The sequence below is a fragment of the Coregonus lavaretus genome (assembly GCF_964263955.1).
Source record: "Coregonus lavaretus genome assembly, chromosome: 32".
NCBI lineage: Eukaryota > Metazoa > Chordata > Actinopteri > Salmoniformes > Salmonidae > Coregonus > Coregonus lavaretus.
This window is the reverse complement of record NC_140019.1, coordinates 3,770,535-4,001,013: the sequence shown is the minus strand read 5'-3', so window position 1 is coordinate 4,001,013 and position 230,479 is coordinate 3,770,535. Positions and strand designations below refer to the sequence as shown.

At 44.0% G+C, this 230,479-nt stretch overlaps 5 protein-coding genes and 1 pseudogene across 7 annotated transcripts; 3 read left to right on the top strand and 3 right to left on the bottom strand.

The window, feature by feature from the left end:
• Window positions 1-203: 203 nt before the first annotated feature.
• Window positions 204-17,198, top strand: LOC311107658 (selenoprotein T2-like; the record flags this gene model as incomplete). Its single annotated transcript, XM_084150185.1, is given in 9 exon segments — window positions 204-224; window positions 403-509; window positions 6,056-6,152; window positions 6,154-6,167; window positions 6,263-6,269; window positions 6,273-6,389; window positions 6,470-6,557; window positions 6,741-6,793; window positions 17,049-17,198. Coding segments are annotated over 9 exon segments (654 nt in total).
• Window positions 17,199-25,459: 8,261 nt separating this feature from the next.
• LOC311107950 (E3 ubiquitin-protein ligase RNF4-like) lies at window positions 25,460-29,772 on the top strand. 2 transcript variants are annotated; one of them, XM_084150573.1, is made up of 8 exons: window positions 26,677-26,724; window positions 27,596-27,729; window positions 27,847-27,997; window positions 28,079-28,155; window positions 28,324-28,336; window positions 28,483-28,606; window positions 28,822-28,873; window positions 28,997-29,772. In XM_084150573.1, exons 2-8 carry the CDS (start codon window positions 27,718-27,720, stop codon window positions 29,144-29,146), a joined length of 579 nt encoding a protein of 192 aa, XP_084006699.1. In that variant the 5' UTR covers window positions 26,677-26,724; window positions 27,596-27,717; the 3' UTR covers window positions 29,147-29,772. The 2 variants fall into 2 exon arrangements, with proteins under 2 accessions (XP_084006700.1, XP_084006699.1); XM_084150574.1 differs by lacking the exon at window positions 28,324-28,336 and having other exon boundaries at window positions 25,460-26,724; window positions 28,079-28,159.
• Window positions 29,773-30,718: 946 nt separating this feature from the next.
• On the top strand, window positions 30,719-126,069 carry LOC311107944 (fibroblast growth factor receptor-like 1). The gene is given in 8 exon segments (XM_084150568.1): window positions 30,719-31,145; window positions 31,147-31,188; window positions 33,338-33,434; window positions 58,258-58,530; window positions 117,807-117,884; window positions 118,791-119,075; window positions 119,459-119,812; window positions 120,188-126,069. Coding segments are annotated over 8 exon segments (1,563 nt in total). The 5' UTR covers window positions 30,719-31,124; the 3' UTR covers window positions 120,601-126,069.
• Window positions 126,070-131,960: 5,891 nt separating this feature from the next.
• On the bottom strand, window positions 131,961-147,418 carry LOC311107657 (uncharacterized protein; the record flags this gene model as incomplete). The annotated part of the gene is made up of 4 exons (XM_084150184.1): window positions 131,961-132,022; window positions 132,186-132,189; window positions 144,584-144,648; window positions 147,310-147,418. 4 exons carry the CDS (start codon window positions 147,416-147,418, stop codon window positions 131,961-131,963), a joined length of 240 nt encoding a protein of 79 aa, XP_084006310.1.
• A 4,315-nt stretch (window positions 147,419-151,733) lies between these two features.
• Window positions 151,734-153,358, bottom strand: LOC311107949 (transmembrane emp24 domain-containing protein 11-like). Its single transcript, XM_084150572.1, has 5 exons — window positions 153,144-153,358; window positions 152,759-152,856; window positions 152,495-152,620; window positions 152,247-152,393; window positions 151,734-151,983 (listed from the first exon to the last, which is right to left on the bottom strand). The coding sequence occupies exons 1-5, from the start codon at window positions 153,271-153,273 to the stop codon at window positions 151,834-151,836; spliced, it is 651 nt and encodes a 216-aa protein (XP_084006698.1). The 5' UTR covers window positions 153,274-153,358; the 3' UTR covers window positions 151,734-151,833.
• Window positions 153,359-157,072: 3,714 nt separating this feature from the next.
• Window positions 157,073-164,624, bottom strand: LOC311107948 (spondin-2-like; annotated as a pseudogene). Its single transcript has 5 exons — window positions 164,387-164,624; window positions 163,552-163,777; window positions 162,882-163,073; window positions 162,605-162,759; window positions 157,073-157,274 (listed from the first exon to the last, which is right to left on the bottom strand). The product of its transcript is annotated as a spondin-2-like (transcript).
• Window positions 164,625-230,479: the final 65,855 nt, after the last annotated feature.

Below are 230,479 nucleotides of genomic sequence, written 5' to 3'. Positions count from 1 at the left end.
TCCTTTTTTTTAAATCACAAAATGTAACGTGATTGACAACACACACTACCGCACAGTAGGTGGCGGCATGCACAAACAAAATGTGCGAATGTATGACACCAAATAAGAAGAATGCCGGATATTCCGGGATCCTTGGGACGTCCTCCTACCCTTACCAAAGATTATGGAAATACTGACGAGATACATGTCTCTCTGCCCTAACAATGGGTGTCGTTGTCGACAAAGTGACACGGCGGGCTATCTAGCACCCGCAAATCCTTTCTTTGGATTGGTGCATACATCTCATTATTGTAATCTATTTTTGAATATTCGATGAGGGTTGTTGACGTCAACCGCCTGTATTCAATGGAGGGGCTATATGCATAGCCATCTCGAGACGACTCCGATACCAAGTTTTTTCAGGCATCTGACAGCCTGAATATGGGGGCTGATAGCTTGCGGGATGCCGACCCACAGAGGCTCAGCAAGCAGACCCTTTACACTGGGCCAGTGCTAAAATTCCAGTTTAGGTAAAATTGTTGATTTTACTACAACCGTTGTTGTCCAAGTTCCATATCTAGCTAGCTAGGTAACGTTAGCTGACTAAAAGATAGCAGATGAAGTTAGCTAGTTGGTCAATGCTAATCATGCGAACTCGCCATTTGATGGTCTGGGGACATGGTTAGATGCTAGCGAATAAGTGCTCTTCTTAGCCCAAACTGGACTAAAGGAGCCTAACGTTACTCCTCAGTCCAACGACCTTACTTGTTGTATTTAAAGGGCGAACTGGCTCTGGAAGCCAAATACTCCATCTAAATGTGACTCGATAATCAATTAAGGTACGGCTCTAGAAACATAACATTTATATCACATCAAAATAATTTCACAAATGAAAAATACACGGGTTTAACAGTTCCAGCCGACAGTCGTTTTATATTACAAGCGACAACATGCTTGTGGCATCTGTTTTCCGTTTACTTCTTCTTCTGTGGGTTTTATTGCGGACTACATCCAAAAGTTGTATTGCCGCCACCAACTGGACGGTTTGAAACCAAAAAAATAAATAAAATAAAAAATAAATCCATACTTAATAGTAATACTAACTTACTCCACCCTAATAAAAATATTACATTGCCAAGACAAACAAAACTATTTTAGTCCATATCCCCCTTCTCAGGCTCAAGGTGATACGGCTTTTGCCAATATTCCATGTATCAAAAGAAAATCCATACATAATATGGAAACTTAACTAAAACCACCCAAATAAAATAGTACATTGACAAAACAAAACTCCCATTTCTTCCTTTTACATTTCCATATCTCCCTTCTGAGTATCTAGGGCCTGAGATGGTGGTAAGGCTTTTGACAATATTCCATGTTACTCTTTTGCAGAGAAATCTTTCAGTCCCAGGAACCGTTCCGCCTCAACCACAATGATTTCTATCTTCCTAGATATTTTCTCCACCTTGGCAGTGCCATTAATCACCATTTCGATAAAGGCCACAATGTCCACCTTTTTAACCTTTAAAATGTCAGGATCATCTTGGTGAAAGGCAACCCCTGCATCTTGCATTGAAGGCCTATCCACCACCATGGACTCTTCAGGAGCACCATTCAAACCCTCAACCCTTTTAACTACTGCTGCATAGGAAATGCTCTGTAGAACCCTAACTTTGGCCACCTCATCTTCTTCTTCTTCTTCAATGAGGTTTAACGGTGGTTGGCATCCAATTTGTTGAATTACCGCCACCTACTATACTGGAGTACAACTCCCTTATCTTTTCTTGAAAAACAAAATAAAACAAAGCAAAGAAATATCCTACCGTCTAACACTACACTCACAATTTGATCCCCTGCTGATTTTGTATGTTTGCCCACTGACAAAGAAATGATCAGTCTATAATTTTAATGGTACGTTTATTTGAACAGTGAGAGACAGAATAACAACAACAAAAATCCAGAAAAACGCATGTCAAAAATGTTATAAATTGATTTGCATTTTAATGAGGGAAATAAGTATTTGACCCCCTCTCAATCAGAAAGATTTCTGGCTCCCAGGTGTCTTTTATACAGGTAACGAGCTAAGATTAGGAGCACACTCTTAAAGGGAGTGCTCCTAATCTCAGCTTGTTACCTGTATAAAAGACACCTGTCCACAGAAGTAATCAATCAATCAGATTCCAAACTCTCCACAATGGCCAAGACCAAAGAGCTTTCCAAGGATGTCAGGGACAAGATTGTAGACCTACACAAGGCTGGAATGGGCTACAAGACCATCGCCAAGCAGCTTGGCGAGAAGGTGACAACAGTTGGTGCGATTATTCGCAAATGGAAGAAACACAAAAGACTGTCACTCTCCCTCGGCCTGGGGCTCCATGCAAGATCTCACCTCGTGGAGTTGCAATGATCATGAGAACGGTGAGGAATCAGCCCAGAACTACACAGGTGGATCTTGTCGATGATCTCAAGGCAGCTGGGACCCTAGTCACCAAGAAAACAATTGGTAACACACTACGCCGTGAAGGACTGAAATCCTGCAGCGCCCGTAAGGTCCCCCTGCTCAAGAAAGCACATATACATGCCCGTCTGAAGTTTGCCAATTAACATCTGAATGATTTAGAGGAGAACTGGGTGAAAGTGTTGTGGTCAGATGAGACCAAAATCGAGCTCTTTGGTATCAACTCAACTCACCGTGTTTGGAGGAATGCTGCCTATGACCCCAAGAACACCATACCCACTGTCAAACATGGAGGTGGAAACATTATGCTTTGGGGGTGTTTTTCTGCTAAGGGGACAGGACAACTTCACTGCATCAAAAGGGACGATGGACGGGGCCATGTACCGTCAAATCTTGGGTGAGAACCTCCTTCCCTCAGACAGGTCATTGAAAATGGGTCGTGGATGGGAATTCCAGCATGACAATGACCCAAAACACACGGCCAAGGCAACAAAGGAGTGGCTCAAGAAGAAGCACATTAAGGTCCTGGAGTGGCCTAGCCAGTCTCCAGACCTTAATCCCATAGAAAATCTGTGGAGGGAGCTGAAGGTTCGAGTTGCCAAACATCAGCCTCAAAACCTTAATGACGTGGAGAAGATCTGCAAAGAGGAGTGGGACAAAATCCCTCCTGAGATGTGTGCAAACCTGGTGGCCAACTACAAGAAACGTCTGACCTCTGTGATTGCCAACAAGGGTTTTGCCAGAGGGGTCAAATACTTATTTCCCTCATTAAAATGCAAATCAATTTATAACATTTTTGACATGTGTTTTTCTGGATTTTTTTGTTGTTGTTCTGTCTCTCACTGTTCAAATAAACCTACCATTAAAATTATAGACGGATCATTTCTTTGTTAGTGGGCAAACGTACAAACTTATATATCCTAACTTCACTTCAAAACTCAAAAGAACAGACAATAACTCTTCTGTTTCCCCACTCTCACCACCCTGTTTACGTCGCACCAAACAACGATTATCACACACACCAGGAATCTTCTCCTTCAGTTGATCCACTTTTACCTTTACTGCTACCCAAGTAATCACACCTCTCAATGGCGCCCTTTTCTTAAGAGCGAAACAATTCACAATTATTTCCCCCATTTGTTTAACTCTAAGCGCCTTCTCCCTCTGCCCAACAGAAACACAAACAATTATTACTAGACCACTTCTGGTTACCCTCACCGATTCCACTATACCCAACGCTTTTTTCACCCATCTTGAAACCACAAATGGATCAGCCAAAAGGCAAGGATCCACTTTTTCCACAAACTTCACTCCTACTGTCACAGACTCATCTTTATCCTGACCCTCTGCGCAAGCCTCTGGCTCTGAGCACTTCACCACACCTACCACCTCCGATACTTCACCCTCTTCCATTTCTACTCCTGTCTTCAGCTCACTTTGCTTACATTTCCTACCACTCTTCTTTAACAAACCTTCTCCCTTTTTCCCGCCATTTTTTACAGACTCAAACTCAGTCTTCCTCCCTCTCTCTCTTAGACCTCCTCTGCCTCTCTTTTTCCCTCCATTCCTCCTCATTCATCCAAGTATACGTCTCCTTATGATAATACTGGATTTCTCCTAACCAATATCTATTTCTTGCCTTCTCCATTTTCCCCCTCCTTTCCCTTCCGACGTCTATTCTATCCTTGACCTCACAGTCCACAATGACCTCTTCATTGCTCCCTCCAGCATCTATTCTATCCTCTGGACTTGTGTCGACATCTTGGCCTTCGTCTTCTATCGGAAAATATTTGGTCCGCCACATAGTCCCCAATCGCTCCACCGAAATCCTGGCTGACCTCTCACAAACTAGCCCATCTGTCACCGGCCGAGCGGAAGTGCACTCAACCCTCGAGCCCTGAGCTAATACTGCCTTAGTGAAGAGAGGACATGCCATGTGAATCCGCCTTAATTGAACCACCTCATTTTCTTTCACCCTTGTTGGGCATTCAAAAGACGTGGCTTCATGATTCCCACCACAGTTGCAACATTTCACTTTTTCATCATTTTTATAACACATTAAATTATATTTTCCACAACATGGACATCTCTGTTTCTCCCTTCTGCAAATTCTTGACACATGACCAAAAGCTTTACAGTGATCACACTGCATTGGTCTTGGGATAAATCCTCTGACTTTGTAGTATATATACCCCAACTGCACTTGCGTAGGGAGAGACTCCATATCAAAAACAAAAGAACAGATAAACTCTTCACTTTTTCATCATTCACCACTCGATTCATCCAACGTGCGTCAATCACTCCAGGAATATTTTATATCTCTTTAACATCGACTTCCCACGAGACGCCAGATATTACCCCCTTGAGGGGTGTCCTGTTCCGAAGAGACACACACGACACGTCAAAGTTTTCAAATCGGGAGAGCCACAACACACTTTCCTTCTGATCCGCAGAAGTACAAAAACTCTAAACAAACCCGCCTCTCGTGATCCTCACATCCTTCACTTTACCCATCACTCTCTCCACCAGTTTGGATAGCTCAAATGGATTCTTCAAAATTGGTATTTCGATCAGCTGCTCCTCATTAACAAACCATACTCCTACTAGATATAAAGGTACATTCTCATCACTGTACCCTACTTTGCTCCTTTTTCCATTCTTTTGAACAATACTCCAATCCTCCTTGATTCTACCGCCATTAAATTCACAATCCATTTCATCGTCCGCCTCTGCCATCTTTTCGAATCTCTTTCCATTCACCGGTGCCCAATTCGTTTTCCATTTACACACACAGGTGTTCAGATAGCTAATTAGCACAGGTATGCCACGTTCAAAACAACTGTAAACTCTGAAATCTCCGACTTCAGTGTTGTTCAAGACAACTGGGAACTCTGAAAAATACGTGGTCCGACTGGGAAAATCGTTTTAAACTGTCATTCAACTAGGAATTGCAACTCGGGAACTCGGGCCTCTTTCTACAGTTCCGACATTCCGTCCTGAAGATCATTGACGTCATGATTTGACCTTGTATTTTTCAGAGTTCCTAGTTGTCGTGAACGCACCGTTACTCCGTCTTCCGCAAACAAGTGCTGTAACATGGAAATATGGCCGTGTGGGAATCTTAACCCTATAAAGGTGTATATCAATTTAACCTTTTGTTTTTTGAAAATGATTTCACAGCCGAGCAAAACAATATATTTTGCAGGCCCTCTCGCATCATTAGCTCATTGTTATAAATGTATTGAAAAAAGCTTAAACAAACGCAAATGCTTCCAAAACCGTACCACAGTATTAATGTTCAGACCGAGCGTCGCGGCTCTTAACAAAATTCACCCCTACAGAAGATTCCTTTGTCCAATGACTCTTACGTGTAATGTAATAGATCATGGAGTCATGATCAAGGGCTAATAATTTCATAGCTCAGCTGGCTAGCTAATCATTTTTACACCTTATATCTGCTCCTCATATAGAATGAAACAATACTAGCTATATGCAAGTCATACTGGTACTGGACTTTGTTGGCACAATAAGGTAGCTAGCCAGCTAACATTATAATACAGCTCCCTGATTTGTCAAATACACTCATTTCTAACCAGTCTGTTTGTTTCTGTGTTACAGCATCTCCGGAGGGTACAGCAAGGTGTTCCAGGAGTACTCCCGGTCCATCAGCCAGTTGTACCTGGACATCCACATAGAAGGAGACAATTACCCTCCACACAACCATTAACAAGTAAGTGGACACATCATTGCCATGTAGCTACTGTACATATGTATTTTGTCAGTGAATGTGGTGTTCTGATCACCACTGTTTTTACCAATCACCAGATATCTCTGAAATGTATTTTCCTACTTCAAACTTCTTGCCATTGCCCTGGTTGTCAGTGGACAAAATCCCTTCCCTATGCTTGGACTGGATACTCCCAGAGTATGGACATGGAGTCAAGAAAATAAGGTGAGGGGTTTTACAGTTTCAACTTTAATAGATTTTTGACTAAACACACGTCATCCCTTCTGAACATGTTTGTCTTCCAGATATTCTCGTGCCTTATGACATTCTTTCTCAGTAACATGTTGGAGACCCACTTCTTGTCCACCGGTGCATTTGAAATCACACTAAATGGTGAGTTGAACGGGGTCACTGAAAGTACTGTCTTTACTTCACAACCTTGCATGGATGTACATGTCAACAAATTCGGTGATGATGCAATTCAGTCAATTGATATGTAAATTCCAACATTTTTTTTCATTTTTGACCTAATGACTAAGTCTTTGTCTCCTATCTTTTCTCTCCACTCTTTTTTAGACATACCAATCTGGTCCAAGCTGCAGTTAGGATACGTACCCAACATCCAGGAGGTCTTGTCAGGGCGACGTGTATGCTGTGAGCGAAGTCAAGCGCAGGACACGAGCTACTGGCAGACGAACTTGACTTGCACAGTAATCAAAATTACAAACAAAACCTCCAAACAGGGAGGAACAAAATACGCATACAACCGAACACTGCCGACCTCACGGAAAACATTCACACACAATAACCAATGAGAGACAGGGGGTTATGAAGGGAATACAATGTAACATAATGGGAAACAGGTGAAAACAATCAAGACAAACTAGACAAACACCGAAACGTCGATCGATGGCAGCTAGTACTCCGGGGACGACGAACGCCGAAGCCTGCCTGAGCAAGGAGGAGGAGCAGCCTCGGCTGATTCCGTGACAGTACCCCCCCCTTGACACGCGGCCCCAGCCGTGCGCCGACCCCGGCCTCTGGGACGGCCAGGAGGACGCGGAGCAGGGCGAGTTGGATGACTCCGGTGGAAGTCCCTCAACATGGAGGGATCTAGGATGTCCCTCCTAGGGACCCAGCACAGTTCCTCCGGACCGTACCCCTCCCACTCCACGAGATACTGCAGGCCCCCCATCCGACGCCTCGAATCCAAGATGGAATGGACTGAGTATGCCGGAGCCCCCTCGATGTCCAACGGGGGCGGAAGAGCCTCTCGTACCTCACTCTCCTGGAGTGGACCAGCCACCACCGGCCTGAGGAGAGACACATTGAACGAGGGGTTAATGCGGTAATTAATGGGCAGTTGTAACCTATAACATACCTCGTTCAATCTCCTCAGGACTTTAAATGGCCCCACAAACCGCCGACCCAGCATCCGGCAGGGCAGTCGAAGGGGCAGGTTTCGGGCCAAGAGCCAGACCCTATCTCCCGGTGCATACACCGGAGCCTCACTGCGGTGGCGATCTGCGCTCGCCTTTTGCCGCCTGATAGCCCGCTGCAGATGGACATGCGCAGCATTCCAGGTTTCTTCCTACCCCATTCTCTGTCAGCAGCTCCCTTCAGAAATGTTTCGACCACCTCTTGGAGGTTCCCCTCTGTTGCCTCTTTTGTAGAGGGGTTCTTTCTGATCGCTCCTGAAACCAGAGAACAATTGTTAGCAATATTTGTTCTTCATGAACGAACAAGGTCAAGAACTATTTAAACACATCATGTTTCAGATTCAAAACTGTCTCCAGGTTTAATCAAATATATCTATATTACCAGAAAGTGAATTCATAGACTAATAAAAACTTACTGTGAAAAATGCTTTTTAAAGCTAGCTGCCTGAAAGAGATCTTATGTCCCAAGCCGGTCCAGTTACAAAGCCTGGACATGTCATCGGAGAAAAAGCAGGGAAACATCCTCCTCACTGAGTCTTTGAACCTCACCTGTAAAATAAGTTGTCCATAGTTAGTGGTCTATAGACCAGTGAACCATACAGAAACTACAGGTCTAAAGTCCCTCCAAAGAAAAGCAGTGGGGAGCTCTTCCGAGTCACAGACTTCATAAGCAACCAATTACTTCACATGTACAATACCCCAAGAGTCTGCACTTTATTTAATCCCATAGATAGTGCCCTAACGATGATTAAAAAAAAAGTGTTGCTGTCCAAAAACCTCTGGTATTAACTGTATTTAGTGTGATACCATGTTCTTGCCAATTACCAATTTCTCCTGAAGCTCCTCATTCCCAGCAAGCCGATGTTCAAGCTCCTCCAGCATCAACCTTTCCTTCAGAGGAAGCACAATGTCCTCTGGCACAACTATGTCCCCATGAGACCCATTGGTCAGTTGCATTAAGAGGTTCCTGTTTACTGTGGTCTGGCATTGCAACTCTCTAACATCCTCTGCCAATTTTCTCAGGTGCTGAAGAATCAGCCTGTGGAAATCTTAACATATGATAGTGGGCAAGTTATTAACTTTGGAAACCTATTCCTTTCGAATGACAAGATAAAAGCTCTATGAAAACAGGTTTGATTCTGAGTTATGGAATGCAAGGGCCAAACGTGCACAACCAATGCTGACACTGTAAGTCACTGTCATCTACAGTAAATGTAAACTTTTTTTTTTTTTAAGATCAACCACTTTATGTAATTATGGAGCCCCTCACACTACAACTAAGTAGCACATATTGCAGTTACCTTCAGACTGACGTGCAGCAGGGCCCAGTGATGAGGAGGATTGAGCTGTTTGAGATGAGAATTTTCAAAAGAACTACCTAAGAATGGAGCTAATAAGAATACTTCTTATTTTTATTTAAATGTATCTTTACAGAATTGCTGCTGGTAGTAGCCAGACTTTGCTTTTCTAATAGACTGTATGCAGTAAAAATACTACAGTGGAATATTTTAAATTACTGTGGACTGCTGCCAGAAAATCTTCTGATGAAGAGACACGGGAACAGGGTCTTGATGATTCTGTTGCAAATTGAGCACAATACACAAATTTAGAATTTCAGTTAAAGTAAGTAGCACCCACATCTCAACTAGGGAAAAGTATCCAGAAAAGTACCCAGATACAGTGACTTGGCTAGATATTCCCAAAGGGAAACCACTTTCGCAAGGGCAAAGAGAAGCCCCCTTTGCAACAATGTTTCCCACAAACTGCAACTGTCCGTATGTAGTAGCATTACTAGCGCTAAAATAGCGATTTGGAAGTTAGCTACTGCTAGAGGAATGAAGCACATGCAATCTTAATCAGTCAACTGACGTGTTTCACAAGTGAACACATGGAGTGAACAAGACAAGTTTGTTCATGGCTAGCTAGCGGTGAACTTTCCCAGTTGGACAACGTTTTGATTGCAAGGATTCGCTTTCGAGTACTTGCTAGCAAACGTAACGAACACTTTCCATTAATGTTACATTTTCTGTCACATTTCTACGTTATTTCTATATCCTACTTGTATTTTTTTATTTTTTTTATTAAATCTAACAAATGGTTTGTGTTGATAATCATTGCATGAAGGCAATCATTATAGTGAAACACACCCATGGTAACTTGCTGACAGAAGATGTGATGGTTTTTTTTGTTGTTGAAAAGATTAACATTGTAGAGCATTTCTCCCTTTACACCTCAGATAATAGGATGGGCAAGATCAGGTACCTTCAGACTGGTGAGCAGCTGGCCCCTGTGACGAAGAGGACTGAGGACCTGTTCAGATCAAAGTTAAGCATAGTTATTTGTCCTATACATCTGCGTTCACAGCCAAACTATTTCAGCATTCCTTCAAAAAACACATTATAACATTATTAGTTCTTAAGCATAATGTTATGTGATATACAACATTACATTCAGTACATAAGAGGCACTTACCCCAAGCAGAGAGTGACAAAGAGGGTCTAGAAGACACTGTTGCAAATTGTGCAAATTAAATGCAGGTTGTGAAAATTTTACTTATACTTTGTATGAACAATTCATTGCCAAGAAATGAAATCTTGCATATACTTTTTTTGTGTGTGTGAAATCAACCCTTTTTTGGGTGAATTTGGGGGTATTTGACGCTGGTGGGTGCAGAGTCTGTCTGATCAAATTTAGGATTTTGCCTGGGAATGACAGCAAGCATGAAGTTTTCAGAGTAGTAGTGTAGTGTTTAGATTCCTTTTATTTCAAACACTAAATCTTACTTTCTCTTTCTTTGGTGAGACTCTGGCTCTGTTTCCAGGCTTGAGACTTTTTCTGCCCGAACCAGGCACTCGTGGGCTTTCTCATATGAATCTGAAAACATCACGAAACAGGAGCTTATCAGTTCATCTGTAAATGTCTGCAAACGAGACATTTAGTATCTTAATATTCAGTTAAAGTACTCACTCTTTGTCTTCAGTAATTGAATTTAATACACCTCCCATGTATCAATGTCCAGCCGTTCATGCGACATCTCTGCCTTTCTTAACCTCTCATGGCTCTTGTATGGAGGCCAATAACATTTGTCCTTGGTGCACCAGGTTTTTGAGATGACAGCTAAACTGTCATCTTCGTTCGGGAAATTAACCACAGCAAACATGGTACTGGGAACAAAAAAAGCAAATAAGGGCACTCAAGTAGATTAGTTTACTCAAACATTTCACAATAGTAACATCTAATTGTAGGAGTTTAAGAAAATACCTTCAAGTAAAAAATACATTTTCTGTAATGTCTTTTACTGACAATTTACCTTGAAAAGAGATAACGGGAAAACAGAAAAAATTGAGTAATGGAATCCCAGCAAAGCCCTCTTCGCACGGGAGTAGAACAAACTTCCGTAGCACATTTGTGGCTTGAGTGAAAATAACTTAATCCTTCAATCCAGAGAGATGGAAAATATTAAGCAGTGATGATGGCAGGGGATATGCGAAAAGGTCTGTCTCGTTCCTAAATGTTTTGTACACAATCAAAGTGTCTCCATGTTCCTCCACCAGCAGGTTTTGCACTAGGACAACCTCCTTGTTCCTCAACTGGTCACAGTTGACATCTGCACAGAGAAGTGAGTGAGCTACATTTTATTATACTGCTCTTTCATTGTCATGCTGCTTTAGTAGTGTTTTCTCTGCATCTGACTGTGTTGCAATCATGGCCTCTCTTTCTGACAGCCTCCGTATTACAATTCTCGAAGGGTAAGCAAGAGATATTGTCAAGAACACCATATGCTTGTGCTTCATGACTGAGATGGGTTAGGCAATGCATGTTATATGTTATGTTTTCCTTCCCATACAGGCAGCTGCAGTGGTCCACAAACAAAACCAGGAGGTTTCCGGCATAGTCTGCGTGGTCTGCACACAAGGAAACACTTAGGAAGATGGTCATGGCAACTGCAAGCAACATTAAGTTTTCATACATCACCCTTGGAATATTCTCTTTTAAACAGACAAGCCCAGTGTACAAGAGAAATGTACGGAACTCAGTTGCCTTCAAACGGTCAGACTCATTCAGTGATCTGGGTTTTCTGGAGGAGTGTGAGATCTTAGGTCAGTCAGCTGTGAATATTCATTTCTGACAACAGCTGGACCTAAAAGTGTTTTCAGTGGCCCTTTCTGCCATTAGAGTTATCAGTTTCCGCGTAACTCCCAAACATAACAGGTGCATGTAGTCAAGAGGAAACGGTGTCACCAAACCAATTGACAATGATCCTAAAAATTTTGTCCCACTGTAATGAGAGTCATCAGTCAAATCATCAAAAGTGTCGTGGTTGGACTTCAGAGGGGCTGTTGTTTCTGGGAAGGTCATACGATTCAGGTAGTAGACTCCCTTTTGACGGCATTTGTCACAGCCATAGTAGCCATTGTGACCTTTTACATTTCTGACAAAGGCCCTTGCTGGTGCTTTACAAATAATGGAAGAGATTTGGACTGCTACATTTCCTCAACAAAGTCATGCAAGAAATCAAGAATGGTTGGTTTCTTCTCCCCAAAGAACATCCCAATGACAAATGGTGACTTGTTTGTCTGGACCACGCCTTTGTAGATTTCTACTAGCCCTAAGATACAGTGGGGAAAAAAAGTATTTAGTCAGCCACCAATTGTGCAAGTTCTCCCACTTAAAAAGATGAGAGAGGCCTGTAATTTTCATCATAGGTACACGTCAACTATGACAGACAAAATGAGAAAAAAGTTTTCCAGAAAATCACATTATGAATTTATTTGCAAATTATCGTGGAAAATAAGTATTTGGTCAATAACAAAAGTTTCTCAATACTTTGTTATACACCCCTTTGTTGGCAATGACACAGGTCAAACCTGACCTTCCACCCGTACCTGGCCCACCACCAGAGGCCAAGGAGGAGTGGAGATATCCTGTTCGACAGCGAAGGGCACCTCAAAAGCTTGACCTGTGAGTTGAGCTGTTTCAGGAGGTAACGAACAGTAAAAACAAACAAACACTTTAATATGTCCTAGATAAAAGGAAAGAAAAAGGTCATTACCTGGGTTAGTTATTAGACACAAATTTCATCTTCGGGGCAGAATAATCCCCTGGATTTGTGCTGGGCTCTGAAAAGTCTGCTTCAACCCAGTAGTTGAGAAATGTTTAAGAATGTACAGTGGGGGAAAAAAGTATTTAGTCAGCCACCAATTGTGCAAGTTCTCCCACTTAAAAAGATGAGAGAGGCCTGTAATTTTCATCATAGGTACACGTCAACTATGACAGACAAAATGAGAAAAAAAAATCCAGAAAATCACATTGTAGGATTTTTAATGAATTTATTGGCAAATGATGGTGGAAAATAAGTATTTGGTCAATAACAAAAGTTTCTCAATACTTTGTTATATACCCTTTGTTGGCAATGACACAGGTCAAACGTTTTCTGTAAGTCTTCACAAGGTTTTCACACACTGTTGCTTGTATTTTGTCCCATTCCTCCATGCAGATCTCCTCTAGAGCAGTGATGTTTAGGGCTGTCGCTGGGCAACACGGACTTTCAACTCCCTCCAAAGATTTTCTATGGGGTTGAGATCTGGAGACTGGCTAGGCCACTCCAGGACCTTGAAATGCTTCTTACGAAGCCACTCCTTCGTTGCCCGGGCGGTGTGTTTGGGATCATTGTCATGCTGAAAGACCCAGCCACGTTTCATCTTCAATGCCCTTGCTGATGGAAGGAGGTTTTCACTCAAAATCTCACGATACATGGCCCCATTCATTCTTTCCTTTACACGGATCAGTCGTCCTGGTCCCTTTGCAGAAAAACTGCCCCAAAGCATGATGTTTCCACCCCCATGCTTCACAGTAGGTATGGTGTTCTTTGGATGCAACTCAGCATTCTTTGTCCTCCAAACACGACGAGTTGAGTTTTTACCAAAAAGTTCTATTTTGGTTTCATCTGACCATATGACATTCTCCCAATCCTCTTCTGGATCATCCAAATGCACTCTAGCAATCTTCAGACGGGCCTGGACATGTACTGGCTTAAGCAGGGGGACACGTCTGGCACTGCAGGATTTGAGTCCCTGGCGGCGTAGTGTGTTACTGATGGTAGGCTTTGTTACTTTGGTCCCAGCTCTCTGCAGGTCATTCACTAGGTCCCCCCGTGTGGTTCTGGGATTTTTGCTCACCGTTCTTGTGATCATTTTGACCCCACGGGGTGAGATCTTGCGTGGAGCCCCAGATCGAGGGAGATCATCAGTGGTCTTATGTCTTCCATTTCCTAATAATTGCTCCCACAGTTGATTTCTTCAAACCAAGCTGCTTACCTATTGCAGATTCAGTCTTCCCAGCCTGGTGCAGGTCTACAATTTTGTTCCTGGTGTCCTTTGACAGCTCTTTGGTCTTGGCCATAGTGGAGTTTGGAGTGTGACTGTTTGAGGTTGTGGACAGGTGTCTTTTATACTGATACCAAGTTCAAACAGGTGCCATTAATACAGGTAACGAGTGGAGGACAGAGGAGCCTCTTAAAGAAGAAGTTACAGGTCTGTGAGAGCCAGAAATCTTGCTTGTTTGTAGGTGACCAAATACTTATTTTCCACCATAATTTGCAAATAAATTCATTAAAAATCCTACAATGTGATTTTCTGGATTTTTTTTCCTCAATTTGTCTGTCATAGTTGACGTGTAGCTATGATGAAAATTACAGGCCTCTCTCATCTTTTTAAGTAGGAGAACTTGCACAATTTGTTGCTGACTAAATACTTTTTTTCCCTACTGTGGGCCAGAATTGAGCATTTGAGCTCTTGTATAGAGGAAGGCCATCAATATTGATTTGGAGGGACACTGACTCAGACAACCTTGTATGAACAAATGTTGTAAGGTGGGATAGCACACCATGTTTAATGCCAGCGTGGAAATAAGGGCTGAGTATAAAAAAAAACAAAAAAAACATTATAATTCCTTTAGTCAGTATATTCACTTTAATGTTGTGTAAACTTGTCAATTGTAAACAAATGAAAATGCAGCAGCTGATTTCTTGGACACAATAGTAGCACATCAATTAGTCAAATACTGTGTGTAGGTTAGACCTGATGTCACTTGTTTAGTGCATTTTCTCCGAATATGATGTTCCCTCAGCTTTGTGGAGCTAAAAAAAATATATATTTGACATGAGCTGGCTGATCGCAGAACAGTGTTAAAAATATTTACAGTTAATTTTATTGGTGCGTAAACCGGTGAAATGGCGATTATGATTGGTGCTCATTTTTGTTAACCACATGACCTTTTACTCAGTATTTAAATATGCGTGTCTCAGCTCTAAGCTCTAAGTTAAAGCCTCTGTGTAGCTGGATGATAGCTACAGCTAGCTTAGAGGTAAGTTAGATAACTTAAGGTACATTTGGTGAGCGAACAGGGCTAGCTAGTTAATTGTAGCAATAATTTTAAATAACCTAGCTTTAAGGTTGCTCTTTACAATTTAGCCGAGCTAACGTTACAACAAGGCAGTTCCAACTGCCACTCACGAGACCCCTGCAGCTTTCTAGCTAGTTTGTTCTGAAGAACATCTCGCAACCCCGAAGGACCGTTGACTAGCTAGTGTAGCTAGCTAACTAAGCAAATCGCTTTACTATTTTTAATCTTATAGCTGGTTACTGTTTGTAACTTGACAATGTTAACTTTTTGGCTCCATTTATTGTTTGTGTTACCGGACAACTGTAGGGCACTTTTATTGTCCATGTAACGTTAGTTGGCCAAACTTAAAGTTGTCTGCCAACTTAGCTAACGTTATGTTAGCTAGTCTAACATTAGCGTCCGTCAACTAACTTGAAGTCCCTAACGTTAACCCTGAAGGCATTATTGACTTATTGACACATGACAGTTCCTAGGGTCCTTGTTAACGTTAACCTTAGCCATACTATTTGTCATGATGTAACATATCAAACAATAACCATAACTTAAACATACTTTAATTTCTCATATAACTTACATGAATTTTTAGGTAACATCAACTCACCTTGGCTTTCTACTTGGACCACAGAGACGCCGACTGGGTTTTTATAGAGACAGATGCGCGATCAAGGTGATCCAGATGATGAGCTGTTCTCTCCAGAGGATTCCACAGGACAACGTTTATATGTGGTACCACACGGACCACACAGCAGGTAAGGGGCGCCTTTTAATGGTGATTCGCAAACCACAGAAGGTAAGAGCGTCTTTTAATGGTGATTCAGAACCTTTTGAGAATGATGGTGTTGTATACAGTTGGTATAAGTACCTTTCCTGCTTGATTCCACGAATATAGAAGTGTAAACATCGTACGACTTCATGTGAAATTCATGTAAAGCCTTGTAGTCGTTCCGATACATATTTCGGAGATTGGTCTTCCGTTGCGGACCTGCACCCTAATTCTCAAAAAGGTTATGAATCACCATTAAAAGGTGTCCTTTACCTTCTGTGTGGTTTGTGAATCACCATTAAAATGCGTCCCTTACCTGCTGTGTGGTACCACATATCCCCATATGAATGGCATGATTGGTACAGCCTTTTGGACCATTTAATGGGGTGTTTTGATCGGTGTAGGGTTAGTGTTGAATTTGTGGATTCTTGACCTTGTTCCTCAGGCTCAAGGCTCAGGTATGACAACTAGGATTCATTATTTTAGAGATATATATCTTGCAGTGAGGGAGGGCAGGAGAGGACAGCTCAGGAAAGAAATTAAGATTTGTCATCGATAGCTGTTGCTTTGTTGTCCAAGCAGGTTCTAACCATAAGTAAGTACAAAGCTGAGAAGACCATCAATCTTCTCAGACACCTGTTCGCATCCTTTTGACTAGTCAAGGAGCTTGTCTCGGACAATGGCCCTGCTTTCACGTCGAACAATTTTGAAATGTTTCTCAAGAACAACAGAGGAAGGCACATCTTGTCATCACCTTACCATCCGGCATCAAACGGAGCAGGGTAGAGAGCCGTGCAAACCTTTAAGAAGGCCTGAACTAGACTCGAGATTCTGTATGTGCCCACCCGACAAAGGCTTCCCCGTTTCCTGTTTATTTAGCGTAACACACCACACACAGTAACGGAACGTACACCAGCTGAACTGTTTCTGAAACGCCAACCACGTACCTGCCTGACATTGTTGAAACCAGACTTGTCAAACACTGTGACAAGGCACCAGCTACAGCAGAAGAAAGCTCATTACAGACACTCAAAGACTGTCCGAGAATTCAAAGAGGGAGAGAAGGTGATGGTACGTCATTTCAGACACCCCAAGCGCCTGTGGATCTCAGGTGTGCTCTTGCAACAAAGAGGACCTTTGACCAAGTCCAAGTTGGTCATCACCATGTCAACGTTCATGTGGATCATCTGCTACGGTCCAACACCGCAGTAGAGACATGCCGAGAGAACGAGAACAATAATGACCCCCAGGGCTATTCTCTTGACTGTGGACGTACAGGAAAGACAGAGCCTGACCTTCCACCCGGACCTGACCTTCCACCCGTACCTGGCCCACCACCGGAGGCCAAGGAGGAGTGGAGATATCCTGTTCGACAGCGAAGGGCACCTCAAAAGCTTGACCTGTGAGTTGAGCTGTTTCAGGAGGTAACGAACAGTAAAAACAAACAAACACTTTAATATGTCCTAGATAAAAGGAAAGAAAAAGGTCATTACCTGGGTTAGTTATTAGGACACAAATTTCATCTTCGGGGCAGAATAATCCCCTGGATTTGTGCTGGGCTCTGAAAAGTCTGCTTCAACCCAGTAGTTGAGAAATGTTTAAGAATGTACAGTGGGGGAAAAAAGTATTTAGTCAGCCACCAATTGTGCAAGTTCTCCCACTTAAAAAGATGAGAGAGGCCTGTAATTTTCATCATAGGTACACGTCAACTATGACAGACAAAATGAAAAAAATTTTTCCAGAAAATCACATTGTAGGATTTTTAATGAATTTATTGGCAAATGATGGTGGAAAATAAGTATTTGGTCAATAACAAAAGTTTCTCAATACTTTGTAATATACCCTTTGTTGGCAATGACACCGGTCAAACGTTTTCTGTAAGTCTTCACAAGGTTTTCACACACTGTTGCTTGTATTTTGTCCCATTCTGTCACGATCGTCTAAATCAGGAGACCAATGCGCAGCGTTGCGAGTGAACATGATGACTTTAATTAGAGTAAAGCACGTAAATACAAAACAAAAGACGAAAGTGAAGTCCAACAGAAACAATGCCTGAACTTGGAACAAAAACCCACAACCCACATGCGAACACAGACAGTTTAAATATGGCTCCCAATCAGAGATAACGAGCCGACAGCTGACACTCGTTACCTCCGATTGGGAGTCACACACTACAACAATCAACAACCTAGAAATAGACACACAGAACTCCCAACCTAGAAATAAACGTGACAGACATGCAAACATAAAAAATCACCCAAAACAACATACACCCTGGCTCAAATACACAAGTCCTGGAGCCAGAGTGTGACAGTACCCCCCCCTAAAGGTGCGAACTCCGGGCGCACCAGCATACAGTCTAGGGGAGGGTCTGGGTGGGCGTCTGTCCACGGTGGCGGTTCTGCCCCTGGTCGTGGTCCCCATCCCACCTTAGTCACCACCCGCTTCCCTAGCCTCCTCCACATTACCACCCCCCAACTACACCCCACTGGGTTAAGGGGCGGCACCGGACTAAGGGGCAGCACCGGACTACTGGGCAGTACCGGACTAAGGGGCAGTACCGGACTAAGGGGCAGTACCAGGCTGAATGGCGGATACTGGCTGGACGGCTCTGGTGGCTCCTGGCTGGTCGGCTCTGGCGGATCCTGGCTGGACGGCTCTGGCGGATCCCGGCTGGACGGCTCTGGCGGATCCCGGCTGGACGGCTCTGGCGGATCCCGGCTGGACGGCTCTGGCGGATCCCGGCTGGACGGCTCTGGCGGATCCCGGCTGGACGGCTCTGGCGGATCCCGGCTGGACGGCTCTGGCGGGTCCCGGCTGGACGGCTCTGGCGGATCCCGGTTGGACGGCTCTGGCGGATCCTGGCTGGACGGCTCTGGCGGATCCCGGCTGGACGGCTCTGGCGGATCCTGGCTGGACGGCTCTGGCGGATCCTGGCTGGACGGCTCTGGCGGATCCTGGCTGGACGGCTCTGGCGGATCCTGGCCGGACGGCTCTGGCGGATCCTGGCTGGACGGCTCATGGCTGGCTGACGGATCTGGCTGCTCATGGCTGGCTGACGGATCTGGCTGCTCATGGCTGGCTGACGGATCTGGCTGCTCATGGCTGGCTGACGGATCTGGCCACTCATGGCTGGCGGAAGGCTCTGGCTGATCCTGTCTGGCGGAAGGCTCTGGCTGATCCTGTCTGGCGGAAGGCTCTGGCTGCTCCTGTCTGGCGGAAGGCTCTAGCGGCTCCGGTCTGGCGGACGGCTCTGACGGCTCATGGCAGACGGGCGGCTTTGCAGGCTCAGTACAGACGGGCAGTTCCTGCGGCGCTTGGCAGACGGACAGTTCAGACGGCGTTGGGCAGACGGACAGTTCAGGCCCCGTTGGGCAGACGGCAGACTCTGGCCGTCTGAGGCGCATCGTAGGCCTGGTGCGTGGTGCCGGAACAGGAGGTACCGGGCTGAGGACACGCATCTCAGGACTAGTGCGGGAAGCAACAACAGGACGCACAGGACTCTGGGGACACACAGGAGGCTTGGTGCGTGGTGTATGCACTGGTGGTAAAGGGCTGGAGACACGCACCATCGAGCCAGCGCGTGGAGGAGACACAGGGCTCTGAAGACGCACAGGAAACCTGGTGCGTGGTGTAGGTACTGGTGGTACTGGGCTGGAGCGAGGAGGTGGCGCCGGAAATACCGGACCGTGCAGGCGTACTGGCTCCCTTGAGCACTGAGCCTGCCCAACCTTACCTGGGTTGATGCTCCCCGTCGCCCGACCAGTACGGGGAGGTGGAATAACCCGCACCGGCCTATGTGGGCGAACCGGGAACACCATGCGTAAGGCTGGTGCCATGTACGCCGGCCCGAGGAGACGCACTGGTGACCTGCTGCGTGGGACCGGCTTCATGACATCCGGCTCAACACTCAATCTGGCCCGGCCGATACGTGGAGCTGGACTGTACCGAACCGGGCTATGCCTGCGTACAGGAGACACCATGCGCTCAACTGCGTAACACGGTGTCTGCCCGTACTCTCGCTCTCCACGGTCAGTCCAGGGAGTAGGCGCAGGTCTCCTACCTGACTTTGCCATACTCCCTTTTAGCCCCCCCCCAAGAAATTTTTGGGTAGTACCCACGGGCTTCCAGCCACGACTCCGTGCTGCCTCCTCATACCACCTCCTCTCGGCTTGAGCTGCCTCCAGCTCCTCACGAGGGCGGTGATATTCCTCCGGTTGTGCCCAAGGACCCTTTCCAGCCCGTATCTCCTCCCATGTCCATGAATCCTTTGGAGGCGTCCATAAATCCTGTGTAGGTAGGTCCTGTTGCCGCTTGTTACGCTGCTTGGTCCTCTTGTGGTGGGTTTTTCTGTCACGATCGTCTACATATGAAGAAGCGGACCAAAGCGCAGCGTTGCGAGTGAACATGATTTATTAATAAACGTACTCACGAAAACAAAACAAAAGACGATACGTGAAGTTCTCAAGTTACAAATCACTGACATACGGAACATGTAACCAGGAAACAAAAACCCACAAACCCCACAGGAAAACATACAGAATAAATATGGCTCCCAATCAGAGATAACGAGCCGAACAGCTGACACTCGTTACCTCCGATTGGGAGTCATTGAACAAACCTAGAAAAACAACAACCTAGACACCCAACCTAGAACATAAACACATAGACTGCACACACCCTGGATAAACAATAATGAGTCCCAGCACCAGGGTGTGACACATTCCTCCATGCAGATCTCCTCTAGAGCAGTGATGTTTTGGGGCTGTCGCTGGGCAACACAGACTTTCAACTCCCTCCAAAGATTTTCTATGGGGTTGAGATCTGGAGACTGGCTAGGCCACTCCAGGACCTTGAAATGCTTCTTACGAAGCCACTCCTTCGTTGCCCGGGCGGTGTGTTTGGGATCATTGTCATGCTGAAAGACCCAGCCATGTTTCATCTTCAATGCCCTTGCTGATGGAAGGAGGTTTTCACTCAAAATCTCACGATACATGGCCCCATTCATTCTTTCCTTTACACGGATCAGTCGTCCTGGTCCCTTTGCAGAAAAACAGCCCAAAAGCATGATGTTTCCACCCCCATGCTTCACAGTAGGTATGGTGTTCTTTGGATGCAACTCAGCATTCTTTGTCCTCCAAACATGACGAGTTGAGTTTTTACCAAAAAGTTATATTTTGGTTTCATCTGACCATATGACATTCTCCCAATCCTCTTCTGGATAATCCAAATGCACTTCAGACGGGCCTGGACATGTACTGGCTTAAGCAGGGGGACACGTCTCGCACTGCAGGATTTGAGTCCCTGGCGGCGTAGTGTGTTACTGATGGTAGGCTTTGTTACTTTGGTCCCAGCTCTCTGCAGGTCATTCACTAGGTCCCCCCGTGTGGTTCTGGGATTTTTGCTCACCGTTCTTGTGATCATTTTGACCCCACGGGGTGAGATCTTGCGTGGAGCCCCAGATTGAGGGAGATTATCAGTGGTCTTGTATGTCTTCCATTTCCTAATAATTGCTCCCACAGTTGATTTCTTCAAACCAAGCTGTTTACCTATTGCAGATTCAGTCTTCCCAGCCTGGTGCAAGTCTACAATTTTGTTTCTGGTGTCCTTTGACAGCTCTTTGGTCTTGGCCATTGTGGAGTTTGGAGTGTGACTGTTTGAGGTTGTGGACAGGTGTCTTTTATACTGATAACAAGTTCAAACAGGTGCCATTAATACAGTTAACGAGTGGAGGACAGAGGAGCCTCTTAAAGAAGAAGTTACAGGTCTGTGAGAGCCAGAAATCTTGCTTGTTTGTAGGTGACCAAATACTTATTTTCCACCATAATTTGCAAATAAATTCATTAAAAATCCTACAATGGGATTTTCTGGATTTTTTTTTCTCAATTTGTCTGTCATAGTTGACGTGTACCTATGATGAAAATTACAGGCCTCTCTCATCTTTTTAAGTGGGAGAACTTGCACAATTGGTGGCTGACTAAATACTTTTTTTCCCCATGTATTGTTCAGATATTTCATTAGTATTTCACAAAGATATTTACCTTGTTCTCTGGGAGTTAAAAGCTATGGGGGAGGAGTGTAATATTGGTGATCTATATCTGTCTATATTAGTTACTATGCTGTTACAAAGCAGTAATGAATTACGGCAGTGTTATGATATGACAACTAATAGGAAGTGCACATGCACACTATTGGCCCCGGGGCTGTAGGTCACGAGATGTTCTTACTAAACAACACTAAACTGTACTCCCGTCTCCTGCCTGGTAATTTTCTCCACAACACAAATATTACAATATTCACACCCCTGAGTCAATACTTTGTAGAAGCACTCCTTTGGCAGTGATTACAGCTGTGAGTCTTTCTGTGTAAGTCTCTAAGAGCTTTCCACACCTGGATTGTGCAACATTTGCCTATTACTCATTTCAAAATACTTCAAGATCTGTCAAATTGGTTGTTGAACATTGCTAGACAACCATTTACAGGTCTTGCCATAGGTTTTCAAGTAGATTTAAGTCCAACTGAAATACTTTGGCCTTGTGTTTTAGGTTATTGTCCTGCTGAAAGGTGAATCTCCCAGTGTCTGGTGGAAAGCAGACTGAACCAGGTTTTCCTCTAGGATTTTGCCTGTTTTTAGCTCCATTCCATTTATATTTTATCCTGAAAAACTCCCCTGTCCTTAACGATTACAAGCATACCCATAACATGATGCAGCCACCACTATGCTTAAAAATATGGAGAGTGGTACTCAGTAATGTGTTATATTGGATTTGCCTCAATCATAACACTTTATATTCAGGACAAAAAGTTAGTTGCTTTGCCACATTTTCTGCAGAATTACCTTGTTGCAAACAGCATGCATGTTTTGGAATATATGTATTCTGTATAAGGTTCCTTCTTGTCACTCTGTCAATTAGGTTAGTATTGTGGAGTAACTACAATGTTGTTGATCCATCCTCAGTTTTCTATCACAGCCATTAAACTCTGTAACTGTTTTAAAGTCACCATTGGCCTCATGTTGAAATCCCTGAGCGGTTTCCTCCCTCTCCGGCCACAGAGTTAGGAAGTCACCTGTATCTTTGTACTGACTGGGTGTATTGATACGCCATCCAAAGTGTAATTAAGAACTTCACCATGCCCAAAGGGATATTCAATGTTAGCTTAATATTTTTTTTTTTAAATACACATTTATCCAGCCTGGTCTCAGATTATTCGTATGATTCTGTATGTAAATCTGGGAGAAGCCATTACAATTCATATTAAATGTTACACATTTTCAAAACGTACAATATGTTCAACATTTTCCAAACGTACAATATATTACGAATTTGCTAAACATATGATATGCCACGAATTCTAGCTAGGTGGCTAATATTAGCTAGCTGGCTAACGTTAGCTAGGCTAGGGGGTATGGTTAAGTTTATGGTTAAGTTTAGGAGTTAGGTTAAAGGGTTAAGGTTAGGGCTAGGGGAAGGGTTAGCTAAAAGGGTTAAGGTTAGGGGAAGGGTTAGCTAACATGCTAAGTAGTTGCAAAGTAGCTAAAAAGTAGTAAGTAGTTGAAATGTTGCTAATGATCTAAAATGCTAATGTTGTCCGTGATGAGATCTGAACTCACAGCCTTTGGGTTGCTAGATGTTTGCGTTATACACCCACCCGTCCCTCCCGACCACTCACCCTACTTTCGTTTTTGCCTTAGGAAACCATCTGTCTTATGTAACCATACCAAACGTAACATACACTTATTTGAGGTTCTCAGATTTACGTTTACTATGTTACGTCTAGTCTATGAGACCAGGCTCATCTACCAATAGGTGCCTTTCTTTGTGAGGCATTGGAAAACCTCCCTGGTCTTTGTGGTTGCATCTGTGTTTGAAATTCACTGCTTGACTGAAGGACCTTACAGATAATTATATGTGTAGGGTACAGTAGTCTTAACAAATATCATGTCAAACACTATTATTGCACACAATGTGAGTCCATGCAACTTATTATGTGGCTTGTTAAGCAAATGCAAATGTTTATGTGTTTAGAATTTTTTACAAATTAATAAAAAATGAAAATGTGAAATTTCTTCATTCAATAAGTTTTCATCCCCTTTGTTATGCCAAGCCTAAATATTTCTAAAAACATAATTCCACTTTGACGTTATGGGGTATTGTGTCTAGACCACTGACACAAACACACAATTTCATCGATTTTAAATTCAGGCTGTAACACAACAAAATGTGGAAAGTCAAGGGGTGTGAATACTTTCTGAAGGCACTGTAGCTTAATAAGATAGCTAACGTTGCTAATAACACTTGTAATTCCAACTTGGAGGGTTGTTCAAGGGAAACTTCCTAGTCCGAACTAGGAATTTCCAATAACATCGATAGCACGTGAACGTGGATTTATACAGTGGTATAAAACAAAACAAAAAGACCTTTGAAGATTTGTATTACAAATTTGAATAATCTAATGCTAGAAATTAAACATCAAGGCCTTTACACACTTGGACAATAAATATATAAATGAATTGCCTTTTATGGTGTTTGACAGAGTTGACATAAATCCAGTTGGGTGCATTTTATGAAAACAGGTTTTAATGAGGAGGTTGTTCCTTTGCATGGTGTGATAGCTGATACGTTGGTCTATAAAAATATATATTTCAAATGTTGTTAAGATAAATATTTGTGGAAAAAAAAAAAAATTGGGGGGGGGGGTCATTATCCTGTCTTTCAATAATCCCTGCATTAATCATTCATGGTTAAGCTTCACTCGGCAGCAGGTCAGACTTACTGTAGGTAATGAATATATTAATTTATTATTTACTTCAATGGGCATATGACTTTGCGGTGTTGTTAGCTACAGATTTTACAGTACAATGTTTGAATTTGAAGGAGCTGGGTCAGTCATTTATACTCCACAACAGTAGGTGGCAGTATGGCGTTTCTCATTTTATTTGGTTAGCAGAGTCAGGCTGCAGGAGACCCTGTCAGAGCTTTTGTCCCAAACCCATTACAGTGTTTCAGGTGCCAAGTTTATAGTCATGTATTTTATTCAGGTCCCACTGGGCCGCAAGGAAGTCAAGTCCTTGATCTGGGCAAAATGGCTCGGTCTTTGGCAAAGGGAGTGGGACGCTAGTAGTAAGGGGAGGCAATTGTATTGCGTGTACCGGTCAGTAAAGGAAGTTGTGTGGAGTAGACTACGGTTTGGGCACACATGTTTGAATGCCACGTTGTGGATGATAGGGAGACATGAAACAGGTCTGTGTGATGAGTGTTTAGTGGAGGAAAACGGTGGAGTCTGTGTTGATATTTTGTGAACTGTATGATGTAGATAGGAAGAGATTGTGTGAATAGGTTGGAGAGGCTGGACGGGGTTGGTGTTTGGGTGGTGTAGTGGGGGGAGGGAAGTGGTGGCTAGGGCTTTATTTCACTTTCTTAGAGGAACTGGACTAATGAAGAGAATTTAGGTAGGCCGTGACTGGCCTCGCACTCCAGTACAGTAGATGGCGGTGTATGCACATTAAACGTTGGATGCGACCTGCCAACCCAATCCCAAAGAAGAACAGAAGAAGCTGTGCTTCAAATAGTGATTGAGAAGTTATGCTGCTGACCACCTTTAGTTTTAAAACTAGATTATTTATCAGTTGATACATCAATGACAGTCCCTCACACAAATGTTGAATTGATGGCGTAAGTGGATGCTGAGTTCGAATCAAGCAGCGTGTCGAGCAAAGTTGGTGAAGACAAACAAATGTTCGGAATGGACAACAGTAGTAGCGAAAACTGGAACAAAAAGAAAATTGTCTAAAATTGGAGTGGAGGAAACATGTATGAATGATAATGAATCGCTTCTTGTTGGGGTGCGTTTGTTGAGTAAGGATTCATATGTGGGAAACACGTTTGAGGTGTCGAAAATTGTGAAGTATGCGCTGAGAAAAGTGGAGTCTGTCAGAGTGACCAGGAGTGGTCTTATTTTGATTCATTGTATTTCTGAAGAACAGAGGAAGATTGCAGTGAGCCTCAAAAGAATCCGGACAACATACGTTTTGTGTTTTGACTAGGTAGTAGAGTACCCTTCACTTCAAATGAGTCATCTCAGGGGTGAAGAGCAAATACCTATGCACGTGAAACTTGGTTATATAAGATACGCTGTAAGAGCTTTCGTCCCCAAACCATTTCAGTGTAAGAATTGTAAAGGATTTGGCCATGTTTCAAGTGTGTGCAGACGAACAGAGTATATTGAAGAACGGTGTGTAGAAGGATGACGATGTTGAAATTGTGGTGGGGATCATGATCCCGAGTTCCCGGAGTGCCCTGTAAGCGTGAAGGAGATTGAGGTGGCAAAAGTTAGAGCGGTCAATCGAATCTCCTATGCGGAGGCGATTAAAATAATTTAGAAAACAAGTGATTCTAGTGAATATATGGTAGTGGACGCACCACAGCCTGTAGTACATGTTTGCTTCCAGTCAAAAGATACCCTGTGTGTTAAAAATGTTGATTTTGTGGCGTTCATTGCCACAGTTATAAACTGTACGGCACAAGTCTAAAATAAGTCTAAGAAACTGGACATTATTGTGGCTGCGGCAGAAACGTTTTTGGGACTTAAGGATTTTACAGCTGAAGAGTTTCAAGGTTGGCGCCGGAAGATCCTCCCTCCCAGGTTCCCCTTGAGCCTGTGTAGGGATCAGATCAGTTTTATTTTTAACTGAAAAGTTGTTTGATTTAGTTTAGTTGATTTAATTATTTTTCGGTAGTTTATTTTTTGGAATTTAGTTCCATTTTGGGGAATCCTGTTCCCATCCGGCACAGTAGGTGGCGGGATGCACATTAAATGGTGCGATCGCCAATGTACCATAGAAGAACAAGAAGAAGAAGAACAAGAGGAAGAGGAGGAGGAAGAGGAGGAGGAGGAGGAGGAGGAGGAGGAAGAAGAAGAAGAAGAAGACGTAGTAATAGTGGTGATTGAGAAGGTATGCTGCTAACCACCCTTAGTTTTAAAAGTAGATTATTTATCAGTTGATACATCCACCACCAGTCCCTCACACAAATGTTGAATTGTGTTGTTGATGTTATGGAAAAGTAAAGCTAATCCAGTTTGTAAATCCATTTTAGGAGCTAGAGCTTGCATAGAGCGTGTTAGCATTGCTAGCTAGCTACGTTAGCTGCCTTTGTTGGTTGCTAGCTAGCTAGTTGTCTTTGCTTTGTTAGCTAGCTAGCTAACATGTTAATTCTAGCTAGTTCATGTTTTGATTGGCCATTGCATTTATTAACGTTATAGCCAGATACATTAGCTAGTTGGTTAGGTACATGTCATGCTTAATAAACCGTGTTAATGCCCATTTTGTGGTGATAAACCGACGCTTGATGAGCTGCTCTGCTCAGACCCAGCTAATATTAGCTAACTACAGTAGCTGACAAGCTGTTTTGTGATCACAGCTGCTAAACGTTAGTTGTCAGCTAGCTAGCTAAATTTATTTAGTTACGTTAAGCAGATGAACGCATAGAAAGAGAGGGGTTGCAGATTTGATTCGTTTCATAAGCTAATAGGTTTCCAGTTGTCAACAACATTGTGCTTTGACTTTGTGGTTAGGGAGTGGATCTCTCAGGATACTGTAAACGATAGGCTATGGTTTGTGTTCTAGACTTCAGCTGGTGTGTTGTGTTCATAATGGTGTGTTCTATACATAATTATATGTTCTATTCATAATGGTTTGTGTTCATCAGCTGTGTTGTGTTCATAATGGTTTGTTGTGTTCATAAAGGTTAGTTATGGCCAATGGTTTGTTGTTGATCAGATGTGGCTTGTTATCTAACTTCATTGTTTTATTTTTCTCTCACCAGATTATTGTTAAATTGGTCCAAGAACTTTGGAATCAGAGTTGGAACAGATGTAGATTTTTCAGTGTGTACTACTACGTAACATTTGATCATATTGATTTCACTCACACCTTCCCCATCGCAACATGAGCAGTACAGTAAGTCCTCACCTGTGCACCCACGGCCAGTGATAACCCTCCAACACCTTCAGTTTAATTTTCAGACACTTAGCCAAGGTGTCTGGTTTTTAAGAATTCAGTGCTTTCTTGTCACAGACACAGAGGAAAAGAAGGACTGGAGCCCCCTCAAGTTCCAGACGCACGGCCAAGAGTATCAGAGTCACCGACACCAGTGTGCGACCTCGTGCTGCAGCATCAGCAGCAGCCACAGAGACCATTGATGTGCTGGAGAGCAGCAGGACTAGCAGTGAGTAGCAATGGTTTTATACCTTTCTCTTTGTCATTTTGGTTGATTATGGATATTCTAACCCGTCTATTGGCTGTGCAGGTGAGGAGGTGGTGGACTTGACATGTGAAGGTTCTGAATCGACTGTGGTTGACTTGACCAACAATGATTCTGTGGTGGTGAGTTCGGGAGCTCTCTTTATGCAAATAATTATGTATACATTTAACTGTTTTTAATGTATTTATCAGAATATGCTTTTGTCACTGTTGGAAAGACTGACATGTTGACATTTTATGTTTCTATTTTTCTCTTTTCCACCACTGTGTGATTGCGAATGGGGAAACCAGGTTGTCGATGAAGGTAATTCATTGCTTTTCCTCAACCACAACAATTATATTTAGGTTAACAGATGTTTTGGTCCTCTATAATAAAGTAAGCATTTATTACTATATCAAACATGTATTTTTCTAACTGTGAGTTTGTCTATCTGCTTGTGTCTATCTCAGGGCCTCAGGGCAGACGTGGAGCTGACAGTGAGAGTTACGTACTGAGCAGTGATGAGGAGGAGGATACTAATGGGGGCCTCAGTGCCGACCTCCTGTCCTCTCTACAGGCCAGCAGTAGAGCCAGGTACTAAGCCCGACAACCTCTCTGATCATGATAATCTCATCAGATGGCATATCAAACTTTTTTTAACTTTTTTTTTTTAATCAATTTTATTTGAATATTGGAGCACATAAAAGCAACATCATCCATCCATTTATCCACTCATAATCTTGGCATGTGACCACTGAAATCAAAACCTTGAGTTAGGGTAGACCCTGATGGTCTCTTGTCCTCCATAGGTCTACTCCAGGGACAGTCAGCTGCCCAGTGTGTATGGACACCCATGCTGAGGTAAGAGAAGCATAATTCAATGTATGTGAAGGTGACTATGTCAAACTGTAATTGCTGTGTAGCTACCAGAATGTGAAGTTGTCCCCTCAACTAAGATGGAGCCCTTTTCTCTTCTGCCTCTAGATCATTGAAAGTGGGAGACTAGTAGTCTCCACAAAATGTGGTCACCTATTCTGCAGTCAGTGCCTCCGCGACTCGCTGTTGAGATCCCACACTTGTCCAACCTGTAGAAAGAAACTGACCCAAAAGCAATGTCACCCCATATACATCTGACATCAAACACCCATTTAACCCTCACAAAACCTGCAGGACTTTTAATCATACCTGTTCATACCACTGCCCCTACTGGACATTATAATAATTTTGACATAAACCTTTTTTCTTTTACATACACATTTGGCCGATGTCATGCTTTTGCCTTTCTTCTTTAATGAAAGAAGCAAGAAGAGCACAGGGACGTACTCTTGTGCCAGCACACATTCACTTACATTTTTGCTATTTTCTTCCAGCGATTCTCCTATTGCTCTTCATTCATTTCATAGTGAACAGATCATTGTGATTCAGCATCCCCAGTAACCATAACCAAGAAAAGAACAAAGCTCAGAAGCTTTTTTTTTTTTTTTTTTTTTTTAGCTCTTATGGAGTCACATGTGATGTTGTATTGGTAGCAATCACACGTGACTGGCACTCAATTGCAATGAGAACTCAACTCAAAAGTATAAATGTCTGTCGATTTATTGCTGCTGAGTAGGAGGATGTCTGAATGGTGGGTGTTGCTTGAATTTGGTCATCACCATTGTTGTAAATATTGTTGTATGTTTTGTTGTATATATGGTTGAATGATAAGTTAAGGTGAGCCTAATCTGTATAAGGTTCAATAAAAAAAAGATGATTGTAAAGTTTTGTTACCTGGTTTGCTTACCTGACTCATACAGTTTCTTCTCACAGCCAGCGTGTCTCAGTGACAGAGACTGTGAGAAGAGACAAGCCCAAATGTAGGAGAGTGCATTGTTGAGCCCTCATGCTGACTTGCTAAATAGCTTTTTTTCCATTACATGTTTTCACTGACTTAACATTTAATTTAATTTGTAACCTTTGAATTATTTTAGATTCTGTACTACAGGTAACTTGGCTGACTCCGTTGTGACACGCATCCCCTCAAATGTCCACTAAGTGGCAGTATCTTCTTGCACACGCATGGTCTGTTGTCCAATAATAATACCTAAGTGCTTTCATTCAAGTAATGATCAATGATAATGTAGTTTCCTCTCCATTCTCTCAGTGCATGGGGTGTGTTACTTGATTAACCTATTACCAAATACAGGGCTTATTTCTTGGACCCAGATTAAATGTAGTCCAGGAGTAAATTATCAATGGAGATTTTACATTGAGTGTGTTTTAGTCCATGACTAGGCTTAATCTGAGTATGAAAAACTGGCCCTTTCTCATATCTCTCATTTTCTTCAAATTACCATTTTCTCTTATGAATGTTGTTGACCAATCTCCTAATGTTGGGGCAGTGTGTAGTTATAACAACCAAACCATACCATTTTAATTACATAGTGGAAATAGAAGTTCAATTGAATATCAACTCAGGTGTTATTACTTTGGAATTACATTATAATGCATTAATTACATTTTAATTAGTATTTTACTATAATGATTTGTGATTATGAATATTATATATTTTTTTTTCATTATTATGACGTAGTCCATGATGTTAATAGCAGAACTGCCCTAAGCGAAAGAGTTAATTCTTGAAATGTGTTGAGGAGCGACTAGGGCTACTCTGTGATTGGGCAAAAATTCCCGAGGTGGGACGGACCGCAGTTCCCACTCCTGCGGTCGATTCCTGGATGGCAAGGTCTGTTAGCTCAATTATTGCAGTAAATTATTTACATGTAAATGGTATTTGGGATTAAAAAAGAGACCTAACTGCTTCTCTTCCTAAATTGATAAGGCTAGGAGTTAACTGTAATGCGATCACAGGGCTTGTATTTAGTCTTGACGCACGCTCGGTCCGGTGTGTTGGGCTCGCACGAGCGTTTTGTGATGACTGTCATTAAAAAAAAACTAGCCAGATTTGAGCTGCATGTTTGACATTCACGTTTTATAGTGTTATTTTTCTTGGAGGGTATCCAGTAACTGAGCCACGGATACTTTGAGCGAAAGTGCGTGCAGTTCAACTTTTAGTGGACATTGATTTGTTAATTATTTGGATTAAATCACCTTTATTGATGAGAATGTAATCATGATAAACTTGCCATTAGTGGGGAAACCGATTCAAGACAAATCATTGCTGCTGGACATTTCAGGTAAGTCCCTAACTTGTATTATGATGAAAGTGTTATTGGCCCTGATTACAATGTGGTTATTTATAAGCAGCAGATTTAGAAGGATGCAGGTTTGTTGTAGACCTGTAATAATAAAAAATGAATAAGTAGCCAACTGGAATACTTTTTAACTTTCAATTTATACTACAGATTATTACTAATAAGATAGTACACAACTGTATTGCATAAATCAATATTATTGTGTTAATCAATTATAGTTAGGCTATATTACTTTACAAAGCTATTATTTGTAGTCCACATCTGAGTGTAGAATGTTTTAATTCCACTGATTCACCATTCATGGATCTATGTGTGTGAGAGCGGATGGAGCCTGAGTCTTTGATTTCTAGCATGTTTAATAAGCAGGTAGATTAACTGTAGCCTATACAACAGCATCTACACTATATATATATATATATATATATATATATATATATATATATATATATATATACACAAAAGTATGTGGACATCCTTTCAAATGAGTGGATTTGGCTATTTCTGACAGGTGTATAAAATCGAGTGCACCGCCATGCAATCTCCATAGACAAACATTGGCAGTAGAATGGCCTTACTGACGAGCTCAGTGACTTTCAATGTGGCACTGTCATAGGATGCCGCCTTTCCAACAAGTCAGTTTGTTAAATTTGTGTTATTGTGAAATGGAAACGTCTAGGAGCAACAAAGGCTCAGCCGCGAAGTGGTAGGCCACACAAGCCGACAGAACGTGCCCGCCGAGGGCTGAAGCGCGTAGTGTGTAAAATTTGTCTGTCCTCGGTTGCAACACTCACTACCGAGTTCCAAACTGCCTCTGGAAGCAACGTCAGCACAATCACTGTTCATTGGGAGCTTTATGAAATGGGTTTCCATGGCCGAGCAGCCGCACCCAAGCCTAAGATCACCATACGCAATGCCAAACGTTGGCTGGAGTGGTGTAAAGCTCGCCTCCATTGGACTCCGGAGCAGTGGAAACACGCTCTCTGTAGTGATAAATCATGCTTTACCATCTGGCAGTCTGCTGGACGAATCTGTGTTTGTAGAACGCTACCTGCCCCAATGCGTGGATTCATTGAGGAGGAATAATGGTCTGGGGCTGTTTTTCATGGTTTGGGCTAGGCCCCTTAGTTCCAGTGAAGGGAAATCGTAACGCTACAGCATGCAATGACATTCTAGATGATTTTGTGCTTCCAACTTTGTGGCAACAGTTTGGGGAAGGCCCTTTCCTGTTTCAGCATGACAATGCCCCGTGCTCAAAGCGATGTCCATACTGAAATGGTTTGTCGAGATCGGTGTGGAAGAACTTAACTGGCCTGTACAGAGCCCTGACCTCAACTCCATCGAACACCTTTGGGATGAATTGGAACGCCGACTGCGAGCCAGGCCTAATCGCCCAACATCAGTGCCCAACCTCACTAATGCTCTTGTGGCTCAATGGAAACAAGTCCTGCAGCAATGTTCTAACATCTAGTGTAAAGCCTTCCCAGAAGAGTGGAGGCTGTTATAGCAGCAAAGGGGGGACCAACTCCATATCAATGCCCATGATTTTGGAATGAGATGTTCGACTAGCAGGTGTCCACATACTTTTGGTCATGTAGTGTATAACCCATTCTAAGACAATGAGAGGAGGAAATGTCTAGTTCCCCAATAGCAGTAAATGAAATGCATGTTATGTTGATGGATTTGATCAAAGATTAAATGCAAAACTCTAAAGGATTTTCACAATGGATTTCAAATGACTTATAATTTGTTTTGCAAACTGGCAGAAAGAATAACTCCTCTAATCAGAAACATAGGGACATATGGCCAAAATAAGAGCTGCTCATTTGAATGAAGTTCATGAATAAAAAGCCTATGTTGCTTTTCCAGAAACTCATTTTATAGTGTTGGGGACAGACGTCTTGTATTTTTCAGTCTGTTAAATGATTAACAACTTATTTTGTCACTAGTTAGGACTGTAATTCTGTTATATTTCCTCAATGCCTTGACTATGCCACTTCCAAAATAAACTGTGAGAAATAATATTGTTAGGTTGTAAAGCGTAATATACAGTAGCTTAAGATGTGATATGGATAATAACAATGTGTTCTTGCACCATTTCCTCACTGTGAATTGACTTTTCTCTTTCTTTAAGATTTCAAGTGTTGAAGCCTTCCATCCAGAAAGAATGGGACTTTTATGGATTTGCCTGCTCATTTGTGAGATAATCCTGTTGTCGGACTGTGCACGGGGTGAGTAGTAACTTAGTAGTAATGAACAATAACAACTGAAAGTGTTTTAGTGGATCTGTAGGCAACCATCTTCAAAAAGTGCCTCACCACAATGAATGATAGCTACTACAAGCTGTACACAATTGTGGTTGTGTAACTCCAAGTTGGTGGTATAGTCCATTCAGGCCAAGGGCCTACCCTATGTTTTCTAATGGAACTTGCCTAGATCACACAGACTTTGGGACAGTAAACATGGGATACCTGGTGTGCAAGTGTCAAGTGAGGCATGCAGATAGAGTGTAGTCCTGACCCTCCTGCTGCTCAACCTGAGCTGTCATACCTAGACTCAACATGCCGCTGGTCGTCTGTTCTGGCCTGCCTGCCTTCCTGCCTGTCTGGAGAAAGGAAAGGGGCATGGGGGGACCCAAACACACGGCGCCCAGGCAGATTGGATCTGAGAGCCTGAACATTGCAGCATTCACAATAACACAGTCGAGCCGTCACGGAGACGCTTAGGCAAAAGTAAACAGAGACCCATAGAGAGCAATGCGATTAGATTAGGCAATTATGTTTGTTTGCTGTGCAATGCCACAGCGTTTCCGACCGTGAATGGAGCAAGGCGGCAAGGATAGCTGTGGGCTTAAACAGTAGAAGAGACAACTTGTCTTCCTGGTGATGATATCGGAGGGGTTTACTCACTAGCTTAGCCTAGCTAGTGCCTTATTGGGTACACAGACGAAGAGATAGACAAACCTTTCTCTATCTCATGATGGCATGCAGATATTAGAGCAAGGAACTTCTTCCCTTTTTTGTAAAGTCTGAAATGACACGTTTGATAAGACAGTGAAAAGCATGGTGGTTGTGTTGAAAACAAAATACCTCAGAGATACTGAGACAGAATCAGAGATTATTCTCCAATTGAATTTGAGATACTTTTGGCTCTATTTTACATAACACTGTGAATTTGACATACTGTGGTGGGTCAACAATGGCAACTCAACATACAGTAGAAAAGGTTGAGTCCATATCAACACACTTCTCATGGAAAACATTTCCTGACATTATATCAATATTTTGTGACCTGAGTTTGATACCTTCATATGTCAACTTTAGGAGTAGAAAAGGAATGGAAATTCAAAACTACAGGACACGTAATACTTTTTTTTGGAGGATTTTCTTCTAGAGTAAGAGTCCAGGTTGATTGCTATGATTTGAAGAAGGCCATGGAACGTGGCAAAAAATGACCCCCCCACCCCATTTGAGTTCCCCCCTACTGACCAAGTTTGCTGTTCCTGGTGTGTCCTTGTTGCACGGGGAATGCAGAACATCACGTCAGATGACAAATATTTTCCGCTGCTAGCGAAAGCACAGTTTGGGCCCAGCTGCCAGAGAGGCATATTAACTGTATACGCTTATGCAATGATTCAGGGTCTGAGTCTGAGCAGCTGAAAGATAAGCATTTTACTCTGTTTGCTGCATGCCCGAGAGAGAGTATTCATGCATAAATGTGGGCATTAATGTCTGTGCCAACTAAATGGGGAAACAACTAAGTCATGGGATGGTTGCCATAACGTAGTTAAAAAAATTATGATCACAAATGAAATTCAACTGCATTCATTCAGGTATCGTTATTTTGACTCCTTATGACGCACATCATTAAATTAAGTACATTTAAAAACCATCAATCAATCAATCACATTTATTTATAAAGCCCTTTTTACATCAGCAGATGTCACAAAGTGCTATACAGAAACCCAGCCTAAAACCCCAAACCGCAAGCAATGCAGATGTAGAAGCACGGTGGCTAGGAAAACACTCTTTAGAAAGGCAGGAACCTAGGAAGAAACTTAGAGAGGAACCAGGCTCTGAGGGGTGGCCAGTCCTCTTCTGGCTGTGCCGGGTGGAGGTTATAAGAGTACATGGCCTTTTAAGTCCATATTGTTCTTCAAGATGTTCAAACGTTCATAGATGACCAGCAGGGTCAAATAATAAGAGGGTGCAACAGGTCAGTACCACAGGAGTAAATGTCAGTTGGCTTTTCATAGCCGAGCATTCAGAGGTCGAGACAGCAGGTGCGGTAGAGAGAGGGCGTCGAAAACAGCAGGTCCGGGACAAGGTAGCACGTCCGGTGAACAGGTCAGGGTTCTCTAGCCGCAGGCAGAACAGTTGAAACTGGAGCAGCAGCATGACCAGGTGGACTGGGGACAGCCAGGAGTCATCAGGCCAGGTAGTCCTGAGGCATGATCCTAGGGCTCAGGTCCTCCGGGAGGGGAGGGAGAGAGGGAGAGCGAGAGAAACTGGAGACAAGATGTTGTGGGACCCAGTTATAAGCACAGGATCTTGGTGCAGCAAAGGTAGACTAAATACTACCAGTATTGCATTTAAACAAAGGCGACAGGCAGCCATATGGATGTGTGGAGATGTGGGGGCTTTTGGAGGTGGAACTGATGTGTTTGTAGGGGCCTGCTGTGCCCTGTACAAACTAGGACCACCCTGCAGCTACATGCTAGTGTGTCAGTGAGAGGCAGCCTTCATAGAGCAAACAACAAAATGGGCTGATGCTCTAAACATATACACTGAGAATAAATACTGTCTGCTTATCTAACTCTTGTATTCCTCTGAGCCTTCTAAAAGTCAATGGAAAACTGAGATGAGGAGTAGCAGCACATTTGTCGAGAGTCTGCTCTTTCCCCTCCTCCCTCGATCTCTCCCTCCTTCCATCTCTCCCTCTCCACCTCGCACTCCTCACACTGGAGCAGTTTATGGCTAGCTCTAAGCCAGAGGAAATGTGTGAAGTTAATTTAGAGTGTTGGAGAAACATAGCTGACCCATTGGGTAGCCTTTTGTCACTTCACAGCTCTGTAGTAAACTAGAGAATATCCACAGAGCCTGGGGTGTGGGTTTATACAAACGGTAGTTAAAGTTTATCTCGCACATAAACCGTCTTCCAGACGTGACAAACATAGCTGAGTGTGAGTAAGGAATGAGAGATTTGCTCCAAATTCGTCTCAATGAGGAGGATAGATCCATAGAGAAAGGCTGCTGTCAGACTACAGGCCATAAAGTGGTTATTAGATTGTCAAATGGTGTTTACACAGCCACCATCTTTCTCTCACCTCTTCTCATTAGCATTGGGCTGCTAATCATATTCCTCAGTAATGAAGCTGTATTAGACAGGAGGTCGTACATTGATTAAAGACTGGGAACAGCATGTTGATGATGTGATTATTAGTAAATAAAGGCCGGCTTCAAAAGGAAACTGAATTGTCCCATTAAACGGGAGCTCAGATAAAGTCAATGTTAGCTTAGCAACCCTGGTGTTTGGTTTTAATGTGTCTATCAAGACACCTCACGGGTAGGTTGATGGGATAGGTGCCGTGTGTGTGTGTGTGTGTGAGTGAGAGAGAGACCTAGCAGAGAGAGGGGAGGCATTTTTCTGAGCAGGAAAGCAACTGAACAAAGTCTGAAGTAAATGACTTCACCATTTCACCCCATCCAACCTTTACCATCGGCCTCCACCTGTTAATTGCTAAGGCAACGTGACTTCACAGGACTAGGACCACAACCAGTAACCGTGCCGAGAGAGATGGACAAAAATCCATATCTCAATTTATAAGTTTATAACAATGTGTACCACATTAAAAAATAAATAATATTACCCTTAAAACTACTACTACTACTAATTTGAATGTTGTAGCTATCAATTGTCCCATTAACGATCACCCATATTAGCAAACATATTTTATTTCAAACTTCACATTTCTCTAGTAGGGTCCTATATGTGATTTATCGTAATGATCGATATCAGCAAAATGTCCACAATAAATGTCTTGGTTTGGTCGGTGTCGATCATGTTTGGTTTATCGTCCCAGCTTTAGTGTACACACAAGTATATACTAAGTCATAGCCTTTGCAGTACCGTTGGAGAGAGGGAAAGAGGGAGAGTTCTCCAGCCAACAAGTCCAACTGGCCTACTATTTCCCTCAGTCCTCCCTGTAATCCTCCATTCTTGTCTGACATGACTTCCACTTGGCTAGCCAACCTCTGGGTCAATCGATGTTGCAAAAACATCAGCCACTGAAGCCAATGTAGTGGTACATCTTTATGTTGTTGTGGCTGTTACGTTGTGAATATATTGGAATTGTGCCACTCACTCACGCCCTCACTCACTGAGCAGTGTCTTTCCAGCCTGAAATGGCCACAGCATAGACAGACAGACACACATACTTTCACGGCCAGAACAATGCATTGTGTTGTGCTGGTGACATAATGGCTTATTGTTGGGGGCCTGGAGCCTGTGTTTGGTTAGTGCTGGAGGGGTCAGAGGGCAGCGGAGAGTACCAGGGAGAGGCCCCAGATTGGATCAGGGAGTGTGCATACCTGACCTCTTACCAGAGGAGCTTACAATAACACATCAGTACTTCTGCAGGTTCTGCTTTTCTCCTCCTCTCTCTGCATACATTCATCCCCCTCTTTTTTTCAGATATGCATAGATGTAAGCATATACTTCCTTCCTCCTCCACCTTCCCAGCTGTTCTCCTGGTCGCATTACACATGAGATGTTGAAAAGCAATCCCTGGACTGGAGACAGCTCTCCTTGTTTTCTTTTGGATTTTGCGTGTCAGTTTGTGTTGGGGCCTGTGCCCCTGAGCAGCTGTGTGTGTGTCACATGTCAGAGAGACAGAGAGGAGAGGGCTCCCCCAGCTTAGAGAGAGAAAGATGCCATTCTGGGTCCTAAACAAAACAGAGCATTAATGTGATTGATGGATGGCAGTCATATTGTTTGTCCTCTACACCAGTGGTTTTCAAACCTCTCCTCCTCTGGGACCCCCAGATGTGTCACCATTTTGTTGTAGCCCTGAACTAGCTCACCTAATTCACTTTATCAAGGGCTTGATAATTACTTGAATCAGGTGTGCTTGCTCTGGAATAGTTCATTTACATGGAACGGCTGTCGGTCCCTGAGGAGAGGTTTGAAAAAGTGTCCATTGATGTATGTGTCCGTTGACATATGCGACACAACCATAGATTGAGTCAGTCGCTCAAGCTCTTCGCTGCCTGCCGCTGGTTTGTTTGAAGTGTGGAACCGACCCAGTGCCCCCTGCACTGTCTTCCTGAACATCCTGAACCAATCAGCCTTCACAGGCATTTATTTTGGTGAAAGGTTAGCTGTATATCCTAAAAAAACAACCATAAGAGGTGATAAAGACACTAAATGACTGAGAGGCCATGTCTGATGTATGTCTGAATGACTTCATAAGCCAAGGTTGTTTTCTCCGGTGAAGTTCTTAAATCAGGATATACGTCACTCACGTCAGAGGTTGTCTTTCATTATTATTTTGTGGGGTTCTGTTTGGCTTTGTGACGATAAGCTGTTGGGTAGCACTAGAAGAGTGGACTAACAATAGTTCTATGGTGTTTTACCCATAGCCACACAGATTGCGGTTGCCCGCAGGCAGAGAAACGAAAGCATGGCACACACAGACACACGGCTTGTTCATTACGCCAGCTGTTGCGGTGGAATCCACACTGCAGTCGGAATGTGTAAGGAGTGTGAGAGTTGTGGGGGTGGTTTAAAAGTTGGGAATTTGAAGGCTTTAGCAAACTAGGAACTTTTGCTACTAGCTGCAGTGTTGTGGCTTTTTCAATCAGGTAGTCGGGACACAGACCCAGCCATACCCATTGGCTCCAGACAGGAAATCTGAACCACCTGACTGACTGGTCCAGGCACAGAATTTAGAGGAGGAGCTTTAGGGTGTCAGGGTGACTGTCTGGAGTGAAAAGGCCTACACCTGTGGGATTCCTCATCTGTTGCTGCCTCTTAAATCTCTCCCCCAGCCCCATGGTGGATCAGGCCTGATAAAATGTGATATGGCCATGGATCACTATGAAAAGGTGTGGCTGTCTTTTTTCACCCAGTTTTGGAATCCTTTGTCTACTGGAGGTGTCACTGTCTCACAGTGTTGTTCTCACAGTTGGTTTGTCTTTAAGTTTAGAGCAATGCAATCTATTGCCTCCCCCAGTCTTCCTCAATAGGATTTGAATGGGCCTGAGAAATGTGTGTTTCTCTTGACCATGAAATGAAAGACGTAAGCAGATCCTCCACAGGGTATTCAAACTCTGCACATTTGATGTCCTCCCCATTTCCTCTCTCTACCTTCCTTTCTCTCATTATCTCTCTTCAGTATTGAATTCCACCACCATCACTCTGTTTATGCAGATGGCAAAACTTGAGCGCTAATCGTGATTATTTTCTGTGCACAATGTTGAAGTCCTCTATTAACAAAATATTATCCTCATATTTTGGCTCCGAGTTCTCAACCATTATCACGCTGAGATTTATGTCTGAATCTACAATAGCTCTATTCTTCAGGGTCCCTATTTCTAAATATATTAGCAGGACCTCTAAGTATTTTTCCTGTCCAGCTCCCCTGGGTTTTAGGACTTTAGCTTTGAGAAGGGGTGAGGGGGAGAAGGAAAGCAGAGGGGGGTGCTGGATGGGGGGGCAGCTTGGGGACACAGGGTTGTCATCTCTGTGAGAGAGACCCTTGTGTGACAGCAAAGGAGAGGAAACAGATAGCCCCTCCGCCGGGGCTGAACCTCAGCCTCCACTGACAAATATAAGTGGCACGATGACTGATTTATTTGAGGTGATGTTCTGGTACCATCTGCACCGTGAGTGTCTGCGGCTGCCAATGGACACTGTGGGCCCCGGCCGCTTCCTCTGAGTCAAGGCATTCATGTATAGTGGTGCCAATCCACACTGGCCCTCAACACACACCAAGGACAGCATCGTTGGTGGGGTGTGTGCCAAGTACTACCGTCATCACATATCAGGAGCTCGACTATTCAAAATGTTAATGAGATCATATTGTGTACATCACTTCTCTGTCTTAACCTATTTTCTCCTAAATTACATGTTGTCGATGCTTTCAATGTCGATTTGAGCTGACCGCTGCACTTCATAGTTTGTTTGTACGCCTCATTAAGATGTCAGGGATGAGTGGGAGATGAGAATGGGAGATACCCCTCAGTGCTTGTCTCTGTCCGTAGACACACATCATTTTTGTGTTTCCCTGAGGAACAGTTAGCCTCAGCGTATCAGGGCCAGGTTGACCCTGCACTCAATTGACTGTGGTTTTGGATGATACCTTTTCTGACAGAGACCTGCGCAGAGCAAATTGAGTTAGTCATGGCTGAGACTCGGTGTGGAATGTGGGAGGGAGGCAGGGGTCTGGGGTACATATGGGCGTGAGGTGGTGAGATGTGAGTGTGGGGGAGATCAGAGGGTGGAGTTGCAGGGGGAAGGAATGCTAGACTCCTCCACCCAGTGGAGCAGAAACATACAGGTGGTGGAGGAGGAGGACACGTGGGAGAGAGAAGGAAGCACATCTCCATTGTACCAGATCCCTACCAGTTTTTAAATTACGACCTGATTGTGCATTTGAATTGAAGTCATTTTTGGTGTGTGTTTTTGCTTTTATAAAATAATTTATTATACTTTTTTTTTTACAGTACAAATACATTCATAGACAAAAACAATAGACAACTTAACATTCACATACATACATTTCAACAAACATTAATGACATACATATGAAAACACAACCATTTGCAATATTCTACCTCTAATGTAAATTATCCATATCTCTCAAATCTATTTGGATGAAGATACCTGCTAAGATTTATGATTTTTTTAACTGAATGTGTTTGCTCTGTTTTTATGGTGGCAAATGTTTGGCTGCTCTAGTCTAATAGTCTAGGCCTAAATCAAATATTGACCTGTGATTGCTGGAGAGGTCCATGGCAGGTGCTGGTGTAGTCTACTGACCTATCAGGAGTGGGGGCAGAGCCGCGAGGGCCATGTGCCTCAGATAAGCCCCAGGGGAAGTATGATCCAGCGGGCACGACCCAGGCTACTATCAGGCCTCTGGAGGCAGTTGCTGTTATACATTAACATCCCTGATATCAAGCCTCTGTCTCTGGAGAGGGACACAAACATTGATGAAATGATCTTTTTTGCTCATCAATCTATACACAATATCCCATAATAACAAAGTGAAAACAGGTTTTTGGACATTTTTGCAAATGTATTAAAAATAAAAAACAGATACCTTATTTACATAAGTATTCAAACCCTTTGCTATGAGACTAGAAATTGAGCTCAGGTGCGTCCTGTTTCCATTGATCATCCTTGAGATGTTTCTACAACTTGATTGGAGTCCACCTGTGGTCAGTTCAATTGATTGGACATTATTTGGAAAGACACACATCTGTCTATATATGGTCCCACATTTGACAGTGCATGTCAGAGCAAAAAACAATCCATGAGGTCGAAGGAATTGTCCGTAGAGCTCCGAGACAGAATTGTGTCAAGGCACAGATCTGGGGAAGGGTACCAAAACATTTCTGCAGCATTGAAGGTCCCCAAGAACACAGTAGCCTTCATCATTCTTAAATGGAAGAAGTTTGGCCGTCCGGCCAAACTGAGCAATTGGGGGAGAAGGGCCTTGGTCAGGGAGGTGACCAACAACCCGATGGTCGCTCTGACAGAGCTCCAGAGTTCCTCTGTGGAGATGGGAGAACCTTCCAGAAGGACAACCATCTCTGCAGCACTCCACCAATCAGGCCTTTATGGTAGAATGGCCAGACAGAAGCCACTCCTCAGTAAAAGGCACATGACAGCCCGCTTTAAGTTTGCCAAAAGGCACCTGAAGGACTCAAAACATGAGAAACAAGACTCTCTGGTCTGATGAAACCAAGATTGAACTATTTGGCCTGAATGCCAAGCATCACGTCTGGAGGAAACCTGGCACCATCCCTACGGTGAAGCATGGTGGTGGCAGCATCATGCTGTTGAGATGTTTTTCAGCGGCAGGGACTGGGAGACTAGTCAGGATCTAGGGAAAGATGAATGGAGCAAAGTACAAAGAGATCCTTGATGAAAACCTGCTACAGATCACTCAGGACCTCAGACTGGGGTGAATGTTCACCTTCTAACAGGACAACGACCCTAAGCACACAGCCAAGACAACGCAGGAGTGGCTTCGGGACAAGTCTCTGATTGTCCTTGAGTGGCCCAGCCAGAGCCCGGACTTGAACCGGATCGAACATCTCTGGAGAGACCTGAAAATAGCTGTGCAGCGACGCTCCCCATCCAACTTGACAGAGCTTGATAGGATCTGCAGAGAAGAATGGGAGAAACTCCCCAAATACAGGTGTGCCAAGCTTGTAACGTCCTACCCAAGAGGACTCGAGGCTGTAATCGCTGCCAAAGGTGCTTCAACTAAGTACTGAGTAAAGGGTCTGAATACTTATGTAAATGTATATTTCATTTTTTAAAATCTTGTATACATTTGCTAACATTTCTGAGAACCTGTTTTTGCTTTGTCATTATGGGGTAATGTGTGTAGATTGATGGGAAAAAATAATTTAAACAATTTTAAAATAAGGCTGTAACGTAACAAAATGTGGACAAAGTCAAGGGGTCTGAATACTTTCCGAATGCTCTTTATGTAAACGTATTTTGCACAAGCGCCTGGAACCAGAAAGAATACTATGTATGCAGAGCCATGTCATTGTGTTGAAAGCAGTACAGCCACTGACCATTTATAGCCTCCTGTTTTTCATCCTTCGTCATATGGGGGATGTGTTGGTGTGTGGGGAGCTCTGCTCATAATATAGGCACACTACTACTGCTCTACATTCCATGTGCCTCTGCGTGCTAGGCCTAGGCTGGGGAGACAGAATACTTGGCTTATTTGTAGCCTACTCTCGGCACAGTTTACTCTTTGTGGCCCTGGTACTGTGAAGTCCTGTTGCCTTAGCAATTAAGAAGTAGAGGCCGACGGTAAAGGTTGGATGGGGTGAAATGACTTTGTTCAGTTGCTTTCCAGCTCAGTAAAATGGAGAGGGGGATGGGCTGAGACTCATGGAGAGTCATTTTTAGCCACCCCCAGTGAAATACTGTATAAAGCCCCCACAGTGGCAGTGTAATAGTAGTTGTGGCCTTTAACACACTTTTCCTGCCACAGCTGCCCAGCTCCTCTCCCTCCTAAACCCAGGTCACAGGCCTGGGAATTATCTGCACATTTTACGTAGTTTTTTTAATCACTCCTTTCCCTTCCAATACGTCTGGATAATTGTCATTCAGGCCCAAGTTTTCTTCCCCTGGGTTCCAGTAAAAGACTTAATAACCTTTGGAAAAATGCTGTCCATTAAACTCTCCCTCAGGTTATTGGCTTTTTGGTTGTTCTTTTAAAATGCTTCTGAAACTCTGTCTTTTTTTCACCGTTTTTCAGTGCATATTCCAGGTCTGATTGCAACATTTCTTTATTTTGCGATCTGTTTTGTTCACCCTAAAAAAAAAGACAGGTGTGCTTGTAGATGAATAGATTTAAATAGATTTTGAACAAAACAAGTGGTAATTGGGGGGGCTGGATTACCTCCAGTTCTCAGTTAACTCACTTCCATTACTCAGAGCTAGGACAATGGAGTTTGTACTGTGGTATTGAGAAAGACCTGTGAGTGTCTGGGTGAAGTCCTGCTCCTTGTGGTTCTCATGACATGGCCAGGCTTTTTGTCCAATGAATCCCATGGACACATGGCGTCTTGTTTTCCCAACCAGGCAGTTGGAACGTTCTTACTCAGACAAACCAATAATACATCACTCAAACATCGCACATCATGACAGGAAAAAAATGGCAGAGTGGCGCATCACAGGAGCACTGATGTTTAATTTTGCCTGCTTGAAACACGGACCTCAGACCTCACCCCCCTTCTGAAAACAGCGAGTGGAACTTTAAAGATGGAATCTGCTGACTGGTCAGTGTGGCAACATGATCTGGCTCAGTGCCCAACACCCCTTGGCTTTCCCAGAACCCTGTGCTAACACTGAGGCCTTCCACCAGCCTAGAGCCGCAGGGCTGGAGACGCATGCTGGATCCATATCTCTCTCTCCCTCTTTTTCTCTCTTTCTCACTCCCTCTCCCCCCTCTACCTCTATTCCTCTCTCTCTCTCATTTCTCTCCCTCTCTCTTGCCCACTCTCTCTATTCCTCTTCTTCTCTCTCTCTCTCCCTCTCTCTCGCTCTTACTTCTGCCATGTAACACATGTCAAGAGGACAGAGAGGTACTGTAGTAAATACACCATGTGTGTTGATTGCAACTGTTTATTATTATTAATCTCTGAAAAATTATGTTCAGATGAGTCACTTCAGTAAAGGTGTGATTAGTGATACTCTGAGGAAAGTGTGGCTGTGCTTTTAAGTTCCCAGTGCTTAATGTAAACGTATCCACCTCCCAGCCCCGGGCTAGTGTTAACTGTTAAGCTTTACCAATTGGGAGCAATTGACCTATTGACAGCGGTGGAAATTACCTGTCTAAAGGAGAGGCTGTGCGGTCTGTTGAAATGTGTAGTCATCACTCTGCCGGGTCACCCTAGGCTATGGGGAAGGAAGGAGTAAGAAGAGTGAGAGAATGGGGCTGTCAGGTGGTGTTTAGATAGCTATGGGTCAAAAAAAGAGAGAAAGTGTGTCTTGGCTTTCCAACCAGGTGACGATTGTGGTGGACCCTTCTGTTGGGAAACGAAATGTCTGAAATGTATTGTGCCACCATCGTTCCCTAGCCTTTATCTTTACATTTGACCAGAGCCATAGGCCCTGGTCAGAAGTAGTGCACTGTATATAGAATAGGGTGCTATTTGGGATGCAGCCCATGAGAGCCTGCTCTGATGTGAGGGAGAGCAAGACTAAAAAGAGTGCTTGCTGGCTGGGCGCAAGGGTCTGGTCTGTCTGAAATACAGTATGTTGCTGTTGGCTCTGCAAAGCCCATGGTGGCAGCATGAGAAATCCCACCAGTCCCTCATTCCTCCCCTCCCCAGGGGAAGGCAAGGGTTAGCGACCCAATCATCAGCTTTTCCTTTCGCCCCTCTGTCGGCTTCTCTCTGCTCTCTTGGACCACTTCAGCAGGCAATCAATAGTCTGGGAGCTCAAGGAAGTGATGTCACTGAGCACTGCCCCTATTTAGGGCCTTCTACACCCACCTGGGATATGGATGCCTTATTAAGACCTAAGGGTTGAAACGTATCAATAAAATCACCTGGGATCATGAACAGCAGTGTGCGGAATTTGAATTGTAATTATTTTTCATGAGTTCACCAATAAACCTGCAAAAAGTACCTGGCTGTGCGTATGTTCTTCAGCTTTTGTAGATCAAGGACTGGGCCTTAAGGGCTAAGGAGTTTACATGTTATGCAATGTGTAAGCCCCGTGCCAGTGTTTCAAAGTATGCGCGTGTATGCGGGACAATTTTTTCTTGAGTGGATGGTCAGGGGGTCGGAACATAATTAGAAATAATTGTAGACTGCAAATTGACTGCAAGAAGCCCAAACAGATATAACATTGGACTAAAACTTGATCATTGCAAACCTTGCTTACGTTTGTATACGATCACATACCGATCACCTTCCTAATATTGAGTTGCACCTCATTATGCCTTCAGAACAGCCTTGATTCGTCGGGGCATGGACTACAGTGATGCTGGCCCATGTTGACTCAAATGCTTGCCACAGTTGTGTCAAGTTGGCTGGATGTCCTTTGGGTGGTGGACCATTCTTGATACACACGGGAAACTGTTCAGTGTGAAAAACCTAGCAGTGTTTTAGTTCTTGACACACTCAAACCGGTGCGCCTAGCACCTACTACCATACCCCGTTCAAAGGCACTTACATATTTTCTTGCCCATTCACTCTCTGAATGGCAAAAAAAAAATCAAATCAAATCAAATTTTATTGGTCACATGCGCCGAATACAACAGGTGCAGACATTACAGTGAAATGCTTACTTACAGCCCTTAACCAACAGTGCATTTATTTTAAACAAAAAAAGTAAGAATAAAACAACAACAAAAAAAGTGTTGAGAAAAAAAGAGCAGAAGTAAAATAAAGTGACAGTAGGGAGGCTATATATACAGTAAAATAAAGTGACAGTAGGGAGGCTATATATACAGGGGGGTACCGTTGCAGAGTCAATGTGCGGGGGCACCGGCTAGTTGAGGTAGTTGAGGTAATATGTACATGTGGGTAGAGTTAAAGTGACTATGCATAAATACTTAACAGAGTAGCAGCAGCGTAAAAAGGATGGGGTGGGGGGGCAGTGCAAATAGTCCGGGTAGCCATGATTAGCTGTTCAGGAGTCTTATGGCTTGGGGGTAGAAGCTGTTGAGAAGTCTTTTGGACCTAGACTTGGCACTCCGGTACCGCTTGCCGTGCGGTAGCAGAGAGAACAGTCTATGACTAGGGTGGCTGGAGTCTTTGACAATTTTGAGGGCCTTCCTCTGACACCGCCTGGTATAGAGGTCCTGGATGGCAGGGAGCTTTGCCCCAGTGATGTACTGGGCCGTACGCACTACCCTCTGTAGTGCCTTGCGGTCAGAGGCCAAGCAGTTGCCATACCAGGCGGTGATGCAACCAGTCAGGATGCTCTCGATGGTGCAGCTGTAGAATTTTTTGAGGATCTGAGGACCCATGCCAAATCTTTTTAGTCTCCTGAGGGGGAATAGGCTTTGTCGTGCCCTCTTCACGACTGTCTTGGTGTGTTTGGACCATGATAGTTCGTTGGTGATGTGGACACCAAGGAACTTGAAGCTCTCAACCTGTTCCACTACAGCCCCGTCGATGAGAATGGGGGCGTGCTCAGTCCTCTTTTTTTTCCTGTAGTCCACAATCATCTCCTTTGTCTTGGTCACGTTGAGGGAGAGGTTGTTGTCCTGGCACCACACGGCCAGATCTCTGACCTCCTCCCTATAGGCTGTCTCATCATTGTCGGTGATCAGGCCTACCACTGTTGTGTCGTCGGCAAACTTAATGATGGTGTTGGAGTCGTGCCTGGCCATGCAGTCATGGGTGAACAGAGAGTACAGGAGGGGACTGAGCACGCACCCCTGAGGGGCCCCCGTGTTGAGGATCAGTGTGGCAGATGTGTTGTTACCTACCCTTACCACCTGGGGGCGGCCCGTCAGGAAGTCCAGGATCCAGTTGCAGAGGGAGGTGTTTAGTCCCAGGATCCTTAGCTTAGTGATGAGCTTAGAGGGCACTATGGTGTTGAATGCTGAGCTGTAGTCAATGAATAGCATTCTCACGTAGGTGTTCCTCTTGTCCAGGTGGGAAAGGGCAGTGTGGAGTGAAATAGAGATTGCATCATCTGTGGATCTGTTGGGGCGGTATGCAAATTGGAGTGGGTCTAGGGTTTCTGGGATTATGCTGTTGATGTGAGCCATGACCAGTCTTTCAAAGCACTTCATGGCTACAGACGTCAGTGCTACGGGTCGGTAGTCATTTAGGCAGGTTATCTTAGAGTTCTTGGGCACGGGGACTATGGTGGTCTGCTTGAAACATGTTGGTATTACAGACTCAGTCAGGGACATGTTGAAAATGTCAGTGAAGACACTTGCCAGTTGGTCAGCACATGCTCGGAGTACACGTCCTGGTAATCCGTCTGGCCCTGCGGCCTTGTGAATGTTGACCTGCTTAAAAGTCTTACTCACATCGGCTACGGAGAGCGTGATCACATAGTCATCCGGAACAGCTGGTGCTCTCATGCATGCTTCAGTGTTGCTTGCCTCGAAGCGAGCATAGAAGTGGTTTAGCTCGTCTGGTAGGCTTGTGTCACTGGGCAGCTCGCGGCTGTGCTTCCCTTTGTAGTCTGTAATAGTTTTCAAGCCCTGCCACATCCGACGAGCGTCAGAGCCAGTGTAGTATGATTCAATCTTAGACCTGTATTGACTCTTTGCCTGTTTGATGGTTCGTCGGAGGTCATAGCGGGATTTCTTATAAGCGTCCGGGTTAGAGTCCCGTTCCTTGAAAGCGGCAGCTCTACCCTTTAGCTCAGTGCGGATGTTTCCTGTAATCCATGGCTTCTGGTTGGGGTATGTACGTACGGCACACATACACAATCCATGTCTCAGTTGTCTAAAGGCTTAAAAATACTTATTAACCTGTTTCCTCCCCTTCATCTACACTGATTTGAAGTGGATTTAACAGCTGACATCAATAAGGGATCATAGCTTCCACCTGGATTCACCTGGTCAGTCTGTCATGGAAAGAGCAGGTGTTCCTAATGTTTTGTACACTCAGTTTATATACTTTGGAACATATTTCCAAAATAAAAATCACTTGGCGCTGATTTGCTGGTGTTATTACAATGTTTTATGTCCAACAATTATTATTTTTTGCTCTGAACACTTGCGGGGCCAAATAAAATCACTGAGGGCCAAATTCGGCCCAGCGTGCCGCCAGTTGTGGGACCCTGCTTTAGAGGGAGCGCAGTGCCATTGCCTAGGGAACCAGTGCTATTTTGCATCCCATGTCTATAGTCACCCAACAACATCCAGGTTGTCAAGTTGTTGGTGAAATCATCTCACAACCAGGTCCAACCCAGCTGGTTGGCTATTGCAAAATGGCAAATGTAGGTCTATGTCCTTATTTACCGCACATTGATCTTTCAAAAATGCGTTAATCTCATAAATGTATTGCTATTTTCAACATTATATTTCAATCATGCAATTCATTCCAGTGTTGTGTTTCTAAACTCAGCAAAAAAAAGAAACGTCCCTTTTTCAGGACCCTGTCTTTCAAAGATAATTTGTAAAAATCCAAATAAAATACAAATAACACTGTTTCCGATGCTTGTTCAATGAACCATTCACAACGAATGAACATGCACCTGTGGAACGGACGTTAAGACACTAACATCTTACAGACGGTAGGCAATTAAGGTCACAGTTATGAAAACTTAGGACTCTAAAGAGGCCTTTCTACTGACTCACCAAAAGAAAGATGCCCAGGGTCCCTGCTCATCTGCGTGAACGTGCCTTAGGCATGCTGCAAGGAGGCATGAGGACTGCAGATGTGGCTAGGGCAATAAATTGCAATGTCCGTACTGTGAGACGCCTAAGACAGCGCTACAGGGAGACAGGACGGACAGCTGATTGTAAGGCAGGTCCTCACCAGACATCACCGGCAACAACGTCGCATATGGGCACAAACCCACCGTCGCTGGACCAGACAAGACTGGCAAAAAGTGCTCTTCACTGACGAGTCACGGTTTTGTCTCACCAGGGGGGATGGTCGGATGACGTGGTAGGGCTTACATATGGTCTAGGATGTTGTGGTAGGCCTATCAGTTATCACCAGGCTCACCCTGACTTCCTGAAGGTGAAGACTCTGGCACAGAGAACACATTAGCGCTAAGTCCTGCTTAAGAGTTCATAATCAAAAGCATTCCACAGATCCCAACTCCCCTTCTCCAAGCCCTGATGCATGCCAACGACAATCTTGTGCATTGGACTCTGCGACAGACCAAAGGTCCCTATCTGACTCATTGGCCAATAGACAGTGTATCAGAGGGGTAATTCTTCTTCCTCTTCCAGACTATGATCAGAGCCCAGACTCACGAGGATACAAGGACAGTCAGACCTCATTGACAATGTTGATGCTGGTCAGCGGACATAGCCAAGTGTTACTTGAAGGAATTATACTTTTGTTGGCCTTGCTCGGAATTCTGCCATTTTCTTTCTTTCCTGTCATTAGTAGACATTCCAGACATGCGTGTCCCCTCCCTGCGTACCTTAAGCCAGAATTCCATAAAAGGGAATAAAGAGAAATGGTAGTAGGCAGCTTTAAGAGAGATCCATTGAGAGACAAAGAAAAACAGGAGGCTGCTGCCTCTTTAAGGTACTTTAGATCCCCCGAGTGGAACCAGCAGCAGCAGCATAGGGTAATGCATTTAGGTTGAAATGGACAAAACAGATTGTGTTTTAAAAGGTCCAGCCTGCAATTTCCTCTCCTCACAATTCCCTCTGCTCCCCCTCTTACATCTCTCTCTCTCTCTCTCTCTCTCTCTCTCTCTCTCTCTCTCTCTCTCTCTCTCTCTCTCTCTCTCTCTCTCTCTCTCTCTCTCTCTCTCTCTCTCTCTCTCTCTCTCTCTCTCTCTCTCTCTCTCTCTCAAAATTCAATTCAATTCAATTCAATTTAAGGGCTTTATTGGCATGGGAAACGTATGTTAACATTGCCAAAGCAAGTGAAGTAGATAGTAAACAAAAGTGAAATAAACAATAAATATTAACAGTAAACATTACACTCAGAAGTTCCAAAATAATAAAGACATTTCAATTGTCATATTATGTCTATATAGAGTGTTGTAACAATGTGCAAATAGTTCTCTCTCTCTCTCTCTCTCTCTCTCATACATATATACACACACACAGAGAGACACACATTTACATAAACACATCCACGCAGAGCCTGGACTCACTATGACAGACAATCTCATGAAATAGTTTTTGGGTCGTTTCTGTGTCATTCCCCCGGAAAGAGGTAAAACATTATATTCCAGGGCCTCCCGAGTGGTGCAGCGGTCTAAGGCACTGCATCGCAGAGCTTGAGGCGTCACTACAGCCCTGGGTTTGATACCAGGCTGTGTCACAGCCGGCCGTGACTGGGAGACCCATGAGGCGCATGGCCCAGCGTCGTACGGGTAAGGGGAGGATTTGGCCGGGATTTCCTTGTCCCATTGCGCTCTAGTAACTCCTTGTGGCTGGCCGGGCGTCTGCAAGCTAAATCTGGTCGCCAGCTGGACGGTGTTTCCTCCGACACATTGGTGCGGCTGGCTTCCGGGTTAAGCGAGCAGTGTGTCAAGAAGCAGTGCGGCTTGGCAGGGTCGTGTTTCGGAGGACGCATGGCTCTCGACCTTCACCTCTCCCGAGTCCGTAGGGGAGTTGCAGTGATGGGACAAGACTGTATCTACCAATTGGATATTACGAAATTTTGTAGAAAAAGGGGTAAAAGTACAAAATAAAAATAATAATATATATTCCAGGCCAGTCCCTCCAACGTAAAGGAAAGCTCCTCAAAAATGTGTCTGCTGTATGTTCAATTCATCACTCTCCAGAAGAGGAGAGAGGAGTGAAAAGCAGGAGGTTAACCGGTGAGGGTGTGAGGGGCTGCAGTCTGGGTTGTGCTCCTGTGATCTCTGGGAGGTGCGGTGGTGTGGGGCATTTCTGTTGGACCCCAGAGCCTTTCAGTATGATGAGCAGCTCTGGGGCCTGAATCCTGGGCTCTCTCTCAAACAGAAGGCACAGAGCAGTACAGCTGTAAATCAGCATGGAGAGAGAGAAAAGGAGTTGGAGAGAGAGAGAGAAAGAGAGGGCGTTTAGGACTACAGGCTTCCAGAGAGAATGAGATTTAAATCTGTGAGGAAGTCTGACCAGGAAGGCTTTACTTGCTCCTGATGAGAAAGCCAGTAGAAGTGAAGTGGGAGGGTAAAAAGGGCTCCAATGAATTCCTGACTGTGACTAATTTATTTTCACTCAACCCCATCTGTCAAAATGTTGGTTTTCGTGCTCTCCTGTGAAAACAGTGGAGTGCTATTATCACTCCTTTGTTGCCTTGGCCGTGTGTTTTGGGTCATTGTCATTCTGGAATACCCATCCACGACCCATTTTCAATGCCCTGGCTGAGGGGAGGAGGTTCTCACCCAAGATTTGACGGTACATGGCCCCGTCCATCGTCCCTTTGATGCGGTGAAGTTGTCCTGTCCCCTTACCAGAAAAACACCCCCAAAGCATAATGTTTCCACCTCCATGTTTGACGGTGGGGATGGTGTTCTTGGGGTCATAGGCAGCATTCCTCCTCCTCCAAACATGGCGAGTTGAGTTGATGCCAAAGAGCTCGATTTTGGTCTTATCTGACCACAACACTTTCACCCAGTTCTCCTGTGAATCATTCAGATGTTCATTGGCAAACTTCAGACGGGCCTGTATATGTGCTTTCTTGAGCAGGGGGACCTTGCAGGCGCTGCAGGATTTCAGTCCGTCACGGCGTAGTGTGTTACCAATTGTTTTCTTGGTGACTATGGTCCCAGCTGCCTTGAGATCATTGACAAGATCCTCCCGTGTAGTTCTGGGCTGATTCCTCACCGTTCTCATGATCATTGCAACTCCACGAGGTGAGATCTTGCATGGAGCCCCAGGCCGAGGGAGATTGACAGTTCTTTTGTGTTTCTTCCATTTGCGAATAATCGCACCAACTGTTGTCACCTTCTCACCAAGCTGCTTGGCGATGGTCTTGTAGCCCATTCCAGCCTTGTGTAGGTCTACAATCTTGTCCCTGACATCCTTGGAGAGCTCTTTGGTCTTGGCCATGGTGGAGAGTTTGGAATCTGATTGATTGATTGCTTCTGTGGACAGGTGTCTTTTATACAGGTAACAAGCTGAGATTAGGAGCACTCCCTTTAAGAGTGTGCTCCTAATCTCAGCTTGTTACCTGTATAAAAGACACCTGGGAGCCAGAAATCTTTCTGATTGAGAGGGGGTCAAATACTTATTTCCCTCATTAAAATGCAAATCAATTTATAACATTTTTCTGGATTTTGTTGTTGTTATTCTGTCTCTCACTGTTCAAATAAACCTACCATTAAAATTATAGACTGATCATTTCTTTGTCAGTAGGCAAATCAAAATCAGCAGGGGATCAAATATACATACATACATACATACACACACACACATACATATACATACAGTGGGGAGAACAAGTATTTGATACACTGCCGATTTTGCAGGTTTTCCTACTTACACAGGATATAGAGGTCTGTAATTTTTATCATAGGTACACTTCAACTGTGAGAGACGGAATCTAAAACAAAAATCCAGAAAATCACATTGTATGATTTTTAAGTAATTAATTTGCATTTTATTGCATGACATACGTATTTGATCACCTACCAACCAGTAAGAATTCCGGCTCTCACAGACCTGTTAGTTTTTCTTTAAGAAGACCTCCTGTTCTCCACTCATTACCTGTATTAACTGCACCTGTTTGAACTCATTACCTGTATAAAAGACACCTGTCCACACACTCAATCAAACAGACTCCAACCTCTCCACAATGGCCAAGACCAGAGAGCTGTATAAGGACATCAGGGATAAAATTGTAGACCTGCACAAGGCTGGGATGGGCTACAGGACAATAGGCAAGCAGCTTGGTGAGAAGGCAACAACTGTTGGCGCAATTATTAGAAAATGGAAGAAGTTCAAGATGACGGTCAATCACCCTCGGTCTGGGGCTCCATAAAAGAGCTCACCTCGTGGAGCAATAATGATCATGAGAAAGGTGAGGGATCAGTCCAGAACTACACGGCAGGACCTGGTCAATGACCTGAAGAGAGCTGGGACCACAGTCTCAAAGAAAACCATAGAGACAAAATTTAAAAAATAGAGCTTTTTGGTCTAAACTCCATTCGCCGTGTTTGGAGGAAGAAGAAGGATGAGTACAACCCCAAGAACACCATCCCAACCGTGAAGCATGGAGGGGGAAACATCATTCTTTGGGCATGCTTTTCTGCAAAGGGGACAGGACGACTGCACCATATTGAGGGGAGGATGGATGGGGCCATGTATTGCGAGATCTTCGCCAACAACCTCCTTCCCTCAGTAAGAGCCTTGAAGATGGGTCATGGCTGGGTCTTCCAGCATGACAACGACCCGAAACACACAGCCAGGGCAACTAAGGAGTGGCTCCGTAAGAAGCATCTCAAGGTCCTGGAGTGGCCTAGCCAGTCTCCAGACCTGAACCCAATAGAAAATCTTTGGAGGGAGCTGAAAGTCTGCATTGCCCAGCAACAGCCCTGAAACCTGAAGGATCTGGAGAAGGTCTGTATGGAGGAGTGGGCCAAAATCCCTGCTGCAGTGTGTGCAAACCTGGTCAAGACCTACAGGAAACGTATGATCTCTGTAATTGCAAACAAAGGTTTCTGTACCAAATATTAAGTTCTGCTTTTCTGATGTATCAAATACTTATGTCATGCAATAAAATGCAAATGAATTACTTAAAAATCATACAATGTGATTTTCTGGATTTTTGTTTTAGATTCCGTCTCTCACAGTTGAAGTGTACCTATGATAAAAATTACAGACCTCTACATGCTTTGTAAGTAGGAAAACCTGCAAAATTGGCAGTGTATCAAATACTTGTTCTCCCCACTTTACATACATGTACACACACACATACATATATATACACACACACACAATAACTTTCACATGCTGTTGTGCAAATGGAATAGACAACAGGTGGAAATTATAGGCAATTAGCAAGACACCCCCAATAAAGGACTGGTTTTGCAGGTGGTGACCACAGACCACTTCTCAGTTCCTATGCTTCCTGGCTGATGTTTTGGTCACTTTTGAATGCTGGCGGTGCTTTCACTCTAGTGGTAGCATGAGACGGAGTCTACTACCCACACAAGTGGCTCAGGTAGTGCAGCTCATCCAGGATGGCACATCAATGCGAGCTGTGGCAAGAAGGTTTGCTGTGTCTGTCAGCGTAGTGTCCAGAGCATGGAGGCGCTACCAGGAGACAGGCCAGTACATCAGGAGACGTGTAGGAGGCCGTAGGAGGGCAACAACCCAGCAGCAGAACTGCTACCTCCGCCTTTTTGCAAGGAGGAGCAGGAGGAGCACTGCCAGAGCCCTGCAAAATGACCTCCAGCAGGCCACAAATGTGCATGTGTCTGCTCAAACGGTCAGAAACAGACTCCATGAGGGTGGTATGAGGGCCCGACGTCCACAGGTGGGGGTTGTGCTTACAGCCCAACACCGTGCAGGACGTTTGGCATTTGCCAGAGAACACCAAGATTGGCAAATTCGCCACTGGCGCCCTGTGCTCTTCACAGATGAAAGCAGGTTCACGCTGAGCACATGTGACAGACGTGACAGAGTCTGGAGACGCGGTGGAGAACGTTCTGTTGCCTGCAACAGACTCCAGCATGACCGGTTTGGCAGTGGGTCAGTCATGGTGTAGGGTGGCATTTCTTTGGGGGGCCGCACGGCCCTCCATGTGCTCGCCAGAGGTAGCCTGACTGCCATTAGGTACCGAGATGAGATCCTCAGACCCCTTGTGAGACCATATGCTGGTGCGGTTGGCCCTGGGTTCCTCCTAATGCAAGACAATGCTAGACCTCATGTGGCTGGAGTGTGTCAGCAGTTCCTGCAAGAGGAAGGCATTGATGCTATGGACTGGCCCGCCCGTTCCCCAGACCTGAATCCAATTGAGCACATCTGGGACATCATGTCTAGCTCCATCCACCAACGCCACGTTGCACCACAGACTGTCCAGGAGTTAGCGGATGCTCTTTGGAGGGAGTTGAATGTCCGTGTGGGGAAAAAAAGTATTTAGTCAGCCACCAATTGTGCATGTTCTCCCACTTAAAAAGATGAGCGAGGCCTGTAATCATCATAGGTACACGTCAACTATGACAGACAAATTGAGGAAAAAAATTCCAGAAAATCACATTGTAGGATTTTTAATGAATTTATTTGCAAATTATGGTGGAAAATAAGTATTTGGTCACCTACAAACAAGCAAGATTTCTGGCTCTCACAGACCTGTAACTTCTTCTTTAAGAGGCTCCTCTGTCCTCCACTCGTTACCTGTATTAATGGCACCTGTTTGAACTTGTTATCAGTATAAAATACACCTGTCCACAACCTCAAACAGTCACACTCCAAACTCCACTATGGCCAAGACCAAAGAGCTGTCAAAGGACACCAGAAACAAAATTGTAGACCTGCACCAGGCTGGGAAGACTGAATCTGCAATAGGTAAGCAGCTTGGTTTGAAGAAATCAACTGTGGGAGCAATTATTAGGAAATGGAAGACATACAAGACCACTGATGATCTCCCTCGATCTGGGGCTCCACGCAAGATCTCACCCTGTGGGGTCAAAATGATCACAAGAACGGTGAGCAAAAGTCCCAGAACCACACGGGGGGACCTAGTGAATGACCTGCAGAGAGCTGGGACCAAAGTAACAAAGCCTACCATCAGTAACACACTACGCCGCCAGGGACTCAAATCCTGCAGTGCCAGACGTGTCCCCCTGCTTAAGCCAGTACATGTCCAGGCCCGTCTGAAGTTTGCTAGAGTGCATTTGGATGATCCAGAAGAGGATTGGGAGAATGTCATATGGTCAGATGAAACCAAAATAGAACTTTTTGGTAAAAACTCAACTCGTCGTGTTTGGAGGACAAAGAATGCTGAGTTGCATCCAAAGAACACCATACCTACTGTGGAGCATGGGGGTGGAAACATCATGCTTTGGGGCTGTTTTTCTGCAAAGGGACCAGGACGACTGATCCGTGTAAAGGAAAGAATGAATGGGGCCATGTATCGTGAGATTTTGAGTGAAAACCTCCTTCCATCAGCAAGGGCATTGAAGATGAAACGTGGCTGGGTCTTTCAGCATGACAATGATCCCAAACACACCGCCCGGACAACGAAGGAGTGACTTCGTAAGAAGCATTTCAAGGTCCTGGAGTGGCCTAGCCAGTCTCCAGATCTCAACCCCATAGAAAATCTTTGGAGGGAGTTGAAAGTCTGTGTTGCCCAGCGACAGCCCCAAAACATCACTGCTCTAGAGGAGATCTGCATGGAGGAATGGGCCAAAATACCAGCAACATTGTGTGGAAACCTTGTGAAGACTTACAGAAAACGTTTGACCTGTGTCATTGCCAACAAAGGGTGTATAACAAAGTATTAAGACACTTTTGTTATTGACCAAATACTTATTTTCCACCATAATTTGCAAATAAATTCATTAAAAATCCTACAATGTGATTTTCTGGATTTATTTTTCTCATTTTGTCTGTCATAGTTGACGTGTACCTATGATGAAAATTACAGGCCTCTCTCATCTTTTTAAGTGGGAGAACTTGCACAATTGGTGGCTGACTAAATACTTTTTTCCCCCACTGTATATACATACACACACACACACACACACACACACACAAACAACCAGAGTAGTAAGACCAGCACACAAACAACCCAGTGAGATCCGCCCAGCCACAGCACGGTAAGTGAGGAGGGCGACGTGGCCAGCTGACAAGGGATGGCTGTTACCATTTCCCTACAGACATAAACGGTGACACTATCAATTTCCTGCCTCCATACTCCGACAGGGAGTGAGCCATGCAGTGTGTGGGCTGGAAAAGCCAGCATGAAAGCCTCGCTCCACACATCAACGCAGCACAGCTAGCTCTACAGACGGCTAACACTAACCACATGAAACACTTGTTGTCCTGTAGTCAAAGATTTAGTGTTAGCATTTTTCTCCGAGATTTATTTAACTTTGGCTATTAAAAAGGCTGACTTTGGATGGTACGAGGGGTTCAAGATGTGTGAGTTACGAGGCAGTAAAGGCTTGTAACCTCTGGTGCCCAAGGACTGAACTCAGGGTAAATGTTACTTTGTATCAGCGTGATATGATTTATGCAGAAAGATAAGCCAGGATTCAGACAGACATGCTGCTGACATGGATCTGTTTTAGACTGCTGGGCTCCACATCCAACATCACATTTATTTAAGAGGAGAGAATGGAGATGAAACAGACCACGGATCCCTTCTGTCTTTTCTTTCTGTCTGTCTGCCTTTCTCCCACTCTCCTACGCATTTTATACTCTCCCTCGTTAAATCACCCCCTCAAGTTCCCCCTCTCCGCTCCACCTTTCATTTAATCTTAATATCTCCTCACAGACACACACTGTTTTTCTAATCCTCAAATCAGGACAGACCAGCTTCTGTTTAAGGTTGATGTTTTCATGGCTGGAACTTGATCTCAGTTCAGATTATAGTCGTTACCAGGCTCTGCTTTGTTCTGTTCTGTATGGCAGCCAATCTATAACTGAAGTATAAGACACTGTAGCTACATATTACTGATTGATTCAGTTTTCTGTAATATACTGTATGTCCCATTATAACACTCTTACGTCTCCCTCTCCTGTCCCAGGCCCTCCCCGCGTGGCAGAGAAGATCGCCCACCGGCAGACGGTGCGGATCGGGCGCACCATGAAACTGCAGTGCCCGGTGGAGGGCGACCCGCCACCCCTCATCATGTGGACCAAGGACGGCCGCAACATCCACAGTGGCTGGATGCGCTTCCGGGTGCTGCAGCAGGCACTGCGCATAAAAGACGTGGAGGAAGAGGACGCAGGCACCTTCATCTGCAAGGCCACCAACGGCTTCGGCAGCGTCAACATCAACTACACCCTCATCGTCATCGGTGAGTCCCCTCCCCATCCACCTAGCCTGATCCCAGATCTGTTTGTGCTGTCTTGGGGTGTGACAATGACCATAGGAGTTGGCAAGACAGCACAAACAGATCTAAGACCAGGCTACCATCCACTACCACACAGTCCAGTATCTCCTCCTCTCCCTGGATTGGAGCGAAGTGGCTCTAATATGTGTTTATGATTTCAGTCTACTCTGCCATTGGTTAGTGGTTATAGTCATATCATGCTCATCAGTGGAATGGCTTCTCTTCCTCATTCATGCTGTTGGAGAATCGCCACCACCACCGTGACACCAGGCCAAGAAACGAGTGAACTTGACTTGAACAATAAGACACAGAAATACCCCTATGAAATACCGCCTGTGTTAATTAACAAAAAAGAGAGAGAGAGCAATGAGTCCGGGGTTTCAATCCTTGCTCTCAACTTGCGCTGGGTAGCATGCTGCCCGGGAATGGGTCCAAGAAAAGGAAGAGAGAGAGACAGGTGAGTCAAACATTGCCTAGTATCTTCTTTGTCGTTGGATCGAGGTGTTATCATACTCACTCCAGTTCTTCTGAGGTCTTGGCGCGTACCCTCTGCCTGTCTGCCCAAGCGTCCGAGTGACTGCACCTCTACTTATACCCATTTGGGGTAACGAGGGACAGGTGGAATCAACTCCAGGTGCCAATTGGTTGCAGCACCTGGACTGGGTAATATTGGTGTTGAATCACCTGCCCCAGATGGTGCCTGTAGAGCTGTCCATGGTGCTGACTCACCTTGCCCTCTGTAGCTGACGAAGGTCCTGCTCCTTCCTTTGTAGCTCCCTGCTGGCCCCCGGGTTGCCACAATACTCTGAGTTGTCCTCATGTTAGGTCCTGATCTGGCTATGCCAAATGGCTGTGGGCTACACTAATTCATCTAGCAGACAAGATTTGCTTAGAATTCCGTGGCATTATTTTATATTATTTTATAGTATGAAGAATACAATTGAACAAAGATGAAGAAAATATAAATGACATTTTCTACAAACGATTTGAGGGAGTGCGCACATGCGGCTATTCTGTGTTGAGCGGTTAACAAAGAAATACAGTACCTACTCATTTTGTCACGATCGTCAGGGAGAGACCAAGGCGCAGCGTTGCAGGTGAACATATTTATATTTATTTAATGATCACACGATCAAAACAACAAACGAAAAACGTGACGTCTATGGTTTAAACACAAACCAACACGAACAAGAAACCACAAACACAAAGTGAAAGACAGACAGTTAAATATGGCTCCCAATCAGAGACAACCAGCTGACACTCGTTGCCTCTGATTGGGAGTCACTCAGGCCAACATAGATAGACAACGACTAGAACCTAAAGAAAATAAACACCCTGGCTCAACATACGAGAGTCCCCAGAGCCAGGGCGTGACAGTACCCCCCCCCCCCCAAAGGCGCGGACTCCGACCGCGCCAACCAACCACAACAGGGGAGGGACCGGGTGGGCACTCCGCCTCGGCGGCGGATCCGGCTCCGGACATGACCCAGGCACGGGTTGTGCTGGACTGACAACGCGCACCCCTGGCTTGGTGCGTGGAGGAGGAACGGGCCTTACCAGGCTGACGACGCACACCGTAGGCTTGGTGCGTGGAGCAGGGACAGGCCGGACTGGGCTGACGAAGCACACCACTGACTTGGTGCGGGGAGCAGGAACGGGCCGAGCCGGGCTGACGAAGCGCACCACTGCCTTGGTGCGGGGAGCAGGAATGGGCCGGACCGGGCTGACGAAGCGCACCCCTGACTTGGTGCGGGGAGCAGGAATGGGCCGGACCGGGCTGACGAAGCGCACCCCTGACTTGGTGCGGGGAGCAGGAATGGGCCGGACCGGGCTGACGACGCGCACCACTGACTTGGTGCGGGGAGCAGGAATGGGCCGGACCGGGCTGACGACGCGCACCACTGACTTGGTGCGGGGAGCAGGAATGGGCCGGACCGGGCTGACGACGCGCACCACTGACTTGGTGCGGGGAGCAGGAACGGGCCGCGCCGGGCTGACGAAACGCACCACTGACTTGGTGGGAGTGGCAGGAACAGGCCGGACCGTACTGGGAACACGCACCACTGGCCCTACGTGGGGATCAGGAACAGGCCGGACCGGACTGGCAACACACGCCAGTACCTCTCGCCGTGCCTCTACAACCTCCTTCCCCCTGGTGACCAGTGACTCCCGTAACCTGGCGGCCTCCTCTGCCAACCCGCTGGACCGCTCTATCGCGGCCTCCTGCTGCCCCGACGTCGTGAGCCCCCCCCTAAAAATGTTCTGGGGGTCTCTCCTCCCCGTGGGCCAGGCCTCCATCGTTCTCGCCCAACTCTCGCTCCTCTGTCTCCAACTCCCGCCATTCAGCTCCTCAATGGGCTTGACCCAGTCGAAGCTCTTCCTCAACTGGTCCCAAGTCCACCCTCTCTGCTCCTCACTAGGCTTGACCCAGTCGAGGTTGCCACGGAGATCCGCTAGCGATGGCTCCTGGACACGCTGCTTGGTCTGGTTTTGGTGGTTTCTTCTGTCACGATCGTCAGGGAGAGACCAAGGCGCAGCGTTGCAGGTGAACATATTTATATTTATTTAATGATCACACGATCAAAACAACAAACGAAAAACGTGACGTCTATGGTTTAAACACAAACCAACACAAACAAGAAACCACAAACACAAAGTGAAAGACAGACAGTTAAATATGGCTCCCAATCAGAGACAACCAGCTGACACTCGTTGCCTCTGATTGGGAGTCACTCAGGCCAACATAGATAGACAACGACTAGAACCTAAACAAAATAAACACCCTGGCTCAACATACGAGAGTCCCCAGAGCCAGGGCGTGACACATTTCAGGGTTTTTCTTTATTTTTTACTATTTTCTACATTGTTGAATAATAGTGAAGACATCAAAACTATGAAATAACACATATGGAATCATGTAGTAACCAAAACAGTGTTAAACAAATCAAAATATATTTTATATTTGAAATTCTTCAAATAGCCACCCTTTGCCTTGATGACAGCTTTCCACACTCTTGGCATTCTCTCAACCAGCTGCACCTGGAATGCTTTTCCAACAGTCTTGAAGGAGTTCCTGCATATGCTGAGAACTTGTTGGCTGCTTTTCCTTCACTCTGCGGTCAGACTAATCCCAAACCATCTCAATTGGGTGGAGGTAGGGATATTCTGGAGGTAGGTCATCTGATGAAGCACTCCATCACTCTCCTTCTTGGTAAAATAGCCCTTACACAGCCTGGAGGTGTGTTTTGGGTCATTGTCCTGTTGAAAAACAAATGATAGTCCCACTAAGCCCAAACCAGATGGAATGGCGTATCGCTGCAGAATGCTGTGGTAGCCATGCTGGTTAAGTGTGCCTTGAATTCTAAATATATCACAGACAGTGTCACCAGCAAAGCACCCCCACACAATCACACCTCCTCCTCCATGCTTTATGTGGGAACTACACATTCGGCGATCATCCATTCACCCACACCGCGTCTCACAAAGACAAGGTGGTTGGAACCAAAAACCTCCATTTGGACAAAGGACAAATTTACACCGGTCTAATGTCCATTGCTCGTGTTCCTTGGCCCAAGCAAGTCTCTTCTTATTATTGGTGTCCTTTAGTAGTGGTTTCTTTTCAGCAATTCGACCATGAAGGCCTGATTCACACAGTCTCCTCTGAATGATGCTGAGATGTGTCTGTTACTTGAACTCTGTGAAGCATTTATTTGGGCTGCAATTTCTGAGGCTGGTAACTCTAATGAACTTCAAATCAAATTGTTTTTGCCACATGCGCCAAATACAACAGGTGTAGACCTTGATTCAATTCTTACTTACAAGCCCTTAACCAACAATGCAGTTTTAAGAAAAAAAAGTTAAGTAAAAATAGATGAGTAAAAAATATAAATAAAAAGTAATTAAAGCGCAGTAGTAAAATAAAATAACAGCAGGGAGGCTATATACAGGGGGTACCGGTACAGAGTCAATGAGTGGGGGCACCGGTTAGTCGAGGTAATTGAGGTAATATGTATGTGTGGGTAGAGTTATCCTCTGCAGCAGAGGTAACTGTGGGTCTTCCATTCCTGTGGCAGTCCTCATGAGAGCCAGTTTCATCATAGCGCTTGATGTTTTTTGCGACAGCACTTGAAGGAACTTTCAAAGTTCTTGAGATGTTCTGTATTGACTGACCTTCATGTCTTAAAGTAATGATGGACTGTCGTTTCTTTTTGCTTATTTGAGCTGTTCTTGCCATAATATGGACTTGGTCTTTTACCAAATATGGCAATCTTCTGTATACCCCCCTACCTTGTCACAACACAACTGATTGGCTCAAGCGCAATAAGAAGGAAAGAAATTCCAAAAATTAACTTTTAAGAAGGCACACCGGTTAATTTAAATGCATTCCAGGTGACTACCTCATGAAGCTGGTTGAGAGAATGCCAAGAGTGTGCAAAGTTGTCACCAAGGCAAAGATTGGCTAATTGAAGACTCTCAAATATAAAATGTTGATTTGTTTATCACTTCTTTTGGTTACTACATGATTCCAAATGTGTTATTTCATAGTTTTGATATCTTCACTATTATTCTACATTGTAAAAATAAAGAAAAACCCTTGAATGAGTAGGTGTGTCCAAACTTTTGACTGGTAGTGTAGGTACTCCTATATGCTTAATTTAGAGTTATTAATGTAACTTTAGTTGTTCTACAAACGTTGGGCTATATGTTTTGATTTGTAATACTTTGGAAGGCTGCATGATGCGATTCTAATGATAATTTTTTTAAAGTCACTTGAAAGGCATGAGCGCTGCTTTGTTTTTTGCGCAGGCTGTACACACATCTGACACTGTACAGTCTCTCATTCACAATTTCACAAGCACTTGCTGATGCCTCGAACATCCCGGCGGCATCCCCTTTGTGTCACCTTAATGCACCCTAAAAAAATACATGCCTTTTGCGGCTAGTGCTGCGTTGTGCCCTTCTCCATGAGTGCTGCCTGCTCCGAAGCACCTCTCACTCACATTGATCTCCATCACATGATCAATTTGTAAGTCGCTCTGGATAAGAGCGTCTGCTAAATGACGTAAATGTAAATGTAATCTGGTCTTTCTCACAGGCTACAAGTGAAGACAGACACATCGGGGACGCAACTGCGCGCGTCCATATCCAATTCCGAGGTGCATATTGAAGATATTGGAATAACTGTCCACATTTACTTTTCGTCAGCCAACAAGATGAGTTGGCATAATGAACAGCAAAAGCACTAGCCTATGTCATTCTAATATCCCCCATAGTACAAAAGTTGACCTATTCTGTGCGAGAAATAAATATTCCAAACATAGTCTGGGACAGTTGTGGGATGCGATAGATCCCAAATGAATACAACCACTAGCATCCCAAAAACATTTTTTTTTCGCAATGTGGCTGACGCAACAGATCAAGAATGTTTAGCTTAAAATGTTGATAAATTATTAGGCTATTTCTTCACATTATAAGCGCAGCAATGCGCACACGGCAGTAGGCAATAAGCGTGAATGTTCCATTAGCGAGAGATAACCATTATCAAAAGTTACTGCAAATGCGATTATGCATGTAATGCTTTTATTATAAAGGTGAATTTTTATGGTGTAAATTATCTTCCCCAAATTTGAAACTCACGCGCTGCTTATATTTGCCAGTTAGGCTCTACACCCCTTGTAAAGCGGATTAATGTGCTTAGTTTTCAATAAGTTATTTGGCCACTTTAGTTGTGATACAAACCTTATTAAAACGTATAGGCCTATGGGCTAGGCTACATGAGGTGTGCGACTATGATTATAAAAAGTTGCAAAAAAAAGGCTTTGTTTCTTGCTTTACGCTGTGCATCATTCAAAAGTGATAGGCTAATATTGTCACTATTCTTGATTTTATCTTGTCTTTACATATACTAAATAATATATGTGAACTTTGTTTTGATTTAGAATGGACCATTATCATGCACCTGTCTTGAAACAGTCATCTATGCACTTAAATAGCGAATGAGGACGCTTTTCACGTGATTCATTTTCATGCCAGCCAGGTAGGCTATACTCCTGTTGTAAAGAGAAGCAATGTGCTTAATATTAGGAAAGTTGAGAAATAAATAATAGTAGGCCTAGCCTATAGAAAGCTGATGGGATCCTCCTCTTTTTAATAGAGGCCATCACTCTGTTTTCTCGCTCAATAGCATAGCCTATAGAAATGTTGCACAACATGAGCTCATGGGCTCTCATGAAGTGTTTGATTTTCGATTACATTTGCATTGATGTCAGAGTGATTAGAGGGACAATAGAGTGCTGAGTACCAGGCAGTTAGCAAGGTTGGTAAGCTACTAATGACCATCAACAGCATCAGAGCTTGGAGAACCCTAATTACCGTGACTAAACGGTCACATGTAATTTGACTGCCTTCATGACTAGTGACCACCGGTGTGGCAGTAATACAGCTCTAATTATAAGCCATGTCTTGTCTGAGGAAAGGAGAGGAGAGTGAAAGTAGAGGAGTGTGAAAGTAGAGGAGAGTGAGGCCTGAGCAGTCTGGGTGTCTGCCTAATGAATCAGGGCCTAATTTGGCAGGGTGTTCTGGGGAGAGACGGACGCTGGGATGGAGGGGGGTCATTCATCCATGGGCTGGTCTTGTGATTGCCCTCCCTCCCTCCCTCCCTCCAAACCCTAACTATTTAATGACATGAACCCTCATCCCATGGATGAGTATGTGCATGTTCGTATGTGTGTATATACAGTGGGGAGAACAAGTATTTGATACACTGCCAATTTTGCAGGTTTTCCTACTTACAAAGCATGTAGAGGTCTGTAATTTTTATCATAGGTACACTTCAACTGTGAGAGATGGAATCTAAAACAAAATCCAGAAAATCACATTGTATGATTTTAAAGTAATTAATTTGCATTTTATTGCATGACATAAGTATTTGATACATCAGAAAAGCAGAACTTAATATTTGGTACAGAAACCTTTGTTTGCAATTACAGAGATCATACGTTTCCTGTAGGTCTTGACCAGGTTTGCACACACTTCAGCAGGGATTTTGGCCCACTACAGACCTTCTCCAGATCCTTCAGGTTTCGGGGCTGTCGCTGGGCAATACGGACTTTCAGCTCCCTCCAAAGATTTTCTATTGGGTTCAGGTCTGGAGACTGGCTAGGCCACTCCAGGACCTTGAGATGCTTCTTACGGAGCCACTCCTTAGTTGCCCTGGCTGTGTGTTTCGGGTCGTTGTCATGCTGGAAGACCCAGCCACGACCCATCTTCAATGCTCTTACTGAGGGAAGGAGGTTGTTGGCCAAGATCTTGCGATACATGGCCCCATCCATCCTCCCCTCAATATGGTGCAGTCATCCTGTCCCCTTTGCAGAAAAGCATCCCCAAAGAATGATGTTTCCACCTCCATGCTTCATGGTTGGGATGGTGTTCTTGGGGTTGTACTCATCCTTCTTCTTCCTCCAAACACGGCGAGTGGAGTTTAGACCAAAAAGCTATATTTTTGTCTCATCAGACCACATGACCTTCTCCCATTCCTCCTCTGGATCATCCAGATCATTGGCAAACTTCAGACTGGCCTGGACATGCGTTGGCTTGAGCAGGGGGACCTTGCGTGCGCTGCAGGATTTTAATCCATGGCGGCGTAGTGTGTTACTAATGGTTTTCTTTGAGACTGTGGTCCCAGCTCTCTTCAGGTCATTGACCAGGTCCTGCCGTGTAGTTCTGGGCTGATCCCTCACCTTCCTCATGATCATTGATGCCCCACAAGGTGAGATCTTGCATGGAGCCCCAGACCGAGGGTGATTGACCGTCATCTTGAACTTCTTCCATTTTCTAATAATTGCGCCAACAGTTGTTGCCTTCTCACCAAGCTGCTTGCCTATTGTCCTGTAGCCCATCCCAGCCTTGTGCAGATCTACAATTTTATCCCTGATGTCCTTACACAGCTCTCTGGCCTTGGCCATTGTGGAGAGGTTGGAGTCTGTTTGATTGAGTGTGTGGACAGGTGTCTTTTATACAGGTAACGAGTTCAAACAGGTGCAGTTAATACAGGTAATGAGTGGAGAACAGGAGGGCTTCTTAAATAAAAACTAACAGGTCTGTGAGAGCCGGAATTCTTACTGGTTGGTAGGTGATCAAATACTTTTGTCATGCAATAAAATGCAAATTAATTACTTAAAAATCATACAATGTGATTTTCTGGATTTTTGTTTTAGATTCCGTCTCTCACAGTTGAAGTGTACCTATGATAAAAATTACAGACCTCTACATGCTTTGTAAGTAGGAAAACCTGCAAAATCGGCAGTGTATCAAAAACTTGTTCTCCCCACTGTATGTGTTTGTGAAAGAGAGATCGTGTATGTATGTTTTGGTTCAACGTGTGTGCTTGCATATGAGTTGAGAGTAACTATATGTAACTGTGTGTTCGAGGCCAGTGTGGAGCGTGCTCATTCCTACTGCCAGGGTTTGATCTTGCTGGGTTGTTTTCTTTAGCCAGTCATTATTCACTAGTTTGACTAGTGTCCTAACAACTCAGGTAAATGTTGTAATGAACATGCTCAGACAGATGTCTGTAGACACATAACTAATATCGTAAAAAGCCAAACTGGCAACAATTATTGCTGTCTTTAGAAACACAAACAAGTCCTCGATCAGTCTAAACAGAACCGATGTTTAAACAGCAGGAACTGGGCTTGAGCGTAAGTGGCCCCTGGTGGCCCCTGGCTGCTGGGCCAGAATGGCTGCCACTGGGACAAAGGAAGTAGGGTAATCCACTGACCCACCCTCAGCCTCACATTGGCTACGTCCCAAACGGCACACCTTTTCTAATATTGAGTTGCACACCCTTTTGCCCATAGAACAGCCTCAATTCGTCAGAGCATGGACTCTGCAAGGTGTTGACTTGAATGCTTGCCACATTTGTGTCAAGTTGGCTGGATGTCCTTTGAGTGGTGAACCATTCTTGATACATACGGGAAACTGTTCAGCGTGACAAACCAAGCAGCTTTGCAGTTCTTGACACAAACTGGTGCGCGTAGCACCTACTACCATACCCCGTTCAAAGGCACTTAAATTGTTTCTTGCCCATTCACCCTCTGAATGGCACACATACACAATCAATGTCTCAATTGTCTCAAGGCTTAAAAATACTTATTTAACCTGTTTCCTCCCCTTCATCTACACTGATTGAAGTGGATTTAACAAGTACATCAATAAGGGATCATAGCTTCCACCTGGATTCACCTGGTCAGTCTATGTGATGTCAGTCTATGTTGTGTTCACTCAGTGTATATCTCTCTATTATGTGTGGGAGTACTTTGGAACAGATTTCCAAAATTAAAATCACTTAAGATGATTTGCTGGTGTTTGTACAATGTTTTATATCAAACAATTAAAAAATATATAACTTTTTTTTGCTCTGAAAACTTAGGGGGCCAAATAAAATCACCGGGGACCAAATTCAGCCCAGCGGGCTGCCAGTTGGGGAGAGCAGTGCCGTTGCCTAGGGAACCAGTGCTATTTTGCATTTCCTCCCCTTCATCTACACTGATTTAAGTGGATTAAACAAGTGACATCAGTAAGGGATCATAGCTTTCACTTGGATTCACCTGGTCAGTCTATGTCATGGAAAGAGCAGGTGTTCCTAATGTTTTGCACACTCAGTGTATAGTGCACTTCTTTTCACCAGGGCCCATAGAGAAAAGGGTGCCAATCGGGACGCCGACATTGGCCCTGTTCACTGCCAGGCCCAGATTAGCCTGGCTAGATTGATGGGCCTTTTATTTGTTGCCCTAATACACTAGCTGTAAATCTAGACAAAAGGAGCAGAATTGAGGCGCGAGCGCTTCCAAAGGCTATGAATGGGCTGTGTGTGTTGGGCCTGTGCTGTGGTCATTTGTCATTGGCCGCAGTGTGTGGATGCACTTGTTGGATGCCTATTATGGTGCCTGAATGAAGAACATGTCCAATAAATGTTATATTTAATCAGCAAAATTAGTCTTGTACTTGTAGAATTTGGCATGAATCATGGTAAGGAAATGCAAGAGAGAGAAAGGAAGGAAATTGAGGTTTAAGGATGAGCGGGAAATGTTTGGGGAAGTTAGGCAAAGTGAAAAGAGGGCTGAGAGAGAGAAAAAGAGAGAGCGAGAGTCTGACTGGAGGTCTGCAGTAGTTCTGTGATGCGTGGACCTGGGAGGCCGGGCCCCAGTGATGGCTGGCTGGGCCTGTGAGGTGTGGAGAGAGGCAGCTGCCCAGATGACCTCATCAGCAGCTGCTCCTCCTGCCTCCTCCCCCTGCCTGGGCCTGGGTGCTCTGGGTGCCAGCCCGCCTTTGAAGTGCTGACACGGGCCTGGAGATGCCGTTTAGTCAGGCCTCTTGTTTTCTAATCTCTTTGTTGGCTCGCCTCCTCTCATGTAACCGAAGCCCTACCGGCATGTTGTTTATGTGGCAGGAATGAGGGGCGTTCAATTTGAGGTCCATATACAGTATATTGCAATGTACACGTTAACTAGGGCAGGGTCACATAATTGTGCAGATGCAGAATCAGACTTGAGTGCCTCCTGCCTTGTCAGCTTTGTAGGAGAGCGTCATGAATCATGGATTTGAATTATCCTTGAAGACTGTAGGTCTCATGCTATGAGATCCCCACAGAGGTCCACTTAGTATGGAAATAGACAAGTGTATTTTCATTAGCTCAACCAATCTGTTTGGTGAACTTTGAATCAAACATGAGAATATAGATTAATCTATGCTTCTCTTGTGTAGTCCCAATAATGATCGTGCAGCATTGGTGGTTTTTCCCACCTTTTCCCCATTACGGCTCAAGTCTCTGGCTGCCCTGCCAACTCCTGCTTCATGGACCACATTTAATTTGTATAAGTTTTTTCAGTTTTCCTTTTCCACTTTATTGTATTTGATCGCACATATCATCTACTGTTCGACCCGGTTACAGAAGCCAGTCAGGAGCGTTATGTGACAACACTTGTTCATAATTTATTTCTCCTTGCATATCTGTTTTTACTGCGTGCAGGATATCAGTGTGCTGGCAAATGGGACCACGGGGAGCCAAAGGCGTCAGCAAGGCTCAGAGGAGAAGCAAGGCTGATGATAGTCTGTTATGACTATAGGGCTCAAGTAACATTTACTCACTATTATGGCCCAGCTTTCATTTAAATGTATATTCAAATATGATAATTTGCATTTATATGAAGTGTAATAACCCAGTAACAAGACCATTTAGTAAATATAGTGAGTATTGTGCATGGATGGTGTATGGATTTATTATTGACAGTGAGCTGGTTGATGGACCACAGGAGCAGTCACAGCAGACTGAGTTAGCTTCTTTTTTTTTAACCAGGTAAATTGACTGAGAACACATTCTCATTTACAGCAACGACCTGGGGAATAGTTAGAGAGGAGAGGAGGGGAGAGGGGGTGTATGAGCCAATTGGAAGGAGGGTATTGAGGGGATAGTGGTTGAACAATCATTCAAAGATTCCATATGGTCATACAAATACATCTTTCATGTGTTGCTGATTTCTGACCATTACATTTGGCTCAGTCTTTCAACCAATTGTAGAACCGCCATGAAATGAGTGGAAGGTTGTACATATGTCAAATCAAATCACATTTTATTTGCCACATGCGCTGAATGCCACAGTGAAATGCTTACTTACAAGCAACAATGTAGTTTAAAGAAAATAAAAGTTAAGTCAAAAAAATTGATAAGTTAAAAATAGCAAATAATTAAAGAGCAGCAGTAAAATAAAATAACAGTAGGGAGGCTATATACAGGGGGTACCGGTACAGAGTCAATGTGCGGGGGCACCGGTTAGTCGAGGTAATTGAGGTACTATGTACATGTGGGTAGAGTTAAAGTGACTATGCATAGATAAAAAACAGAGTAGCAGCAGTGTAAAAGAGGGAGGGGGGTGGGGTGCGGGGGACAATGCAAATAGTTCGGGTAGCCATGATTAGCTGTTCAGGAGTCTTATGGCTTGGGGATAGAAGCTGTTAAAAAGCCTTTTGGACCTAGACTTGGTGCTCCGGTACCGCTTGTCGTGCGGTATCAGAGAGAACAGTCTATGACTAGGGTGGCTGGAGTATTTGACTCTTTTTAGGGCCTTCCTCTGACACCGCCTGGTATAGAGGTCCTGGATTTCAGGAAGCTTGGCCCCAGTGATGTCCTGGGCCGTACGCACTACCCTCTGTAGTGCCTTGTGGTCGGAGGCCGAGTAGTTGCCATACCAGGCGGTGATGCAACCAGTGAGGATGCTCTCGATGGTGCAGCTGTATAACTTTTTGAGGATCTGAGAGCCCATGCCAAATATTTTCAGTCTCCTGAGGGGGAATAGGCTTTGTCGTGCCCTCTTCACGACTGTCTTGGTGTGTTTGGACCATGACAGTTTGTTGGTGATGTGGACACCAAGGAACTTGAAGCTCTCAACCTGTTCCACTACAGCCCCGTCGATAAGAATTTCCCTGTAGTCCACAATCATCTCCTTTGTCTTGATCACGTTAAGGGAGATGTTGTTATCCTGGCACCACACGGCCAGGTCTCTGACCTCCCTATAGGCTGTCTCATTGTTGTCAGTGATCAGGCCTACAACTGTTGTGTCGTCTGCAAACTTAATGATGGTGTTGGAGTCGTGCCTGGCCATGCAGTCATGGGTGAACAGGGAGTACAGGAGGGCACTGAGCACGCACCCCTAAGGGGCCCCCGTGTTGAGGATCAGCGTGGCAGATGTGTTGTTACCTACCCTTACCACCTGGGAGCGGCCCGTCAGGAAGTCCAGGATCCAGTTGCAGAGGGAGGTGTTTAGTCCCAGGGTCCTTAGCTTAGTGATGAGCTTTGAGGGCACTATGGTGTTGAACGCTGAGCTGTAGCCAATGAATATCATTCTCACGTCCAGGTGTTCCTCTTGTCCAGGTGGGAAAGGGCAGTGTGGAATGCAATAGAGATTGCATCATCTGTGGATCTGTTGGGGCGGTATGCAAATTGGAGTGGGTCTAGGTTTTCTGGGATAATGGTGTTGATGTGAGCCATGACCTGCCTTTCAAAGCACTTCATGGCTACAGACGTGAGTGCTACGGGTCAGTAGTCATTTAGGCAGGTTATCTTAGTGTTCTTGGGCACAGGGACTATGGTGGTATTACAGACTCAGTCAGGGACATGTTGAAAATGTCAGTGAAGACACCTGCCAGTTGGTCAGCGCATGCTCGGAGTACACGTCCTGGTAATCCGTCTGGCCCTGCGGCCTTGTGAATGTTGACCTGCTTAAAAGTCTTACTCACATTGGCTACGGAGAGCGTGATCACATAGTCATCCGGAACAGCTGATGCTCTCATGCATGCTTCAGTGTTGCTTGCCTCGAAGCGAGCATGGAAGTGATTTAGCTCGTCTGGTAGGCTTGTGTCACTGGGCAGCTCGCGGCTGTGCTTCCCTTTGTAGTCTGTAATAGTTTGCAAGCCCTGCCACATCCGACGAGCGTCGGTGCCGGTGTATTACGATTCAATCTTAGTCCTGTATTGACTCTGCCTGTTTGATGGTTCGTCGGAGGGCATAGCGGGATTTCTTATAAGCATCCGGGTTAGAGTCCCGCTCCTTGAAAGCGGCAGCTCTACCTTTAGCTCAGTGCGGATGTTGTATGTAATCCATGGCTTCTGGTTGGGGTATGTACGTACGGTCACTGTGGGTAAGACATCATCGATGCACTTATTGATTAAGCCAGTGACTTATGTGGTGAACTCCTCAATGCTGTTGGAAGAATCCCGGAACATATTGCAGTCTGTGCTAGCAAAACAGTCCTGTAGCTTAGCATCTGCGTCATCTGACCACTTCCTTAACCGAGTCACTGATGCTTCCTGCTTTAGATTTTGCTTATAAGCAGGAATCAGGAAGATAGAGTTATGGTCAGATTTGCCAAATGGAGGGCGAGGGAGAGGTTTGTACGCGTCTCTGTGTGTGGAGTAAAGGTGGTCTAGAGTTTTTTTCCCTCTGGTTGCACATTTAACATGCTGGTAGAAATTAGGTTGAACGGATTTAAGTTTCCCTGTATTAAAGTCCCCGGCCTCTGGATGAGCGTTTTCCTGTTTGCTCATTGAGTGCAATCTTAGTGCCAGCATCGGTTTTTGGTGGTAAATAGACAGCTACGAAAAATTTAGATGAAAACTCTCTTGGTAAATAGTGTGGTCTACAGCTTATCATGAGATACTCTACCTCAGGCGAGCAAAACCTTGAGACTTCCTTAGTATTAGATTTTATGCACCAGCTGTTGTTTTCAAATATACACAGACTGCCACCCCTTACAAGCCACCCCGACCTACGTCCACGATATCTCCGTCTCTTTCTCATGCGAATGACTGGGATTTGGGCCTTGTCGGGTGTCTGTAGAATATCCTTCGCATCTGACTCGTTGAAGAAAAAATCTTCATCCAATACGAGGTGAGTAATCGCTGTCCTGATATCCAGAAGCTCTTTTTGGTCATAAGAGACGGTGGCAGAAACATTATGTACAGAATAAATTACAAATAACGCGAAAAAACACATATAATAGTACAATTGGTTAGAGGGCCGTAAAACGGCAGCCATCTCCTCCGGCACCATCTTTTGCTGGGGTGACTCACTCTGCCTCTATAGAGTGAGTCACCCCAGCAGCGTTATTTCAATGTTATCCTAGTGTTATGTTGAAGAGTGACCCCGGTGATGAGTCTGTTGGAGCCCTGCCCTTCCTCCATCCAGCTGGTAATGGCATCTCTGTCCATCCTTCAGTGGCAGGCCCTGCCCTCCCTCCCCTTCCCCTCCTCCACTCGCTGGTATATCTCTTCCCTCCCTCCCTCCCGCTCCATCCCCTTCAACAGTATGTGTGTGAATGAATGTCCTACTACTACACTGCAAGCTGCCATGATTACATATGTATTTTTCCTCTTGCCACCCGAGCATCGAAGTTTGTTTAGGGAGTGAATGTTATTAATAATAAGGGTTACATGGAGAAATTCAGACCTCTCTGAAATGAAAATGGATAGCCCTCCCTTAAGCAAAATATATTTGACCTAAACCCTCCCTGACCACTTGAAAAACAAAACAAGTGACCCCTATACCCAAATTAATAATTAAAACATAAAGTTGATAGCAGAGAACATGCCTACCATTTACCCTCACTTCTTGGACAGACCAGAGCCTTATAAATGCCTTTTTAGAAACTGTTCTTTGTACTGTAAGCATTACATGGCAACGCAGGAATTTTGATAGCGCACAGGGCTGCGGGCCAGAAGGTTGTGGGTTCACAGACCACAGTAGACAACAGTAGGGGGTGGAACGATCTACTTTATAGTAAAAGCATTGAATCATCATCATATTTGCAGGTCCGATAAAATATTGCCTTTTTATAAACATTTCATGCAATTCTAGGTAGTTTTACATATTAGCAATCTTTTTTAATACCACTCAAATTACTGAAATTACAGGCTAAGAATGGACAGAGCGATAGGCCTATGTTCATCTTATCATATTTCTCCAGTGCCAAATTAGTGTGTCTTGTTTGCAACGAAACTGTCCCGTTTGCAAATAATAAACAATCAGAGTTGTCATTAGGAATCTGAGCATGGTACTTTCAAAAGATAGGCCTACCTTTCCACCCCAGAGAGAGTAGGCCTACCGACGAAGAAAAATGTAAGCTTTAACTGCTTGCTACTCCTCTTCCGTGGCTTACCTTAACCCAATGAAAGAAGGTCACAAGTGTTTCCCTAAAAGCTGTCTGGGTTTAAACAGTTTCTATTGTACAGAAAGTGAATATCTAAATCAGTTGATAGTGAATTAACTAGATTACTTCCCAAGCAAAATATATATATACAGTGGGGAGAACAAGTATTTGATACACTGCCGATTTTGCAGGTTTTCCTACTTACAAAGCATGTAGAGGTCTGTAATTTTTTATCATAGGTACACTTCAACTGTGAGAGACGGAATCTAAAACAAAAATCCAGAAAATCACATTGTATGACATAAGTATTTGATACATCAGAAAAGCAGAACTTAATATTTGGTATAATGTTTGCAATTACAGAGATCATACATTTCCTGTAGGTCTTGACCAGGTTTGCACACACTGCAGCAGGGATTTTGGCCCACTCCTCCATACAGACCTTCTCCAGATCCTTCAGGTTTCGGGGCTGTCGCTGGGCAATACGGACTTTCAGCTCCCTCCAAATATTTTCTATTGGGTTCAGGTCTGGAGACTGGCTAGGCACTCCAGGACCTTGAGATGCTTCTTACGGAGCCACTCCTTAGTTGCCCTGGCTGTGTGTGTCGGGTCGTTGTCATGCTGGAAGACCCAGCCACGACCCATCTTCAATGCTCTTACTGAGGGAAGGAGGTTGTTGGTGAAGATCTCGCAATACATGGCCCCATCCATCCTCCCCTCAATACGGTGCAGTCGTCCTGTCCCCTTTGCAGAAAAGCATCCCCAAAGAATGATGTTTCCACCTCCATGCTTCACGGTTGGGATGGTGTTCTTGGGGTTGTACTCATCCTTCTTCTTCCTCCAAACACGGCGAGTGGAGTTTAGACCAAAAAGCTCTATTTTTTTATTTTTTTCTCTATGGTTTTCTTTGAGACTGTGGTCCCAGCTCTCTTCAGGTCATTGACCAGGTCCTGCCGTGTAGTTCTGGGCTGATCCCTCACCTTCCTCATGATCATTATTGCCCCACGAGGTGAGATCTTGCATGGAGCCCCAGACCGAGGGTGATTGACCGTCATCTTGAACTTCTTCCATTTTCTAATAATTGCGCCAACAGTTGTTGCCTTCTCATCAAGCTGCTTGCCTATTGTCCTGTAGCCCATCCCAGCCTTGTGCAGGTCTACAATTTTATCCCTGATGTCCTTGCACAGCTCTCTGGTCTTGGCCATTGTGGAGAGGTTGGTGTCTGTTTGATTGAGTGTGTGGACAGGTGTCTTTTATACAGGTAACGAGTTCAAACAGGTGCAGTTAATACAGGTAATGAGTGGAGAACAGGAGGGCTTCTTAAAGAAAAACTAACAGGTCTGTGAGAGCCGGAATTCTTACTGGTTGGTAGGTGATCAAATACGTATGTCATGCAATAAAATGCAAATTAATTACTTAAAAATCATATCTGGATTTTTGTTTTAGATTCCGTCTCTCACAGTTGAAGTGTACCTATGATAAAAATTACAGACCTCTACATCCTTTGTAAGTAGGAAAACCTGCAAAATCTGCAGTGTATCAAATACTTGTTCTCCACACTGTATATGTCTCCTCGGCTATAGAAGGTTGTAGCTCAGCCTCTGAATGTCAAAGAAACTAAACGATATCCCCATATGTGTCGGAGTCACGTCTTTCCCGGGTGTTTTACAGCTTGTTTCTAGCATATAGCATCGCGGACCAAAGCGCAGTTTTAGATCACTTTATGTAATCGTATCTGTTTAATCTAACAACAGATCTGTTTTTTATAACAAATGGATAGGCCTGTGACTTTTGCCATTTTCTTTAATAAAAGGTAGGCCTATGGCATACCCTCTCATACCCCCTCAATTAGAGTCCAGGGCCCGGTTTCCCAAAAGCATCTTAAAGCTAAATTCATCGTTAGAAACTTCGTAAGAGCATCTTTACATTTCTGAGCCGTTTCCCAGAACCGTCTTTATTAATGTTGCACTTGAAATCGCTCACAATCTAATGCCTGCCTCAGACAGCTAAGTGCGTCGTTAGATCACCGTTTGCCCTCCTGCGTCACTTAACACACAGAAAATCTCTGCTAAACATAGAATGAAGATGTTTATCTGTCTCTCTGTGATCTCCGAATACTTCATAGTTCAATATAAATAGCCTAAAAAGTTTGCAATGTTATAAACAAGCGAAGCAAGGCTACATAAAAAAAATTATAATCTGAAAACCGAGATAATAATAATCTAGCTATTATATAATTTGGTTAAATATTGACATCACTTTCATGTATGTGCAGCCGATAGACCTACCTAGTATTAAGCCATTAGGCTACTTCTGAGCCGCTTCAATATTCGTCTCAATTAGGCCTATAGACTACTATTATCTAAAAGCTCACACATTTCACAGTAGCCTAACCAATAATCTAAAGGTCAACATATTAGGTCTATGGCAATGTCTCTTAACTTGCTACTTCATGGTTAATTTTTGTAATTATTCTGTTTAATTGTAGAATATCTGTAGGCCTACTTGAAGCTCAATTGCTGCCTGCCATTAGGCTACAATGATTTGTTGAGCAATTACAAAAACTGTCATCCTATTTCTAGGTCACATTGATACACTATATATACAAAAGTATGTGGACACCCCTACAAGTTAGTGGATTTGGCTATTTCAGCCACAACCATTGCTGACAGGTGTATAAAATCGAGCACACCACCATGCAATCTCCATAGACAAACATTGGCAGTAGAATGGCCTTACTGAAGAGCTCAGTGACTTTCAACGTGACACCGTTATAGGATGCCACCTTTCCACCAAGTCAGTTTGTCAAATTTCTGCCTTGCTAGAGCTGCCCCGGTCAACTGTAAGTGCTTTTGTGGTGAAGTGGAAACGTCTAGGAGCAACAACACCTCAGCCACGAAGTGGTAGGCCACACAAGCTCACAGAACGGGACCGCCGAGTGCTGAAGCGCGTAGCTCGTAAAAAGCGTCTGTCCTCGGTTGCAACACTCACTACCAAGTTCTAAACTGCCTCTGGAAGCAACGTCAGCACAAGAACTGTTTGTCGGGAGCTTCATGAAATGGGCTTCCATGGCCGAGCAGCTGCACTCAAGCCTAAGATCATCATGCGCAATGCCAAGCGTCGGCTGGAGTGGTGTAAAGCTCACCACCATTGTACTCTGGAGCAGTAGAAACGCGATCTCTGGAGTGATGAATCACGCTTCACCATCTGGCAGTCCAACGGATGAATTTGGGTTTGGCGGATGCCAGGAGAACGCTACCTGCCCCAATGCGTAGTGCCAACTGTAAAGTTTGATGGAGGAGGAATAATGGTCTGGGGCTGTTTTTCATGGTTCGGGCTAGGCCCCTTAGTTCCAGTGAAGGGAAATCTTAACGCTAATGTATACAATGACATTCCAGACGATTCTGTGCTTCCAACTTTGTGGCAACAGTTTGGGGAAGGCTCTTTCCTGTTTCAGCATGACAATGCCCCCGTGCACAAATCGAGGTCCATACAGAAATGGTTTGTCAATCGGTGTGGAAGAACTTGACTGGCCTGCACAGAGCCCTGACCTCAACCCCATCGAACACCTTTGGGATGAATTGGAATGCCGACTGCGAGCCAGGCCTAATTGCCCTACATCAGTGCCCGACATCACTAATGCTCTTGTGACTGAATGGAAGCAAGTCCCCGCAGCAATGTTCCAACATCTAATGGAAAGCCTTCCCAGAAGAGTGGAGGCTGTTATAGCAGCAAAGGGGGGACCAACTCCATAAAAATGCCCATGATTTTGGAATGAGATGTTCGACGAGCAGGTGTCCACATACCTTTGGTCATGTAGTGTATTTTCTATAGCGAACAAGGGAATGAGCGACTTTGAGTTTGGCTTTATTTGTTACTCACAGTTTATACAAACTGAAGAAATGCAGAATTTACATAATCAAACATTGCATACAAAATAGCACGAGAAAACACTTAGAATACATAACACATGGCAAACATACACTGAGTGTACAAAACATTAGTAACACCTGCTCTTTCCATGACATAGACTGACCAGATGAATCCAGGTGAAAGCTCTGATCCCTTATTGATGTCACCCCTTATTTATCCACTTCAATCAGTGTAGTTGAAGGGTAGGAGACAGGTTAAAGAAGGGTTTTTAAGCCTTGAGACAATTGAGACATGGATTGTGCATGTGTGCCATTCAGAGGGTGAATGGGCAAGACAAAATATTTAAGTGCCTTTGAACGGGGTATGGTAGTAGGTGCCACGCGCACCGGGTTAAGTGTGTCAAGAACTGCAACGCTGCTGGGTTTTCCACGCTCCTCCTGAACTGCCACTGTAGGCCTACACAGCACATCATTGGTTAGGCAGCACAAAAAAAAGTGCAAGAGCAGGCTGGGGCTCAGGGTTGGAATATCCATTGCAGTGTGTAATGCAGCCTAGTTGTATACTGCACCATCGTGAATGACACTACCGGATTTATTGGTGTGATGTGATAACAATACAAGCGTGACTAGAAATGAGTGTTGGATAGAGACGCGTGTGTGTGTTTGTAGGGAGCTGGTTGGAAGTGACATAATGTGATTTATGGTGCTTTTTGCAGCTTGCTCTGGTGCTAGAAGCCCAGACTGAGCAAACATCTGGGACTGATACTGGACCAGGAAGAAAAGACAGGCAGATAGACTGATACCTGGCGCCAACGAAGATGGCGCCCTCGCGACTAGCTCTTAGGAAACTATGCGGGATTTTGTTTTTTTATGTATTATTTTGTACATTATTACCTCAGGAAGTGTTTTGTATCATTACGTACAGCCGGGAAAAACTATTGGATATCAGAGCGGCGGTAACTCACCAGCATTACGATCAGGAATACGACTTTCCTGAAGCAGATCCTTTGTTTGCTCTCCCCAGGGCAATTTAACTGATTCCAGCGGCTGACCCAAAACATCGCCGGCGGAGGAGAGGCACTCGGAGCTGCCTGCTGGTTCGACTTAGGAGGCGCGCACACCACCCACCGCTTCCAAGTATATTACTCGCTAATGTTCAGTCTTTGGATAACAAAGTCGATGAGCTCAGGGCAACAAATTATTTCCAGAGAGACATCAGGGCCTGTAACATACTTGTTTCACGGAAACATGGCTCTCTCTGGTTATTCTGTCAAAATCGGTCCAGCCAGATGGGTTCTCAGTTCATAGCGCAGACAGAAATAAATATCTCTCCGGGAAGCAGAAGGGCGGAGGTGTGTCTTCCATGATTAACGACTCATGGTGTAATTGTAGTAACATACAGGAACTCAAGTCCTTTTGTTCACCCGACCTAGAATACCTCACAATCAAATGCATACCGTATTATATCCTTTGGTTATAGTCACGGCCGCGTACATCCCCCCTCAAGCTGATACCACGATGGTCCTCAAAGAACTTCACTGGACTTTATGCAAACTGGAAACCACATATCCTGAGGCTGCATTTGTTGTAGCTGGGGATTTTAACAAAGCAAATTTGAGGACTACGCTGCCGAAATTCTATCAACATATAGATTGTTGTACTCAGGCTGCTGAAATTCGCGACCATTGCTATTCGAACTTCCAGGATTGTTATAAGGCCCTCCCCCGCCCTCGTTTCGGCAAATCTGACCACGACTCCATTTTGCTCCTCCCTTCCTATAGGCAGAAACTCAAACAGGAAGTACCCATGCTAAGTACTATTCAACGCTGGTCTGACCAATCGGAATCCACGCATCAAGATTGTTTTGATCACGTGGACTGGGATATGTTCCGGGTAGCTTGCGAAAATAATTTAGACAAATACACTCGCCTGGTTCATCGTAGTCAAATACACTCGCCTCGAATGGTTCACCAACTACTTCTCAGATAGAGTTCAATGTGTCAAATCGGAGGGCCTGTTGTCTGGACCTATGGCAGTCTCTATGGGGGTGCCACAGGGTTCAATTCTTGGGCCGACTCTTTTCTCTGTGTATATCAATGACGTCGCTCTTGCTGCTGGTGACTCTCAGATCCACCTCTACGCAGACGACACCATTTTGTATACATCTGGCCCTTCATTGGACACTGTGTTAACAAACCTCCAAACGAGCTTCAATGCCATACAAACCTCCTTCAGTAGCCTCCAACTGCTCTTAAACACTAGTAAAACTAAATGCATGCTCTTCAACCGAACGCTGCTTGCACCCGCCCACCCGACTAGAATCACTACTCCCGACGGGTCTGACCTAGAGTATGTGGACAACTACAAATACAGTGGGGAAAAAAGTATTTAGTCAGCCACCAATTGTGCAAGTTCTCCCACTTAAAAAGATGATAGAGGCCTGTAATTTTCATCATAGGTACACGTCAACTATGACAGAAAAATTGAGGAAAAGAAATCCAGAAAATCGCATTGTAGGATTTTTAATGAATTTATTTGCAAATTATGGTGGAAAATAAGTATTTGGTCACCTACAAACAAGCAAGATATCTGGCTCTCACAGACCTGTAACTTCTTCTTTAAGAGGCTCCTCTGTCCTCCACTCGTTACCTGTATTAATGGCACCTGTTTGAACTTGTTATCAGTATAAAAGACACCTGTCCACAACCTCAAACAGTCACACTCCAAACTCCACTATGGCCAAGACCAAAGAGCTGTCAAAGGACACCAGAAACAAAATTGTAGACCTGCACCAGGCTGGGAAGACTGAATCTGCAATAGGTAAGCAGCTTGGTTTGAAGAAATCAACTGTGGGAGCAATTATTAGGAAATGGAAGACATACAAGACCACTGATAATCTCACTCGATCTGGGGCTCCATGCAAGATCTCACCCCGTGGGGTCAAAATGATCACAAGAACGGTGAGCAAAAGTCCCAGAACCACACGGGGGGACCTAGTGAATGACCTGCAGAGAGCTGGGACCAAAGTAACAAAGCCTACCATCAGTAACACACTACGCCGCAAGGGACTCAAATCCTGCAGTGCAAGACGTGTCCCCCTGCTTAAGCCAGCATGTCCAGGCCCGTCTGAAGTTTGCTAGAGTGCATTTGGATGATCCAGAAGAGGATTGGGAGAATGTCATATGGTCAGATGAAACCAAAATATAACTTTTTGGTAAAAACTCAACTCGTCGTGTTTGGAGGACAATGAATGCTGAGTTGCATCCAAAGAACACCATACCTACTGTGAAGCATGGGGGTGGAAACATCATGCTTTGGGGCTGTTTTTCTGCAAAGGGACCAGGACGACTGATCCGTGTAAAGGAAAGAATGAATGGGGCCATGTATCATGAGATTTTGAGTGAAAACCTCCTTCCATCAGCAAGGGCATTGAACATGAAACGTGGCTTGGTCTTTCAGCATGACAATGATCCCAAACACACCGCCCGGGCAACGAAGGAGTGGCTTCGTAAGAAACATTTCAAGGTCCTGGAGTGGCCTAGCCAGTCTCCAGATCTCAACCCCATAGAAAATCTTTGGAGGGAGTTGAAAGTCCGTGTTGCCCAGCGACAGCCCCAAAACATCACTGCTCTAGAGGAGATCTGCATGGGGGAATGGGCCAAAATACCAGCAACAGTGTGTGAAAACCTTGTGAAGACTTACAGAAAACGTTTGACCTGTGTCATTTCCAACAAAGGGTATATAACAAAGTATTGAGAAACTTTTGTTATTGACCAAATACTTATTTTCCACCATAATTTGCTAATAAATTCATTAAAAATCCTACAATGTGATTTTCTGGATTTTTTTTTCTCATTTTGTCTGTCATAGTTGACGTGTACCTATGATGAAAATTACAGGCCTCTCTCATCTTTTTAAGTGGGAGAACTTGCACAAATGGTGGCTGACTAAATACTTTTTTTCCCCACTGTATCTAGGTGGCTGGTTAGACTGTAAACTCTCCTTCCAGACTCACATTAAGAATCTCCAATCCAAAGTTAAATCTAGAATCGGTTTCCTATTTCGCAACAAAGCCTCCTTCACTCATGCTGCCAAACATGCCCTCGTAAAACTGACTATCCTACCGATCCTTGACTTCGGCGATGTCATTTACAAAATAGCCTCCAACACTCTACTCAGCAAATTGGATGTAGTCTATCACAGTGCCATCCGTTTTGTCTCCAAAGCCCCATATACTACCCACCACTGTGACCTGTACGCTCTTGTTGGCTGGTCCTCACTACATATTCGTCGCCAAACCCACTGGCTCCAGGCCATCTATAAATCACTGCTAGGCAAATCCCCGCCTTATCTTAGCTCATTGGTCACCATAGCAACACCCACCCGTAGTCTGCGCTCCAGCAGGTATATCTCACTGGTCATCCCCAAAGCCAACACCTAATTTGGCCGCCATTCCTTCCAGTTCTCTGCTGCCAATGACTGGAACAAATTGCAAAAATCTCTGAAGCTGGAGACACTTATCTCCCTCACTAACTTTAAGCATCAGTTGTCAGAGCACCTTACCGATCACTGCACCTGTACACAGCCCATCTGAAATTAGCCCGCCCAACTACCTAATCCCTATATTGTTATTTATTTTGCTCATTTGTACCCCAGTATCTCTATTTGCACATCATCTCTTGCACATCTATCATTCCAGTGTTAATACTAATTGTAATTATTTTGCACTATAGCCTATTTATTGCCTTACCTCCATAACTTGCTACATTTGCACACACTGTATATATATTTATTTCTGTTGTATTTTTGACTTTGTTTTGTTTTACCCCATATGTAACTCTGTGTTGTTGTTTTTATCGCACTGCTTTGCTTTATCTTTGCCAGGTCGCAGTTGTAAATGAGAACTTGTTCTCAACTGGTTTACCTGGTTAAATAAAGGTTAAATAAAATAAAAAAATAAAACACTGTAACGGTGACTGAGTTTATTGGGAAGTATAGGAGATTTTGTGCCCACTGTGACTATTAAAACCTACCCTAACCAGAAACCGTGGATAGATGGCAGCAGTCGCGCAAAACTGAAAGCGCGAACCACCGCATTTAACCATGGCAAGGTGACTGGGAATATGGCAGAATGCAAACAGTGTAGCCACTCACTCCGCAAGGCAATTAAACAGGCTCAGGCACGAGACGTACAGTTGAAGTCGGAAGTTTACATACACCTTAACCAAACAAATTTAAACTTAAAAATTCCCTGTCTGAGATCAGTTAGGATCACCACTTTATTTTAAGAATGTGAAATGTCAGCCTGTCTACAGTATGTCAGCCTGTCTACAGTATGGTTCAGTAACCAAACATGACTATTTATGATTACTGTGTTTTGTTGAACCCATTATACAGGTAGTTTTTTGCACATGCCGCTAGTGGGATGGGGTGTAGACATATGACTACGATGAAAGTGATAACTGTTACCGGCAGCAATATTTTGTTCGTTTTCAGGAGTTGAACAAGATAAGAGTCTCTGAATTCTCCAAATGTTATATTCTTAAAGTCAAATGTTTTATCCAAACAGGGATGTGCCTGACTGATATTGAATCATGTTTCTTTTTTACTAGTAACAGTAGATAAAATAAACAAATTTTTTCATGGGACAGGTTAATCTGACCAGAATGTGACTGCTGCTGGTCAGAGTGCCTGACTGCCTTGCGAAATGGTTGTTTACACTGGTGAGGGGTCAATGTCACTCTCTCTGCCGTTTATATGTCCGTCCTCCATGTGTTCAACTGTGATAGGCTCTGGAATGGTCTGTTATTCATTGTTAGTAAGAGTATTGCTAAAGGTACTGGAATTTGTGGTACTAGAGCCACTCATGTTAAATACATTGGTGATATGTTTTACTTCTGTTGAGTTGTAACGGTTACTGCATACGGTAGACAACTTTCGGAAACATTTAGTGTATGATCACAAGGGTGTCCTGTCACGCCATTGTAATTCTCCGAATGTTCTTCTCTGCACAGGCAGGCACCCTGTATCCATGTTCCACAGCACACAGACCTTGAGTCTGTACTGAAAAAACACAGAGAAATACATTTTAGTTTGAACAGGAAGGTAAATGAGCTGGAAGCAAACTCTCTGGGCCTGCCTGTTCTCCTTAATCTCTCTCTCTCGCCGCACCATGACGCAAGTGTCAAATTCCACAGCTGTCTCGGTGCAGAACCTAAGAAAAGAGATCATTTTACCACCAATATTACGACCTTCATGGGTGCTCGCCACAATATCCCATTAGATGTTGAATGAATTGAAAAGAGCTCTGAGGCATTGACTCAGGTTTCTGCAGTTTAATTGAGAAATCTGGTGTCTCCTTGACAGAGAGAAGAAAGAACCCAAAGTGTAGGCAGGCTGGATTAATGCAGGGGCTTACCGGGGCTGAAGCCCTGTTGGCCCGGGCCCGTGGGGGGCCCAAGAGGCAGCAAAAAAAAAGTTGAATTATACTGTGTTTTTTTATTTTTAAATTTCACCTTTATTTAACCAGGTAAGCCAGTTGAGAACAAGTTCTCATTTACAACTGCGACCTGGCCAAGATAAAGAAAAGCAGTGCGATAAAAACAACAACAACACAGAGTTACATATGGGATAAACAAAACGTACAGTCAAAAACACAATAAAAAATCTATATACAGTGTGTGCAAATGTAGTAAGTTATGGAGGTAAGGAGTGTGTGTGTATATATATATATATATATATATATATATATATATATATACAGAGCTGTCATCAAGACATAGGGTAGCTACTTTGAAGAATCTCAAATAACATATATTTTTTGGTTACTACATGATTCCAGGTGTTATTTCATAGTTTTGATGTCTTCACTATCATTCTACAATGTAGAAAATAGTAAAAATATAGAAAAACCCTTGAATGAGTGGGTGTGTCCAAACTTTTGACTGGTACTGTATATACACAGTATACAATATATATATATATACAGTGAGGGAAAAAAGTATTTGATCCCCTGCTGATTTTGTACGTTTGCCCACTGACAAAGACATGATCAGCCTATAATTTTAATGGTAGGTTTATTTGAATAGTGAGAGACAGAATAACAAAAAAAAAATCCAGAAAAATGCATGTCAAAAATGTTATAAATAGATTTGCATTTTAATGAGGGAAATAAGTATTTGATCCCTCTGCAAAACATGACTTAGTACTTGGTGGCAAAACCCTTGTTGGCAATCACAGAGGTCAGATGTTTCTTGTAGTTGGCCACCAGGTTTGCACACATCTCATGAGGGATTTTGTCCCACTCCTCTTTGCAGATCTTCTCCAAGTCATTAAGGTTTCGAGGCTGACGTTTGGCAACTCGAACCTTCAGCTCCCTCCACAGATTTTCTATGGGATTAAGGTCTGGAGACTGGCTAGGCCACTCCAGGACCTTAATGTGCTTCTTCTTGAGCCACTCCTTTGTTGCCTTGGCCGTGTGTTTTGGGTCATTGTCATGCTGGAATACCCATCCACGACCCATTTTCAATGCCCTGGCTGAGGGAAGGTAGGTTCTCACCCAGGATTTGACGGTACATGGCCCCGTCCATCGTCCCTTTGATGCGGTGAAGTTGTCCTGTCCCATTAGCAGAAAAACAGACCCAAAGCATAATGTTTCCACCTCCATGTATGACGGTGGGGATGGTGTTCTTGGGGTCATAGGCAGCATTGCTCCTCCTCCAAACACGGCTAGTTGAGTTGATGCCAAAGACCTCGATTTTGGTCTCATCTGACCACAACACTTTCACCCAGTTCTCCTCTGAATCACTCAGATGGTCATTGGCAAACTTCAGACGGGCCTGTATATGTGCTTTCTTGAGCAGGGGGACCTTGTGGGCGCTGCAGGATTTCAGTCCTTCATGGCGTAGTGTGTTACCAATTGTTTTCTTGGTGACTATGGTCCCAGCTGCCTTGAGACCATTGACAAGATCCTCCCGTGTAGTTCTGGGCTGGTTCCTCACCATTCTCATGATCATTGCAACTCCACGAGGTGAGATCTTGCATGGAGCCCCAGGCCGAGGGGAGATTGACAGTTTTTTTGTGTTTCTTCCATTTGTGAATAATCGCACCAACTGTTGTCACCTTCTCACCAAGCTGCTTGGCGATGGTCTTGTAGCCCATTCCAGCCTTGTGTAGGTCTACAATCTTGTCCCTGACATCTTTGGAGAGCTCTTTGGTCTTGGCCATGGTGGAGAGTTTGGAATCTGATTGATTGATTGCTTCTGTGGACAGGTGTCTTTTATACAGGTAACAAGCTGAGATGAGGAGCACTCCCTTTGAGAGTGTGCTCCTGATCTCAGCTCGTTACCTGTATAAAAGACACCTGGGAGCCAGAAATCGTTCTGATTGAGAGGGGGTCAAATACTTATTTCCCTCATTAAAATGCAAATCAATTTATAACATTTTCGACATGCGTTTTTCTGGATTTTGTTGTTGTTATTCTGTCTCTCACTGTTCAAATAAACCTACCATTAAAATTATAGACTGATCATTTCTTTGTCAGTGGGCAAACGTACAAAATCAGCAGGGGATCAAATACTTTTTTCCCTCACTGTATGTTGCCTCCTAATATTGTACAATCTGTGTGTTGCTTCATTGGCCTGGGCTTTTGTTTGTTTGAATTCAAGACCAGATTGATCTCAGTTTGTCAGTGTGATCCGGACCTGAATGTAGGGCCTCAAACATTGCGGCTGCTGATGGTCTCCCTCCCTCCCTCCCTCACACACACACACACAGCTGAGGGTTGAATGCTGAGGGTTGTGGACTTAGCATTTCCATGGTCTGCACTCAGATCCTGTGGTCAAGTTACATAGGGGTTTTACTCTAATTGTCCAAAAATGCATGCAGAATTTGTCAATTTCGCTGATTTTCATTTGATTTGGACTGAATGTGGAAGGGAAAATATTTATTTGAAATGAAGTAGTGTGTGGGTAGCTGGGAAGCTGCTCTCTGATGTTGACACCCCACCGCCTGCCTCCCCTTCATTTGCTAACGAGGCCTGTGTGGCTGGGTACATTTGTCTTCACTTGTGCTCCACTGATTCTCAATGTGTCCACACTCCACATGCCTGCCATGCTGGAGGGGTGGTCAGGAACCAGGGGTTGACTAGCAGCCTGTAGTACGGATGGATCAAGAAGGGGAACAGAGTTACAAGAGGATGCATCCCAAATGGCACCTTATTCCCTATATATTCCACTACTTTTAACCAGAGCCCTATGAGCCCTGGTCAAATGTAGTGCACTATAAAGGGAATAGGGTTCCATTTGGGATTTAGTTCCAGGAAGGGGAACAGGGTTACAGGGAGATACAGAGCTGTAGAAAGTGGACAGAGCTTCTGCTCTCCCTCATGTTAGAATTCACTGACCTTTTTCTCACATCGTAAAAGTGAGAATTACCATGTCTTGCAGGAGTAGAATACAGTTGAAGTCGGAAGTTTACATACACCTTAGCCAAATACATTTAAACTCAGTTTTTCACAATTCCTGACATTTAATCCTAGTAAAAATTCCCTGTTTTAGGTCAGTTAGGATCACCACTTTATTTTAAGAATGTGAAATGTCAGAATAATAGTAGAGAGAATGATTTATTTCAGCTTTTATTTCTTTCATCACATTCCCAGTGGGTCAGAAGTTTACATACACTCAATTAGTATTTGGTAGCATTGCCTTTAAATTGTTTAACTTTTAACGTTTTGGGTAGCCTTCCACAAGCTTCCCACAATAAGTTGGGTGAATTTTGGCCACTCCAATACCTTGACTTTGTTGTCCTTAAACCATTTTGCCACAACTTTGGAAGTATGCTTGGGGTCATTGTCCATTTGGAAGACCCATTTGCGACCAAGCTTTAACTTCCTGACTGATGTCTTGAGATATTGCTTCAATATATCCACATAATTTTCCTTCCTCATGATGCCATCTATTTTGTGAAGTGCACCAGTCCCTCCTGCAGCAAAGCACCCCCACAGCATGATGCTGCCACCCCTGTGCTTCACGGTTGGGATGGTGTTCTTCGGCTTGCAAGCGTCCCCCTTTTTCCTCCAAACATAACGATGGTCGTTATGGTTCATCAGACCAGAGGAACATTTCTCCAAAAAGTATGATCTATATCCCCATGTGCAGTTGCAAACCGTAGTCTGGCTTTTTTATGGCAGTTTTGGAGCAGTGGCTTCTTCCTTGCTGAGCGGCCTTTCAGGTTATGTCGATATAGGACTCGTTTTACTGTGGATATAGATACTTTGGTACCTGTTTCCTCCCGCATCTTCACAAGGTCCTTTGCTGTTGTTCTGGAATTGATTTGCACTTTTCGCACTAAAGTACGTTCATCTCTAGGAGACAGAACGCGTCTCCATCCTGAGCGGTATGACGGCTGCGTGGTCCCATGGTGTTTATACTTGCGTACTATTGTTTGTACAGATGAACGTGGTACCTTCAGGCATTTGGAAATTGCTCCCAAGGATGAACCATACTTGTGGAGGTCTACAATTTGTTTTCTGAGGTCTTGACTGATTTATTTTGATTTTCCCATGATGTCAAGCAAAGAGGCACTGAGTTTGAAGGTAGGCCTTGAAATACATACACAGGTACACCTCCAATTGACTCAAATTATGTAAATTAGCCTATCAGAAGCTTCTAAAGCTATGACATCATTTTCTGGAATTTTCCAAGCTGTTTAAAGGCACAGTCAACTTAGTGTATGTGAACTTCTGACCCACTGGAATTGTGATACAGTGAATTATAAGTGAAATAATCTGTCTGAAAACAACAGTTGGAAAAATTACTTGTGTCATGCACAAAGTAGATGTCCTAACCGACTTGCCAAAACTATAGTTTGTTAACAAGAAATGTGTGGAGTGGTTGAAAAACAAGTTTTAATGACTCCAACTTAAGTGTATGTAAACTTCAGACTTCAACTGCACACATCCCTCAGATCTTTTTAGTGTAACTTCGGCATTGGGTACAGTACATACAGTGGGGAAAATAAGTATTTAGTCAGCCACCAATTGTGCAAGTTCTCCCACTTAAAAAGATGAGAGAGGCCTATAATTTTCATCAAAGGTACACGTCAACTATGACAGACAAAATGAGAAAAGAAAATCCTGATAATCACATTGTAGGATTTTTAATGAATTTATTTGCAAATTATGGTGGAAAATAAGTATTTGGTCAATAACAAAAGTTTCTCAATACTTTGTTATATACCCTTTGTTGGCAATGACACAGGTCAAACGTTTTCTGTAAGTCTTCACAAGGTTTTCACACACTGTTGCTGGTATTTTGGCCCATTCCTCCATGCAGATCTCCTCTAGAGCAGTGATGTTTTGGGGCTGTCGCTGGGCAACACGGACTTTCAACTCCCTCAAAAGATTTTCTATGGGATTGAGATCTGGAGACTGGCTAGGCCACTCCAGGACCTTGAAATGCTTCATACGAAGCCACTCCTTCATTGCCCGGGCGGTGTGTTTGGGATCATTGTCATGCTGAAAGACCCAGACACGTTTCATCTTCAATGCCCTTGCTGATGGAAGGAGGTTTTCACTCAAAATCTCACGATACATGGCCCCATTAATTCTTTCCTTTACACGGATCAGTCGTCCTGGTCCCTTTGCAGAAAATCAGCCCCAAAGCATGATGTTTCCACCCCCATGCTTCACAGTAGGTATGGTGTTCTTTGGATGCAACTCAGCATTCTTTGTCCTCCAAACACGACGAGTTGAGTTTTTACCAAAAAGTTCTATTTTGGTTTCATCTGACCATATGAAATTCTCCCAATCCTCTTCTGGATCATCCAAATGCACTCTAGCAAACTTCAGACGGGCCTGGACATGTACTGGCTTAAGCAGGGGGACACGTCTGGCACTGCAGGATTTGAGTCCCTGGCGGCGTAGTGTGTTACTGATGGTAGGCTTTGTTACTTTGGTCCCAGCTCTCTGCAGGTCATTCACTAGGTTCCCCCGTGTGGTTCTGGGATTTTTGCTCACCGTTCTTTTGATCATTTTCACCCCACGGGGTGTGATCTTGCGTGGAGTCCCAGATCGAGGGAGATTATCAGTGGTCTTGTATGTCTTCCATTTCCTAATAATTGCTCCCACAGTTGATTTCTTCAAACCATGCTGCTTACCTATTGCAGATTCAGTCTTCCCAGCCTGGTGCAGGTCTACAATTTTGTTTCTGGTGTCCTTTGACAGCTCTTTGGTCTTGGCCATAGTGGAGTTTGGAGTGTGACTGTTTGAGGTTGTGGACAGGTGTCTTTTATACTGATAACAAGTTCAAACAGGTGCCATTAATACAGGTAACGAGTGGAGGACAGAGGAGCCTCTTAAAGAAGAAGTTACAGGTCTGTGAGAGCCAGAAATCTTGCTTGTTTGTAGGTGACCAAATACTTATTTTCCACCATAATTTGCAAATAAATTCATAAAAAATCCTACAATGTAATTTTCTGGATTTTTTTTTCTCAATTTGTCTGTCATAATTGACGTGTACATATGATGAAAATTACAGGCCTCTCTCATCTTTTTAAGTGGGAGAACTTGCACAATTGGTGGCTGACTAAATACTTTTTTCCCCCACTGTACCAGTTAATTAAAAAGCGATATTCCCTTGCAGCAAATTCATCCCCAGATCATAGTAATATTGTATTGTTTAGTTCAGTGGAGTCAGATTGTTGTGCCTACAGTACAATCTTAACTTTCTATCCCCTAGCTGATAACAATGCCTCCCTTTCACATTGTTAAAATAATGATTGTGCCGTTATACAATACATAGCCTACCCTCATATTACAGAAGGCAGAAAAACATTGAAAAATGATTTAAGATATCTTTGTTACATAATTGGTCTAGCCTAAATTAAACAAATTCAGAGTTAGCATACATTATAGTGAATTTGTATTTGATTTTGACTAGCCTAGTAATAGGGCTTTTTACATATTTTCATAATTAACAGGCTGACACATTACCTTTAGCTACATAATATCTCACCACAGTGCGTTTCTATCTCTTCCCCTCTCCTTCATTATTTTCTCCAGCGAGCAGAGAGAGGGGCTGTCAACAGTTTAATGAAATATGTTTTGTTGTGTGTCGATGTTACCGAACAGATTTCATTTGGTTTCCCAAATTAACCACTGGGTGGCTGCAGGAACAGGGTTGGAAATCCCATGGCATACAGAGTTTGGGCTGAATATCACCTGTTACACGGTAAAATAACCAGAGTAGCCTACCAAAAAATGGGATTAACCGGCGGGAAAGTGGCCTCCATTCGCTATTCGAGTGCATACGGATGATATGTATTTTTCCTCTTGCCCCTGTTCCTACCCATTTGATAATGGGCCATTCTCAATCTAAACTAATTTTACATGTTAGTAAAGACAAAATTAAATTGAGAAGAGTCTGATGGGTGAAATAATGTTCACTTGATGACAGCTGGAGAGAACAGCATGTGCAGCCTGAGGCAAGGAACAAAGTGCAAGCTTATTTTTTTTTGACTTTCTCAAATCATCAATAGCCTATAGTTGCAACTAGTCACAACTAAAGTTGCCAAATAACTCTAAATCTACCATATAGGACCTGTTTCAAATGATCACCTTTACGCTCAACATGGCCACATCATATGGGCAATCTAGCTCCAGAATGGGAAAAATATAATTCATATTTTATTAAGCTAAGTTCAATTATAATCTTCTTACTATAAAATCATATAATATAAAATAATGGCATGGGACTTATAAGCATATTATCTTGTCTGCTAAATGAACAAGCCTATGGCATGGCGCCTAGCGATATAACATACAGTAGGCCAACTCATATTCTATTCTTCTGAAATACATTTTCTTTATATCATAATGTTTCTTTAGACCTGCCTAAAATAAATAATGGATTTATTGTGATGGTGTATATTCAATTGATATATTATACTTTTTTTAAATGTAGATGTTCCAAAGGCACACATCAGCAGCTTGTATGCGTGGAGGCCTGGAGATGCTAAACGTGTTTATGTTCGTTAACGGTCAATTACTGTGAGACCGGCAGCCTTTTGCATGACAATAACCGGCAAACAACATTTCCTGACCGCCATAGCCCTAGATCAGACTCCCCCGGAAACAGCACAGAGGAAATGAAGATGGCATCTGAAAACAACCCAAATGTCAACATGGCAGTCCAGAGGGGTTGCCATGCCAAATGTGGGAGTGGGGCTTCAGGTTTCATAGGTATTTGCAAGTAGTTATTCAAAGAGCCGGAAAAGAAAACAGCAATAGACCTGTGAGGCAGGGACAGAGACCCCCTACACCCCACTGCACCCCAGCACGGGGCCCTGACTTCCATTTCACGCCTGCCTGTTCCTGTGGCCCGGAGAGGGGGCTGCACTGTCATGGGCCAACACGCCCCACATTACGGTTCTGCATCATTTCACCAACCACAGAAAGACGGAAACAAGCTATAGGAATGGAGGAAAGAAGAAAGAGTCACATTCCTTTTTGTTTGTCAGAGCTGAGAATCTGCAGGCAGACATCAGCTCTGGAAATCTGGAGATACTAGCTCAACCTCTTTAGAGCAAAGCCAATGCTGTTCACTGAATGCTTTGACATTCTTACTGATTTTTTTTTTACATGAATGTTCATTAGAATAAAGAGAGTTGATGCATCTTCAAAGCTGATCTGTACTAGCTGTCCCAGCCAGGCAGTGGGCCTTCCCTGGTGGTTAGTGTGCTTATTAATTTGTAATGCTTAATTGTCCCATCATTCCTGAAGTGGCCAGTCGTTTGTCTGCCCCTCGGGGCTCCTGCGGCTCCACTGGGAGCTTAAATGGAACATGTAGTCTTGGAGCCCAAACCTTTCATTTGGGCCAGCCACAGAACAGCCCTCCCTAAGCCGATTAGCTGTCATTCTGCGTTAATGGATTCCTCATCCAACCCTCTCACTCGCAGACCCGCCGCTCAAAGGGAAGAATGCCTCCCTGGCAGAGCGCTACATGCTTCAGCTGCAGTTGGAAGTCTCCTTTCTCTCAGGAGTTTAATTGGTTTCGGCTCTTTTGTTTTCTTCTTCTGTTTGTCTTCATGCTCTGTTTGAGTCTATGGGCTGTGTTGTATGTGTTAAAATGGGGGCCAGGGTAAGTCAAGGTCATACAAATGCTCCCTAATGGAATTTATGTAGCCTATCCACAGTTTTGACTGAAATTCTCCATGAAAGCATTGGTCATGCAGTTAGCATGATATGTCTTTTTTGTTCTTAGTAAGTCATTCTGACCAAATGTTGAAGAAGGGTAGTTTAGTTTTACATAGGGGCTTGCTGGAGGGAGTGAGAATGTACATTTGTCCATCTGTAGCTCATCTCCCTCGAACAATCTCGAATATGGGCCTTCCTCGCCAACATGATGTCACTGCGAAAATCTCACATCAACAAAAGCCCCTCAACATCTAAGCAGATGCCGACCCATCAAAAGATAGAAAGCATCTCAATCCAATGCATATTTCCGTTAAAATGAATGAATTTCCATCCATCCATTCTCACAGGTTGTCCAGCACTCAAACTTCATCAACCCCCCTAAACACTTAAAAACAGAGCGAGGGACCAGGGTTAGCAGAGAGGTGCAGGAAGGAACAAGGTTTTCAGGCCTGTGAATGGGACAGGGGCATTTGTCTGTGATTAGAGCACTAAGCACGGAGACATTTCTGTGCTGAAAGGAAAACTTACAGCTCATTATGTGGTGCTGAGGATTAAGATTGTCCACTATTGTTCCCTGGGGAGGTACCAGGGGCTTGGCCCACAGAGGGAGGGACTTGTCCTCGTTGTCCTCCTTTGAGCCAGCAGCCACACACCTACCCTGAGTTTCTCCCCTTTTGAAAAGGGCCATAATTGGTTCTCTAGGTTGTATGGTGGAGGAGTCTTTTCTCATTAGATGTATTTTTTTTGTCCCCTACTTGTTGTACTTTGTGATTCTGCAGGGTGAATATCAGCCCAACCTCTTCAGTGGTCCAACCTGAATAGAAAATAAACAAGCGGAGTGTGGATGGGGGGAATAGGCATAGCAATTAGTAAAGACATGTTTGAAGAGAGAGCATGGTGCACACGAAAGGTTCCTTTTGAAGTTTCACAAACTTTTGTCCTGCATCCTCCATTCTTCCATCAATGCGCAGCAATTCTGCATAATGTTCCTTTTTGGTACTCCTATGTAACTGAAATGTTTGTCCCTCAATGCCCAAGAACCAGTAGAGTCACTTTGATCAGTAATGAGGACATGACAATGAATTGTCTGACTTTCCTTTAGTCTCCCTTTGTTCATGTGCAGATTCTCTGGCTAAACAAATATTTTCATTATGTCTCCTTTATGAGGAAAGGGAGACATAAAGGAACTTTAACATTCCATTAGAAGTCCAAACACTAGGGTGATGGAAAAATCGATTCAGTTAATATTCCAGCATGAATTCAGATTTCAATAACTTTTTATTTCCAATGTTGATATAAAGGTCTCCTTTTTAAAGTTACCATACCATATATGGGTGTGAGTATAGCTATGCAATTACTCCTTTAATTAGTTTGTTACACAAACATGGAAATCATTCCCCGCTGCCTCGGCAATCGGACATCAGTTTTATCAGCAGGACATAGTGTTTGAAAGTAATAGCTTGAGTCAATGGGAATGAAGGCTTGTTTTTCACATTCTTCTGTCCTAAGTGCATTTCAAAACGTTCTGCTCAATCAGTATACCCATGTACAATTCACTGTAATCATTCTCAATTCATTTAAACTGCAAATGTTTGCATTATTCAGAGATTTAAAATAGTTTATGAAGGTATGTCAGCCAGCGTAGCAAAGACATTCTGCTTGAGTGAGAGCTCCGCTTTGATGTGGCTTGTAGCTTCCACTTTGTGATTTGTTAGATCTAATTAAGTGTGAATCCATGAGTATGTACTGTACACATCTGGCAGAGGGAGGAAAGCTGTCATATGGTGGAAAGTGAAGGAGTAAGGCTTTATAAACATGTTGTACCAAGTCAAGTACAAACCACAAAGTAGAGTTCATTCAGCCCTCATCTCCTCCTACCAGTGTCTAACTCTCAAGTAATAATGTCTACAATAGTCTAACGATGTAGAATAGTGCAAATTATGAGTTAGTGTTTTGCTGTAAACACACATTCATCAAAGGGACACTGTAACCTCGACACAGTGAAGGATGACAGATCTTTTAACCTAGGGCTTTAGTCTTTGGCTGCCTGTTGACTTTGAAGTGTGGGTTGCATAAGCCAGTCTCACATTCCAGAACAGATTTTATAGTACAGTATAGTACAGACTGTTTATCTATGTTTTGTCCATGCACATAAAGTACATGTGTAAACAATTTGTAACATGTTCATATAAAATGTGTCTGTCAGTGTTTTCGACTTTTGTTTGTTGTTTGGCGGGCTGTATCTATCAGTTTGAATCAATATGATTTGTAATAATATCCATGTCCTGCATATTACCCATTTTCTTAACTATGTTCCCTGCTTCTCTGAATTGTCTTTCATTTCTCAGTAACAGGAACCCCAAACCTGGAACCCTGTTCCTTTTATGGAGCCTTTATATGTTAAAATGATTTGGATGGAAATGGAGAGAGGGAGTTCAAAGTGCAGGGGTGGGAATGTCGGTTTCAAGGTAAGCGCGGGGCGATCAATATGTGAGATATGTTAATTTGGTAAAGCCCCGCCCTGGCCTTAATTTCTGCTACAATTACACTGAAGAGACGGGGACACACGTCACAGGCAGTGACCACCTCCGAAGACAACTGGGAATTTCCTCATGCCACTTCCCCGCAGATATGTCTTAAGGCGTCAGCATACTTCGGTTCAGCTGCCGCCTAGCCGAACTCAGATTGTGCTCACATACTCCCTTAAAAGACATTCGCTTGAAAAACAAGAAAGAAGCGGCAATAGTACTGTTTCTCCAGCCCATCCATATACCATTTTAGGCAAATCTTTGGCTTTCATACGTGACCCTGAGTAAAAGAAGTGTGAACATGATATGAAGCAGCCCCTGCACACAGGCATGAGGAAAATGTGCTTTCCAAGTGAGGCAGAAACAAGACTTGAACAGAAATCAAGGTTTGAACAGTGAACTAAAACAGGCTTTTGGCTTAATCCCATACCCACCCCCCCCTCGTTTTCGAGTGTCCCTCGGTGGGGGAGTGGCACTTGAGAATGGAGCAACTAGTGGTAGAGAGTGCTAATTTAGGCCTAGGGAATGGAACATCACTACATCACTCGCACATCAGAAACCGCCAACGGATACCACTCCATTAATGGAGGTAGATATGTATTGGGGTAAGGTGACTAGGCATCAGGATATAAGATATACAGAGTAGCAGCAGCTTGTATGTGACTGGGTGTACATGTGTGTAGAGTCAGTATAAATGTATGTGCATGTTATGTGTGAGTGAGCAGATGATGGAGTGTGTGTCTGTGTGAGTGTGTAGGGCCCTGTGAGAATTACAAGGTTAACTCAGACTAGTCTGTGTAGCTTTTTTGTTAGCTATTTATCAGTCTTATTGCTTGGGGATAGAAGCTGTTCAAGAGCCTGTTGGTGCCAGACTTGAGGCACCGGTACCGCTTGCCATGCAGAAGCAGATAGAATAGTCTACGGCTTGGGTGGTTGGAGTACTTAACGATTTTCCTGACCTTCCTACCATACCGTGTGAGAGTTCATCAATGAGCTTGACGCCTTGATAAGTTCCTTTCCTGAGGATGGCTCACCCGTCACAGTTCTGGGTAACTTTAACCTCCCTACGTCTACCTTTGACTCATTTCTCTCTGCCTCCTTCTTTCCACTCCTCTCCTCTTTTGACCTCACCCTCTCACCGTCCCCCCCCCTACTCACAAGGCAGGCAATACACTTTACCTCATCTTTACTAGATGCTGTTCTTCTATTAATCTCACTGCAACTCCCCTCCATGTCTCCGACCACTACTTTGTATCCTTTTCTCTCTCGCTCTCCTCCAACACTACTCACTCTGCCTCTACTCAGATGGTAATGTGCAGTCGCAACCTTCGCTCTCTCTCTCCCACTACTCTCTCCTCTTCCATCCTATCATCTCTTCCCTCTGCTCAATCCTTCTCCCTCCAATCTCCTGATTCTGCCTCCTCAACCCTCCTCTCCTCCCTTTCTGCATCCTTTGACTCTCTATGTCCCCTATCCTCCCGGCCGGCTCGGTCCTCTCCTCCTGCTCCGTGGCTTGACGACTCATTGCGAGCTCACAGAACAGGGCTCCGGGCAGCCGAGCGGAAATGGAGGAAAACTAGACTCCCTGCGGACCTGGCATCTTTTCACTCCCTCCTCTCTACATTTTCTTCCTCTGTTTCTGCTGCTAAAGCCACTTTCTACCACTCTAAATTCCAAGCATCTGCCTCTAACCCTAGGAAGCTCTTTGCCACCTTCTCCTCCCTGCTGAATCCCCCCCCCCCCCCTCTCTGTGGATGACTTCGTCAACCATTTTGAAAAGAAGTTTGATGACATCTGATCCTCGTTTGTTAAGTCAAATGACAATGCTGGTCCTGCTCACACTGCCCTACCCTATGCTTTGACTTCTTTCTCCCCTCTCTCTCCAGATGAAATCTTGCGACTTGTGATGGCCGGCCGCCCAACAACCTGCCCGCTTGACCCTATCCCCTCCTCTCTTCTCCAGACCATTTCCGGTGACCTTCTCCCTTACCTCACCTCACTCATCAACTCATCCTTGACCGCTGGCTATGTCCCTTCCGTCTTCAAGAGAGCGAGAGTTGCACCCCTTCTCAAAAAACCTACACTCGATCCCTCCGATGTCAACAACTACAGACCAGTATCCATTCTTTCTTTTCTCTCCAAAACTCTTGAGCGTGCCATCTTTAGCCAACTCTCTTGCTATCTCTCTCAGAATGACCTTCTTGATCCAAACCAGTCAGGTTTCAAGACTGGTCATTCAACTGAGACTGCTCTTCTCTGTGTCACGGAGGCTCTCCGCACTGCTAAAGCTAACTCTCTCTCCTCTGCTCTTGTCCTTCTAGACCTGTCTGCTGCCTTTGATACTGTGAACCATCAGATCCTCCTCTCCACCCGCTCCGAGTTGGGCATCTCCGGCGCGGCTCACTGCTGGATTGCGTCCTACCTGACAGGTCGCTCCTACCAAGTGGCGTGGCGAGAATCTGTCTCCGCACCACGTGCTCTCACCACTGGTGTCCCCCAGGGCTCAATTCTAGGCCCTCTCCTATTCTCACTATACACCAAGTCACTTGGCTATGTCATATCCTCACATAGCCTCTCCGATCATTGCTACGCAGACGACACACAACTAATCTTCTCCTTTCCCCCTTCTGATAACCAGGTGGCGAATCGCATCTCTGCATGTCTGGCAGACATATCAGTGTGGATGACAGATCACCACCTCAAGCTGAACCTCGGCAAGACGGAGCTGCTCTTCCTCCCGGGGAAGGACACCACAACTCTGTGGTGTCCTCTTCCCAGAGTGCAAAGAGCCTTGGCGTGACACTGGACAACACCCTGTCGTTCTCCGCTAACATCAAGGCGGTGACCCGATCCTGTAGGTTCATGCTATACAACATTCGGAGAGTACGACCCTGCCTTACACAGGAAGCGGCACAGGTCCTAATCCAGGCACTTGTCATCTCCCGTCTGGATTACTGCAACTCGCTGTTGGCTGGGCTCCCTGCCTGTGCCATTAAACCCCTACAACTCATCCAGAATGCCGCAGCCCATCTAGTGTTCAACCTTCCCAAGTTCTCTCACGTCACCCCGCTCCTCTGCACACTCCACTGGCTTCCAGTTGAAGCTCGCATCTGCTACAAGACCATGGTGCTTGCCTACGGAGCTGTGAGGGGAACGGCACCTACATACCTTCAGGCTCTGATCAGTCCCTACACCCAAACGAGGGCATTGCGTTCATCCACCTCTGGCCTGCTGGCCCCCCTACCTCTATGGAAGCACAGTTCCCACTCAGCCCAGTCAAAACTGTTCGCTGCTCTGGCACCCCAATGGTGGAACAAGCTCCCTCACGACGCCAGGACAGCGGAGTCACTCACCACCTTCCGGAGACACTTGAAACCCCACCTTTAAGGAATACCTGGCATAGGATAAAGTAATCCTGCTTGTGTGTGGCCACGCAGTCGTGGGTGAACAAGGAGTACAGGAGGGGACTAAGCACATACCCCAATGGGGCCCCTGTGTTGAGGGTCAGTGTGGCGGAGGTGATGTTGCCTACCCTCACCACCTGGGGTCGGCCCGTCAGGAAGTCCAGGATCCAGTTGCAGAGGGAGGTGTTCAGACCCAGAGTCCTAAGCTTGGTCACGTGCTTGGAGGGGACAATGGTGTTGAACACTGAGCTGTAGTCAATTAACAGCATTGTTACTTAGGTATTCCTCTTATCTAGGTGGGTGAGGGCAGTGTGGAGAGCAATTGAGATTGCGTCATCTATGGATCTGTTGGGGCGGTATGCAAATGTAGTGGGTCTAGGGTGTCTGGGATGGTGGAGTTAATGTGTGCCATAACAAGCCCCTCAAAGCACTTCATGATTACAGAAATGAGTGCTACAGGGCTCTAGTCATTGTGGCATGAAGCCTTAGAGTTCTTGGGGAAAGGAATGATGGTGGTCATCTTAAAACATGGGGAATACAGACTGGGACAAGGAGAGGTTGAAAATTACTGTGAATATGCCGGCCAGCTGTTCTGCACATGCTCTGAGAATGGCCCCTCGAATACCGTCAGGCCCCGCGGCCTTCAGGGGTTGACCTGATGAAATAATTTTTTCACGACGGCCCTCACACCCGGCACGATGTTGTTATTGTTGTGAAAGCGTGCATAAAATGGATTAAGTTTAGCTGGTAGAGAGGCATCGTTGGGCAGATCACGGTTGGGTCTTCCTTTGTAATCCGTAATGGCCTGTAGCCCCTGCCACATGCGTCGGAGCCTGTGTAGTCTGAATCGAACTTATTCCTATATTGTCCTTTTGCTTGTTTGATGACTCTGCGGAGGTCATAGCGGGACTTCTTGTACTTATTCCTGTGTTCGGCCGTAGCCTCAGGGTTGTCTACGATAGCTCTGTGTGTGGTAGTCCTGTCCTTTAGTTTAGCATCAACCTTGGTGTTAATCCAGGGCTTTTGATTGGGGAAGCAGCGAACCCTCACTGTGTGGACAACGTCGCCGATACATTTTCTAATGAAGCTAGTGACGGAGGTGATTAGCTCGTCAATGTTATCGGCGGAGTCTCTAAAAATATTCCAATCAGCGCTAGCAAAGCAGTCCTGTAGCATAATCTCTGATTCTGGTGACCATTTCTCAAACGGAGAGAGTCACTGGTACTTCCTATTTGAGTTTCTGCTTGTAAGCAGGAGTACGGAGTGATGATCTGATTTGCCGAATGGCGGACGAGGCAGGACCTTGTGTGCTTGCTAGTGGGTAGAATAACAGTGGTCTAGGACTTTATCTCCCCTAGTGGCGTTGGAGATGTGTTGATGGAAGTTGGGCATCATGTGTCTTAGTGACCCAGAATTGCTGGCAACCAGAAAAGCAGCCTCTGGATGTAGGTTTTCTTGCTTGTTTATAGCCTTGTACAGTTCTTATCCAGTGGTGGAATGTATACAACAATCACGATAACAGCTGAAAACTCCCTCGGGAGGTAGAAGCGTCAGCATTTGACCATCAGGTATTCCAAGATGGGTGAACAGTGGGTTGACACTTCCACCCCCCCGACTCCATATTCTCCTGTCCGTCCGGTGAATGGAGAATCCATCTATCTTGTCCGAGAGCCATGTATGAAGTTATAATTACTTACATTTGCTTCCATCCTAGTATTTTTGTCAGCCATCCTGAAGCCTTGGGTCGCAGAGCTTTATGGGAGAGTTCGATAGGAAGTCTGCATGTCATTTCGCTTCATTTGGAGGGCCAACTAGAGCAATATGGTCTGAATATGGCAAGTGTCCAGGGGGCGTTCCCTGACAAGTGGGCGGTCCATGACAAAGCCCTTTCTTCTCATTGGCACCTCGTTAGCTGTCGTGTCTTCGCCCCTTCTTTCTTCTCATTGGCTCTACGGCAGACTATGCCCCCAAAACTGACCCTTCTCATGGGAGTTTGACTTGACTTGGCTTGTCGCGTGTATTAAGGAAATTAACCTAGCAGGTGTAAAATAAATGCCTGAAACTTGATCCCCTACATACTGATCTTGACAAGAAGAAAAGGGTTATCTATTGCACTGTTCAACCAATCCTGTAAATGTGGATGAGGAGTTAAAATGGAGTGTCGCATTGTTAATGTCCAAAAGCGGAAGTTGCGTCACAGGCTCTTTTACCACTTCCCCTGAAAACCGGAACGTCCGGTTGTTGGGGACTCGGCAGAGGCTATAAGGAAATTAACAAGAATCAGCTGGAGCTCGTGTACATGGTCTTCACTAGTTACCACAGCCATAAAGTCACAATTATGGCTAAACCCGCTTTGCTCGGGTCAGGAAAACGAAAAGTAATTCTAAAATGAGCTGGTTATTGAATGGTCTACCGTGATTTTGTCTGTGTGTTATTGAACATTTTAAATAAATTACGTTTTCAGAAACACCAAAAGTTTTTTCATGTTGTCCTTATCAGATCAGCCAGTTTGAGAGAGAGAGAGCCCAAGAAACCATCAACAGTCATGCAAAATTGGCTGCAGAATCCCGGATGGGGGTTGTCTGAGTAGAATCCCCTTCTCCCAGTCCCCTTGTAACCTGCGGGAGAGAAATAAAGCACCAGTTTAATGAATGTCAGTCTTTCTGCTTCAGTTTAATAACATTGAACCTAATAGAGATTTATTTAATATCAATTGAATGAAATAATTGTTTTATTGTGTGTAAGGCACTGCAGTGCATGAGGCGTCATTACAGATCCAGGTTCGATCCCGGGTTGTGTCGCAGCCAGCCGCGACCGGGAGACCCATGAGGCGATGTACAATTGGCCCAGCGTCGTCCGGGTTAGGGGAGGGTTTGGGCGGCCGGGATGTCCTTGTCCCATTGCGCTCTAGCTACTCCTGTGGCGGGCCAGGCGCATGCACGCTGACACGGTCATCAGTTGTACAGTGTTTTCTCCAATACATTGGTGCAGCTGGCTTCCAGGTTAAGTGAGCAGTGTGTCAAGAAGCAGTGCGGCTTGGCAGGGTTGTGTTTTGGAGGACGCATGGCTCTCGACCTTCGCCTATCCCGAGTCCGTACGGGAGTTGCAGCGATGCGACAAGACTTTAACTACCAATTGGATATCACGAAATTGGGGAGAAAAAGGGTTAAAAAATAATAATAATAATAATAATAATAAAGAAGAGCATAGCTTCCCCCACTGATCCATTTCTGGGATGATGTGGAAAGCAAAATAATGAACAACATTACATTTCATAATGGTGTGAGCAAGTTTGGCAGCCAAATGTTCATGTCAGTATTACTGCTCCTAACTTACATACTCCGATAAAATTGAAAAGGAGGCGAGGAGATATGATGCAAGGAATCGAGGAAAGATTGAGTTTGCATGTCCTTTCTCTCCATCTGTTCCAATTACCTCTCCTTTCTCCTTCCTTACCTGGTGTTGAGGTATGCAGAGTTCTGCATTCTCTTCCCAGGCTCACTGTGAATCAAATGAGAATGAAAATGTGGGAAACATAGATGATTATGCACATAGTAGCTACAGTTGAAGTCGGAAGTTTACATACACTTAGGTTGAAGTCATTAAAACTTGTTTTTCAACCACTCCACAAATTTCTTGTTAACAAACTATAGTTTTGGCAAGTCTGTTAGGTCATCTACTGTTTTCCAACAATTGTTTACAGACAGATTATTTGACTTATAATTCACTGTATCACAATTCCAGTGCGTCAGAAGATTACATACACTAAGTTGACTGTGCCTTTAAACAACTTGGAAAATTCCAGAAAATTATGTCATGGCTTTAGAAGCTTCTGATAGGCTAATTGACATAATTTGAGTCAATTGGAGGTGTACCTGTGGATGTATTTCAAGGCCTACCTTCAAACTCAGTGCCTCTTTGCTTGACATCAAAAGTAATCAGCCAAGACCTCAGAAAAAAAATGGTAGACCTCCACAAGTCTAGTTCATCCTTGGGAGCAATTTCCAAACGCCTGAAGGTACCACGTTCATCTGTACAAACAATAGTACGCAAGTATAAACACCATGGGACCACGCAGCCATCATACCGCTCAGGAAGGAGATGCGTTCTGTCTCCAAGAGATGAACGTACTTTGGTGCGAAAAGTGCAAATCCATCCTAGAATAACAGCAAAGGACCTTGTGAAGATGCTGTAGGAAACAGGTACAAAAGTATCTATATCCACAGTAAAACGAGTCCTACAGTGGGGAGAACAAGTATTTGATACACTGGCGATTTTGCAGGTTTTCCTACTTACAAAGCATGTAGAGGTCTGTCATTTTTATCATAGGTACACTTCAACTGTGAGAGACGGAATCTAAAACAAAAATCCAGAAAATCACATTGTATGATTTTTAAGTAATTAATTAGCATTTTATTGCATGACATAAGTATTTGATACATCAGAAAAGCAGAACTTAATATTTGGTACAGAAACCTTTGTTTGCAATTACAGAGATCATACGTTTCCTGTAGGTCTTGACCAGGTTTGCACACACTGCAGCAGGGATTTTGGCCCACTCCTCCATACAGACCTTCTCCAGATCCTTCAGGTTTCGGGGCTGTTGCTGGGCAATACGGACTTTCAGCTCCCTCCAATGATTTTCTATTGGGTTCAGGTCTGGAGACTGGCTAGGCCACTCCAGGACCTTGAGATGCTTCTTACGGAGCCACTCCTTAGTTGCCCTGGCTGTGTGTTTCGGGTCGTTGTCATGCTGGAAGACCCAGCCACGAACCATCTTCAATGCTCTTACTGAGGGAAGGAGGTTGTTGTCCAACATCTCACGATACATGGCCCCATCCATCCTCCCCTCAATATGGTGCAGTCGTCCTGTCCCCTTTGCAGAAAAGCATCCCCAAAGAATGTTGTTTCCACCTCCATGCTTCACGGTTGGGATGGTGTTCTTGGGGTTGTACTCATCCTTCTTCCTCCTCCAAACACGGCGAGTGGAGTTTAGACCAAAAAGCTCTAATTTTGTCTCATCAGACCACATGACCTTCTCCCATTCCTCCTCTGGATCATCCAGATGGTCATTGGCAAACTTCAGATGGGCCTGGACATGTGCTGGCTTGAGCAGGGGGACCTTGCGTGTGCTGCATGATTTTAATCCATGACGGCGTAGTGTGTTACTAATGGTTTTCTTTGAGACTGTGGTCCCAGCTCTCTTCAGGTCATTGACCAGGTCCTGCCGTGTAGTTCTGGGCTGATCCCTCACCTTCCTCATGATCATTGATGCCCCACGAGGTGAGATCTTGCATGGAGCCCCAGACCCAGGGTGATTGACCGTCATCTTGAACTTCTTCAATTTTCTAATAATTGCGCCAACAGTTGTTGCCTTCTCACCAAGCTGCTTGCCTATTGTCCTGTAGCCCATCCCAGCCTTGTGCAGGTCTACAATTTTTTCCCTGATGTCCTTACACAGCTCTCTGGTCTTGGCCATTGTGGAGAGGTTGGAGTCTGTTTGATTGAGTGTGTGGACAGGTGTCTTTTATACAGGTAACGAGTTCAAACAGGTGCAGTTAATACAGGTAATGAGTGGAGAACAGGAGGGCTTCTTAAAGAAAAACTAACAGGTCTGTGAGAGCCGGAATTCTTACTGGTTGGTAGGTGATCAAATACTTATGTCATGCAAATTAATTACTTAAAAATCATACAATGTGATTTTCTGGATTTTTGTTTTAGATTCCGTCTCTCACAGTTGAATGATAAAAATGACAGACCTCTACATGCTTTGTAAGTAGGAAAACCTGCAAAATCGGCAGTGTATCAAATACTTGTTCTCCCCACTGTATATCGACATAACCTGAAAGGCTATGAATATAACCTGAATATAATTTATTGCTGCCACCATTTTGTCTCACAGGCTTACATGCAAAGCAAGCCAGCAGCTAGCCTGGCTTAATTCAGTAAGTTGTCACTCGGTTATATACTCTGCGAACGTGTGCACTACTGTATGATTATGCGAAATACAAGTAAAACATTGTACATCTTATCGATTCTCAAAAAGTTCTGCAGCTGCACCATTGACAAGATCATGACTGGCTGCATCACTGCATTGTATGGCAACTGCTTGGCATCCGACCGCAAGGCGCTACAGAGGGTGTTGCGTACGGCCCAGTACATCACTGGGGCCGAGCTCCCTGCCATCAAGGATCTCTATACCAGGCGGTGTCAGAGGAAGGCCCAAAAAATTGTCAGACTCCAGCCACTCAAGTCATAGACTGTTATTTCTGCTACTGCACGCCAAGCGGTACCGATGCACCAAGTCTGGAAAAAACAGGAGCCTTAACAGCTTCTAACCCCGAGCCGTAAGACTGCTAAATAGTTGGTTAAATAGTTAACCAAATTGCTACACATTTACATTTACATTATAGTCATTTAGCAGACGCTCTTATCCAGAGCGACTTACAGTTAGTGAGTGCATACATTATTTTGTTTCATACCGGCCCCCCATGGGAATCGAACCCACAACCCTGGCATTGCAAACGCCATCCCTGCCGGCCAAACCCTCCCCTACCTTGGACGAAGCTGGGCCAATTGGGCAGAGTATCTGCATTGACCCTTATTGCTACTTTTTTGACTCATCACATACAGTGCCTTGCAAAAGTATTCATCCCCCTTGGCGTTTTTCCAATTTTGGTGCATTACAACCTGTAATTTAAATGGATTTTTATTTGGATTTCATGTAATAGACATACACAAAATAGTGCAAATTGGTGAAGTGAAATGAAAAAAATAACTTGTTTCAACAAATTATAAAAAATAAATAATGGAAAAGTGGTGCGTGCATATGTATTCACCCCCTTTGCTATGAAGCCCCTAAATAAGATCTGGTGCAACCAATTACCTTCAGAAGTCACATAATTAGTTAAATAAAGTCCACATGTGTGCAATCTAAGTGTCACATGATCTGTCACATGATCTCAGTATACATACACCTGTTCTGAAAGGCCACAGAGTCTGCAACAGGGGCACCACCAAGCAAGCGCCACCATGAAGACCAAGGAGCTCTCCAAACAGGTCAGGGACAAAGTTGTGGAGAAATACAGATCAGGGTTGGGTAAAAAAAATTATCAGAAACTTTGAACATCCCACGGAGCACTGTTAAATCCATTATTAAAAAATGGAAAGAATATGACACCACAACAAACCTGCCAAGAGAGGGCTGCCCACCAAAACTCACGGACCAGGCAAGGAGGGCATTAATCAGAGAGGCAACAAAGAGACCAAAGATAACCCTGAAGGAGCTGCAAAGCTCCACAGTGGAGATTGGAGTATCTGTCCATAGGACCACTTTAAGCCGTAAACTCCACAGAGTGGGCTTTACGGAAGAGTGGCCAGAAAAAAGCCATTCCTTAAAGAAAAAAAATAGCAAATACGTTTGGTGTTCGCCAAAAGCCATGTGGGAGACTCCATAAAAATATGGAAGAAGGTACTCTGGTCAGATGAGACTAAAATTGAGTTTTTTGGCCATCAAGGAAAATGCTATGTCTGGCGCAATCCCAACACCTCTCATCACCCCGAGAATACCATCTCCACAGTGAAGCATGGTGGTGGCAGCATCATGCTTTGGGGATGTTTTTAATCGGCAGGGATTGGGAAACTGGTCAGAATTGAAGGAATGATGGATGGCCCTAAATACAGGGAAATTATTGAGGTGTCACGATCGTTGAGAGACGGGTCAGACCAAGGTGCAGCGTGGTATGCGAACATGTTTTTAAATAATAAACACAAAAACAGTCCAAGGCTATACACAATACAAGCCTAACACAGGAACAAGATCCCACATCAAAGGTACAGTGAGGGAAAAAAAGTATTTGATTTTGTATGTTTGCCCACTGACAAAGAAATGATCAGTCTATAATTTTAATGGTACGTTTATTTGAACAGTGAAAATCCAGAAAAACGCATGTCAAAAATGTTATAAATTGATTTGCATTTTAATGAGGGAAATAAGTATTTGACCCCCTCTCAATCAGAAAGATTTCTGGCTTCCAGGTGTCTTTTATACAGGTAACAAGCTGAGATTAGGAGCACACTCTTATAGGGAGTGCTCCTAATCTCAGTTTGTTACCTGTATAAAAGACACCTGTCCACAGAAGCAATCAATCAATCAGATTCCAAACTCTCCACCATGGCCAAGACCAAAGAGCTCTCCAAGGATGTCAGGGACAAGATTGTAGACCTACACAAGGCTGGAATGGGCTACAAGACCATCGCCAATCAGCTTGGTGAGAAGGTGACAACAGTTGGTGCGATTATTCGCAAATGGAAGAAACACAAAAGGCCTGTCAATCTCCCTCGGCCTGGGGCTCCATGCAAGATCTCATCTTGTGGAGATTGCAATTATCATGAGAACGGTGAGGAATCAACCCAGAACTACACGGGAGGATCTTGTCAACGATCTCAAGACAGCTGGGACCATAGTGTGTTACCAATTGTTTTCTTGGTGACTACGCCGTGAAGGACTGAAATCCTGCAGCGCCCGCAATGTCCCCCTGCTCAAGAAAGCACATATACAGGGCTGTCTGAAGTTTGCCAATTAACATCTGAATGATTCAGAGGAGAACTGGGTGAAAGTGTTGTGGTCAGATGAGACCAAAATGGAGCTCTTTGGCATCAACTCAACTCGTCGTATTTGGAGGAGGAGGAATGCTGCTTGTTGACCCCAAGAACACCATCCCCACCGTCAAACATGGAGATGGAAACATTATGCTTTGGGGGTGTTTTTCTGCTAAGGGGACAGGACAACTTCACCGCATCAAAGGGACGATGGACGGGGCCATGTACTGTCAAATCTTGGGTGAGAACCTCCTTCCCTCAGCCAGGGCATTGAAAATGGGTCGTGGATGGGTATTCCAGCAAGACAATTACCCAAAACACACGGCCAAGGCAACAAAGGAGTGGCTCAAGAAGAAGCACATTAAGGTCCTGGAGTGGCCGAGCCAGTCTCCAGACCTTAATCCCATAGAAAATCTGTGGAGGGAGCTGAAGGTTCGAGTTGCCAAACGTCAGCCTCTAAACCTTAATGACTTGGAGAAGATCTGCAAAGAGGAGTGGAACAAAATCCCTCCTGAGATGTGTGCAAACCTGGTGGCCAACTACAAGAAACGTCTGACCTCTGTGATTGCCAACAAGGGTTTTGCCACCAAGTACTAAGTCATGTTTTGCAGAGGGGTCAAATATGTATTTCCCTCATTAAAAAGCAAATCAATTTATAACATTTTTGACATGCACTTTTCTGGATTTTTTTGTTGTTATTCTGTCTCTCACTGTTCAAATAAACCTACCATTAAAATTATAGACTAATCATGTCTTTTTCAGTGGGCAAACGTACAAAATCAGCAGGGGATCAAATACTTTTCCCCCTCATTGTAGGCAAACAGGCTACTTAAGTATGATCCCCAATCAGAGACAACGAGCGACAGCTGTCCCTGATTGGGAATCACACCCGGCCAAACATAGAAACACAATACCTAGATCCTAAACATAGAATACATCACATAGATTTCCACACTCTGACTCAACATACAAGAGTTCCATACGTCAGGGCGTGACAGTAACCCCCCCCCCCCCCCCGCCCCCCAAAAGTGAAGACTTCGACCGCACAAACCTGACATAATCGGATCCGGCTCCGGGCCTGACGACCTCTTCCTCTCAGCCTCCCCGTTGCACCCTTGGTCTGGTCTGGACCACGGCGCGATGCTTCCCCTCTCCTTCCTCCCACGATGTACCAAGCCCTGTCTGGACCCTGGTGTGGGAGACCCCGAACCTGGAGAGGGGCTGACGGCTGGGCCTGGATCGGCAATCCTCCTGCGATGCACCAAGGCCTGTCTGGACCCTGGTGTGGGAGACCCCGAACCTGGAGAGGGGCTGACGTCTTGGTCTGGACTGGAGCCGCTGACCGGAACTGGACCCCGGTGGAGCGGACTGCTCTGGCTCCGGAGTTGAACCGCTGACCGGAGCTGGACTGGAAACCGGTGGAGCGGACTGCTCTGGCTCCGGAATGGATCCGCTGACCAGGGCTGGATTGGGCACCGGTGGAGCGGACTTCTCTGGCTCCGGAGTGGAGCCGCTGACCGGAGCTGGACTAGAAACCGGTGGAGCGGACTGCTCTGGCTCCGGAATGGATCCGCTGACCGGTGATGGATTGGGCACCGGTGGAGTGGACTGCTCTGGCTCCGGAGTGGAACCGCTGACCGGAGCCGGACTGACCCTGGTGGAGCGGACTACTCTGGCTCCGGAGTGGAGCAGCTGACCGGAGCTGGACCAGGCACCGGTGGAACGGGCACGGGCCGTGCCGGACTGGGAATACGCACCACTGGCTTGGTACGAGGAGCAGGCACGGGCCGTACTGGACTGGGAACACGCACCACTGGCCTGGGCGGGGTGCAGGTACGGGGCGTACCGGGCTGGCGACACGCACCACTGGTTTGGTGCGAGGAGCAGGGACGGGCCGGGCCGGACTGGGGACACGCACCACAGGTCTGGTGCGAGGAGCAGGAACGGGCGGGGCCGGACTGGGAACACGCACCACTGGCCTGCTGCGGGGAGCAGGTACGGGTCGTACTGGACTGGGAACCGACGCTGGAGGTCTACGACAGTACCAGTCCTTTACTCTCCGCGCCCAGTCCTCCTCCAGTGAGGACTCCTCCTTGAGCCCCCACGAGTGCAGTGGTCGGGGCTCTTCTCTATCGATCCCCGACCACCCTTTTAGCCCCCCCCCCAAAAAAAATATTGGGGCTTCCTCCTCGGCCGACGCCTTCTGTGTTCCTCTCCTGCCTGGGCCTCCTCCTTCGCCCAGGGTCCTTTTCCTGCCAAAATCTCATCCCATGTCCAAAAACTCTTCCCCACCTGTGTCCAGGGTGTCTGCTGCTCCTGGGCACGCTGATTGGTCCATTTTTGGTGGGATCTTCTGTCACGATCGTTGAGAGACGGGTCAGACCAAGGTGCAGCGTGGTATGCGAACATGTTTATTAAATAATAAACACAAAAACAAAACAACAAACCAATGTAACGTGAAGTCCAAGGCTATACACAATACAAGCCTAACACAGGAACAAGATCCCACAACAAAGGTAGGCAAACAGGCTACTTAAATATGATCCCCAATCAGAGACAACGATCGACAGCTGTCTCTGATTGGGAATCACACCTAGCCAAACATAGAAACACAATACATAGATCCTAAACATAGAATACATCACATAGATTTCCACACCCTGACTCAACATACAAGAGTTCCATACGTCAGGGCGTCGACATGAGGGAAACCTGTTTCAGTCTTCCAGAGATTTGAGACTGGGACGGAGGTTCACCTTCCAGCAGGACAATGACCCTAAGCATATTGCTAATGCAACAGTCAAGTTTTCAGTTTTTTAAAATCTTATTCCTTGTTTGTTTCACAATAAAAAATATTTAGCATCTTCAAAGTGGTAGGCATGTTGTGTAAATCAAATAATACAAACCCCCCAAAATATCAATTTTAATTCCAGGTTGTAAGGCAACAAAATTTGAAAAATGCCAAGGGGGGTGAATACTTTCACAAGACACTGTACGCTGCTGCTGCTACTGTTTACTATCTGTCACTTTATTCATAGTTATACAGTACCAGTCAAAAGTTTGGACACACCTACTCATTCCAGGATTTTTCTTTTACAATTTTCTACATTATATAATAATAGTGAAGACATCAAAGCTATGAAAGAACACATATGGAATCATGTAGTAACCAAAAAAGTGTTAAACAAATGAAAATATTTTATATTTGAGATTCTTCTAAGTAGCCACCCTTTGCCTTGATGACAGCTGTGCACACTCTTGGCATTCGCTAAAACAGCTTCATGAGGTAGTCACCTGGAATGCATTTCAATTAACAGGTGTGCGTTGTTAAATGTTAATTTGTGGAATTTCTTTCCTTCTTAATGCGTATGAGCCAATCAGTTGTGTTGTAACAAGTTAGGGGTGGTATACAGAAGATAGCTCTATTTGGTAAAAGACCAAGTCCATATTATGGCAAGAACAGCTCAAATAAGCAAAGAGAAATGACAGTCCATCATTACTTTAAGACATGAAGGTCAGTCAATACAGAACATTTTAAGTACTTTGAACGTTTCTTTAAGTGCAGTCACAAAAACCATCAAGCGCTATGATGAAACTGGCTCTCATGTGGACCGCCACAGGAAAGGAAGACCCAGAGTTACCTCTGCTGCAGAGGATAAGTTCATTAGAGTTATCTGCACCTCAGATTGCAGCCCAAATAAATGCTTCACAGAGTTCAAGTAACAGACACATCTCAACATCAACTGTTCAGAGGAGACTGCATGAATCAGGCCTTCATGGTCGATTTGCTGCAAAGAAACCACTACTAAAGGACACCAATAATAAGAAGAGACTTGCTTGGGCCAACAAACACGAGTAATGAACATCAGAACGGTGGAAATATGTCCTTTGGTCTGATGAGTCCAAATTTGAGATTTTTGGTTCTAACCGCTGTGTCTTTGTGAGACGCAGAGTAGGTGAACGGATGACCTCCGCATGTGTGGTTCCCACCATGAAGCATGGAGGAGGAGGTGTGGTGGTGCTTTGCTGGTGACACTGTCTGTGTCATTTAGAATTCAAGGCACACTTAACCAGCATGGCTGCCACAGCATTCTGCAGCGATACGCCATCCCATCTGGTAGTGGGACTTTCATTTGTTTTTCAACAGGACAACAACCCAAAACACACTTCCAGGCTGTGTAAGGGCTATTTGACCAAGAAGAGTGATGGAATGCTGCATCAGATGACCTGGCCTCCACAATCACCCGACTTCAACCCAATTGAGATGGTTTGAGATGAGTTGGACCGCAGAGTGAAGGAAAAGCAGCCAACAAGTGCTCAGCATATGTGGGAACTCCTTCATGACTGTTGGAAAAGCATTCCTCATGAAGCTGGTTGAGAGAATGCCAAGAGTGTGTAAAGCTGTCATCAAGGCAAAGGGTGGCTACTTTGAAGAATCTCAAATATAAAATATATTTTGATTTGTTTAACACTTTTTTGGTTACTACATGATTCCATATGTGTTATTTCATAGTTTTGATGTCTTCACTATTATTCTACAATGTAGAAAATAGTCAAAATAAAGTAAAACCCTTGAATGAGTAGTGTGTCCAAACTTTTGACTGGTACTGTATGTACATATCTACCTCAATTACATCGACCCGGTACTGGTACCCTTGTATATAGCCAAGTTATCATTACTCATTGTGTATTTATTATTACTTTTGTTATTACGTGTTTTACTTTTCCATTATTTCTCTATTTTCTTTCACGCTGCATTGTTGGGAAGGCCCGTAAGTAAGAATTTCACTGTTAGTCCACACCTGTTTTTTATGAAGCATGTGACGAATAACATTTGATTTGCATTGATTTTGATTTATCTAACCAAACTTTACTTTTTGATTATGTCGGAGCACTAGATCTGTTGATCGCCGGAGTCAGGTAGTAAATGTGTTTAGCACAAAGGCTCTAAAACAGATATGAAGGTTTTTCTTCTTCAAATAAATACACAATGAGTAAAGATAACTTGGCTATATACAAGGGTACCAGTACCGGGTCGATGTAATTGAGGTAGATATGTATTGCCGCCACCTACTGTACGGGGTAGTTCGCAGGACTGAAATGAGAAGAACGAAGGGGGGTTGTCAGGGAACGCCTCCTTGTCAGGGAGCGCCTCCTTGTCAGGGAATGCCTCCTTGTCAGGGAACGCCTCCTTGTCGGCAAACGCCAGCATTCAGACCCTTCTTAATTAGAGGGCTGAAAAGTCAATACCCCTAGCTCAATGTTGAATTGGAACACTACTCCGACTTGATGCGGCTCGCGGGACCACGCAAAACGGAGGGGGAGTGCTAAGGGGGGTATTGGGATTGAGCCTTTTAGTACGGATACACACAGAACATGAAACTTAACTGCAGGTTTCAGAACTTATAAAATACATCGGACTTGACATTTATGACCAACGAGATGGGACCACTTGTACCCGGAGATGTTATTTTAGCGAATGTTGACATTATATTTTTACTTAGTAATGTTCATGCTCTGAGGATCTGTTCTTTATGTTCATTTTCTCTATTTTCATCTCACCAATCAACCGCACCATCAATTCCAAATTGTTCCGTGGAATAGGATACCATTCCATTACAATTTAAAGATACTGTACATTAAAGTAATAGATACAGAAATTTAAGAGTAACCATTTCAATACTGAATAGGGATCGGTTTGCAGTGTTCCATGTCAAAAGATCCTGCACATTAATCATTAATCATACTGTGTATTTGAACAATGTTATATAAGAGTGAATTAGAAAGTGTTTAGTCATCTAAACGCTGAATTACTTTAGTTTGATTTCTTCCTCACTAATGCCATAGGAATGAGTGATGCCTAATCAGACATCATCTCTCCCTAGTGGTTATACCTACTGCTCCTCTCTGACACAAGGAGAAACCCTCCTGAAGTGGTTCTGACAGAATATAAAAGAGAGACACTGGCCAGTGGCCTAGCTTTACAGCACATGCACGGCACAAAAAAAAAAACCCAGCTTCCATCCTCTTACGCTACCATAAGTGGGACAACAAAAGGATATTTCTTCCCTAAAATGACAGCCAAGGACAGTGTGTTTGCGTCCCAGCTGTGTGTGCTGACCCCCAAGCCCACGGGACTCTGTATGCATTGGAAACTGAGGTGCAGCAGGTCCTCTTTCCCCTCACACAGGTGGCCACAATTAGAATAGAGAGCCTATTGATGGCAGGAGATCAAACCCAGGGTCCGATGCAAGGAAGAACAGAGCTCTGCTTGCTGTTACAAAAACACACACACACATAGGCACATACAACATAAGCTGTGTTTTCATTTTGTCTGAAGGATTGTGGTAGAAATCACTGAAATACTACTAGTCTGTTTGTGTTGACTTTAAACATAGAGAGCTGAACCTCTCAATCCCAGCATGGGCTCCTGGATTGCTCTCTGTTTGCTTCTGGATTTAGAACGTACATATACAGTTGGCGTTTGTAAGGGGTCCGACTGACTTGTTATAATAGCAGGTGTTTATCTTGGGGTCCCTAACAGTCTGAGTAAGGAAAAGTTGTAGCTATAGCTTAAGTTACCATCCCTGACTGAACCACTGCCATGTTGCACTAGACTGGCTCTCAGAATGTCAGCTCCAAATACAGATGTAGGTACATCGGTATCATGCTGTTTTGATTAAATGGAACCCATCCCCTATCTGTTTAACAGATAGGAACAATGCACTTATGATCATCACAATGTTACACTATTTCTTACTAGTGCTTTAGCTTTAGTCTGGATACCAGTCTTTTTAGCTAACATTCCACTCCTGTCATTTGCCAAAGATTGTTAGCTAATGTTAGCTAAAAAGGTACCCAGGATACTTTAGCTGTTCATTTGTTAGTGGATAGTTCCTAGCTGCTACAGGGGAGCTTCAGAGCAGCTGGGTCCAGGCTCATATAGGGCAGTGGTACTGGGCACAGAACAGATGGGCCAGGAGTCAGCCCAGTAGGCCAAAGCGCAGCTTATTTTGGCCCTCTGTCTCTCCTGGTGCTGAGGTCCCAGAGAATCCTGGCCTGAGGCAGGACGTTGCGTGGTCCAAGTCGTTCCCCCCTCTGTGCCGGTAATCCCTAAAAGAGAAGAGGAAATGCTTAGTGCCGGGTCAATCCTCCACTCGGCAGAATAAGGCATCCCTAAATCTGCCTTGCGCTTCCTTGCCGTGGACCCCTGCCAGAGAGCAAGGCACCCTGGGTAATGCACATGGAATACCTTATGAAATGGGCTGAACACTGGAAACAGTTAACAGAATGTTTAAACATGTTCATATTTCGGACCGAGATGGAACTCAGAAATTGCAACCCGTAATCACATTTAGTAAATAGTATTTGTCCTAAACTTTGTTGCCTTGGCTCAGTCTAAAATAACTTTAAAAGAAGCAACTATCAGGTGGACAGCTTAGTGAAAAGGAATGTTTAAAAACATGTCAGAAAAAGACACTTGCTCTACAAAAGTTTTGTGGAGCAGTGAAGGCTGCTGAGGGGATGACTGCTCATAATAATGGCTGGAATGGAGTCAATGGAATGGTATCAACCACATGGAAACATGTTTGATGTGTTTGATACCAATCCATTGACTCCATTCCAGCCATTATTATGAGCCGTCCTCCCCTCAGCAGCATCCACTGTTGTGGAGGGCCTCTGCGAATTGAGTCTTTCAATGCAAGCCAAGGATACATAGTTTGGCCATTAAAACCGATTTTAAAACTCACACACCTAGAACATTTTGTGAAATGTCAACATTTAATAGCGCCTAATCAGTATTGTTTAATGAACTTTGAAAATGTTAACGCTTCAAAGATGCATCTGGTGCGATTTTGACTGTAAATATCCTCAACAGGTTGTTATTCTGTCGGCCTTTCTGTGTTATTCATTCCTTTGTATGGGCTCTGGAGTTGTATAAATCAGAGTGCTGGGGGTGAAGTCTGTAGCTAGCACTGCACACTGTCAATCCTCGGGAGCTCTGTCTTTGAATGTGTGGAGCTGGAATAACAGTCCCTCTTGGGTTTCACTCTCAAGTTTCTGCTCAAAAGGCAGAAAAGATGAGGGGGGGGTGGGGTAACCTTGGTCCTGCAGGGACTAGGCGCTATTTTGATAGTTTGATTAAATGTCAGTGTTTAGTTGGGGGTAATGCTTGGCAGTAATGCATTTGTCTGACCATCTTTGCGTCCATGGGTTATTATCTGATCTTGGTACATCAATCTAAAACATGTTGTGGTAACGCTCTGTTTCTGAGGGTTTTTAGCACTCCACTACTCAGGCCACAATTGAACTGTGAAGAGTTGGCTTGGCCTGGTTTCAACTGCCTGCCAGGGAATAAAAGTGGGCAGTAGACACTGACCCACCCACCCTCTCGCTACTAGACTGTCCAGACTGAGATCCAGTGTCTCTAAATTAAAATCCTAGAAGGACATGAACACCGGACTCAGGGATTCAAATTTCTGAGGACCAAACGCCTGGCCCTCTCGAGCTACCAGCCTAGCTGCTCTGCAGACATGAAAGCAAATACACTGTGGGGTTACACAAACGGGCCTGTCACAAGGCGCCCAGTCAGTAAATGTGTGAAAAGTAGCACACTGTTGTGCCTGAAGAAAGGGGAAAAGGAGTTTGTTTTATTGAGAAACCTGACATCCCTCATACTGCATGTCTTTGTTTGACTTTCCATAAATCAGGGAGATTTTTTGATGGGCGGGCCGCCGCACGTAAGAGGGGTTGATTTTCTGCAGGCATGGAGTGATGTTTGGATGTATATCAAGAAATCTATTGCTATTTCATGGAGGATATATTACTGTATGTTTTTCTAGGCAAGAAATATGGCTCTTGATTAGAGGGTAGGGATCTGATCAAAGGAGGGTGCGTATTGTTATTGAGGACAGCTGAACTTGAAGCAATGATTTTCACCATGTTCTCTGCGTGTGTGCTCAGATTTAAGTGCACAGTGTAATCAAAATAACCTCTCATAGTGCCTTTAGTGTTTGAATGTGCATTAGACAGACTTGAAGAAAGGGTACTGTGGAGGGGAGGGAGTGTAGGGGCCCACTGTAGGGGCCTAGTGTTTAAGGAGCATGACTAAGTGGTAATGAAGCTGTCAGATGCCCTACCATCAGTGGTGCTCTCCTCTCTTCTGAACATGCCGGTCATGTGGTGGAGGGAGGAGCGGGGGAGAGCTTGGTGTAACCAGAGTACCATACAGCAACTCAGGTTACCACTTAGTCAGATACAACCATCCAGCACTATAAAGATGCTTTCTTCCTTTTCTTCTATTTGCATTTCAAATATATTCTCAGTCCAAATGGCTGAATTCAAATCAATGCACGTGGAGCTCGCAGGTGGTCCAAGACCGTTCTCAGCTCGCTCTTTACACAAGCATCGGTTTTTGATTAAGATCTTCAGCGCAGGCCAGCCAGTCCAATATTAGCACAGATGGCCACTGACAATAGATAAGTAATTTATCTGTTTAGACAAGTTGCCATTGTTTTACCCAGTCCCAGCTGTTGTAACGTCTGATTCTTCCTTCTCTGATGAACTGCTCCTCTGAGAATATGGCCACATCTTGAATTGGTTTTGTGGCGTGAAGTATGGCAGATCTGTTTGGCATTGACTCATCATTGTTAATCCATCTCCTGGAGTGAGACACTGGGGGTGGCAGTACAAATGAGCAGGACGAGTCACAGAGATGAGATAGGAGATATGATCTGGGATCTTCAGCATTGTGTCCCATGTTACTGGATACTTCAGGCTGGATTCTGGTTCTGTCCTAATCCCACTCCTACAGCCACAGACACATTAGAGGGTATTGGGTCACAGCAAGAGCTGTAAAGGAGGTTACCGTGAGTTATAAAACTGAGGGGTTGTTTTTTCGAGGCTAACTTTGTCTGTCTTGTCTCACTCTCTGTCTATAGATGACGCCAGCACTGGGAGGGATGGAGCTGGAACTGCGGGGGACGCAGAATACCCCACTGACCTGTCAGGGAAATTTGGTAAGACACTGAGCACTCTCTCTCTCTGACCTTTATCTCTTGTTTCATCTGACCCTAGTTAATTTAGAAACAGGGCATTCTCTTACTGCTGGGTATGTAGTGGCCCGTACTGTATATAGGGGATGTAGGTCTAGTTTTGGAGGGGCCGAGTGCATCTGGCACCACTCTGCCCTGTGTGTGATGCCCTGACACACACACACACACACACAAATAACCCCCCACCCACCCCAACAGAATGGTACCGTTTGCTTTGGTAATTGCCTCTGACAGGCCAGAGAGCAGGCTATTTGAGTGAAGTGTGATTGGCGAAACATTCCATCTCTCCCCTCTCTCTCTCCGTTGGCTGCCCCGTGGACTCTGTCTGTATTGAGCTCCATTGTCAGTGGCTGCAGAATGTAGCCGTGTTCCACCATGATCAAAGGCGGGCTGCCATGAGTATTTTTGCACTGTGAAGTGTGGTGGTGAAGTGCTCCCACTGAGCTGTGGCCCTCTTCTCTCAGCTCTCTAGAAGGCCAGTTCAGTCTTATCAAACTGGAGTCCACTACTGTATTTTATTTTCTCCTATTGACTCTATCTCAACACAGTTTATATACATCAAGCGTTGAACTGCTGAGTGAAACTTTAAAGGGGAAAGTGTTTGTTTTGTCAACGTGCCCCTTGGCAGGTTATGTTATGCTGAGAAGTGCTACCACACCAGAAATACTGTTGGGTGTTAGAAAAGTTGTCAAACAAACATACCTTAATTATTTTAAAAGTTCTACAGCATGATTCATTGCAATATTTAATAGCTGTCTGATGTGCATTGTGCATACCATTTTATAAAACTTGTGTGATGTTCTCCCCAACAACACTATTTCTTTGATTGTAAACACACTTTATTGTTAACAACACTTTCTTTGATCGCAGTCCGACCACGCTTCACGCAGCCAGCCAAGATGAGGAAGCGCGTGATAGCCAGGCCGGTGGGCAGCTCAGTACGGCTGAAGTGCACGGCTAGCGGGAACCCTCGTCCGGATATCATGTGGGTGAAGGACAGCAAGCCGCTGACCCCTGGTGAGGTGGGCGAGGGCCGTAAGAAGAAGTGGACCCTGAGTCTGAAGAACCTGACCCCTGAGAACAGCGGGAAGTACACCTGCCACGTTTCCAACCAGGCTGGAGAGATCAACGCCACATACAAAGTGGAAGTAATCCGTAAGTTTGGTCACTTACTTTCAGTATAGATTTATTTGATTTTGGTTGATTCATAAACTTGAGTCAATTTTGAATGGTAAGGGTTAGAGCTGGGCTGGGCTGACTTGGTGTGGCGAGTCTCAGGCTCCCTCTCTCTCGCCATCTGCTCAGCATTATATCCCAGCTGTGTGCTGACTTCAAAAACACATGTTTCTACCAAACACAGAAGCGGTGAGGAGGAAGTGAATGCAGCTTGTTCTTGCACGTGTCAAATGTGGCATTTTCTCCCTCAACCTCAGCCTATTCTAGCCGCAGCACGGAGAAAGAGAGGAAAGGAAAGCGCTGAACATGGCAATAACTTTGCTGTTAATATGAAAACTATCTCCTTTGTCTTTCCATCATAGAGCGGACAAACTCTAAGCCCATCCTGACCGGCACTCATCCGGTGAACACCACGGTGGACTACGGTGGCACCACCTCGTTCCAGTGCAAGGTGCGCAGTGACGTCAAGCCAGTGATTCAGTGGCTGAAACGGGTGGAGCCGGGGAACGAGAACAAGTACAACTCCACCATCGAGGTGGGCGACCATCGCTTCGTGGTGCTGCCCACGGGAGAGGTGTGGTCCAGGCCAGACGGCTCTTACCTCAACAAGCTGCTCATCACCCGCGCCAAGGATGAGGATGCTGGCATGTACATCTGCCTGGGTGCCAACACCATGGGCTACAGCTTCCGCAGTGCCTTCCTCACCGTGCTGCCTGGTGAGTGGAACACCCTGCTACACCCTTACCTTGTTACACCCTGTTTAACCATAACACTCTGTTACAACCATATAACACCCTGCTACACCCCTACCCTGTTACATTCTTACTCTGGGTACACCATGTTTAACCATAACACCCTGCGACACCATTACCCTGTTAGATTATTACTCTGTTACAACCATGTCATATCCTGTCACATACACAACCAAACAACACATGATGTACTGGCCTCATGCACAACTGTCCAACTGAAGTGTTTTTTTTAATATAATGGTTATATTTTCTACTGTATGTATTCTCCATCAGGTTTTAATAGTGATGTTTGACCAAGCTTCTCATAACTCCTCAAATCTCCTCTTCTCTCCGCTCCAGACCCAAAGCCTCACCACATCCCCATCCCCACAGCCATCTCCCCCAGCTTGCCCTGGCCTGTGATCATCGGCATCCCAGCTGGCGTGGTGTTCATCCTGGGTACTGTCCTGCTGTGGTTCTGCCAGTCTAAACGCCATTGCTCCTCTGGAAGGGTAGTTACCACCCACGCCTCACAGCGCCCGACCCCCCGGGTGCCAGCCTGCCCCCCACCCAGCGGGGACAAAGACTGCCTGGGCTCTCTCACCTACGAGGAGTACATTACCCAGCAGCAGCAGCTCCTTCTGGCCCAGGGAGGCAACGGCCTGGAGGTCCCCAAAGTCTACCCAAAGATCTACACGGACATTCACACACACACCCACTCACACGTGGATGGCAAAGTGCACCAACACCAGCACATTCACTACCAGTGTTAGCTGCCACTGTCCCGACAGGGATGCTCATATGTACAAAAGCCCACATTTCTGCAGTGTTGGGTCGGCTCCCACCACCTACACCTTCCCGTCCTCCACGTGCCCAGTCCTGCCTTGATCCTACAGACCCAGACAAACAGTCTGAGCCCGGGTGCTTCACACAAACCCCTGACTGCTACATACTGTTCTGTACTGAACAAGGCCTAGGGGAACATGGACACAGTCAGGATAGCAGAACAAGGGACATGGCAATGCCATTCAGGAATCCCACATGAAATAATGTGAGTCCAAATGGAGCAACATTTCATATAGACATTTCACATTAAACCCCACTCTGCAGAGAAATAGCAACATTTGTTTCTCTAGTCTTGAACAATCTGCACAAACTCACAGTGGCTGAAGTGAGTGAATGTATACATTTAGCTCTGTCTCATTTGAGTCTTTACTCTGTAGGAAAATGGCAGCATTTCCTGCAACACCTCATCTCCTCTCCGGCCTACTTTCATGTACAGTGACTTTAGAAGGGGCTAAAAGGATCATGTACATTAGCTCTGGATTTTTGTCAGATGCACAACCTCAGCGAGTAACAAAAGGAGTAAGGTGCGATGTAAAGTGTTTGCAGATTTTATGGATTGGTGATGAATTTAATCCGAATCCACATTTGCCTTCACATCCTGAGTACCTCAGAAGCAGGTCAACCAGCACAGATAAAGCGTGATTGAGTAAACAAAGGTCGAATGTATTCTGTTTCTCAAAAAGGTTTTGGTCAAGGAAAAGGACCTGCAAGGCATTACAATATATATTTTGTCTATAGTATGTGTACGTGAATGGAAATTGAAATTGAGGTTATTTACTGGAGGTTAAGGTCCCTAAAGCGTGAAACACACCGAGAATCTTACTGCCGATAGACTGCCGATAGGTACTTATCACATTGGGAGACCGCTCCTTCTCTTGCTAGAACAAAAGCGTTACTTGCTGCGTGCCGACCCGGTAGCGTTGAACCTGCGGTTTCTACTTGTAGAATTGTAATGCTGTTCAGTGGCCAACAACTTGACTTTGAGCCAATCAGAGAGCATGAACCCCCACGTGGGGAACCCAACAAGAGTGACAACAAAAAGGAGAAAAGAGGGCATTTTCTCCGTACATCCATGGTTAAATGTCATGAGCCAGTCACACTTCATATGCAATGTAGGCTATGGGATGGTAGCTAGCTAAGTGCACAGACTAGAGGTCTTCACGGGTCCAAAATGTTGGACCCGTTCTGAAATGGACCTGGGGCTTTCCAACCCTGACCCGATATAAATACATTTTTATATAGAGACCCGTTCCCTACAGACCCAACGACAACGAGACCCATTCCATGTAGACCTGGTCGGAGCCAGACCCGGTCCGATCCAACTGAGGGAAGCAGCAGAAAATTCATTTTTTAAGCTACTTTATTAACCGGAGCGAATAAAGCGTGAGAGGGAGAAAGAGGTGCCACTCTAGCAGGCGGGGGAGGGGCCGTACTGTGAGTGAGTGACGGGAGCAGGGAAGAAGAGATGACAACCAACCAAGCCGACTCGCGCTATAGTAGACTAATAGCTGCCATAGCTAGGTTATTTATCATCAAATATGATTACGTAGTACCTGTCTTGACTGCATCAAACCGGGAGAAGCTAGTTAAGCTAGCTAACTTTAGCTAGCTAGGCTAATTGAGGCTGCGGGAATGTGCTTTCTCATCTTACAGTTACAAATAACAACAATTCCATTCAGAATATTAAGTAGCAGCCTACCTGTTGGCTCTTGGTTGTTGTAGCCTATCCTTCTCCTTTAACTTTTAATTCCGTCATTTTTATTCCATCTTCCATTGATTAGATATCTCCTAAATTTGCCACACACTTTTGGTTCTATGACTGTATAACCTATTGCCGCTTTGATGACTTATGATTGGCCAACAACAACAACAAGCTACAGTTGTGGTCAAAGGTTTTGAGAATGACACAAGTATTGGTCTTCACAAAGTTTGCTGCTTCAGTGTTTTTAGATATTTTTGTCAGATGTTACTATGGTGTACTGAAGTATAATTACAAGCATTCCATAAGTGTCAAAGGCTTTTATTGACAATTACATTAAGTTTATGCAAAGAGTCAATATTTGCAGTGTTGACCCTTCTTTTTCAAGACCTCTGCAATCCGCCCTGGCATGCTGTCAATTCACTTCTGGGCCACATCCTGACTGATGGCAGCCCATTCTTGCATAATCAATGCTTGGAGTTTGTCAGAATTTGTGGGTTTTTGTTTGTCCACCTGCCTCTTGAGGATTGACCACAAGTTCTCAATGGGATTAAGGTCTGGGGAGTTTCCTGGCCATGGACACAACATTTCAATGTTTTGTTCCCCGAGCCACTTAGTTATCACTTTTGTCTTATGGCAAGGTGCTCCATCATGCTGGAAAAGGCATTGTTCGTCACCAAACTGTTCTTGGATGGTTGGGAGAAGTTGCTCTCTGAGGATGTGTTGGTACCATCCTTTATTCATGGCTGTGTTCTTAGGCAACATTGTGAGTGAGCCCACTCCCTTGGCTGAGAAGCAACCCCACACATGAATGGTCTCAGGATGCTTTACTGTTTGCATGAAATAGGACTGATGGTAGCGCTCACCTTGCTTCTTCGGACAAGCTTTTTTCCGGATGCCCCAAACAACCGGAAAGGGGATTCATCAGAGAAAATGACTTAACCCTGTCCTCAGCAGTCCAATCCCTGTACCTTTTGCAGAATATCAGTCTGTCCCTGATGGTTTTTCCTGGAGAGAAGTGGCTTCCTCGCTGCCCATCTTGACACCAGGCCATCCTCCAAAAGTCTTCGCCTCACTGTGCGTGCAGATGCACTCACACCTGCCTGCTGCCATTCCTGAGCAAGCTCTGCACTGGTGGTGCCCTCATCCCGCAGCTAAATCAACTTTAGGAGACGGTCCTGGTGCTTGCTGGACTTTCTTGGGCGCCCTGAAGCCTTCTTCACAACAATTGAACCTCTCTCCTTGACGTTCTTGATGATCCAATAAATGTTTGATTTAGGTGCAATCATACTAGCAGCAATATCCTTGCCTGTGAAGCACTTTTTGTGCAAAGCAATGATGACGGCATGTGTTTCCTTGCAGGTAACCATGGTTAACAGAGGAAAAACAATGATTTCAAGCACCACCCTCCTTTTAAAGCTTCCAGTCTGTTATTATAACTCAATCAGCATGACAGAGTGATCTACAGCCTTGTCCTCGTCAACACTCTCACCTGTGTTAACGAGAGAATAACTGACATGATGTCAGCTGGTCCTTTTGTGGCAGGGCTGAAATGCAGTGGAAATGTTTTTTTGGGATTAAGTTTATTTTCATGGCAAAGAGGGACTTTGCAATAAATTGCAATTCATCTGATCACTCTTCATAACATTCTGGAGTATATGCAAATTGCCATCATAAAAACTGAGGCAGCAGACTTTGTGAAAATTTATAATTGTGTCATTCTCAAAACTTTTGACCATGACTGTACATGTGCCACCCTCCACTCTCGTGAAAAACAGCATAAATGATAAACATTTCTCTTTCGCTCTACTGCAGAGTTGCGTTCGGATATGTACAGGCTCTTCCGGACAAGTCAGTTAAAATAACACATACCGGAGACCCTTGACAATCATATCAGTTCCGACCCAGACCCGTGAAATTATTTAGAATTCTGGATCCGGACCCGCTCGGGTCCTGGATCGGGTCTCGGGTGTTCGGGTACAGATGGATCCGTGAAGACTCTAGCACAGACGCAATGCACACAACACTAAATACTTCCTCCAAGCTAGCTAACCACTGTAGCTAGTATTGACATTATTATTAAATCACAATGGATTAGTTTCCATGAAACAGCTGCCTGTGTTAGCTGTCGAGTTGGTGCAGTGTCCTTAGCTAGCTATGGTGTGCTAGCTAGCGAATATGCTAACGCTAGCTAAACATTTGGCTATGGGCTGGCACTGGCAGTATGGGATTATGGAGAGTGAATTAAATTGTTCTTCATCATCTTGCTAGGTTGTTATCTAGCTGTGGCCATCTGGCTAGTATCAACAAGGGCTTTTCTACAAATAGCCACATTAGTGCAGCTAGCTAGATAACGTTGTAATCTACACCAGAACAACGCTACTGCCACCTTCTGGAGTATTTTAACAAGGCTGAGTGGCTGACTACTTTAAGGTCTTTGCTGTGTGAACACAAAAGAGATTGACTGCCGACACTCTGTTTGTCAATCCAACCAGTGTGTCTGAGCTATAATAAGGCTGATCATATTGTCACTATCCTTACAAAGAACCTATATACTTAAATATGCTGGTAAGAATAACAATAAAACATACAGTACTGTATTCTTCTCATTATTACATTGGGTTTTGCAGAGCACTGGCATGGGGGTGTATTTTGGGCTGACCCGGACCCCAGGGGCACCCAATCACAAAAGACTCATTAAACTTTTGAATGCTTGTCACTACGTACCACAGCCACAAAGTCATACAGGCCGCCTATTTTTACTATTTATCGTATTAAAATGTGATTTTAAACCTAATCCTAACCATACTGTTAAGTTTATACCTAACCCTAACCTTAAATTAAGGTCAAAAAGCACATTTTGTTTTCATGAATTTTTACTATAGACTATTTCTTCTTTGTGGCTGTGGTAACTAGTGGAAACACTTTTGAATTCTCAGGTGGCAATCTTTCTTTTTGTCTTGTCCTTTGGATGTGTGTGTATAATGTGTGTATAACTCTGACCACTATATTAAAGTAATATGCCTTTGACTGCTCATGTAATGGCACCCTTTTTAAGCTTTGGGAAGAGAGACGGAAAGCTTGCCAAAAACCAAAATACAGATTTTTTCAAGATTGCTGTGTTTTCTGTGAAAAGTGTCCTCAATCACCATTTTTCAGTCGTTTTTTATTTTACCCCAGTGTTTATGTGTCAAAGCTAATGGACTGCCAGATTATTAATCCATGCACTTATTCCAAGTATGTTGATCGAAGTAGTGTTAAAGTTCAACTATTGCATTCAGCTTTCTTTTGAGGAATCTAGGACCATGGAGTATCCCATGTTGAATTGACCTAAAAATGTAAATCCTAAGTAATTGTCTAGACTAAGACAATGCAATGTGTATTTAATTTATTTTCATAAGCAAGATATTTTTTTCTCCTAAAATGTTTGTGTCCACAAAAAATACCAACTCATCGGTGGATGACATTTTGTCTTATAGTTACAGTGTAAGCTATATAGCAAATACGTATCAAGTGTAAAATATTTATATGTGCCGTTCAGATATACAAAACGCTATTGGTAATCTTTGTATTGACAATCTTGTACAGTCTATTGTCTTTTAGGTTAAAAATGATTTTTGTCACATGGAAACAACTTTTCTCACATGGAAACATTTTAATCATTTTATTATCACCATTAAAATGATAGTAAAGCTTTGCAATTTGTGTTTGATATTAAGTTGTTCAGTAAATAGTGCTGGTGATATGTGTACAATGTATGCATGCATATCAAGTTACTTTTATATAATGCACTTTTTCTAACTGAGGGAGGGAGAACAGAACAAAAATCAGCAAGCAACACATTTGGTATTTATTAGGATCCCAATGACCCGCTGCAAAAGCATCAGCTACTCTTCCCGGGGTCCACATAAAACATGACATAATACATAGTACAGAACTTATTTTTTATTTTTTTTAGGGGGTAGATCAGCTTTAATATTGCAGATAGATTGTATAGTACAGAACATTATTAGTCAAGGACTGAAATACATAAATTTAAAACATCACACATAGCCTACATATCAGTACATACACACAATATCTAGGTCTAATACATAGTACAGTGCAAATTACAATACAATATATATAAAATGGCTGTGTCTCTTCGCAGACCCCTTGTGCAGTAAGGTGTTCTTTTATCTGTTTTTTGAAACTGGTTTTATTGCTAGCTTGAGTTACCTTGGGTGAGCGTTTCCCAGCCTCTGTTCTGGACCTGGGGACTGTTGCATGTCTTGTATTGTACCGATGAGTGTCCAAACTGTGTGCCAACTGCTTGAACAGACAGTTTGGTATCTTCAACACATCAATACCTCGCACAAAGGCCAATAGTGATGCAGTCGATCACTCCTCAACTTTGAGCCAGGAGAGACTGACATGCAAGTTACTGAACTTTCCCTCCGTGTACATTTAAGTGCGATATGTGCTGCTTTGTTCTGGACCAACCACAATTTACTTATGTCCTTCTTTGCCGCACATGACCACACAGCTGGGCAGTAGTCCGGGTGCGACAAAACTAGTGCCTGTAGGACCTGTCTGGTCGACTGAGATGTCAAGGCAGAGCAATGACCTATCATGGACAGACCTCTTCCCATTTTAGCAACCATTGAGTCTATATGGTTTGACCATGAAAGCTTGCTATCTAGGGTTACACCCAGCTCAACATTCACATGATTCAATAATATATCTAAATTTGGTTTAGCGTTGATTGAGTGATTTGTCCCAAAAATTATGCTTTTAGTTTTTTAGATATTTAGCACCAGCCTATTGCTAGTTAGCCATTCTAAAACTGACTGAAGCTCTATGTTAAGGGTCTCGGTTATTACTTTTACTGTTGCAGCCGACGTGTATACTGTTGAGTCGTCATGGTACATAGACACACAGGCATTATTCAAGGTCAGCGGAAGGTCATTTGTAAAAACAGAAAACATTAATGGCCCTAGCCGGCTGCCTTGCGGTACACCACACTCAACTGAATTTGCATGAGAGAGGCTTCCATTAACAAAAACCCTCTGTGTTCTATTAGATAGGTAACTCTCAATCCATAATAAGGCAGAGGATACAAATCCATAACACCTAAGTCTTTTCAGCAATAGGTTATGATCATTGACATCAAAAGCTTCACTGAAGTCTAACAAAACAGCTCCCACAATCTTCTTACTATCAATTTCTTTCAGCCAATCATCAGTCATTTGTGTCAGTGCCGAGCGTGTTGAGTGCCCTTCCCTATAAGCATGCTGAAAGTGTTGTTAATTAGTTTTTTGTAAAATAACTTTGTATTTGTTCAAACACAATTTTTTCCAAAAGTTTGCTAAGCACTTGTAACAGGCTGATTGGTCGGCTGTTTGAACTATTAAAGGGTGCTCTGCTATTCCTGGGTAGCGGAATTACCTTTGCCTCCCTCCATGTTTGAGGGCACACACCATCTTCTTGGCTTAAATTGAAGATGTGGCTAACAGGAGTCACAATGTATTCCGCTACCAACCTCGGCAATTTACCATCCCGGTTGTCGGTACTAGCTGGTTTGTCCTTATTTATAGATAGCAAAAAAAATGTCACCTCTTCCAAGAGGGAAATGTCACAGACAGCCGTAGACATGAGGGGACAAACGGGTGGAAAGAGTACAGACATATCCTACTAAAGTAGAAGGACTGTTACTTCAATTAAATTTTACTCAAGTAGAAGTCAAATTACTGGTGTAAAAAACCATAGATAATTAAAAAAGTACTCAGAGGAAAAGTAACTGGTTTACTTTTAAAATAAAAACATTGACCTTGATAATTAGCTAATTTCGCTAAGGTTACTTGAACATTGTAACACATGATCTTCTCCATGCATTAAATTGAAAAAGGAAGAGAGGAAATTAAAGTACAGTAGGAACTAAGTTCATTTATTTTATGAGTTGCAATAAGGCACATCTGTATGTAGAAAACACTAAGGATTTATAATTTATTTTACTATTAACATTTGAAAATAAATGTAACATTCAAAGCAATTCAAATCAGGGGTGGAAAGAGTACTGAGTACTACTCAAGTACGCCCACAATAGTAGAAATCCACTTTTTCGAGCTGAAAGACAATGGCCAAAGCTTATACATGATGTTCAACAACGATTTAAGTCATAATTTTAGTCAAAGTATGATTTATTTGGGCTTGAAGTGACAAATCCAAACTGCCCACTTCGTGCAAATCCGTGTGAATGTGGTGTCTTTTCCTATGATATGATGTACAAATTATTTTCAGCCTACATTTAGTTTCAGGGCTGGGTTTTATTTGAATGTCACCACCCACCAGCATTGGTATTGTTTATTAATCAGAAACATCTGTAAAGTTATTCATCTTCACGACAGAGATGGGCCAAACAGCCTTGTGTCCACTTATCCACCTGAGCCATGGAGCAAATTAAAATAGGGGGTGCAAACTTAAGCTTTTGCACATCCACTTTTTTTACCAGAAAATTATTGTTACATACAGTACCAATCAAAAGTTTGGACACACCTACTCATTCAAGGGTTTTTCTTTATTTTGACATTGTAGAATAATAGTGAAGAAATCAAAGCGATGAAATAACACATATGGAATCATGTAGTAACCAAAAAGGTGTTAACCAAATCAAAATATATTTTATATTTGAGATTCTTCAAATAGACCATCCTTTGCCTTGATGACAGCTTTGCACACTCTTAGCATTCTCTCAACCAGCTTCACCTGGAATGCTTTTCCAACAGTCTTTAAGGAGTTCCCACATATGCTGATCACTTGTTGGCTGCTTTTCCTTTACTCTGCAGTCCAACTCATCCCAAATCATCTCAATTGGGTTGAGGTTGGGTGATTGTGGAGGCCAGGTCATCTGATGCAACACTCCATCCCTCTCCTTCTTGGTCAAATAGCCCTTACACAGCCTGAAGGTGTGTTTTGGGTCATTGCCCTGTTGAAAAACAAATGATAGTCCCACTAAGTGCAAACCAGATGGGATGGAGTATCGCTGCAGAATGCTGTGGTAGCCATGCTGGTTAAGTGTGCCTTGAATTCTAAATAAATCACAGACAGTGTCACCAACAAAGCACCCCCACACCTCCATGCTTGACCTTTGGTATGATGTTCTTACTGTGAAATGTAGAGTTTGGTTTTCGCCAGGCATTACTGGAACCATGTTGTCCAAAAAGTTATACTTTTGAATTATCTGTCCATAGAACGTTCTTCCAAGAGTCTTGATGATCATCCAGGTGCTTTTTGGCAAACTTGAGTCAACTTTTTGGACGAGATGGGTCCCATTATGCCTGGCGAAAACCAAACTCTGCATTCCACAGTAAGAACATCATACCAAAGTTCAAGCATGGTGGTGGTGGTGTGATGGTTTGGGGATGCTTTGCTGCCTAAGGATCTGGACGACTTGCCTTAATAGAAGGAACCATGAATTCTGCTCTGTATCAGAGAATTCTACAGGAGAATGTCAGACCATCCGTCTGTGAGCTGAAGCTGAAGCGCAGCTGGGTCATGCAGCAAGACAATGATCCAAAACACACAATCAAGTCTACATAAAAATTGCTAAAAAGCAACAAAAATTGGAAGTTTTGGAATGGCCTAGTCAAAGTCCAGACCTAATCCCAATTGAGATGTTGTGGCAGGACTTGAAACGAGCAGTTCATGCTTGAAAACCCACACGTCACTGAGTTAAAGCAGTTCTGCATGGAAGAGTGGGCCAAAATTCCTCCACAGCGACGTGAGAGACTGATCAACAACTACAGGAAGCATTTGGTTGGAGTCATTGCAGCTAAAGGTGGCACAACCAGTTATTGAGTGTAAGGGGGCAATTACTTTTTCACACAGGGAATTGGGTGTTGCATAACTTTGTTTATGAAATAAATGAAATAAATATGTAATTTTTGTGTTATTTGTTCACTTATGTTCCCTTTATCTAATATTAGGTTTTGTTTGAAGATCTGATAACATTCAGTATCACAAATATGCAAAGGTAGAGAAACTTAGAAAGGGGCAAATACTTTTTCATAACACTGTATATGTGTATATATATATTTGGTATAATTGCGTAATGATAGCATTTCGCAAACCCTCTCCCCCTCCCGTCGCCCCAAGATGGATGGTTTTGACCCCAAAAATGTTGCTTCACTACACACTCCACTGCTTTGTAACGTTAGCTAGAAACCACAGGTGTCCAGATAATGAAAATTCACCCACGAAAACAAATTCAAGGAACTTATAGTTACATGTCATTTGCGGCGTGCACGATCATGAGCAAAGTCATTGTAGCCTATCATTTCACATCCCCTGTGAGAACCATGAGCATGGGCTGACTTGGCTTAACTGTACTGCAGCCGAAGCCTGCCAGGAGCCTACCTACCAAAGGTTGCACCATATCCATTACAGGTCTCTCTTGAAAAATAGATTTTATCTCAATGAGAAAAACCTGTATAAATAAAGCTTCAATAATAACAAAAAAAGAAAATGTAGAAAAATGCATATAAGCTATCTTTCAATAGTTACCCATATTACTAGAGCTTCATCTCATCCTTTCTGACTATTTCAATGGCAGATTCGCGGCCGCAATTTCTGGAAGAAAAAAACTTTGGAGATAACAATAGATGGTGAAGTCAAAGACAGGCCAGTGGTTTCCATCTGTGGCAAAGTTTTCCCTAAATCAATGCTTATGACAAATCCAGCTTCAGAACCAGCCATAGAGCCAGCTGCCTAATCTCTTGAATATGGTGTAGTTTAAAAAAAAAGCAGCAACAACATATCATTAGCTACCTAGATAAGGTTAGTAAGATAGCTAGCTAGCTAGATAAGGTTATGCTAGCTAGCTACACTGGCAGCTGTCTGTGCCTTATTTGTTTATGTTTATGATTTTATGGAAATCCTCACGCCCAATTCGTGAATATGTATAAGTAGCCTTCGTAATTCTTAATTCTTCGGAGGTGGAACCTAAACGTGTATTTCCTCTCTAGGACAGGAAATTACGTCGAAATAGTTCAGACAACTTCCTCTGGGGGGGGGGGGGGGGGGGGTCCTTTAAGTACTGTTATTTTAAAGACATTTTACTCAAGTAGAAGTAGAATTACTGACTTTGAAAAATATTTTTGTTCTAGATGATAGATGAACAAGTCTTGCGTGCAGACTCAAGTTTGAGAAGCTCTCAGCAGAATGATTCAGGCAGATGACACAAACCTGTGCTGTTGAAAGACATTGGTGTTAAGTTCACAGCTGGTCAATGAGGACGACAGGGTGAAGAGGAGGGATCAATGAGAATTGTCTCATTCTGGAACACAGTATGTAGCATCGCTACTTCAGCCTTCAAAACAAGACTGTTGTTGATTGATCTTTAGAATAAAAAATATATATTTAGGATGATTGTGAATGGGAGCTTTAAATCCAAATCACTAATATATTTTGATACTGATGGTGGGCATGCTTTAATTCAAATGTTTAATAATAATATGTGCTGAAGAGAGTGTGTGAACCCTTGTACCAGATTCCTGTGCACTTGTACAAATACCAATTGTATTGTGATGATGGAAAAGTGTCCAGAGGTCTTTACTTGTCCTCACTGAAAGGAAGCATCAGGTGAATGAAGTCGGCATCCATGAAGGACACACCTGTGAATACCTGGCAGAGAATAAACCCCTCTGTTTGCATACCTCCCTCTTTTCCCATTGACATTCAGAATGGCCTACACATCAACAAAGCTATCATTTAAAACTGGGAAAATAAAAAACACACAAAAAAGCTAAAGAGGCAGTGGTTTACTCAAATGTTTACCTTGCTGGTGAAAAGAGAGGGATGCAGAGTGAGAAAAGAAATCTGTGTGATGGGAAAGGAGCCAAGGCCTTTAAAGTCTGCCACGGAGCCATGACAAAAGCGGCCTAATCTCGGTGTTGTCTTTCCGCCTTTCTTTACACATCCTGCCAAGCTGTCTGACAGGAAAGGAATCTTTCCACAGCCCCGCTGACATCACTCAAGCATAGGATGGAGTCAGGTCCTTCAAAGGCCCTTCACATGCGGGACATCTGTGCGAGTGTGTGACTAACAGAACATGAGTGGGCCAGCCACAACCACCCCACCCTTTACCTGCTCCTCTTTTTACGCATAGACCACCCTAGAGGCAATATCTATTCTTCCAAATGCAACAAATCCACAATATAGATCCTTATCCCCAAAAGTTGTATTCAAATGTTCCCCTAAACAAAAGTGTTGAAATCAGAGGCTGAGTCCATGGTAGTATAGTGGATTATAGTGTCACCCACTACCCACTGGTTCACACCACAGGTAGCTGGTGTCAGTAAGGCAACTGAGCCTGAACAGTGGTGTAGTGTAGGGTAAACACATTTTACCCCGTTTTTTTTTTTTTTGGGGGGGGGGGGGGGGGCTTGCCAGTTTACCTACCTTTTGTGGACAAATGCATTGACAGTATAGGGAGCATAACTTTTTTTCACAACAGGAGATCAGAGTGTATATCCTGAACAGCAAATGTGGGCAAAGAGAATAATTTATTTCTGAGATCAGTCTTTTTGTAATCATACGAGAACAAAATGATTTGTGATAGTATGAGTTTGAAGACTGGAGCAAATTAAATGTAATTTCATTTTAAAAAGCAGATGTATGCCCATATTTGTGGACACACTGTGAGTCATAAATAATTGCTCCCGCCATCAGAAATTGTTGTATTTTCCTTTCTGAAGTGGCACGACTAATTTGTAAGCCCTGCAGCCATACAGAGAGAGAGAGAACATACTGATTTAGATTTCTCTCTCTGCCTCTCTTTAACACGAATTTCACTCTCACTGGACCCCAAACAGGAAATGATCCCAAATCACAGTGAAGCTCAAGGTGTACATGTACATTTCTCATGTACAATAGCATCTGTTCACACCTGATTCCTTTTAAATTGTGGCCATTCACAACCATGAAAAGCTACCAAAATGGTGCATGTTGCTGTGGGCAACATAGAAAACACAGATTATACAAAGATACCTGTCTGGACAGGCACATCATGACAAGCTACACAACTGTAATGGCCTGAAAACTGTGACCAAATATTTTTGACAGGTCTAGATTATGACCCTTGACAGATGTCTTCGAGTCAGAAATGCCACTACACAGGGCCCAATGCGGGTACAACATGCCCAAGTCTGTATTATCTTGTTTTAGTAATCTAACTATTTTGTCTGACTATGCTTTTAACACGGTCCCTTTCAACTCCTCTTTATTGCATGTCTCGTAGTGAAGCGAATAATGTCCTCTGTGTATCTGTACAACACAATTAAGGCATTGTTCAATGTCAGCTAAATATAAATGAAACACGTGTCCATGAGGGGGGATTCAATGGGCCAATGAGAGGCCCCTAGTGCCTGCTAGGTGGGAGAAAGTGCATTTTGTTTCTGCTTTGCACATTGGGGACCTCTAATTTAGATCTGAAGCCGTAGTAGGAAAGTAATGTTCCTATTGTTTAAATCCACAACAGATTTACCCCAGAAGCAAGAGGGGATAAGGTTTTTCCTAACCAACATGATAGCCTGTATTTCTACCTCTGAGTGAGATAAGTGGCACCAAGTGTATGTGTGTGTGTGTGTGTGTGTGTGTGTGTGTGTGTGTGTGTGTGTGTGTGTGTGTGTGTGTGTGTGTGTGTGTGTGTGTGTGTGTGTGTGTGTGTGTGCATGCATGTGGTGTGGTGTGTGGGGAGGTGGATATATATCCATGCCACATGTGCATGTGATTATGTGTGTGTACCATGTGAACGTGTGTCGAGTATAGAGCACATCTTGTAGCTCCACCTTACTCATCACAGGGTGCACACCACAGGTATTTAGCATGACTAATTTTAAGTGGAAAATCAGCTGCCAATCAATGTGAATGGAATTTTCATTCACTGTGCACAGGCAGAAAACAAATTATCAGTGAAATATTTTTTGGCATTACATAATCACAATTCTCTGAAAAGAACCGCATGTGTCCAAATTGAGGATAGGTGGTACTTTGAAATATTCTGCCAAGAGACCTGTACATTATAGCTTTGTGTATTGGCAGGAAAATTAGTTTTAGACTGAATTCTAATAAGACAAACAAGGGGGGTGTATTTTTGGTTCATCGGCCTACAGGAGACTTTGTTCTGCCAGATCAGATCCATGTTCCTGCCATGCTTCCTGTGTATCATCATGCTTCATTTGCAGCCCACAGCTGCTTGCGTACATGTAAATGAATGGGCCCATCTCCCTCCATGGCTTGTTAAGCACCCACTGTGTGTCATCATTCCATGTCATCATAAGTCTGTTAAAAGCTTTAAGGAAACATTGAAACCACAGGTCTCCTATATCTTTTCGCTGAAAGGTAGCAGGTCACTGGTAGCAGATGGCTGATTGAGAAGGGAAATGCAGCTTTCTGAGTCTATCTGCTCTATAACTGCCCTCTTACTAAGGCGTTCCAATCTAACACTCACCCTGCAATCTACTGTTACCCGCAAACCACAACTTTCTGTAAATTCTAAAAGCAGTTGTGACAGCCAAAATCTGTGCTCGTAAAAAGTAGATTTCCTGCCATGTGGCTCAAACCAATCAAGAGGCCATGGAGGTTGTTCTAATGTGTCATATCTGCCATGTTAGACAAGCTATTTGAAGAAATAACACAATTTTGTTGCCCACAGCTCTTCACACGGTGCCTTTGTGATTAACTGACCAATGCCTGGGAGGGACAGGCAGCAGACACCCCAGAGAGAGCAGAGCTGGTCCTGGGTGAGTCATGCTGGGGGCTAATGGAATGCTTGCCAGTGGGACTCACTGTGGCTGTCAGCTAATTATACTGCAAATCACAACCTTAAACATGCCATTCAGATGAGTTGTTTGGTAATGATTGATGACTCAGTGGTACAGTAGTTAAAGTACAGATTTTGTGATTTCAGTGTCTTACTGGCCAATTCATTATTGAGAGATCCATTTGATTGTTTTGTTAACATTTTTTTATTGCTTATTGTGACAAACTTCAATGAATCAATTAAATAATACTATATGTAGCCTTAACAATGATAATGTACACGCAACACTACAAACACGCCCAACAGACTACAGCATCAAAACTCTTCTTAACCCTTTGTAGTGGGTTCAATAAGTCACTCGTGCAGGGCATTGAAGTGGATCAAAGATGTCCCTGTGTGCCATCATGATGGCTGGCGCTTGGCGGTGTTACGGTGGAGGGCAGGTGACCCCCAGAGAGGACATGGCCAGGGAGGACATGAAGGACTGTCTATAGGCAGACGGGGGCTTGAACAATGCCAAGAGTGTGCAAAGCTGTCATCAAGGCAAAGGGTGGCTATTTGAAGTATCTCAAATATAAAATATATTTTGATTTGTTGAACACTTTTTTGGTTACTACATGATTCCATATGTGTTATTTCATAGTTTTGATGTCTTCACTATTATTCTACAATGTAAAAAATTGTAAAAAATAAAGAAAAACCCTTGAATGAGTAGGTGTGTCCAAACTTTTGACTGGTACTGTATGTTGGACCATAATGACTCAAAGAACCCTTTGAGCCATTCAATGGTTTTTTGCAGTTCAGAAAAGGGTTCTTTAACCTTTTAGTGATAATTAAAATGTAGGGGAGGTGGCTCATTGGAATATTTTAGGACGTGGTTTGCTCACAGCTCTTTTTGTGCAACTGTGAGTGAGAGTGTCATTCCAGTTCATCTAATCTGTTGTGTTATGTCATTGTTATGTCAAGCCTTGTGTCAATTGAGAAAAGTTGACTAAATCAGTGGTTCTCAAATCTCTCTTCGGGGACCCACAGCTAGCACACCGGATTCAACTTGTGAATTAACACAATAATAACAGATATGGATATATAATATGGCTAACTAGAATTTTTTTTAAACTTTATGGTTCTTCAAAAATAAGATCCATTTAGAACCTTCAAAAAAGGGTTCTTTATAGCACCAAAAAGGGATCCACTATAGTTACAAACCAAATAACCCTTATTTGGCACTATATAGAACATTTATTTTTGTGTCTGTGTACAGTAGTTTAGCAGACGTACCCATCCGGCCATCCTGTGGAGGACTGATCAAGGACAGCCTTTGGACACTTCGAGTGATCTCTGGCTGTTTGATGGAGAGGAAGACATTTCAGTTTGTACAAACATACGTCTCTATCATTAAAACCAATGACAGTTTCAGTATGCCTTCATCACTGGTACAAACATCAAATAATGATTTCGATTTGGGGAAACATCTAATTTACTATTAAACAAATTAAGCATTTGCAGTGCAAGAATTCAATGTCAAAATGAACCATATTTGGTGATTTGATAAGGTTCACATACTTACAGTGGCTTGCGAAAGTATTCACCCCCTTGGCATTTTTCCTATTTTGTTGCCTTACAACCTGGAATTAAAATGGATTTCTTGGGGGGTTGTATCATTTGATTTACACAACATGCCTACCACTTTGTAGATGCAAAATATTTTTTCTTGTGAAACAAACAAGAAATAAGACAAAAAAACAGAAAACTTAAGCGTGCATCACTATTCACCCCCCCCCAAAGTCAATACTTTGTAGAGCCACCTTTTGCAGCAATTACAGCTAGCCACTGGGATCTAGCCACTGGGATATTTTCCCGCTCTTCAAGGCAAAACTGCTCCAGCTCCTTCAAGTTGGATGGGTTCCGCTGGTGTACAGCAATCTTTAAGTCATACCACAGATTCTCAATTGGATTGAGGTCTGGTCTTTGACCAGCCCATTCCAAGACATTTTAATGTTTCCCCTTAAACCACTCGAGTGTTGCTTTAGCAGTATGCTTAGGGTCATTGTCCTTCTGTAAGGTGAACCTCCATCCCAGTCTCAAATCTCTGGAAGACTGAAACAGGTTTCCCTCAAGAATTTCCCTGTATTTAGCGCCATCCATCATTCCTTAAATTATTCCCAGTTTCCCAGTCCCTGCTGATGAAAAACATCCCCACAGCATGATGCTGCCACCACCATGCTACACTGTGGGGATGGTGTTCTCGGCGTGATGAGAGGTGTTGGGTTTGCGCCAGACGTAGCGTTTTCCTTGATGGCCAAAAAGCTCAATTGGTCCTCTGTAGCTCAGCTGGTAGAGCACGGCGCTTGTAACGCCAAGGTAGTGGGTTCGATCCCCGGGACCACCCATACACAAAAATGTATGCACGCATGACTGTAAGTCGCTTTGGATAAAAGCGTCTGCTAAATGGCTTATTATTATTATTATTATTTAGTATCAACTGACCGGAGTACCTTCTTCCATATGTTTGGGGAGTCTCCCACATGGCTTTTGGCGAACACCAAACGTGTTAGCTTATTTCTTTCTTTAAGCAATGGCTTTTTTCTGGCCACTCTTAAAGTGGTCCTATGGACACATACTCCAATCTCCGCTGTGGAATTTTGCAGCTCCTTCAGGGTTATCTTTGGTCTCTTTGTTGCCTCTCTGATTAAGGCACTCCTTGCCTGGTCCGTGAGTTTTGGTGGACGGCCCTCTCTTGGCAGGTTTGTTGTGGTGTCATATTCTTTCCATTTTTTAATAATGGATTTAATGGTGCTCCGTGGGATGTTCAAAGTTTCTGATATTTTTTTTATGTACTCCTCCACAACTTTGTCCCTGACCTGTTTGGAGAGGTCCTTGGTCTTCATGGTGCCGCTTGCTTGGTGGTGCCCCTTGCTTAGTGGTGTTGCAGACTCTGGGGCCTTTCAGAACAGGTGTATATATACTGAGATTATGTGACAGATCATGTGACACTTTGATTGCACACAGGTGGACTTTATTTAACTAATTATGTGACTTCTGAAGGTAATTGGTTGCACCAGATCTTATTTAGGGGCTTCATAGCAAAGGGGGTGAATACATATGCACGCACCACTTTTCCGTTATTTATTTTTCAGAATTTTTTGAAACAAGTTATTTATTTTATTTTACTTCACCAATTTGGACTATTTTGTGTATGTCCATTACATGAAATCCAAATAAAAATTAATTTAAATTACAGGTTGTAATGCAACAAAATAGCAAAAACGCCATGGAAAATGAATACTTTTGCAAGGCACTGTAATAATACAGTTGAAGTCGGAAGTTTGCATACACATAGGTTGTAGTCATTAAAACTTGTTTTTCAACCACTCCACAAATTTCTTGTTAACAAACTATAGTTTTGGCAAGTCGGTTAGGACATCTACTGTGCAAGACACAAGTAATTTTTCCAACAATTGTTTACAGACAGATTATTTCACTTATAATTCACTGTATCACAATTCCAGTGGATCAGACGTTTACATACATTAAGTTGACTGTGCCTTTAAATAGCTTGGAAAATTCCAAAAAATGATGTCAAGGCTTTAGAAGCTTCTGATAGGCTAATTGACATAATTTGAGTCAATTGGAGGTGTACCTGTGGATGTATTTGCTTGACTTCATGGGAAAATCAAAAGAAATCAGCCAAGACCTCAGAAAAAAGTGTGTAGAACTCCACAAGTCTGGTTCATCCTTGGGAGCAATTTCCAAATGCCTGAAGGTACCACATTCATCTGTACAAACAATAGTACGCAAGTATAAACACCATGGGACCACGCAGCCGTCATACCACTCAGGAAGGAGACGCGTTCTGTCTCCTAGAGATGAACGTACTTTGGTGCGAAAAGTGCAAATCAATCCCAGAACAACAGCAAAGGACCTTGTGAAGATGCTGGAGGAAACAAGTACAAAAGTATCTATATCCACATTAAAACGAGTCCTATATCGACATAGCCTGAAAGGCCGCTCAGCAAGGAAGAAGCCACTGCTCCAAAAGCCAGATTACGGTTTGCAACTGCACATGGGGACAAAGATCGTACTTTTTGGAGAAATGTCCTCTGGTCTGATGAAACAAAAATAGAACTGTTTGGCCATAATGACCATCGTTATGTTTGGAGGAAAAGAACACCATCCCAACCGTGAAGCACTGGGGTAGCAGCATCATGCTCTGGGGGTGCTTTGCTGCAGGAGGGACTGGTGCACTTCACTGAGCTAGGGTGAATGAACTCAGGATATAAACAGTTTACATTGGAGGATCCCCTTTCTCCTCTGCAGCTCAGGGCTGTTGTGATAGAGGTCTGTAGCAAAAGGCCCAACAGAGAGGCCCACAGAACCTAGAAGATTCGCTGTCTGTCGGCTAAACTAGTCTACAGCATGTTGACTATATATCAAACAGGGTCAGGACGACCGCAGAACGCAATGTCATATTTTACAGTGAGGGAAAAAAGTATTTGATCCCCTGCTGATTTTGTACGTTTGCCCACTGACAAAGAAATAATCAGTCTATAATTTTAATGGTAGGTTTATTTGAACAATGAGAGACAGAATAACAACAACAAAATCCAGAAAAACGAATTTTAAAAATGTAATGAATTGAATTGCATTTTAATGAGGGAAATAAGTATTTGACCCCTCTGCAAAACATGACTTAGTACTTGGTGGCAAAACCCTTGTTGGCAATCACAGAGGTCAGACGTTTCTTGTAGTTGGCCACCAGGTTTGCACACATCTCAGGAGGGATTTTGTCCCACTCCTCTTTGCAGATCTTCTCCAAGTCATTAAGGTTTAGAGGCTGACGTTTGGCAACTCGAACCTTCAGCTCCCTCCACAGATGTTCTATGGGATTAAGGTCTGGAGACTGGCTAGGCCACTCCAGGACCTTAATGTGCTTCTTCTTGAGCCACTCCTTTGTTGCCTTGGCCATGTGTTTTGGGTCATTGTCATGCTGGAATACCCATCCACGACCCATTTTCAATGCCCTGGCTGAGGGAAGGAGGTTCTCACACATGATTTGACGGTACATGGCCCCGTCCATCGTCCCTTTGATGCGGTGAAGTTGTCCTGTCCCCTTAGCAGAAAAACACCCCCAAAGCATAATGTTTCCACCTCCATGTTTGACGGTGGGGATGGTGTTCTTGGGGTCATAGGCAGCATTGCTCCTCCTCCAAACACGGCGAGTTGAGTTGATGCCGAAGAGCTCCATTTTGGTCTCATATGACCACAACACATTCACCCAGTTCTCCTCTGAATCATTCAGATGTTCATTGGCAAACTTCAGACGGGCATGTATATGTGCTTTCTTGAGCAGGGGGACCATGCAGGCGCTGCAGGATGTATTCTGTCTCTACCTGTATAAAAGACACCTGGGAGCCAGAAATCCTTCTGATTGAGAGGGGGTCAAATACTTATTTCCCTCATTAAAATGCAAATCAATTTATAACATTTTTGACATGCGTTTTTCTGGATTTTGTTGTTGTTATTCTATCTCTCACTGTTCAAATAAACCTACCATTAAAATTATAGACTGATCATTTCTTTGTCAGTGGGCAAACGTACAAAATCAGCATGGGATCAAATACTTTTTTCCCTCACTGTATGTCAAACCATCAGCAAACACAATACATTAGCTTGTTCCTCGATATACTGTATGCCATGTACTAGTATTATCTTCATTTAAGTTATACATTTGTAACCTTTACCTAAAGGTAAAAAAACATCAAATTTTTTACATGTGTGTAATGCACAGTTTTCTTGAGCAAAAAGTCTAAGATGTAATACTTACAGACTTGTAGTAGATGAGTGGCGAGAGAGGGACATGGGTGAGTTGAATTGTATCTGCGTTTGTTGTGAGCACTACGGTTCAACTGAAATGTAGAAGCTACTTTTGCACTGTACACAGAGAGAGGAATGTTATTAAAATCTAAACATGGTCATTAATACTAACGAGTTCATCTGAATAAACAATATGTTGAAAACAAATTACTCCCCTCCATGGTCTCATGTTTGAGAAACAAAGCTGACAATAGTGACACCTTGTGAGTAGAAAGCAGTAACACCCATAACATTATTATTATTTCTTTTAACGATATATACAGTTGAAGTCGGAAGTTTACGTACACCTTAGCCAAATACATTTAAACTCAGTTTTTCCACAATTCCTGACATTTAATCCTAGTAAAATTCCCTGTCTTAGGTCAGTTAGGATCACCACTTTATTTTAAGAATGTGAAATGTCAGAATAATAGTAGAGAGAATTATTTATTTCAGCTTTTATTTCTTTCATCACATTCCCAGTGGGTCAGAAGTTTACATACACTCAATTAGTATTTGGTAGCATTGCTTTTAAATTGTTTAACTTGGGTCAAACATTTCCGGTAGCCTTCCACAAGCTTCCCGCAATAAGTTGGGTGAATTATGGCCAAATTCCTCCTGACAGAGCTGGTGTAACTGAGTCAGGTTTGTAGGCCTTGCTCGCACACGCTTTTTCAGTTCTGCCCACAAATGTTCTGTAGGTTTGAGGTCAGGGCTTTGTGATGGCCACTCCAATACCTTGACTTTGTTGTCCTTAAGCCATTTTGCCACAACTTTGGAAGTATGCTTAGGGTCATTGTCCATTTGGAAGACCCATTTGCGACCAAGCTTTAACTTCCTGACTGATGCCTTGAGATGTTGCTTCAATATATCCACATAATTTTCCTTCCTCATGATGCCATCTATTTTGTGAAGTGCACAAGTCCCTCCTGCAGCAAAGCACCCCCACAGCATGATGCTGCCACCACCGTGCTTCACGGTTGGGATGGTGTTCTTAGGCTTGCAAGCCATCCCCCTTTTTCCTCCAAACATAACAATGGTCATTATGGCCAAACAGTTCTATTTTTGTTTCATCATACCAGAGGACATTTCTCCAAAAACTACGATCTTTGTCCCCATGTGCAGTTGCAAACCGTAGTCTGGCTTTTTTATGGTGGTTTTGGAGCAGTGCTGAGCGGCCTTTCAGGTTATGTCGATATAGGACTCGTTTTAATGTGGATATAGATACTTTTGTACCTGTTTCCTCCAGCATCTTCACAAGGTCCTTTGCTGTTGTTCTAGGATTGATTTGCACTTTTCGCACCAAAGTACGTTCATCTCTAGGAGACAGAACGCGTCTCCTTCCTGAGCGGTATGACGGCTGCGTGGTCCCATGGTGTTTATTCTTGCGTACTATTGTTTGTACAGATGAACGTGGTACCTTCAGGCGTTTGGAAATTGCTCCCAAGGATGAACCAGACTTGTGGAGGTCTACATTTTTTTTCTGAGGTCTTGGCTGATTTCTTTTGATTTTCCTATGATGTCAAGCAAAGAGGCACTGAGTTTGAAGGAAGGCCTTTAAATAATTCCACAGGTACACCTCCAATTGACTCAAATGATGTCAATTAGCCTATCAGAAGCTTCTAAAGCCATGATATCATTTTCTGGAATCTTCCAAGCTGTTTAAAGGCACAGTCAACTTAGTGTATGTAAACGTCTGATCCACTGGAATTGTGATACAGTGAATTATAAGTGAAATAATCTGTCTGTAAACAATTGTTGGAAACATTACTTGTGTCATGCACAAAGAAAATGTCCTAACCGACTTGCCAAAACTATAGTTTGTTAACAAGAAATTTAAGAAGTGGTTGAAAAACAAGTTTTAATGACTCCAACCTAAGTGTATGTAAACTTCCGACTTCAACTGTACCTTAGATACTGAAGAGTGCTCTCCAGCTTGGCAATATAGGCATTCTGCTCTGTAATTATTCTGTAAAATATAAGTTTTAAATTGTACTAAGCAATCATTTATACAGTGCTTTCAGAAACTATTAATACCCCTCAACGTATTTCACATTTTGTTGTGTTACAGCCTGAATTCAAAATTGATTCTTTTTTTTTTTCATCCGTTTACACGCAATACCCCATAATGGGAAAGTGAAAACATGTTTTTTTAAATGTTTGCAAATTTATTGAAAATGAAATCCAGAAATATCTCATTTACATAAGTATTCACACTCCTGAGTCAATACTTTGTAGAAGCACCTTTGGCAGCGATTACAGCTGTGAGTCTTTCTGGGTAAGTCTCTAAGACATTTCCACACCTGGATTGTGCAACATCTGCACATTATTCTTTTTAAAATTATTCAAGCTCTGTCAAATTGTTTGTTGATCATTGCTAGACAACCATTTTCAGGTCTTGCTGTAGATTTCCGGCCACTCAGGAACATTCATTGTCTTTTCGGTAAGCTAGTGTGGATTTGGCCTTGTGTTTTAGGTTATTGTCCTGCTGAAAGGTGAATTCATCTCCCAGTGTCTGGTGTAAAGCAGACTGAACCAGGTTTTCCTCTAGGATTGTGCCTGTGCTTAGCTCCATTCCGTTTCTTTTCTATCTTTTTAAAATTATTCAAGCTCTGTCAAATTGTTTGTTGATCATTGCTAGACAACCATTTTCAGGTCTTGCTGTAGATTTCCGGCCACTCAGGAACATTCATTGTCTTTTCGGTAAGCTAGTGTGGATTTGGCCTTGTGTTTTAGGTTATTGTCCTGCTGAAAGGTGAATTCATCTCCCAGTGTCTGGTGTAAAGCAGACTGAACCAGGTTTTCCTCTAGGATTGTGCCTGTGCTTAGCTCCATTCCGTTTCTTTTCTATCCTGAAAAACGTTCCAGTCCTTAACGATCACAAACATGATGCAGCCACCACTATACTTGAAAATATGTAGAGTGATACTCAGTAATGTGTTGTACTTGATTTGACCCAAACATAACACTTTTTCAGGAATAAAAGTTAATTGCTTTGCCACATTTTTTGCAGTATTAGTTTAGTGCCTGTTGCAAACAGGATGCATGTTTTGGAATATTTTTTATTCTGTACAGGCTTCCTTAATTTCACTCTGTCAATTAGGTTAGTATTGTGGTAACTACAATGTTGTTGATCCATCCTTAGTGTTCTCCTATCACAGCCATTAAACTATGTAACTGTTTGGCCCATGGTGAAATCCCTGAGCGCTTTCCTTCCTCTCCAGCTACTGAGTTAGGAAGGACGCCTGTATCTATGTAGTAACTGGGTGTATTGATACACCACCCAAAGTGTAATTAATAACATCACCATGCTCAATGTCTGCTTTTATTTTTATTTTTTTATCTACAAATACGTGCCCTTTGTGAGGCATTGGAAAACCTCTCTGGTCTTTGTGGTTAAATCTATGTTTGAAATTCACTGCTCGATTAAGGGACCTTGCAAATAATTGTATGTGTGGGGTAAAGAGATGAGGTAGTCATTCATAAATCATTTTAAACAGTATTATTGCACACAGAGGGAAAGTGGGAAATATCCTATTATGAGCATCAAGAGCAATACCTTGCTTATCTCTGTGAAGTGTTTGGTTGCAACAGAGTTGTTGTCAGAGAAGAGAGCCTTCCCTTCTGTATTACTCTGTGAAAGTATTCATCCCCCTTGGCATTTTTCCTATTTTGTTGCATTACAACCTGTAATTTAAATGGATTTTTAGTTGGATTTCATGTAATGGACATACACAAAATAGTCCAAATTGGTGAAGTGAAATAAAAATAAAAAAATTACGGAAAAGTGGTGCGTGCATTTGTAATAATAATAATAATATGCCATTTAGCAGAGGCTTTTATCCAAAGCGACTTACAGTCATGTGCGCATACATTTTTACGTATGGGTGGTCCCGGGGATCGAACCCACTACCCTGGTGTTACAAGCGCCATGCTCTACCAATTGAGCTACAGAGGACCATGTATTCACCCCCTTTGCTATGAATAAGATCTGGTGCAACCAATTACCTTCTGAAGTCACATAATTAGTTAAATAAAGTCCACCTGTGTGCAATCTAAGTCTCACATGATCTGTCACATGATCTCAGTATATATACACCTGTTCTGAAAGGCCCCAGAGTCTGCAACACCACTAAGCAATGGGGCACCACCAAGCAAGTGGCACCATGAAGACCAAAGAGCTCTCCAAACAGGTCAGGGACAAAGTTGTGGAGAACTACAGATCAGGGTTGGGTTATAAAAAAATATCAGAAACTTTGAACATCCCACGGAGCACCATTAAATCCATTATTAAAAAATTGAAAGAATATGGCACCACAGCAAACCTTCCAAGAGAGGGCCGCCCACCAAAACTCACGGACCAGGCAAGGAGGGCATTAATCAGAGAGGCAACAAAGAGACCAAAGATAACCCTGAAGGAGCTGCAAAATTCCACAGCGGAGATTGGAGTATGTGTCCATAGGACCACTTTAAGCCGTACACTCCACAGAGTTGGGCTTTACGGAAGAGTTGCCAGAAAAAAGCCAAAAAAATAAGCAAACACGTTTGGTGTTCACCAAAATCCACGTGGGAGACTCCCCAAACATATGGAAGAAGGTACTCTGGTCAGATGAGACTAGAATGTAGCTTTTTGGCCATCAAGGAAAATGCTATGTCTGGCGCAAACCCAACACTTCTCATCACACCGAGAACACCATCCCCACAGTGAAGCATGGTGGTGGCAGCATCATGCTGTGGGGATGTTTTTCATCGGCAGTGGCTGGGAAACTGGTCATAATTGAAGGAATGATGGATGGCGCTAAATACAGGGAAATTCTTGAGGGACACCTGTTTCAGTCTTCCAGAGATTTGAGACTGGGACGGAGGTTCACCTTCCAGCAGGACAATGACCCTAAGCATACTGCTAAAGCAACACTCGAGTGGTTTAAGGGGAAACATTAAAATGTATTGGAATGGCCTAGTCAAAGCCTAGACCTCAATCCAATTGAGAATCTGTGGTATGGCTTAAAGATTGCTGTACACCAGCGGAACCCATCCAACTTGAAGGAGCTGGAGCAGTTTTGCCTTGAAGAATGGGCTAGATGTGCCAAGCTTATAGAGACATACCCCAAGAGACTTGCAGCTGTAATTGCTGCAAAATGTGGCTCTACAAAGTATTGACTTTGGGGGGCTGAATAGTTATGCACGCTCAAGTTTTCAGTTTTTTTGTCTTATTTCTTGTTTGTTTCACAAGAAAAAATATTTTGCATCTTCAAAGTGGTAGGCATGTTGTGTAAATCAAATGATACAAACCCCCAAGAAATTTTAATTCCAGGTTGTAAGGCAACAAAATAGATAAAATGCCAAGGGGGTGAATACTTTCGCAAGCCACTGTAAGTATGTGAACCTTTTCAATTCAACAAATATGGTTAATTTTGACATTGAATTCTTGCACTGCAAATGCTTAATTTGTTTAATAGTCAAATAGATGTTTCCCCAAACCCAAATCATTATTTGATGTTTGTACCAGTGATCAAGGCTACAGCATACTGAAACTGTCATTGGTTTTAATGATAGAGACGTATGTTTGTACAAAATGAAATGTCTTCCTCTCCATCAAACAGCCGGAGATCTCTGGAAGTGTCTGGAAGTCTTATTTCCTGTTTGTTTCAAAACAAAAAATATTTTGCATCTTCAAAGTGGTAGGCATGTTGTGTAAATCAAATGATACAAACCCCCAAGAAATCAATTTTAATTACAGGTTGTAAGGCTACAAAATAGGAAAAATGCAAAGGGGGGTGAATACTTTCGCAAGCCACTGTATGCCATCAAATAGATTTGTTTACGAGCCTTGCCAGATATATAAGATATCCCTGCTTACTTTGTCTGACAGAGGAGTATCTTGCCATTTTGCTTTACATATCATGCATTCCCCTTGCTTGCCTGAAAGCAAAATGACAATGTGTTTATTGGAACAATGTCATATACAATAGCAAAATATTACACTACTAGGAGGCTTTCAAACTGCATGGAGGATTTTTTATATGGCCAAACTGTTTCTGTAACATCAGACAAAGACCAGCAGAGGACAGTGTATTCAAGTTGAGCTTGTATCTGTTTTGAAAAAGACAGAACTGCAGCAAACTGACAAAGTAACAGCTGAGCTTCATGGAGGAACATAATATATTTTTATTTCATATAAGATTAGGCCTATATCATCAGTAGTTAGGCAATGATATGTTGAACTTAATTAATTTCACAAGATCCATAACAGGGTGCATTAGCACAATCAAATAGAGACTGAACCTTTCTGAAAACACAGGGTGCAGATGACATGACCACAGCTGGCAACAGCTAGTTTGAAGTCAGGACCAGGGGGGTTGAAGCAGGAGTTACAGCAGATCCAGCAAGGCATTTTCTATAGCTAGCTAAGAGATTAGCAAATGTTCATGTTAGGTAGTGAAAGCATTAGATAAGACTATGACATAGAATATATTAATTTCTAGCTATCTTCTAGCCCTCAAGTCGCACAGATCAGCCAAAGCAGATTGCTTGCTACCTAGACTAATTTAGCTAGCTAGCCAACGTTAGCTTGCGTGCCAGAGCTAAAAAGAATAGCTAACGTTACCTAGATGCCCCGTACAGCTATCTACTCAAAGTAACGGATATTTTATTGAAGACAGATCAACATCTGACTTACATAATGGCCTTTTGTTTCTCTATGGAATTAGCAAGCATTCACAAGATTTTCCGTGTCGATTTACTGGCCTTAGCTAGCTATTAGCTAGCCTAGCTAGCTTTAGATTTTCGGTTTGTTTTGATTTCGGATCGCTTTCTGATTGGCTGGCTACGTCATCATTGACGTTTTGTGGTAAAAAAATATGGAGATAGATTTCTATCAAAATGTTTAAGTTATATAAGTAGTGAGTCACAAACAAAAGATGTTGTGCATATATAGAATGCAACTTTTAAATACAATTCACAGTCTGTAAATATGCCATATAGTTAAACAAACATACAGTATGTCAAGATCCAAAAGCAAATGAGTCATCATTAACAAAAACAAATGATGATTAGCAAATAAATGCAAGACAGGTTTTTTCTGGTTAACACAGCACATTTTACAAACATAATTCATAATTTGCAAACACAACAGTGGTCAAATATGTTTTTGTGAATATGACAACATTTGTGACTCCACAGACTACATTTGTGACCTGCATTTTACATATTTGTGACTTGCATTACATTTGGGAGTTGACTCCCATTTGTGAGTTGCTCCACATATTTGTGAATGGTCTCATATATTTGTAAATTGCATTATACAGATCAGTTTATGCAGATTTAAGATACGGAATCCAGAGTAGGACATCCTCAGTTCTCATAAAAATAAGATAGAAATTAATATATCACAATTAACCTTTCCTCCTTTCCTATATTCATTTCCTCCTTTCCTAGCTTGCTTACCTTGACCCCTTTCCTTCCTCTCCTCCCCTCATTTGCTTTCCTAGCTTTCTTTCCTCCTATCCTTTCCTCTGATCTTAGCTTCCTTTCCTCCATTCCTTGCTCCCTTTCCATCCCTAGCTTCCATTTCTCTCCTTCTTTCTTAGTTCTCTTTCCTTTCCTCCTTTCATATCTTCCTTTCCTAGCTCCCTTTCATCCTATCCTTTCCTAGCTTCCCTTCATAGCTTCATTTCCTTGGTCTTTCCTATCTTCCATTCCTTCTTTCCTAGCTTCCCTTCATAGCTTCCTTTCCTTGGTCTTTCCTATCTTCCATTCCCTCTTTCCTAGCTTCCGTTCCTTGATTCCTTTCCTTCTTTTCCTCCGCACCTTTTCTTTCCTAGCTCTCTTTCCTCCTATCCTTTCCTAATTTGCTTTCTTTTCCTCCTATCCTAGCTTCCATTCCTCCTTTTATTGCACCCTTTCCTTCACTAGCTTCCTTTCCTTTCCTCCTTTTCTAGATCCCTTTCCTCCTTTCCTAGCTTCCTTTCTCTGATCTATTTTCTTTCTTTCCTCCCCTCCTTTGTTTTCCTAGCACCCTTTCCTCCTATACTTTCCTAGCTACCTTTCCTCCTTTCCTAGCTTCCTTTCCTTGGTCTTTCCCATCTTTCATTCATCTTTCCCTAGCTTCTATTCCTCATCTCCTTTTTCTAGATCCCTTTCCACATTTCTTAGCTTTCTTTCCTAATTTCTTTGTTACCTTTCTATCCCTAACTTCCTTTCCTCTTCTCCTTTCCTAGTTTCCTTTTCTTTCCTCATTTTCTAACTTCCTTTCCTTGCTCTATTTCCTTCCTTTCCTCTCCTCCTTTGCTTTCCTAGCTCCCTTTCCTTCTATCATGTCCTAGCTACATTTCATTTTCTCCTTTCCTAGCTTCCTTTCTTCCATTCCTCCTTGCCTTGCTTCCTTTCCTTGCTTCCTTTCCTTCCTTTCCTCCTCTCCTTTGCTTTCCTAGCTCCCTTTCCTTCTATCATGACCTAGCTACGTTTCCTTTTCTCCTTTCCTAGCTTCCTTTCTTCCATTCCTCCTTTCCTTGCTTCCTTTCCTTGATCCCTTTCCTTCATTTCCTCCTTCCTTTGCTATGCTAGCTCTTTTTCCTCCTTTACTTTCCTAATTCTCTTTCTTTTCCTCCTATCATAGCTTCCTTTCCTTTTTTCCTTGTTCCCTTTCCTTCCCTAGCTTCCTTTACTCTCCTCCTTTCCTAGATCCCTTTCTTAGCTTCCTTTCCTCCTTCCCTTACTCCCTTTCCTTCCCTAGCTTCCTTTCCTCTCCATTTCTAGATCCCCTTCCACTTTTCCCAGCTTCCTTTCCTCCTACTACAATAGTGACTTTGGGCATTCTACATCACTACTATTGCTACTATGACAGTCACTATAACAGTAGCAGCAAATCAGTGGCCCTGAAGGGTGGGTGTTCGATCCTTGGTCGAGTCATACCAACCAAAGACTCTAAAAAATGTGACCTGATGCCTCTCTGTTTGGCACTTAGCATTAAGAAGATGACTCATCCTCGGCACGGCATACCCAGGATACAAGGATCATGGGTGCATTAAACTTATTATCACTGCCCTCACTTCATGAGCAAAGAAAACCTATGCCTGGACTTTGCAGTGTCCCCTTTCAAGTCCCCCTTCAGAGACTGGTTACCTGCCTGCCAAGGACAGGTGTAAGGAAGGTCACCCATAGTATACACATGCTCTATATTTCACAGGCCAGGACTGAAAGATACAAACAGTCACCCATACCTTACTTTTGCCACTTCACTCTGTGTTTGTGTGTCCACTTAAGTAATTTTTTAAATTTCACTTCACCAATTTGGACTATTTTGTGTATGTCCATTACATGATATCCAAATAAAAATCCATTTAATTTACAGGTTGTAGTGTAACAAAATAGGAAAAATGCCAAGGGGGATGAATACTTTTGCATGGCACTGTAGATAGGAAATGATTGGAGGTCAGGGAGCTAGGAAGGAGGGGAGGAAAGGAAGAAAGAAAGATGTCTAGAAAAGGAAGCTAGGAAAGGAAACTAGGAAAGGAAGTTAGGGTAAGAAAGGGAACAAGGAAATTAGGAAAGAAAGCTAGGAAATGAGGAAAGGGATCTAGAAAAGGAGGAGAGGAAAGGAAGATAGTGAAGGAAGGCTGCAAGAAAATGAGGAAAGAAAGCTAGGATAGGAGGAAATGAAATACAATTTGGAAAGGATAGGAGGAAAGAGAGCTAGGAAAGCAAAGGAGTGGAGGAAAGGACGGAAAAGGATCAAGGAACAGAAGCTGGGAAAGAAGGAATGGAAGATAGGAAAGACCATGGAAAGGAAGATAGGGAAGGATAGGATGAAAGGGAGCTAGGAAAGGATAGGCTGAAAGGGAGCTAGGAAAGGATAGGTTGAAAGGGAGCTAGGAAAGGATAGGATGAAAGGGAGCTAAGAAAGGATAGGATGAAAGGGAGCTAGGAAAGCAACTCACAAAATAAGTGATGCGACTGAATTTTGTGAGTGGCATCACTTATGTGTGTGTTTATTTCCTAGCTCCCTTTCATCCTATCCTTTCCTACCTACCTTTCATCCTATCCTTTCCTAACTCCCTTTCATCCTATCCTTTCCTAGCTCCCTTTCATCCTATCCTTTCCTAGCTCCCTTTCATCCTATCCTTTCCTATCTCCCTTTCTTATCTTCCTTTCCTATCTTCCGTTCCTTGATCCTTTTTCTTCCTTTCCTCCACTCCTTTGCTTTCTCACAACTCACAAATGTAATGCAAGTCACATTTATGTAAGATGCAAATGTGATCTGTGGAGTCACAAATTATGTCATATTCACAAAAACCTATTTGACCACTGTTGTGTTTGTAAATTAAGAAATATGTTTCTTAATTATCCTGTGTTAACCAGAAAAAAAACGTTTATTTGCTCATCATAATTAGTTTTTGTTAATGATGACTCATTTGCTTTCGGATCATGACATATGTTTGTGAAACTATATGTGCATAATTACAGACTATGATTTGTATTTGAAAGTTGAATTCTGTATTTGCACAACAACTCTTTTGTTTGTGACTCACTACTTATATATTTACAAAATCCTGATAGAAATCTATCTCCATAAAAAATAATGTCTGTTATAATTCATAGAAATTACAGTCAAGTAATAATAATACAAAATAGCATAGGTGTGTAAAATGAAACAAAACACATTTTATTAATCCATACATTGTCTCAAGAAGAATGTACAGTAAAATAGATGCATCAGCACTGATCTAAGTCTAGTTTTGGAAAAGCAGACTCTAGTGGCCACTTTGCATTGTACTGCAAGACATAAATCCGTCCCTAAAGCCAAGCTTATCAAACCAACTTCTTTGCAATCAGAAAGTCTTTCAGTCTTTTGATTTGCCAAAATCCAACTGACAGTAGAACGGAAGTCTGCACAACAGCCCACCACAAAACTTTCCCATTGGTTTCTTCACTGATCTGACGGAAAGTCTCCTCTCTTTCCTGTGAACAAAAAAAAAGTGGTGGTGGATAGTTCATTCTGGACTGTTCTTAGTTGAATAGGACAGGCCTAGTAGCTCAATGTAATATTTGTTGTCTTCATCAAACAATGTATTGTACTGTAGAACTGTAGTTCTGATCAAAATATTAGTCCGCTTTGTTCTGAAACTTGACATTTTGAAAATGACTCTTTCATAAAAAGTGTGTTTGTGATTATTTCCTATGTGTGTGATAGTTTGCATTGTTGACAAGACTGTAGGGTTTACCCTCTGGAAGTCTTGCTGCCTGGTGATGTATAGGATCTGGTCCCTCAGATGCTCCAGGCTGTACTCCATGGTCTGGACTGTGTCTTTGTGCCTCTCAACACTGGGGTCAATGGAGTGCTCTCCCATCTGCACATCAAAATGAATCCTCTGCGATGGAGATATCAGAACATTGTTCAGTAATGGTTATGGAGCAGCAACACAGTCCAGCAGACTCAGTGCATTCAAAGTATAAGTGTGGATGAACTCACCAGCCTTTCACCGGCGAAAACAGAAAACCTTGTTGAGTTGGACTGCATGCACAACCAATGCGGGCCAGAGGCGTGGGATGTGAATGTGAATTTTCCAAATCTGCCATATCTTTTTTTCATCAATATCTGGAACCAAAGAGGAGAAAAAGATTAAGAGTATGTTCTCTCTGTTTAAGGAATGGTTTTATGTAATCAGGACAAGCAAACATATGTTTGTGTTTAGGGAGTGGGCTGGGTAGTAAACTGCTCTATAAGCCTACGTACATCGTGGTTTGGATCTCGCACGGTGATAGTGAGGCCAAGATGAGGGGAGTTATGGTTAAGGTTCTGTTTTGCGTCCCAATTCTCCAAAAGAAAATAACCTGAGAAAAACACATACCACAGACAGTATAAGGCAATATTCTAAGTGTTTTATTACATCTCAGTGTGCTTTAGATTGCTTGGGGGTATACCATTATTACATAAACAGTAGAGACGATTTAGCAAATTAAGCCTGAACCTCTCCAGATGTAAATACTACTGGAATATCAAATGATCTCTGCTAACCCATTTAACTTTTTTTGTGTTTTTCTAAAAAGGTGGCTGAGATACAGCACAGTGAAATTAATGCAGAACAGTGTCCTCCTTTCCAACTGCCCATAGAACTCACCTGTGACCAGCATGTCGCCTGGAATCTCCTCGATAAGGCATTTCTCCTCCTGCTCACCCAGATCAAAGTACATAGCAGCCGTCAGCGCCAGGTAACACAGCATCCACAGCCCAATGCCTCTCACATTCATTTTGACATACAAGATGTGACAAACTTAAATGTATATAATGAGCCTTATGGTTGTTCGTGTGCAGGCGACAACTCTGGTGTGAGAAACTGACACCTGCTGTTGCTGCGACTGACCATCCAAACTGTGAGTTTGAGGGGGTACCCAAGGCCAACAGAGAAACTGATAAGCCTGGCCAGTAGTAGAAGCCTACATGTATTGATAAAGAAACATTAAATAGTTCACTTATTAACTACTGTTCACTGTACCATCATGAAACCTACTCGCAAACATCTGCAAAGACTGTCATCCATCAAAAGCCAAGAACCTGTCTTTCTCTTTTTCCTGTTACTTTTCCCAGTAATTTTCAATCAGTTGTCATTGGTTTGAATTAAGACCAATTTGAGAAACAACCAGGAACATATATGAAGCGGAAGCCACCAATGGCCCAGATGTAGGCTATGATTGCTATTGCTATTTCTGCAATCAGTTTATTTCTCTGGTTTTCTGTATTTACATTTACATTTTAGTCATTTAGCAGACGCTCTTATCCAGAGCGACTTACATATTTTTATTTATTTTATACTGGCCCCCTGTGGGAATCGAACCCACAACCCTGGCGTTGCAAACACCATGCTCTATCAACTGAGCTACATCCCTGCCGGCCATTCCCTCCCCTACCCTGGACGACGCTGGGCCAATTGTGCGCCGCCCATGAGTCTCCCGGTCGCGGCCGGCTGCGACAGAGCCTGGATTCGAACCAGGATCTAGTGGCACAGTTTTGCACTGCGATGCAGTGCCTTAGACCACTGCGCCACTCAGGAGCTAACTGTATCTTAGGGGTTTTATAGGAAATAGCTAATTTGTGCTACATTGTAAGACAGTTTGTCATATCTTATCATGGGACATGGCTTGATACAGTACAAGTCAAAAGTTTGGACACACCTACTCATTCAAGGGTTTTTCTTTATTTCTACTGTTTTCTACATCGTAGAATAATAGTGAAGACATCAAAACTATGAAATAACACATATGGAATCATGTGGTAACCAAAAATGTGTTAAACAAATCAAAATATATTTTAAATTTGAGGTTCTTCAAAGTAACGACCCTTTGCCTTGATGACAGCTTTGCACACTCTTGGCATTCTCTCAACCATCTTCACCTGGAATGCTTTTCCAACAGTCTTGAAGGAATTCCCACATATGCTGAGCACTTGTTGGCTGCTTTTCCTTCACTCTGCGGTCAGACTCATCCCAAACCATCTCAATTGGGTTGAGGTCGGGGGATTGTGGAGGCCAGGTTATCTGATGCAGCACTCCATCACTCTCCTTCTTGGTAAAATAGCCCTTACACAGCCTGGAGGTGTGTTGGGTCATTGTCCTGTTGAAAAACAAATGATAGTCCCACTAAGCCCAAACCAGATGGGATGGCGTATCGCTGCAGAATGCTGTGGTAGCCATGCTGGTTAAGTGTGTCTTGAATTCTAAATAAATCACAGACAGTGTCACCAGCAAAGCACCCCCAGACCATAACACCTCCTCCTCCATGCTTTACGGTGGGAAATACACATGCAGAGATCATCCGTTCACCCACACCGCGTCTCAAAAAGACATGGTGGTTGGAACCAAAAATCTCAAATTTGGACTCCAGATCAAAGGACACATTTCCACCGGTCTAATGTCCATTGCTCATGTTTCTTGGTCCAAGCAGGTCTCTTCTTATTATTGGTGTCCTTTAGTAGTGGTTTCTTTGCAGCAATCCGACCATGAAGGCCTGATTTACACAGTCCCCTCTGAACAATTGATGTTGAGATGTGTCTATGACGTGAACTCTGTGAAGCATTTATGTGGGCTGCAATTTCTGAGGCTGGTAATGCTAATGAACTTATCCTCTGCAGCAGAGGTAACTCTGGGTCTTCCATTCCTGTGGCGGTCCTCAAGAGTGCCAGTTTCATCATAGCACTTGATGGTTTTTACGACTGCACTTGAAGAAACGTTCAAAGTGCTTGAAATTTTCCGTATTGACTGAACTTCATGTTTTAAAGTAATGATGGACTGTCGTTTCTCTTTGCTTATTTGAGCTGTTCTTGCCATAATATGGACTTGGTCTTTTACCAAATAGGGCTATCTTCAAGGCACACCTATTAATTGAAATGCATTCCAGGTGACTACCTCATGAAGATGGTTGAGAGAATGCCAAGAGTGTGCAAAGGTGTCATCAAGGCAAACGGTGGCTATTTGAAGAATCTCAAATATGAAATATATTTTGATTTGTTTACTACACAATTCCATATGTGTTATTTCGTTTTTGATATCTTCACTATTATTCTACAATGTAAAAAAATTTAAAAATAAAGAAAAACCTTTGAATGAGTAGGTGTATCCAATCTTTTGACTGGTAGTGTATGTAAGGTATGACTTATGAAAGCTTTGACATAGATTGAAAATGATGTCAATGAGTAACAAAGCTTTTCATGACAGGGACATTCCTTTGAGATCGGTGTGTTTCATAGCCCTATTTTATGCTGTGGTGTATGCATGATTTATTTTGTTGATTGTATGTTATATTTTAGCTTTACATCAATCAGAAATACAATTACAATAGGCTTTATCAGAGTGCGACGGTGAAATGCGGTAGGCGAAGTCAAACGCAGGACACAGAGCTTACTGGAAATGTACTTTACTCAAAAGTAACCAGAGAAGAAAAACAATCTCCACATAAGGAGGATAAACAACCCGCACACGAAACACTGCCGATGACGAATACAATAACACACAACACACAATGAACGACAGAGGGTTAAATAGGGAATACAATACAACATAATGGGGAACAGGTGTACACAATCAGGACAAAACAAGTCAAACACCGAAACATAGATCGGTGGCAGCTAGTACTCTGGGGACGACGAACGCCGAAGCCTGCCCGAGCAAGGAGGAGGAGCAGCCTCGGCTGATTCCGTGACAGGCTTACATGTATTTACAGTTTTTTGGACTTACATACAGACACAAACTAATTTAGCAACTTCTCTCTGATTACCTCAATGGCACAATCGAGTATGAGATTTCTACTGCTTAATACTGTACAGTACAGGTCGAAAAACTGTAAATAAATCATCATGGAAAACAATGCTTTATCTGTAAACACTTCAATGCACTTTTAGCACACTGCACAATGTTTAGGAAGTACTTGTAATTGAACTGCATCTTACAATGCAATTCTGAACTCCAATCTCGTCTATTGCAAGTAATGGATCCATTGAAGCACCATTATTTCCCTGTTCTCTGTTTTGGCAACTCTTGGGGTTGACTGCCTTATCATATATAACTTAATGTGCAAATTCTCCATTTGCACACTAATGACTAGCTACCTCAGATAACCCAATGACGTAGGGGAACATCAACTTCAAGGATGAACTAGGCCTATGGGCATAGTTTCAAGACAACCTCTTCATTCCTCTGGCTTCACAATAATTGCCTGTCTGTGACCCATTTATAAATCTTTCCCAGTCAGTGGTGGCTGGTGCCACTTTAAATTGAAGGACATGCTCATAGTAATTTCCGGAATGGGGTTAATGGAACGGCATCAAAAACATGGTTTCCAAGTGTTTGATACCATTCCATCTATTCCAGCCATTACTATGAGCATTCCTCCCTTCACCACCCTCCGCTGTTCCCAGTGAATGCGCTAGGAGGCCCAGAGAGAAAAGGGTCCATCTTTACAGCTTGGGCTTCTCCAGTGGAGATGACGGACGCATCTTTTGTCGTCTTAGTCGTCTTGCATGGCCTCTTCTTTTCTGTTTCTTACCCTTGCCGGCGAGTCATAAGCAGTTGTCAGGGATGCATTTCTTCTCCTCTTCCAGTGGGGGGCAGACTACCCCATTGTTAGCTGGTTGTAGGTGGATGTAGCGCGTTCTGTTGCGCACATCTGAGTCTCCGCATTTGCCTTTGCACAGGCCCCAGGGTGACCATACAGACACCTCGCAGTCCAGAGGAGTGGAATCTAGTGGGAAGGACACCTCTGTTAGCAATATCCATTAAGACATTATTTTAGCAAACACTTGAATTGCAAGAGACCAGATACAAGAGACCTGTAACACTTGAGCATGCAACAAGCAGTAAGGGGTGATATGATTTCAGTGAGCCTTCCTCCAGTCAAGCTCTAGGGCCCCTCTGTCTGTGTGGTGGTCTGTTAGAGTTATAGCATGCCACGCACGGATATGCCCTCAGGCATAGGTTAAAAGGACTGATTCAGCTAAGCCACCCAACACCATTTCATATGAAAGGGGAAGACTTGATCTATTGGCTGATACAAAAACTTGAAGTTAATTTGCTGAAAAAAAGACAAAATATTTATATAATATTTCCAAGTGTTATGTAGAATATAGCTGTAATACTGGAGAAAACATTATATTTTAAAATTGTGTAGAATTTATAAGGTTTCCCAATCCCAATTAATTTCTATGTACATGCCAAAGTAAATTATAACATTTAAGGAAACTCTATTAAATATACACTGAGTATACAAAACATCAAGAACACCTGCTCTTTCCATGACATAGACTGTCCAAGTAAATCCTTGTGGAAGCTATGATCCCTTATTGATGCCACTTGTTAAATCCTCTGCAATAAGTGTTGATGAAGGGGAGGAAACAAGTTAAAGAAGGATTTTTAAGTCTTGATACAATTGGACATGGATTGTGTATGTGTGCAATTCAGAGGGTGAATGGGCAAGACAAAATATTGACGGGGGGGGGGGGGGGGCTGCAACTCAATATTAGGAAGGTGTATGCTTTTGTGTATCGAAAGCTCTTACATAGCGGTACATTCCTGGCTAATGTGGCTATACTGCGGTTTAAGTCTGGATGGCGGGTGAGCGTCTATTCCACCTTAGACAGGGGAGGAGGAGCGCGCAGGAGTTCGCACTGGACTTCCGGACGCTGGCTGCCAACACGGGATGGAATGAGAGGGCCCTCATCGACCACTATAGATGTAGCCTGAGGGAGGACGTGCGTCGGAAATTGGCCTGCAGGGACACCAACCTCAGCTTTGATCAACTGGTGGACATGTCGATTCGCCTGGATACCCTGTTGGCTACCCGCGGACGTCCGGATTCGGGGCCGTCCATTCCATCCCCCAGCACTTCCGAGCCGACCCCTATGGAGCTCGGGGGTGCTGGTGCTAGGGAGACCAGGAGGGAGGCCGTCCCCTGCACCAACTGTGGCCGCAGAGGACACACTGCTGGTCGGTGCTGTGAGGGTCTCCTAGGAATCGAGGCAGTGGGCAAAGCACTGATGAGTCATTCCAGGTGAGTAGGCACCCAACTAACCCAGAGCTCTCTGTTGATCATATGTGTATTAAAGTGGTGTTTCCCGAGGTTTCTCCTCACTCCCAGTATAAGTTGCTAGTAGATTCAGGCGCAGCTGGGAATTTTATCGATCGCCAGTTCACCTATAAGTTAGGGATTCCTATCGTACCTGTTGATGTGCCCTTCCCTATTCATGCCCTAGATAGCCGCCCTTTGGGGTCAGGATTGATTAGGGAGGTCACGCCGCCTCTCCGGATGAAAACGCAGGAGGGTCATGAGGAGATATTACGTTTGTATTTGATTGATTCTCCTGCGTTTCCCGTGGTGTTGGGGCTTCCCTGGTTAACATCTCATGACCCCAACATTTCATGGCAGCAGAGAGCTCTCAAGGGATGGTCTGATCAGTGTACTGGGCGGTGTGTAGGCGTTTCTGTAGGGGCAACGACGGTGGAAAGCCCGAACCAAGTTCCCACCTTGCACATTCCACCTGAGTATGCCGATTTGGCACTCGCCTTCAGTAAGAAGAAGGCGACTCAATTACCACCTCATCGACAGGGGGATTGTGCGATAGACCTCCAAGTAGGCGCTGCGCTTCCACGTAGTCACGTGTATCCTCTGTCTCAGGAGGAGACGGCCGCTATGGAGACCTACGTCACCGAATCTCTGAGACAGGGTTACATACGGCCGTCCACTTCCCCTGCGTCCTCAAGTTTCTTTTTTGTGAAGAAGAAGGATGGGGGGTTACGCCCGTGTATTGATTACCGTGGTCTAAATCAGATCACCATTAAATACAGCTATCCTCTCCCTCTGATTGCTAGTATGACAGAGTCATTACACGGGGCGCGATTCTTTACAATATTGGATCTCAGGAGTGCGTACAACCTGGTGCGCATTAGGGAGGGAGATGAGTGGAAGACAGCATTCAGTACCACCTCGGGTCACTATGAGTACCTCGTCATGCCATACGGTTTAATGAATGCTCCTTCAGTCTTCCAATCATTTGTGGACGAGATTTTCCGGGACTTGCATGGACAGGGTGTTGTGGTATATATTGATGACATTCTAATATACTCCGCTACACGAGCCAAGCATGTGTCCCTGGTGCGTCGAGTGCTTGGTAGACTGTTGGAGCATGACCTGTATGCGAAGGCGGAGAAATGTCTGTTCTTCCAGGAGTCCATCTCTTTCCTGGGACATCGGTTGTCCGCGTCAGGGGTAGAGATGGAGATTGACCGCGTTTCTGCTGTGCGTAATTGGCAGACTCCCACCACGGTAAAGGAGGTGCAGCGCTTCTTGGGTTTTGCCAATTACTACCGGAGGTTTATCCGGGGCTTTGGACAGGTAGCAGCTCCCATTACCTCTCTGCTAAAGGGGGGTCCGGTGCGCCTGCAGTGGTCAGCTGAGGCGGACAGGGCATTTAAACGTCTGAAGGACCTGTTTACCTCGGCTCCGGTGCTGGCGCATCCGGATCCCTCTTTGGCATTCCAGGTGGAGGTGGACGCTTCCGAGGCTGGGATCGGCGCTGTGCTGTCTCAGCGCTCGGGTACGCTACCGAAACTCCGCCCCTGTGCTTTCTATTCTAAGAAGCTCAGTCCGGCGGAGCGCAATTATGACGTGTGGGACAGGGAGCTGCTAGCTGTGGTTCAGGCCCTGAAGGTGTGGAGACATTGGCTTGAGGGGGCTAAACACCCTTTTCTCATTCTGACTGACCATCGTAACCTGGAGTACATCCGGGCAGCGAGGAGGCTGAACCCTCGCCAGGCAAGGTGGTCTATGTGTCTCTCCCGCTTTGTATTTAAGCTCACATATAGACCAGGGTCCCAAAACGCTAAGGCAGACGCCCTGTCCCGACTATATGACACAGAGGAAAGGTCCATTGAGCCCACTCCCATACTCCCGGAGTCTTGTCTGGTGGCACCGGTGGTGTGGGAGGTTGATGCGGAAATCGAGCGGGCGTTACGTTCCGATCCTACTCCTCCACAGTGTCCAGAGGGTCGGAGGTACGTGCCGCTCGAGGTTCGCGATCGTTTGATATACTGGGCTCACACGTCACCCTCCTCTGGTCATCCGGGTATTGGTCGGACAGTGCACTGCCTTAGTGGGAAGTACTGGTGGCCAACTTTAGCGAAGGACGTGAGGGTTTATGTTTCCTCCTGCTCGGTGTGCGCCCGGTGTAAGGCACCTAGACACCTGCCCAGGGGGAAGTTACAACCCCTACCCGTTCCACAACGGCCGTGGTGTCACCTATCGGTGGATTTTGTCACGGACCCTCCCCCCTCCCAGGGGAACACTACGATCTTGGTCGTTGTGGATCGGTTTTCTAAAGCCTGCCGTCTCATTCCCCTGCCAGGTCTCCCTACTGCCCTACAAACTGCTGAGGCCCTGTTTACACACGTCTTCCTGCACTATGGGGTGCCTGAGGATATAGTGTCTGATCGGGGTCCCCAGTTCACCTCTAGAGTCTGGAGGGCGTTTATGGAACGTCTGGGGGTCTCGATTAGCCTTACCTCAGGTTTTCACCCCGAGAGTAATGGGCAGGTGGAGAGAGTGAACCAGGATGTGAGTAGGTTTCTGAGGTCTTATTGCCAGGACCGGCAAGAGGAGTGGTCGGGATATATTCCCTGGGCAGAGATAGCCCAAAACTCACTCCGCCATTCGTCCACTAACCTTACGCCTTTCCAGTGTGTGCTAGGTTATCAGCCGGTTCTGGCACCTTGGCATCAGAGCCAGACCGAAGCCCCTGCGGTGGACGAGTGGTTTCGGCGCTCGGAAGAAACTTGGAACGCTGCGCATGTCCATCTGCAGCGGGTTATCAGGCGGCAAAAGGCGAGCGCCGATCGCCACCGCAGTGAGGCTCCGGTGTATGCACCGGGAGATCGGGTCTGGCTCTCACCCCGAAACCTGCCCCTTCGCCTGCCCTGCCGGAATCTGGGTCGGCGGTTTGTGGGGCCATTTAAAGTCCTGAGGAGATTGAACGAGGTATGCTATAGGTTACAACTGCCCATTAATTACTGCATTAACCCCTCGTTCCATGTGTCTCTCCTCAGGCCGGTAGTGGCTGGTCCACTCCAGGAGAGTGAGGTACGAGAGGCTCCTCCGCCCCCGTTGGACATCGAGGGGGCTCCGGCGTACTCAGTCCGTTCCATCTTGGATTCGAGGCATCGGATGGGGGGCCTGCAGTATCTCTGTGGGAGGGGTACGGTCCGGAGGAACGGTGCTGGGTCCCCAGGAAGGACATCCTAGATCCCTCCATGTTGAGGGACTTCCACCGTCGACATCCGACTCGCTCTGCTCCGCGTCCTCCTGGCCGTCCCCGAGGCCGGGGTCGGCGCACGGCTGGGGCCGCGCGTCTAGGGTGGGGAGTACTGTCACGGAATCAGCCGAGGCTGCTCCTCCTCCTTGCTCGGGCAGGCTTCGGCGTTCGTCGTCCCCGGAGTACTAGCTGCCACCGATCTATGTTTCTGTGTTTGACTTGTTTTGTCTTGATTGTGTACACCTGTTTCCTATTATGTTGTATTGTATTCCCTATTTAACCCTCTGTCGTTCATTGTGTGTTGTGTGTGATTGTTCTCGTCATTGTCGGCAGTTGCTAGTGTGCGGGTATTCCCCTCCCTGTTTGGAGGTTGTTTTGTATTCTGGTTACTTTGTTAGTAAAGTATCGTTTCCAGTAGCTCGGTGTCCTGCGTTTGACTTCGCCTACCGCATTCACGTCGCATTCTGACAATGACCTTGTAAAATGTTGATATTTATCACAGATTTAGGCTTTTAGGATAATTAGAAAAGCACAAGGATGGAAGATGGAAATAAAAGCAAGGCTGGAGTTGACATCTTATTTGACATCTTATTTTGGTTCCATTACAAACACTCCCATGGGCTCAGAGGAGCAGCTCTTGCTGACTCCATCTCAATGCTGTTGCACAATGGATCTGATTTCCTACAGATTTCCTCCGATTTCCTCTTTATGTTTTGCCAGATGACAGAGGGGTAGGATTGGAAGATATCCAATAGATATTAGTTATGCATTTTCACTTTATTTGTTTCTTACTTGCCAGTCTGGTTGAACTGGGTGGGCTCCATGGTTAGGCTGAAGATCTGGTTGCTCTTGATCTTTGTCAGGGTGACCTTGCCCATGGGGGGCAGATTCTTCAGACGGGGGTAATAGAAGGAGTTGGCAGGATGGCTTGGAGAAGATGATGTTATCTGGAAAGGACAAAATCAAGTTGAGTTGTCAAAATCACTTCTGGTATTGATTACCGAAGCTGATAGTATCACTATCATACAGTACCAACATGATGATGAACCATGGGTTCTTTTAGATTTACCTCTGTGACTTTGGCCTGAGGAATGGTCTCAAAGTTGGGAGAGGAAAAGGTGAAGCTACTGTCAGTGCCTGCATCATATGGGTACAGCTCCAGTGTAATGCTCTCCTTCCAATGGTCTCCCTCACTAAGGTTAAAGCTGTCCACTCCCAGGAACCAGTCTGGGCTGGGAACTATCCTCACTACGAAGGACAGCTGGGGAGAGAGAGAGGAGTAGTATGGGTTATGTTGACGTTTCTAGGAGTCCAAATTTGGTGCAGAAAGTTGAAAGATCAGCAATCTCAATCTACACTGCATTAATCCTTGCTCTTGTCTTTCCAGAGCTTTCCTCAACTAAAGTTCCAACACAGCGTTCCAACAGTAAGAGTTTTCTTTGCTGACATAGTTATGCGTCTTTTATTGGATAACTGGAGGGCAATAATAAGAAACTGTAACTGGTCCCAAATGCAGACTCTCCATATGAGAGATGTAAGAGTAATCTCTCTATGCCAGTATACTTAATTTCTGGCATAGTCTCGAAAAGACAAACCTTGAGAAAGGTTCTTCAAGTAAACAGGTGCACATTGAGAAATGAATATTAGATAGATAGACATTGAGAAAGGTATATTAGATAGATATTGTGAGATGTATTTTAGATAGATATTGAATTCTGTGTGAAGGTTGAGAAACTTACGAAAGAGTGCCTTGCGAAGACATCGAACTCTGAGGTCATCTGGCCCGTTCCCCCAGCCACGGCTGGAGTGGAGAACAGCCTGTAGACACTCTGGATGTTTTCCCCAGCCGCCTCCACCTCCTTCATCAGAGTTCAGGCCTCACCCTTCTCAGAGAACTAACTCCCTTACCCCGTTGCTGGCAAACTCATTTCGCTGCCAGATGATAGTCTGAACTGTGGGTCACCCCTGGAATGGAGGAATCACACATTGCAATATATTACATTCTTTCCTCATGTTTGTCTAGCTCTTAATTGGCTGCTCAGAATGTACAGTATTTTTGATGGGTCTACGTGTCAGGCACACTGTAACCTAATAGTAATGGCAATTAATTGGATTCATATAGCACTTTTCCATGTGCTCAAAGGGTTTTAAATTGTAGGGGAAAGGGGAAATCTGCAATGTATGTCTCCTACCATACATTAACCAGGTGTACGTCTACCACCATACATTTACCAGATGTCTACACTTTTAGACAAAAAGGTGCTATTTAGAACCTTAAAGGGTACTTTGGCTGTCCCCATAGGATAACCCTTTGAAGAACACTTTTTGGTTGAAGGTAGATCCCTTTTGGGTTCCATGTAGAACCCTTTCTTCTACATGAACCCTAAAGTGTTCTAACTGGAAGCAAAAAGGGTTCTCCTATGGGGACCTTTTGGAACCATTTTTCTAAGAGTGTATAGTTTTTTGTCATACCATGTTTTATTCATGACTATAGGAATCTATTACAGTATAGGAACACAAGGGGAGTTACATCACCTCTGCAGGAGCACAAGCTAATAAGAGTATTTGACTTACCAATGAGTGGGGACCACTGGGCAGGGGTGCGATAGATGGGGTGCTGCTTGGGGAAGACGGTCTGGCTCCACTTTCCTGAAAATGTCAGGCTGTACTTGGCAGTGGCGTCCGCCGTGCACACCGGGTCTACGGTCACAGGCATGGGATGGACACTCCCTAGCAGGGTCAAGGTCAGGGTCAGGCTGGCTAGCCAGTGCACCAAACTGCTAGTGCTGCACATGTTCATCACTCTTTCCATGCTTGTTACTGAGGTTGGAAAAGAGAGAGGGGAATAGGGGGAATTTCAGGTTCTGATCTGCACCACTTAAATGGGTAACCAAACACACACTCTCTGTGTTGGTTTAAAGTAAGTGGGCCATATGATTAAGGAGGAAAGAATTTTAGCCTCAAAACTTTTCCACAGCACCAGACTGAAACTCACATGTAGCCTAAACCCAGTGCAACAATGACAGACAGCGTTAAATGGGAACCAGGTCAGATGCAGACTTGAAATCAACTTAGATGTATATATAAATAACTGCACTGAGAAAATATTAAGGTGTTTGCAGTCTATCTATGATCTGCATTCTTTCTACAATCATTTGTCTTCATTCATTATTATTGTACTTGAGTATGAACATGCACAGTTAATCTACTGACAATCAAAGTCTAGTAATATATACAGTAGGCAGCATCAAGTCTCTGACAAGCTAATATGATTAGGGACATCATAGAACACTTGTTCACTGCATTAAGATGAGTAAAAATATATATTTTGCCTTCCACACATAACACCTACTCATTGCATGCATGCTTGTCAGATCCTCACTACACAAACGTCAATTTGACATTCAGTAAGTCATTGAGAAGAGAGAGAGAGTAGGTACTTACTGAGTTTGCAGATACAGATGAGGTTTCCGTTGAAGTTGAGGAGTGATGTGTAGAGAGAAGAGCTGCAGAGGAGTGGAGGACATCTCCTGTGCCTGGGCTGTCGTGAGAAGGGACTGCGAGACCTGAACGCTTCCCTCAGCTATTTATGCCTTCTAGAGGTCCCCTCAGTCAAACAATATCAACAACCCCTACCCTGACCCCTCCCAGCACCACTGATGCATGCAGCATGCTCCATGTTAGCTCTCCCTCCCGCCCTCCTCCCAGTCCTCCCAGGATGTGAGTTAATAGATCATAGTTGGAAACGGGGTGCTAGTTTTTTCTACAAGGGTCTATTCTACAATGTGTGTGGAGCTGGAGCAGGGACCCCGCCTGCCTGTGCAGGGCCTCTTGGTTTCTTAGGCAAGCTGAGTGGTGGGGGAAGTGGCTTGGCCAGTGGACAGCTTGGCAATGGGATAGGGATGGGGAGGCAGCCTGAGCCAGCAACCCTTCTAGCCCACATACAAGCTAAGAGCTCCAGCCTGCTGCTGTAATTGCTCCACATGCTCATGTTTCACCTCCACAGCTTCTTCTACATCCGCGTCTATGTATTTCCATTTTTCTCCCACTTGTATGTCTGTGAGAATCCTCTCTCACCCTCTCATGATGTGTGTCTCTCAGGCTCTGTCTCTCCCCTTGAACACAGGAGGTTCTCCCTCCATTGACCCACTAAGTGAGAGCCCTCTGGTATTCCCATTATCCACCTCTCCCACCGCGGGAGTCGACATGATTTACAGGGCCTCTACCAAAAAATGTTAGAGATTTGTTTTCCAGCATGGGTAGCCCTTTTTACAGTGAGCTTTGCCCTCTCAAACGTTACTTTGATATATAGGCCTTTGGCTCTGACACAATGCAGTTCAATTTCATTTTTTGAAAGTGCAAAATCAATTTCCTCAGCAGGATTTGAAAATAGTAAACCCATTTTAGCATTGTCACGTGTTTAGTTTACAGGCCACTTCCCAGATGGACCTGGACAATCTATAGAACCAGACATCAAGATGGTATGATCACATGTGGGAACCACATGCGCCAAGCATGAAATATGACACAATATAAAGGCACTGTAGTATTAAAGACTGTAGTAAGATAGAGCTTGTAACGCAGGCTAAAAAAGTTGACTCAGCTGGTCACATTGTTGCCGTGACCTGGATTCGGTCAATTGATGCCTATGGGTTGATGGAATCATTGCAGAAAGAAGGTCAAAAAGGGTGAAAGGCAATGGTAACAGTGGTTCCTTGCCAGAGAGGGCAGATTCATTCCCATGAAATGTATTATAATATTTGTCAGAAGACAAGAAGTAACTATCCCCCGCTTGGCCTGGCCAACACATTCATGTTTTTTAATAAAAAATAAATACATTAAAGTACGATTTTCAATTTGAGCGAGAGTTGCGCTATGTGTTCTGACATGTGTGATTTTTGTTTGACCCTTGGTCAAAGCGCTGTCGACCACTACCCCATAATGAAATACTCACATTGAGACAGATGAGTTCATAGTCGTCTGGAGACGAAGAGGGGAAAATATAATTATGTAACAATATTTGGATCGGAAGCTCTCACTTGGCGCCACGTTTCAGTCAAATCGCACCTGGCGTATAATGAGAGCCACTAAATCACATAGCGCCTGATTAATGTGGGATTTAGTTCTTACTGACTCTCCTCCCTGATTGGGTATAGTAATGCTAATATGGCAGGATATTAGTGGTTTGATGACTTGTAGACCTGTTCCAGTACAAACCTAGTTGGCCCTCCATCAACCTGCGGTGACCCAACATGTGTTTATACCTGTCCTTGCCTCCAGATGTACAGATCTGTCCTTCGGGCCTTGTAGTCCTTCAAAAAACACAATTAGATAGGATTTGCCTAGAGCAGATTATGGAGTCTATATCATTGTTTTCAGCAGGGTGCCAAAAGACATAGCCTACAAGGCAGTTGGATTTGTGGTAGGATGCGTTTCTACCTGTCCTTCCTTCCAGATGTGGTAATGTTGGAAGATTAGTGTACAAACCCTTACAAAAAAGTCCTACAAGAATCCTACAGGAATTCAACCTTTTTTGAAGGAATTGTACAGGTGTCCTGCAGGAATCCTGTAGGGTTGACAAAATCCTGCAGAAAAAGTACCTGATACTTCTGCAGGACTCCTGTATGACTTGTCCTGCAGAAATGTTGAAAATCCTGCACAAACATGACAATTTCTGCAGGAATCCTGCAGGACCGAAACCTGCAGGATTTTGATATTCCTGCAGGATATGGTAATTCCTGCAGGACCAAGTAAATCCCAGCACAAATCCTGCACAACCAAATCCTGCAGGATTTTTGATATTCCTGCAGGATATGGCAATTCCTGCAGGACCAGTTCCAGCACGAATCATGCAGGATTTTGATATTCCTAGGCCCATATCAGATAGTAAAACGGCTGGAGGAGATAAAGTGCGTGTGGAGGTGAGTACACATCATTTTGTATATAGCTACCTAGTTTTTGATTGATAAAAAAAAGTGTTTTAAATTCTACTTTACCATTTATAACAAGAAGAGGAACGGTCATGTGACATCTTGGTCACCATAGCAACAGTTGACAGTTGAGGAAATGGGTGCCAGGCAGTCTAGCTAGCTAGTTTTTTTTACAGGTAAGGAGTCAGAGAAACATACTAAAACTACAACACATTTTTATATGAACATGTTAAGCGGTAGCATTGTTAATTTTTAATGTGTTTTTTTATTTTATTTTTTTACCCCAATTTCATGATATCCAATTGATCATTACAGTCTTGTCCCATCGCTGCAACTCCCGTACGGAGTCGAGAGCCATGCGTCCTCCGAAACATGACCCTGCCATGCCGCACTGCTTCTTGACACACTGCCCGCTTATCCCGGAAGCCAGCCGCACCAATGTGTCAGAGGAAACACCGTACAACTGGCGACCGTGTCAGCGTGCATGCGCCCGGCCCGCCACAGGAGTCGCTAGAGCGCGATGGGACAAGGACATCCCGGCCGGCCAAACCCTCCCCTAACCCAGACGATGCTGGGCCAATTGTGCGTCGCCTCATGAGTCTCCCGGTCGCGACACATCCCATGATCGTACCCGGATCTGTAGTGACACCTCAAGTACTGCCTTAGATCGCTGCGCCACTCAGGAGGCAACATGTGTTGTGTTTGCAGAATATATGAGTAAGTTAGCTAGCTTAGCTAGCATGTTCTCTACCACTGGCTGCTAGCTAGCTAACTTTAACAAAAAAAACATTTACAACTTTTGGTTCCATGGAAAGTGACAAATTAGGTTTGATATGCCTCTTGCTATGTCTCTTCAGTACTGTTGTCACAAGTTAAGCTATACTTTTTAAGTGTTTTGAAACAGATGGTGATAGATTAGATTTTTTTAATGACTAGGCTTATGGCTTCTTGGCTAGCACTTGACGATGGTAACCAACTCACATGACCGATCATGACATGCAAATTACATGATTGCATTTAAATAGTAAAGACGGGTTTAAAACATTGTCTGTGTTCCAAATTGCATACTTGCGTTCTCCCGTTCTTTCAAGGGTGATCTTCCAAGAACACCTGAGAGAGCATACCGTTTAGTATAGGAAAACACAGAGTGCTTAAAATCAGCTAAATTTGAAACGTACTTCGAAGTGACCTTTAAGCTAAATAGGAAACTGCATCATCACGCAGCCAGCGTCACCAAAGCTAGCTTTTATGCTAGCTAGCTACGTCTGTTTACATTGTTGCCAATGTAGCAGTGTGAGCAACTAGTGCTAGAAATTCAGTGAACAACTATCCCAGAATGGAAATATTTAACACGAATAACAAGTAAACAAGTAACAGAACCAATTTTCTCAGTACCTGAATTAAGCTGACAACGACCAGAATCATTTTACGTGGGGACCTCCTATCGCAAATTGCTTGGTCTGCTGCTACATCGTTGGGGACGTATGACAGGTAAGCATTTTAGAGGCTGAAGCAAAACATTTTTTTTGAAATAGTGAAATAAGCTATTTTGCTTACTGATAAATAGCCAGACTAGTGGTGTTTCAATGTGAAGCTAATATTGCATTGCATTAGGACTGCTGGTGTTTTATTTCCAATGAGCAGGTTTGCGCTGTGATAAATTCCTACAACTATAACACCCATGCATATTATTAAATTACACTGATGTTCACGATAGCTTGGTTTTATATTTACCTTACGCATTGATAACTAAATGATAGGTGATATGATGCAATACAACTACAATAGATTAGAAGGGTTGACTAGAATAGAAAACAGTTTAGCATCCCCAAGTGAGGGACATCAAGGAGATTAACATTCAAAAGCTTGTTCAGTACACCTCATTCAACTAATTGTGGTCTAAATAGTAGACAATGAATAGTTGAACATGGTGTTTGGTGGGCAGGAATAAAAACTTGCACAGAGTGCAGTACCCTGGGGCAGAAAACACCCACGTCTGTATTTTAGAATGAGCGTCATATGTTACAATGAGCTGACAATTCTGCATGCTAGAGAATATTGTATGATCTACTTTTAACAGTGACGTTGTACACTGCTGAATACACTCCTGACTAAACTCCTGGGATACAGTGATTTTGCTGGTGGATGGGAGGTCCCCAAGTTCTTTACATATGTCTGGGTGATAGGGTGGGATGTGCTTCAACCTGAGGCGAACAGAACAGAAACATACGGCCTAGGGAGGAGAAATTAACCTCACTGCTCTAATTTCAGTGCTGGTTCAAGTTGCTGAGAACCACAACTACCTTTGTTAATGTGCACAGTTTGTAAACAGTTTAGTATATTGATAGGCTTGATCAAGTTATCACCTAGGGAGGGGAAAGTGACAAGAAGAAAAATAGCTAACGTTAGGTAAACTGACACTGCATGCATGTATTTACTGATCATGTAAGAATGCACAAATAACTTGGCTGGCTAACAAGCCTAGATTGAACAGAACAAAGCAAGCTGCATTTCCTACATTTTTTATCAGATGTTGTTAAAATGTCTTACCTCCACACCAGTCGGCCACGACTATTTTGTCCTGCCAAGCCAATACACTCATCACAGAATCACCCACCCGCTATGGAGTCAGCGGGAGAAGAGCGCATGCCTTGAGTCGTGGCACGGGTCCAAAAGCATTCCACGATGCTGGCCAGCTTGGAGAGAAGAGGACCCGATCTGTCGAGATCAGCTGGCCAACCGGATCCAGCCACCTACACCCCAGCACCCGGAGGGATCCAGATATCCCGACCACGGGCGTTTGATGAGACGACGGCGCTGTGCCAGGGATTCCTCCTCCAAATGGAGTTGTACTTCTCCAGCATCAGGCCGGCGCCATCGGAGCGGGAGAAGGTATCCGTTCTCGTTTCCTGCCTCTGTGGGAAAAGCCCTGGAGTGGGCCAACGCGGTGTGGAACCAAGGGGAAGCCGCGTTTGAGGTCCACGGGGAGTTCGCTCGCCTCTTTCAGGCGGTCTTCGATCACCCACCCGAGGGTCGAGAGGTGGGCGAGCGGCTGGTCCACCTGAGGCAGGGGACGAAGACCGCACAGGACTTTGCGTTGGAGTTTCGGACGCTGGCAGCGGGGTCCGGGTGGAATGAGCGGGCCCTGATCGACCATTTCCGGTGCCATCTGCGGGAGGACGTCCGACGGGAGCAAGCCTGCCGGTACACCATGTTGTCCTTCAATAAACTGGTGGACATGGCATTCGTTTGGCAATCTTCTGGCAGCCAGAGGACGTCCTGGTAGGGGTCTGCCCGTTTCCACCCCGGACGACTCGGATCCTGAGCCGATGGAGCTGGGTGGAGCCGCCGGCCGAGAGAGCAGAGGAGGACAGCGACCGTGCCACTCTGGTGGCACGAAGGGACAGTACACCACACGTCGTAGTCAACGTTCTTTTGGGCCTGGAGGCGGCAGGCAGGGCACTCACGCATCACCCCAGGTATCGCGCCCTCTGCTGCGCACTGTACCCTACCTATCCACTTTCCCGATCACATGGTAGTTCCCCAGTGCAAGGCGCTAGTCGATTCAGGCGCAGCTGGGAACATTATGGACAGGGCATTCGCACACCATCAAGGCATTTCATTGGTTCCCCTATCCATTCCACTCCCCATCAGAGCCCTCGATAGTCGACCATTAGGGTCCGGGTTTGTTACGGAAGTCACTATAACCGTCACCATGATCACCCAGGAGACACATTATGAGCAGGTTATTTTTTCAATTATTGAGTCTCCTGCTTTCCCTGTGGTATCCATTGGCTAGCACTCCACAACCCAACCTTCTCATGGCCGCAGAGGGCTCTCATGGGGTGGTCGCGAGAGTGTCAGGGTAGGTGTCTATATGTTTCCGTTGGTGCATCCATGGTGAAAAGTCCAGACGGTACCTCCACCGTGCGCATTCCCCCCGACTACCTCGATTTGGCGCACGCATTTTCAAAGACGCGTGTGACTAAATTACCACCTCATCGGGCGGGGGATTGAGCGATAAACCTTCGGGTAGACGCTGTACCTCCCAGGAGTCATGTGTACCTCCTGACAGTAGACTATTTTTGTTTGTGGGTATGGATACTGCGGTGTCTTGTTTTTTGTGTACGCACTTATTTGCTGTTTACTCCATATCTCCATATGTATGTTTGTTCCTGGGAAAAGGGGAGTTTCAGCAAATCGCCATTGGGCATACACTACCCGTAGGAAAACGTTGTCTAAAAACACTAGTTAGACCTGAGCGGACCACCCACTGTATTTTTGTGTAGTTAGTAGTAAGCTTAGCGGTTCTTGAGGCAGGGAAGATCAGTTTAGGGGTTTTTGACATTATTGGTTAATTCCTTGGGTCCTGCTCATCCCCTTTTCCCAAAACCTTTACCGTGTATTTATAATAAACATTTTTGTGTTTGACGGTAGCTTTTTGGTTGTCGGCGTATTTTGTTCTCACTGTTCGTTGGCAATATTCTAATTAGCATGAGTTATGTTATGCGTCTCTTTTCCATCCACCCTAGACTTTTAAAGCCACAGGGTTCGTAACAACCTGTAATCCATTTCAATTAACAGGTGTGCCTTCTTAAAAGTTAATTTGTGGAAGTTCTTTCCTTAATGCGTTTGAGCCAATCAGTTGCCTTGTGACAAGGTAGGGGGGTATACAGAAGAGAGCCCTATTTGGTAAAAGACCAAGTCCATATTATGGTAAGAACAGCTCAAATAAGCAAAGACAAACGACAGTCCATCATTACTTTAAGACATGAAGGTCAGTCAATACAGAACATTTCAAGAATTTTTCAAGTTTATTAAAGTGCAATCACAAAAACCATCAAGCGCTATGATGAAACTGGCTCTCATGTGGACCGCCACAGGAATGGAAGACCCACAGTTACCTCTGCTGCAGAGGATAAGTTCAATAGAGTTACCAGCCTCAGAAATTGCAGCCCAAATAAATGCTTCACAGAGTTCAAGTAACAGACACATCAACATCAACTGTTCAGAGGAGACTGTGTGAATCAGGCCTTCATGGTCGAATTGCTGAAAAGAAACCACTGCTAAAGGACACCAATAAGAAGAAAAAGAAGAGACTTGCTTGGGCCATGAAACACGAGCAATGGACATTAGACCGGTGGAAATGTGTCCTTTGGTCTGGAGTCCAACCGCCATGTCTTTGTTAGACGCGGTGTGGGTGAACGGATGTGTATTTCCCACCGTAAAGGAAGGAGGAGGAGGTGTTATGGTGTGGGGATGCTTTGCTGGTGACACTGCCTGAGATTTATTTAGAATTCAAGGCACACTTAACCAGCATGGCTACCACAGCATTCTGCAGCGATACGCCATCCCATCTGGTTTTGGCTTAATGGGACTATCATTTGTTTTTCAACAGGACAATGACCCAACACACCTCCAGACTGTGTAAGGGCTATTTGACCAAGAAGGAGAGTGATGGAGTGCTGCATCAGATGACCTGGCCTCCACAATCCCCCAACCTCAAACAAATTGAGATGGTTTGGGATGAGTCGGACCGCAGAGTGAAGGAAAAGCAGCCAGCAAGTGCTCAGCATATGTGGGAACTTGGTCTGCACTCCGCTCCATAACGATTTAATTAGGTTACATGTCGCCGTGTTTGTTGCTACTTGGCTACATGCCAAACTTCTTGTTTTTTACTTTTAATAACTGTTTAATCCAAACTCTGCATTTAACACATTTACAAATTTTTTATTTTATTTTTTTCATTCAACTTTTTCACCCCGGACGCTTCATCTGGACATGGTTCTCCAGGCTCTCCACCAGCTGAAAAAGCTAAGTAGTAAAATGAACACTATGCCATCTAATTGCTGTCTCTGTACTCATAATATACAGGATAACTATCACCCTACTGTGAGGACAGCCGTATTGCAAGCCTAGCTTCAGATGCAATCGTTAGACAAGGGCAATTTAAGTGTAGGAAAGGATGAAACAGCGTCTGTGCCACCAGTAAGTACAGATAGTAGTATAAATCCCCCCACACAGTCACCGCAGCTGGACCATTTCTCAAGGCTTCTAGAAATAAATGCTGTCGGCATGCTCAACCGGTGTCGCTCATTCAGCTGACAAACTTGCAACCGGTTCTTCCTATTAAGCAACGAGTCTGAGTCAGAGGCCGATCCTTCTCAGGTCTCTCCTCCAGCCGTTACGGGGTCTGAGCCACCGAAGCCTCCAACCATTAGCTCGGACAAATTGAAAACCCTAGTCATTGGCAACTCCATTACCCGCAATATTAGACTTAAAAATAATCATCCAGCGATCATACACTGTTTACCAGGGGGCCGGGCTACTGACATAAAGGCTAATCTGAAGAGTGTGCTGGCTAAGGCTAAAACTGGCGAGTGTAGAGAGTATAGGGATATTGTTATCCATGTTGGGGCCAATGATGTTAGGATGAAACAGTCAAATGTCACCAAGTGCAACATAGCTTCAGCGTGTAAATTAGCAAGAAAGATGTGTCGGCATCGAGTCATTGTCTCTGGTCCCCTCCCAATTAGGGGGAGTGATGATGTCATGGGCCTCTCACTCCACCGGGTTACCACCTTAATTTTCTTCCACTCTGCTCACCACTCTCTCTACTCAGCCTAACTAGCTCCACCTGTCCCTGCTCTGCTCTGCTCTAATTACTCTGCCAGCTGCGCTGCATTACCCACTACCTCTCCCAGTATTTAAGGCCCTGTCTTTCAGCTCTCCGGTGTCAGATCGTCTGCAAAGCTCACACCCGGAACCTGTTTGCTCGCGCTTCTGGCTCACCCTGGTTTTGTGACCCCGGACCTGCCTGTTTTTTTGGATACTCTTCTGCCTCAGGAGATCCAGACCTGCTTCTGCCATTACGACTCCTGACTACTCTTCAATCCCGGTAACTCTGACCAGCCTTCTGCCTTGCTACTACGTATTTTGGATTTCCCTTGAACTGTACTGCTGCCTTGTTTCATTCCGCCCTGTTGTGTCTGTGTCTCCCCCCCCCAGGACTTCTGGACCACCCACCACCGGCTTCATAGGACGCATCGCTGCCACTGGGAGGGGCACAGACCCAGCACATTGGACGGGATCCCTGTTACCCCTGGAGCCTTCATTCACTCCCTACTTCCCTTTTCCCTTAAGTTTAATAAACTTTCTGGTGTGACGCAATTGTGGTCCTCTGGTCGTCTGTCTGAACCGTGACAGTACGATCTGACCATTATGGACTCAGCGCACACTTTCCCCGACATGGAGACCGATGAGCATGAGCAGCAGTTCCAGCAGCAGCAACAACAACTCGCCATGATCATTCAACTCCTCACCAACCTTACCCCAGCCAGTCTGCCCACCAGCCCTGCCCCCGAGTTACCTGCCCCGGTCATTGCAGCCGCTGCTCCGGAACCCAAGATTGGAAACCCCGAGCGGTTCAACGGCGATTCAACCCAGGTCCGGCCATTCCTGACTAGCTGCCGACTTCAGTTCTCCTTGCAGCCAAGGACCTTCGCCACGGAGGGGGCTAAAGTTGGGTATGCCATCACTCACCTGACGGGCCGAGCTCGACTCTGGGGAACAGCAGAGTTCGAACGTCAAACCCCCGCATGTGCAACCTTCGACCTGTTTGCTGAGGAGATGCTGAAGGTGTTTGACCTGGATTCACCCACCGCAGAGGCGTCTCGTGAACTGTTCAGTATTCGACAAGGCAGACGTACAGTCGCAGACCATTCCATCGACTTCCGAACCCTGGCTAGACGAAGTTCTTGGAACACACCATCGTTGGTGGACGCGTTCTTCCATAGTTTGGCTGACTATATCAAGGACGAGTTGGTCTCCCATGAACTGCCTTCCACTCTTGATGAAGCCATCGCACTGACTGTCAGGATCGACAGAAGGATACAGACCCGTCGTCGTGAGAGGGGGCGCCAAGGTCCACCTACTACCGGCATTCGGAGAGATCCGACTGGGCTCCTGTCATCTACTGCCACTCACCCAGGTCAGCTTGATCAGTCTGAGCCTATGGAGATTGGGCGAGCCTCTCTCACTCCTGCAGAGCGCCAGCGCCGCTTCACCTCAAACCTCTGCCTCTATTGTGGAGGTGATGGACATCGTGTGGTAACCTGCCCTTTAAAGGGCCGAAGCTCACCGGGCATAGGGGGAGTCCGGTTGAGTTCAATGACCATCCAGTCCTCCGACCGCAAACCCCTGCTGCAAGTTCACCTCCGCCTCTCTGACTCAACTCACACCCTGGCTGCTCTGGTGGATTCTGGCGCCGAAGCCAACATAATGGACATCAAGCTGGCACGCCAACTGGGACTGGAGAACCTCCGTTTGACACCTCCTATTCCTGCCCGGGCACTGGACGGACACTTACTCGGATCGGTCACTCATGTCACGGCCCCGGTCTCGATGGGTCTGTCCGGAAACCATCAAGAAACTATCCAGTTTCACCTGCTCCCCTCTCCAGGCCAACCCCTCATCCTGGGTTACCCATGGCTCCGCCGGCACAACCCTCAGCTCGACTGGGTGACCGGGGTGATCAGGGAGTGGGGAGAGGACTGCCACCGAACCTGCCTGCTTGCTGCCGCACTACCCCCTCGGCCAGTACCTACTAACTCCGCTCCTGACCTCTCCAATGTCCCAGAATGCTACCATGGTCTCAGAGAGGTGTTTAACAAAGCAAGAGCCACATCTCTGCCCCCTCACCGACCGTACGACTGTGCCATCGACCTCCTCCCTGGAACAGCTCCTCCAAAGGGTCGTCTTTATTCGTTGTCTGCTCCTGAAAGAAAGTCCATGGAGGACTACATCAATGGCTCTCTGTCCGCAGGATTAATCCGTTCATCTTCATCTCCTGCTGGTGCTGGCTTCTTCTTTGTGGGGAAGAAGGACGGATCTCTTCGCCCCTGCATCGACTACAGGGGACTCAACGACATCACAGTGAAAAACCGTTACCCTCTGCCTCTGCTCACCTCTGCTTTTGAGTTGCTCCAGGGAGCCACTGTTTTTACCAAGTTGGATCTCAGAAACGCTTACCACCTAGTGCGGATCCGGGAGGGAGATGAATGGAAAACCGCATTCAATACACCAACAGGCCACTACGAGTATCTGGTTATGCCTTTTGGCCTCACCAATGCTCCTGCTGTGTTCCAGGCTCTAGTGAATGATGTACTGCGGGACATGTTAAACAAGTTTGTCTTCGTTTACCTGGATGACATCTTAATCTACTCCAGAAACCTGTCTGAACACACCCGCCATGTCCAGCAAGTCCTTCATCGTCTTCTGGAGAATTCCCTCTACGCCAAGGCAGAGAAATGTGAGTTTCACGTCAAGACAGTGGCCTTCCTGGGGTACATAGTGGCAGAGGGAAGTATCCAAATGGATCCTGCCAAAGTATCAGCAGTCACTTCATGGCCAGTTCCGGAGAACAGAAAGAAGCTGCAACAGTTTCTGGGGTTTGCTAACTTCTATAGGAAGTTTATCCGGAACTACAGTACCGTTGCTGCCCCTCTCACTGCTCTAACCAGCACCAAGCAACCCTTCACCTGGACCCCAGCAGCCGACAAAGCCTTCAGTACCCTCAAGGTGAGGTTCACCTCCGCTCCCATCCTCCAGATGCCTGATGTGGACCGGCAATTCATTGTGGAGGTGGACGCCTCGGATGTGGGAGTTGGTGCTGTGATTTCTCAGTGGGCTGCGGAGGATAGGAAGCTCCATCCCTGTGCCTTTTTCTCACGTCGGTTGTCCCCCTCTGAGTGCAATTACGACATAGGGAACCGTGAGCTGCTGGCTGTGAAGCTTGCCTTGGAGGAGTGGCGTCACTGGCTGGAGGGGTCCACCATTCCATTTCTCGTTTGGACCGATCATAAGAACTTGGAGTACATCCGCACGGCCAAACGGTTGAACTCCAGGCAGTCCCGCTGGGCCCTGTTCTTCACCAGGTTTAATTTCACTCTGTCATACCGGCCTGGATCACGCAACACCAAGCCAGACGCCCTCTCCCGTCAATTCCAGAAGGATGACACCCCCTCCAAGGACCCTGTGTCGATTCTGCCAAGTCCCTGCATCGTTGCAGCTCTGACCTGGGCTGTTGAGGAACAGGTGCTGGAGGCTCTCCGTAACCAGCCAGGTCCCAGCACTTGCCCAGCTGACCGCCTTTTTGTCCCCGAAGACCTGAGGTCCCAGGTCGTTCAGTGGGGACATGACTCCCGCCTAGCTTGTCACCCTGGCTCCACCCGCACTTACAACCTGCTCGCCCAGAGGTTCTGGTGGCCCTCTCTGAGGAAGGATGTACGGGAATTCGTCCAAGCCTGCCCCATCTGCAACCAACACAAGTCGTCCTGCCAGCCCCCAGCCGGATTGCTGCAGCCCCTGCCTGTGCCCAGACGTCCCTGGTCTCACATCGCCCTTGACTTTGTCACGGGGCTGCCCCCTTCAAGTGGCATGACCGTCATTCTCACCATCGTTGACCGTTTCAGCAAGATGGCACACTTCATTCCCCTCCCCAAGCTCCCAACCGCCAAGGAGACCGCCCAGGTGGTCCTGGAACACGTCTTCCGGATCCACGGACTGCCAAAGGATGTAGTTTCTGACCGTGGTCCACAATTCTCCTCCGCTTTTTGGAAGGAGTTCTGTCACCTGCTGGGAGCCACAGTCAGTCTGACTTCCGGATTCCATCCCCAATCCAATGGGCAGTCAGAGCGGGCTAATCAGGAGCTCGAGAAGGCACTGCGATGCATGACTTCACGCAACCCCCACTCCTGGTCGCAGCAATTGACATGGGTGGAGTACGCACACAATTCTCTGACCTGCTCTGCCATCGGTATGTCCCCTTTCCAATGTGTTTATGGATACCAGCCTCCTCTATTTGCCAGCCAGGAAGAGGAGGTTACTTGCCCATCTGCACTTGCTTTTGCCCGTCGATGTCGCCGCACCTGGTCACAAGCCCGAGCCACACTCCTCAGATCCGTTGCCAGCTACACTACCGGGGCCAACCGTCGGAGAATTCCTGCTCCCACCTACCATGTTGGTCAAAGGGTGTGGTTGTCATCGAAGAACCTGCCACTCAGGGTGGAGTCGCAGAAGCTGGCACCTCGGTTCATTGGCCCATTCCCTATCATAAGAGTGATTAGCCCAACTGCTGTCCGGCTCCAACTGCCTAATTCCCTGAGGGTGCACCCCACTTTCCATGTGTCTAAGATTAAGCCCATCCATGAGAGTCCGCTGGTCCCTGCTGCGCCTGGTCCTCCTCCTCCACGGCTCGTCGATGGTGGTCTGGTTTACACCGTCCGCCGCCTGCTTCGGTCCAGACGGAGGGGTAGGGGTCTCCAGTACCTCATTGACTGGGAGGGCTATGGACCTGAGGAAAGGACCTGGGTGCCAGCTAGTCGGATTGTGGATAGGACTCTCATCACCGCTTTCCACCAACGGCATCCTGATCAACCTGCAATCCGTAGGGGCCGCCCCAGAGGGGTCCCTAACCGTCCTGCCCGCTCGGCTTCCTGTCCTGTGCCTGATCCTGTCTCGGGACCTGTCCCATCTCCCGACCACGGCCCTCCGGCTTCCTCCGAGGATGAGGACGTTCACTCGGACCGTTCGGAGGAGTTCTAGCCCTCCTCCGGCTCCCCTCCTCCCGCCCGGCGTGGTGTTGCTCTTGGGACTTCTGGGGCCGTCCCTTGGGGGGGGGGTTCTGTCATGGGCCTCTCACTCCACCGGGTTACCACCTTAATTTTCTTCCACTCTGCTCACCACTCTCTCTACTCAGCCTAACTAGCTCCACCTGTCCCTGCTCTGCTCTGCTCTAATTACTCTGCCAGCTGCGCTGCATTACCCACTACCTCTCCCAGTATTTAAGGCCCTGTCTTTCAGCTCTCCGGTGTCAGATCGTCTGCAAAGCTCACACCCGGAACCTGTTTGCTCGCGCTTCTGGCTCACCCTGGTTTTGTGACCCCGGACCTGCCTGTTTTTTTGGATACTCTTCTGCCTCAGGAGATCCAGACCTGCTTCTGCCATTACGACTCCTGACTACTCTTCAATCCCGGTAACTCTGACCAGCCTTCTGCCTTGCTACTACGTATTTTGGATTTCCCTTGAACTGTACTGCTGCCTTGTTTCATTCCGCCCTGTTGTGTCTGTGTCTCCCCCCCCCAGGACTTCTGGACCACCCACCACCGGCTTCATAGGACGCATCGCTGCCACTGGGGGGGGCACAGACCCAGCACATTGGACGGGATCCCTGTTACCCCTGGAGCCTTCATTCACTCCCTACTTCCCTTTTCCCTTAAGTTTAATAAACTTTCTGGTGTGACGCAATTGTGGTCCTCTGGTCGTCTGTCTGAACCGTGACAGATGAGCTCTAAAGCAGAGTCTCACAACTAATTTGCTGGATGAAAACTATTTTCTGCCCCTCCCAAAATATAGAATTTGTAGAAAATTGGCCTTTCTGGGACTCACCTACAAACAGGACCAAGCCTGGCCAGCTGAGGAGTGACGGACTCCATCCTAGCTGAAGGGGTGCTCTCATCTTATCTATCTACATAGACAGGGCTCTAACTCCTCTAGCTCCACAATGAGATAGGGTGCAGGCCAGGCAGCAGGCTGTTAGCCAGCCTGCCAGCTTAGTGGAGTCTGCCACTAGCACAGTCAGTGTAGTCAGCTCAGCTATGTCCATTGAGACCGTGTCTGTGCCTCGATCTAGGTTGGGCAAAACTAAACATGGCGGTGTTTGCCTTAGCAATCTCACCAGAATAAAGACCTCCTTCATTCCTGTCATGATTGAAAGAGATTGTGATATCTCAAAATAGGGCTACTTAATGTTAAATCCCTCACTTCCAAGGCAGTCATAGTCAATGAACTAATCACTGATCATAACCTTGATGTGATTGGCCTGACTGAAACATGGCTCAAGCCTGATGATTTTTATGTGTTAAGAGGCCTCTCCTCATGGTTACACTAGTGACCATATCCCCTGCGCATCCCGCAAAGGCGGAGGTGTTGCTAACATTTACGACAGCAAATTTAAATGTACCCCCCAAAAATAAATGACTGCGTTTTTGTCTTTTGAGCTTCTAGTCATGAAATCTATACAGAAAATACCCGGGCCCTGAAGCAAACTAGAAGTCTTCCGACTAGCTTGGAAAGACAGTACTGTGCAATATCAAAGAGCACTCACTGCTGCTCGATCAGCCTACTTTTCCAACCTAATTGAGGACAATAAGAACAATCCTAAATGTATTTTTGATCCTGTCGCAAAGGTAACTAAAAAGCAGCATTCCCCAAGAGAGGATGGCTTCACTTCAGCAGTGATGAATTCATGAACTTCTTCGATGAAAAGATCATGATCATTAGAAAGCAAATTACGGACTACTCTTTAAATCTGCGTATTTCTCCAAATTTCAGTTGTCCTGAGTCTGCACAGAACTGCCAGGACCTAGGATCAATGGAGACACTCAAGTAATTTTATCCTGTGTCTCTTGACACATTCATGAAAATGGTAATGGCCTCGAAACCTTCCAGCTGCATACTGGACCCTATTCCAACTAAACTACTGAAAGAGCGACTTCATGTTCTTGGCCCTCCTATGTTGAACATAACAAACGGCTCCCTATCCTCCGGATGTGTTCCAAACTCACTAAAAGTGGCAGTAATAAAGCCTGTCTTGACAAAGCCAAACCTTGACCCGGATAATTAAAAAAACTATCGGCCTATATCGAATCTCCCATTCCTCTCTCAATAAAAAAAAAAAAAAGCTGTTGCGTACCAACTCACTGCCTTCCTGAAGACAAATAATGTATACGAAACAAGTCTTTGTTTTTCCCAACGCAGCTAAGCGAAAACCGTTCTACTACGCTCCCATTGGCTAGCGTTTGTTGGCTCGCGACAGCTGTTGTCTCAGGGCACGCGACAGCTGTTGCCTCACAGCCTGACGCGACTCACAGCCTGTTGAGAGACATGGATGAACACACACCCCTGAGAGACAGTGACCTTCCAAGGTAAGGATTGTGTAATTTAACAATTAGCTCCTTACCGTAATGCAGGCCTATTATTACAATTTTAGAGTTGGCTACCCCCTGGGTACAAATATCATATTTGTTCACTTGTGGAGAGACCTACCCAGAGAGACCACTCAACTTTTGAATTGAGCCTACGCCTAGGAGTGAATTCTGTTGAGTTACAAGAGTTGCTTCTAAAGACACGAGACACTGGAGTGACATGGAGGGTCAGCGTAACAAGACCCAGGAAAGGACATACAATTATTTTCAAGATATTGATTGAAGTGGGTAAAATGATATTTTGTCAGTGGGATAGAGCAAATGTAAGGCATGCAGACATTCAGATAAAAAATACAATACACCTGTTTCGGATGATTACAGGTGCCAACACAATATTTACTGTAGATCCCCCCCCCACTGTGGACAACAAAGGAACATCAAAAAACACTTGCTGTCCATCCAAAATGAGTATCACTCTGATACGCTGTGTCACCAGAAAGGGGAGGCTAAGCAGGTGTGTGAATGGTTTATTTACATATACAAGCCTGCCCATTGTGGTTAATCGTTCTCTAACTTTGATTTAGCTGAATACAATCAAATGTTTGTTCTAGGAGCAAGGACCCACATCTTCCTATGTATCCAGTCATGGTGCGTGTGTCCAATGTCCACAACCACAATCTCTTTGTGGCTGATGCACTTAAACACCGGGATGTTGGGGCCAAAGCCACAGAGACCTTGTCAAGGCTATTTGAGATTGGGCATTCCCCTTCATCAGCTTTGGATGTGCTAAAAAGTGATCTGCAGATGGAACATGGGGAGAATTACCTATTTGCCTCTGCAAATAGAGCTCTCTGTCCAGACCTGAAGTTCTGTTACCGGTACGTATGCCTTATTCACAGCACCAACATCATCTTCTCTCTTTCTTAAACATATTTAAGGTAATTCAGATTGACCTGTGTGTACACTATGACAGTGGTAATTGTTTTTACACAGATACAGTACTATATGAGGCATATGTGAGTGAGACCCAATGTAAGTGTTTTTGCTGTGGACTCACAGGGGATGATCCCGTGTGTAAGAAATGCTGCTCCCTAGAGAAATTATTAAAGCCATACAAGATAGGCATGTTTCAGATACATTAGTCTCACCCACATACATCTCATATTATCTGTGTTTAGGAAAGTGGCTATAACAGTGTATTTTCATGTCATATACCGTGTAAGATTGTACATCTTGGGAGACTGCAGAGCCAAAATAAAAGTAAATAAAAATACGCTTCTGTAGAATATATTTTTAGAGACTAGGTTTATTTGACATTTTCACCATGTATTTGGCACAGATTGTATCAGAAAGTCTTTAGGAAAGAGAGCAGAGTGGCCCTTCATGATGTCAGCACTAGAGAGGCAGATAGAGGAGTACAATCTAAAATGCAGCAACACCTGTGCTAAGATAGCAACATCTTGCGGTGGAACTCCTATAATGGCCATATGCTCCCCCCTTATGAAGTGGGTCTATCAGCTCAAACACAGTGGGGAGCTATGTTTCATAGATTAATCCGGAAACATGGAAAGAGAACTGCAGTGTTTTTACTATTGACACACACATGTGCAGGTGGTCTTCCTCTTGGGATCATCTTCGCCCAGTCAGAAGACGAGGCCACAATTTGAGGGCCTTCAGCTCATGAAGGAGATATTGGCGGAGGACGCATTTGCTGGGAGAGGTCAGGCAGGGCCTCGTCTTCTTCTATCCGACGACTGCAAGGCAGAGAGAGGAGCATTAGGCCTTCCCGGAGGCAACCCCCCTCCTGTGTTTTTCACCTGATCCAAGCAGTCTGGAGGTGGCTATGGAGCAAAGAACATGGCATTGAGATGAAGGACAGGCAGGCCCTCCAAAGCATTGTCAAGGACATGCTTTACGCTAGGGATATGAACAAGGTGAAACAACTCCATCATCTGGCCGTTGTCAACCCAGTTGCAGTCAGGTCAGTGTAGAGTAAAGTTATGTCAGTGTTCAGTGTAGAAGAACAAGACATTAATTGTCCTCACATTATGTAACAAAAGTGAACTCTTCAATACTAGTATTCACAGACATAATTGTTTTACCCACACAAATGTTAACAGTGAGGCAATACATGCCAGTTGTAAGTACAGCAAATTCCTGTCTTACCTGGAGAACTCTATGGTCGTAGGGAGTGTTGGGCCCTGAGTTTCAGAGAGGACATGCTTACCCGTGGGAATGATACCAACAACTACGTGAAAGCTGCCATGAGAGTCCTGAAAGACAAAATCCTCCAGAGGACCAAAGCCTTCAACCTGCCGCAGCTGTTTGATCTCCTCACATCCCGCTTGGAGAGGTGGCACTTGGACGTTGGAAGGCTTTCCATAAGTCTAGATTCCTTGCTTTGGAGAGCAATCTTCAACGGTCAGACATCTGCCAGGTAAATAAAAGCATATTAATATCACAGGCCTTATATATATCTTACCAAATGTTATTGACATCTTCTTATACAGTGAGGGGAAAAAAGTATTTGATCCCCTGCTGATTTTGTACGTTTGCCCACTGACAAAGAAATGATCAGTCTATAATTTTAATGGTAGGTTTATTTGAACAGTGAGAGACAGAATAACAACAAAAAAATCCAGAAAAACGCATGTCAAAAATATTATACATTGATTAGCATTTTAATGAGGGAAATAAGTGTTTGACCCCCTCTCAATCAGAAAGATTTCTGGCTCCCAGGTGTCTTTTATACAGATAACGAGCTGAGATTAGGAGCACACTCTTAAAGGGAGTGCTCCTAATCTCAGCTTGTTACCTGTATAAAAGACACCTGTCCACAAAAGCAATCAATCAGATTCCAAACTCTCCACCATGGCCAAGACCAAAGAGCTCTCCAAGGATGTCAGGGACAAGATTGTAGACCTACACAAGGCTGGAATGGGCTACAAGACCATCGCCAAGCAGCTTGGTGAGAAGGTGACAACAGTTGGTGCGATTATTCGCAAATGGAAGAAACACAAAATAACTGTCAATCTCCCTCGGCCTGGGGCTCCATGCAAGATCTCACCTCGTGGAGTTCCAATGATCATGAGAACGGTGAGGAATCAGCCCAGAACTACACGGGAGGATCTTGTCAATGATCTCAAGGCAGCTGGGACCATAGTCACCAAGAAAACAATTAGTAACACACTACGCCGTGAAGGACTGAAATCCTGCAGCGCCCGCAAGGTCCCCCTGCTCAAGAAAGCACATATACAGGGCCGTCTGAAGTTTGCCAATGAACATTTGAATGATTCAGAGGAGAACTGGGTGAAAGTGTTGTGGTCAGATGAGACCAAAATTGAGCTCTTTGGCATCAACTCAACTCGCCGTGTTTGGAGGAGGACGAATGCTGCCTATGACCCCAAGAACACCATCCCCACGTCAAACATGGAGGTGGAAACATTATGCTTTGGGGGTGTTTTTCTGCTAAGGGGACAGGACAACTTCACCGCATCAAAGCGATGATGGACGGGGCCATGTACTGTCAAATCTTGGGTGAGAACCTCCTTCCCTCAGCCAGGGCATTGAAAATGGGTCGTGGATGGGTATTCCAGCATGACAATGACCCAAAACACACGGCCAAGGCAACAAAGGAGTGGCTCAAGAAGAAGCACATTAAGGTCCTGGAGTGGCCTAGCCAGTCTCCAGACCTTAATCCCATAGAAAATCTGTGGAGGGAGCTGAAGATTCGAGTTGCCAAACGTCAGCCTCGAAACCTTAATGACTTGGAGAAGATCTGCAAAGAGAGTGGAACAAAATCCCTCCTGAGATGTGTGCAAACCTGGTGGCCAACTACAAGAAACGTCTGACCTCTGTGATTGCCAACAAGGGTTTTGCCACCAAGTACTAAGTCATGTTTTGCAGAGGGGTCAAATACTTATTTCCCTCATTAAAATGCAAATCAATTCATAACATTTTTGACATGTGTTTTTCTGGATTTCTTTGTTGTTATTCTGTCTCTCACTGTTCAAATAAACCTACCATTAAAAATATACACTGATCATTTCTTTGTCAGTGGGCAAACGTACAAAATCAGCAGGGGATCAAATACTTTTTTTCCCTCACTGTATGTTGCAATATTCTTCAGTGGCTTGTGAAAGTATTAACAACTTACAACTTGGAATTAAAATGGATAAAATGTATAATTTCATTTACACAACATGCCTACCACTTTGAAGATGCAAAATATTTTTTATTGTGAAACAAACAAGAAATAAGACAAACAAACTTGAGCGTGCATAACTATACACCCCCCCCAAAGTCCATACTTTGTAGAGTCACATTTTGCAGCAATTACAGCTGCAAGTCTCTTGGGGTATGTCTCTATAAGCTTGGCACATCTAGCCACTGGGATTTTTGCCCACTCTTCAAGGCAAAACTGCTCCAGCTTCTTCAAGTAGGATGGGTTCCGCTGGTGTACAGCAATCTTTAAGTCATACCACAGATCCTCAATTGGATTGAGGTGTGGGCTTTGACTAGACCATTCCAAGACATTTAAATGTTTCCCCTTAAACCTTTCGAGTTTTTCTTTAGCTGTATGCTTAGGGTCATTGTCCTGCTGGAAGGTGAACCTCCGTCCCAGTCTCAAATCTCTGGAAGACTGAAACAGGTTTACCTCAAGAATTTCCCTGTATTTAGCGCCATCCATCATTCCTTCAATTCTGACCAGTTTCCCAGTCCCTGCCGATGAAAAACAACCCCACAGCATGATGCTGCCACCACCATGCTTCACTTTGGGGATGGTGTTCTCGGGGTGATGAGAGGTGTTGGCTTTGTGCCAGACATAGCGTTTTCCTTGATGGCCAAAAAATCTCAATGTTAGTCTCATCTGATCAGAGTACCTTCTTCCATATGTTTGGGGAATCTCCCACATCCCTTTTTCTTTAAGCAATGGCTTTTTTCTGGGGAGTGTACGGCTTAAAGTGGTGCTATGGACAAATACTCCATTCTCTTATGTGGAGCTTTGCAGCTCCTTCAGGGTTATCTTTGGTCTCTTTGTTGCCTCTCTGATTAATGCCCTCCTTGCCTGGTCCGTGAGTTTTGGTGGGCGGCCCCTTCTTGGCAGGTTTGTTGTGGTGCCATATTCTTTCCATTTTTTAATAATGGATTCAATGGTGCTCCGTGGAATGTTCAAAGTTTCTGATATTTTTTTATAACCCAACCCTGATCTGTACTTCTTCACAACTTTGTCCCTGACCAGTTTGGAGAGCTCCTTGGTCTTCATGGTGCCGCTTGCTTGGTGGTGCCCCTTGCTTAGTGGTGTTGCAGACTCTGGGGCCTTTCAGAACAGGTGTATATATACCGAGATCATATGACAGATCATGTGACACTTAGATTGCACACAAGTGGACTTTATTTAACAAATTATGTGACTTCTGAAGGTAATTGGTTGCACCAGATCTTATTTAGGGGCTTCATAGCAAAGGGGGTGAATACATATGCACGCACCACTTTTCCGTTATTCATTTTTTAGAACAAGTTATTTTTTTCATTTCACTTCACCAATTTGGACTATTTTGTGTATGTCCATTTTATGAAATCCAAATTTAAATTACAGGTTGTTATGTAACAAAATAGGAAAAACGCCAAGAGGGATGAATACTTTTGCAAGGCACAGTATGTGCCATGGGGCTAGGGTTAGTCTGGTATATCTGGTGTAATTCTCCTGTCTTATCTGGTGTCCTGTGTGAATTTAAGTATACTCCCTCTAATTCTCTCTCCCTCTCCTCCCGGAGGACCTGAGCCCTGGGACCATATCTCAGGACTACCTGGCCTGATGATCATCTATGAATGTTTGAACATCTTGAAGAACAATCTGGCCTTAATTACCATGTACTCTTATAATCTCCACCCGGCACAGCCAGAAGAGGACTGGCCACTCCCCAGAGCCTGGTTCCTCTCTAGGTTTCTTCCTATATTACTGCCTTTCTAGGGAGTTTTTCCTAGCCACCGTGCTTTTGCTTGCTTGCTGTTTGGGGTTTTAGGCTGGGTTTCTGTAGAAGCACTTTGTGACATCTGCTGATGTAAAAAGGGCTTTGTAAATACATTTGATTTGATTTGACCACCGAGTGCTGAAGCACGTAGCGCGTAAAGATCGGCTGTCCTCGGTTGCAACACTCACTACCGAGTTCCAAACTGCCTCTGGAAGCAACGTCAGCACAAGAACTGTTCGTCAGGAGCTTCATGAAATGGGTTTCCATGGCCGAGCAGACGCACACAAGCCTAAGATCACCATGCTCATTGCCAAGCGTCGGCTGGAGTGGTGTAAAGCTCACCGCCATTGGACTCTGGAGTAGTGGAAACGCATTCTCTGGAGTGATGAATCACGCTTCACCATCTGGCAGTCCGAAGGACGAATCTCGGTTTGGCGGATGCCAGGAGAACGCTACCTGCCCAAATGCATAGTGCCAACTGTAAAGTTTGGTGGAGGAGGAATAATGGTCTGGGGCTGTTCTTCATGGTTCGGGCAAGGCCCCTTAGTTCTATTTATCATTATATATGTTTGTAAATTTACCAATAAAAAATACCGTAATGATTGAGTGTCCATATACAATGGGGAGAACAAGTATTTGATACACTGCCGATTTTGCAGGTTTTCCTACTTCCAAAGCATGTAGAGGTCTGTAATGTTTATCATAGGTACACTTCAACTGTGAGAGACGGAATCTAAAACAAAAATCCAAAAAATCACATTGTATGATTTTTAAGTAATTAATTTGCATTTTATTGCTTACCTTACACCCTAATATAGACATTAGACCACACCAGAAGTAGAGATGGCAGGATCACCAGTAGCAATCATGAAGAGAAGGTTCCCAGAAAATAGTGAAGATATTGGTAATATCTCTAACAAATGAGAAAAAGGACCAGATAGATAGTAACTAAATGGCCAAAGGAGGGAACATTTAATGTAACCGTGATTGTATTGGCAAAAAAATGAAATATGACATTTACAGGGGGGACAGGAACAATAGAAGGGGAGACAGATTTTCCTAGGGGGTTGATCAAATAATTGATAATGGATCATTTGAGATGAGATCACATGTAGCAGATTTAGGGTAATCAATTAAATAATCATTGTATACTCGAGGAATTTTGAGTGGTTTTATGGATTAGTTATGAGGAATTAGATTGATACAAAACAATTATTGATGGGTTAGGACTGGGGATATCTGTATCATGTTTTGTGTGTACTATCATCTTTAGATTATAACCAGGAGATAGAGATTAGCTTATCTCATTGGAATGTTGCCCAGGGCTAGGGGGAGCATAGTGAAGTTAGGCAGTGAGCTACCAAATCAAGTGGGGCCTGGCTATTTGTGGTTGTTGTTTTTCAAATTGGGTTTTTCAAATAAAAAACAACACACCTAGTATGATGGTTTTAAAGGGTTGTTATGTTAAAATTAGGCAGTATTTAAAATTAAGGGATGGCAATTGGATGATAAATTACCAATATTACCTAAGTGATTGTTTAGGTAGGTGGTAATATTGACACATGAGCAGAATCATGTGTCAAAAGGGGGATGGTAGGATTATAGGAGATGGTAGGATTAAATAATAAATACAGTGGGGGAAAAAAGTATTTAGTCAGCCACCAATTGTGCAAGTTCTCCCACTTAAAAAGATGAGAGAGGCCTGTAATTTTCATCATAGGTACACGTCAACTATGACAGACAAAATGAGAAAAAAAATCCAGAAAATCACATTGTAGGATTTTTTATGAATTTATTTGCACATTATGGTGGAAAATAAGTATTTGGTCAATAACAAAAGTTTCTCAATACTTTTTTATATACCCTTTGTTGGCAATGACACAGGTCAAACGTTTTCTGTAAGTCTTCACACGGTTTTCACACACTGTTTCTGGTATTTTGGCCCATTCCTCCATGCAGATCTTCTCTAGAGCAGTGATGTTTTGGGGCTGTCGCTGGGCAACACGGACTTTCAACTCCCTCCAAAGATTTTCTATGGGGTTGACATCTGGAGACTGGCTAGGCCACTCCAGGACCTTGAAATGCTTCTTACGAAGCCACTCCTTCGTTGCCCGGGCGGTGTGTTTGGGATCATTGTCATGCTGAAAGACCCAGCCACGTTTCATCTTCAATGCCCTTGCTGATGGAAGGAGGTTTTCACTCAAAATCTCACGATACATGGCCCCCTTCATTCTTTCCTTTACACGGATCAGTCGTCCTGGTCCCTTTGCAGAAAAACAGCCCCAAAGCATGATGTTTCCACCCCCATGCTTCACAGTAGGTATGGTGTTCTTTGGATGCAACTCAGCATTCTTTGTCCTCCAAACACGACGAGTTGAGTTTTTACCAAAAAGTTCTATTTTGGTTTCATCTGACCATATGACATTCTCCCAATCCTCTTCTGGATCATCCAAAGCACTCTAGCAAACTTCAGACGGGCCTGGACATGTACTGGCTTAAGCAGGGGGACATGTCTGGCACTGCAGGATTTGAGTCCATGGTGGCGTAGTGTGTTACTGATGGTAGGCTTTGTTACTTTGGTCCCAGCTCTCTGCAGGTCATTCACTAGGTCCCCCCGTGTGGTTCTGGGATTTTTTCTCACCATTCTTGTGATCATTTTGACCCCACGGGGTGAGATCTTGCGTGGAGCCCCAGATCGAGGGAGATTATCAGTGGTCTTGTATGTCTTCCATTTCCAAATAATTGCTCCCACAGTTGATTTATTCAAACCAAGCTGCTTACCTATTGCAGATTCAGTCTTCCCAGCCTGGTGCAGGTCTACAATTTTGTTTCTGGTGTCCTTTGACAGCTCTTTGGTCTTGGCCATAGTGGAGTTTGGAGTGTGACTGTTTGAGGTTGTGGACAGGTGTCTTTTATACTGATAACAAGTTCAAACAGGTGCCATTAATACAGGTAACGAGTGGAGGACAGAGGAGCCTCTTAAATAAGAAGTTACACGTCTGTGAGAGCCAGAAATCTTGCTTGTTTGTAGGTGACCAAATACTTATTTTCCACCATAATTTGCAAATAAATTCATTAAAAATCCTACAATGTGATTTTCTGGATTTTTTTTTCTCAATTTGTCTGTCATAGTTGACGTGTACCTATGATGAAAATTACAGGCCTCTCTCATCTTTTAAGTGGGAGAACTTGCACAATTGGTGGCTGACTAAATACTTTTTTTCCCCACTGTATATACGAAGGAGAGGACAAAATACTTTAAAAACAAATGTTTATATACAGTCTAGAAAGAGAATGCAGTCAGAAATAGAAATTGAGAGCTGAACATGTGTGAAGATAGTTTATTAACCACACCTGTATGTCAGAGGTTTTGTGCCCCACAGGTGAACTAAAGGAGCAGGTGACCCACTCTATCTAACCAGGTGACTGGTGAGCATCCAGTCCCTAAAGAAGAAAAACTGGAAGCAGGCCTGTTGGGAAGGGCCCTATCAGGTTATATATGGTCACTGCCTTTGCTATTAGAATAGCAGAAAGAGCAACCTGGGTCCACGTTACCCACTGCAAAAAGGTAAGAACACATACAAGCACCATTGAACACATGCAGAGTTAGAGAGAAGAACTGACCCAAAAGGGTCTGGGGATCACCTCTGTTAACGAAGATCTCCTACCCCGACCTATCATCACTGTAGTGTGTTCTCAGGGTGTGAGTATGGGGTAGTACCAAGCAGAAAGACTGAGGACAGGAGAGGGTTGGCGGTTTTTGGGAATATGGATAACTTGAGTTGCATCATAGTCTCGGTAATGGTCTTGATATGTCAAGATCCACCACCAATTGTGCTATGCCCTTACCATTGTTCAGAAGTAAAAGAGAAGAGAAGCGACCCGACATACTGACCGTCAAGGACGAGTGGGAGTCAGAGAAGGGCAGACTGTCAGATTCAAAATAAGGGTTAGGGACGTAGCCAATGGGTGGGGTACATGTCAATAAGCAAATTGGGATTATAGAATCCTATTATATTCGTGTTTGGCCCCCACGGTGGATTGTTCCTTAACTCAAGTGTTTAAACAGACTTGGGGATGGGGATATGAGACAGAGGGGGACTAAACATCCAGATGGGGGGTAAAGAGAAACAAAGACATCACCAATTATCAATTGGAGATAGTAGTAATGTGACGGACTTAAGTTCTGAAGCACAGGAGAGAATTTTGAACCTTACAGCCCCTGTAACCGATGTGTGGTGGGCGTGTGCCAGTAAAGGCAGAGAATTCCAAAAGGGTGGCTAGATACATGCACCCTGGTTATACTGGTTCAACTAGTTAGAATTAGTCACCAGGAACCAAGGATTAAACAGATGTAGGAGGAGTTTTAACAAGAAGGAGAATAGCCCTTGGGATACCAAGGGGGGTATCGGATGGATACCGAGCTATGAAACAATTAGGGGAAGGGTTTACTACCACGTTCTTTTGGTGGGTGACAATAAACAAAATTGTGAATTGGATTAATTATATCAATTACGACCAACAACAATTTATTGGCTGGACTAGGGATGCAACAGAAGGGATCTTTTGAACAATTATCCGCCATCTCACTCTTATGACTTAGTAAAAAGAGGTTGGCTCTAGATCAGGCAGAAAGGGGTGGTGTCTATAGAATGGTAAGCCATTGTTGTACATTTATCCCTAACATTACCAGTCCTGACGGGAGTATCTCTAAAGCCCTAGTTGGTTTAGATAAACTATCAGCTGAAATGAAGAGCATGGCTGGAATGGAGGGAAAACGGACTGTTCTCCTGGTTGGGGGAGTGGTTTGGTAAGGTCGCATCATTGGTGGTTACTGGATTTCTGACCCTAGTAGTTGTGTTTCTAATATTAATGTGCTGTACTGCCTGTGTAATTCCTTGTTTGAGAAAGTCTGTTACAGATGTTGTGCATACGGCTGGTATGATGCCCCTCCTAGGGGCTCAAGAAGGGGATGCAGACACTGAGATGGGGTTGACAAAGGATGACCCTTGTTTTGCTATTGGTGAGGTGGTGGAGTGACACCCTAGAGGGTGTCTAAAGGGGGCCAAAGGTTACTTCCCTGTTTATGTTTTATGCTTAATTAATCAAGTTAACCATTGTGAATGTTTGTCTTTCCTTATGTGAAGGTTTGAAGTTCCTGTGTGGCTGGTAGCCAACCTAGTACAAGTTAGGCGTAGATGGAAGGACTGAGGGTTTTAATTTCTTATTATCATTATTGCCTATTAATAAAAGTGTGATTATTTTTGTTTGTATTGTATTTTAATGAGTGACACCCTAGTGGGTGTCAAAAGGGGGAATCCCACATTTCCCTGAAATTTCTTATTTTGGGTTTTCTTATTTTGGGTTCACACCCAGTGGGTGTGAAAAGGGGGATTGTGGGAAATTATTCTCTTATATTTTAGATGTGCTGTTAGCTTAATAAGAAAGCATTAATGATTAAACATAATAGGTTTGTACTGTACTGATATAGATTGGTCAACATAACAAGCTGTGATTAATGTGAGGAACTATTAGGGGGTAGGATGAGATAAGACTTGTGTCTCACATACTCACACACTGCCTCTTTGTTAGACCGCTCAAGGACATGTGTTCTGCTACAAACTGCGTCTGGGGTTGCTGACTCGAGACAAGTTGTGACGATAACAACTAATGCCTGACAACAGTGAAGCGCCAAGGGGCTGGGACCAGCCTGTGCGCCAACGATAGGCTGAGTAAGTCTAAACCACGCTCAGTCTCTACTCTGATAGGCCAGCAGGGAGCGGGAACTATCTCTGTCAGAGTATTTAAAGAAGAACTTATAACAATGGACCAGTTCTCTGACTGCCCTGCGTGGTATTTCAGTGGACCCGTATATACGAACATCATATTTACCATTGAAGTTTTTTACATTAATTTAAATACTAGTCGCTTTTGGCGAATTTGTTCTAATGATCTAATGTCGCTCTGTTGCAACTGCCTGTAAACACACAGTCCAGTTAAAAGTGAATGATGGCAGGCATGTGTGGCAAATGGCTTGTTTGTATAAAGGCCTACTGTAGCTCTGATTGGCTATAGCGCACCGGTGTGCGTAGACTCCGGTTCCTGGGCAAGACAGATGTTTTTATTTGGTTTTATTTACTGCAGTGTCTATTAATTGTCAAAACGCACGGCCACTTTCCCACTCTATATTGCTATTGAATTTACACAAATGTCTTAGTATACGGTACGTAATTCCTAAACATTCTAAGAATGTATAAAAATTGTGAAAATGACCATATCTAAGTGGTCGCTTGTCAGATTTTTTTTTTTTAAGTGTCATATTCTTCCTGGGGGTGTATATGAACAGATTTTAATGAGACTTCATGTTGCTAAAATGCAGTCAGCCCACTTTAAATGAAACAATGTTTCACACACATAAGTTATTTTCAGAGATGGCTAACAACAGCAAGCTCGCTGCAATAAAAAACACAGTTCCACTCACCAGATGATGATAATTTTTTTGGGGGTGGATCAGCTTTAATATTACAGATGGATTGTAGCTTCCATCAATGTAATTGTCTGCATCATTTCTAATACCCCATATATATTTTTGTAAATATATATACAGTGCTTTCGGAAAGTATTCAGACCCTTTGACCTTTTTCACATTTTGTTACGTTACAGCCTTATTCTAAAATGGATAAAATAAATAAAAATCCTCATCAATCTACACACAATACCCCATAATGACAAAGCGAAAACAGTTTATTTTTTTATTAAAAAAATATGTATTTACGTAAGTATTCAGACCCATTGCTTTGAGACTAGAAATTGAGCTCAGGTGCATCCTGTTTCCATTGATCATCCTTGAGATGTTTCTACAACTTGATTGAAGTCCACCTGTGGTAAATTCAATTGATTGGACATGATTTGGAAAGCCACACACTGGTCTATATAAGGTCCCACAGTTGACAGTGCAAGTCAGAGCAAAAACCAAGCCATGAGGTCGAAGGAATTGTCCGTAGAGCTCCGAGACAGGATTGTGTCGAGGTACAGATCTGGGGAAGGGTATCAAAAAAATTCAGCAGCATTGAAGGTCCCCAAGAACACAATGGCCTCCATCATTCTTAAATGGAAGAAGTTTGGAATCACCAAGTCTCTTCCTAGAGCTGGCTGCCCGGCCAAACTGAGCAATTGGAGAAGGGCCTTGGTCAGGGACGTGACCAAGAACCCAATGGTACTCTGACAGAGCTCCAGAGTTCCTCTGTGGAGATGGGAGAACCTTCCAGAAGGACATCCATCTCTGCAGCACTCCACCAATCAGGCCTTTATGGTAGAGTGGCCAGACGGAAGCCACTCCTCAGTAAAAGGCACATGACAGCCCGCTTGGAGTTTGCCAAAAGGCACCTAAAGGACTCTCAGACCATGAGAAACAAGATTGTCGGGTCTGATGAAACCAAGATTGAACTCTTTGGCCTGAATGCCAAGCATCACGTCTGGAGGAACCCTGGCACCATCCCTACGATGAAGCATGGTGGTGGCAGCATCATGCTGTGGTGATGTTTTTCAGCTGCAGGGAGACTAGTCAGGATCGAGGGAAAGATGAACGGAGCAAAGTACAGAGAGATCCTAGGTAACCTGCTCCAGAGCGCTCAGGACCTCAGACTGGGGCGAAGGTTCACCTTCCAACAGGCCAACGACCCTAAGCACACAGCCAAGACAACGCAGGAGTGGCTTAGGGACAAGTCTATTAATGTCCTTGAGTGGCCCAGCCAGAGCCCAGACTTGAACCCGATCGAACATCTCAGGAGAGACCTGATAATAGCTGTGCAACGACGCTCCCCTCCCAACCTGACAGAGCTTGAGAGGATCTCCAGAGAAGAATGGGAGAAACTCCCCAAATACACGTGTGCCAAGCTTGTTTGTTTTTACTCCTATCCTTTCGCTAACTTCAACCCCTTCCATCTATTTCTGAAGACCGTCCAGTTTGATTTCTATTTGCCATATATAACTGTGCTGTTTCACAAAAGTTCTGAACCTATATACATTTTACGCACACAGCATATTTTATATTAGTTATCTTGTTGTTATTAGTCCCACCCTTCAGCCCGTTTAAATTTGTCTGGCTTGCCTTTCCAAATAAAATGGAATATTGTTTGCTCATATAATAAAAAAAAAAAAAGGTCACTAGGTGTAGGCAAGACCATAAGGAAATAGGTAAACTGGGATATGACTAAAGAGTTAATAAGGGTGATTTTTCCACAAATAGACAGGATTTTTCCTTTCCATGGTAGCAAGATCTTATCCATTTTTGCTAACTTTCTATTAAAATGTATGGCAGTAAGATCATTTGTTCTTTCGGGATATGTACAGTATACCGAGTATGTCCACATCACCGTCAGACCATTTTATTGGTAAACTACATGGTAATGTAAAAAAATTAATAAATCTGATCCAATGCCTAATATAGCACACTTAGCATAATTAGGTTGTAATCCAGAGAGGTTAGAAAAAGTATCTAGACCCTCTACAGTGAGGGAAAAAAGTATTTGATCCCCTGCTAATTTTTTTACGTTTGCCCACTGACAAAGAAATGATCAGTCTATAATTTTAATGGTAGGTTTATTTGAACAGTGAGAGACAGAATAACGAAAAAAAGGGAAATAAATATTTGACTCCCTCTCAATCAGAAAGATGTCTGGCTCCCAGGTGTCTTTTATACAGGTAACGAGCTGAGATTAGGAGCACACTCTTAAAGGGTGTGCTCCTAATCTCAGTTTGTTACCTGTATAAAATACACCTGTCCACAGAAGCAATCTATCAATCAGATTCCAAACTCTCCACCATGGCCAAGACCAAAGAGCTCTCCAAGGATGTCAGGGACAAGATTGTAGACCTACACAAGGCTGGAATGGGCTACAAGACCATCACCAAGCAGCTTGGTGAGAAGGTGACAACAGTTGGTGTGATTATTCGCAAATGGAAGAAACACAAAATAACTGTCAATCTCCCTCAGCCTGGGGCTCCATGCAAGATCTCACCTCATGGAGTTGCAATGATCATGAGAATGGTGAGGAATCAGCCCAGACCTACACGGGAGTATCTTGTCAATGATCTCAAGGCAGCTGGGACCATAGTCAACAAGAAAACAATTGGTAACACACTACGCCGTGAAGGACTGAAATCCAGCAGCGCCCGCAAGGTCCCCCTGCTCAAGAAAGCACATATACATGCCTGTCTGAAGTTTGCCAATGAACATCTGAATGATTCAGAGGAGAACTGGGTGAAAGTGTTGTGGTCAGATGAGACCAAAATTGAGCTCTTTGGCATCAACTCAACTCGCCGTGTTTGGAGGAGGAGGAATGCTGCCTATGACCCCAATAACACCATCCCCACCGTCAAACATGGAGGTGGAAACATTATGCTTTGGGGGTGTTTTTCTGCTAAGGGGACAGGACAACTTCACCGCATCAAAGTGACGATGGACGGGGCCATGTACCGTCAAATCTTGGGTGAGAACCTCCTTCCCTCATCCAGGGCATTGAAAAATGGGTCGTGGATGGGTATTCCAGCATGACAATGACCCAAAAGTGGCTCAAGAAGAAGCACATTAAGGTCCTGGAGTGGCCTAGCCAGTCTCCAGACATTAATCCCATAGAAAATCTGTAGAGGGAGCTGAATGTTCGAGTTGGCAAACGTCATCCTCGAAACCTTAATGACTTGGAGACGATCTGCAAAGAGGAGTGGGACAAAATCCCTCCTAAGATGTGTGCAAACCTGGTGGCCAACTACAAGAAACGTCTGACCTCTGTGATTTCCAACAAGGGTTTTGCCACCAAGTACTATGTTATGTTTTGCATAGGGGTCAAATACTTAATTCCATCATTAAAATGCTAATTAATTCATAATATTTTTGACATGCGTTTTTTTCTGGATTCTTTTGTTGTTATTCTGTCTCTCACTGTTCAAATAAACCTACCATTAAAATTATAGACTGATCATTTCTTTGTCAGTGGGCAAACGTACAAAATCAGCAGGGGATTAAATACTTTTTTCCCTCAATGTATAATGCTGTGGAGGGATCCAAATTGTAGATTTAAAAGGAAACATGAATCATCAGCGTACAATGACACCTTTGTTTTTAAGCTGTGGATTTCTAACCCCTTGATGTTATTGTTGGATCTGCTTTTAATAGCTAACATTTCGATGGCCATAATAAATAGATATGCCTATAATGGACAGCCTTGTTTTACTCCTCTTGACAGTTTAATACTTTCTGAGAAGGAGCCTTTATTTACTATTTTACACCTACGGTTATTATACATAACTTTAACCCATGTTATAACAGATTCTCCAAAATTGAAATATTCCAGGCATGTATGTACACTGCTCAAAAAAAATAAAGGGAACACTAAAATAACACATCCTAGATCTGAATGAATGAAATAATCTTATTAAATACTTTTTTCTTTACATAGTTGAATGTGCTGACAACAGAATCACACAAAAAGTATCAATGGAAATAAAATGTATCAACCCATGGAGGTCTGGATTTGGAGTCACCTTCAAAATTAAAGTGTAAAACCACACTACAGGCTGATCCAACTTTGATGTAATGTCCTTAAAACAAGTCAAAATGAGGCTCAGTAGTGTGTGTGGCCTCCACATGCCTGTATGAACTCCCTACAATGCCTGGGCATGCTCCTGATGAGGTGGCGGATGGTCTCCTGAGGGATCTCCTCCCAGACCTGGACTAAAGCATCCGCCAACTCCTGGACAGTCTGTGGTGCAACGTGGCGTTGGTGGATGGAGCGAGACATGATGTCCCAGATGTGCTCAATTGGATTCAGGTCTGGGGAACGGGCGGGCCAGTCCATAGCATCAATGCCTTCCTCTTGCAGGAACTGCTGACACACTCCAGCCACATGAGGTCTAGCATTTTCTTGCATTAGGAGGAACCCAGGGCCAACCGCACCAGCATATGGTCTCACAAGGGGTCTGAGTATCTCATCTTGGTACCTAATGGCAGTCAGGCTACCTCTGGCGAGCACATGGAGAGCTGTGCGGCTCCCCAAAGAAATGCCACCCCACACCATGACTGACCCACCGCCAAACCGGTCATGCTGGAGAATGTTGCAGGCAGCAGAACGTTCTCCACAGCGTCTCCAGACTCTGTCACGTCTGTCACGTGCTCAGTGTGAACCTGCTTTCATCTGTGAAGAGCACAGGGCGCCAGTGGCGAATTTCCCAATCTTGGTGTTCTCTGGCAAATGCCAAATGTCCTGCACGGTATTAAAATAAAATAAAATAATAAATAGGTCATTTAGCAGACGCTCTTATCCAGAGCGACTTACAGGAGCAAATTAGGGTTAAGTGCCTTGCTCAAGGGCACATCGACAGATTTTTCACCTAGTCGGCTCGGGGATTAGAACCAGCGACCTTTCGGTTACTGGCACAACGCTCTTAACCACTAAGCTACCTGCCTAAGCACAACCCCCACCTGTGGACGTCAGGCCCTCATACCACCCTCATGGAGTCTGTTTCTGACCGTTTGAGCAGACACATGCACATTTGTGGCCTGCTGGAGGTCATTTTGCAGGGCAGTGCTCCTCCTGCTCCTCCTTGCACAAAGGTGGAGGTAGCAGTCCTGCTGCTGGGTTGTTGCCCTCCTATGGCCTCCTCCACGTCTCCTGATGTACTGGCCTGTCTCCTGGTAGCGCCTCCATGCTCTGGACACTACGCTGACAGACACAGCAAACCTTCTTGCCACAGCTCGCATTGATGTGCCATCCTGGATGAGCTGCACTACCTGAGCCACTTGTGTGGGTTGTAGACTCCGTCTCATGCTACCACTAGAGTGAAAGCACCGCCAGCATTCAAAAGTGACCAAAACATCAGCCAGGAAGCATAGGAACTGAGAAGTGGTCTGTGATCACCACCTGCAAAACCAGTCCTTTATTGGGGGTGTCTTGCTAATTGCCTATAATTTCCACCTGTTGTCTATGCCATTTGCACAACAACATGTGAAATGTATTGTCAATCAGTGTTGCTTCCTAAGTGGACAGTTTGATTTCACAGAAGTGTGATTGACTTGGAGTTACATTGTGTTGTTTAAGTGTTCTCTTAATTTTTTTGAGCAGTGTATGAATTTCAGTCGTCCTTAATCAAAAGCCTTTTCAAAGTCAGCTATGAACACCAGGCCTGGTTTCCCATATGTTTCATAGTGTTCTATTGTTTCCAGTACTTGTCTTATATTATCTCCAATGTATCGTCCATGTAAAAAACCTGTCCGCTAGCTAGATTTATCTCCCCATAGACCAGCAAAGAAAACTCATGATCGGATATTTTTTTCTCTTCAGTGTTAACCCTTTCCTTTCCAACAAAAACTGAGAGATTAAATCCGAACATCATTAAAAATAATAATATCATTATATTGTTATAATCATTATTTTAGAAATCCTTAGCCCTTCTCTGAAGGCATAGAAGGCCCATTGTTCCCAACTGTGTTTGGGTTAGTAATCATTTGTAGAATGGCTTTATTTTCCCTCAGCATGCATTTTTCCCTATTCTGAATGTCTAAAGAATCCATATATTGTTCAGAAATATGAACACAGAAATACTGGACATTTTGAAGTCTTTTTATGGTGGTGATTTGACAAAATTTCAATCATGGTCTTGAATTGGACTCGCAATTTTCTGGTCTCTGTCTTTACTTGTCTATGGAAACTTCTGCCTTCTTGACGGCCAACAGGTCACTAGGCAATAGCGAGCAGTAGTTTGCAGCAGCTGCAGCAGGTGTTATCAAAGAGGATGTTGTTGCTAATTTGTTAGCGTCACCCTTTTCAATAATAACTTTCAACAAGAAGTTCAGTTTCAAATTATCATCATCTGGTGAGTGGAACTGTGTTTTTGATAGCAGGGCGCTTGCTGTTGCTATCTCTTTGAAATTAACTTATGTGTGTGAAACATTGTTGCATTTAAAGTTGAACGGACTTTCACGACTTCCTCCGAAGCTGCCTCCTCTCCTTGTTCGGGCAGGCTTCGGCGTTCGTCGTCACCAGCCTTCTAGCCACTGCCGCTCCATATCTCATCATTCCATTTGTCTTGTCTTGTCAATTACACACACCTGGTTCATATTCCCCTCATTAGTATGTGTTTAAGTGTTCCCTCTGCCCCCTTGTCCTTGTGGGTGATTGTTCATTGTGAGGATTAGTAGCTCGGTTGAGCTAAGTATTTTCCCTGTGTACATGTTTGTTCCAGTGCGCCTGTTTTGCGCACTGGACTGGTTACGCTGGATTACAGAATAAACTCTGTATACTGTGATTTACCCTCCTGCGCCTGACTCCTTCAAATCACGCATCACAGAATCACCCACCCGCTATGGAGTCAGCGGGAGAGGAGCGCATGCCTGGAGTCGTGGCACGGGTCCAGGAGCATTTAACAATGCTAGCCAACTTGGGAGAAGCGATGGATCGGGTTCTCCAGGTTGTCCAATGATCTGTCAAGATCAGCTGGGCAACCGGATCCAGCCACCCACACCCCAGCACCCAGAGGGATCCATATATCCCGACCACGGGAGTTCGACGGGACAACTGCTCTCTGAAAGGGATTCCTCCTCCAACTAGAGCTCTACTTCTCCGGCATCAGGCCGGCCCATTGAAGCAGGAGAAGGTGCCCGCCCTCGTCTCCTGCCTCCCAGGGAAAGCCCTGGAGTGGGCCAACACAGTCTGGAACGAAGGAGGAGACGCGTTGGACAACTACGGGGAGTTCACTCGCCTCTTTCGGGCTGTCTTTGATCACCCGCCCGAAGGTCGGGAGACGGGCATGCGGCTGGTCCATCTGAGGCAGGGGACGAGGACTGCACAGGACTTCGCCTTGGAGTTTCAGACTCTAGCAACTGGGTCCGGGTGGAACGAGCGGGCCCTTATCGACCACTTCCGGTGTCATCTGCGGGACGACGTCCAAAGGGAGCTAGCCTGCCGAGATACCATGTTGTCCTTCATGCAACTGGTGGAAATGGCCATCCATTGGACAACCTGCTGGCGGCCAGAGGACATCCTGGAGGGTGTCTGCCCGTTCCAACCCCGGCCGACTCGGATCACGAGCTGATGGAGCTGGGTGGAGCTGCGATCCGAGAGAGTGGAGGACGACATCGCCAGTGTCACTCTGGTGGCACGAAGGAATATTACACCGCACGATGTTGTCCGCGTTCTTTTGGGGCTGGTGGCGGCAGGCTGGGCACTCTCGCATCACCCCAGGTATCGAACACCCACACTTGTTCAGAGCCCTCTGCTGCACACTGTACTCTACCCATCCACTTTCCTGATCACATTGTAGTTCCCCAGTGTAAGGCGCTAGTCGATTCAGGCGCAGCTGGAAACTTTATGGACAGGGCATTCTCACACAGTCTAGGCATTTCATTGGTTCCCCTATCCATTCCACTTCCCATCAGAGCACTTGACAGTCGACCATTAGGGTCCGGGTTTGTTAGGGAAGTTACCGCACCAATAACCATGGTTACCCACAAGACTCATTGTGAGCAAGTCACGTTTTTTTGTCATTGAGTCTCCTGCTCTTCCTGTGGTACTAAGTATCCCTTGGTTAGCACTCCACAACCCCACATTCTCATGGCCGCAGAGGGTTCTCACGGGGCGGTCGTGAGAGTGTCAGGGTAGGTGTCTCTGTGTTTCCATTGGTGCAACCACAGTGAAATGTCCAGACAGTACATCCAGCGTGCACATTCCCCCCGAATACCTCGATTTCACGCACACGTTTTCCAAAACGCAGGCGACCAATTTACCAACTCATCGGGCGGGGGATGGCGCAATAAACCTCTGGGTAGACGCTGTGCCTCCCAAGAGTCACAGGCTGAAACGGAGGCTATGGAAACATACGTCACCAAGTCCCTGTGCAAGGGGCTTATACGTCCCTCCACTTCACCCGCCTCCTTGAGTTTCTTTTTTGTGAAAAAGCATTGATTATCGATCACTGAACAAGGATACAATATTATTTAGTTATCCTCTCCCCCTCATTCCTTCAGTGATCGAGTCAATGAATGGGGCACGCTTCTTCACCAAATTAGATCTTCGGAGTCCGTACAACCTGGTGCGTGTACGAGAGGGGAATGAGTGGAAGACAGCATTCAGCACAACCACGGGGCATTATGAATACCTAGTGATGCACTACGGTTTGATGAATGCTCCATCCGTCTTCCAGTCCTTTGTGAATGAGGTGTTTCGGGACATGCTTGGCTGTGGTGTAATGGTCTACATCGATGACATTCTGGTGTATTCCACTACGCGCTCCAAGCATGTGTCGCTGGTTCGCAAAGTGCTGGCCCGACTGTTGGAAAAGGACCTTTATGCCAAGGCAGAAAAGTGTCTGTTTTTCCAGCAGTCCGTCTCCTTCCTTGGATACCGTATTACCACCTCAGGTGTGGAGATGGAGGGAGATCACATTTCAGCTGTGCGTAATTGGCAGACTCCAACCACAGTTAAGGAGGTGCAGCGCTTTATTGGCTTCGCCAACTACTATCGGAGGCTTAACCAGGGCTTTGGCAAGGTTGCAGCTCCCATTACATCTCTGTTGAAGGGTGGGCCGTTCCGGTCTGCTGGTCTGCTGAGGCTGACAGGGCCTTCAGTAACCTGAGGGGTCTGTTCACCTCAGCTCCGGTACTGGCCCACCCTGATCCATCACTACCGTTCGTAGTGGAGGTTGATGCATCCGAGGGAGGGATAGGCGCTGTCCTATCTCAATGCTTGGGCACGCCACCCAAGCTCCGCCACTGTGCCTTCTTCTCTAAGAAGCTCAGCCTGGAGGAGCAGAACTACGACGTTGGTGATCGGGAGCTGTTGGCTGTTGTCCGAGCCCTGACCATGTGGAGGAAATGGCTCGAAGAGGCGAAACACCCTTAACTCGTCTGGACGGACCACCGTAACCTGGAGTACATCCGAGCAGCAAGGAGGCTGAATCCTCGCCAGGCCAGGTGGGCCCTATTCTTCACCCGGTTTGATTTCACACTATCATACATCCCGGGTACGAAGAACGTGAAGGCAGAAGCATTGTCACGGCTGTATGACACAGAGGAGAGGCCCAGAGAAACACCCCCATACTCCCGGCCTCCTGCATTGTGGCGCCGGTAGTATGGGCGATGGACGCGGATGTAGAGCAGGCGTTACGCATAGAGCCATCTGTATGTCTCCTTCTGCTCGGTGTGCGCCCAGAGTAAGGCACCTAGGCACCTCCCAGCGGGTAAGTTACAACCTTTACCAGTTCCACAACGACCATGGTCTCACCTGAGCGTTGATTTCCCTACCGATCTTCCCCTCTCCCAAGGTAACACCACCATCCTGGTCGTTGTGGACCGCCTCCTTCCTCTGCCCGGTCTCCCCATGGCCCTGCAAATTGCGGAGAACCTGTTTACATACATCTTTCGGCACTACGGGGTACCAGACGATTTAGTGTCTGACCAGGGTCCCCAGTTCACATCCAAGGTCTGGAAGGCGTTCATGGAACGTCTTGGGGTCTCAGTCAGCCTGACCTCTGGTTTCCACCCCGAGTCTAATGGGCAGGTGGAACGGGTAAATCAGGATGTGGGTAGGTTCCTGCGGTCCTACTGCCAGGACCGGCTGGGGGAGTGGTCAGTGTTCTTTCCATGGGCTGAATATGCCCAGAACTCTCTCTGTCACTCCTCCACTAACCTAACACCATTCCAATGTGTTTTAGGTTACCAACCGGTTCTGGCACTGTGGCACCAGAGCCAGACCGAGGCTCCTAAAGTGGATGACTAGTTTCGGAGTGCGGAGGAGACGTGGGACGCTGCCCACGTCCACCTCCAATGCGCTGTGCGTCATCAGAAGGCCAATGCTGACTGCCACCGCAGTGAGGCCCCGGTCTTCGTACCGGGTGATCGGGTCTGGCTCTCGACCCGGAATCTGCCCCTCCTCCTGCCCTGCCGGAAGCTGAGCCCGCGGATTGTGGGGCCGTTCAAAGTCCTGAGGAGAATCAAAGAGGTTACCTATAGGTTATTGCTCCACCATGATTACCGTATTAACCCCTCGTTTAATGTGTCTCTCCTCAGGCCATTGGTGGCTGGTCCGCTCCAGGAGTCTGAGGTGCGGGAGGTCCCTCCGCCTCCTCTGGACATCGAGGGGGCACCGGCGTACTCCGTCCATTCCATCCTGGATTCGAGGCGTCGGGTGGGGGGCCTTCAGTACCTTGTGGAGTGGGAGGGGTACTGTCCGGAGGAACGGTGCTGGGTCCCGGTGAGAGATATCCTCGATCCCTCCCTGTTGCGGGATTTCCACCGTCGCCATCCGGCTCGCCCTGCTCCGCGTCCTCCTGGCCGTCTCCGAGGCTGGGGTCAGCGCGCTGCTGGAGCTGCGCATCAAGGGGGTTACTCCACTCCACTGGCTTCCAGTTGAAGCTCGCATCTGCTACAAGACCATGGTGCTTGCCTACGGAACTGTGAGGGGAATGGCACCTCCGTACCTTCAGGCTCTGATCAGTCCCTACACCCAAACGAGGGCATTGCGTTCATCCACCTCTGGCCTGCTGGCCCCCCTACCTCTGCGGATGCACAGTTCCCGCTCAGCCCAGTCAAAACTGTTCACTGCTCTGGCACCCCAATGGTGGAACAAGCTCCCTCATGATGCCAGGACAGCGGAGTCACTCACTACCTTCCGGAGACACTTGAAACCCCACCTCTTTAAGGAATATCTGGGATAGGATAAAGTAATCCTTCTACCCCCCCTTACCCCACCCCAAAGAAAAAATAAATAATAATAAAAATATATATATATATATATATATGTATATATATATTGTAAAGTGGTTGTCCCACTGGCTACCATAAGGTGAATGCACCAATTTGTAAGTTTACATACACTCAATTAGTATTTGGTAGCATTGCCTTTAAATAGTTTAACTTGGGTCAAACCTGTCGGGTAGCCTTCCACAAGCTTCCCACAATAAGTTGGGTGAATTTTGGCCCATTCCTCCTGACAGAGCTGGTGTAACTGAGTCAGGTTTGTAGGCCTCCTTGCTCGCACACGCTTTTTCAGTTCTGCCCACAAATGTTCTATAGGATTGAAAAAAGGGCTTTGTGATGGCCACTCCAATACCTTGACTGTGTTGTCCTCAAGCCATTTTGCCACAACTTTGAAAGTATGCTTGGGGTCATTGTCCATTTGGAAGACCCATTTGCGACCAAGCTTTAACTTCCTGACTGATGTCTTGAGATAATTTTCCTTCCTCACTGTAATGATGTCATGTCATAGTATTGTGAGACCAGGTTAGATTTACTAGATAAGTGGTTAGGAGACAGAAAGTCTACATTCCATTATGTCAAAGGAGATTACTGATGTTTAGGATAGCATGAGTGATGTTTAGGATAGTGACTTGGGGTAAAGAGTGATGAACATCAAAGACAGGGAGTGCCCATGGAGACTTGCCAGATGTATGCCAGGAAGAGGGTAATAAAGGGTATATAAGGTAGAGCGTCTTCTTTGTTCAAGAGTTAAACTGACAAAGGGCAAAGCTATGTTAGATGAACCTACGATCTCGTGATCCAATAAATGCTTGGTATGAAATCTCCACAGAATTTCTAAGTATATCCTTGCATCCTTGATTCTTTGATACCTGAAAAACTCATCATAACAGATTGGCATCTAAACGAACAGGATGCAATTCACAGCTCAACTAACAGGTAAGCAGACTTTCATTTTTTGAATTATGTAAAAATCTGCTTATCTGTGGTAAAGCTGAACTGTAACGAACTTCAAAATTCAATTTTTTTTATAGGGGGACGATGAGTGGTATTGAGTTATTTAGTGGGATGTAAGGAGGAATATATAATTTGACTATTACATGGTGCTATGATTCAAATTAGGGTGTGGTCGAAGTAAGGATAAATGCAACAGAATAGTGAGAGATAAGGCGCAGGGCACCTTTAATATAATTTAAAAGATTATATTATAAAGAGAGATTAGGCGCAGGGCACCTTTAATATGATTTAAAATATTATATTAATTAGAGCGATTAGGCGCAGAGCACCTTTAATATGATTTAAAAGATCATATTATAAAGAGAGATTAGGTGCATAGCACCTTTAATATGATTTAAAACATTATATTATAAAGAGAGTGGGCAGAAGGCATCCTTAATGTATGGTACATTATAAAGATAGTGGGTTTTTAGTCCCGTAGTGTGAAAGACATTACAAAAGAGAGGAATGGGTTACGGACCTTTTGACGTAATAAATCGTCATAAAATGAATTACTCAAAACGACCTGGAGATGGAGCCAATGACATGTAACATATTGAATCATAGCACCAAAAACGACAAATAGGAACTACATTTTAATACATTATCAGAAGTGGATATTTGATGCAAGTGTTTAATTACTAACATTTAATGTTACTAACATTGCATGAAATAATAATAGTGATAGGTAAGCATAGAGGTGATAATGAATATCCTCAGGAGAGTATTTATAAGGGGTAAATAGAGCTTGATGTTATTGTAGAAAGTAGTGGAAGAGTCTGTGTTTTTTTGGGACAGACATGGCAGTGTCCTTGGAAATTACAGTATGTTTTTTTGGTTCCGCTGAGAGAATGAAGGAGAGGCTGATTTGAGTTGAATGAGGATTGTTAAACTAATTAAAGGATTATTTGATGTGAGTATCTACACGTTTCTAACGTTCTATATGGAGTTGTGACGATGTGGAAATAGTAATGACAAAATCATAATTAGAGTGTCATGTTTGTATTAAACTTGCTCACCCAAACGTAGACATACGTAATGGGTGGGAAAGTAAGTAATATGGGTTTTCTAAGTTTATACCGTTGTTGTATCATGTGATAGTGGAATAAACTGACCATAAGTAATGTTGTTTTAGACGTAATGTATAATATAGTACAAAGCCAAATAGGGTTCAATTGAACTAATTATCATGGTAGAGCTAACGTATTAAAGTGATGGAACTTCATTTTGTATCAGTAAGATGAGAAATCATTGTAATGGCGCTATTTGTGGAATGTATTTATCATTTCAAGGCATGGAGTAACAATCTGCTTTTATGAATGTAAAATCCACTGCTGATGTGTTGATTGAATGGGTACAACGGAGTATTTGGTTTGGTGATGTTGAATGTATGATTTGAAGCGTGTGTGGTTTAATAGCAGGACTCTTGTAGCTCGGTTGGTGGAGAATGGTGCTTGCAACAACGTCAGGGTTGTGTGTTCGATTCCCAAGGGGGGCTAGTATAAGTATAAAAAATGTACGAGCTCACTAATTGTGGGTCGCTCGGGATAGATAGGAGCGTCTGCTAAATGACTAAAATGCAAAAATATTAACGGGTATGGAGAGAAGAGTGCATGGTAGTAATTTTTTGGGCATTGAATAAGGTTTTGCTAGATTAAATGAGTGAGAATGGTGGAATATGTCTATAAATAAATTGGATCGTGATAAATGGATGATTTCAATATATGATGGTAAACTACAGCAAGTGTTTGGTGTTACTTGTAGCCTACTTAGAAAGGATAGTTGACTAGATCTCATTCATTCTAATAATGGCAAAGTGATGGTTTCATTGTGTGTCTATGATTTTAGTTGATTACAAGAGAAATAGGATATAGTTTACGATGCATGGAGAAGTGAATGTCTTATATCGTAATAGATCAAATGAACCAAACATGACGTTACTACGGCAATTTAGGATGGTTAATGTTGTTAAGTTCTTTTTTAAACCCTATGATAGAGGTAAATGCAGAACGCTGTTTGAAAGTGTGTTTTATTAGGTCTGCTAGTTAAAAATTGAAGAATTTCCATTTTTGTCTGCAGGTGTTTACCATTGGGGCTTGCTGAAACGTGAGAGCTTTGTAAGGAACATTATGGCTTACGTTAGGTGTACAAGGATCGCATATTTTGTAGGAAGTAATAGGGGGTTGAATATTATCAGCGTGAAATGGTTAGCTAGTTAGCGGTGAGAGCTAGTGCGGTTTTCATTAGGTGACGTCACTTGCTCTATGAACTGGAAGTAGTTGCTTTGCAAGAATCGCAGATTTTGTATGGTGTGTCGATGGTGAATGTTGTCGATATGTGTAGAGGTACCGTTATAAGGAAAGTTAGCGGTAGAGTATGATAGATATTGTAGAGGGTTTAAAAAGTAAGTAAGTTAATTGGGTGATGAGACAGGTTGACTTGATGTTGAATGGGATTGTTTAATAGAAGTAATTATTTATATTTAGGTGAATGAGAATATGTTATTAGGTAGTATTGCTTTGTGGAGACGATTTACTAATGAAGAACATGTCTAGATAGTTGAATAAGGAACGATATTTGATAATTTATCATTTTATTATGACATTATATCATTTGTTTAAACAACAGTGAGTTATGACGAAGGTTCATTACTTCTGATAACGATAATCTGTTTATAGTACGTTGAAGGATGGGAGATAGTTGTTGCTGTTGGCCTGATGAATTAAGTAGACATCTTTTTATGGGTTTTGGATTATGAAACAATAGGTTTATATTTTAAAAACATCAATGCAACAGTTTGCGATGATTAAATTACTAGAAAGGGGTTATAGGTTTATAGTAGAATGTGTAGTTAACTTAATAAACGTGGTATTATCCAGTGTTTTGTGAGGTTTTTTTTTTTTTCTCCAGGATTGATGGAAGTCTCCTATAGCATTATGATAAAGGGAGAATAGGAGACAACGTAGCGAACAAATTTTAAATAGATGCCTGGGATAAAATATCAAGTCTTACACAAAGTAAGTGAGGGTATTGGCTAATGAATGAAATATGACATTTAAAAGGGGTGACAGGAACAATGGCAAAGAACATGGATTTTATTTTGTTGTTGATTAAGTAAAAGATAATGGATTCGTTGATAGGGGATCAAAAGGAGCAGATGTAGGGGTTCAATAATCATGGTGAGATTTAAAGAGGATATGATCTGAAGGGTAATCAATTCAACATAATCATTGTAAATTCAGAGGAATTTTGAGTGGCTTTAATTTTTGAGAGGTTTTATATAATCTTTTTATGGAGTAGTTATGAGGAGTAATATTGATACAAATGATTATTGATGAGATAGGACTGTGGATATATGTAGCGGTTTTGTGTGTAATTACTATCTTTGGATTGTTGATTATATGTTAACGACATGTATACTTTCTATTCCAGGAGAAAGGGGATTTCTTTATATCTCATTGGGATGTTTCAAAAGTCTGTAGGCTAGGTGGAACAGTTAGTAGAATTCAGTAGTCTTATTTTTAGGTTGTCATAGGGAGCTACCAAATTAAATAAGGCCATGTTTGTTTTATTTGTTTTCCAAATGGGTTTTTCAAATAAACACACCTAGTATGATGTTATAAAAGGTTGTTATTTTGAGTGTTAGGAGTTTCAACAGGTCAAAGGTGATAAGTCTTAAAGGAGCACACGGTGAATTTTATGGAGTTTTTATTTGTATTTTTTGACTGAGTGTTGGGTATACATGATTTCTTATGAGAACAGATGTCATGAGGATTTAATGTACACTTGGAGTACATAACATTTATTAGATGTTTTGAATGTTGGCAATGATTAGTATACTATTTGATGGAACAATTCATTGAATGATTTCAATGACCTCTGCAATCTGTCTTGATCACCCGCACTGTAAATCCTTGAGGCATGCTGAATTGGGGGTTAGTTATGATAAGAATAATTGTGAAGAAGTTTATAATTTGGTAATAATATATATGAATCGCACCATAAAATAACTACAGAGAGAGGGAGCTATCCTGAATGATGGATACCTGTTGCTAGTTAAGTGTACTAATCTTGGATTACTTTATGGGATAGAAGTAAGTTGAGGTATTATCCAATGTTGTCATTTTTATTTCATTTTTATTAGGGTTTAATAAACAATGTTGGTGTTATGTTTTTGAAAGCATGAATCACATTGTGACTCATGTGTTCAAAAAAGGGGGTAGTATTAATGGTATGAGGATTTATTGGTATATTTACATATTGTATTAAGTATATGAGCAGTAGTAAGTAATGTGTTATGGGTTAGATTAAATGTTTTAGGGGAAAATGTATTTGTGGTATAGGCAGAATGTAGAGGATGCCTTTCTATGACATTTGTGACTATAACAAGCTGCAAGAATGTGCACTTCCTAATCCAAAAGGCTTATCGGGACTGATAAGGAGACAGGATGAAGTAGCATGCTGTGTCTCAAATAACAATGTTATCCAGACTTTCTTTCGAAAAGGTGAAGGCTTCTATGTCAGACCTACCAGGAGAATCTGGACATTTTTTGCAACTTGGAGACTATGTGTTGGTAAAGGATTAATGAAGTCATTGATGGACAACACCCGAGTGGGAAGGTTAGTAATAGGTGTTGATGGCTACCTTGATGGAGGGGCAAGTAAGAGAGAGAGATTCCTAGATCTGTATGTAACATTGTAGGACTTTTCTAACGCAGAGGAGGAAGATGGCACCGCTTCGGCGGAGCATTGTTTTGTTTTGTTTGTGTGTTTTTGGAAGCAGGTAATATTGGTATGCTGATAGAAGGACACAATCCACAGAGAGATGGTGATAAATGGAGAAGGACTCTGCATGATCATAGAACTAGTGAAGGAAGAAGGTTCATGCATCATCACACAGTCTACACCAACGGAGGTATGGATAGAGGGGAGATTGAACAGGTATCATGTCAACCAATGCAACAGATGGCTATGAGGAAACTAACGATTAGAGATGAGGATACTGTTGATGACAATTATCAGGTGATGGAGGACGGTGTTTGAGGAATGACAATGATGGGATGTGGGTTATGGCTGAGTACCTCAGTGGAAGAACAGAGCTATAGACCTCCAATAATTTCAAGGTTTTCCAGATTTTCAGGAATCAACTGGCTGTCATTCCATTTGGTTATACGTATTTAAAGGGTTTATGTAATAGAAATTGGGAAGTATATTAGGAATTGGTATTAGGAATAATTGTTAAAGCATGATAATTTGTCATATGATGAATGTTTTTATGGAGTTATTCGTTTAGAAATGAAATAAATTAAATTGTTGTGTTTTTGTCTTCTAGTGAGGTAAATACAGAGGGTATCTTGATGCATAATAAGGGATAATTTGGCATAGCATGGTGTGAACCTAAATAAGTAAAAGTAACAAACTATGAACCGGCTGAAGATGAATATCAGAGGCGTTGAAGACGTTTTTGTAAAATACCATTTCTACATGCAACTGGTCTACAACCTAACAATCGAAGATATCAAAGGATTTTCTCATGTTTTTATATCGAAGGAGTGGGAAAGGAGTTCACCATTGAGGGAGAATGGAGAAAGATCTGTTCAAATGCAACATTTCTCATGTTGTTGGTATAATGGTTGACAAATGGACAAGGCATTGAAATTGTGGAGTTGGTGGTGAATCGATTAAGACATTATAGTTGTGACATTGTCATGGGCAAGTCATTTTGAAATATGAAGCTGTCTGAAGAACATAATGAAGAGACGCCAGAAGATTTAAGTGCTGGGTGGAATAAAGGGGTTGCTTGTTGATAATAAAATTGGATTTATCTAAATTGGATAATTTGGGTAGTAGGTATATACGCTGCTAAATTAATTGTATTAAGAATGCATTGAGATAATGATCTGTATTTATTATCAGTATGAGGAAGGTCATAATTGAATTATGGATGTTTATAATGTATGATAATATAAGTATACATTCTGAAAGTTGTAATGGAAGTTAAGGTGAGGATTGTGAATGAAATAATGAAGATGTTGATTCATTTGGTTAAAGTATTAACATATTAGTAATGATATAGATTTGAAGTATTGGGTGATATTGATATGGATGTTTAGAGTGGTAAATATTTATTTACTTAATTGGCAAGTACTTAATTGGTTATTATCATGGGGTTATGATATTTTCATATGATCTGAATTTGGTTGAATTATTAAAGCAGGAATAGTTTAGGGATGTGATGATTTAACAGGGAGTGATAATAGAGTCTTATAACATAATGTGTATGTTATATTTGAGGTATATTAGGAGGACAAAGTCGGAGTTGAATATTGTTTATTTTAACAATCATGGGTTTTTAAGAATTGGGTCTGAGATGTTAATTATTAGAATGGGTAATTGATAATCACATAGCAGTGGATGCTATTATATTAAGATTAGGATGGTATGGTAATTTGAATGCTGTTGAAGTTTTTTCAAAGTTGTTTTAGTGGTAATTCCATAGGAACATGGATGGCAAGCATTCTAGGTCCTCTAGTGGCCATAGTAATTATTGTAGCAATAGTTATAGGGTGTTGTTTTCAAATTTTGGGGGGATTGATTTTAAGATCTGTACAAACGATTACTAACATGCCAGTTATTACAGTTAGAGATGTGTCAGTTAATGTTAATGCAAGGAGGGAAAGGAATAATTATTATTCTTTGTCATCTTGTTCCAGTTTAGATTCCATTGATAATGTTGATTGAGGACAAGGAATGTTAAGTTGGAATTGTATAACATGGAATTTAAGGTTTACATGATCGTAGATGTGGACAGAGGAATATCTCAGTGGATCAGATAGAGCCCCTTGTGACCAGGAAAAACTTGGGGTTCCTCTGACAGCGCATGGATGATGAAGATGGATGTTTTTGTTATTTTTATATTCATGTGTATAGATTATAATATTTATGTAATTTACTAATGTGTATGTATAATTATTGTGTATTGTTGATGTCATGATGGTCACAATTTGTTTATATGGATACTTTTTTTAAATTGCTTGTTTCAGAAAAAGGGGTCATTTTAAAAGCGGGGATGTCTATGTGGGAGTTTTTCCTTATATATAAAAATAAGGTTTTGAATACATAGATTATTAGCATGAATATGTAGTAGTTAATTATGTGTTTATCTTTTACTCAGACTGAGTTTATAGAGGTTTGAGAGGTTTGATATCACATAAGATAGATGACTGAGAATTTATACCTTTGTTGATTAAATAAATGGAGAATCGAGTTGGATTCAGGTATGAAAGGAGGAAGGGGTCAATTCTCAGTTATCTAGCATAGTTTAGGATCTAGTCAGATATATATGTACTACTGATTGGAGAATATTGTATTTTATATAAAGTTATATGTGCATTGTTGGGATTAAGTCATGTCACTTACCACAAAAGAAAAACAAAAATGGATTGTAATGATGTCATGTCATAGTATTGTGAGAACATGTTAGATTTACTAGATAAGTGGTTAGGAGACAGAAAGTCTACATTCCATTATGTCAAAGGAGATCACTGATGTTTAGGATAGCATGAGTGATGTTTAGGATAGTGACTTGGGGTAAAGAGTGATGAACATCAAAGACAGGAAGTGCCCAGGGAGACTTGCCAGATGTATGCCAGGAAGAGGGTAATAAAGGGTATATAAGGTAGAGTGTCTTCTTTGTTCAAGAGTTAAACTGACGAAGGGCAAAGCTATGTCTGTTGGTTAGATGAACCCATGAGCTCGTGATTCAATAAATACTTGGTATGAAATCTCCACAGAATGTCTAAGTATATCCTTGCATCCTTGATTCTTTGATACCTGAGAAACTCATCATAACACTCATGATGCCATCTTTTTTGTGAAGTGCACCAGTCCCTCCTGCACCAAAGCACCCCCACAACATGATGCTGCCACCCCCGTGCTTCATGGTTGGGATGGTGTTCTTCGGCTTGCAAGCCACTCCTTTTTCCTCCAAACATAACGATGGTAATTATGGCCAAACAGTTCTATTTTTGTTTCATCAGACCAGAGGACATTTCTCCAAAAAGTACGATCTTTGTCCCAATGTGCAGTTGCAAACCGTAGTCTGGCTTTTTTTATGGCGGTTTTGGAGCAGTGGCTTCTTCCTTGCTGTGCGGCCTTTCAGATTATGTCGATATAGGACTCATTTTACTGTGGATATACAGTAGATACTTTTGTACCTGTTTCTTCCAGCATCTTCACAAGGTCCTTTGCTGTTGTTCTGGGATTAATTTGCACTTTTCGCACCAAAGTACGTTAATCTCTAAGAGACTCTCCCCTTCCTGAGCGGTATGACGGCTGCATGGTCCCATGGTGTTTATACTTGTGTACTATTGTTTGTACAGATGAACGTGGTACCTTCAGGCGTTTGGAAATTGCTCCCAAGGATGATCCAGACTTGTGGAGGTCTACAATTTTTTTCTGAGGTCTTGGCTGATTTCTTTTGGTTTTCCCATGATGTCAAGCAAAGAGGCACTGAGTTTGAAGGTAGGCCTTGAAATATATCCACAGGTACACCTCCAATTGACTCAAATGATGTCAATTAGCCTATCAGAAACTTCTAAAGCCATGACATCATTTTATGGAATTTTCCAAGCTGTTTAAAGGCACAGTCAACTTAGTGTATGTAAACTTCTGACCCACTGGAATTGTGATACATTGAATTATAATTGAAATAATCTGTCTGTAAACTATTGTTGGAAAAATTACTTGTGTCATGCACAAAGTATATGTCCTAACCGACTTGCTAAAACGATAGTTTGTTAACAAGACATTTGTGGAGTGGTTGAAAAAAGACTTTTAATGACTCCAACCTAAGTATATGTAAACTTCCGACTTCAACTGTAGACATGGTCATTTTCACTATTTCATAAATTCGTATACTAAGGTACTTTTGAAAATTCTATAGCAATATAGAGTGGGAAAGTGGCCATGCATTTGGACAATTAATAGACACTGCAGTAATTAAAACGGAATAAAAACATCTGTCTTGTCCAGGACCGGAGTCTACACAGACCGGTGCGCTATAGCCAATCATAGCTACAGTAGGCCTTTATACAATCAAACAATTTGCTACACAGGCCTGCCATCATTCACTTTGAACTGGACTGTGTGTTTACAGGCAGTTGCAACAGAGCGATTTTAGATCATTAGAATGCATTCGCCAAAAGCCACAAAATACACCTGAATGGATTTCTGCAAATATGTAAATAACACGGGAGTCCTCTTACATTTGGGAACTTTACAGTCCTATTGATTAAACAACCATGAAAAGTTTGGTTCTCTCTCCCTCAGTTATGCACATCAACAACAACAAAATCAACAACTAATGCTAGCCAGAGCAAGATGAGCTAAAATCTAACAAAGGAACATTAGATAAACCCTCTCAAACTTTTTCAGCTAGTTGGCTATCAAAATTGCACTGATAAACGATGTGGAATTGTAGCCTCCTTTTCCTTCTGCAGCTTGCCTGCCAATGCATGCTTGTCCCAACCTAGCCCCCAAGCTAACTGGCTAAAGTTGGCTAGCTTGCTAGCTAGTTACTTTCAGACACAAATCAGAGAACACCTCAATCTGACCATTTTACTTGCCATAGCAGAGCTGGTTAGGCTGTTCACATGTTAATCTAGAGCGTTCTTGACGAACTATTACTTTTTTTGCCTACGTTTACTAACATCGGTCATATTCAGCGGGTGTTGCGCATTCGTAAATTCGTAAATTCATCAGTTGTTCTGCGCTCTGGCACACTCAGATGAGAGTGATCTGAAATCGGAGTAGATAGCCAGAGTGAATATGAACGCAAGATATATGCTAACTGTATAACAGTCGTTCAAGTTCTTGCTAGCAAACCAAATGACACCTGAATCTCTAGCTGTGTATAGCCACCGAAACACGATATTTGGGGAAAAAGTCAGTCACTCACCCACTCCTCCAATGGCATGACATGACATCCTCCTAGCAGCTAGCTAGCTAACGTTAGGCTCCGTGTTTTTAGCTTGCCACAAAAATAGATACACTAGCCTATTAGCCACGTTATGACTGACTTGTGATCATTGCCCTTGCTAGTTTGATTGTATTGACATTCCCAGCCTTAGTTACAATTGTCCGTTTTTGTCCAGAATTTGTTGAGTCATTGAAACTGAAACAGTGCATCCAGCTGCAGTTGCCACCAGCTGCATTAAGTACTGCAGTTCATCTCCTTCTCATGGACTGCACCAGATTTGCCAGTTATTGCTGTAAGATGTCACCCCACTCTTCCACCAATGCACCTGCAAGTTCCCTGACATTTCTGGGGGGGAATGGCCCTAGCACTCACCCTCTGATCCAACAGGTCCCAGACGTGCTCAATGGGATTGAGATCCGGGCTCTTCGCTGGCCATGGCAGCAATCTGACATTCCTGTCTTGCAGGAAATCATGCACAGAACGAGCAGTATGGCTGGTGGCATTGTCATGCTGGAGGATCATGTCAGGATGAGCCTGCAGGAAGGGTACCACATTAGGGAGGAGGATTTCTTCCCTTTAACGCACTGCGTTGAGATTGCCTGTAATGACAACAAGCTCAGTCCGATGATGCTGTGACACACCGCCCCAGACCATGACGGACCCTCCACCTCAAAATCGATCCCTCTCCAGAGTACAGGCCTCAGTGTAACACTCATTCCTTCGTCGATAAACACGAATCCGACCATCACCCCTGGTGAGACAAAACCGCCACTCGTCAGTGAAGAGCACGTTTTGCCAGTCCTGTCTGGTCCAGCGACGGTGGGTTTGTGCCCATAGGCGACATTGTTGCCGGTGATGTCTGGTGAGGACCTGCCTTACAACAGGCCTACAAGCCCTCAGTCCAGCCTCTCTCAGTCTATTGCGGATAGTCTGAACACTGATAGAGGGATTGTGCGTTCCTGGTGTAACTCGGGCAGTTGTTGTTGCCATCCTGTACCTGTCCCGCAGGTGTGATGTTCGGATGTACCGATCCTGTGCAGGTGTTGTTACACGTGGTCTGCCACTGCAAGGACGATCAGCTGTCCGTCCTGTCTCCCTGTAGTGCTGTCTTAGGCGTCTCACAGTATGGACATTGCAATTTATTGCCCTGGCCACATATGCAGTCCTCATGCCTCCTTGCAGCATGCCTAAGGCACGTTCACGCAGATGAGCAGGGACCCTGGGCATCTTTCTTTTGGTGTTTTTCAAAGTCAGTAGAAAGGCCTCTTTAGTGTCCTAAGTTTTCATAACTGTGACCTTAATTGCCTACAGTCTGTAAGCTGTGCATGTTCATTAATTGTTTATGGTTCATTGGACAAGCATGGGAAACAGTGTTTAAACCCTTAAAATGAAGGTCTGTGAAGCTATTTGGAATTTTACGAATTGTCTTTGAAAGACAGGGTCCTGAAAAAGGGATATTTATTTTTTTGCTGAATTTATGTACCAGGCCAGCTGTGATTTACAACCTGATAGCAATATTGGTGAATTATATTAATCATGCATTGAACTGCATCCATCTATTCTGCCAACAATGCCTTAGTCATGGAATGTTCAGTCAAATATAACCTATTTTTAAAATCTCTTATAAAGTTGGTGTTGTAGCATGAACTGGGAATTTGATAATTTTGACTGATATTATGCTTGTCTGTTTGTTTCATATCTGCAAAGTAGTTAAAACGCTGTCATTTCCACTTTAAACTTTAGGTCAATGGTTACTTTGTGTGCTAAATGTGAAATGTTTTTTGCAATGGGAAGTAATAGTTGTACATGTCGATTGGGAAATGCTTAATGGTTGTTTTTTGTATTCTTATGATTGGGACCTACTGGCTTATTATGTCTGAGTTTATGGACTGGTTATCCTTTAACATCATGCTGTGTGTGACTGCTGTCTTTCCATCGGCCCTATGCAGTGGTGTAGTGGTGCCTGGAGAAGTGGTATGCTCAAATTTTGCCAAAAATGTCCCAAACGGCATGTCCAGTGAAGGAAAGGAACCCTGTGTGAAAAACCTATGTTTTCCTATGGTTTCTTATGAGTTTTACTATAGATTTTTCTGATCTCAAAATCAAACTTTGTTTAATAGAAAAAAGACAGAAATGTGATGGTCTAAGTCCACAACAATGCTTAAACCACATCAATCTGATTGGGTGTGCCTGTCAGGACCTGGCTCCCCGGTGGGTGGGTATGTGTCCACCCAGGCCCATCCATGTCTACAACCCTGATGCAAACAGCTCATGATGACAACCCATTGTTGCCTTAGTTAGCATTTACTGGTAGATATCATCAATTGAAACGTCTTTACTACCCTACCCGCTACCGATGTAATTCTTCTGTGAGCTGCTCCATGCCAAAACCAGTTGTGATCTGCACACTCTTGCTGCCTGCAGATGATATTCCGCTGAAACTAGGCTGTGTGCGGCGCGCATGTAAATATATTTCACGTGCTTTGCGATTGTGTAGGCTACTTTGTGCATGCTTTCTCTATTGTACTACATAATTGATAAGTCCTATACAGTACCTCCACTACACTACTTTTGTACGCATCAGTAGGGATGTACACTTCGAACACACCGACTGCGTCATTGCGTTTTGGTACACCAGAAGTACATTAATCTCCAATGGAATTCTGAGTTTGCCTTGCAGCATTGCATTGCAGAGGCAGTTGCAGTGTGTTCTGTTTCTGTGTGATGCATACGTTGGATTTATCGAACGTATGCGTCAAACTGTATGCATAAACGGGTTGACAGAAATGGTAGCATAAGGTGAATGTTGAACTTTTGTTGCACACATATCTAGATGATGCTGCATACTATTTTGCGCAATGACGCAGTCTGTGTGTTTTGAACAACTTTTGATCAACTTTTGTTGCACACATACAGTGGGGGAAAAAAGTATTTAGTCAGCCACCAATTGTGCAAGTTCTCCCACTTAAAAAGATGAGAGAGGCCTGTAATTTTCATCATAGGTGCACGTCAACTATGCCAGACAAAATGAGAAAAGAAAATCCAGAAAATCACATTGTAGGATTTTTTATGAATTTATTTGCAAATTATGGTGGAAAATAAGTATTTGGTCAATAACAAAAGTTTCTCAATACTTTGTTATATACCCTTTGTTGGCAATGACACAGGTCAAACGTTTTCTGTAAGTCTTCACAAGGTTTTCACACACTGTTGCTGGTATTTTGGCCCATTCCTCCATGCAGATCTCCTCTAGAGCAGTGATGTTTTGGGGCTGTCGCTGGGCAACACGGACTTTCAACTCCCTCCAAAGATTTTCTATGGGGTTGAGATCTGGAGACTGGCTAGGCCACTCCAGGACCTTGAAATGCTTCTTACGAAGCCACTCCTTCATTGCCCTGGCGGTGTGTTTGGGATCATTGTCATGCTGAAAGACCCAGCCATGTTTCATCTTCAATGCCCTTGCTGATGGAAGGAGGTTTTCACTCAAAATCTCACGATACATGGCCCCATTCATTCTTTCCTTTACACGGATCAGTCGTCCAGGTCCCTTTGCAGAAAAACAGCCCCAAAGCATGATGTTTCCACCCCCATGCTTCACAGTAGGTATGGTGTTCTTTGGATGCAACTCAGCATTCTTTGTCCTCCAAACACGACGAGTTGAGTTTTTACCAAAAAGTTATATTTTGGTTTCATCTGACCATATGACATTCTCCCAATCTTCTTCTGGATCATCCAAATGCACTCTAGCAAACTTCAGACGGGCCTGGACATGTACTGGCTTAAGCAGGGGGACACGTCTGGCACTGCAGGATTTGAGTCCATGGCGGCGTAGTGTGTTACTGATGGTAGGCTTTGTTACTTTGGTCCCAGCTCTCTGCAGGTCATTCACTAGGTCCCCCCTGTGTTGTTCTGGGATTTTTGCTCACCGTTCTTGTGATCATTTTGACCCCACGGGGTGAGATCTTGAGTGGAGCCACAGATCGAGGGAGATTATCAGTGGTCTTGTATGTCTTCCATTTCCTAATAATTGCTCCCACAGTTGATTTCTTCAAACCAAGCTGCTTACCTATTGCAGATTCAGTCTTCCCAGCCTGGTGCAGGTCTACAATTTTGTTTCTGGTGTCCTTTGACAGCTCTTTGGTCTTGGCCATAGTGGAGTTTGGGGTGTGACTGTTTGAGGTTGTGGACAGGTGTCTTTTATACTGATAACAAGTTCAAACAGGTGCCATTAATACAGGTAACGAGTGGAGGACAGAGGAGCCTCTTAAAGAAGAAGTTACAGGTCTGTGAGAGCCAGAAATCTTGCTTGTTTGTAGGTGACCAAATACTTATTTTCCACCATAATTTGCAAATAAATTCATAAAAAATCCTACAATGTGATTTTCTGGAGAAAACAATGCTCAATTTGTCTGTCATAGTTGACGTGTCCCTATGATGAAAATTACAGACCTCTCTCATCTTTTTAAGTGGGAGAACTTGCACAATTGGTGGCTGACTAAATACTTTTTCCCCACTGTATGTGTGCAACAAAAGTTCAACATGCACCTTATGCTAACATTTCTGTCAACCCGTTTTCACATACAATTTGACACATACATTTGATAAATTCAACGTATGCACCACACAGAACGCACCACAACTGCCTCTGCAACGCAATGCTGCAAGGCAAGCGCAGCGTTCCATTGGAAATTAATGTACTTCTTGTGTCCCAAAAGCAAAAAATGCAGTCGGTGTGTTCAAAGCGTAAGAAGTGAATATATGCAATGCAATATGCAATGCAATATACAGCTAAAGGATGTTAGCAGGCATTAAAAATGTCTTCCTTCAATAAAAGACAAGTGTCTTTCTGAGGGAATTTCTCTAACCATTTCTCTAGATGAGCTTGTAAAGGTACCACAGAGGTCTTTATAGCTGAGACATTGATGGAAACCAGATGGCACACAACAGCTTCTGTTCAAATCACAGGTGGGCAACAAAACCAGACAGAAAGTGGGTCAATTTCCTCCTACAGTCTCATTTCGCAAAACGTGATCATTAACGATGGAGGATCAAAACAAAAAATATGGCTTAAATGTTTGCATAGACAAACTGGACTGTTCTTAATCCAAACATAAAAACATCCTTCCTCTGTTTTAGTAGTCTTTTTATGCCCCCTCTCCCTTCTTTCCAACCTTCAAGTTTAATTGTTTCCAATCTCATAAGACTGCTCCATAGTCTGTTTACCTTACATTTTAACTGTTGCTCAATCTACAATGTCATATGGGTCTACAAAAACATTTAGATTTGAGATGATTCATGTATGTTTTATATAGCGAATTACCCAGTTATAGCCTTGTCTTTTGGATGATGTTTTGAAAAATATCAAAGCACTTGACGGCCTTTGAAGTTTTCTTTAGTTCAAATGTTGACAATTAGCTTCTGTATAAATGTATGATATTTAGGGGTTGAAACAAGGTTTAAGACATTGCCCTTCTTTTCAAAGCGGAGCGCATTTATTGTGAGCTGAGAGGAGTACCAGTCATCCAAGTGAGCACATTCTCCTGCTCCCAGACTTTACAATGTTCTATATAGGCTAAACCCCTTCTCACCATACTTTTGGTTATATGTGTAATAATGCCACAACACTGCATATGGATCTATAACAGTGTGGAGAGAACACTTTTCCATTCAATGTCTTGTGTAGTTCCCTGTCTGTGCCCCAAGTCAACCAACTGCAGGTCTGCTCAGAGAGGTAGAGAGAGCTGGGGAGGAAGTTTGGAAATTCTGACAGGCTGGACTTACCATTCAGCAAACACATCCATATGTTACAAGCACCATATGAATAAGCAAATATGAACATTAATGACAAATTATGATTTAAGCATTAAGAGAGGAGCCTAATGTTTGTTGGACATGTTGAAATGAAAGAGGAAGAAAGTCAAGGTAGAATACCAATCAAGCCTCAACTCAACTTTTTATACTCTAAAAGAAATATCTGACCTTCCAGCTGCTCTTTTCCAGGGATTGTAATTTAGAGTGAAAAGAACACACTTTATATTGTCCAATGCTAGCAGCCTGACTCAAGCCTGTTAGGAAAGACACTTACAAAATATACAACCATGATTGCAACTAGTATACAGGGTGTTAGTTATAAGTGAGCAATTTGAGTCAGATTTGTGCAGAGAAATGTTTCTTTGTGAAACAAATGTATGTTTTATTGACATTCAAATGTAATTCACCCTAAAAAAGAGTAACACCATTGCCTCAAAGAAAATCTAACAAGTTGAACAACTGAGTAAATTGATATTTGATTGAGTATGCTACTTACATGTCTCCTGTAATTAAATGCATAGGTTTCTGCATTCCAACACATAGAAATGTAATTAATCAAGATCAGAGGTTTTCAGGCAACTTGCCTTTTTCCCCCATAAAGCAAGTTGTGTTTATTCCTGTATCCTTGAGATGAAATACATGAATATGTTTATTGAAAATCGAAACAATAATCTCATGGGAATTCAGATACAGTTACAATGGCCTTGAGCCTTGCAGGCAGCTATTGTGCCTTTGAGTGGAGTCTGTGGGTAATGCATCCATTTTCCTTGGACTGAATGCCAACGGACAAAGACATAACATTTTACCTTTCAACATGGATTTTTTAAATATTTTTTAAATAATTAATACAAAAGAATACAGTCACAAACATCTCTTTTTGGATTTTGGTTAACCAAAAATAAATATATTTATAATATATAGTATGTATACTGTATATTGCTAGCCTACTACTTTACCAGAAGGGAACCAATGTAGGCCATGGAGGGCTGCTACTAATCGTGCAACTGGAAGCTGCTTCTCTTCTCAGACACGTTATAATCAAGTTACACTGACACAGACAAGCAATATGTCAGGTATGCACCAGACAGTGGGTCTTCTCTCCCAAAATGTACAGTTTGAATATTTATACAAAGGCTGAGGAATATGGAATAACATGCCATTTAAACTGAAAGAACAAACTGAACTTTACTTAACCCCCTAAGTTGGGGGCGGCAGGTAGCTTAGTGGTTAAGAGCGTTGTTCCAGTAACCGAAAGGTCGCTGGTTCTAATCCCCAAGCAGACTAGGTGAAAAATCTGTCGATGTGCCCTTGAGCAAGGCACTTAACCCTAATTGCTCCTGTAAGTCGCTCTGGATAAGAGCGTCTGCTAAATGACCAATTTATTTTTATTTTTTTATTTTTAGCATAATAAAAAAATCCCCATAACATTTATTCAATTTAAGCTAGAGATTTTTTGCATTGGATGTGTCTCAATCCACCTCATCCACCAATGTCGCACTTCCGCATCTGTGGTGAAAGGTGACAGAGCTAGAGCACTGTTTGTCAGACCATGAGACATCCCGAAAATCGGTCTTCTCACAAAATCGTTATGCGTTTTGCTCTATGACCCCCACAAGCGTCTTGGGACTCGTCTGAAGTCGGTACAGCCGATCTGCAAACCTCTCTGTACAGTCATGGTCAAAAGTTTTGAGAATGACTCAAGTATTGGTCTTCACAAAGTTCGCTGCTTCAGTGTTATGAAATATTTTTGTCAGATGTTACTATGGTATACTGAAGTATAATTACAAGCATTCCATAAGTGTCAAAGGCTTTTTTTGACAATTACATTAAGTTTATGCAAAGAGTCAATACCCTTCTTTTCAAGACCTCTGCAATCCGCCCTGGCAGGCTGTCAATTAACTTCTGGGCCACATCCTGACTGATGGCAGCCCATTCTTGCATAATCACCAATGCTTGGAGTTTGTCAGAATTTGTGGGTTTTTGTTTGTCCACCCGCCTCTTGAGGATCGACCACAAGTTCTCAACGGGATTAAGGTCTGGGGAGTTTCCTGGCCATGGACCCAAAATGTTGATGTTTTGTTCCCCGAGCCACTTAGTTGTCACTTTTGCCTTATGGCAAGGTGCTCCATCATGCTGGAAAAGGCATTGTTCGTCACCAAACTGTTCTTGGATGGTTGGGAGAAGTTGCTCTCTGAGGATGGGTTGGTACCATTCTTTATTCATGGCTGTGTTCTTAGGCAAAATTGTAAGTGAGCCCACTCCCTTGGCTGAGAAGCAACCCCACACATGAATGGTCTCAGGATGCTTTACTGTTGGCATGACACAGGACTGATGGTAGCGCTCACCTTGTCTTCTCCGGACAAGGTGTTTTCCGGATGCCCCAAACAATCGGAAAGGGTATTCATCAGAGAAAATGACTTTACCCCAGTCCTCAGCAGTCCAATCCCTGTACCTTTTGCAGAATATCAGTCTGTCCCTGATGTTATTCCTGAAGAAAAGTGGCTTCTTTGCTGCCCTTCTTGACACCAGGCCATCCTCCAAAAGTCTTTGCCTCACTGTGCGTGCAGATGCACTCACACCTGCCTGCTGCCATTCATGAGCAAGCTCTGCACTGGTGGTGCCCCGATCCCGCAGCTGAATCAACTTTAGGAGACAGTCCTGGCGCTTGCTGGACTTTCTTGGGCACCGTGACGCCTTCTTCACAACAATTGAACCTCTCTCCTTGACGTTCTTGATGATCCGATAAATGGTTGATTTAGGTGCAATCTTACAAGCAGCAATATCCTTGCCTGTGAAGCCCTTTTTGTGCAAAGCAATGATGACGGCACATGTTTCCTTGCAGGTAACCATGGTTAACAGAGGAAGAACAATGATTTCAAGCACCACCCTCCTTTTAAAGCTTCCAGTCTGTTATTCTAACTCAATCAGCATGACAGAGTGATCTCCAGCCTTGTCCTCGTCAACACTCTCACCTGTGTTGGCGAGAGAATCACTGACATGATGGCAGCTGGTCCTTTTGTGACAGGGCTGAAATGCAGTGGAAATGTTTTTTGGGGATTAAGTTCATTTTCATGGCAAAGAGGGACTTTGCTATTAATTGCAATTCATCTGATCACTCTTCATGACATTCTGGAGTAAATGCAAATTGCCATCATCAAAACTGAGGCAGCAAACTTTGTGAAAATTAGTATTTGTGTCATTCTCAAAACTTTTGACCATGACTGTATTGTCCGAACAGTTTAAGCTACACACTAATGTGACCCCTCTGTGTAAAGGTGAGACTCACGAACACATACGTCAGTTGTTTTGCTCACAGGCCTCACAAGACTGGGGGCTGGGGGCATAATAACTAAAGGCTGTCACTTCCGTTTCGAGCGCGTCACTTGTCTCCGTGCTACGCTGTTTGTTGCTGCTTGGCTACCTACCAAACTTGATGTTTTTTAAACCATTGAATCTATCTTCATTTAACAAATTTTAACAATGTCTTAGTTATTTTTATATTTTTACTTGCTCAACTTTTTTCATTCAACTTTTTCACCCCGGAAGCTTTATCTGGACATGGTTCTACAGGACCTCCACCAGCCAAAGCTAAGTAGTAACATTAACACTATGCCATCTAATTGCAGTCGCTGTACTCAGGACTAATTGCTGTACGCTGTATACAGGAGAACTACCGCCTTATGGTGAGGATAGCCGTGCTGCAAGCCTAGTTTCAGACACAATTGTTAGGCAAGGGCAATGTAAGTGTAGGAAAGGGTGAAACAGCGTCTGTGCCACCAGTAAGTACAGATAGTAGTATAAATCCCCTCGCACAGTCCCCGCAGCTGGACAATTTTCTCAAGGCTTCTGGAAAGAAATGCTGTCGGCATGCTCAACCGGTGTCGCTCATTCAGCCGACAGAAACTTTCAACCGGTTCTCCCCATTAAGCAACAAGTCGGAGTCAGAGGCCGAGCCTTCTCAGGTCTCTCCTCCACCCGTTACGGGGTCTGAGCCACCGAAGCCTCTCACCATTAGCTCGGACAAATTGAAAACCCTAGTAATTGACAACTCTATTACCCGCAATATTAGACTTAAAAATAATCATCCAGCGATCATACACTGTTTACCAGGGGGCAGGGCTACCGACGTAAAGGCTAATCTGAAGATGGTGCTGGCTAAGGCTAAAACTGGCGAGTGTAGAGAGTATAGGGATATTGTTATCCACGTCAGCACCAACGATGTTAGGATGAAACAGTCAGAGGTCACCAAGAGCAACATAGCTTCAGAGTGTAAATTAGCTAGAAAGATGTGTCGGCATCAAGTAATTGTCTCTGGCCCCCTCCCAGTTAGGGCGAGTGATGAGCTCTACAGCAGAGTCTCACAACTCAATCGCTGGTTGAAAACTGTTTTCTGCCCCTCCCAAAAGATAGAATTTGTAGATATTTGGCCCTCTTTCTGGGACTCACCCACAAACAGGACCAAGCCCAGCCTGCTGAGGAGTGACTGACTCCATCCTAACTGGAGGGGTGCTCTCATCTTATCTATCTACATAGACAGGGCTCTAACTTCTCTAGCTCCACAATGAGATAGGGTGCAGGCCAGGCAGCAGGCTGTTAGCCAGCCTGCCAGCTTAGTGGAGTCTGCCACTAGCACAGTCAGTGTAGTCAGCTCAGCTATCCCCATTGAGACTGTCTGTGCCTCGATCTAGGTTGAGCAAAACTAAACATGGCGGTGTTTGCCTTAGCAATTTCACTGGAATAAAGACCTCCTCCGTTCCTCTCATTATTGAAAGAGATTGTGATATCTCACATCTCAAAATAGGGCTGCTTAATGTTAGATCCCTCACTTCCAAGGCAGCTATGGTCAATGAACTAATCACTGATCATAATCTTGATGTGATTGGCCTGACTGAAACATGGCTTAAGCCTGATGAATTTACTGTGTTAAATGAGGCCTCTCCTCCTGGTTACACTAGTGACCATATCCCCCACACATCCCGCAAAGGCTGAGGTGTTGCTAACATTTACGATAGCAAATGTCAATTTACCCCCCAAAAAATGACTGCGTTTTTGTCTTTTGAGCTTTTTGTCATGAAATCTATGCAGCTTAATCAATCACTTTTTATAGCTACTGTTTACAGGCCTCCTGGGCTGTATACAGAGTTCCTCACTGAGTTCCCTGAATTCCTATCGGACCTTGTAGTCATGGCATATAATATTCTAATTTTTGGTGACTTTAATATTCACATGGAAAAGTCCACAGACCCACTCCAAAAGGCTTTTGGAGCCATCATCGACTCAGTGGGTTTTGTCCAACATGTCTCTGGACATACTTATTGCCACAGTCATACCCTGGATCAAGTTTTGACCCGTGAAATAAATATTGTGGATCTAAATGTTTTTCCTCATAAAAGTGGACTATCGGACCACCATCTTATTACGTTTGCAATCGCAATAAATAATCTGCTCAGACCCCAACTAAGGACCATCAAAAGCCGTTCTATAAATTCTCAGACAACCCAAAGATTCCTAGAGGCCCTTCCAGACTCCCTCCACTTACTCAAGGACGGAGTACAAAAATCAGTTAACGACCTATCTGAGAATCTAAATTTAACCTTGCGTAATACCCTAGATGCAGTCGCACCCCCTAAAAACAAAAAACATTTGTCACAAGAAACTAGCTCCCTGGTATACAGAAAATACCCGAGCCCCTGAAGCAAGCCTCCAGAAAATTGGAACGTAAATGGCGCTCCACCAAACTGGAAATCTTCCTACTAGCTTGGAAAGAAAGTACAGAGCAATATCGAAGAGCCCTCACTGTTGCTCGATCATCCTATTTTTCAAACTTAATTAGGGAGAATAAGAACAATCCAACATTTGTATTTGATACTGTCGCAAAGCTAACTAAAAAGCAGCATTCCCCAAGAGAGGATGCCTTTCACTTCAGCAGTGATGACTTCATGAACTTCTTCGACAAAAAGATCATGATCATTAGAAAGCAAATTACGGACTCCTCTTTGAATCTGCATATTTCTCCAAAGCTCAGCTGTCCTGAGTCTGCACAAAACTGCCAGGACCTAGGATCAATGGAGACACTCAAGTTTTTTAATCCTATATCTCTTGACACATTCATGAAAATAGTCATGGCCTCTAAACCTTCAAGATGCATACTGGACCCTATTCCAACTAAACTACTGAAAGAGCTACTTCCTGTGCTTGGCCCTCCTATGTTGAACATAATAAATGGCTCCCTATCCACTGGATGTGTACCAAACTCACTAAAAGTGACAGTAATAAAGCCTCTCTTGAAAAAGCCTAACCTTGACCCAGAAAATGTAAAAAAAACATTGACCTATATCGAATCAGCCATTTCTAAAAAAAAAAAATAGGAAAAGCTGTCTCACTGCCTTCCTGAAGACAAAATGTATACAAAATGCTTCAGTCTGGTTTTAGACCCCATCATAGCACTGAGACCACACTCATGAAGGTGGTAAATGAACTTTTAAATGGCGTCAGACCAAGGCTCTGCATCTGTCCTCGTGCTCCTAGACCTTAGTGCTGCTTTTGGCAACATCGATCACCACATTCTTTTGGAGAGATTGGAAACCTTAATTGGTCTACACTGACAAGTTCTTGCCTGGTTTAGATCTTATCTGTCGAAAATATATCAGTTCGTCTCTGTGGATGGTTTGCCCTCTGACAAATCAATTGTACGTTTCGGTGTTCCTCAAGGTTCCGTTTTAGGACCACTATTGTTTTCACTATCTATTTTACATCTTGGTGATGTCATTCGAGAACACAATGTTAACTTTCATTGCTATGCGGACGACACACAGCACTACATTTCGATGAAACATGGTGAAGCCTCAAAATTGCCTACCCTGGAAGCATCTGTTTCAGACATAAGGAAGTAAATGGCGGAATTGTTGTTACTTTTAAACTCTGACAAAATAGAGATGCTAGTTCTAGGTCCCAAGAAACAAAGAGACCTTCTGTTGGATCTGACAATTAATCTTGATGGTTGTACAGTCGTTTCAAAAAAAAAACTGTGAAGGACCTCTGCGTTACTCTGGATCCTGATCTCTCTTTTGACGAACATATCAAGAATATTTAACGGACAACTTTTTTCCATCTTTGTAACATTGCAAAAATCATAAACTTTTTGTCCAAAAATGATGCAGAAAAGCTAATCCATGCTTTTGTCACGTCTAGATTAGACTACTGCAATGCTCTACTCTCCGGCTACCCGGATAAAGCACTAAATGAAACGGCTGCTAGAATTTTGACTAGAACCAAAATATTTGATCATATTACTCCAGTGCTAGTCCTGCCGTACATACCTACACTGGCTTCCTGTGAAGGCTAGGGCTGATTTCAAGGTTTTACTGCTAACCTACAAAGCATTACATGGGTTTGATCCTATCTATCTCTCCGATTTGGTCCTGCCGTACTTACCTACACCTACGCTACGGTCACAAGACGCAGGCCTCCTTATTGTCCCTAGAATTTCTAAACAAAACAGCTGGAAGAGGGCTTTCTCCTATAGAGCTCAATTTTTGTGGAATGGTCTGCCTATCCATGTGAGAGACGCAGACTCCGTCTCAACCTTTAAGTCTTTACTGAACGGAAAGACACTGGAGCGACAAACAGCCCTTGCTGTCTCTGCCTGGCCGGTTCCTGTCTCTCCATTGGGATTCTCTGCCTCTGACCCTATTACGGGTGTTGAGTCACTGGCTTACTGGTGCTTTCCATGCCGTCCCTAGGAGGGGTGCATCAGTTGAGTGGGTTGAGTTACTGATGTGATCTTCCTGTCCGATTTGTCGCTCCCTCAGGCTCGTGCAGTGGAGGAGCTCTCCGTGGGCTATACTCAGCCTTGTCTCAGGGTAGTAGGTTGGTGGTCTGTTGATATTCCTCTGGTGGTGTGGGGGCTGTGCTTTGGCAAAGTGGGTGGGGTAATATCCTGTCTGGTTGGCCCTGTCTGGGGGTATCCCCCCCCCGTCAGCCAGAAGGGGGCCACCCCTCAGATCCTGGTTCCTCTCTAGATTTCTTCCTAGGTTTCTGCCTTTCTAGGGAGTTTTTCCTAGCCACCGTGCTTCTACATCTGCATTGCTTGCTGTTTGGGGTTTTAGGCTGTTTCTGTATAGCACTTTGTGACATCTGCTGATGTAAAAAGGGCTTTATAAATGAAATTTGATTGATGGTCTGAAGGTCCCCCTTTACTAGTTTAAAAAATGAATGGAAGTATACAGTATGTATGGAGACTGTT

Bases quoted from the DNA above. Each gene is read 5' to 3' on its own strand.
- LOC311107949 (XM_084150572.1), bottom strand. From the start codon at position 153,273: ATGAATGTGAGAGGCATTGGGCTGTGGATGCTGTGTTACCTGGCGCTG. The intron at 152,857-153,143 runs GTGAGTTCTATG...TGTTTTTCTCAG, and splicing joins AGGCGACATGCTGGTCACAG to GTTATTTTCTTTTGGAGAAT. The intron at 151,984-152,246 runs GTAAACCCTACA...TTTTGTTCACAG, and splicing joins GGCAGCAAGACTTCCAGAGG to GAAAGAGAGGAGACTTTCCG.
- LOC311107950 (XM_084150573.1), top strand. The intron at 28,607-28,821 runs GTACTAAGCCCG...TGTCCTCCATAG, and splicing joins CAGGCCAGCAGTAGAGCCAG to GTCTACTCCAGGGACAGTCA. The intron at 28,874-28,996 runs GTAAGAGAAGCA...TTCTGCCTCTAG, and splicing joins GTATGGACACCCATGCTGAG to ATCATTGAAAGTGGGAGACT.